The 240,943-nt window shown below is 36.8% G+C and overlaps 28 protein-coding genes across 36 annotated transcripts in view; 17 read left to right on the top strand and 11 right to left on the bottom strand.

The window, feature by feature from the left end:
• The first annotated feature begins 7,767 nt into the window (after positions 1-7,767).
• Positions 7,768-8,842, top strand: LOC115621561 (proteasome subunit alpha type-7-1B-like). 3 transcript variants are annotated; one of them, XM_030515238.1, is made up of 3 exons: positions 7,768-7,927; positions 7,989-8,215; positions 8,277-8,842. In XM_030515238.1, the coding sequence occupies exons 1-3, from the start codon at positions 7,811-7,813 to the stop codon at positions 8,692-8,694; spliced, it is 762 nt and encodes a 253-aa protein (XP_030371098.1). In that variant the 5' UTR covers positions 7,768-7,810; the 3' UTR covers positions 8,695-8,842. The 3 variants fall into 3 exon arrangements, with proteins under 3 accessions (XP_030371098.1, XP_030371100.1, XP_030371099.1); XM_030515240.1 differs by having other exon boundaries at positions 7,989-8,192; positions 8,277-8,369; XM_030515239.1 differs by lacking the exon at positions 7,768-7,927 and having other exon boundaries at positions 7,995-8,132.
• A 3,121-nt stretch (positions 8,843-11,963) lies between these two features.
• Positions 11,964-39,870, top strand: LOC115621764 (J domain-containing protein). Of its 2 annotated transcripts, none has more exons than XM_030515498.1 (5): positions 11,964-12,013; positions 13,520-13,644; positions 28,147-28,248; positions 34,877-34,993; positions 38,097-39,870. In XM_030515498.1, exons 2-5 carry the CDS (start codon positions 13,558-13,560, stop codon positions 38,316-38,318), a joined length of 528 nt encoding a protein of 175 aa, XP_030371358.1. In that variant the 5' UTR covers positions 11,964-12,013; positions 13,520-13,557; the 3' UTR covers positions 38,319-39,870. The 2 variants fall into 2 exon arrangements, with proteins under 2 accessions (XP_030371358.1, XP_030371357.1); XM_030515497.1 differs by having other exon boundaries at positions 34,877-35,032.
• Positions 33,154-33,699, top strand: LOC115621765 (male-specific sperm protein Mst84Db). Its single transcript, XM_030515499.1, has 2 exons — positions 33,154-33,244; positions 33,302-33,699. Exon 2 carries the CDS (start codon positions 33,402-33,404, stop codon positions 33,570-33,572), a length of 171 nt encoding a protein of 56 aa, XP_030371359.1. The 5' UTR covers positions 33,154-33,244; positions 33,302-33,401; the 3' UTR covers positions 33,573-33,699.
• On the bottom strand, positions 39,865-44,728 carry LOC115620267 (prolyl 4-hydroxylase subunit alpha-1). Its single transcript, XM_030513426.1, has 8 exons — positions 44,535-44,728; positions 44,316-44,467; positions 44,077-44,233; positions 42,436-42,754; positions 41,902-42,378; positions 40,289-40,351; positions 40,062-40,227; positions 39,865-40,001 (listed from the first exon to the last, which is right to left on the bottom strand). The coding sequence occupies exons 1-8, from the start codon at positions 44,726-44,728 to the stop codon at positions 39,886-39,888; spliced, it is 1,644 nt and encodes a 547-aa protein (XP_030369286.1). The 3' UTR covers positions 39,865-39,885.
• Positions 44,729-49,384: 4,656 nt separating this feature from the next.
• Positions 49,385-53,721, top strand: LOC115621762 (synaptic vesicle glycoprotein 2B-like). The gene is made up of 4 exons (XM_030515494.1): positions 49,385-49,581; positions 50,883-51,037; positions 51,110-51,785; positions 52,405-53,721. The coding sequence occupies exons 2-4, from the start codon at positions 51,001-51,003 to the stop codon at positions 53,540-53,542; spliced, it is 1,851 nt and encodes a 616-aa protein (XP_030371354.1). The 5' UTR covers positions 49,385-49,581; positions 50,883-51,000; the 3' UTR covers positions 53,543-53,721.
• An 812-nt stretch (positions 53,722-54,533) lies between these two features.
• On the bottom strand, positions 54,534-56,718 carry LOC115621763 (prolyl 4-hydroxylase subunit alpha-2-like). The gene is made up of 8 exons (XM_030515495.1): positions 56,540-56,718; positions 56,334-56,485; positions 56,113-56,263; positions 55,878-56,056; positions 55,236-55,810; positions 55,127-55,171; positions 54,901-55,066; positions 54,534-54,833 (listed from the first exon to the last, which is right to left on the bottom strand). The coding sequence occupies exons 1-8, from the start codon at positions 56,599-56,601 to the stop codon at positions 54,733-54,735; spliced, it is 1,431 nt and encodes a 476-aa protein (XP_030371355.1). The 5' UTR covers positions 56,602-56,718; the 3' UTR covers positions 54,534-54,732.
• Positions 56,719-57,549: 831 nt separating this feature from the next.
• On the bottom strand, positions 57,550-62,881 carry LOC115620266. Its single transcript, XM_030513424.1, has 14 exons — positions 62,685-62,881; positions 62,476-62,633; positions 62,260-62,410; positions 61,990-62,189; positions 61,318-61,937; positions 61,222-61,263; positions 60,996-61,164; positions 59,379-59,607; positions 59,166-59,317; positions 58,965-59,115; positions 58,710-58,912; positions 58,014-58,654; positions 57,792-57,957; positions 57,550-57,735 (listed from the first exon to the last, which is right to left on the bottom strand). Exons 1-14 carry the CDS (start codon positions 62,879-62,881, stop codon positions 57,671-57,673), a joined length of 3,144 nt encoding a protein of 1,047 aa, XP_030369284.1. The 3' UTR covers positions 57,550-57,670.
• A 2,129-nt stretch (positions 62,882-65,010) lies between these two features.
• Positions 65,011-68,629, top strand: LOC115620265 (prolyl 4-hydroxylase subunit alpha-2-like). The gene is made up of 5 exons (XM_030513423.1): positions 65,011-65,174; positions 65,230-66,355; positions 67,503-67,553; positions 67,616-67,781; positions 68,520-68,629. The coding sequence occupies exons 1-5, from the start codon at positions 65,011-65,013 to the stop codon at positions 68,612-68,614; spliced, it is 1,602 nt and encodes a 533-aa protein (XP_030369283.1). The 3' UTR covers positions 68,615-68,629.
• A 161-nt stretch (positions 68,630-68,790) lies between these two features.
• Positions 68,791-71,743, top strand: LOC115620264 (prolyl 4-hydroxylase subunit alpha-2-like). Its single transcript, XM_030513422.1, has 4 exons — positions 68,791-68,942; positions 69,002-69,761; positions 71,392-71,557; positions 71,616-71,743. Exons 1-4 carry the CDS (start codon positions 68,791-68,793, stop codon positions 71,741-71,743), a joined length of 1,206 nt encoding a protein of 401 aa, XP_030369282.1.
• Positions 71,744-72,051: 308 nt separating this feature from the next.
• On the top strand, positions 72,052-75,725 carry LOC115620262 (prolyl 4-hydroxylase subunit alpha-2). Its single transcript, XM_030513421.1, has 6 exons — positions 72,052-72,530; positions 72,615-72,841; positions 72,915-73,063; positions 74,710-75,135; positions 75,301-75,466; positions 75,548-75,725. The coding sequence occupies exons 1-6, from the start codon at positions 72,052-72,054 to the stop codon at positions 75,568-75,570; spliced, it is 1,470 nt and encodes a 489-aa protein (XP_030369281.1). The 3' UTR covers positions 75,571-75,725.
• A 1,223-nt stretch (positions 75,726-76,948) lies between these two features.
• LOC115620260 (prolyl 4-hydroxylase subunit alpha-1-like) lies at positions 76,949-82,986 on the top strand. The gene is made up of 8 exons (XM_030513411.1): positions 76,949-77,130; positions 78,764-78,918; positions 78,974-79,124; positions 79,345-79,535; positions 80,574-80,755; positions 80,815-81,324; positions 81,390-81,555; positions 82,886-82,986. Exons 1-8 carry the CDS (start codon positions 76,949-76,951, stop codon positions 82,984-82,986), a joined length of 1,638 nt encoding a protein of 545 aa, XP_030369271.1.
• A 1,696-nt stretch (positions 82,987-84,682) lies between these two features.
• LOC115620259 (prolyl 4-hydroxylase subunit alpha-2) lies at positions 84,683-91,000 on the top strand. The gene is made up of 6 exons (XM_030513409.1): positions 84,683-84,855; positions 87,465-87,619; positions 87,745-87,901; positions 89,454-90,315; positions 90,638-90,803; positions 90,862-91,000. Exons 1-6 carry the CDS (start codon positions 84,683-84,685, stop codon positions 90,960-90,962), a joined length of 1,614 nt encoding a protein of 537 aa, XP_030369269.1. The 3' UTR covers positions 90,963-91,000.
• LOC115620258 (prolyl 4-hydroxylase subunit alpha-1) lies at positions 90,998-93,346 on the bottom strand. The gene is made up of 5 exons (XM_030513408.1): positions 93,162-93,346; positions 92,937-93,091; positions 91,406-92,379; positions 91,186-91,351; positions 90,998-91,130 (listed from the first exon to the last, which is right to left on the bottom strand). The coding sequence occupies exons 1-5, from the start codon at positions 93,344-93,346 to the stop codon at positions 91,036-91,038; spliced, it is 1,575 nt and encodes a 524-aa protein (XP_030369268.1). The 3' UTR covers positions 90,998-91,035.
• Positions 93,347-95,460: 2,114 nt separating this feature from the next.
• On the bottom strand, positions 95,461-126,413 carry LOC115620579 (prolyl 4-hydroxylase subunit alpha-1). The gene is made up of 11 exons (XM_030513879.1): positions 125,939-126,413; positions 112,098-112,277; positions 100,792-100,943; positions 100,569-100,725; positions 100,316-100,503; positions 96,952-97,121; positions 96,414-96,896; positions 96,285-96,350; positions 96,142-96,220; positions 95,995-96,081; positions 95,461-95,933 (listed from the first exon to the last, which is right to left on the bottom strand). Exons 2-11 carry the CDS (start codon positions 112,274-112,276, stop codon positions 95,848-95,850), a joined length of 1,647 nt encoding a protein of 548 aa, XP_030369739.1. The 5' UTR covers position 112,277; positions 125,939-126,413; the 3' UTR covers positions 95,461-95,847.
• On the bottom strand, positions 102,357-105,120 carry LOC115620578. The gene is made up of 3 exons (XM_030513878.1): positions 104,493-105,120; positions 103,437-104,438; positions 102,357-102,692 (listed from the first exon to the last, which is right to left on the bottom strand). Exons 1-3 carry the CDS (start codon positions 104,985-104,987, stop codon positions 102,357-102,359), a joined length of 1,833 nt encoding a protein of 610 aa, XP_030369738.1. The 5' UTR covers positions 104,988-105,120.
• Positions 126,414-127,916: 1,503 nt separating the features above from the next.
• On the bottom strand, positions 127,917-136,614 carry LOC115620746 (neutral ceramidase). Its single transcript, XM_030514140.1, has 6 exons — positions 135,902-136,614; positions 131,003-131,165; positions 130,620-130,943; positions 129,693-130,559; positions 128,330-128,940; positions 127,917-128,269 (listed from the first exon to the last, which is right to left on the bottom strand). The coding sequence occupies exons 2-6, from the start codon at positions 131,126-131,128 to the stop codon at positions 128,086-128,088; spliced, it is 2,112 nt and encodes a 703-aa protein (XP_030370000.1). The 5' UTR covers positions 131,129-131,165; positions 135,902-136,614; the 3' UTR covers positions 127,917-128,085.
• Positions 136,615-138,612: 1,998 nt separating this feature from the next.
• Positions 138,613-141,355, top strand: LOC115620850 (STAM-binding protein-like A). The gene is made up of 5 exons (XM_030514294.1): positions 138,613-138,923; positions 139,225-139,764; positions 139,834-140,158; positions 140,221-140,333; positions 140,407-141,355. Exons 1-5 carry the CDS (start codon positions 138,808-138,810, stop codon positions 140,570-140,572), a joined length of 1,260 nt encoding a protein of 419 aa, XP_030370154.1. The 5' UTR covers positions 138,613-138,807; the 3' UTR covers positions 140,573-141,355.
• Positions 141,356-142,141: 786 nt separating this feature from the next.
• LOC115621125 (calcium-binding mitochondrial carrier protein Aralar1) lies at positions 142,142-161,668 on the top strand. Of its 3 annotated transcripts, none has more exons than XM_030514671.1 (11): positions 142,142-142,619; positions 155,513-155,665; positions 156,261-156,423; positions 157,285-157,376; positions 157,443-157,637; positions 157,708-157,931; positions 158,463-158,629; positions 159,895-160,013; positions 160,072-160,478; positions 160,533-160,735; positions 160,804-161,668. In XM_030514671.1, exons 1-11 carry the CDS (start codon positions 142,557-142,559, stop codon positions 161,133-161,135), a joined length of 2,118 nt encoding a protein of 705 aa, XP_030370531.1. In that variant the 5' UTR covers positions 142,142-142,556; the 3' UTR covers positions 161,136-161,668. The 3 variants fall into 3 exon arrangements, with proteins under 3 accessions (XP_030370531.1, XP_030370533.1, XP_030370532.1); XM_030514673.1 differs by lacking the exon at positions 142,142-142,619 and adding an exon at positions 148,336-148,818; XM_030514672.1 differs by lacking the exon at positions 142,142-142,619 and adding an exon at positions 155,091-155,339.
• A 2,145-nt stretch (positions 161,669-163,813) lies between these two features.
• LOC115620254 lies at positions 163,814-165,893 on the top strand. Its single transcript, XM_030513404.1, has 3 exons — positions 163,814-164,249; positions 164,318-164,514; positions 165,747-165,893. The coding sequence occupies exons 1-3, from the start codon at positions 163,814-163,816 to the stop codon at positions 165,891-165,893; spliced, it is 780 nt and encodes a 259-aa protein (XP_030369264.1).
• A 563-nt stretch (positions 165,894-166,456) lies between these two features.
• Positions 166,457-188,208, top strand: LOC115621411 (corticotropin-releasing factor-binding protein). The gene is made up of 7 exons (XM_030515058.1): positions 166,457-166,912; positions 180,640-180,709; positions 185,306-185,592; positions 185,697-185,803; positions 185,866-185,984; positions 187,402-187,565; positions 187,624-188,208. Exons 1-7 carry the CDS (start codon positions 166,862-166,864, stop codon positions 187,864-187,866), a joined length of 1,041 nt encoding a protein of 346 aa, XP_030370918.1. The 5' UTR covers positions 166,457-166,861; the 3' UTR covers positions 187,867-188,208.
• Positions 188,209-189,541: 1,333 nt separating this feature from the next.
• Positions 189,542-191,892, bottom strand: LOC115621311 (sphingomyelin phosphodiesterase-like). The gene is made up of 4 exons (XM_030514925.1): positions 191,759-191,892; positions 190,808-191,702; positions 189,890-190,754; positions 189,542-189,822 (listed from the first exon to the last, which is right to left on the bottom strand). Exons 1-4 carry the CDS (start codon positions 191,874-191,876, stop codon positions 189,709-189,711), a joined length of 1,992 nt encoding a protein of 663 aa, XP_030370785.1. The 5' UTR covers positions 191,877-191,892; the 3' UTR covers positions 189,542-189,708.
• Positions 191,893-193,909: 2,017 nt separating this feature from the next.
• LOC115620877 (sphingomyelin phosphodiesterase-like) lies at positions 193,910-196,316 on the bottom strand. The gene is made up of 4 exons (XM_030514354.1): positions 196,192-196,316; positions 195,242-196,136; positions 194,324-195,187; positions 193,910-194,206 (listed from the first exon to the last, which is right to left on the bottom strand). The coding sequence occupies exons 1-4, from the start codon at positions 196,307-196,309 to the stop codon at positions 194,164-194,166; spliced, it is 1,920 nt and encodes a 639-aa protein (XP_030370214.1). The 5' UTR covers positions 196,310-196,316; the 3' UTR covers positions 193,910-194,163.
• A 632-nt stretch (positions 196,317-196,948) lies between these two features.
• Positions 196,949-199,873, bottom strand: LOC115620876 (sphingomyelin phosphodiesterase). Its single transcript, XM_030514353.1, has 4 exons — positions 198,777-199,873; positions 197,633-198,350; positions 197,424-197,573; positions 196,949-197,360 (listed from the first exon to the last, which is right to left on the bottom strand). Exons 1-4 carry the CDS (start codon positions 199,802-199,804, stop codon positions 197,229-197,231), a joined length of 2,028 nt encoding a protein of 675 aa, XP_030370213.1. The 5' UTR covers positions 199,805-199,873; the 3' UTR covers positions 196,949-197,228.
• A 747-nt stretch (positions 199,874-200,620) lies between these two features.
• LOC115620708 (RING finger protein 37) lies at positions 200,621-203,186 on the top strand. Its single transcript, XM_030514083.1, has 2 exons — positions 200,621-201,576; positions 201,637-203,186. Exons 1-2 carry the CDS (start codon positions 200,860-200,862, stop codon positions 202,414-202,416), a joined length of 1,497 nt encoding a protein of 498 aa, XP_030369943.1. The 5' UTR covers positions 200,621-200,859; the 3' UTR covers positions 202,417-203,186.
• Positions 203,187-203,379: 193 nt separating this feature from the next.
• Positions 203,380-204,077, top strand: LOC115621233. The gene has a single exon (XM_030514823.1). It carries the CDS (start codon positions 203,401-203,403, stop codon positions 203,986-203,988), a length of 588 nt encoding a protein of 195 aa, XP_030370683.1. The 5' UTR covers positions 203,380-203,400; the 3' UTR covers positions 203,989-204,077.
• LOC115621234 (28S ribosomal protein S18c, mitochondrial) lies at positions 204,005-204,666 on the bottom strand. The gene is made up of 2 exons (XM_030514824.1): positions 204,530-204,666; positions 204,005-204,475 (listed from the first exon to the last, which is right to left on the bottom strand). Exons 1-2 carry the CDS (start codon positions 204,561-204,563, stop codon positions 204,084-204,086), a joined length of 426 nt encoding a protein of 141 aa, XP_030370684.1. The 5' UTR covers positions 204,564-204,666; the 3' UTR covers positions 204,005-204,083.
• A 36-nt stretch (positions 204,667-204,702) lies between these two features.
• On the top strand, positions 204,703-209,308 carry LOC115621560 (thyroid transcription factor 1-associated protein 26). Of its 4 annotated transcripts, none has more exons than XM_030515233.1 (3): positions 204,703-204,862; positions 204,934-205,176; positions 209,140-209,308. In XM_030515233.1, the coding sequence occupies exons 1-2, from the start codon at positions 204,743-204,745 to the stop codon at positions 205,165-205,167; spliced, it is 354 nt and encodes a 117-aa protein (XP_030371093.1). In that variant the 5' UTR covers positions 204,703-204,742; the 3' UTR covers positions 205,168-205,176; positions 209,140-209,308. The 4 variants fall into 4 exon arrangements, with proteins under 4 accessions (XP_030371093.1, XP_030371095.1, XP_030371094.1 ...); XM_030515235.1 differs by lacking the exon at positions 209,140-209,308 and adding an exon at positions 207,798-207,927; XM_030515234.1 differs by lacking the exon at positions 209,140-209,308 and adding an exon at positions 205,778-205,945.
• A 30,780-nt stretch (positions 209,309-240,088) lies between these two features.
• Positions 240,089-240,943, top strand: part of LOC115620253 (scoloptoxin SSD43-like) — a 1,901-nt gene continuing 1,046 nt past the window's right edge. The window contains exons 1-2 of the mRNA XM_030513403.1: positions 240,089-240,125; positions 240,187-240,695. Coding sequence (XP_030369263.1) covers positions 240,096-240,125; positions 240,187-240,695 — 539 coding nt within the window. The 5' untranslated portion in view covers positions 240,089-240,095. The remainder of the gene's footprint in view (positions 240,126-240,186; positions 240,696-240,943) is intronic.

Genomic DNA, 240,943 nt, shown 5'->3' with positions numbered 1-240,943 from the left:
TATAAAGCATTAAGCACATCTCTCCAAAATTTTATTTTATTTTAGTGTGCAAGACTAATCTAATCTAATTTGTACAAAGTTGAATCAATCTTATGTAGTTTGTTTACAGCAAAGAAGAAAGCAAATGATTGCTTCCTGAAGCTAAAATGTAGAAAAGCTTTTACATAAAATTGTAAAATACTTGTAAATATCCTAGTTGTGGGAAAAAATATTCAGTCCTTTTTTACCTCCTAAAAGCCTATGGAAAATGTGGTTTTACAAATCAAAATGCAGACAGTTATAAATTTCAGCCTTAAATCTATTCCATAATTCCAAAAAAATCATAGTTTTGAATTAAATCTGATTTTGTTTTATTAGCATTTGTAGCTTACCTGTACTTCCTGAATGCAAACAGAAATTTACATTCTAAGTAAGGCTTAACAGCTTCAAACTCAGATGAATATGCAATTAAATCAAGCTATTGATTACATATAGTATTAGGCAGAACTGTATGTTAAAGAAACTGCGAGTAAAAACATATATATTATTATAAATAAATTAATAAATAAACACATAAATAAATAAATTAATTAATAAATAAATCAATTGATAAATACGTAAATAAATAAATCAGAGAAACATTATAGTCTCTCTCCTATTATATAGCTTTTCCCTATTTATGCAAGAAGGTTGTTTCTACAAGCTTGGAGTCTGGATTTGACGTAGAAGGCTTTTTGTAGATCAATAAATAAATATCTGGTGTTGTATTTAAAATACTTTTGTATGTACATGCATACATTAGAATGTATGTAGAATATACAATTAGTTAAATGTAGATTTTCGACAACCAGACCTTTCTCTTTATATTCAGCATGAACAGAGTTTAAAAATCCTCATCCAACTCCATTTCCAACTATATTACTCAATAGAAAAAGACTTAAGGCTATTAGAAGTATTCAAAAACGCAATTTACTTATTCGTCAATAAGGTTTATCTGGAGCTTCGAATATTAAAGCTACTAATCAGTTTACTAATCTTACAAATGAAAAAACTGTAAAGGATACATCACCAGTTAAAGTTTCTGACCTAGTTGTGCTAAAATTCAAAATTCTTAACAAACTTCCTATTATTCCTGCTCAAGCTCCGAAACTAAAGTTTAACATTTCAAACTTTGTAAACACAAAGTATGCAAAAAAACAACACTCTGCTGTAATTCCGTTAAATATATTTCTACGAAATTAGAAGCAGACGTGCTCTTGGTTTTTGTTTTAAGCAATAATCTGATTTAAAGCATTAAAGCACGGATGCAAAATTTATAAGCTGCATAATACACTTTCCACAAACTATTCTGGCTTTGTTTGATTTTTCACAGCCAATAGAAATGAGAAAAATGAAAGCCGAAGCAATATGAGTTTGCTGCATAAATATCTACGAGTATACATATAGTATATAGAAATTACTGTGGTTATTCTAATCTCCTTTTTTTACCAATAATATTCTATTCTCAGCATTCAAAAGCTAGCTACTTGGATGAAAATTGGACTTATATTATACAAAACATTCGAACTACTATACTTTTATTAAGGAAATTTAAACATAATTTAGGCAAAAATATACTTTAAGAAAAGATTTTAAAATCTTTTTACAGCTGTGAACTCCTTCCAGATAATCAGTAAACTGTCGATTAACTCCAAACCGTTGAATAATGTATTTAAATATGTAGTTTAAAGAGCTGCAGTTAAATTACAGTTAGATATGGATCATTGTGGGCTGTGAGTTGTACCAAGCAATTGTATTCTTTGGGCTTAACTATATGTTTTGTATTTCCAATTTCGAATTTGTGAATTTAAATATTTATCACAGGATTGGATTGGTTGCCTACGCCTTTGTGTCTTAAGTGCTACAACACTAAGTAAAAAATAAAGATACGTTGAAAAGAAACTCTAAATTGTACCAAACAATAAAAAGAAACCGCCTTTTAGACCCAATTAGCACACTCCAGTCTGCCTGAACTGTTCCGAGTTTAAAGCGTATTTCGTTGATGAAGCTTTTCAACTTCAATTTGATTCGATTAAGTTGAAAATAGTTTCTAAAAAAATTCATGAAGCTACTTAAACCTGCATCTATATTTAGAGAGATTGTGTCGCTTGTATTTCAAATTTGTTGTCTAGTGTACTTTGTTGCCAGAGCCGTCGAGCAGCTGCTCGTATGTTTGCTAATGGTTCCAAAAAGAAACGAAAGCGAAAAACGGCAAAACTAAACTAAATGCTATAGTTCATAGTTGGCCCATTAGTTCTGACTGCAATTCAAATTTTAGGAAACAGCCCCCGCCGCCGCCACGCCCCTCTCAGAATCAACTACACATGTCTGCACATGCCTTGTTGGGCGTTTTGTGCGTTTTGTGCGTCTATTTTGGGGTTCGCGCCCCGCTCGCTGCCAAACAATACAGAAAATTTAAAATAAGACCGAACAAAAAATTAAGAAGTGGCCCAGTCTGGGCCATAGGCCCCTAGAGCAAGAGGAAGAGATGGAGCGTAGCATTTAGTCTCCGTCTGGCCGTTTGGCCGGACGGCATTTGCTTGTCTTGTTATGGGGCATGCAACACGTTCGACAGCTTGCTTGGCTGTTGCACTTGGCATACAGGGTGTCCATTATTAATGCGCCAATCACTGGCTGAACTCGGTAGACCCATTAATTTCCTTTTGTGCTCTAGAGTGTCGTTCAATGTTCACAATGCCGTGCCATGCATTATTATCGGAACAGTCAGCTCTGTGTGTGGACGATTTCCTGCATAAAAGTCGTTCGCATTCGGTCGCCCAAGATATATGAACGACAAGTGCGCCTTGTCAGTTTTTCTTTATTATTGTCGTCGTTGTTGTCGTTGTTGTTGTTGTTGTTGTTAGTGTATTTGTGTGTGTAAACAAAGCGTCAAATACAAATGCAAGACAAAATGTTCTAAAATTAATTTTCGACAACATTTCTTCATTATTCTTTATGGCCGGCACCGTCCAAAGCAAACAGTCCAAATAAAGTCAGAGAAAATCAAATATGAGATTCACAAACACACACACACACTCGCGCCTATTAATATCCATGCAAGCCATAAATTACACATTTATAAGAGTTAATTATTTATATTATAGTTTCATTTCAATATCTATTTGAAATGCTGCACTGTTTTATTTAATTTCGTATAAATGTTAAAAATCTTAATAAAAGTCCTTAGATGTTATAACCGGTTGATTAACAATATTAAGTTTTTGTCGAGCTAATTAGTTGTTTATTACAACAGAACTGAAGGAAGATCATGGTCGCGAACTATAGTATATGTACGAATAAATGTATATAGAGTAGGATTGTTTCCCTTCTCTTTCTGAACCCCCAACAAAAACATTTTGGGAAACAAAAATGTTATCAATCATCGTTCAGGGTTTGAAAGATTCCATTTACTCGAAGGAGCAAAAAATCGAAGATAATGCAGCTTTAATTTTCAAATTTTCTTATGTGGAAAATAACCGATTTTACATGCCAGAGAGAAAACTGAACTTAGAGAAATCTTAGAACTGCTAAGTATGTTTATGGCTTTGTCATATCACTTCTTTTAATTTGTATTACGAGCGATGTAAAATAATGGATATAGCTATGGCTGCAACAGTATATAATTCGGTTCAGAAACAAGCAAGTTTTTAATACAAAAACTACTTTTAAAACATATAATAAAGGAAATTCACTTAACTGTGTTCGTCTCTCAGAAGTCTCCGTGCAAAGCAGATTGATGAACTCTTTCTCTATTTTATGTGGCACGTTCCCTCAAAAGGGATTAGAACTACGGTGTACGACTTCGTTTGCAAGCAAATATATAACATAAGCAAATATGTATCATAAGCAAATGTATAACATAAGCTATGATGGATAACAAGTTCAGATCTGTCAGTACCCTGTATGTCCCTAAGGTAGGGCCGGAAAGTATTCAGCATCTCATTGAACCAAATAGCCTCTAACCGTGAGACATCATTGGAAATAGCCCTACTTGTATAAATAAAAGTAGTCGTCAGATAATAAAGCTATTGATTCTGATTACAACTGTTTAGACTTTAAAGTGCATTGGAAAAAACTGTTTTCAATTTGCCAAACAAATTTGTACTCTGTTTAATAAACTTCGCAATTGCTAATCGCTCTATTGAATTAGTACAGAACTCAGAAAAAAGTTTAAAAATTATTTAGGGAAATATATATATGATTATTATTTTAAAACTATTTTATAATTAAAACAATTATAAAAAGACAGATTTTAGTTCTTCGAAGAATGCTGAGGCCCATCAAGTCAATGGATTTTTTCATTTCCGATTTTTCTGATATCTTTAAAGCTTAGCTTTACAGTCTTACCTAAAATATTTGCTGTTAAATTTATTATTATTTAAATTGAGCAAAAGAGCAACAATTTATTTATCTATTTATCCAGCCAATTTAAATACGTAGCTCAGCCAAACGACAAACAGGATCATCAATATTGGCTACAACATGTAATTGACATGCCGAAAATGAATATTAAATTGGTTGCTTGACTTAATACACTCAGCCCAACATTCCTATATGTATAAGCCATGGCTATAATATCGAACGCCCACAACAGCTGTTCGATTGTTTATCTCGGAAGGCATCGCAATATCAACGCTCAAATATGATTAATAAGTCATTTCTTTGTCAACAACTGGCGTTGACGCCAACACCAACAAGACACTGTTCACAACGTCATGGAAAGTCTTTAATAATATAAATATATAGTACATACATACATACATGCATACATACATACAAGCATACATGGATGCATAAATAAATTATAGGGCAGCCAGAGCGAAAACGAGGAGCGCAGTGGATAATAAAACATAGTGTTGACAGCCACACGCAAAATCAACGCGGTTTTTGCTTCCTCCTCCATGGAACTCCTTTCATGGAGACCCCTTTAGCTGTTCGCACAGTGGTGCGACAGTGAATGTTAAATTGTAGTAGATTTTAAGTGTAGAAAAAGAGGGTTAAAAGGTCAAAGGTAAAAAGTCAGTAGTTGAATATAAATATTCGATTTATTTTATTAAATCAATTATTAAATCTTTCATTGAAGTACTTTCATGGAGACCCGTTTAGCTGTCCGCACAGTGGTGCGACAGCGAATGTTATAATTGTAGTCGATTTTAAATGTAGACAAAGAGGGTTAAAAAGTCAGTAGTTGAATATAAATATTCGATTTATTTTATTTTATTAAATCAATTATTAAATCCTCCTTGGAACTCCTTCAATAGAGACGTCTTTAGCTGTCCGCACAGTGGTGCGGCAACAAAAGTTAAACTTTCTATTTTAAGTGTAGAAAAATATGGCAAAAAAGTTGGTCTCATATACTTATCATGAGTACATTTTGACAGTCGATAGTTGAATGTGAATATTCGTTTTATTTTATTTTATTAAATCAACAAATATGGGCTAGTGGTACAAATTACAATAAGTATATAAAATAATAATTCGTTATAATTTCAACATAAAATATAAGAAATTCTTAAAAATAAATGTTTAATAAAGTCTATTTGCCTTGCTAATGATGAATGGCTTATAATGGCTCTGCCAAACATATACATCTATATATAAAACAATTTTTATTTGACTGGCAGGCTTTCACAGCACAGCCCAAGCGGTAAGAGCAGTGCTGTCATAATTTTTTGAGCAAAAACAGCTAGATTGTCAAAAAAAAAGCTAAAAAAGCTAAATCCAAGGCAAAATAAGCTAAAAAACAAGCCGGCTTTAAAAACTCTATTTTCTTGGTTAAATTTAAGGAAATATCTGTTTTTATGTTTTCATATTAATTATATATTCTTAATTCATAATTTATAATAATAATTATTGTAAAAAAATAATAATAGAAAATTCACATTAAAAAAAGCTAAAAATTCTACAGTTATTCAGTTTCAGTTCAGTTTTTCAGTTTATTTAGCTTACAAAAAACATAATTTACGCTCAAAGTGGAGTTAAGCGTATTTAAATTCATCCAATTTCTTAATTTGCATTTAACTAAGTTCACCTGGCTGAAGACCCGCTCCACTTCGCGAACACTTTGTTTTTAAACATTAGACATATTTTAACGCAGCAAAGAAGAAAAAAGGCGTATGCTCGATCCTGGCGGTGATTTTGATAGTTTTTTATTATCGAAAGTCGTTTACCACTGCTTATATTCATGATACACACTTAAAGTGTTAACAAAGATAATGAAAAAATATATGGTGGAAAATAATGTAAAGCTAGAAAAAGGCTAAATAATTTTTTTTAAGCTAGAATTCCTGCAACCCGCTATTATCGAATTTTTCCCGTACTGGCATTCAAAAAAAAGCCAGATCTAGCAGGAAAAAAGCCAAAATGACAGCACTGGGTAAGAGCTAGGAAGCTGCCACTTTCCCAGTAAGGTATTTCGAAAATAACAGCTCCATATGGCTGTCAACTTCTTTTCCTACCTGCCAAATTCCTTTGTGTGAAAAATCATACATTTTTTAACCGATTCACTTTCAATTTGGTTATCAAATACCCTAACAAAATTGGCAGGCTTTATAATAAAAAATAACTTAAATAATCCTTATAATATTTTATTAGTATTAAGTCCGAGCGTGCTGTCTGGAAAAGAAATTCTAGACCACTGTGCAGCGTCCCGTGACTATGCATATACATATGTATAGTATTTATGTTTCACAGTTACACAGTTGTAAATTGCACAAAGCACACGAAGTACTTTTATTTATTTATTTTATTTGTTGTTGCTGCTGCTGCTGCTGTATAAACGAATGCGTTGCCGTTGGCCTGACAGCCAGAAAGTGTCGTTGACTTGCGCTGACCTAGGAATAAAGTAAAAAGAAACCCACACCCATGAGACAAATGCCAGCGAGTGCCTTAATGCGTTCAAGATTCACACATACTGATGTACGAGCATATATATGTATTGTATATATGTTTATATGTATATAGTATATGCATATGGGAAAGACAATTCTGGGAAATGCAAAGTTTTGCGGCAACTTTGCCTTGGCTTGCCAATTTACTCGACACAGAACAGAAAGCCTTTCGGTATTATTCTTTTTTCTTTATTTCATTTTTATTTTTTTGTGGCTTATGGAAAATTTATCGCATTGACGTCGTCGGCCATTAACTGAGTTCGAAATGTGTGAAGACTAATAGCCTGAGTGGCGAGCATGGAACCACGACAGTGCGTACTAGTTTCGTCACTTCTAGACCAGATGGGAGCTGTCTAGAAAGAGAAAACAATCAGCCAACTAGACTTAAGCATTAATCCCAACCTAAGTGAGAGATTCCCGATAGCAGCGATAAGCACAACGATATACAAGTAATGTTTGTGGTCCAGTACAAAAGTGTTAAACCTACAAGATTTATAATTACACTCATGCCTTGAGATGCGTGGAAGTTACTTATTTTCCCCCACTTTTGGGTTATATTTTTCAAAACGCCTAAAGGAAAATTTGCGAAACTTTCTTCACCATATCGTGAATTCAATGTAAACAGTTTCTTTAAATATATGCAATATTTCCCCCACTTGTGGGTTTAATTTCTGAGATGCTCAAATTTCAAGTCTTTGTAAGTCAGGGCATTAATGAATAAAAACTAAACATTTCTTTTAAGTATATACAATTTATTAACATTATAAATAAAACACTCTTTGCTTTTCCATTCATCTTGTTCCAGTTCATTACCTGAAACATTTTTATAGAATTTACAAAACTAGAAAAAATTATTTGTTTATTAGAAAAGAATATTCTCAATATATATTGAATAATCCGCTATGTCTCTATCGACAATGGAGGAACATTGCGAAGATGATGTGATTTTTTTCGCTGAAAACGATCCTGTCTTGCAGGTGGAGTATGCTGAGGAGATGTCCCGGATGGCTCCCCTAGCAGTAAGTACAGCCTTAAACTATACGGTTTTTTGTTCAACTGTGCAGCGAATAATATAAATAGGTGGCTTTATGTGCGAGGCACTGCATTGTGATTGGTGTGGAGAAGAAAACGGAGTCGCATTTGCAGAATAGAATGCCACAGAAAATTTCAATGCTGGACGACAACATTGCAATCACTTTTTCGGGCCTCATAGAGGATGCCAAGGTGATCATCAGTCGCGCCCAGGCCGAGTGTCTGAGCCAGAAACAAAAGGGCGAGTGTCCTGTAAGCACGCTCTCCATTTCACGGTCGGTTGAAAAGATGCCCCCTTCAAAATATTCTCCATAACTCTTGCTCCTAATCTTGTAGATATATTGCCGAGCTGAAGCAAACATATGTGCAGTGCGTGGAGCCGGCTCCGCTGAGCCTCTCATGCCTGATCTGTGGCTTCGATGAGGACGGAGAGTCGCGTATTTATCAAACCGATCCCTCGGGCAATTACTTCGAGTATGCGGCCTGTGCCATCGGACGTGGTTCCCAGATTGCCGGCGACATTTTGCAGCAAGCGTCGCCAGCCCTCATGACCGATGAGCCCTCGGCCATCCAGTGGGCTCTACGCCTATTGATGTCGGCCGCCCATCTGAGTGGCGACAATATCGATGTGGCTGTCCTCAAGTACAAAGAGCCGTTGCGAATATTGGACAAAGAGTCTCTGGCCCCAAAAATAGTCGCAGCCCAGCACGAAATTGAAGAGGAAACGAAGGCCAAGCAGCACTTATTTATTTAAATTGAAACTAAAGTCAGCAATAATTTTGAACAAATAGTAGTGTAATGAATGGTCGGTTTAAAAGTGAAAAAGGAAAGTCTTGATTGTGTTCATTCCAATGCACAATAACTAAAATATAGTTATTTATTATACGTAATTGAAAAACAAATCAGACATAAAAATTGGACAAAAATATAAAAGAATACTTCTTCTTCAGAGAGTTCAATACCTAAAGAATGGTATTCCAGCTCTAATCTTAAATGGAAAGATTCACAAAAATCGGACAATGTGCCGCCACTGGGGAAATTTAGTTGAAATTGCAGCATTGCGAAGCATTTGTATCTAGATAGTTGTTGGCCCAGAGCCGATGTGGAAAATGCATTAAGAGGCAACCGTTCGTCTCAGCAGTCTATCCGTTTTATTTGACTTGCGATTTTGCTTTCAATTGAGCGAAATGCAGTTAGCAGCAGATGGAAATACAAACACAAACACACACATACACTTAGAAACTGAAAGGACATGCGAAATGGAGCATTGCCTGCAATTACTACTTGGCCAAGTTTTTATCAGACTTCGGCAGCTGCTTTTGGCCAAGCCGGTATTGCAAATGGAAATAAATAGTTTCCCAGCCCTTTTGTCTAATTAAAAGGTTTCGTTTCGTTTTGGCTCGTTTTAATGCCAAGGACTAAGGACGTGCATGCCTGTTGGGCAACTCAATTTGTTGACGTCACACACACACACACACACATAGACAAATACACACAGCGCACTAAGCCTCGCACATCACTTGCCTGCTGGTAGTGCTTGTTGTTTGCCTTTCAGCTCGTGCCTTTCGACAAGTTTGGCTATTCCTGTCCTCTTCCTCGCTGTACAGTTGAGTTGCCAGCTGTCCATATGTTTGCTTGATGCCACTCACATCGTGGTTCTTGTCGTTGTTGTTGTTGCTGCTGCCACCATCCATGATGATGATTAATATGCGGAAATCATTTTCGGTTGCACGTAGCAATGGCCGCCGGTCAGGCCACAGGTCAATAGGTACGAGTAGCTGTTTCTATTAGGCGTTGTTTGAACGACACATCGCAGCTGTATTTCTCATCGTATCAATTATTAGGGAAACGACTTTAATTTAATTGTTTTTAATAAACATCCATTCGAATTATTAAAAGTAAGCATTTCACAGTAGGCTCTTCTTTGATGGGCACTGCATAATTCTAAGATGACACTATGTACAATCTTTTTGCCCTGGCATATGTGATCCCTTATTGGGAAGAGATACTTCATATTCTGTCTGCTAGAATTGAAGTAATTTGTTATTTTCTTTTCTCAATACTTTCCTTGGGGTTTTAAATACAATAGCACCATTGTAGAAAAACTTTCCATTTAATTTCCTTATACTCGCTAAATTTTATTTCGAACCAATGAAAAGATTTCCCATTTTTGATCTGTATTTTATTTATTTTATTAAATTATCCTAGCGTTACAAGTACAAGATTACTTTTAATTTATTACGAAAGTCGATTATAGTCAATTCTAATTTAATTCAACTTAATTTAATTTAGTTAAACAATTTTTTGTTTGACGTTGAACATTTTAATTATTCATTTTATTTATTTTATTATTTTAGTAAAAAAAAGTTGTATTTAGTCTTAAGCTGCGGGCGGACAGGTAAAGAATCTGTCGAAAATGTCATGAAATATATGCTATTTCAATAAAAATTTATAAGAATTATATAGTCAAGTGTGATTGACTTTTCAAAGACCACAAGTAAAATGTTATTTATTTATTTTTTTATTTATTTCATCGACAAACAATGCAGCCGATGTAAAAGAAAAAGAAAACAAAAAATCAATACAATAGAGAACTTAAACTAAAATAAAGCTATAGGAATAAAAAGCCTATAAAAATGACACAAATATCTAATAACGAATCCGACATATTATAAATGTTATACATTTTTAAGGAAAATATGTACATGTTTAAAATTTTAATTTAATTGTAAATTGCAAATTAAGTCAGTTGGAGATTTATTTAATGTCATATAGAAAATATCTTTAATTTCATGTTAATGAATTAACAAATTATTGATATAATCATAATTAACTTAATTTGTCTTCAAGAATAGTTTAAGCCCCCTTGTTAACTTTTAATCGAATTAGCTCAGCAAAGAAAGAATTGTTTGTTACATATTTATATGAATTTTTTCATTTACTTTAGGTTAGTTCGTAACTAAGTATTAACTAAGCAGTTATAAGAAGTTTCATTAAATTTTTTGTTAATGGCGCTCATTAATAATTTCTTTAAAAGCAAATAAAATAACGCTTACCATAATATTTCACTCACTTTTGCTATGTTTTGGTACCTTACACAATTGTATCTTATTTACAAAAATACATACGTTCGAACAGAGCTTAAAGCAGTTTTCCTGTTAGTCTGGAAATATGCAACAGTTCTTAGATGCTGCCGCAAACTTTTGCATTACACTTCAGTGATTCTTGTAATTTGGGAATCGAATTTTGTGGCCTAATTTAAATTATTCTTTTGTGCAGGTGCACCATTTGGTTGGGAATGAGTTTTCAACAATTTGAAGACTTGGAAAGTAGGAAGAAGTTTAATTAAATTTGCCAAATTATGCATTAAACCGCATCTTGACAACGCAACAAGTGTGTTGCTATGCGGTTATACGTATATTGGTGTAAGTGTGCTGCCATAACATTCACATTTATGGCAAACGCGCTTACAACAAAGCTTAATTATGGCACAGCAAAAGCACAGCATGCATGAAAATAAGTGTAAAAAGCTCAACTGGAAATTGTAAAACTTGAAAGCTGCCGCCAGAAATGCAACAGTCGGTTGCTCGAACAGTGCCGGCAATTCAAGAGAGCAGAGCTATAAGATATTTGACGTTATGGGAAATTTCGCTTCATTTTTTTTAATGCTACTTCAGCTGAGTCAGACCCATAAACCCGTTTCAGCTTAGAATGAAACAATAATCATGTGATGCGTAGCGGCAACCGCAAGAAATAATATTTTTGAAAATCGAAATGCGCGCTTATCAGCCAAACCGAATATAAATGTGAATGGGGCTTGTGGTTCGTTTGTGCGCGCTCTCTCGCTCTCTCTCTCTCTCTCTCTATCGATGTCAAAGGTGCTCGAAAGTTCTCTGTGTATGTTGGTGGATGCGTGGCTTTTTGGGAGCGCAAGCTCACTGCTGTGCCTCTCGCCTTCCAGTGACTAAGCCAAGTCGGCCCAAACAACTAAAGCCGAGCATTGAACAACCAGTGGCAGTTTGAAATTTGACGTGCTGCCAGCTACAACGATTGCGCTCGCCCGGCCCCAAAATGTAATACTATCATCATCTCCACAATAACAAGCCAAACGAACACACAACAACACAGCTACAACTGCATACATACACAAATATACTTGTACATACACACGCACACACATGCACGCACTTACATGCAGTGTACAAGTAACAGTTGTAACTGAGGTGCACTCTTGGCTCACGATTGCATGTTTTGATTTGGAGAGTGGCAACCGAAGTTATTGTTTGCAAAAGTACAACAACAATGTGTTAAGTGACTCAAGCAGCAGGTTTTTGTGAAAGTGTCGCGCAGAGCAAACTAAAAACAAAAACACTAATAACAACAACAATTCCAAATCACAACCAAAACAAATGAAACAGCTCGCCGCTCATTCGCTCCGCATTATTATTTGTTATTATTGCTTATTCGGCTCTAATTATAATTTTAATATTTAACGCTGAAGGTTGATTTGTTTGTGGAAATATATTAAATGAAAACATTAAAGAATTAATACAAATAAAAACACATATTAAAAGCAAAAAAGTATATTATTTAAATTGAAACTAAATCATTAAAGTATATTAAATAAAAAAACATATTTATTTCCTATAACTATAAAGCAATAAAACAATAAATTTTAAATAATTACAAAGCAATGATATATTTTTTAAAAAACATAATTAATTTTTAATAATTCCAAAGCAATCATATATTTTTAACAAAACAATACATTTTACATAATTACAAAATAAAAGCAATAGAAACTGCAAAATAAACAAAATTCTACTTTTTTACTTTAAATAATTTTATTTATACAAAATTTTCATTAAATATTGCTTCACAATTTAATTTATTTTAAGCAGAGCAAAATAAATTACAATATAGGTTCAGACTTTTTGTTTCAATATGACTTTTATACTATATTTATTAACTATTTTATTTAAGAAAATCAATATAAATACAAAACACATTTTATTTCCCATTTTCCTAAATTGTATTTTTTATTTTGGTTTTGAAAAAAATCAACCTTAATGCAAGAATAAATAAAAGTGAAGTATATAAATAAAAGTAAAATAAAACAAAGTAATATAAGAGTTTCTATTATAAACATAAAATGCGCTTTCATAGCAATAAATAGATTGATTGATTAATAAATACTAGATTGCTGAGTAAAACATATTTCAATTAAAAACAAAACTTATTATTCTAACTATGCTACTAAGATTAATTAGAACATTATGAAGAATTATTTATTTAAAATATTAAATAAAATTAAAATGACAGCTTTCAGATAATTTCAATAAAAAGTGCATATAATTAATATTTTCTCCACATAACTATGATTTATTTTGTTGCGCCAATTCTCTTATTTTAAACAAGTATTAATGAGCAACATTTTCTCAATAAATCACTGACTTTTTCCATGTCGATTGTCAACTTTTTGTGCACTTTAATGTGCGCTTTGACATTTGCGTGCGAATGATGTGCAGAGGTGTGTGAGAGATAAAGTTTTAATCTAATTTATTTAATAAATTATACAGCGCATTGGTATTTGTTGTGGAACTGAAATTGAACGAAAATGAGCGCCGTGGATGCCATAATCAATTATAGACGCAGTCCCGAAGAGGACTTTTACGGTCTGCTCAATTGCGATGAGAACTCCTCGGTAAGTTTATTAAAATTTAATCGAGTAAGTTATGTGCAATGGTGATGAACTAATGGTGAACAGTGTGTGTTGGTCCATGGTTCGCGTTTGCCTCCACAGCATCCACAACAAAATCTAAAATAAAATCATCGAGCAAGCAAAGTTTGCACAGAATTGAATTAGAATATAATCGAATGAGACTTGAAAAAGTGTGCACAATAACTTTTTCGCACGCCACGTTTCAAGGTGATTGACGACAGAGCACACAAAATGAAATCAAATACAAGACATCGGGCACTAAGTCAGTCAGTCAAACAAGCAGTCAGTTAGTCAGTAAGTCAGGCAGTCTGTCAAGCAGCCAACTAGTCTGTTTGCCATTCATCCACTCATTTCATTTCATTTCATTCCATTGGTCGATTTAGACGCTCGTTTAGCTGGTTGCTGGCTTTGAGAATTAGTTTCAATTACGCCCAGCTCTAGGCGTCTCAGTCAGAGTCAGAGTCACGGCTTCCATCGTACAAGTAGATTGGCAGAATTGGCGACGAAATGCGCCCAGAGGCCGGAGCGGGGGCCAGAGCACGCGTTTCTCCGCTAAAATGCATCTCGAAAGCCTCCGGCAAAGAGACAGGTCGAGTGGCCGTAATTAAGTGGCCATTTAATAGCGATTCGCACGTCACTCGCTCGGCAACTTGTGGCCATGAATCATGCAGCCACCTTTTGCCCTGATGCTTGTATATGGTACGTATTATTTATTTTTTTCGTCTTCTATGGCCAAGACCGTTAAGCCCTTTAATTAACTCGTAACTTTACTCAGAGCTTTTTCGGCCATTGTTGGCGCCTATATTCTCATGTGTGAGTGTATTTTCTCTAGGCCTCGCAATTATTTCACACCTACACTGAAAAAAAATTTAAGTACATTACAATAAATTATTCTCTGTAGCCGTACATATAAAGATGATGGTCGGAATCACTTGTTAATTTAACAGGAAGGTGGCCTAGCCCTTCACTTTTTTTGATGTCAAAAGTTTGCAAGTAACTTTTTAAAATTTGACCCCCAATTGGGAAAAAGTTTCTTTTGTATATTTTTTATATTTAACCTCAATCGCGGGAAACTTATGATGTAATTTTCAACTAAACTTTGTTGGTTGATGGCATTACTATAATTTTAATAAAAATCATGATCGATTATTGGCGGATGGAACTGGGAGATTCTGAATGTTCTGAACTCAGAATATATTTTATTTTCCCTTTACGGCCCTATTGACTTATCGTTATTAAATAAATATAAAATCTCTTATTCGAACAATTTTGTGAAAACTTAAATCTTAGCGTTTGTTTGTTGATGCTTATTTTTAACAGTGTAATTGCCTTACATTGTCTGTAAATATGTTCAGTAATTTATTGTTTTATTCTTGAAATTGAATTTATATTGTTTGTTATATGTATATATACTATTTCTATATTCTAAAAAGTACTTACTGTTGTTTTAAAACATTATAAGTAGATGAATTCTTAGATCCTTTGAGAAATTTGATAGTTTATTTCTATGTGCTGTTTTAGTATAAATTAATTTATTTGTTTGTAAAGTGTATTATTTTTAATATTATTTCAAACTACTTTAGCTTCAGCATTTATTTCTATTGTAAAACTTATTTTCTTACTTCGCCACTACTTTTGCTATTTTTAAAATTAAGGTAAAATATTTAGAATCCAAGTTTTACTTTTTTATGATTTATTGTGAATGAAACAGAAAACGAATACAAAGACCTTGTTCTAATAAGTAATAGGAATGACCAGACATTATATGTGAAGTCTAATCCCTTATCGCCATCTCAACAGAAACTTCACTGTCTCCTGAAGACTAAACTTCTTCAGTCACTATTCTGAGAGTTGTAGGATTGAGTTTCTTGGACTATTTGTTTTCACAACACAAGCTTCATTGTGCTTGAATTTCGTTCAGTGTAGTCATAAGGGCTTTTATTTGGAAGACACACTCACCTCTTCACTTTTGTCCCCTAAAATTAATGAGCGTAATACAATCTAAGCAGAGCATTTGCCAAATGGCAGGACGAGGTCCTTTCTTCAAATTTGGCTGTAAGAGTAAAAGCCTCAGACAGCTTAATGGCATTTAGCTATCAGCAGAGGCATAACAACAACAACAACAACTACTACAGCATCAGCAAGAATAACAACAACAACAGCAAGGACGGTATTCATTTGGCACTTCAGTTATAAAATTTTCAAGCTCAGTAAATTTCAATAACATCACTTTCCACACCACACACACTCGACCCCACCCCCCACTCTTCCACCACCCACAACCAGTTAGACACACCCATTCAGGCACATGCATGCTCATCGCTCAGCTCGGCACTCTACCCTGAAATAATAAAATTTATTGGCAGAGAAAATGTTTTCTATATGTACTCGTATGTACCTGCAGAAGGAGGTTGGTATTTTTTAAAGCTGTCGATTAAATCATGTTGCAAAATCTATTGAATTATGCACGGGGCTGATGAAAAATGGCGCAGCTAAATGCTTTTGGCGAAATTTGTGGGAACCCCCCGCCTAAGGGTAGGGGTGCGGGTATTGGTACGGATTGGTATTGGATTCGATTGGGCTTAGGGTGTGTGCCAAGGCTTTGGCTTAGCAGCTTCAAGGGCTGATTGTCTGGTTGCCAAAGTGTCTGAGTGCCGGGCTTAGGTTTTGACAGTGCGTTAAGCTCAGTGTTTTCGAAACGAGAGTTATCCTTGGCTGGGTGGTCGGGTCGACCTCCTCGCTGACGGAATGATGCGCATTTCCAATTCCAGCTCTCTTTTTTGTAAGAAAAAGAAAATGAAAGAAGCATACTTTTAAAATGCTGCACATTAAATATTGATTCAATTTTATGAAATAAATGACAGACACGCCAGCGAGAGGGCAGATAGTGAGAAGATAAAGAAGACATAGTCTCTTTTTGATTTTATAAATTGCATAATTTTTACATATCATCTCTGTTAAGTATTACCAACTGACCAACTGATTGCTGATTTCCTTTTGTTCGAAATCTAATCTTTTTTAAGATACCCATATTTATTTACAAATATAGAAAAGAATCAGCTATTGTTGAAAAGAAAAGTATATAGCGATTGTAACTTTTTTATATATATATGTATATATATATATATATATAGTATATATTGTAAGTGATTTTAAAAATTCTCAACCGTTGTTAGCTCAAACACCTTCAATCATAATAAAATGTTGAAATATTCAACCACAAGCACTCCAAAACATTCGGGATCTTCTCCTACCCCAACAGATGAATATTATTCTCTGAATAGATATAAACATCAGCTGTTTTGTGAGCATTGTGATCATAAAAAGACCGTTACAAATTTTATAACTTAAAAGATAAATCTTTGTTAAAATACAAATGCCTTCAAATAACGCAATATTATATTTGTAGGTCTATGTAGAGTACATGAAGTTGCCAAGCCGCGCCGAGGGTATTAAATCACCGAAAGCCTACAAAATGTAATTCAATTTTAAGTTCAATCACATATTTTGTTTATTTTGGTTGATTATCATTTTTTGGCTTCTGATATATTAAAACTGTTTTCCTAGAAATTAATATGAAGTATAGAAGTTTAGAAATATTGCCAAAAATGTATATATTTCTATATATGTATATATATATTTCTTCAACTGCCTAGAATGTGTGCTGCCTGGATATACAAGTATAGTTACCATCTTCACAATCTGGGCAAAATTCGCTTATACGATATGATAAATAATAGAGTCTTTCTTTTTCTGAGTAACAACATTAATTTCGATTACACATTTTACAAAGACTGCGCTAAAGCATTCAAGATAGCTTTTAGTTATGGTTCGACCCATTCTTGTGAAGCACAGAGCACAGCTCGTTTGTTTTGTCACAAAACATGCAAAGCAAATTACAAGATGCCACAAACAAATACAGAAACACACACACAGTTACGCATTCATTGCTTCAGCTAGCAATTAGCACGTGCCACCGCCCTTCCCGTCCTTCGCGTCCTGGCGGGTGCCCTTCACAGCAAATTGAATGGAATTGCGTTAATATTAGTGGCGGCTTCACCTTTGCATTCATGGCATCTCAACGCATCTCATCGCATGCGTAGTGTTGAGCATTGAAGAGTAGGGCTTAGTGGTGGAGGAGGGGAGGAGAGGGAGCTGCCGTGGCCATTCTCATGCAGATTAGTTTCCAATTTTTCATAGACAAAGTTTTTCCAATGCCAATGCCAATTTGCATACGACTTAGTAGCTGCTGATGCGGCTTATTGGCAAACATAGAATCGGGGCGATATAAGCTAAATGCTCTACTATGTATGTATACACTACCTTGCAGACTTTACCTTTACAGACTGCCACTAATTGCCTGCTCCAGACTCTGCCTCTCCCCCTCATTTGCATAGTGGAGGAAATTGCAAGGGATTATTGCAATTGCCTTCATTTGCATGCAAGTTGTTTTCTATTTTATGTTACAGTATGTACACCGATTGCCATTTTAATTAATGCAATTCATTTGTATTATGCAATTTGCAAGCTCTCTTTCGAAGCGACTGCAGCTATTCTGTTCAATAATTGAAACATACTAGTATGTATACGTTTTTATAGATTGTTATATACTGATATACGATATATAGAATTGATATTTTACAATTGAAATTTATGAAATGCCATTTGGTTAATTACGAGACAAAAAGATAACGTTCGTTGTCACTTAAGGCTTCCACAATTCCCACATACCCGTATGTGTCTGGCATTTAAGTTTCCCCAACATCGCTCAAAATGTCAACATACGCTAATGGAGAGACCCTGCAGTGCGAGAATCTGTAGTTCCTAGTGGTAGGTTGTGACAAAAAATGCAGTTAGAAATCATTTAACCATCTTATATTTTATGATATCTACGGTTGAAAATACAACAAGAAAGGAATGCTAAAGTCGAGCAGGCTCAACTCTTAAATACCCTGTACCACCCCACAAAAAAGTAATTAAATTAATTAAATTAAATTAATTAATTAATTTAATTTAATTAATTAACTAAATTAATTTAATTAATTAACTAAATTAAATATAAAATATTTCATGCATGCATAGATACATTTACATTTACATCAGAATCGTGCCTTATGCGTGTTTGAGTACTTGTACATATGTATGTATGTGTGCATTGGGCCTGGTTATATGGCTATAACTTTCTTTCTGATCATTCTTTCATAATGAAACTTGGTATACGGATATATAATTACTAACCTAATGTGACTACCAAATTTTAGTTCAAAATTCCAAGAATTACGGGAGTTATAGAAAATCAGTAATAGGGGGGGAGTGGGGGGCGGATCAGAAAAAATTAACAAACTCGTCCTTTCTCGGTCTCAGGAGAATCTGTATACCAAGTTTGGTTATTCTAGCTCTTATACTTTCGGAGATCCTTGCGTTCATACAGACAGACAGACGGACAGACAGACGGACAGACAGACGGACAGACAGACGGACAGACAGACGGACAGACGGACATGTTTAGATCGATTTCTCTCCTCTTGCTGATTCAGAATATATATACTTTATAGGGTCGTAGATGCTTCCTTCTGCATGTTACATACTTTGCACAAACCTAATATACCCTTTTTACCCTACGGGTACAGGGTATAAAAAGGAAGGCCAGGTTTCTTAACAAGTTAATATATTTCTTTCAAAGTACTATAATTTACACATTGAAATATTTAGAAAATATTTTTAAATGTGTTGACTTATATACTTATAGTACTACAATTGTAGTATTGTAATATTTCTAAATTAGTTTTCTTTGTTTTAGTTTTTTAAATAATATTTCTAGTTATGTAGTTCAAATTTTAATGCAATACTTCAAATATTGTTGGGCTCTTTAAGCTTCCCAGAACCAACTACTGCTACTTGCCCAACTTTCTGTATGGCATCATCGATAGCATCGAAATTGTGGAGGTTTATTCGGGCAATTTTTTTGAAATATGCATTTGAAATATTTGAAATTTTAACTCCAAAATCTGATATTAAGAATGGAAAATAGTATTAACTAAAGTATATTTCCTCATTTATCGATTTGCTCATTGACTTTTTAAATTTCTTGCAATAATTAGAATACGCAATTGCCAAAAATTAAAACCATACTTCTTTTAGTTTTGTAAATTAGGTCTAAGCTAAATAATGATCTTAGGAGCAAGTAAAGCAATATTTCGGTCATCTAAAAGGTTTGACAAGCTCAGCCAGCAAACGGTAGATTACCAATATCAATCAGTTTTTAGATTTCACAGAGCGGTAAATATTTAAAATAAATTTCTGTGAGGCAAGATTTCATTTCATTCTTTTGAAAGATTTTATAAAATTATGTGTGATGCTTAACATAAGTAAGCTACCAATAAAATGTCCCGTAGGTTCGGCCCCGTTCCACTGAACTGTAGGGTAGACAACGAAGTAAACAAAGGACCTTCTGTGTGCGTGACAACAGTGCGTATACGTACTATAGGTATTGGCGTGCTGCTTGTGTGTTTGTTCGGCAACAAAAAATCAAATTTCAATGGAAAAGTGATGAATAGCACAAAAGCCCACCGCTTCTTGAGATGGTCTTCGCGAAAGCAATGCAAACAGTGGGATGTGAAAAGTGAAAAGCAAAAAGCGTTGCACGAAAATGTAGAATGCCGCAGACTCATTTAGTTAATAATGTGGCTGTGTGTGTGTGTGTGTATGTGTACATATCATTGTCTTATGTCACATGTCAACCTCATTAGTTTCATGTCCTCTTACCAGTCGCTCGGCTACGTACGAGCATGTCTCTCTTTCCGCTGTCTTCCCACCTTGCCACAAATTACGCAACCAGCCGAGGGATGAGTAATATTAATTGCGTCGAAATTAATTATACGCCTCGTTGCAGTTAGCTGATTACTATAAATTGGGCGTAACACAGAACTGGCAGGCGGGATTGAATGCAAAAATTATTACATTTTATTTATGGGAAGGAGAGCAACGGTTCCAGCTAAAAACAAAAATATAAAACAACATTAATTTGAAAATAGATCTTATTACTTTCTCGAATGAAACACATTTTTAGAATCCGCCCACATGTGCTATATTTTTCAATTTCCTTGGCTATTCCGTTTAATATGCGAGAGTTGCGAGTAGTTTTTGAATTTCCATGCCTTCTAGTAAATAAGCTTAGTTTCTGAATATGAATATGAATATTTGTGAGTTGTTATTAAAGTTTTATGTATTTGAAATATTACTTGTATATGTTTTGGAAATTTGTGACGACTATTGTAGTTTCTGTGTATTTTTTTGACTTAAGTAAAATGTTGGCAACAATTTAATAAAAATAAAAGCTTTTGATGTCCTGAAATGCAAATTCCACTTGACCTACAATGCATTTTTGCTTTTGCCACAACTTTTTCGCATTTCAATTTAGGTAAACTCTGAAAATGAATGAAATGAAAAAGAATGGAAAATAATGGAAAAATGTTTGACCAACTGACTGTTGCACATGAGTGATGCGTTTGTGTAGAGCCCCTGAAACTGGTACGCCGCACTGCGCTCGGCGACTGCCTTTGTCCATCATTTTATTGTGCGCGAAAAGCCATTTTCATTTACAAGACAATATACACGCGGCTTTGTGTCGCATTGTTGCGCCATCCTCCCAGCTCCTGCAGCCTCCACTCCCACCTTTCCGAACTGTCTGAGTATATAATGCCGTTGTGTCTCCATGTTATGGAAACTGTCTCAACTGTCCTGGTCAGCGTCAGCGCAGTTGACAGCAGTTGGCACTTTTACTTTAACTTTTCCCACCGTTTTCATTTCACTGTTGCTTTTATTCGTTTTTTTTTATCTCGCAATAGGGAAAGCAACAAGTTGTTCTCGCGCTTGGCTTAATTAATTTCTGTTCTATGCAGAGTAAAAGCCACCCATTTAAGGAGCTGTCAAGGACGATAAAGTCAGGAAAAGTCAATTCTTCGTTAACTCGCTGCCTGCAGATCCTTGACATTTGAACACAAGTTTGTTGTTGAAATTTCGGTTAAAAGTTTGGCAAAACTTTTATCTACCGCTTTTATATTGGCACCACTTTTGAAACTTAGGAATCGTGGGTTTTGAAAGTTTTCCTATATAGCCAAATAAATTGTGAATCGCAATCAACCACCACAATGCCACATTAACTCCCAAATATGTACTAGATTTTGGGCAGAATGCTCTTAATTAATAATTAATTTTATTCAACTTTTGTGGAATTATTGTTAATATACTGCGTAGAAATTTTTTAAAGTTAATTTTACATTAGACAAGACAATCTGGCAGAAGCAATAAGAAGAAGAAACCCTCCTGCAGTTTGTGGGCGTAGTATTTCGCTAATTTAGAAACGACTTAAAACAAAAGTATAGAATTTTATATTACGTGTGAAAAGTGTGATTTATGCTTTGGAAAGATAAACAGTACTATTTGGATTAAATTCGTTTATCCAGAAAAAAAGCGGACATGTCTGATTATGTACGAGTGTATATATACAAGTATATACATATATACATATACATGGGCAAATGCATTTTTCCGAAAAGGTAGAAGACGCACGGTGCCATATCAGGTGAATACGGTGAATACTTTCAAAGATGATTTCTGCTGATTTTTGATGAATTCACGCACAGTTTCGATGGAATTTTCGGTGATCACGAATTTTGATTGGCCCACATGTTGATTGTCATTTATGTCCTCACGACCACTTTGAAAACGTTGAAACCACTCGTGCACTCTGCTACGGGATAGGCAATCATCGCCACAAACTTGTTCCATCAATTGAAACTTTTCGGTAAAAATTTTACCAATTTTAAAGTAAAATTTAATGTTGGCTCTTTGTTCGAAGCTAATTTTCGCACCGATAACACAAACATACTGACACTTAAAACGCAATAACTTCACTTGCAATCGATGAAATGTCATGAAATTCTCACTGGACAATCGATAAAGATAGCAGATTCTAACGCATCAGTCGATTAAAAGAGTCCTGTTTACTTTGGAAAGCACCTTGTATATATATACTTAGCGTTCTCTTTCCTGTTACACACTTTGCACAAACTAAATACTTATACCGTTTTCACTCAAGTGCAGGGTATTAAAATGTCATGAAGGAATTAATTAGCAATACAACAAGCTTCCGAAGACAGCGAACTGATAACTTGCATTGCTATTGGCAACGAAAAGTCCGTGCGCGTTTACTAATTGGTTTAAGGACCGCTTAGTTCGGTCCACAACAATCGCTCATCCGCACATAATTGAACAAGGACTTAGTTCAATAACTAACTTTGCTTTGAACAAAACAAACCAGTTTCAGTACCACTCTTAGCTTCGACTGGTCAAGACGTGTAACTACAAACCGCGAGCGACTCAGTTAAAACTAAAAAGAATTCTTCACAAACAAACTGTTTGTTCCTCACACAGCACACATTTGAAAAAATCCCAAAAACAAAAATACAGCAGGACAGTTACAAAAACCAAAAACAATGTCTCATCCACCAGAATTAAATAGTCTTTTGATTAACAACAGTAACGAAAAATACATCACAATCACTAGAACCGACAACCAAACTTTTGGAACAGTGAATCCCTTTGTAATAAAAAAAGTGATCGACCACCAATGCAACGGAGAAGTGGACTCTTGTAAGAAAACAAAAGCAGGAAATCTGTTAATCAAAACAAAAAACCCTATGCAGGCAGAAAAACTATTGAAATTAACTTCTTTCATCGACTTCCCTGTCGCTGTTAGCGAGCACAAAACACTAGACTTCTCCAAAGGCGTAATCTATTCGAACGAACTTCGCAGCATCGATGAAACAATAATTTTGGAAGAGCTAAAAACACAAAACATTGTAGAAGTGCGGAAAATATTCAAAACAGAAAACTTCATACGCATAGAAACCGGCGTCACCATACTAACTTTTGCATCCCTGACAATTCCGGAAACTATAATGATAGGATATGAAAGAATCAAAGTTCGCCCATACATACCTCTTCCTCTTAGACCCCGCAACTGCCTGAAATTTCGGCGCTCATCTACCAATTACAAGGGCCCTACAGCAGCCGCTAACCCATCCATGGATCAACACACAACTGTAGTAGGAGCCTGTGCCAAGGAAACCGCGCCCTCAATATATAGTTCCCGCTATACCCATCAACCTACACCATATGCTCGAAGCCGACACACACAACACCCACCTCATCTACCCAAATCATCAAACTATCGAGCCACACCCAAGACACCCAACAAAATCTACAAACCAACAGCCCAATAGAAAGAAGAACCACCTCTTTCGCAGATATCTATGATACAATCATGGATCCACTCAACTCACCAAGGACCTTAATCTTCGATCTTTCAGTAACAATCGAAATTCTCTTTCTTAAATTTCCTCTTGAATCTAAGGATGAAAATGAACAAAACATAAAAACTTGTAATTTATCTCATTTCTCTTTTTTCAAAGTCTGTATAAAACAACATTTCTTCAAACAACAAAAAACCATTTCTGATAAATGTTAATACTTGTAGTCCTTCAATGGAATTTAAATGGTTACATAAATAATTATTACGAGTTGCAAATTCTCATAAAAAATCAAAACTCTAAAATAATTTATTTACAAGAAACACACCTGTACACTACACATAAATATTACACATAATATACTCATCCCAATCAATTATAGACTCTACCAAAAATACACATTGACAAACATTGACTCCATAGAACAACAACAAATCATTATCAACACTTCGGCCTTCGACACAGTAGCAGTAAGAAATATATTCTCAAATAAAGTTCACAATAATCTCATCATTCATTCCACCGAATAAGCCTCTTCGCAATAAAAAACCTCAGAAGTACCTTTAATAACATCACATCACCATTGCTAATAACAGGAGATTTCAAAAGCTGGCATTTGCAATTTTCAATTGTAAGTGGAATTGGCAATAATAAAAATAATAATAATAAGAATAATAATAATAATAATAATAATAATAATAATAATAATAATAATAATAATAATAATAATAATAATAATAATAATAATAATAATAATAATAATAATAATAATAATAATAATAATAATAATAATAATAATAATAATAATAATAATAATAATAATAATAATAATAATAATAATAATAACAATAATAATAATAGCAAACTAAGCTATTCTACAACTACTATTGTTACTGATTACAAGTACTTCGTCTAATACCTTACGTCAATTTAATTCTTAATTTGTATGTTATATTTATATTACAACATTTGAATATCCTTACCCTTAACTTATTATCACATTTATAAAATGCCAACAAAGCTGTGTTGCATTTTTAATGCTTTTGAGGTAGTTGAATGGCTATTTCCATATAGAAACATCTGTATAAATAAGTTCTTATTTAATTGGCTTTCAAACAAAATTATATATAGTTGTTTAATTGCATTTAAAGAAACTACACAACTTTCTCCATGATAGTTAACGCTTGAATTGTGCAACCTTCGCAAGCAGAGACCAAACAAGCAAAACAAATTAATTTAACAAGAAAGTTAAGAAAAAAGTATAAATCTTTTTTTAATAAGCCTAACTTGTGAAAAGTCCAACAAACTATGTCAATCCTAGAGCGAAGTGCTGTCAGTGCAAGAGTTTGGAAAATCACAGACCTGGCGAGGGGAAGACATAGCAGCCAGTTCGGCGATCTCCGTCTCAAGACACAGCCGTGGTGTTCAGTTATTTGCTCAGAGGTAGCTGATTATTAACTGATTATTATCGACTACCAAGATGAACTTGACACGTAATGTTGCAGGCAGATTAACGCATTTCAACAAATTTCATTCAAGTATCTAGGTTGGCTTCGCTTGCATTCAATAGCATTGTTTCTTGATGCCTTTTCATTATCCTGTTTTAACTTTCACTCGCACTTGATGGCGCAGCACGGGCTCGGTTGAATTCGCAAATTATTTATGTAATAGAAATACAAATCCTTTGTAAAGCTTTATAATTTTTGGAGCAACGCTTCACGGGAAGATTATATCTGCTTGATTAAATTAGCTGACTTTTAGAAAAAATATAAATAATATAAAAATCAACACTTAAATAACTTCCATTTTACTCGAACATATGTGTCTTATATTCCGCTTTCACAAATAAATAAATATGCACAATAAATAAAGTTTGCTTTATACTGCGCCTAAAATTGATAATACGATTGAGTTAACCAGAAATTCAGGCCTTCCTTCAGTTTTCTTTTGTGTATATTGCAAAAAAAAAGCATCTAAAATAAACATGAGAAATTTTAGTTTTAATCAGTCTCACTCTTAACAAAATTTCTTCTGCAACAAATTGATTTTCTTTTATTTATTTATTTATTTATTTATTTACAGCTTAAAATTAATTATTAAATTACAGATAAGCTATGGCTATAGTGACGTGGCCTTGAGCTTAACTTAAAAATAATATGATAATGGGTTAGTTTATATGAAAAAGTTAATGGGTGCATTCATGAAGATTTTGTGAAATTGTAATAGAACTAGATTTTTTAAGGAACTTTACAAGTATGTTATAAATGGCTTGTATATACGTAAAATGGTTTGATTGTCTTAAATACCCTTTGCCTTAAAATTCCATTTGCCTTCAATTTCAATTTTGCTGAAATGCTGAAAAAATTGTCCCCCTTTTCAGAGAAGATCAATTTCTTGCACTTAAATGCGTGCCAGAAAGTAACATTTCTATTTATTCAAGTGGTTTTATGTTTCGCGCGAAAACGCTATTTGCGACGCCTCCTCCTGCGCCCACGCCCCCAAGCCCACACACTCCCATACACCCACTCGCCAAGTGCGCAGACAGAAGTAATGCGCGGCTTAGTGTGTGCTTATTGTTATGCCACGCACTTTTGATGATTCAATTCCTAATGCCAGGTCTGTGGAGGCCTTGCGGCCTTGCGGCTTTGCTGCTCTTGACAGTTTTTACCTGAGCGATGCCTGCTGCGCCACAGAAACATGCACCACCGCAGGAGCAGCAGCCGGAGCGGGAGCCGGAGCGGGAGCCGGAGCAGGCGCCACTGCAGTGTGGCTGGTTAGGTGAATGGGTGGTTGGCTGGTTGGGTGGTTGGGAGGGAGAGAGGAAGGTAGGCAGACGTCTGCGTCTGAGTTTGCTTGCCTTGTTCACTTGACTAACGAGGCGTACGGAAATCTGAGCAAGAGATATGCGGGCGTCTTCCCTGCGCCACCCATACTAATCAGATTGTGTACAGTGGGTCTCTGACGGAATACTTTAAGCTGAATTAAGCACATTGAAATATTTGATGTTTTGGTTAAGAATTGAAAAGTGTAATTGAAAAGTATTGTAAGATCAAAGACCTACAGGTCTCGGCCTATTTACTTCAAAAACAAAAAGTTTTTTTCATTTTCTTGAAATTGAAATTAACTTAACATGCTATTTAAGGCAGCTGCTTTATTAAATTCGAAATATATTCTGGCTGCCTTCCTACACGATTTCAAGGCCTAGATAAATAAATTTAGGAAGCTGGCTTTTTGTTTATTGACCCTTCGTATGTCTTAAACTCAATTATTTTGCAATGTTCCACTATTCAACGCGAGTTTAACAAGAAATTCAAAATAGCATCTACGGAGCAAATTCAACCAAAATGGTCAGCCAGGATAGATAGACGGCTAAGATGCAAATTTCCAAATTGCGCTGGCTTTTCGCAAACTGGATTTTCATTTAAATTAAATAAGAGCAATTTGCTGACCTCTCAACAAGCTTGACGCACAAAATTTCAAACAACCATAAAACACGTATATTTTATATTTTCTATCCAATGCAAAAAACGACATTGAAATCGGACAAAGTTACTTTGGAAGGGGTTAAAGCCTTAGTAAAAGCTAACTCCATTTTCCATTTCTTCCATTCTATTTAATAATAAAATATATATGGGAATAACTATCTTGTTTCTGCATACATTAAGCCGTGATTTAAGATAAAGACATTCTTACATTGCTTACATTAATATGCACAATCTTTGAGAATAAGCCATATTAAATTTAATATTTTTAATTCTTAAATATAACTTTTGTGCTGGAATATATATAAGAATTGAACAATTCACGACTGGCTTTTAAATTAAATTTCAATTCGAAAGTTATAATCAGAAGAGGGGAAAGTTGTAGTGTCCTTTTATTTTGAGTACTTTTTAATTTGTCTAATATTTAGATGGTGTTGTCCCACTGTACTGTGTAGTCGTATTTGCTGGTGATAAAGGCGGGAAATATAACAACAAAGGAGGGTGGCGCATCAGAATCGTGCACGACATCAGGAATATAGCCATTATAAAATATGCTTGCCTGTGACTTTTTAAAATATTTATGCCCCAAAATGTTTTAGTTAATAAGGAGCGCAAAGAAAAGAGAATTTTATATTTCCATTTACTTAACTTTGTCTCTGGTGGCTTTTCATTTTTCATTTCATGCACAGCCCGAGCAGATACAGGCCGAGTACAAGGTGCTGGCCCTCCAATATCATCCCGACAAGAACAGCGGCAACAAGGAGGCAGAGGCCAAGTTCCAGCAACTGAAGGTAAGAGGCTAACACAAAACAAAAACAACATCAAGAATTGAGGCAGTCAAGCATTTTGCATATTTAATGAAGTACTCGCATCTGCCCTACTCACGATTATTTCGGCAGCGGCAGGCAATATGTTTAATGTGCTCGTCAAAACTTGAAAAGGGCAGGTGAAACATGTTCAACATTTTTCCTCGTCCTGGCCATGGGAGGGGAGGGGAATTGAAAGCTGCGCTGATTTCACATTACCGAACAATTTGACGCTGCTAAGTAAAAAAAAAAAAATCCGGATTCCAAACAGAAGAGCAAGCCAATATATAGCACAAATATACAAACGAGAACAGACCGCTCAGAATAACTTTTGACTGCATAAAACAATGCGTGCCGCACACATACACACACACATGCACACGCACACTAACACTCCTCAATAGCGGGACCCACTGACAAAAGCCTGAAATTGAATTTTCCAAACGACAATGAAAAACAGGCACCCACAGGAGTGGGCCGGCTGTGGGGAAGGAGCGCAACGCCTGCCCTCAACAAACGAGATAAAATAAATTACCTATATTTTATTTGCAAAGCGTTTATTGATTTTTCATGACGAGAACAAAAAATAATACAACAATTTACATATAAATGTGCATGTGTATATGTGGAGTGCGTTTGCCATAGTTATCAACAAAGTGTTGCACTATCAGAAAAAAACCTCTAACGGATGCATGCAGGCATTCAGAATGGATGGCTGATGATGGCGGGAGGAGAGGGTGGGGACTGGCAGGGGGAACCACACTCGTATTGTCTGTGATGCCGTATAGAACTCGTATTTCAAAATGTTTACAGCTTTTATTCGTGAAATCAATTTTGAGTCAACACTACAGTTAGTATTTACAAATTATCTTTTAACTAATTATATAGGAATAAAAAAAAAAGAAAATAAAAAGCAAACAACAATTTACATATCAATGTGCATGTGTGTACATTATATGCGTATATCAACTATCAAAAGAAAAGTAATGAAAAAAAAAAATGGATGGCTGATGATGGCGGGAGGAGAGAGTGGGGGCAGGCAGGAAACAACAAATAGGTAATACATTCAGATTGCCTATGATGCTGTATAATGCTCGTATTTCAATATGTTTAAAGCTATTATTCGTGAAATCAATCAATCAATCAACACTACTGGTATTGTTTACAAACTACCTTTTAACTAATTATATAGGAATACGTGAAACAAAAAAAAAGAAGCTCCGATATTGATAGGCAATTGCAGATTTGGGATGTTGTATGTTAAGTCCAAAATCAAATACACTTTAAAGCTTAAACATTCTGTTGATAGTTGTTTTTATTCAAAAACAAACGATAGTTTGCTATTTATTTAAACAATTTGCTTAATGGCTAAATTAAATAATATTTGCACTAAAGCTTAGAAGTAACAAATTTAGAAAAGTAATTATGGTAATTAATTTATGCAGTTTTGCACACAATATACAAGTATATGAATAATTGGCACTATATCTTTTTCTTCTTTCTATAAATCTTTAATCTTTATTTAATACCTGTGCTAGGTTGGATGTTTATTAAATTTTATGATCAATTTGACAATTTTTAATCATGGTTCTTGTCATGATGGTGGCGGCGAAAACAGAACCGACTGCTTACTCAAGGAACGAACGCGCATTGGGGGATTCCTGCTACTATATATCTTGAGTTAATAAAAATGTGCATATCATTATTTCCTCTAAAGAATGTGTGTTATATCAGTATATCAGTATACCTAACATCTATAGTAGATATGAACACTCAAGAACAGACAAACTTTAATAATATTTTCAAAAGCATTCTGAAGAGGTGTAGAAGAAACTGATCCACCTAAAATAATATAATAATAATGAAAATATACTTAAATATAGTAATTGGCCGAAAATGGATTTAGGCAGCACAGAGATATATTTAGGAGGAGGCATCGTATTTTAATTTAGGTACTTTTCGAATTATCAAAGAAGATCAAGGGTTCGATTGTTCCCAAGCAGTGTACCTATATTCAAGACTATTTTTTTTTAGCTTATCATGTATAAAATATACCCTTTTCCAAAGAGTAAAACTATAAAAAATCTATGTAAAACAGTAGAAAACATTTTCATTGCTAGGGCTGGAGCCAGTCTGATATTTGAACACAAGTTCCACAAAATAACTACGAATAATGAAACAATAAGCTCACTCAGAAACAAAAGTGAAACCAACACATTGAGCTTATTTTTAAGCAGTTGGCTCTTTTTTTCAAATTCAAAAATTCAATTCCTATTAGTACAATGATGCAATACTTTGTAACTACAAAGTGAATTTTGTGGCTAATTTTAATTGTTTCTCATGAGTCTGAACGATGCTATTAGGATAAAAAATCATTTGAAAATATGTCAAAAGTTTATTTAAAATTGACGTTTGCTTGACCTTTCCACGCCGCCGTAGAAAAATGTTTATTCTGGCAATTTCAGCTACGGCCAAGTTAATGTTGAATGTTTTTCACTTTCCTGGAAAATATTTTTGTCCAGCGGCAAAAAGTCAAGTCTGGCGTAATGTGACTTATGGGTCGGACCATAAAAATAACACTACAATTTGCAGCCCGTAAATACAAACAAACATATGTACGGACATATTTCTGCACACGAGCTGGACACGCCGTAAATTCTTGTTTGCATACGCGCGGGCGTAATAACAACAACAACCTTTTATGTAGATCTGCCTTGTATATACAGGGCATATATATGTAGATACAGTACATGTAGCCATGTTGGAATTTTATAGGTACCGTAGGTTTTATGTACGTGGCGAGCAATAAAACCAATGGAGAAAGTTTGTGGACGACCATGAAACGCTTAAAGTGCGAGGCTCCGATTTTTAGACATAAAGCTTAAAGAGCCTTTTAAAGCCAAGTGCCACACACAGGCACCATGCAAAAATTATAAGGCTATGGGATGCGAGGCCCCAGATAGGCATGCACACACATGTCTAGCAGGCAGTTTATTATTATATCGCTGGGGCATGTTTCGTATCTAACGCAAAAAATAATCAAAAGAGAATGTTAGAGTTCAACAAGACAAACAGTGTAATACCCTGTAGCCAACAAACCTCCGCCACTCTGTTATATGAGTTTTTATAGGTGTGCATAGCAGGAGAAAAAATAAGCAGGTGAGCAAATGTTTCACTAATAACTTTTCTTGGCATAAATCGATGAGTTGTAAAAATTGAGGTACAGAAAAAGTATTAATAGTTTAACCTATTTAGCTTAGGAAGTGAGAACAGTATTCTGTAGTGAGAAGGTGAGGAGAAGGATAATAGAAAAGAAAAAATAAACTCCTGCTATCTGGGAATTGGAGGAGTCTACATACAAATCTGGATCAATGAAGGTTTAGCGTATGTTATAGTCTAGACATAAATTTAGACAGGTAGATCGATACTATATGCTTTATGGACAGGAATAACCTCCCCTCTGCGTGTTACACACTTTACATAAGCCCTTCGGGTGCAGGGTATACAGAGAAATCGAAACAAAGTTGTGCCTGCAAACAAGTTACAACTCAATTTTCAGCTGCCATTGGCAGCCAAGGATCTCAACTTGACAGCAACTGCCGCAGGCTCTGGCCAGACATGACAAAACTCAGTCATTCGCAGTCCATAGTCCCTGAAGACAAGGTCATGCTTGTATCAGACCAAAACAAATAAACCGCTAAATGTTTGATTAAAAATAGATATAGCACGGGTTATGCAAATGAAATTGGTTGCAAAATTGTGAGCGGCGCAACTTATTTATTTAGGATTTCAAAATTGAACCGCTTGCGATGCTGTGCTGTAATAAATAAAAATAATTAAATAGCAATAATCAAAAATAAATTAATTAAAAAGCAACTACAACTAACATCATACAATTTATATCTAGAAATTTGAATGAACAATTTAATTTACAATTGAGTTCGAATTTTAAAAGTTATAGTTTGTTTTTGTCACAGTCTAATAAATCATAGTTTTTCTGATCAATGATAATATTTATAATTGTAAAAAATGAAAATTGTGTCAGATAACATCAGAAGTCTAATAATATACATTACAATATTTATTTCTTTGACTTCCGTTAGCAAAGGTTAAGTAATATTTATCAGCTGTCATCTAACTTTTATTCAAGCACCTCGACTTGGGCATATTTTTGCCAAAGATATGTTTTATTCATAGATTAGAGCTGGCCAGTGACATATGTACTTAGGGGAGCAAGCCAGAATACAACTAATAATCCAAGTGCCTTATCCGTTTGAATATATATTCACAATATAATTATTTCGATGTAATTAAACACTAATGAGTTTGTCTATGAAACAATTCATTTTTGTGTTTTAATCAGCTTTGGAGCCTGCATTGTGATTGGATAGTCAGCTTTTCAAATTTAGTTCGTTCGCCCACACATAAATTTTTCAGCAAATTAAATAATTACTATTTACTATTTAGACTAAAAAGTCTTAAAAATAAAAGTTTTTAAGCAATTGAAGTTCTTAGCCTTTAAATGGCATTAAAAGAAAGCTACATTTTAAAAGACGACAACTTCTTAAACTTAATTGTAAATGAGGATCATATTAAGAATAAGGCATAAAATATTATATATTTGATGGATTGATTTACTTTACAGCCTTTACTTTATGCCTTTAAATGGCATACAAATAAATATACATTTTCAATTACGACAACTTCTTAAACTTAAATGTAAATGAGGGTCATATTAGGCTTATGAAATAGCTTGATGGGCAGAGTTTTAACGCTTCTAGATGTGTGTTTAGCATATATAAACATAAATATTTTAACTCAGCCGTCTTTGATATTCCACTCCAGCATCCTTCAGGTTTTACATTTTCACACATTTTCCAAACTCATTCTTTACTCAAAATTCAAACTTTCAACATCGGCAACAAAGAAATAGTTTTTTGTTACAACATTCAGCTTGTCCTTTTTCCGTAATCAAGCCAAGGCAAGTACAAGTATTGCTCTACTTGAAATGATCCTTATTTAATCCGACTGTTTACAGCGGTCCATGTGGCTTTTTTAGAAGGAAAACAGGATAATACCTATTGCTGTGTAGTCGCAGGTCATTTTTCTACCAATTTTAGATTCAATTTCAATCTAAAATGTGTGGAGGTCCGTGCGGTTGTTGCCCCGAGTGTGGACCGCCATGCGGCGGACCCTGCTGCAAGGGCTGCTGCGTCGAGCTCTGCTGTACACCCTGCACCCCGGCCTACCTTCAGTGCTCCTTCTCATGCTGCGGCCCGTGCTGTGGACCTTGTGGTCCGTGCTGTTAGACACAGGTTGCCATGAGGACTGGTGTGAGGTCTTGCACGCTGATTTGCTGTGCACACAGATCTAGCAATGATAGGATAACGATAAAAAGCGAAATATCAAGGAAATATAGGCAACAAAATATAATAAGTTATGCATTTCTTCATTCCTATTCCATATTGCAGTCAAATCCAGTCGAACTGAACCGTTCAGGCTATAGGTTAATTGCAGATTAAAGTTTTTTGAAACAAAAGTAGATTTTGCTTTTCCTGCTTCAATAAGAAACAGCATAACAGATTGTTTTCCAAATCACCTTTAAGAAAACTGGGAGAAATTGTGTTCAGTTTAATATTCCCGAATAACACAAGACGCCTTTTCCGTTTTCAAGGTCTTGTGCGAGTCCTGTTTAATGTTTAATGAACATGAATAAACAATTCTGCTTCTTTTCGACCGGTTTTGCTTTAGCTCGTAAGCAATTGAATTAGTTTATAAACCAAATTAAATGCATTTGCAATTTGTTGGACATTATTAGATTTATAGTTTGAAATTAAATTCTGTTTCATCAACCATTTTTTTCAAACATAAATATATATAAAATATAAATAGAAATACATATAGAAATAGAAATGCAGCTTTCATTTTAACTGACAAGTCTTCAGTAAATATGTCTGGTATGCATCCAAGTATTAATTAAATCAGACCATCGGCTAAACATGTGCTTGAAAGGTTGTTGAAGGACTTGCCTTCCGGGTGATAACGAGCCGTGTAAGTCGTGCTACCTTCATTGGACATTGGCTGACCCAGTTAATCAATGAGTAGCAAAATAATTGATTATCATGTAGCCGGCCAAATAACAAGCAGGTCCACAATAAAATCTCAGTCCTCCTTACATATAGTTTATACGAGAGTAGCATAAGAGTGTGTTTGCACTGAATAACTAAGAGGCTGGCAGTGGGCGGATAATTTGCTTCGCTGTTCTGCTTGATGTGTTTGTATGTGTGCTGTTTTATGGCATTACTCTGGGTCTGCCAATGTGTGTTTATGTTGTGCTGTGCTGTGTGTGTGTGCGCGCGTCTTGTTCACATACTCGTAAATCACAGAGCAGGCATGCCAATAAGTATGCTATGAAAATTGATTAATATGCAGTGGCAAACGAAAAGGGCTTTGAATTTCAGTTGATTTTGCACTTGAATAAATTTGACTTTCATCACATGGAGAGACGGAGCTGCCCATGGGCATAAAGTGTGTCAAATGCAAATAGGCAGTGGAACGTATTATTTAAATATATTTTTAAGCAAACGTCTTCTTCTTCCACGCTATGTTGCAGGAGGCCAAGGAGACGCTCTGCGATCCGGAGAAGCGCGCCATCTACGACAAGTGGCGCAACAGCGGAATCTCCATGAGCTACAAGCAGTGGCTGGGTATGAAGGAGCACGTGGGTCAGGTGAGAAGATACACAATTGCGGAGAAAGTGGATAAAGAGGTATGACCATTGGGCAAGGAACAATGCAAAGCAGAGAAGTAGTCAAATAAATCAAACAAAACCAAAACCTGAATCCAAAAACCAAAAAAAGTCTGTAGTCTGTGTATATATGTGTGTCTGAGTGTGAGCCACAAAAAGGAACTGGGTGCCGATGTGCCGCTTAATGCTTCTCATAATCTTTGTGTAACTAACTGTAGTCTTCCAACCTAATATTAGATCACTAGCATCAAAAAAACCCCCCTCTAAATTGTCGAATATTACTCTGTGGCTACTTTTTGTGTTTTTGCATTTTTTCTACCTTTACTGAAGTATTTCTGCTTTCAAAACATTTCTTAACATTATTTGGCCTTGTAAAACATAAGAAATGATTTGAAACTTTTCCAAAACTTAATGCTTGCATTTATTAAAGAGTCCCTTTAAAATATTTAGCAATTGTTTTATTTGATATTTATAGACGTTTTTTGATTTGTTAAAAATGAAATTAAAACTAGTATACAGGAATACCTACCTGTATACAACACTAAAGTAGTTTGAAAGTGAAGATAAAATGTACGGGAAGAATCAGATGAAATATGAAAAATATTTAGCAATTCTTCTGTCTTAATATTTTATAATTTTTCGAATTAAAATTTCTTTAAAGAAAATATAACAATTATGGACAATTAAAAAAAATATATATAATTATAATCCTGTTGTCAAAAGTTTTCAATTTTCATAAAACAGCTGCACAATATTCTGGGTAATAAAATCTGAAACTACAACGCTTCTAAATAAGTATTTTGCTATAAATTATTATATTGTTGTGAGCTATAAATAATTTTGATTTAAGTTTTTAGTTTCCAGAATCATATTCAAAATCTCACTCAAAATATTATAATTATACACTGCCCGTTTTTATAGGCCATTCTTCCATATACTTGTATAAGAAAACTATTATCTTTTAATACAAAGAAGCTTAAATTCTTTAACTAGATCTTTACAAATGGTTATACTATAGTACGCCTAATTACAAAATATGCAAGTTTCCCATTAAGTTGACACATAACTTTTTATATTTGTTTAATAATTGTTTAATGAAATCTAAAACCTAACTGAACTTTTACAAGAAATCATGCCTTACCAAAATATAAATTAAATTTTGTTGAAAAGGCCTTTACTCCTTAAAATCCTACACTTACATACTTACCTACAGTTGATCCTTACTCTCAATAGCTTAGCTACGGTTGTGTTTGCCAGCAGTTGTCGTAAAATACACAATATGTGTTTGTTGTTGTCACACAGGGCTTTCCATTTAATGATAGCAGTAAGGGTGCCTGAAACTATGAGCTAATGGCCATAAAACATGTTACAAGAAAGCAGCAAGGATAGCACACTTAATTTTGAGCTAGCGAGCCGTATTTCAACCTACTCTGTTCACACTCGAACACCAAAAAGCAAACACTGGCAACTTTTTGAAAATAAAACAATTTTTGTTATATTTCGTAAAACTTTAAGTACAAAGACTGGTCAGCAAAGAAACATTATCATTAATTAATTGTTCATCAATCATGAGAATAGTTTTTGAAGTCAAGAGAAATGCGAGCTGTGAATGAAATTATTAATTCATTTTCATGGAATTCAGTACTTTAGTACTTTTTGACAGCTTTGCAATTGTTTTGTATACATTTGTCAGAAGTTGGATAAAACAAACATTAAGTATACGCTCAGTTGTCGCACCACGGAATGGAATGGAATAACTAATCTCCTGTCGCGTCACGGACGCAACTGACTGCCACTTTATAGTATTGTTGTTCCGCATTTGATATTGTTATGCATGCCCAGACGATTTACTGGCCTGTTTACTTGCTCTATGCTAATTTCCGTTCCTCTGTCCAACGGAAGTGGCTGCGCATCCATCAGCATTCTGACGGCAAATAACCAACTCGCATGACATCTGTCCCTGTCGTCGTCGTCGTCGTCGCTGTTGTTGTTGTTGCTGTCGTCCTTGCTTGTAGAGACGCCCCTTGCATATCTGCCATCAACATCAAATTTTCACCTAATTTGCAGCCTTTGCGGTTGCCTGCAATTTCAGTCGGCAATTTCAAGTTTTGATGTCTGTTAAAGCATGACGAGCATTCCTCCAATTTATGACCACTTTGGGCGGCCAGGCTGAAATAGTTTTGTGGTTTGCTGGACAAGCAATTTCGCATACACTGCAAAAAAAATGAATATGCCACAAAACTTTATGAAAATTGTGCCAGAGATTGCTTATTTACCTTTAAAGCTAATCTGCATCAGCTTAAATAGGAAAAATATAATCATTAAGTAATCCCTAAAAGGTATTCGAATGAATTGGGAAACCGAAAGCCTTTACAAAACAATGTGATTAAATTTCTGCATGACCTGACTATCTTTCTGTGTCAATATTGGTTGAACTGGAGATAACTGACGTGTAAACATCTGACGTGTAAACATCTGACGTGTAAACATCTGACGTGTAAATATCTGACTTGTAAACATCTGACGTATAGACATCTAACACGTGATAGATAGGTCCGAATAGAACTCTGAAAAAGAAATTATGTAAAAGTTTGACATTATTTTGAAACTACCACAAAAATGGTAAACAGTACAATAAATATTTATTTCGGTTACATGTTTAATTTGTGATTTGTTGAGTTTTATTTTAAATGTTTTTATTTTATTTAAAACAAATGCATATTTTCACCATTTCTTTATTGAAAGCGGCACATGGGGCACCACTCCTTAATACAACTTTTTACACGTATACTTTATTGTATTGGAACCATACAAAATATATGTCTAATCTAGTGTTATGCAAATGACCCAAGATAAAGAAGTCCTCTAAGCAGCCCGTTCCCTGCGCACATACCTACATATACATATGTATATAGTTTTTTCTTAATTTTTTGAACGTACCTCTTCATCCAAAAACTCTGAGTGTTAGCCAGCAATGCTCGATTGTAAATACACACCCCATGCTATACTATATTACTATATTTTGATTTTCATTCATAAGCCACATTCATTTAATTTCCAAAAAATATTCTGCCTTTAATCAAAGTCCATGCATTGGGCCACACCCAAGACCAAGGATCGTATGTTGCCGGAGACTAGCGCCCCGACTGGGGCCAGCAGCAGCGGTGGCTTGTCCGCTGCCTCTCCCAACCCGGCCCATCGCCGTGCCTCCGAGGGCGGGGCTGCACTCTACTACGGCAATCGCAAGGGCGAGTGGGGTGGCGAGAACACCGATGTGGCCAATAAATTTCGTAATTACGAAATCTAAATGGCCTGACAGTTTGAATTGTATGGAAATTGGATGAGAAGTATATGCGGAGCGGATGTGGAAGCTGTGGCTGTGGAGAAGTGTAAAATGAAGCTATAGATTCCTTGAAAATGCAAGCAAGCGTCGAAAAAATTGAAAAAAAAAATATTATGCATATATCTATGGTCTCTACACATGACCAATACCTTCATATATATCGATGTGAGTTTTAATTCCAGTTCAATTTAATGGCAAAGAAATCGCATACACAAATATCAAAGCTCTCTATATACAAATACATAATGTCAAAAGCAGAGAACAAAACGGCAAGTTTAGCATTTAAGCGCGAAATGAATATTTCAGCAAAAGTTATTTAACTTACAATTATCAAGCATGTGCTACACAAAATATATATATATATATATATCAAAATACATATACGATTCAATATACTATGTTTATTCATTAATGTAAACTTACAGCGTTGCAAATTATATACATGTGTATAGATGTACAAAAAAATATGAAGAAAAAATGGTAATTAATATAAGAAAAAGAAACTGTAATTTCAATAAACAAATGGAGTGGCCGAGGTAAGAGTTTTAGTTAAAATCTATTGAGACATTTGAAAACAACTAGTCAAATTTTAAATGTTTAGCTGCAAATGTTAAATGATTGTATATCAGTGTTACATAAACAAAGTAAATATATTTGTCTATTAATCTACAACTATTTATATATCGATGTATGTAACATGTGCCCCTACAAGACAATCCCTTTGGAAGTGTTTAACCATGCACTAAAAAACTGAAACTAAAACTAAATCTATAACTAAAAGTGAAACCTAAAGCTTTCATCACCAACTTGGAGCAATTCGCCCACCACAAAAGTCAACTTTGCCGAGAGAAATCAAAAAAGAACAAAAAGAAAACAAAAGCGAATTTAAAAACTTTATACACTAAAAAGAACATTGCGTAATCAAAGAAACTTTCACTTGGTGTCCTTTTAAAAGCGAAACTGAACTATTTTATTTATGCAAGTATTTAAAAACAATAAAAAAGCTTAAAAAAATGAATAAAATTCAAAAAAAGAAATAAAAATGTTAAAAGTAAGAAAATTTACAAAAAAAATTTAAAAAATAAAATCAAAAATGTAAGAAAAAAAATGATAAAATGTTTTGATGCAGTGTTGTTTTTAAATCGATGTGTGATGAAGTTTTCAAATGTTATACAACAACAAAAATCCATGCATTGCTATAATTATAACTATTGTGAACCCAATTATGCAAAATGTAAGCGTTACTCGCATTAACTACACACATTACATTATACGAGTATAGATGTTTAGTTCTAAGTCATATTGAATTTTATGCAAATACACACATATTATACATACTGACGGGAAATGAAGAGGATTTCAAGCAGAGAGCCAAGGACAGCTTTCTTGGCCAGTTGCAAAAATAAATGTTACATTTACTTTCGAGAGGATATGTAAGAAATTTCAAAAGAAAATCAATAAAAACTATGAGTATTTGAAGGGGGTTTCCTCAATAGTGAAACTTCAGGTATTCAAATTCAAAAGTCTTTTATTATTGCAGCTTATGTTTTAGGTTTTTTATTTGGCTATAGGAGGCGAGTGAATCATCCCAGACCTCGCAAGGACGCTTATCGCCCTGTATGTACTCTCGTATCCAACGATTTTGAACTGCAAAGTAAACAACATAAAATTGTTGAAATAATTTTGAAAAGAATTCCGTACACTCACCCCACTTGGAGCCCACAATAATGGGGCAGGCGCCATGCAAAGTCTGCTCGTTAGGCGCACCACTGGCATGTAAATTATACCAAAAGGCTGCAGATCCCTTCTTGGGCATCAGTAATTGTTTGAGGCGTGGAAAGGCGGTGCCACCACCCTGAGCCACGTCCGAGAGCTGTGTGAGGCGGAGATGTGAGTAAACAACAAATGCCATAATAATAGACTGGCATACTTACATAGAACAGCACTGTGGCGATGCGGTTGCCCCATTCGACAGGACTCACCTGATTTGTTTCAAACTGAAATGATTTCAAGCTAATCATTAGTTGTAAAATGCATTTGAGAGCTTCAACCACGATAGGGATGTATTCAGCTTCTAACAATTACAATATACCAAGAATTGTAAGAGCAAATAATAACGAAATAATAATGAGGTAAGTATAGGAAAGCAGTCACAATTATGTTAACAAGTTGTAAGTATATGGATTTAGTTGTATAATAACAAATTGTCTTTAAGTATTCGTTGAATATTTGTTTACCATTTTAATGTAATAGTAGTTTTCAAGTACTTATTTAAGGCACACACTCCTTAATTTGTATTCGTGTTCAATTAAAATCAGAAAACGTTTATTATTAGTACAATTATTATTATTAAATTACTTTATTATTTGACCGTCCACGTTTGTTGCAAGGAAATGCCATCACGGATTGTGTCGTCTATTTTTTTATACGACGAAATTTCAGTATTGCTCTACAAGCTAATATTATTATACATTATTACCCATTATTATCCAGAAACGAACTGACAATGGGATTTCTGCTATCTACTTCAGCTATGCCAAGCCCCCATTATTTTTTAAGTGTCATTAACAGTTTTTAAAACAAACTTCATATCTATTATTTGTAATCTGAGCATTTAATATTGTTATACCCTGTACCCGTAAAATGAGTGTGCGAGTGTTGAATGCCTATGCGCATCTATTCGTGTCTGTGTAAACATGTCAGCCAAACAGCAACATCAACAACAGCCGCGGGCAGCGCTTGAGCAGCGCTGCAGCAGCAAATATATTTATGGCTATAACTTCTTGTTAAATTGGTCTATCATAGTGAAACTTGGCATACGGATACATAATAACTAACTCGGGGTATTTCCAAAATTTTAGTTCAAAATTGCAAGAATTACGGGAGTTAGAGAAAATCGCGATTTTCTGGGGAGAGGTCTGCGTATTCACATAAGGCATTTGAGACTAAAATTTGGTGTTCCTAGGTCTTATAGTCTCCGAGATATAGGCGATTATACGAATGGAAATTCGGGAAAACCCCCATAGGTTGGAAGTGGGGGGGAAAATAAAAAACATAAAGCAAACTCGTATAGAATACACATATAAGGCATCTTTGTGCAAAATTTGGTGTCTATATCTCTTATAGTCTCTGAGATCCAGGTGTTCATACGGACGGACAGACAGACAAACAGGGCTAGATCGACTCGTCTCGTCATGCTGATCAAGAATATATATACTTTGTGGGGTCTACCACGCCTCCTTCTGCCTGTTACATTTTTCAGCTCCCGCAAACCTAATATACTTCTGTACATTTCATGTACAGAGTATAACAATGTTATGTACAATGTTAGGTACAATGTTAGGTACAATATTAGCTACAATGTTAGCTACTATGTTAGCTACTATGTTAGCTACAATGTTAGGTACAATGTTAGGTACAATGTTATGTGCAATTTTAGGTACAAGTCGTTATAAATTCAATTATAGCTATGTTTTCCATCAAGCTTCCAAATAAATTTTAAATTAGTTTATCAACATATCGTAAATATCAAACTCATTTTACTCACCGCCGGCGGAAGGAAATAATCAAAGTGCTGTGCATAGTGGCCGCCTACTCCGTAATTGGAAAACTGATGATCCTCGGCATAGTCCATGTTCAAATTGGTCATGTCGGCCACACGTTCATCTATGGTTTGCAGCACCTTGTGCGTTGTTTTGGGCATGAATTGAAACTGGCTCGTGCGTACGGTCGAAACCACCGAGGTATTGTCTCCCATCACTTGGGCGCGTTCAAATCTGTTCTTGGTCAGGTTCTTGATAATATCGATTTCGCCCTGATAAATGACATCGTGATAAACGACTAGCAGCGGCTCCCGCTGCAGCTCCTCGACTTTCAGGGGTGCTAGGATTAGAAAAGGATGCGTTTCTGACATGAAGCCGCAGCGCAGGTCCCGGAACTCAGCGGGTGGTGGTCGAATGTGACCGCTGCAAGTGTATCGATATAGGATATCGTCCGGTAGGCCTGTAAAATCCTCCGGCACGGGCTGCAAAGTTAGCACAAATCAGTCAACCGAATATTTGGAATATCAATTTAGCTTTACATCATGCTCATCCGTAATATTCTTCGACTGCGATAGTTTGTCCTTGTTGGCCTGCATAAAAGTCTCGTAATTCTTGGCATGCTGCTCGCTAGCAGGCTGTAATTCGATAAGCTCGTGATAGGTGCTATTGGCCCCTTGGAAATCTTCGAGCTCCACTTTGGTCTCCACCAGTAGCGCCAGAATCTGTGGTTGCAGCTCCAATGACTCTTCATTCAAGCGCTGGCGTGCCTCCAGCGCCCAGGAATGTGCCAGAAGCGTTTTCCTATCCTGCAGCGCCTGACGTCCAATATCCAGACAAAGCTGAGCATCTAGCTCGGTGCTGCACAAATGAGAAAAATTTCATTGAATTAAATTTGAATGAAACATTTAAATATAAATAAAATGCATTTATTTTCTGCCCAAATATGCAGTTTTGCTTAAAATTTATGTATATTTATTATATTTTTCACATAATTTATATTGTTTAATTATGCAATATTTGTATATTGAGAAAATTTTAATATTCAGAGATATTCCGCCTGCTTTATAAATTAAAGAAAGAGAAGTAACGTTTCTAATGTTGCAGATATGGTTCTCTGATCCAAACTCTATTGACAGACAGGACAGACAGACAATTACCCTTAATTGTTGAGCTACCAATATTTTTGCAGCTGTTTTGAAAGCTATAGCCAACAAATAAAATAAGTTGACTTTCAACAACGTTAAACGTATTTATTGTTAATCCCCAATGGCAACTATTAAGTACATTATGGCTGTGCCTCTGACCAAGACTTCGTCAAAAGCAACAACAAAAAGCGAGATCGACGCAACCGTGTACGAAGAACTGAACTGCGCGAGCGGGCAACAATTCGAGACTAGACTTTGACATCGCACGACCCTAACATTGCAGCTGCATTTCAGATCAGATGAGAGCGAGAGCGCTGCCAAGTCACAATGTTAAGTAGAGCAAGAGAGCGCTGCACAAGCAGCCGATTTACATTATGTTGTGTTACAGAGATTTTTTATGTAAACGGCAAACACAATATGTGTTATGAGTTTAAGTTATAAGTTTAGGGCAGATATCAATTCGAATTGGGTGACTTCGCCGAACAGTATTATTAAAAGCAGTTCGAGAAGAAAGAGTGGATAACCAATATTAGCAGACGTCGTCCTTTTAAATGAAATTAAGAATATTGGTAATAATTCAGTATAATTCAGAAATGACTAAAGATTTATTAATTTCAACATTACTGCCATTTGTATATATTTTTGTATATACTGAAAATTACAGCAAATAATATAGCTGCATGCCTTAGTTTATGTAACATTTTTGTCACACCGTGGATGCATTGTTAATAATTTGTATCATATACTCGGAAATCCTTTCACAACTTACTGATTATTAAAAGCCATCAATGATAAAAATATCATACCGTAATCGAGAGACCTACCATTAATATGAATTTTGAATCATCTCTAGATTTTAATTCACAGTCTTGAAAATGTGTACTAAATAAAAATACTTCAAAATTGTACTAATCCAGAAATCAATCTAAAAAATCTCCTATTTTCCCGTTTAAATCTATGAAAATAAAGTACATATGATTGCCCAATAAATTAAAGACTGCTTAGTTGAAAGTATAATCGAAGCAAAACACTCACCCATAGGGTACACCATCGAGAATGCCAGCCGCTATATCCTTAGTGGGTAATCGGTAGATATATTGCAGACGCAGCAGACCATCGATGGCGCCTGCCACTTCTCCCGAGCTGGGCATTCTCTTGTTACGACGCAGCTTGTGGAGACGTCCAAGTGCCACTGCAAAGGGCACACAGTGCGTATGATTAATGGAACTCAACTCATCTCGTCTCAGCTAGACTATGCAAGCCATTATACTCACTGGAGCCGGTTTCGGTTGACATCAGATTCTCAACGCGTTGCCAGTCCAGCGTCAGTCGCTTTGTAAGCACAAATTTGTTGAGGGGACTCTGGAAGTAGGCGACCCCCTCACTGGCAGCTTCGTCCCGCTCCCGTTCAAATTCGATCAGACGTCTGTTGATTGAGTTGCGTTCAATTTAATTACGTTATGCTGTGTGGCAGGGCCCGACTACAAACTCACGCCTTCAGAAAATCCAATTTGCTCTCATTATCGGCTATAAACTTTTGCATATGCAGCAGCAGTCTCTGCTCGTAGCCAAAGACCTTCGTCATTTCGTGAATGGAGGAATAGAACTCGGCAGCTGCCAAGTTTCCGACCAACAGCAACAGCACAGCTGACACCCTGAGTACGAATATCTGGCCCGTTGGCAACATTTTTGTTAGACCGATACACTCTGTTCTTGTGCGCGTTCCACGCTCAACTGATTTGCCATTTGACCCCGCACGCTAAGTTCCAAGAACGCCAATATTATCTAACCAGCATATTAGATAATGGGAATGCTATTGGTTACGAAATCGTAACCTGTTTCTACACGTGTGGCGCGAAGAAAGCTTTGGGTTCATTGTACTTGGATCTGCGACTGATGTTTCTAATGTTTCAGCAAACTGGTTTCTAGTTAGAAAAAATAGGAACCTTAGTTGATTAGCTATCAAGTTTTTTAAAGTCCTGTCTTTCCAGCGCAATAATTTCTATTCCGCTCATCAATGCTAAGACTATCTTTACAATTTTGTTTGCAATCAAACTATATTTAGCAATACTACATGAGCAATAAAACTCCATATAGCGATTTACCCTCGTCTGTTCGTTAGTTCGGCTATACTGCTGTCGGGATCTCTGGAACCATATTATGTAAGAAAGCGGACTTGTCTTATCTATCCGCCTAGCAATTGTAAATATTTTGCTAAAATTTGAAACCAAAGTGGAGGATTAGATAGCTATAGAAAAATGTCTCGTCACGCTGATTAAGACTTTGTATAATTTATTCGGTGGAAGATTCTTCCTTCTATTTTGCACAAACTACTTCATAAATATACTCTTTCTATCTTACGGATACAGGGGACAACGTCTCATACGTTACCAAAAAAGTCACTTTCTTTACTGTACATTTAAATTGTTATAATAGTGTTAACAAAAAAATATATATTATATATAATATATAATTTATCCTTTTCTGGTTACTTATTCGTAGTGGATAATGGATTTATCTAAAAAATAGACACGTCTTCTCAAAGCTAACCCTTCATGAAATACACCGCTTACAAAATATTATTCAGGATGTTCCTTTTCGTTTTGCACCTTGTTATTAGTTTATTTTGGTGAATAACTATAGCTATAATAATTAAATTCATGAAATTAATGAGAATCCGGATTTGAAAACCAATCATCGTATGGTGAGAAATTACTTTTAAGCATTACTATTATTTATTGCCTATTTCTGACTCTCCTTATGCTGTCGAACCATTAATTATTTAACTCGAATAAACCTAATGTTTTAATTTTATATTTTTGTTCTAATAGTTCTTAATCTCAAATCTAAAAGGAAATATAGTGACTCCATATAAAATTGAAATTCTGCTGTGCTGAAAACTGTTTTCTAAACACTCATCAACGCACATAAGTTGAGTTATTATTTCTCAGACTGACTGATGGACTGTACAACAATAATACCAAAAAGGCTTTTTAAATCATACTAAAAACAATACTCAAATTAAATGTAAATAAAATACGCAGTAATTAGCTTAAGAGCTAAGAAATGTTTTGTAATCAAATAGGAATAATACTCAAATATACAAACGTTTAAGAGCTTTTTAAAATTTAATTAGGAATAATACTCAAACTGCAGATCTTCTTGTATTTTTTTTTTTTGAGAATATACAAACTAAGTCAATCGGTTGAAAAATGCGGATGTGGAGTGAAAGGATACTTGTAAAAAATTACAGTTTTGATTAAATAATGCGCGCCCATCCTAGGGGTATGCCCCCTCCCGCGTACGCCCTTGTCTGTACCCAAAAGGTACAAGATTATATTTTGTGGGAGGTGAAGAGGCATAAGGAAGAGCGCCAGATCTTATTAGTATATATTTTTATCTTCTTCAGCATGACAATACGAGTCCGCACAAACTCACTGGAACAGGATCTCAGAGATGCCTTATGTGTGTATGTATTCAGGACAGTTTATTTTATTTTTTTGATTTACCCCACACTCCCCCCACTCCTATAAGGAATTTTTTTTGCATATTTCAGAAATTATAAAGGCTAGAGACACCAAATCTTCGTCCAAGATGCTTTTCCCCCTCTCCACAGCTACTATTAGTGGTTTTTCAGAATTATGGAAATTTTTCATCAAATTTAGCAAATGCTTTCAGTTAGTGATTATATGTCCAAGCTTTATCAAGATAGGTCAACTGCAAAGGCAGCTATGTCCATGTTCTCAACTCAGCAGCAAGAGACTAGAGAGACACTCTGTACTGCACACATGGTCACACACAGACTCGCATAGGCACGCATAGACATAGGGACAGAGTATTTCCAATTGTTAGTTTTAAATTGATGGGGAACGCTCGCACTTCGATTGACATCGGTTCGAACTGGTGTGCGCCGCCGCCGTACAGTTCTGAAATTCACAATTGATTTCTGCTTAAAGCAAAGATTATTCATACGGAAAACAAATGCGGCAAATGGGCGGCCGGAGGCAAAGAGACACCGAGACAGTATACATCGACGTCTAAGAGGCGACATGCGCATCGTGTTCTTGATTGTCCAAAATAAACAAAAATATCCAATTGCCCTTCACGGCTGCGGATATAAACATATAAACATATGTAAAGTACGAGTATATTTATATATTTGCGGTATTTTCCCCTTGCTTTAATTGTTTTTGATCAGGCCCGATTGTAGTAGTCGCACCCAGTAATAAACCCAGTAAGGCCTTATTCTGGAGCATCTGGACCCGTCTGCGGATCGACGCTGAAGCCAAACTGGATATTGAGTTAGGGTTCGAGCGAGGCGCGGCCCCTCGGCCAGACTCCAACAAATGATTCGGCTTTAAGCTTCACGTGACGTTCAAGTCCACGCGAGCAGTAAGCTGAGAGACCCCAATTATGAGACAATTCAATTACTGTCAGTTAATAAACAGAATTACTTGCATTGTTGATATTTCCCTTGGTACGATTGCTGATGCTGCCGATGCAGAGCTACTCTCCCACATTTTATGCGATTGCTATTCACTCACTCAGATGGCTATCTGGTGCTTTTATCAATGGACTAGACGACGTGTTGTCTCAGTTAATTGCTTCACACATATACTATAAATATGTATTGTATGTACATTTGTATGTGCATCAATAAGCAAGGCAATATTTTAAGCCGTGCACTCACATTCGAGATATGTACATACTTAAAAATACAATTGGTGGACCGCGAGGCAATAACTTGATCCATGGAATAGTTCATCGCATCTCACCCGCTGACGCACTTCAGATAACCCTTGTATTTTCACAGATAAAATCTGGGCCATAATTTATTTGTGGCACAAGCCAAAAAGCCAACATTAAACAAAAAACAGTGCAATAAAAACTATACGAACATATTTATTAACATACCTGTATGAGGAGGGGTAGAACCTACACTTTAACTGACACTGACGTCAGTCACTGCCAGTGGGAGGACTGAGGCAAATCTTGGGATAAGATACACATGTGTACAACATGAATTTCCAAAACGCAAATTTTCCAGAGCTCTAGTAATTCCTGGAATTTTGTTTATAAAATTTAGCAATTACATCTGGTTAATGATTATGTGATACCGAATCCTGAAGGATGTATATTCGGTCAAATTTGTTTACATTTACATGTAACTTAGATATAGACTCTCCTTATCCCCAGGTAAAACAAGTTTATTTTCGCGAAAGTGAATTTCGTATACACAGTATTGTGTCTGCATTTCAAAAGCTACATAAACCCAACTTTGCAAACTCTGTACCTAAAAGGTCTGTCAGTCTGTTCTAGATCTTAGAGACTATAAGATACTCGAGAGACACTCTGCACACATGCTCAGACATAGACACAGATAGACATGCATAGACTCAATTGTAATGGAAAAGGGGAGATATACACTCTCTACGAGAGCTCGAATACGCAAAAAGGTTGTAATTGTAATGCAAGTATTACAATTTCGTTGCTTCTATTAAATTTCTTTAAATTTTTAGAGTATTTTAAGGTCGGGTCATCCGATTTTAACTTCACTTCCTTTTACATAAGTATAATTTATTTCTGGTTTTCAGAAATTTTCGAACTTGCTTGTTTGTTGATTAAATATGTTTACTAACTCAAGAAACTGTAAATTTTCTGACTGTGATTAGCGCTAGTATAAGTCCCAAGCTCATCTGTCCAGTAAACGTTAGGCGGACTAGATTAGACTTTGAGAAAATACGTAATATGCATTAATACATGTGCAGCTAATATCTACATATAATGTATGTAATAAGTATGTACACTAATACATATATATACAAGTATAATAAATATAATATATTTTCAAATACATATGTAAATATGTTTATCTAAATATATTTAATGACATACTCGTGTGTACTGTAATATGCAACTCATATACTTGTAGGATACACACGGTTGACAAACAGCTGCTACTCACTCGGGGCTTTAGGTTTACGACTTTTCATCAGTCACAGTTGCGTCTGCTATTCTTCAAGACTTTGAGATAAGCGCAGTGATATGTAGAATCCGGGGGCGGACGCTCTTCCGTGTGGGGAGATCTGTGCGATAACGTCAAGAGGCGGGCGCTGTCTAGGCATGAGCATTACTTGTACATACGCGCTAGTAGCCAGCTACAGCATCTGTGACAGCAAGTGCTAAGAAAACGGCAAAGAGGGAGAGAGAGAGAGAGAGAGATCACGAAAGAGGCAGCGATACCGAGCAATTATACCGACACACGCCTCGTCGGACAAACGGGCGTACGGACGCATTATAAAAACGTTGCGCCCATACCAGTTTGATCGCATTGTCCGCTTGCTTTTGAAGCTGCGTGGAGCTCCCAAACACAAAACACTTAAACAAGATACAAAATATATCCCTAATCGTAAACCGTAACCGTTAACCGCTGAGTGCCGCTTACCGGGGAAGTATCCTACCAAGTCCGGAGGGCAGAACCATTTGTAAATTTGCGAAAACGACAGCGACGACAACAACAAGACAAGGAATCAAGATAAGGTGCGTAAGAAATTTAAAAAAAATTTAAACAACTCATAAGGACTTTAAGTATAAAGATTTGGATTTTGAATCAAGATAAGGTGCGTAAGAAATTAAAAAAAAAAAAATTAAAAATTTGAACAACTCATAATCAGATCAGACCACAGATGTGCGGTTTCTGTATGTCAGAATTATACCAAAATAAACGAATGCATAAAACAAACAAATTATTGGCCCTGCCCGTCATTACGAGTATTACATCGGGCATTATTCCATGTTTCCTGTTGTTGTTCATCCAACTTGTTTGCGATATATTTTGATCTAAATGTATGCACATATGCATACAAGTATGTATATTAACGTTTCCCTTGGTGGTGTCATATACAGTATTGTGATTTTCCATTAACATTCAAAAAAGATTTAATCAAACAAAGGATATGCTGCAGTTGACATTGCGTCAGTGAGAATAAAATAATGAAGACTGTAACGAACTCACATATACCGTTACAAAGTCTTTTTTAACAGCCAGCATGTGAGAGTATAATTAACAGTCCACTGTTAAAGACGCCTCCGCGTTGGTGCGACTGTTAATTGGGCCATTAAGAATACATACACACATATGTATGTGTATGTGTATGTGTGGGATGTCATCACCCTTTTATTAATTGGAGTGTTGCTATAATTTAACAATTAAAAGTGTTATGCACTCGCATACAAATTATTTTCAGTTGCGTTCAATTAAAATTTGAGTTTTGACTATTTCTCGTTGTTTCCATATACATAAATTATTGGCTTCAATTATTGCTTAAGCTATTTACTTTGGGCATTTACTTGCCCAGACGGTTGGCCATTGAGCTGATAACAGGAAAGGAATGCTAGAGTCGAGCGGGCTCAACTTTTGAATACCCTCTAACCACTCAGAAAAATAAGAAAAAAATGTTTAAAAAATATGTTCAAAATTAATTTAAAAGATTTAATTAATTAAATAAAATAAAACATTTAATAAATAATAAAAAAAAACAACAAAAAAACCAACAACAAAAATAACAAACTAGTCCTTTCTTCGGCTTGGGAGAATCCAAGTTTGGTTACTACAAGTATAACCCCTATATTTTCTCAGATATTTGCATTCATACAGACAGGCGAGCAGACGAACAGACAGACAGATAGGAATATATTCTGTGGATGTAACATATGTATATTGTCGTATTTGTAGAATTGAAATGGAATTTAGTATAAAACTAGATCAAAATAAAACAAGACTAAGAAATATATTCAACAATGATCTCTTTAAAAAATACCTTCCTACTTGTATTTTGCAGAACGGATCTGTAAATTCACAGAAGATAACCCGAGCACCGGCCCTAAAGACAAATCAAAGTCAATTCTTTTTCCTTTCGGCTACGCGCACAAAAACTAAACAAGAACTTTTAATATAGTATGGTAAAAGGTGATTTTGGAAAAAATAAAAGCGATTGTAAGTATGCCACAAAGAGAAGGAAAGTAGGAATTGAAATTAAAATTCTTTTCTCTTGACTCCATTTGACAGCCTATAATGTAGAAACTGGCCTACAACCAAACTACAATCATAGCAACTCAGCAAGCAATCCAAGCTTATCGCCGACGACCGTTGAGAACCGCGCTATTATTCAACCGTATTCGCTTGGCAGTGGCGCCAAGCAGCCGGAATATCAGTTTGCGGCAGTCAACAAGGCCTACGAGGGGGACCTGAGCAGCAACTACGCCAATAATGGCAAGAAGGACGTAGAGCGTGGCTTTGGGGGCGCTGCTGGTGACGGCGGCTCCGATGAGGAGAGAAAGGGTCGTGGTCGTGGGGGATCGGCGCCCCCACCACGCACCCCGATAGTCGCTAACTTCGAGCGCGCTATCGAACTGTGCGGCTATGGCAAGTTCCATTACATCTTGCTGGCCATTTGCGGCTTGGTCAGCACTTCAGAGGAAATGGACGTTATCTGCATGTCCTTCATCCTGCCATCGGCCCAATGTGATCTGGATCTAAATACGGAGACCAAGGGCTGGCTCAATTCGATCATTTTCATTGGCATGATGGTGGGCGCATACTTTTGGGGCAGCATAGCCGACAGTTTTGGGCGCAAGAAGGTGTTGATTGTCATCTCCTTCATGAACGGTTTCTGTATTGTCGCGTCGTCGTTTTCGCAAAATTACGTATGGTTTATGCTGTTTCGTTTTCTCAATGGCGCAGCGTAAGTACAAAAAACAAAATCTCCAATTATTATTCGTCATAGCCAAATAGCTCTATATTCCATATACATACTATACATATACTCACATAATCATTCTATCAAGAGGCTCGAAATATACGCCTCAGCTTCTAACGCAATTAAGGTGTTCATTCAATGAACTTTGTTTTGTAAAAAACAACAATATATTTTAACAGTCAAGATATTGACTGTTTGCGCTAATTAATCTGGGGGCCAATGCCACAGAAATCCAGTGTACAAGATAAAAGCTTAAAAGGGGCAAAGAAAATATGTAAATCTGTCCGACAAAGTACTCTGACTCAACCAAAAACAGTTTGAAGCACAAAAGCTATTACATACACATTCTTTTCCTATAATTCGGTAGTTTTCCCTGATCCCATCCATATGGAAGGCTTTAAAATAAGCAACCATGGAAGAACACTTGGTGAAATAAATTGCACTGATTTAGTGATTGACATTATAGAATTAATGTATTTCCATAGTTCATCATTAGCTTCATCACGAATTGAAATGTTTTCTTAATTACTTGTAAAGACAGACTAATTTCCTTGTCAGTACTGATAGTAAATTCCATTTATTTTTTCCTTTCCCTCCCATGTAGGCTGGGAGGCAGTGGTCCTGTCATCTGGTCGTACTTCGCCGAATTCCAACCGAAAGCGAAACGAGGCTCCATGTTGAGTTTCATGGCTGCCTTCTGGACATTTGGTAACCTATTCGTGGCCGGCCTGGCTTGGTTGATCATCCCCACGGACATCGGTTTCACCACATCTTACTTCATCTATAACTCATGGCGCATCTTCCTGCTGGTCTGTTCACTGCCGTCGTTCTTAGTCGGCTTTCTGCTGTTCTATCTCCCGGAATCGCCCAAGTTTTTGATCATGCGCGGCAAAAAAGAACGCGCGATGGCTATCTTCCGCGGCATTTTTGTGACGAACACTAAGCGCCCGGCCGAGGAGTACATGGTGGAAGACCTGGAGGTCGACGAGAAGATCATCTCGGAGGGCAATACCTCGATAAGGAACAAGTACAGTCGTATGGTGTCGGGCATGGTGGACCACAGTCGCGCCCTCTTCAAACAGCCCATACTCAAGTTCACACTTGTCTCGATTACCATTAACTTTACATTCCACATTGGATACTACGGCCTATTGATGTGGTTTCCGGAGCTGTTCAATCGGTTCGAAGAGTTTGAGCACGCTTACCCAAATGAGTCGGCCGGTGTTTGTACGGTCACAGACTATGTGGTGGGACAAGACGTGGCACTCAACGCCACCTGTTCGTCCGACATACCGCCATCCGTGTTTTTGGAGTCGCTCATCTCTCTGGCTTCAGCCCTACCTGCCAATCTGATTGCCATCTTGGGCATGGATCTGTTGGGCCGCAAGTTCTTCCTGATTGCGGGCACAATGACTGCCGGTATTTGCTCGGCCCTGATGTACATTGTACGCAGTTCCGTACAGAATCTGATCGTATCGGCTGTTTTCAGCGGCGCCATCTCCGCGGCGAATGCGGCACTCGACTGCCTCATCACCGAAGTATTTCCGACCAATCTGCGCGCCACCGGTGTGGCCATCTCAATGGTGGCGGCTCGTCTCGGAGGAATCATCGGGAACATTGTGATCGCCCAACTGCTGGATCAGTATTGCCCGGCGCCTACGTTTATTGTTTCGGCGCTGCTCGTGGGCGGCGGTCTGATGTGTCTGATGCTGCCGAACACGACGCGAAAGGAACTAAATTAATTCAGCACACCCACAAACACCCACACACCTATACACCTACCCAAACCACACCCATATACGTCCACATAACACAAAAAATATCAGAAGCAATGCCAAAACATTACCAACAAAATGTAATAACAGCAGTATTACAAATAATATACAAAATTATGGAAAAATACATAAACCAACAACCAACAGTTACTATCTTTTTTCTTATTATGTGAAGTCTTGGTCTGGATTAGAAGGGAATGCTAGAATCGGGCGAGCCCAAATTTTATGCAAAAATCGAATTAAAATTTTTCTTTACATTTTTTTAAAATAAAATATTTGTTAACTTTTTTGTTAATTCAATTAAATCATTGCTAGAGTCGAGCGGCGTCAACTATTAAATATTCTTTTCTAACTCTCACAAGCAACTTGGTCCCAATATTTTTTATTTAATTATTTTTATGTCCTGTACCTTACTAGCAGGTCTTGCCCGTCTTACTTTTGCTTAAAATTATAAGTTTCTTATGAAAGTTTCTAAACGAACTACCAAATAACAAATAACTTTGGTACGTTTTGAGAGCTGATAGTGATATTCGAAGCACAAGTAATTTTAAGACCTAAAAGGATAACGAACTGCATACTAATTTTTCAATTATTATTAACAAAAAAATAGTATTTTGTACGAACTTTTTTTTGTTTGTTGAAAACTCGCCCTTTTTCTTCATTTTTAGTTGTACAGAGGTTAGTTAATGACTAAGATAAATAAATAATGAACCAAAACAAAGTTAATAAATTATCTTATTAATAATACAAATAGCTGTAGGGATATATTCACTGTATCATCTATTTCTAGGTCGACAAAGTTACTCTTTGAACTTGTGCGCATACTTTTCCTGGTAAATGTAATAGATCTGTGAAATTATTTCTATTCTATATTATTATCTCTATTCTATATTTCTGGCCAGGTCCCTTTCAGTTGCCTCACCAATCCGCCGTCTAAAAGGAAGACCACATGCAGACATATGAGTCTAAGCAACTATTATTTATTAATACCAATTATATGTTCAAATGTATTCTACTTCGAAATTGTGCACAAATAATTTGTAAATGATTGTAGCGCCGGCTAATTCGCAATAAGATTTAACAAATAATAATAAAAATAAATGAAAAATGTTGAAGAGACAAAATTGATTGATTGAATACGTTCTTCTATCCATCTCTTACAAATCTTGGACCTCGTAAGCAATATTTTTGTGGTCTCCACCAACCGGACATGGTCTCTTGAACTCTTGGCCCAAATATTGTATCCACTTGTTCATAACTGCGGATTAAATAGAGAACAATGAGCTAAAGAGTTAAGTTGCGAGAAAATTCTATCAATTACTCACTCCACTTGGAACCAACTATGACGGGACAGCCCGTGTGCTCAGTTTTATCCTCAAAATCGCCCGTACTGTTCAGGACATGAAACATCAAGGCTGAACCGAGCTTGGGGAAGACTGCGAGATCCAATTTGCCAAACAATGTAGCGCCGCCTTGGGGCACATCGCTCAGCTAAGAGATGGAGAGGCTTTATAAAGTAATTCTGGGAATGGGTGTAGAGCTTGTACTTACATAGAATATCATTGTGGCTAGGCGATCGGGTTCGCTGAAAACTCGCTGCAATGAAAAAAATATATACTCGCAGAAGCAGTTCACACATCAGATATAACTGCCAACTAACCTTGACTTGCCGATAGTCCACATGTCGAATAAAGTGGCCGCCTATGCCATAGTTAATTATCTGATAGATTTCCGAAGCGTTTGTGTCTGTGTGCGTGAGCTCACCAACGAGGTGCTCAATCCTCTGGATCACCTCGTCCTGTTCTGGATCGTACCACACGGACTTTGCTGTGCGATAGTCAGAAACGCTGGAAGTATTTGTAAAAACATCGTAGGAGTCGGATGGTGTTAGGAGCAATTTGTGCGTCTCGCGTATAAAGCTGGCGTCGTTGGGCGAAATGACATCATGATAGAGCGCCACATAGGGGTCGAGGGAGTAGAGCTCTGTTTTGACGGGTGCCAGTAGCAGATATGGCGACCCCGCGTCATAATAAATACAGAACATGTTCTTGACACGCGGACTACACAGGCCACTACAGCACATGTCCTCGTGACGAAAATCCATCACCTCAGGAGACTGTGTGGTGTTCATCAACAAATCTACACGCAGCTCCTGCTTTTTCTGCAGTAAACGCGCATTAGTTGGGGCCCAGTCCAAAGCAGCTTCCAAGTCCTTAAGCGCCTCCGCACGCATGCCTACCCGTAGGATGCAAATTGAAGTTAGTGTTGAAGATATAGTGAGTATCCGCCATCAGCCACCTACCTAATGCAAGGCGCGCCTCAGCCAATTTTTCGTAGATGTTTGCTTCTGTTGGTTCCGGGTCCTCTTCCGATTTGTTTGCCTGCAATGCAGCCAAAAGCCATTGCTCCGCCCCTTTAAAATGTCCGTTCTCATATGCATTTTTCGCTATCCAAAAACAATCGCTGACCGAGAAGGTAGCGCTAAAACACGAAGTCTGTTCAGCTGAGCAATTACTTCTCCAATAAACTCGACTCACTTGTACTGCACACCAGCCAACAAGCCACGCGCCACATCCTTAACATCCAAGTGGTAATAATCATGAATCAGTGTAATGCCCATTGCCGCATCTCTTAGATCCACGTCCGTTGGGAGGCTATCCAAATTATCGCGTATACTTTTCATATGATCTAATACAACCAGTTCATTTAATTGACGAGATAATCAATCATTAAATAAGTAAGTCAATCAAGTACTGACCCTCCCCCACTGGCTCCTCCATATACAGTTGCCAATACGCCCAGTCCGACTGCATGTGGCGTATGAGCGCGAAGCTATTTAGAGGATTTGCCACAAAGTCTGTTACATTTGTCCATGCTTCGTTTTGAAATTTATTCATCATTTCTATACCCCTAAAATAGTGCTCTAATTAGCTTTCTGTTTTTTTACAGTACATATATACTTACGTAAGTATGTTGGCTTTCTTGACTTCCAACTGTTCTATGTACGCTTCCAAGTGCGAGACCATCTCTTCTTGAAGATCAATCAAATGCGCTAAATGTGCCGTGGATCGGGCTATGTGGGAACTAACGTTCTTAGGTACATCTTTTGTCTGGACCCTCGTTAAGGTGGTAAGCAGCCCAAGAAGAATCGCCGAGAAAAACATGTTCCTCATTTTAATTTAGAGGCAAATCTGAAAGTATTTTATCGGTTTTCCAATTGACTTCTAAACGACGGTAGCACACTTTTCACACATTGCAATTATTCCACTAATTAGATTCGCCAATAGAAAACATTTTTAGTGGTCTTTGGATGGCAATATTGACGTTCGGTCTTGAAAAGAAAAGTATATCCCCTACGAAAAGAAGGCGGAACGTGAAAACCGGAGTAACCGATAACAAAGTGCGATGGCTATATCCCTGATAAGAAATTCATAGGAACAGGCGGTCTGAAAATAGAATGCATTGTTAATGGAAGATTACAGGGATCCACAAGTACGTTTCAGGAGCCAATGAATCCTCTGACTTTTTATCATGGCCAGTGAAATAACTTATAATTTATAACAGAGCTCTTATAACAAAAATTCAATATCCATGGAAACGAATTGATTTTGCAGCCAATAGTCAGAGGTAATCTAAGATAACGGCATCTATAGAAGTATAGCTGCACGGGTATTGCTTAATAGAGCACATTTTTAGATACTGACGTGAAAATGCATGTGTTTGGCTTTCTCTAGACCTAACTTTAGGGATTTGTTTTGCAGAAAATGAGTTCGTTCCTTGAAGAGAAACTCGGTTGGAATAACGCCACAACTATCATGACAGAAGCATGATTAAAACATGTTAAACTTACCATAAAAGGACAGATCTTAAATGAAGATTAAAGATTTACAAAAACAAACTCAGTTAACTCGTTTTTGATTATCTTGCCAAACTAGTGCTTGCCATCAGAAAAGGACAGCTCTTTAGAGCAACACTTATCTTTTCGAAATCAAATTGTTTACATTTATTATTATTGTATTTATAAGTATTTACTTAAGAGTTTTATTATGCAAAATACAAAAATTATCTACAGCCACTAGCCAGCCAAGACAAATTCTATTTACGGGCTGGGCAGGGTTTTCGGAACATCTGTTCCGCTTCCATTATCCAATTGGACATGACTGTAATGAAATGTAATTCATATTATTGGTTTTAATGTTGGGCGTCCTTTACTCACTCCATTTGGAGCCTTTTAGTACAGGACAAGCGGTATGCCAGGTGCGTGGATCGTTCTGCCCTTGATTGTTTAAGTTGTGCCAAAAGAGTGCGGCTCCTTTCTGTGGCTGCTGAGCAATGCCCAGCTTGGTGAAGACAGTGGCACCTCCATGTTCAACATCACTCAGCTGGAATAGATTTGTATTTGGCCCAGAAAGGTTTTATTCAAAAGTAAAATACTCACGTAGAAGATTATGGTGGCGATGCGATTGCCCCAGCCTTTTCTTGCTCTTACAAGTGAAGCATCATTGAAGTAGTCTGCATGTTCGAAATAATGGCCGCCTATGCCGTAGTTCATCACCTGGGAACTATCGGCATTCGTCATGGAAAAGTTGGTCATGTACTCTACACGACGCTCGATACTTCCAATTATCGGGCTTATGTCGCGGGGCAGCCAAGTGCCTTGGGTGCTGCGAACATCGATCCGAGTCATTTGGTGTCCGTCGACTCCATCGGCGGTCTCGGTGGGTATAAGTAGTGGTGTGGCCAGTTCTTGCAGCTGTACGAGCTCCTTATTGTGTAGCACGTCATGGTAAAGCACTATGGGAGGGTCGAGTGAGAGCTGTTCTAGTTTTAGGGGAGCTAGTAGCAGAAAAGGAGCGTTGTCGCTGCTATAACGGCAATGCAGGCGGGTTGGCCTGCGAAAGTCGGGGTGGCACCAAGTGGAATAGTTATAGCTTTCTTCAGCTGCTTTTGGCGTTTTCTCTCCAGGTGGATTCTCTTTTAAGTGCTCCACCAACCCACTCTGAGCTGCCTTCAGATAAATATCGTCGGGTTCGTAGTGCAGTGCTGCATTTATAGCGATGAGAGACTCCTCAGCATGGCCTTTCAAAAACAAGGTGTTCATTTTCTTAATCCGTTGAGATCGCAGCTAACCTACCAATAGTCCAAGCTGCATCTGCATAAAGTCTGAACACATAGGTCAAGTCGTAGTTCAACGCTTTGTAGATATTGCGTTCCATTTCGTCAAGTTTCGAATAGGCTTCAAGCGATACACTTAACCACTGCCTTGCTAAAGTATCGTGTTGTTCATCAAATGCATATTGTCCTATTTCCAGACATTCCAGTGGACCGAACTTCACACTTTGGGGAAGAAAACTATATGCCTGACACACTTTTCTCTCCTCAGACTCACTCGTAAGGCACACCAGCCAACACGCCCTCACTATAATTCCGTACACTCCCACCATAAGTCCTCTGCAAACGCAGAATACCACTCAGCGCATCGTCAAAATCGTCCTCAGTGGGCAGCTGGGGAAGCAAAGAACGTATCTTCGCTATTTGATCTAGGGGCATAGGAGTAAGTAGAGGGGAGTGTTCTGAGAAACTTATGTACCTGTCCCCATGGGCTGTTCCATTAGCATGCGCCAGCGTGTCCAGTCCTCGTGCATGTGACGAATAAGCGAATAGCTGTTCACCGGATTGGATAAGTACTGCTCCCGGTTAGGCTTCGCGGCAGCCTGCTTTTTGCGCATTTCTTCGATATGGCTACGTACGTATAGAGTCTCTGAGAAAATCATTTTTCAAAACCCCACCAACAACCACTTACAGGCGCATAACATTAACCTTTTCTTGCAGATCTTCAGCATAGTCCTCCAATTGCTGTAGCAGCTCCGAATCGAGGGCAAGTAGTCGCCGCATAGCCACCACTGAAGTAGCATACCCTGGAGGGTCCGGCTCTAGCTCTGGGTCCGGCTCCAGCTCCGGCTCTGGAGTGGCCCAGACAAGTGCCGAACATAATGCTGCACAAGCAAACAACTGTTTCGCAAACCACATCTCTTAAATCTGCACAACAAACTGATCGGAGCCGACGCGGAAATACGGAGAGTTAAAGCGCGGCAAATTGGATTTTGATTGGCCCAGTAAGCGCAAATAATACATTTTCTTCAATTCGCATCATTTCCGCTGTTTATTCAAAGAATCTTTTCGCTTCAGATTGTTACTCAGAAGGACATATAGGAAAGGATATGATTTCTAAAGGAAGAAACGTACTATAAGTATATTTTCAGCATAATTGGACAACTCGCAGTAGTAATTTCTTCGTTCGTTTATATAAAGATTAAGTTCTTTGCAGAATTGAGCTTGGAAGTATTTTCTTAGCTTTGAATTGTCGAGTGTTGTGTTATATAGCAATTATTTTTTCATTCGTATTACCAAGTGTATAAAAATGTATTGATTTAGTTCGAAATTTAAAGAGGTTTTGTATAGAGAGGTTCGAATTATCGCAGGTTTGAATTAACGAGAGTCGACTAATTATTTGTTCAGCTGTCTTGGTCATGACCAAGGCATAAATCGGACCACTGCCATAAGAGGTTATATTCTCAGAGCACGCTCATAAAAAAGCACACTTCAAGTTCGATATTAATATCAAAATATTAAATTTAAGGTGTGATGATATTTAATCGCAAGTGATGTGGTGGACATTAGTTCTTTTAACCAACAGTATTAATTATTTTTAATAATAATATAATATAATAACTCATATTACATACATTTTAATTTATAAAAAAAAAAACACTTTTATTAAAAAGTAATTGTCGAATCTTGTTTGTCTATTATTAATATTGATATTCTCTGCTATTTACAAGGTTTATTTATTAGATCAATATTGACATGGGAGTTGAGGAATATCTGATTGAATATAAAGAAAAATTTTCAATCAAAAGCAAAGATTTACACTTAGGTTTTATACATTTTTCAATCAGGGATTAAATAGTTTTTAGTTAAAAATTAACGTTATTTGATTGAATATGAAAATATTCTTTTTCAGATTTTTTTTTTTTACTTTCCTAACTAACTTTGAATACGTAGCTTGATCTGTAATCTAAAAAGTAATTAAACCATCACAGTAATATGGTTTAATATTTGTGGTTAAATTTAGTGGGCTTTATTTGAAGTTAAAGTCTAAAACCCATACCCATGACGAATATAGCTTTCCCACTTACTGCACCTTATCGGTAAGCGTTTATGAATCTTTTTGTGCAATTTAAAGCTTCTGATTCGGAGACCTTAGGTCTTGGGACTACCAGCACCAATTGTTGACCTTCCACCCTTGAGTAGACAGTGCTCGCCTATCTTTTCGCCATACTCGTCTATCCATCTCGTCATTACTGTAGGAGTTAGTCTTTTATTTAGTTACGACTCAATGAAATTTCTATGTACATACCCCATCTGGAACCGACCAGGGTTGGACAGGCGGCGTGCTTTGTTCGTCTATCGCCAGTTCCATTGCAGGGATTAAGATTGTACCACATTAGCACTGCACCTGGCACTGGGTATATGCTTAGCTCTAGTTCTGTAAATATTGTGGCACCTCCTTGCTCCACACCGCTTAGCTACAAGAAAGCCCATGAACGGGTATTGCATTGCTAAGTCAAGAGTCTATTACTTACGTAGAACAACATCGTGACCAAGCGATCTCCGGAAACGACATCCTAAAAAGAAAGTAACTGTGAAATGTTGTTGTTGGGGAAAAAGGATGCACTTGCCGTGCTATTGAAAAAGTCGAAATGTTTCTCATAGTGGCCGCCAATACCATAGTTCATGATCTGAAACGGCTCCGATTCAGCCAGATTAAAGTTGGTCATATCCTTAATTCGTTGGTCTATACGCTCCGTCAGGTTGTTGCTGTTAGACTCTAGCCAATACCCTTTTGTAGTACGTGCAGTATCCTCCGAATGTATATCCAATGATTCATTGTAGGTAACAGCCCGCTCCAGACTGGGCTGGGCCAGTTGCCGCAGCTCGGACATCTCCTGCGTATACAGGACATCGTAGTACAGCACCACATAGGGATCCTGGGAAAGCATTTCCTTTTTAAAAGGGGCCAGTCGCAGAAAAGGCGAAGCATCAGTGTCATAGAGACAGAACAAACGCGCATCCCTGCGACATTCGGTGGAGCAACAACGTTGCAAGACAGTCAGCGCAGGACTCTTTTTTTCTGGCAACGGCTTGACTGGGAACTGAGACTTGTTGTCAGCAGTTGGAGGCGGCTTTGGTAGTATGCGTAGTTTTCTTAGCAACTTATTGTAAGCTATGACCAAAGCTGAATCATTTGGCCATTTGTCCAGGCCAGCTTCGATTATTTTGATCGCCACCTCGGGTTGCTCTGCAAAAACGAATGTGAGTTTAGGGAATATTTGAAATGGAAGCAGACTTACCTAAACGCAACTGGACATCTGCTAATAGTGCACTGACTTCAGTGATGGGCAGACCTAGTTCTTTATAGAGATCCCATTGGGTCGAGTTACTCAGATAGAGCTTCAAGGTTGCCTTAAGCCAGGGCGCAGCCAGTTCATAGCTCTTTTGTTTCAAATAATACTGCGCCATGGCATAACAGTCCAAGGGGGTGAGTGAGGCGCTATTAATAAAAACTGAATTATATGTGTGTTCTTGATAATAAAACATGTTGGTTGTACTATATAGCTCACTTATATTGCTTGCCTTGCAAGAGTCCCACAGCTATGTCGGAGCCCGTTAAATTGTATGTTTCCTGCAAACGCTGTATAGCCACGTTGGCTTCTCTTAAATCTCTGGCAGAAGGCAGCTGGGCCTGCATTGCACTTATCTTGGCGGCATGTGCTAGAACAATCAAAGGACCTGGTCAACGCTGTTAGCCCAGTCAGTTGGCTCTGCCAAGCACTCACCCAATGCTGACTCCTGCTGTTCCAGATACAATACCCAGTTGTGCCAGTCCGCATGCATATGTCGCATCAGATTGACGGCATTAACGGGGTTCGAAAGATACTTCTCTTGGCCTTCCACCTCTGCTTGGTCCAGCCTTTCGCGCATCTGCTCTACATAGCTTCAGCAGCGAGATGAGAAATAAAATTATTCTTTCTATACTAGCACCTACTTGTTCAAAACCAGCACTCGTTCCTCCAACTCGTCCGCAAAGCTCTCGAGCATGTCTACCAGCTCTTCATCGTAGTTGAACAGCTCCCCCAACTTGGCTACAGAAATGGCATAGTTTTTGCCTTGACCATCGAGTATTGGGACCGCCCCAGCACTTACTAGACAACTAAATAAAACAATGCGCCTTACTGCAGACATTTGAAGAACGCAAATATAACTGAGGAGTTCAATTTTCTGAAAGGGGTATGGAGAATTGCAATGAAATGCATTTTCTACGCCTTTCGTGGAGGCATTAAAAAAGAACTTGAACTGGCATTTATCGATTCTATTTCATAAAACAAATGAAACTTTGCTAAATTAGTGGATAATAAAGCTAAACAAATGAGAAATAGATACCCATATTACGTTGGCTAAAAATGTTCGGATAAAATATAAATAAATCTATATATTATAATATACCTTTGAATAATATCAATTATGTAATTCCAATAAATATTTTTTGTCAAAGTTTAAAAGCAATACAACATATAGTATTTAAAAATAAAATGACAAAATATTAAAAAGAATAAAAGAATATAAGTTAAGTTTTAATACGAATAAGTAGTTTTTATTTTATTAGCCACTACATCGGCTTATAGCGAGAATAAATAATGGATATAATGCTGATCTTTGTAGATTTTGTTGTGTTTGAAATCTAGACCAGCAGCTTGTTGGGAATGAGGTAAAACAGACAACAGAATAGACAGAAATGGATTTTCAACTTTTTTAAATACAAATTTTAACAAGAGAGAACGCTACCGTCGAGCAAGCCCGACAGTGTAATACCCTGTACCCAGGTAAACTTCCGTCACTGAGTTATATGCGCCCATAGCAGCAGCAAAAAGAGGAAGAAGAAGAGCGAACTTGTTGCTGCAGTTTGTGGGGGTTGTACTGGCGAGAATTTGTTTCGCTAATAACTTTTCTTAGAATTGACCGAATTGAATAAAATAAAAAATAAAAAATAAAAATGAAAAACAGTAGACAATTATATATAAATTATGTGTGCAAAGTTTGGTTTAGGTAGCATTTGAAATGTGGACGCTATAGACGAAATTCTGTCGCGGAGGAAGAGGGAGGAAATTAAAAAAAAAAAAAAATAAACTCGTCCTTACTCGGACCTAGGAGAATCTGGATGCCAACTTTGGTTATTCTAGCTTTTATAGTTTCTGAGATCCTCGCGTTCATCCAGACGGACAGACGGACGGACAGACGGACGGACGGACGGACATGTCTAGATCGATTTCTCTCGTAATGCTGATCAAGAATATATATACTTTATGGGGTCGGAGATGCTTCCTTCTGTATGTTACATACTTTGCACAAACCTAATATACCCTTTTTACCCTACGGGTACAGGGTATAAAAACCATATAGTTCGTCAGAAGGAAAGGTTGTCTATTGCCAAACTACTCGTGATATCTGTATTTCAAAGTTTTTGTGAACTATTTTAAAAATTGTAACTACACGTTGATTACTGTTTTTTGCCAAAGGACTTTACAGTTTTCTATGTCTCGATGCATAGAATAGAGAATGATGAAAAGTACAGCTCTTTAGGGATCTTTTGAAATATGAAATTTATCTGAATTTATATATCTGTTTATGTACATATATAATCTGAATTTATATTTCTGTTCTTGTATATCATCTGTAAGATTTCATTTAAAAGAGCAACTTAAATTCCTCCGTTTTGCTTGAAAGTCTATGAAAACTTGAATAGTATGGAAACGAACTCTTTTAACGTTTTTATTACCAACTCCTACGCATTCTACCTAACTGAAAATATAAATTAGTTGGTATATAAATTTACCTTTCTATTCATGTATATCATCTGTTAATTTTAATTAAAAAGAGTAAATTTGTAAAATAGTATGGAAAAGCACTTTAGTATTGCAACCTTTTTATAAGCAATTCCTACGCATTTAGCTAATTGAAAATGTGAATTAGGCAGTTTTTAAATTTATCTGAATTTATATTTCTGTTCATGTATATCATCTGTTAATTTTCATTTGAAAAAGCAACTTAAATTCCTCTGTTTTTCTAGACTTCCTATGAAAACTTGAAGAGTATGGAAACGAACTCTTTTAACGTTTTTATTACCAACTCCAACGCATTCTACCTAACAGCTCTAGCAACACTTGGTATAGCAGAGACCAAAAATAAGACCAACTGTGTAAATATTTGAGCTGCGTGTGCCACGGCAGCGAGTGGCTCGATGGCCTGGCAGCCGGGGGACACGCATCTCAGCCCTCAGTATCAAATGGATTGGCTGAAGCAGTGGACTGTCCATAATGCGCACATTTCTAATATTTTGTATATTTCTGGGCAGCGCCTGCGCCGATTACTATACGGCCACTAGTGATCTGGAAGTGCTTTTCGCGGCTGAAAACATTTTAGTGGAAAAATTCGATGACTATTTAAATAAGGTGGAACAAAAGCAAACAGAAATAAAAGAGTAAGTGAATGAGAGGGCAGCAAAAGAGAAATTAGTACAATTTTGTTGCTCTTAGATTTTTGAACTACGTGGACGCCTTGCAGGCCGAAATGTCGGATCCCGAGGCGTATCACGGTAATCCGCTGAACGCAATTGTAACCATAAGGCGATTTGTCTATCAATGGAAGCATGATGTGTTGGAAAAGATATTCTCCACGCAGGATTATGACGATTACAAAATAACGATAGCCAATGAGTTGCAGCAGCTCAATATAACAATGCCCACTCAGGATGATATTTTGGGCGCCGGCAGTGGACTATTACGTCTGCAAGAGACCTACAAACTGTCCACGTCTGAGCTCGCCGATGGCAAAATACTGGACAGGCAGACGGAGGCGGAACTGAGTGCCAGCGATTGCTACGAGATGGGTCGCAATGCCCACGAGCTGAATCAGCACCAGTATGCAGTGGAGTGGCTACTACAGGCGCGTTCCTTAAACCAGCACCCAGAAAATATTACCCAAGTGAGCGATTTACAGATCTTGGAACTATTGGCGCCAGCTCTGAACCGAACGGGCAACCTCAAGCTGGCCCACATGCTAAATAGTGAAATTTTGAAACAACAGCCCGCCCATGAGGCGGCCATAAGGGATAATATCTATTATCTGCACGAAATGTTGCGCCAGCGCCACATTCTCACTGCGCCTCAAGAGGATCAAGGGGAGGATGGGAAGAGAAGCGAGGAGAAGCCCTCGAAACCGGATAAGTATGAGCTTTACAGGCGCACCTGCCGCGGTGAGTTGCGTCCGACGGCGCGTCAGCAGCGCAACCTTCGGTGCCGCTACACCGACAATAATGTCCCCTTCCGTCGCCTGGCCCCATTCAAGATGGAGCTGCTGAGCGAGGATCCCTTTGTGGCCTATTACCATAATGCGATGCACGAAAGCGAAATGGAACAGCTGCAGGATGTGGGCTTTGGCAATCTAAAGCGAACGCGTGTGGGCCAAAATTCGACAGCAGCCACATCGTCTATTCGCAATAGCAAGGGCATCTGGTTGTGGTATGAGAAGAACAGTTGGCTGGCAAGCATCTACCAGCGATTGGAGGATATTACGGGCCTGAGCATGGAGAGCGGCGAGGCTCTGCAGCTGGCCAATTACGGCATAGGCGGGCAATACGAACCACACTACGATTACATGTCCGTATGTACATACGAGTATACTTTTATCATTCCAAATTCTCAGCTATAGCCCCTGAATACTGTCAGTTATTTTTAAACCCTGCACACTTAGGGTAAAAAGGGTATTTTAGGTTTGTGCAAAGGTATGTAACATGCAGAAGGAAGCATCTCCGACCCCATAAAGTATCTATATTCTGTATCAGCATGACGAGGGAAATCGATCTAGACATGTCCATCCGTCCGTCTGTCCGTCCGTCTGTCTGGATGAACGCAAGAGTCTCAGAAACTATAAAAGCTAGAAAAGCCAAAGTTGGAATCCAGATTCTCCTAGGTCCGAGAAAAGACGAGTTTATTTTATTTTTTGGAATTACCACACCAACCCCCCCCCCCCCCCCCCAAGTTCGCTCTTCTTCTTCCTTTTGATTCTCCTAGAGGCGCATATACCTCAGTGTTGGAAGTTTACCTGGGTGCAGGTTATTTCACTGTCGGGCTTGCTCGACTGTAGCGTTCTCTCTTGTTTTTTCCAGCAAAGAATAGAAAATTGTTTACGTTTAAATCACAAGTGGGGTAATATCGCATTACTCTATTTATTATACTCTTTGCCTAAGAGCTACAAAAGTATATTAGATTTGTGCAACGTGCAAAATGTGGGCAGAAGTATATTCGTGATCAGCATAACAAGACGAGTCGATCTAGACCTGTCTCTCTGTGTGTCTGATAATAAGAGCGAGAGACACCAGATGCCTTATTACAAGTGTATTTAAAACTTGTATAAATTTCAAAGTCAGGGTATCCGAGCTTAGCTTTCCCTCTTGTTTTTAGCGACCGCTTTTTTGTTTATTGTATTGAAATACAATTTGAAATGCTGTTGAACGCACGGCGCTCAAATTGCGATTGTGGAAACTTTGGCTTGAGTTCGATAAATAAACATTTTCATAAAATGGAAAACAGAGTTAGTAAATGTTCTTTTTTCCACGTTCGAGTTGCTTAGTTAATAGTAATAAAGGGATTCCAATAACCATTGTTACCATAGCCACACTATACTTTTTCGACAGCGATTAAAAGTCTGAAGTTTACGAAATAAGAGAAATTGTGTATAAAGATCAGAAAACAATATTTAAGTTGAAGTAAGTAAATCAATTAAGTTTGTTCCTATTTTTTATTGACAGAGCCCAACAAATGACTGGAAAGGGAATCGCATTCTGACAGCACTTTTCTATGTAAGTTTTTCATTTGAATATAATTTTGCTTTATTGGCTGAATTGTGTGGTTTGTGTGGCAGATAAATGATGTCGATATGGGCGGTGGCACAGCCTTTCCCTACCTGCCACTCCTGGTGAATCCTGTTAAGGGCAGTGTGGTGGTTTGGTATAATATGCATTCGTCCACAGAGAAGGACTTTCGCGTCCTGCATGCCGGCTGTCCAGTGCTAAAGGGATCTAAGTGGAGTAAGTAACAAACAAATTTGAAGTTGAAACGCTATTTGTACAAATTTTCATTCAAGTAGATCTCTACTTAAGAAGTTACTAAAATCTTTTACAGACGAAAGATTTTCCGTAAGGTTTTTACATGAAATCAATATGTTCAGCAATTTTTAGCGATGCTTATAATAGTTTTTAGCTAAGATTTTAATCAAGATTTTATAGTGTTTATAGGATACAATACACTTTAAATTAAAAGTAAACCATTTCCGAATAAACGCAGAGTTCAAAATATATAAAATTAATTATTTTAAGCAGATCTACAGTTTAGAAGTTACTAATATCTTTTAAAGAAGGAAGGTTTTCCAGAAAGTTAAAGAATGAACGATGCTTATAATAATGTTTAGCTGATCTGATGACATTTTAAATATTGTATAGGACAACAAATAATTTTAAATATGAACTAAACCATTTCCAAATGAACGCAGAGTTGGATATATTCGGAACTATTTAGGATTAACCCTCGAACTGAACTTTAAAACAAAGAAATTTGCTTTTCTCAAATCTGTGACTTTAATGTGTCATCCGATATATCTCTCTTACCCACTGTATGACTTAGGTCTAGAAATAAACTTGGATGTTTTGAAGAAGACTTCATTCGATTCGATAACTTTATTTCATGCTCTTAGGGGCTAAGCGTCCAAATGAACTAATATATTTATTTGTATGCTGTAAACAATTTTTAAAATGACTTTTTTATTTCAGTCTGCAATGAATGGATGCATGAAGGTGGTCAGGAATTCCGAAGACCGTGTGGTCTGGCGCCGGAGCGCACCAAGTCGGCTGCCTACGAAGCGTAGACGGAGAAATCCAAGCCCTGATTTTAAATAAACAATGCAATTGAAGACGTTCAATAAAATAAAAAGGGGGAGTTTTAAAAGTAAACATTGCAGTGATTATTCTATAAACATTTGCCACCAGTTCTCGACGGTTGTCGACAGTTGTCGATTGTCTGCCCTCCATGAAGGTGCTCAAAATGCTGCGCCTTACACCCTGTTTACTGGTTTTGGGCATTCTGTGCCATGAGTGGAACTATCCGGCAGAGTCAGGACGTAGTTGGCCGAGCAGTGCACAGCCTGCCCTGCAGGCCATTGAAAACCAGTTCACTGTTCTGGAAAAGCGCCACAGGTAGCCTATAGTTGGATGGTAGGTAGTTGTCTGTGTCCACTAATGAATTTGATTGACAGGCCCCAGATAGCCTTGGGCAGGTGTGTGGCGTTGCTGGATGAGCTGAGGCATGCGCGAGAGCTGCAGTCAGTCCTCAGGTGGGTGCAGCGGCTTTTCGATGAACTGGGTGGCCAATACCTGCAACAATTCGATTGCCTGGCGGGCAAGCACAATACATTCCTTCTGCCTTTTGCCCGGTCACTGCGAGCAAAAGGCAAAATTCCATTAGCTGTAAAACTCATTGTGGAATATGAAAGCACACTGACTGCTCTACAGTCTGCCTGCAATCAGTTGATTGAAGGCCTCTTCCATGAAACGCTGCAGACTCTATACCAGGAACTCGTATACCCACAGAGGCTGATCGCAACAGAGCAAAGTATTGTCGCTAATATGTGCACAAATCTCTTGTACCATCAACACTCAACTCCACACAAGCTCCGCTGCCGTTTGATTAGACCTACGCCCTATCACGACCTAGCACCTATCAAAATCGAAACACTGCATGATTCTCCATATATAGCGATCTTCCATCAAGTGATTGACGAGCGTGAGGCAGAACTGCTTATAAACAAGGCCCAACAGAACCATATTTTGAGGAACCACCAGCTGCCCAGGAACTTGCAGAAAAAGTTGAGCGATTTTTTGGGCATTGATGTGAATTGGCTTCGCCTGAGGCGCATTGAACCCGTCCAGCCGGTAGTACAACACTATGATTTTGAATTCGATGTAAGCCGCTTAGAAACTGGTTTTGCCAATAATCACTTGACGGCTTTTATTTATGTAAGTAAATTAACTCTGGAGGGGAATACAGGAAGCTACTCAATTTGAAAGCAAAAAGTGTTAGGCAAGCCTTATTCCTTAAATATAATGGGCGTAAAGGACTCTTGGTTTCATGTTTCACTCCTCCCTCATGATTTAATTTTCGCTTTTTATAGCCTGTACCCAAAGGGTGAAAGGCTATACTAGTTTTGTGCGCATGTATGTAACACACAGAAGGAGGCGTGGCAGACCCCACAAGGTATATATATTCTTGATCAGGCTGAGAAGACGATTCGATATAGCCATGTCCGTCTGTCTGTCCGTCTGTCTGTATGAGCGCAAGGATCTCAGTAAGTACAAGAGCTAGGATAACCAAAATTGGTATCAAGGTTCCTATAAGCCCTAGGCAGATCGAGTTTGTTTATTTTTTCTGATACACCTCCCCACTCCCCCGCAATTCGTATTTTTTCTTATAACTTCCGTAATTCTCGGAATTTTAAAATCAATTTTGGTAGGTACATCCAGTTAGTACTAATGTGTCCGTGTGCCAAATTTCATCATGATAGGTCAATTCTGAAGAAAGTTATAGCCATAAGTAAAATGCGCTGCCTCTGTCGGCAGCGCTGCCCGCAGCTGTTGTTGTTGTTGCTGCTTTTGTTCAACTTTGTGCTGCATACATACACGCATATGAACACGCATAGGTACGTGATGTAAATGTATGCTGTTAAAACTGAACATAAACATGTATTCTAATTTAATTTAATTAATTTTTTAATTAATTAATTCATTCATTTTTTTTAATAATTTAATTTTTTTTTTAAATTTTTTTAATTTGTTTTTTTTTTTTTAATTTTTCCTTTTTGTGGAGAGTACAGGCTATTTTACTGTCGGGCATGCTCGACTGTAGCGTTCTATCTTGTTTCTGTTTTCGTTTCTTTAACAATATTTAACTTTTATTTAGAACAGAGCATATGCATGAAGAGAGTAAATTTCTAAATGGATATTTTTTTGTTGGGAATTAATTCAATATATAGTTGGTATTGTTATGAGGCTCTTATGGTTTGCTTGAAGACATTCAAATAACTTTGCTATTAAAGATTTTTGATTTTTTTTATATTGCATTATTTACTCAACCGAACTACGAAATCTAATTCTACAAGTATTTAAAGCAAATGTTTTTATTGTGCCCATGGCGTTCCAATGGTATCCGATTCACCAAGCACTGGTCTCCACCAAGTATTGCGGTGCCTTCCATGGGGCTTCCATTCTAATGCAGCTCGGTTTATATCATTGTAGTTTCTTCTAAGGATATGCCCAATCCATCTCTTCTGATGCTAATAGCAACAGGCTCTTGAATTTGTAACTCCCATAGTTATAGAATTTGCAAATGTATCTTAGACACTTGTTATTGAATGTCTGGATTTTGTTTAGGTCGTAGATTCTCAATTTAGTTTGGCGAGTGAGTGAAAGAAAATGTATTTTTATCAAACACCCTCAACAATGTCAATTGCAATAAAAATGCCACTTCATAGAGAATTCAAACACACAGAGAACGAATAGAATATAAAATCTACTATTTTTGCATGGAAACAATTTACTTGTTGGCTTAACAATTTGTTGGCCAAATGTTATTGTTGTGGTCCTTCCACAGCTGAACAATGCATACGAAGGAGGGTCAACTGTGTTTCCCTACTTGAATGTGGCCATAGAGCCCCGGGTGGGCAGCTTAGTGGCTTGGCAGAATTCGCACAAAACGCTGGAGCCGGACTTTCGCACCAAACATGGCAGCTGTCCAATATTTGGAGGCGTTAAGTGGGGTAAGTTGGAGCGCAATTTATAGATAATATGCCGAACTAATGCCCGATTTTTCCACAGTGGCCTCTTTTGATACGCGCAGCATATGGCAAAAGAAACTACATCTTTGTGATTCGAAGTATGATGGCTACAAATCGTTTGGCTTTGGCAAGCGTTGCAATTTGGCAGAGGTCTTGCCTAGAACTTAAGAAGTTGTCTGACCAGTTGCTAAACCTCTACAGATGAATGCCTAATTATCTATGCTAACTATTATCTAGAATACTCGTATTATCTACGTATAATAATTAATTACCATTCACCTTTCTTCATTTCGTAGGCGCCAAAGGCGACCTCTGAATATATTGTTAACTTTAGTTTGTGTAGAGCAGTCAAGCCGGCCGGTCAGCGGCTTGTAAATAAAGCAGAAATAAAATCGAATAAATTGAACATTAAAGCTTGCTACGAAGTAGATATAGAAGCCAGTGACCCCCGAAAATACCAAAACAAAAAACTCAAAATGCGGCTTAATATGCAAATGCCTGTCTATTTCTTGCTGTTGTTGTTAATCACAGTTGCCGCGAGCAGCACTAACGATGAACATTTGGAGTCTCTACTGTCGACTGAAACAACTCTGATCGACGCTTTGCGAGACTATATAGAGGCATTGGAGGAGCGGTTGGCGGGCATCAAAGAGGAAACGGCTGCTATACAAGCTATACACGATCGGGTGGGCGTTGAGGTGGAGGAGTATTTGAACAATCCGCTCAATACACTCACCATACTGAAACGCTTTGAGAGCAGCTGGCCGGCTCTGGAGAAACAGGCGAATGCCACGCTCGAGCTCAGCAACATCGATCGGCAGTTCGAAGACGAACTGGAGTTTCCTGGAGAGGAGGAATACGAGCAGGCGCTGACAAATTTATTGAGTTTGCAGTCGCTCTACGAACTCGAGCCCGCCAGCCTTTCTGTAGGCCTCCACAATGGGCAGAAGCTGGGGTAAATCTGGCGGCTTTGCTTGAGGCACTTGAAAAACAATAACAACTTATAATAACAATCACAAAATCGTTGCATATTTTACAGCTCAGCAATGTCCTGGAGTGACTGCCTGGAGATTGGACGCAAGTCCGACAAAAATGGTGACTACGCCGTGGCCAAATATTGGCTGGAAACGGCACTGAGAAAGCTGCCAGCTGCCACAAATGAAACCGAGGAGGCACCCACTCCATCCAACTTCAAGGTCGTCGGCGACAGCGACCGGGCCCGTGTTCACATACTGGAGGCATTTCTGAATATGGAATATCGGGCAGGTATGTGGGTTGACAGCCTTGAATTGCAAACAAACAAAACATTTGCTAATTGATGAATTTTTAAATTGGACAGGACAATTGGAGCTGGCTCTGGAGGTGGCTGACGAGCTGTTGTTGTTGCGTCCCGAACATAAAAACATTCAGAAAGCAAAGGCGAAAATTGAAAAGGACCTGGCCGGGCACAACAAAACGCGACAGCAGCACAAACAACAAAAGTCAAAGGTGAGTTATGGCAGCTATATTTTCATTTTCATGCTTCCATTTAATTGGCTTTCTTACCAACACGCTATGCACACTGAAAATTGTCAAACTTCATTTCGAATAACATATTTTCGAATTCATTGAAAAGCTGCTCATAACTTTGTCTATGCTTCCACACTTTTATTAAGGTTGTACTGCAATTACTTAGTTAGGGACTTAAGCAAACACACTTGTGTGCGAATCTTGTCGAGTAGCGAAGCGAGCAGCTCACTCAAGTATGTACATACATGTATATTTTAGCGAAACACAAACAAATGCAAAAAATATGTATTATATTATTTGCTTCATGGCGCTTGGTGTGGCAAAAACGTAGTGGCGAAAAGAGAGCTCGCCAAAATGGCAAACAGTTGCAAAAATACAAGTAATGCATTATAATAATTATAATTTTAAATTCTTTGAATGCATTCGGAGGTTTGGTGAACTAAAATCCTAGCGGTAAACAATTACTCTATAAGCAGGGGAAAAACATAAATTGAAATACATTTATTTCATTATTGACAATACTTTACAAAAATGAATGTTTTACGAGAAAGTAAAAGAATTGAAAAGCATTCTACGCCATACCCCCGCTATAGTACACATTTTGGTACCCCGTGGATTGCCATGAAAAAGGCTATGAAATTAATTAATCCTTCCGCTTCCAGTCATGCTAACTGTCAATAAGCTTTCTTTGCAAGTATAAAGGTCTATTTAAAACAATAGGGTTCAACGTTTTGAGAATAAAAGTAAATATTTACAACATTATTTTATGTGCGTGAGTTAAGCACCATGTATTGATTATATAACTATGTAAATGCTTAATGCTTATCATTTATACAAATTAGAAATGGGGACGAAAATTCACATGCATAACTCACACAATATTTTTAACGATTTGTGTAGATCTTACGGTTCAGCGAAAGCAATAATGACTAATCCAATATACATCGCATTCAATATTTGTGTAGTGTAAGTTTAAAGGACGTACTAATATTCGACAAACGAGAAAACCCTACAGACATAAGTACTGCTCTAAAAAAGCCAGAAATAGTAGAAATAGTAAATAGAATAGAATATAGAAATATGAAGACTGTTTTTAAAAGACATGAAAGGTGTAAAGATACATATGTGTCTATCAGTAAGTTCGAAGTAATCTTTTCAATATATATAATCAAGTCTGAATCGAATACAAACACGAAAGGATTTCTGCTTATCTTCTACGGAATAACAAAATCAAGTCATTTTTATTCGAAATAAAATCGAAATATTGGAAATATAAATTAAAAAGAAAGTAGTGTACAGAACAAATATATATGTATCTTTTATGAAAAACGAATTATATGTTTAGGTAGCCAAAGCAAATAATAGAAATTCAATAAAATTCCTAATGATGTTAAATAATGTCTACATACTTTTTTCTAGAAAATCACTAAATGATTAGATATTTTTGTGGCTTAGATGCCTTTAATATTTGAGTTAGGCAGATGTAGAACTAATGAAGTGTGCGAGTAGAGGTCGGTGCTATTCTAGCTGGTCTGACTCGATTCGATTCGAATTGATTTGATTTGCTTGAGTCGCTAATTATTGCAATTTCGATGTTTCGAATTAATTTTATTCCAACCTTGCAGTCTGTGGAGCAGCAGCTAATTGAGGAACTTTGTCGGCAACGCACCGCCAAGGACTCAAAGCACGAGCATTGCTATTTAGAGAGGAGCAATCCAGCAGGGCTGCTGAACCCACATCGCTTGGAGCAACTTAGCCAGGATCCCTATATTGTCCTCTACCATGATGTGATTGGAGAGAGGCAGATTGAAGAGTTGCTAACTCTGCTGGATGAGGATGAAACAAACTCAAGCAATACGTTCTACGAAAAGCTGCAGTTCACCAAGCTAGCCCAGAAGAAGCTGCGACGTCTGACGCAAGCAGTGGCTCAACGGGAAGGTCATATGATGGTCGACTTTGGTTCGTGGGAGGCGCGGCGTTATGGACACGAGCACGTGGCTGCCGCCCACAGCACAGAAGCAGCATCACATGCTGCGCGCGTTATGTTCAATGTACGTATTGTGAGCTCTCACTCCCTCCCTTCCTCTCTCCCTCTCTCCCTCTCATTCTCCACCATTCACGGCATTAATTAAAATGTTGCTAATGGAGAAAAGTTAACGTGCGCTCCTCCCCTCTCACCGCCCTCTCTCACATTCTCTCTTCCACCATCGTTGCAGCTACAACAGTCGAGACTGGGCGGCGCCGTTGTATTTCCGCAGCTGGAGCTGAACATTCAGGTACCGAGCGGCTCTCTGCTTTACTGGCGCGCCATCGGCGAGACTCATGAGCCGGACTACCGCAGTCGTCAGGTTGTCTGTCCAGTGTTGTTAGGCGCACAATTGTGTAAGTCTTGGCAGCCACAAAGACATAATTAAATCCTTCTGATATCGAGTTAATTTATTCATTTTTTTTTTAACCCCACAGCCGCTTGGACGACAATAAGTTGACTCTGATTCTACCTTGGAACTGTTAGTGGCACTCAAATGAAATACTATTAAATTTTTTCCTGCTTTTGTTTAAAGTTTAATTTTCACTTTTATGCCTGACTACATTTGTGGAGGTGTGGCAAAATATATTCTACAATAAAAATCAAAAACAATAACTGCTGTCTGTGTCTGTTTATTCGACAAACACAATTAAAACATTTATGCATCGCTGATGCCACTGATTAACACAATTAAGAGATTTTTTGCACTCCGGCGAGTGTTTTCATTCACTTCCATTCAGTAGGAAATAGTTTAAGTAAACAAGAAAAAAAGAAACACAGTTAACTGTTAAACAACACATAAAATCAAACAATAGCTCTTATAATGAAATTTACTTGCTCGTAAATTTAAAATTCATTGCCCAAACAAATATATATGTATCTCTCTGTGTGTATGTATGCGAATATATGTATAATAAACACAACCCGCCTGTTAAGTTAATAAAAATGCAACAATCAATAATAGAGCATAAAATAAAACTAACACATGTCATGCCGAACGACAAGCATATGGACCGATAAATGGACTAATCCCATAATGAGAATATGCCAACATTTTTTTTGTGCAGCTAATGCTAAGCGATAATAGCACATGAGTTGTGAATATTCAAATTCGGTAAATGCTAATGAGCCAGTAGCGTGGAAACCGGCTTAGAACTTTCCAACACTGTCCCACAACAACGAGCAGAGCAGTTCGCAGCAACGCAACAACAACAATATCAACGGCTGAAGGCAACAAACTGCAATATTTAAATCAGCAAACGACATTTTGTTAATTAGTCTGAATTAATAAGCCAATAACAAAAGGCAACAAACGTCACACATCAAAATAGAGACAAAAAAAAGAGAGCCAAGAAGTTTCAGCTGTATCTGCAGCTTGCGGCTCGCCCGAAACGAGCTCATAATAAACATCCGTAAATCAGTTTTGCCAAAATCATAAAACACAGATAGCCAGCCGGGCAACCAGCTGAGCAAAAACCCGTATAAAAAGTCTATACTCGCCAATGGAAAAAAAGACAAAAACAAAAACTTTTCTTCTCGAGAAGTCAGCAGCTGCCCAGACTTTTGCTCAGATCCATGGCTTAGGCGCTAGTTTGATTATACAAGTAGTTAGCAGTGTTATCGATCCAGCGCGTGTGCGTGCTAAACGACTTGTAGTCGCTGATTTTATGCGATCTTTTGATGTCTCCACCAGTTGGCAGCCGAGAATCGGCCAACAACACAGTCAGTTGGCTGTGAAACGTGCTGAGCTGCAGACGAACGGAGAACTGAGGGCGCACCAAGTTAGCATTTAAAGTCATTTAAGCAAGGATACTTTACAAGGATATACTCGTATTGCGATGCAGGCACGCCTCTTGCTGTCTCTATGGCTCCTTGTCAGCCTTGGCAGTTGCTCCGGGGCCACCGATTACTTCTCGTCCATTACAGGCCTGGAGCAACTGCTGCAAACTGAACAGATTTTAATGCGGGACTTAAGCACACACCTGAGCAAATCGAAGGCCAGGCTTCAACAGCTAGAAAGGTGAGTGCCAATACCTATCTCATTAGCCATAAAAGTCAAGAGTGCCATATGTGATTCAGTGGATACTCTACTTTATAGAAATGCAGAAAGCTTTTCATTTAGAGTCTAGAGTGACTGAGAAGGAAATGTAGATTTTTTAATATAATATTCACATATTTTTATTCATTTTTAAAAAGTTTTCTGAGAAAAGGTGTTGAATGTTTGAATAAAATAAAAGGTCCGGTCATAAAAGTCAGGAATATTTGCCAAATATAATTTATAAACAGAAAATACATTTAAGAATATCTGGATAAATATAGTGAGTCTAAAGATCAAACCTATTCGTCCATATTATAGTCTAGTTTCTACGATCGAGGTACTCATAAATAACCTAAATTAAGAACAACTACCTGCGAGAAATTCATATATTTAGTCAATTTTATGAAACTCTTGCAATTAGAATCGATATTCAAAAATTAGCTCGTTTTTAAAAGCATCGTCGAATAACGCGGATTGATTAATTACTTTTATTTTAACCAAAGCATCAGTTCTCGAACGATCTGTTTTTAAATTACTTGAAAACAAATATTGTGACTAAAATTTTGTTTTCAAAGAGGTGATATATTTTATTTTTCCAATATAATTGCAATATTTTCACGCCTATTTTAGGTAAGAAAGCAAAAATTACAAAATCAATAATTTATGTTTATTAATTTTATATAAAAACAAATAGTTTATTTTAAATCGAATACTATTTTATTACGTAAGATAATTTTTTCGTCAACCGAAAGAAAACACTACAAAGAGGATGTTTAGTTAGTCATTTTTTAAAGTATTATTCAAAACAAATATTGTGACTAAAATTTTGTTTTCAAAGAGGTAATATACGCCTATTTTAGGTAAGAAAGCAAAAATTACAAAATCAATAATTTATGTTTATTAATTTTATATAAAAACAAATAGTTTATTTTAAATCGAATACTATTTTATTACGTAAGATAATTTTTTCGTCAACCGAAAGAAATAACTACAAAGAGGATGTTTAGTTAGTCATTTTTTAAAGTATTATTCAAAATACAGCAATTTTTGGAAAAATTTAAACCATTTATTCTGCTATCTGAAAATAGTTCTTTAAGTTCGTCAAACGTAGCTTATATAATATGAGTATTTGAGTTAATTGGAAAGCTATAGTTTCAACATGACAGACAAATAATTTGCACGAAATTCGGTCAATTTTTCACTCCTCAATTCACTTTCAATATGCATGTCTAAATGAAAATGCCCAAATAAAAATCTCTAAAATTATAGCTATATTTAAATTTATGATTTAAGAATCTGGGCTTCCTGCACTGTTGAATTTTGAGCCTTATCTGGCCTGGGGTGATCGAATTTCTGGTTTCACATTTCGCTTTCGTTTGCGCTTATCGCAACAAAAAGTAGAAAAATCATAAAAAATATTATGTAGTAGAATCACAAATAAATTAGAATTAATTAAGCCGGTACAGTCGTTTGTCGTTTGTCCGCTTGTCTGCTTTTATGACGACAAAGAGTCGACGGCATCGCAGTCGCTATCATAAATCGGTCAAACTGGTAAAGTTGTTGTTGTTGTTGTTTTTGCTGCTGTGCCAGTTGATCACGTTATCCATTCCCACAGTGAACTATCGGCCATAGAGTTGGAGCATGAATTGGCCGGCAAAGGTATGGAAAACTATCTGACAAATCCGGTGAATGTGTATCGACTGATGAAGCGCCTTCGTACGGACTGGACCGAGCTGGAGGCGCGGGTGCAACAAATGAGCAGTAGAATGCGTAAGTCAGAAACAATTTGCCCCCGCAATTATCAGCTATAATTTTCCATTGGCAGCATTTTCGATTGCACAGCACCACCACACGCTGAGCTTCCCCAGCCAGGAGGACGTGGATGGTGCCGCCTTGGCGCTCGTCCGCCTACAGAGCACCTACAAGTTGGACGTCGCACAAGTGGCTGCGGGCATATTGAATGGAATTAAATATGGGTGAGTGTGGGAAAGTGGGAGTGTGTGTGGGAGTGTGTGGCCGAAAAGCCAATAACCATTCAGGCAGGCTAAAAATAACCAACACACACGCACTGTGTGCTGCCATATGAAGCTGGTGGTGAGAATGGTCCTGGCATGGTGCTGGTGCTGGTGCTAGTGCTAGTGAGTTGGTGTGTTCTGCATCATAATCAATTCATTTTTATGCCGACTTTATTTTTAGCACTGCCATGAGCTGGCAGGATTGCTTCGTGTTGGGTCAACAACTCTTTGAAATGGAGGACTATAACAATACCAAAGTGTGGCTGCGCGAATCCATGGAGCGCTTGCGGCAACGCCAGCCACATCACATCCTGCCTGAGGCTGGCACACTCAATAGCATGGAGCTGGTGGCAAAGACTTTGTTCCAAATGGGTGAGCACTCAACACACAAAACTGTACATTAGACTGGTCAGCTTTTCCTGTTTGTTTCGAGAATCAGAGTGGACTGTGTTTTTCTTTAGTATTTAGTTAGTCTGAGGACAGTTTTTAAAATAAAACTACTTGTATTCTAAATGGCACATTGTCAACAATCATTGCTTGATTGCTATCCAATATTGATGTAGGGTTTTGTTATCTCAAAGAATTTTCATTAAAAAAAAGATATACATAGAGCGATATTTTGCTGGAATGTGACTTACTGGTCTTATTTAAGAGAACTTCAAATGCCACATTTTCCAAATTTTCTATAGCAAACAAATTCGAATTACTCTTTAATACTTGTATATGTTAGGTTAGGTTGATATCTAACTTAACTTCTACTAAAATGTAGCTTAAGGCCACGGAGGTATAGCTTGTTCTTACTGTTCGTTTGTCGAGTTCCATCGCATAGCAACACTTAATAAATAAATAAAAATACTTCATTTTTACCAAAATGTAGTCCAGCTTTTCTATTTTTAATTTGAACTGTCAATTTTCACAAATGCAGCTTTAATTTAAAATCAATTTAAATGTGTGCTAACTTAAGTCAAGACCTGCAAAATTGTTAAAATAAAGTTTATACAAGCCTAAAAAATATTTAAAACTTGAGGAATAATTCAAATAGTTAGTTGGTTCTACTCTTTAATATCAAACGGAAAGTAGGATAGACCCATAATTATTTGAATTTAGGAATCTGTACTAAATGTCACATTTTCAACATCTTCCGAAGCTCAAACCAATTTGATTTACTCTTTAATATATATTTCAATAGAAGTTAAATTTTATTAAATGTAGTTGTATTTTTAAATTAAGCTATAAAACATTTGAACTTTCAAAATAGTTCCAATAATAACAGTTGGTTCTGCTTTTTGATATCAAAACCAAAGTAGAATGGAGTCCATTGACCTGGTCCCTTCCCATAACCAGTCTAATTTTAATTTAGAAGTCTGTTGTAAATGTTTGTGAGCAGGCCGTTGATTGAACCATTTTTAGGGGACTTCGACACGGCATACGAGCTCAGTCAACGTGTGCTGGAGTTTGATCCGAAGCGGATACGAAACTGGCACTTGGGCGATAAGGCGGCTCAGCCAACACCCACCAGAGTTGATGAGGACGATGACTGGGCGGAAAATGTGTGGGGGGGACACCTGCCCAAGCATTCAGATCCCTACAGTGTAAGTACCGGAAACACATTATATATACGTTGTAGCTGACTAATCTCAGTTTTTTTTAGTTGACGGAAGAGTTCGCCCACTATGAGAAGGTTTGTCGTGGCGAGGTCGGCCCCTCAGCCGCCCAGGAGCGTCCACTTCGTTGTCGTTACGCACGGGGGCACAATACCTTTCGGCTGCTGGCGCCTTTCAAGATTGAGGAGCATAGCCTGGATCCGTATGTGGTCACCTACCATGACATGCTGAGTGTGGAGAAAATAGTAGAGTTGAAGCAAATGGCCGTGCCGCGCATGCAACGCTCCACCGTTAACCCGCTGCCCGGCGGTCAGCTGAAAAAGTCCGCTTTCCGGGTCAGCAAAAACGCCTGGCTGGCCTACAATACGCATCCAACAATGCTGGGCATGCTCCAGGACTTGCACGACGCCTCTGGCCTGGACATGACCTATTGCGAGCAGTTGCAAGTGGCAAACTATGGCGTCGGTGGACACTACGAGCCGCACTGGGACTTCTTTCGGGATGAGAGCCATTATCCGGCCGAGGAGGGAAATCGCATAGCCACAGCCATATTTTATGTGAGCTCGCACTAAGCAATTCATTTGTAAACATTAATTAATACTTGTAATAACATTTATTTTAGTTGTCTGATGTGGAGCAGGGCGGTGCCACAGCTTTTCCATTCCTCAACTTTGCGGTGAAGCCCCAGCTGGGCAATGTACTCTTCTGGTATAATCTGCATCGATCGTCAGACATGGATTACCGCACCAAACATGCCGGTTGTCCGGTGCTCAAGGGCAGCAAATGGAGTAAGTAACGAGCATTTTATTGCGCCTCGATTAAATGCAAATTTTTAATTAGATGAGGCACTAAACAAAAGCTAGTGAGTTTGTCTTGTTTGTCTATAAAAAGATCTCCATTTCTAAGAAATTCGCAAATCATTTGAATGATAAAAGAAAATAGAGAATTCAACCTTCAAACCTAAACAAAAAAGTGATCACAACTTGTTCGAATGGCGTTTTTTTAGTTAAAGGTATACTTTACATATTGGATTTGTCTTTCTTTAGTTGTTTTACTTTTTTTTCAACATACTTCTGTATCGGCGAACGGGATATTGATCATCTTTAGAACATGCGATTACTTTAATTCTCGCGTTTTCCGCCTGTAGGCGACGTCTTAATTTATTTATTTAATAAGTCATACCTTCATGTTAATTAAAACTAAAACTGAAACGTGTCTATCGCACCTGCGAGAATTTTGATTTCCTTTAGTTTCCTGAGTTCTATATACCAAAAGACAATTCGCATTAGCTGCCACGCCCTAGAATCCAAATCAAACAAAAATATTGCAATATAATATTATAATTATTATATATAATTTATAATTATATAATAATTCAATTTTCATAATAAATAATTGGCAAAATGTGTGTCAAAATCACGAGCATAGTACGTCTCCAAATAGTTTCCTCTTACGATATTAATTGCGATATAAATAGTGATACGTTTTTTGAAAATGTTTATACATTTACTTTTGTGATAGTCGTTTCTTAGAAATTTGTGGATTTTATCCATTGTTAAACACGAACCAATCGAATTAAATTAGTTAACGTTTAGGACAACCTATTTTATAAACCATAGAAATTGTTTTGTTTTTGTTCAAATTGTTTTGTGGGTGTTTTTTCTTAAGAATATCAAAAACTTTGTTCAGATTTAAATATGTTTTTTTTATTTTGTTTCTCAAGGAAAAATAAATTGCTCTTATTCTTTTATATTTTGTTTAAGATCCAATTTAAATATGAACAAAATCAAAAGACATGTATTATACAATTTAATTTGAATAGCAGGCTGAATTTCTGCAAAACAAATTTGTGATATCAAATCGCACAAAACTCTTCAAATTGTCAATTGCATTTGTGAGGCTCAGTTTATCTTTGAAAATCGATTAGTTGTTCTGAAAACTCTTCTTTTACGACCTTAATGTGCTGAGAGTTTTAGGATTTTGAACTTCGCTATGTAATGCCAGCTTAAATGGTCCCATAACTTGGATATGAGCTTAAGTAATTTAATTTATTCAATTTATCTTAAATATGAAATAATATAAAATATATATAAATATATTATTGATCTTTTTTTTCAGTTGGCAACGTTTGGATTCATGAGGCCACACAGACCTTTGCACGTCCCTGTGATGTCTATCGGGATCATGAAATTTCTTTGGACTATGAAGCGATAAAATAAAATAAATCCTCAGTTCGTTGTTTTCGTTTAAAGCCGCAGAAAATGTTTATTGGGTTGCGCTGCCATTATCAGAAACTTTGACTCAATGCGAAAGCTAAGTTTGAGCGTGTTTCGGTTTTGTTTTGGTTATTTTTTTTTTTTTGGCTGTCTCTCAATAACTTGTTGGAAGTCTCACTCGAAGCGGTTCGGCAAACACCGAGCAAACAAGAGAACGAGCCGCGATAATGGGATGAACCAAGCAAGCCGGCAATTAGCATAAACAAGTTCATGGACAAAGTTTTAGCGGCTGTTTTGCATATTAGTATCGGCATCGTGTACGATTAGTCGGAGCTGCCAAATGGCGTCTGACGAGCCTATGAAGTGAAAGTAATTAGAAGGCGACGGCATGAAGAAGACAAAAACTTTAACTTGTGATTATGCCTAGCCACTTGCTGAGGCAAATACGTTAAGACAGTTTGTGGAAAGGTTTCATGGCTGACTTGACTTGGCACTGCTTATTAAGTTGTACATTCAGTTTAATTGCCAAAAATAAAAAATAGTGCCGTAAATTATTTACATGAGTTGCCTTCTTGTTGGTTTATTGACCTTGCTGCCTGCCTTCTCGACATGCCATCGCCATTCATGCGGCACCCTTGAGGGCAATTCTATGAACAATCCAAAAAAAAACAAAAAAAAAAAAACCAAAATAGGCCGTGACCAACGCTGGCGGCTTAAACATTACCCGAAACTTTATCTGAAACTGCGGCGTGAACGCTTTCTAACTAGTTCCAGTCACTTTTATGAACTATTTAGAGACTCATGTGTGTGCCGATGAACCAGTTTGTAACGCAGTTTTTAAAGCTAAAGGTTTATCTCTTGCTTAAAGAATCTTCTTTTGGACTTGTACTTTATTTATTGATTTTTTCGAGAACTATCTTGTTACGTATGAACCAGTTCGTCTAGCTGGAATGCACCGTTATTATATTTTCGTTATCGCATTTGAATTAATTCAATAATATCTTTGTAGACTACAACGGAAAGTCCTATCTTTAACTTTTTTTAAAAAAGATTTAAGATATTTTTATTCATGGGTTATGTAAAATAATGTATTGTTTTCTACTTCAATTTTTCTTTAATTAATACAATAACTTTCATTAATGTGTTGGATTTAAGGCAAGATAACATTTAAGAACTTTGAAGAACTAAATCACCAGCAAAAAAGAAATAGCCCGCAATAGAAAAGTTTCAAAATACATATAAAATAGGTTTCATATTAAAAAACTAATGTTTTAATAAACCAAAATATAATAAGCCGAACTCACTTTACTTAATTATCTTTTCAGTCATCGCCGGAAAATTCTCTAACCACTGGATTAATGCAATTAATATGCTTTATCAATCTAACATGCCAAGAATAGTTAATGTCTAATTTAAAAATAATATTTGTAACTATAACTTTTGCATAACAGCCAGGCCTCTGAACTGCTGGTTCCGTACTAGTTCGTCACACCGCCGGGCACACGCATAATACCAAACGCCTCAAGCTTTTTCAGATCCACTCGATGATGGTTTTCAACGCACCGCTCACCAGCTAAGCCCGCAGTTCGATACGAGACGCGGCTTAGAAAGCAAGGTAGAGCGCTGCGCATGCGCCTCATTCGACAAAGCCGGCCACATTTTCGGAAAGTGTAATAAAAACAAACTCCCAGAAATAACAATGAAGATGCTTGCAACACTTGCCGTCCTAGTCGCCGTGCTGCATTGCGTCACAGCCGAGTTTTATAGCTCGACCAGTGGTCTGAGCCAACTTCTTCGCACTGAGGTGGTGCTCCTGGCCGAGCTACAGAACTATGTGAATGAAATAAGTCAGCATGCCGAGGCGTTGCAAAGGTAACCTCATGAATGAAACGAAAGGAATTTAATTATAAACTCATAACATTTTAATGGAACTAAAAGTTTTGGCCAGCAACTGGAGCAGCTTCTGGCAGTTTTTTTTTTCTATTTCTTTCATGCCTTTCACATATGGCAGCAAGTTGTTCTAATTTATATAAACACACATATTTGTAGCTGGCTCTGGTAGCCTTTTCTGCTCAGTAACAATCCAAATTCGAGTGAATATTTAAGCTCTGGGCAGCCTACAAGAAATATTTATAACCAAATATAAGCTTTAGTTGTGGGTTTGTTTGCATGGGCTTATGAGTTGCTGTTTTATAAAAATTAATAAGCATACTATTCTTCTTTTTTTCATACCTCGCCCACGCCAGTTGTTAATTAATTGCAGTTTTGCCGACCTGTCAGGTGGGCCTCACTTTATTGTTGTTGCTACTGTTTTTGTTGTTGTTCTTGTTGTTGTTGTGGTTTTCATTCTTTGTCACATTTTTTGTCACTTGATGGCTTTGTTGCCTGGGCGTTCGGAAAGGCCACAAGCTGTTGCTTTTCTGCGATTGAAAGCGACTTGGTTTGTTAAGCACGACTGGACACTTTATTATTTCATTTAATTACAAGTCCAAGTTCTCACTAAACCGGTTGGCAGACAGATGATGCCTTTTATTTTACCCCTGATGCTTGACATTTTTCACTCACACATCTAGTAATTATCGCGGTACGGGGCTTTGCTTGTAGACATGGGATTTTAAATAATTGCAAACAATTCTGCGACATAAGCTTGAATAATAAATTGAATATGATAGAGATACTACAATTTGTATATCAATATGCAATAAAAGTAACAAGAGGCATTGGTCCAATATTTTAAAAATATTTTTTGGCAATCAGTCTATGATTAACTATCTGCTGGAAGTCGTTTAAATTCAAATAATTATAAATCTATATTTTATAATGATAATAATTATCAATTCAATTGAAAATTCGCCTACAACGTTAATACTATAAGACATAAAACATTACAAAATTTACATTTTTTGGATAGCATTTAGGCTTTAAGGGCATATTTCTAGCGAGTCATTTCATGAAATAATCATTCAAAAATATGATTTTCATTTTATTGCGACAATATATTTTATCTTTACTAAGCATCTGTCATTGTTTGCTCACATTTATTGCGTATTTATTTCAAAACTTTAAGTATTTAAGAAATATATCAAATAATCACTACCTTTCCTTCTTAACGTTGTTCATGAAAAGAAATTAAGCTTTATTTTTGTTGCTGTCTAGGGTGGAGTCTGAAAGCGCCTTCTATTGAAAACACATAATAATACAAATTATTTTCGAATTTAAAATCCAATTATTAGTTATTTTGTTGAAAAATTGTGCTAATAATAGTATAATAATTTGGCCATAAAAGACACTTTTCTAATTATTAGTTTTATTACCTGCTAAATGTTGAGGTTTTTATGAGCCTTGAGGTGCCTCAACTCGTTCTCTTAATTGCATTTTTATGGCATGACATGCACCATCAGAGTTGCGTTCCCGGCGGTCTTTTTCCTCCCGGGGCTTCCGACATTCGCATTTGCTTACCAAATAGCTAGACAGATAAAATCTGTTGAAATCGATTTGCTGCTTAAACGATATCAAATAGCTACTGAGCTGTCTGTGCGGCAATTAAAGCCCATTTATCAAGAGCACACAAAAAGACTATGATTCGATGGTAGCCGAACTAAAGAAATCGGTCAATGATGCCGAAATGGAACAAGAAATATGGCGTATTTAGCTGCAGTATATTATTGTGATATTTTTTTCCAGAATGAAACCGGCTCAGAATTAGTGACAAATAATTCTGAATGCACCGTTAAACAAATTGTAATTTATATTTTAAATTGTTTTTATTTTGTTGGCGAGGGAACTGGTTAGCTTAAGCGCAAAATACGAGTTCCCACCAAGAGCGAGAAATTTTGCATTTATAGGTACTTGTATGTCCAAAGGCTGAGCTCACTAATCTGAAAAGTGAAGTCAGATAATTGGAAATGCTTGATGGACACAATAGCCACATTATTTATGGCCCCGAGGTGTTGAAACAGCACCAAGTGCCGTAGTTTCTTAATGGCTAACGCCATAAAAGCCGAGCCACAAGTTCCTCCAAAGATACCAGCTGCATGCGCCGGCATTTGTACGAGTATCTGTGAAATATGAGTTCGGTTTTATTGATTTTGAATGGCGTTTGGCGGGACTATAAATGCGTTAAAAATTTATAACAAAACAGAATAAATCATCAATTTGGCGCATTTGGTAAATTATCAATTTATATACGTATTATACAGGTGGCTTGATATTTTTTTAATAGCTCTGCATCAGTTTTTAATCAATGGGAATTGTGAAAAACAATTAGTTAGTGGTGAGCAAACAACGGAAAACTGCGTCACTTCCATACGAGTCTGGCCGGCGAATTAAGCTGCAAATAGATGTCGATATTATGCAAATTAGTCGGCTACCAAATGCTTTATTTACCCAAAATATTATGCAAAAACAAAATATTTAAAACTTAAACGTGATTGATGTTTGAACTTTTTTTCATTTTCATTTTTTTCTCTTTCTCGTTGAAGTGAAATCGATGCCATCAAAGTGGAGCATCTGAGTGCAGCCGATAGCATCGAAGGCTACCTGAACAATCCGGTGAATGCATTTCGCCTGATCAAGCGCCTGCACAGCGATTGGCAGACCTTCTCGGATAGCGTGGAGAGGGAGGCGAGTCGCACAAGTTCGTATCCATCACACATACGCCTAGTGGCGCACAATGACTTGCTGTTAACTGTTATCTGACCATCGCACTTTCCTCATTGTTCTCAAACGCCCCATCCCCCTAAACACGCACCCACACAATAGACTACCTCGAGGCCATGGCCAAGCATCAACAGAACTTGAGCTTCCCCACCCACGAGGACTTCGTGGGCTCAGCTCTGGCTCTGACGCGACTACAGCAAACCTATCAGCTGGACGTGGCCGAGCTGGCGAGTGGCATACTGAATGGCATCAAGCATGGGTGAGTGGCGGTCGAAAAGGGAGGGTGTGGATTAACAACAATATCTGATTAAGAGTCTCAGTAATAACATTGAGTAAGAAATCTAATTATAATTATAGAAGAATGGGTACCATTTCGGCCAAATTCTATTGCAAGTCTACATACAACATATCTTAAATATGTGTACAATAAATTGCAAAAGTCTCCAAATGCGAACATTTTCAAATAAACTTTCAACTTTAAAGAAGTATGTTACAATACATATTTAGGTGCCTGTTCTGAATATTTTCAGTCGTTTGTAACAATATAATACATATATATAAAGTATATATATATAGCAGTTATTGATGGGCAGCTTTCAAATTCATTTTCAATTTTATCTTTCAACCTCTTATATACAAGTAGTTGCTGCACATGTTTGCAGACATTCAAGCGCAGTGTTTGCTGAAAAATTAATATCAACGACATAACACACAAAACTTTTTCCATTGACATATTTGTGCTGTCAACATTTTTGTTTTTTCTTGTTTTGTGACAATAAGAATGGCTGGACTTTTTTCCAATGAAACAAATATATAAACTTTTAAAGAACTCACTTACTATTGTTATATACAAAAACAAATAAAATTATACTAATAACAAAAACTAAAGCAATTAATAAACTAAAGCAATTAATATTGTTAATATCTTTTTGTTATTAGTTCTTCTTTTTATCTTTATATGTTATAGTTTTTGCTGGGACTCTCGTTTTATAACTATTCATTTATTTTAGAATCGAATCAATATAGAAATTGCAACAATAAATTGCCCATAACTTCCCTCTTTCACGATAACAAAAGTTAAAGAGAATTAAAAATAATAGTGACGATATTTTATATGATCAGAAAATGATTATAATTATAATTATTCAACTATATACTTATAACCCATTCCCATAATTCTCGCGTCAGACAGACACTCAGATATGTCTACTCGTTTTGTTATGCTGATCAAGAACGTTGATTAATTACGAGTGGTAGGCTCAATAAAACAATGACGAAATAGAAAAATATCTTTTATAAATACATGCATATACAAGTATAAACAAATAATATTTACAAATTGTCATTTTATAGCATTACTAATCTCTTTACTTTTTGGCAGTAATTTAGCTATCTATAGACATTTCGAAATACTGGTTTGACATTAGGTATAATATTATAATACTATTTTTTTCGAGATCGTTTAATCAAGTGAACATTAAGGTACAGTTTGTCAAATGATTTGTTTGTTAAACAATATTTGTTTGCTAAACGGAGATCGACATTTTGAAATTTATATTACATTTACCTTCATAATTTAAGTTATACAAATATAAGTTCTAGAAAATTTTAATTTGATGTAAATGGCAACAATTTTGAAAGACACTATTTTTTAAAATATATATTATATATTCAGTATTTTATTTATATAACATTAATCGTTTTTAGTTAAGTTTATAATTATATCATTTTTGATTATTTTCTCTATTTATTTTCTCTAATCACATTATTTGCTTCACCTTTGCAAACTGCCTCATAATGTGACTGTGCAGTACTGGCATGTCCTGGCAGGATTGCTTCGTGCTTGGCCAACATCTGTACACAATGCGGGACTACAACAACACCGTACCTTGGCTGAAGCAATCAATGCAGCTGCTGGCAACTCAGAGCTATGGTACAGAGTCCGGCTCGCTGGACTTTATGGAGTCTGTAGCAGAATATCATCAGACATTGGGCGACTATGAGAACGCCCTGGATCTGGTCAATTATGTGCTATACCTGGTGCCGGAGGAGCGACCTCATCTGTACGAGAAACGTGAGCTGCTTGAGGAGCTGATCAGAGATGGAGTCAGGCATGGTCTGCTTCACGAGACCGTCCGCTCACCTACCGACTATCACATCTCGCAGGAGTTCCGCCTCTACGAGCAAGTCTGTCGTGGCGAACTAAAGCCCTCTGCACGCTCGCAGCGGCCCTTGCGCTGTCGCTACCAGAGTAACAAGGTGCCCTTCCGGCTCCTGCAGCCCTACAAGCTGGAAGAACTGCATCTCGATCCCCTGATTGTGCAGGCCCATGAAGTGGTAAGCGCCCGCGACATACGTATTTTGAAACGTCTAGCGGGTCCGCACATCCAACGCTCGACGGTCTACTCCTTGGAGGGCAGCGAGGCCACCGCAGCACCCTATCGCACGAGCCAGGGGGCCAGCTTCGATTACACCAAGCATCGGGCCATGTGGAGGCTGAGTAGAAATGTGGGCGATCTTTCGGGACTGGACATGAGATACGCCGAAATGCTACAGATTGCAAACTATGGCATTGGCGGACACTTTGAGCCGCATTGGGATAGCTTTCCTGAGCACCACACCTATCTGGAGAATGATCACGATGGCAATCGCATAGCTACAGGCATCTACTATGTGAGTATTTTCAATTAAATGAAAGCCCTCTCTTTCTCTTTCTGTCTGAGTTTAGTTTTTGTTCAAAGTCAAAACTCGGAAAAATCAGAATATTTTAAAGTTTTCAAAATAATATTAATTCCTTTCTAAATAAAGGAAATCATAATAATTTACTATACTTGAGGTATTCGTTATTAGAAATTAATACATTTAAGAAATTAAAAGTATTAAAACATATGCCGATAAAGGAACTCATAATAATTTACTTGTGGTATTCGTTAATAGAAATAAATAAATTTAAGAAATTAAACGTATTTAAACATCTGTTCGCCATTTCCTGCAGCTCTCTGATGTTCAGGAGGGTGGTGGCACCGCTTTTCCATTCCTGCCCCTGCTGGTGACGCCTCAACGTGGCAGTCTACTATTTTGGTATAACTTGCATCGCTCTGGCGATCAGGACTATCGTACGAAGCACGCCGCTTGTCCAGTGCTCTTGGGAAACAAGTGGAGTGAGTCGACCAGTTTTTCTTTTCTTTTATTTTTTCCGAATTTTCGTTCTCCCTGCAGTTGCCAATGTGTGGATACGTGAACGGCGGCAGGACCATGTGAGACCCTGTGATATATACCGTGATAATGAAATATCGCTGCCCTACAGGGATTTCAACTGAAACTTCTGAACTTTCAAACTGTGCAAGCCAAACTCGAGTGATTTAATTAAAGCAAGATATATATTTATTAAAACTAGAGCGTCAAGCCTGTCGACTTCTCTCCATCGTTGAACAGTTCGCAGGGCCTGCTGAATTCCTGGTGGCCCGAGTGTATCCAAATATTGCCAACTAATTAGAGGGGTTTAAGTGTAAGTTGCATTTTAAAACTAATATGTGTACTTACTGCGCTTGGAGCCCACTAAGACTGGGCAGCCGGCATGCTGTGTGCGCACATCCGGCCTTAAGGATCTGTGCAGATTATGCCACATGACCATGGCCCCCTTGATGGGTCGCAAGAAGACGTTGAGTCTTGTGAAGACCGTGTAGCCACCCTGAGCTACATCTGAGAGCTAAGGCAAGGGCAGAGTAAGATAGATAATTAAAAAGATATAGCTTTCACTTACGTAGAACATGCTGGTGGAAATTCGATCGCCCTCGTAGCCGGCGGGCAACAGATAATCGAAATAGTCGGGATGCGGCTCATACTGACCACCCACACCATAATTGGCCACTTGCATGATCTCGGCGCTCTTCATGTCGAAACCAGAAATGGCAGCTACCAAATCGTGTACGTGCTCCATTATGGGGCTGCTATAGTTGAGCCAGGTCTGTTGGCTAACACGCAGGTCCCGAATCAAGCTCTTGTCCTTGCCGCCAGCCACACCCGAGCGCTGCATTACATGCTCCTCTGCTTGCTCTAGTATACCAGCTATATGCGAATTGGTTAGTATGCCATGATATACATTGATGTCGGGATCCAGATGCACTTGTTCCACTTTTAGAGGCGCTAGCCTGAAGATCGCATGTCTCTTCGAATCCAGGAAGCACTTCAACGGCGTCGTTGTAGACTCTGGCACTCGTCGACCCTGGCAGAGACGAGTGTAGTTCGAAAACCAGGAGAAGCCCTGCTCCTCATGGCACTTGGATGGTGGTGGATTATAGTTCAAATATTCACGAGTGCTCTCAGCTGGAGAAGTGGAATCCAAATCCACTACTGGATCCAGCAGCTCATGCGCCAGCTCCGAGTGTCCCAACTGATAGTTAGCCAGTGCCAAGTACTCATGTATCTCTGCCAAAGGCTTCTGCTTAGTCTTCTCATCTTCGTCCAGCTGACGAAGCAAATCGGCAGCCACCATAAACCACTCAATCGCATTCTTATACTGTTTCAGTTCGAACAGCTGCACGGCAATATCGAAGCAATCGTGCCACTGCAGCTGAGCCCCTTCGTAGATCCCATTGAACACGCCATCGGCCATGTCGTAAGCCGTCAAATTATAGACCTGTTGTAAGCGCGCCAGACCCTTGACAGCGCCGCGCAGCTCATCCAGATCTGGAAAGGCGTCGTCTGCGGTCAATTCGAGCATTTTCTTGCGGAAATCTGAAAGAAGAAATGTTGAATAATGAAGGATTTCTCCAATTTATTTCAATAAATAGAATATACGCAAGTCAGTTGAATAAAGTTAATATTTTAAGAAAATCATTTTCAGGCTTTAAACGTTTTTTTACGCTTAGATCCAAGCTACAGAGCTAAGCCTTATGTAGTTTTCCCGGAAGAAGTCATAGAAGGGGTATACAAGAAGAAGGATTATCTATAGAAGTCATTTAGCCATGTAATGATCATAAACTGCTTTAGAATCGGATAAAAAGTAATGCAAAATTTACTTAAAACTGTTTTTTTTAATTATAATATAAATAAATATAATACAGATTAGTTCAATCATGTCTTGGTCCTAGGCTTCAGTTGGTACTGAACTTATGTTCTAGAGAGTTAAGAGATAAGAAAAATATTTGAAAGTGATTTGATTCTACATATAAACAAACGATTGGAATGGATAATTAACAATACTATTTATAATTCCGCATTCCTGTCCTCTTCCCATATCCAGTATATCCTACGGATTACTATACAAAATTCTAGTCTACGATTGCACTTACCCTCCAGCGGCTTATCAGCAACAACATTCTCATACAAGTCCTTCCAGTCCTTAACCATGCGCTTCAACAGCTTGAAGGCGTGCAACGGGTTGCCCAGATAATCATCGAAGTCCTCGGAGGCCATAATATGTTCGTTGTTGATGTTCACTATAAAACTGTTAATCGCGAAATAAAAAGCCATCATCAATGGCAATCAATATACGAGTATAAAAAGCAGACAATTACTCGCGATATGTTTCCAGCTGCTCCTGCTGGGCCTTGAGAAAGTCACGCGTGGCCATCAACAGCTCCAGCTCCACATCCCCCAACACTATCATGCTGCTCACCGAGGAATAATACTCGGCCCTCACAGTGACGCCGAGCAGCAGAATGAGCGCCAATATTGCAAGGCGCTGACAATGACGTGACATCTTTGGCATGAAGTGGAAATATTTTTTTAAAATTTGTGAAGCTTACAGCGCGCCATTCATACAACGACTGTCTCGCCTCCAGTTCTAATCTAGTCCACAACTCCAGCATATGTCTGTCTTTCTATTTGTTCTGCTGAGTTCCCGAAAAAAAGACACAATTTCATTTTAAATTGTCACGTATGCCGAAAAAAAGTTGTGCAAACAAACCGAAAGACAAGCCGGCAAGTGTGGCTGGGCAAACAATGGCAACCAGCTATCTATCTATATACAATTTATGTACGTCAGCTGTCCTCTGTCTTATACACCCACAGCCTCGTACACGTACAAGCCATTAAGTGTATCATTTTTTTATTTCAACAAATGCGGAATGCATTATGCCATGTTGCGCGTCAGCTGGCACGCGGATGCTGTTAAATTATGCGCCAGCAGAATTCAATAAATTAAATACTCAGGTAAATGCAGGTGCACGCAGGTACATAATATTATACAGCCACATAAAAAAATGGACGCAATAATATTAGCACACTATGTCGTTGCACTCGGCCTAGGTATATGAATATTTGGAACTGTTTACTTCAAATATAGATCCATTACAATTATTTGTTGACTAATTTACTTGACACCTTTTGCATTTTAATTCATTACATTTCATTTCATTTTTTCTACCTTTGAATTTTTTTAGCAAGTCTCGCATCAAATCATTAAGCTTTATTTCAATTAATTGATATTTCAGTTCAAAATGTTAAATAGCTTATCGTTTTAATTTCATTTCAATAAATATTAGTGTGGTTAATTTATTGCACCTTTTACTCTGCTTTTCTGGGATTTGGTTTCAATATACTATATGCTATATATAATATTTGTAAGTAATATAATAGTTATTGTGTGTTTTTTGAGTATTTTCGTTTAATTTATTTGTTCTTTAGTGGTCTTTTAATTCACAAGTATATGTATTTATTCAACTGCCAACTGCCGTTCGTGTAAAAATGTGTTTAATTTCGAGCAGGGTAGTCGATATCTGATGGCAATAAAGAAGTGCGAAAAATATGTGAACTTGTTTAAGACAACCAAATAAAAGTGCTCATCGAAAGTCACATAGAACGTGTTCGACATCTTTGATTATTTCATTTATTTGACCGCTGTTTCCATATTAAGGCACCTGAGCCGTATTCAGTATCAGTTCAGTATTTTTTAGACTACTATAAAATCAACAAGTTCATGCTATATATGAAGAGTAAATTGTTGCGCTAGCTTTGTTCAATGTATGTATATATTCTATAACTTGTGTGTTCACCATTTAAGAAACAACCGTATATTAAGTGAATTTCAGTTGTCCATATGTTCTTTAAAATAGTGTATGAACTGATAAAAGAAAAATGTTTAGGAAAACGTCTTAGCATTGGGAATTTTGTTGGCAAATGAATTTGTATTTGAATGCATTTTGTCAATTATTTCGTAATATCAACAATTTATCTGTAATTTCACAATCCTTTTAGCTTTTCAACTTATATTTATAATAAAACAATAAAGCGGCCTAAGCTTGTTTATTATTATTAGGCTTCATGACTCATTAATTATTGCATATTACAATGTAAATTCTGGCAGGGAATACACGAAATATAAACCGGCTGAGTCCAGCTGCACACATCCATCGCCCAACCACCCACAAATCGATGTTCGTTTACCTGAAACCTTGCAGCATAAATCGAATTTCCGGCGCGCTGAAAAGTATGCAACATGTCACATCCTGTGATGCGTGCTAAGCTGCTGTGTACATATTTGCACTTTCAAACACACACACATACACACAAACACACATATACATATATATTGTGTATGGAAAACAGGCGCAAATCTGTCCATTTGCGCGGCTTACCGCAATGATACCCGATACTCGTGGTGGGGGAATTCGGTTCGCTGCATTTGATTGATGGCCGTGCAGGTTGAGGTTGAAATATTGCCTGAAACATTGAACTAAAAACGATACTTTGTTTTAAATACAAAGTTTAAAAGTGTTTTCAGTTGATGCGTTATTAATTACTTTCCCATATGTTCCATTCGTTCTGCAACATTCGCCATAAAATGTCGTAAAATAAAACTAGTGAAGAGATAGATATTTTTGAATTTTAATTTATTTTCCATGTCATATTTCTTTTCTACTATTTTAAGCTACAAATATACAAAAGTAGATAAATTCAGTAGGCGAAAATAATAGTCCTTAATTAAAATGAATGAAGAGGAGAGAAATTGAAATAATTGCATGTGCGCGCCAGCTTCTGGTGCTTTATATACAATGGATTGCTTGGAGGAGGCACAACTAAAGTACATAGTTCTGTATATGTATGAGTAAGTAAGCACATAAGGCAGCTGGCAGCTATGTGGAGCATGATTTACAGCGCTCGCATCTAAATGAAAAGCTTAGGGTAGTTTAATCAAATAATTTCCATATTTTCTTAAAATTAGTCAAAGATTCAATTAAATTCTTTGTTCGATTGCACTACTTAGATGGCAAAATCGCCATGATCTGCTTGCAGGCCGCAGGGCCTTCTGAATTCCTGGCCACGCTCGTGTATCCACTTGTTCGAAACTGCAAGGATATAAGGTTTGTTAAGCAAACAACTCGTTGTTTAGTTATCGTTAGGACCTACCCCACTTGCTGCCAGTGAGTACGGGACATGCCGCATGTCGTGTTCGCAAATCGCCCTCACCCGAGCGATGCAGGTTCATCCAGAAAGCTGCAAGTATAAGATTTTATTGCTTTTTCCTAAACTCCGAATTTATATTATCATCATTACCTGCCGTGCCCTTTTTTGGCACAAGTGCTGCCCGTAACGAGGTAAATACAGTCGCACCGCCCTGCTCTACATCGCTCATCTGGAAAATACAAACAGTTGCCATTTAGTTAACCAAATAAAATTCTATACTTATTTATACTTACATAGAATAGCATTGTGGCAATGCGATTGCCCAGATTTAGACCTTCAAAGGCACGCTTTTCCTCACGCTGCAAATTGGAAAAACATAAATTTGAATCTAGTTAGGAGTCCACAGAGTCCAAGCAACTTACCCTCGCAAAATCAAAGTGCGGCTCGTAGTGCCCACCAATGCCATAGTTAACCACCTGCAGCTCTTCGGCCGAGTCCATGTCGAGACCCGTCATATCGGCCGTGCGCTGCACCACAGTGCCAATGACACGATGCTCCTCAGTCTTTAGCCACGCCGACTTACTGATCCGATAATTGGCCGTTTCCAGTTCCCCAGTCACAGAATTCTGCACGGTGGCGCGTCGGAAACGCGGACGAGCCATGCGTTTGATCACCTCGATCTCACTGTCGTACATGGCATCGTGATAGATCACAATATAGGGATCCATATACGCCTCTTCCAGCTTTAGAGGCCCCAAGCGAAGGAATGGCACATTGTTGTTAACGTAGCGACAGCGTAGTGGTCGCAAATCTGCAGGCTTGGGTTTCAACTCTCCCCTACAAAGCATTTCGTATGCCTTGCGCTCCGTCATATCGAAGACGGCAGGATCTCTTTTATTCACCGGCTGCCAAGACACCAATCGATTTATACTTATATCACAACCGTCTTTGTTGACTTACCAAATCGGACACGGGTATTTCGTCGGTGCCATCGTCACCTTTCATTTTCTTCAGCTCCTGCATATGCGCGATTTCCTTCTCGTAGAACTTCTTATTGCCATTCGCACGCTCATGATTGGGCAGCAGCTGGAGCAGCTCGTTTGTCATGGTCAACGCGCTTTCCACATTTCCTATTTTTTTTTTTTTTTTTTTTTGATGAAGCAGACAAAACACAAATAATTGTAAAACCTTGGCCAAGTGATTTTTTTGGTTGCGGAAAATTAATTACAGCCCAAAAGTATGCTACACTTTTCTTGCACTATCCATAACCCAGCAAACCATTTTTAGCTAACTTATGAAATGCTTTAAAAAGGGCAACGGCTTACGGAAGAGAAACGACTATTCATAGGTTCTACAACTTATTATATTCGTTTGAAGCTGCAAACGTTTTGTTGCAGCTTCATTTTTATTTGATATCAAATATAAAAATAAATATGTCCAATTACGAAAATTGCCATTATAATGAGTATGTATAAGAGATAACGTCGCAATAAACAAGAAATAATGAACTCTTTTAAGGCAGCTTTTTATTTTTGTTGAGCATAATAGGAGCGGACAGGCATTGTCCAGAGTCTAGAAAATTCTCTGCGCTATGCTGGCAGGGATCAAGCGCTAGCTGCAAATTGTAAGTGAATTTCTCGCTTGAAACTTGTTGCAAAAAAAGAAAAAGGAGAAAAGGGAAACCGCAATATATTTTCTTGCCCTTTTTGCCAACAACTTCTATAAATGTCTTGCCTGTGTTTTTGTTTATTTTCTGTGGAAACTTTTGTAGCCGACAAAGTTGGCGGCCCGGACCTTTGGGCCTTGTCTTACTCATATAAAATATATTTGTATATACATATTTATTCATTCATATTGAGCCCCCTGAGCTAGTCCCAGCTATATATTTGCAACTTCAACTTTATAATTTGTCAATTTAAATTGTTGCATCTTCGTGCCCTTCATTCAACTTGAATTTATGTGGCTGTTTTAAGCAAATATTTTGCATTGAATGTGACCTTCGTTATATACGAGTACTGGTCTTAAATTCGTCCTTTAATGCCAATAGCAGTTTTCAAACACATGTGCGTGTACCGGCGAATAGACGAAATGTCTGCCCCGGGCCACATTTGTGCTGTTGCTGGCAACCTTAGCGCAATATGGCGGTATTTCCGCTTGCCCCCATTAGACTTGGCTGCCTGTCACGACAAGGCAGGCTGGGGTCGGTAACAAGCGCAAAAAGTGGCAAAACATGCTGTTAAACATGTGCTGGCAACTCTTTGGCTCTTTTGGCAGCGCGCGAAGGAGAAATGCAAACTTTTTATGGGTGTCTACGAAACGCTACTGGCACGTTAAGCTCCAACATATCCCACCGTATACGAGTAGGTCGGGGTCTGAGTTACTGCCCACGCAATGTAGGACATTAATAAACCTCACTGGGAACGATGGCAAATTTGTTCGTGACTGTGGCTGTGACTGTGACTGTGGCCTCATGCAGCCAAGCTGCCCTTAAAGGTACGTGACTGTGAGTCAGTGAGGCGTTAAAGCACAACACCGGGCAACATATTTCGCACTTAACACTAAGCGCCTTTACTTGCAAGTGCACAGGAGAACAGCAGAACAAAGGCTAAAAGCAATTTCCAGGAACCAAATGCCCAGCTAGTGTGACGACCATGACAACAAAGTCAACTCTACTTAACTGCAGCTCAGACATAAACGAGCAGCACCACCCATAACAACAAGTTGTTGTTAACTTGTGAGAATGCAAAAGTGCAGGAAAATGGCAGGAAAATTCAACGGCAAGAGCTCCGAGCTAGGTACATTCATGGGGTTGTACAAGAAATTATTGCCAGTTTTTGCTTAGAATTTGAAGTGTTTGCAGTATAGACTATAGAATAACTGCAGGATTTAACAGATATTAAATTATAGCCTGCTAAAAAAATTAGAAGGCAATTCCATCAACATGTCTGAAAAAACATGTTTTCAAAATGTAGGCATTCTTTTTTTTTGTGTTTTTGATATTTTAACATCTTTATATCTTATGTATAGTAGGAACACAGACAAATCTCGATTTCTTCAATAATAATAAATTAAATTAATTTAATTTAATGAATTAATTAAACATGTCAGAGAAGGCAAACAAATCAAAACAGCTGATACCATTACGCAAACTATAAAATTTTAATTTAATACTAGGAACAGTGGAGAGTTTAAAAATGTCTCATTAATTCTGATTATGAAATCGGTTTCTCCCAATATTTGGTCCGAAAATTAATTATCTTTTCCACAAAAATTTGATATTAGATATCAAGATATTTGATTAAAAACACTAAGATAGATATTTTACCACTTAAAAACAACCATTGGAATATAAACCTTATAGTTTTTCTCAATATTCTGCATCAAATATATTTTACATTTCTCATGTGTATATTATTAATTTTAAATTTAATTTATTGTTAAAACACAAGTATACACACACATTATCAAAAACAACAAAACAATAGAAATGCCCATTAGGGTCAAATTTAAAGTTGCATTTGTCGAATATCACATTTTGCTGAGTTAAATCTAAGTTTATGAGTCAAACGGGTGTTAAAAATTTAAAAAATGAGTTGACGCAAATGTTGTTTCAAATAAGTTATGTAACTTATTTACTAAAAATGCAAAACCAAGAAAATATGAAAATACGAAACAGACAGACAGTTCGCAACTCTGTCGAGTCTGTTGGACTAATGGGTCGTTAGTCCGCTGTTGCTGACTTGGCGGGGAAGTGCGAAAAGTGTAAACCCTCTATGTTCTGTAGCATCTGACGGATTTTTGCAGAGATTTCCCAAACCATTCAACACGAAATATCTAGAGTTTTTAGTAATGTATGTATAAAGTTCAGCTCAAGACAATCTGAAAATCGGAGAACTACAAGTATGTTTACCTATTGCTTAAACAACTTTCTGCAACGCTCTTGCTTTAATTTTGTAGAGAAAAAACATGAATAAAGTTAAAAATTCTGCAAAGAAGGAGTAAGTGACGGACATATAACTTAATACTTTAAAAAGCTTGTAACATTTTTGAAATTTCTAATAAACTTTTTCATTTTGACATCAAAAGAAGACGAAACAAAAGAGACTATATTCTGAATACCCTCTAGCTATGCTGATGGCCACAGTCATCAAGAATATTTAAATAGCCAACGTAATTGAATTAAAAACTGAAATAAACGCAAACTTTTTCCTGACAACCCAAAAGAACATGCAGCTGAGAAACAAAATGGCCCTTCAGAAACTTTTGCATAGAATTGGAGTTGGGTTTTTTTTTGTGCGCTGATGCTTTTGTTGTTGCAACTCACCCTGTTTGTAGGTGGAGAAGGCCAAATACTCGAGCACCTCGGCCCGAGTGAAGCTCTGTGTCTGATTGTGTGCCTCCTCCAACATGCGTTCCATGGCCTCGTTCATCCAAAGAACGGTATGGTAATAGTCTCGATTCACATACGATTGTCGGCCCAGTTCAAAGCAGTCGTCCGAGGACATGGCCGTGCTGCAAGTCGGAAAATGCATTACAGCCCGTGCTGTAATTTCCATGAACAATATCAATTAGCATACCTGTACTGGATACCATTGAGCTGTCCGCGTGCCACACTCGCTGTTTCGAGCTGGTAAGTGTCCTGCAGGCGCAAGAGCGCCACAGCCGCGCCATTTAAATCCTCGTCGGAGGGAAACTTCAACACGTTCCGGTATTGCGTCAGGTTCTGCAAAAAGTCTGCGCAATATACGGGCCATTAGCCTGATTCATGTTGCACACACACACACACACATCGACACTTACCTGTGCCCACATCGTGCTCCATGAGATTCTCCACCTGCCGCCAATCGGTGGTCAGTCGTTTGGTCAGCAAGTAGGCATTAATGGGATTGGATACGTAGGCGGTGATGTCGCTGGCCGCATCGGCATGCTCTCTTTGGTATTCATCCATTTTGCTGTGTGCCGGAGGGAGGGGAAGAGATAAGACGAACAAGTGTTTGCATATTGAGTTTAGTCAGATAAGTGTACTTCGTAGTTGGGACAACTTCAAATAGTTTAGCAAGAATAGTTTTAAAACAACACACACAGGAGAGTGCTCGGTTCGTGTCTTTATTTTCATGTTTCTTTTTAAGTATTTATCTTAGCTTAAGTGTCGCACACTTATGCATAAATGCACTAAATGGCATAGATAAGAACAGAAGCAGTAATATATATATATTGTATTATATATTATGTACATATTTAGCTTTAAGCTGTTAGTTTGAAATGTGAGCAGATATGCAACTGCTGAAGATATTTAGTTGTCTCTAATATTTTACTGCAATATGAAAATGTAGAAGTGGACTCAAGTTTTTAGTTCATTGTTGTATTTTGCAACCATCTTGCTTTCAAATAAATTAATTTTTTGAAAAACCCCAATTGGACCTTTTAAATTAATTATTAGACTTCTCATAGTTTCCTTTTAAACTAATTATTAGACTTCTCATAGTTTCCTTTTAAAGTTATTCTTTTTGCAGCATAGAAATTTTTTTAAATATTTCTGCAATGATTTCAAACATTTAAACATTTTAAAATACACGTAAGAACACAATAATTACGAATGTTACTAATATTTGAATCATTACTAATGTATTTTTCCAATTGGATTGTAATTACATTTGTACGTTATTTTTATCACAACATTGTTAATTTTGAATAAAAGTTCTAAAAGGATTCAGTTTTTAAGGAATATTCATTATTATTATTTATTAAAATTTCCAACGTAAAATTTATTAATATTGAGCAAAAATCAGAAATCATTTTCTTTTTGTAGCTTTCAACGAAAAACAGATTGAAATGTTATTATTTATTTATTGTTAATTATTTATCCATTTATCATTTTACAATGTAACGAAATTAATTTGAAACGCCTTATGCAAAATGCATTATTATTTGTTTTGAAACAGTAGTACTGCGGTGGAATAAGATATATAATTTCAAAAATGTAAAAATAAAGAAACATACATAAAAATATTAATTAGAAAACAAAGAAAAATGAACTTACATTTTTACGCAATCTCTCAAAAATCATAATATTATAACTAAATTAGATTACTTTTGTAAAAATACTTATACCATCTAGTGTAGCCTAGACTTATGTATTAATTTTTAAACCTATTTGCATTTTGCTATTTACAGTCTTCTTTTTCCAGCAAGAATTCTCTTTTGGAACACTTCTAATTAGAAATACGTTGTGTTCGTTTTTTGTTTTTATTTTGTTTGTTTTTGGTCTTTTAGCCGTGTGTTGTTCGCTTAGCTCGTTGCATATTTCCGCTCGCCAGCTAAAAACTAATTAAGCACTAAAAATAAGCTATAACTAGGAATAACAATTAGACGACGTTCACGCGATTGTCCGGTGGCGGTCGATAGCACCACAAGCTGCCGATGACGCCCAGTCCAATGAAGAACATCGTGAAGGTGGACAGCCCAAGGATAACACCTGTGGTGACATCGTGCAGTGGCAGACCGGGAAAGGGATCCAGCACCAGTATAACCAGCAGGCCACAGCACTTTAACAGGCAGAATATGGTCACCAGTATGTAGCCGGAGGTGTAGCTCCGATTGGGCAGCCAATCGCATTGCCGTGAACGGAATCCCAAAAAGCCCAGTCCCATGCCACAAAAGGAGGCCACTAGACCGAACTGCAGAAAAAAGGACTTTCCAAACTGTGGTTGGGGAAAGAGTGAACAAGAAATTAACAAGTTGAGTCTATAAATTGGTTTGTACATTGCCAGATTTGTTGACAAGAATTGGAATAATAGAGAATTTTAATTTAATTTTATATATCGAAGAAATATCTATCTTTCTACCAGAAAAATAATACTAAATGAAAAGAAGCTACTGAGCCTATTATTTTCTGATTTCGTTTTTAAAGAAAATGAAATATTTACGTTATACCTGGATTATTACTTGAATCTTATATAAAAAAAGAATCTTTGTATCTCTATAGTACTAGTGTGTAAGAGTATACATATGTCTTCTGTACCCTTTCTTTGTATCTCTATAGTACTAGTGTGTACGAGTATACCTTTGTTTTCTGTACCCTTTCTTTTTTAACTCTACAGTACTAGTGTATACGAGTATACTTATGTATGTTAAGAACATTTTTTAAGGCCTTTACGCTTTTTTAGAGCAATAATTTAAAATTTTACCATTTACAAGTATGTCTTATATTCTACTAGAATTCTAACTGTTTGACTAGATTTTGATCAAAGAAGTGGGTTTATCGAAAAGTATTGGCGTACACCTTTCAAAAGTTAAGGGGTCCTTATGCTGAAACAATTATGTTCATGAACTTCTATTGTGTTGTTATTTGATCAGATATTGAAATAAACTTCCTACCAATTATCAATTGTGACAAGAAATCTGGCATATTTACCGCAATAGTTAATGGCTTTTTAGCTACTTACGTGTGCGATCATGTAGATGATGAGTCCGGCATTCATGGTGCTGCCGAGGACAAGCATCAGGGAGACCACAGCGAGTGTAACAGTGGCGTTTGCCAGTTTCTGTGGATATGAGTTGTTGTTGTTGTTGTGGTTGTAGCTCTTGTTGCTGTATGATTTGCCCTGAAAACTGCAGTCCTGTTCCAGTTCCTGATGCGGTTGCAACTTGGCGCCAGCCACACGAGGACTAATCACGGCCATCGTGCGGTCTGTTTGTTGTGCGGCTAGGGCTGTGGTTGTGACCATTGCTGGGGCTGTGGTTGGGGGTGGGGGTGCGGGTCTAACGGTTTCGTAGTGCAGCCGCTGGGGCGAGAGCTTGGCCTGCCGTTGGGGCAAAGCGGGCATCATCGCCGGCGCCACACTCGCCACGTAATTAATGTGCTGCTGACTCTGATAGAATTGCAGGCGACGCTCGCGCTGCAGCTGCTCGTGGTGAGCGGCATTGCGGGGTGTGGAGAGAGCGGCACGCGGTGGTGGTTGCATTTTGCGTGGCGTGGCAAGCAGTTCGTGCAACGCTCTGGTGGCTGCCGCAGCGTTTTTCAACGGCGTCTGCGACTGCGTGGGCAGCTGCAGCAGAGAATTGCCCTGCTGTGGTGTTGAGGTGCGCATCGAAGTGCGCAGCTGGCTAAAATGCTGGCTCTGGTTGAGCTCCGTGTGGCTCAGACAGGTCTCCTGTTGTGGCTCGAAGTCATCGTCGGCGTCATCGTCATCATCGCCCTCGGTGGGGATTACGGCATAACGGTGCGCTCGTCCATTATGCATTTGAATGATCTCCTGATTCTCATCGACCAGCTCTTCATTCTCGGCTGTGGGCACCATTTGATAGCGCTGATTGCTATTCTTGTCCACAATGAGGAATGTCTTGCTGCCGAAATCGCTGGAGAAGGCGTGTTTAATCTTCGGCGCTGCCTTCTGTACATTTAGCTGCGGCGGCAGGCTGGTGAACTGCAACTCATCCACCTCCTCCTCCTCCTCCTCCTCCTGCGCCATGTAGCGCTGCTTTTGTGGCTGCTGGGGCACTTCGTGAAAAGAGTGCGGCTCCTCATCGTAGGGCAGGTTCTGTTGCGAGGCATAACGATCCAAATTATCCTGCGACTTGGCATAACGTTTGGCCGCAGCCAAGGCTGCTCCGCCGGGCACTATGGCATAGCGATTGCTAAGAGTGCCCTGACTGGCCAAATCCTCCAGCGGCACAAGCGCATAGCGACCACTTGATGTCTGTGCCTGCTGCTGATGTTGCTTCTGTGGTTGTTGTTGCTGCTGATGTTGTGGGCGCTTGCGCGCTGCTTGGGGCGCATTGAAGGAACGCGTCGACATGCTGCGTTGCATGCGCAGCGGACCCTCACGCGGATTACGGTTTGCTGCTGCAGTCTGTCCATTAAAATTCAGCTGCAAACTGCGATTATAAATGGACTCCACATGCTGTTGGCTTTGTTGCTGACCCGCCGCCGACGGTACCGGATAGAACTCGCTGTTCTGACAGAACGCCGGGTTCGTATAATTGTGCTTGGACATATTATGTCTCCAATTCTGATCACTGATCACTGTACAGTCTATGCAAAGTTGCTTGCACTCTAATATATATATAGTTTGATTATTTCCGTACGATCTGCTCGACGCGGCAACTGCAACTCAACTGAACTTGCTCTGCGGCTCAAAGTCGCACTTCGACTTAGTTCCTTTATTCACTTCCTCTGCCGACGCAGTCAGTCGAGTGTAGCCGCGCGTGCGGCATTTCTCCCCTCTAACTATTTACTACACACACACACACACACATACTATGTATGTGTATGTATATAATAATTGTGCTTAAGACACCCGTAACGTAATGCAAAGGCAGTCGCACACACACCGGCAGAAGCGGCAACAGCAGCGGCGCTTTGGCGCGTTCCGTTTTTAGCTGCAAACATCTGCTCCTGCTGCTGCCACAGCCACTGGCCGCACACTCACAGAAAAGAGGAGTACACTTTCAAAACAAAAAATGTAACGTAGGCAAAGAAATGCATGACTTCTTGCAGGCATTCTAAACAACTATAGTCTAAAATTTAGTCATTCATCAACAAAGATGTCAAAAATAAAACATAACTTTGTTTCTGGAACTACAACTATACCATAATTGTCAGTGAAAAATATTGCTTTAGAGCACTATTATAGTTTTGTTATATGGCGGGCAAAACAATAAATTTATTCAAAACCAATCAAAAAATTTTAAAATATATTTTATTCCAGCTCTCATCTGAAAAAATATCGTTTTTACTTCCTTTTAAAATTAAGAAAATTCTATAAATATGACCAAGAATTCTATCATAAATATAAAAAACTTCAATTTTCTTCTATGATCTATTATCATAGACAGATTTGAAGTACTTATAGTATATAAGTTTATCTACGTTGACTTCTACATTTTTTTTAATTGTAAATTTGTGTTAAAATAAAATTCTACATTTATATAGAATTCTTCTAAAAACAAGCGAGAATATTTAAGACATATCTATTTAAGATTAGAATTGTTGAATTCAATTAGAATTGTATCTTAAATAATCTCTAAAAATATACAATTATGAACAATTTTGTTAACCTATTTGACTTATTCTTTAGCCTGCGAAACTATTCTGATTCGGCCTAAATATTTGAACGTATCTACTATACGTTCATTTCAACGAAAATTATGGTAATTAATTTGGAAATTGGTAATTAAATACAAAAGTATAATTTAGTAAGATATGTTTAGGTTTTCGAATTCTGTTTTCAACAAGTTTGATAAATTCTTCCCCATAATCAAGACAGTGAACCTTAGAAGAAGCGCTGATAAATATGAAGAAAACAGTGTGCGATCGTGCTTCAGTTTATTCTCTCAGTGTAGCACTCAATACACATTACTTCTGTGCATGGGGGTTGAAATAAAAATTTCGTGGCACGGCGCAAACGCAGCCGGCCCAAAAACAGAAATAACTCTGTCAACGTTCGCTGCCCCTGCTTTATCAGCATTTTTAATTTTTATTTACCAACTCATAACAGCTAAATAGAGCCACACACACATACACATATAACATGTGCATATATAAAGGTTGACTATATATATACTTGTACATGTATATGAAACTCCCCTGAGTGCAAAAGCGACCGTTACATTTCTAGGTTGTCTTACAGGCTTTTGTCTGTCTGTTTGCTCATAGAGCCTGACAAACAACCCATGTGGCGGCTTATCGAGAGGCAGAGAGTCAAGCGGCCCGCACAGTGTACATATCTATGTGTGCGTGTGTGAGTGTGTGTGTGTGCGTATGTGTAGGTGTAAGGTCCGACCGACACCGACCCCCCACCCGCTGCTGTTTGGCCTGCATATTTATGAACTTTTCTTTTTGCCATTCGATTCGTTTCACAAACATTGCCTTGTCTGTGGCTTTAATTGCTTTTCCTGCTGACAGTTGGAAAAAGGACATCAAATCAAATTTCGTTGGTGAGTGGGCGGCTGTGTGTGTGTGTGTGTGTCTGTGGGCGTTGCACTTAAAGGACAAGGACAATATTGCAATTCAGCACGAATATGCTGCAATGGGTCGTTCAAAAATTGAGGTGCATGTGAGTGGAATTGAGAGCTCAAATGAATCAATTACTTAACGAAGATCTTTCTGTGTGATTAATGTTCTATAAATACTATAAAATACTATAAAAATATTATAATAAATACTATAAAAAGGAAAGGAACAATAAACAAAAACAATATTAGAACTGAAACAGAAACCAAAGACTTTACTGCCCAGCTCTATATTTCAGTAAGCTGTTAACTTGAAGAAGGATATATGCAACTTAACAGGATTTGGCTAAAATTTGGCGCTCCACAATTTATATTCTGCTATAAAAGCTTAAGAAACTAGGATTTATGTGCTAATTTGTTGCCTGTCTGATCATAGCATATTTCCAACGATTAATTTTTTTTCTTTTTTTACAACAGTTAAATAACCACTTGTTTTCCATAATAATAAACAAATGAAAGAGCTTTTGTTTTTTTTAAATCTTTTTGAAAATTAGAAGAGTTAATGAAAATAAATGTTTACATAGACGATGAACTGGAATCATATTCCAATATCGATTGTAGTAATGGTTATATTATGTTGTAAATGAGCTGACTCTAAAGTAATGCTTTAATGCAATGATTCAAAAGCCTCATTGATGCTTTAAAAATGATCTGATCTATCTAGCTTTAAAGATTTCAATCGACAGGAATTGAAATATTTTGCAAATTAACTTCAAAGCAACAAAGTGTATGCAATGGCAGATATTTTCTAAATTACAATGAAATTTCAATGCAAGCGCAAAAAATGTATTATTTAGAATGCGGGGGAACTGTGAAATGCAGCCTGAATTATTAATAAATAATAGCGAGAGCAACTAATAAATTTCTTCAACTAACCGACAATGTGCGGCGAAGCCCACACATTTTTTATAACTTGTGCATCGCCATCTCCCACAAGTACTACATAACCCATCATATCTACACACACATATACATACATATAGTATAAGTATATACAAGTATATGCCGCAGAATCATGTGGGCATCATAATGAAAATTTTAGTTGGCACTTTATATGTAGGTCATGGGTTGCCAGTCGACTTGGGCCAACATGGACAATGCACAAGTTAAATTGGTCCGGGACATACTATAATGCACTCTCATCCTTAACTCGGCTCTGTTCTTTCATTCAAATGCTCATTAGCTGCCAGTTCGCTGCATTTAATCTGAAGTTTAAGAGCACCCCCAGTGGAGGGCTGACTAATTGGAAGCCATTTATTACAGCTCGAAGCGATTCGTTTTTATACTCTATTCCAGAAGGGTATGTAGGGAGAATTGTAATATCTATATCTATATAGCCTTGGTGACTTTAATGGAATGAGTCGCTCATTAGTTCGATTGTGAGAGCTTCGATCAGTGGCCTGTAGACTTCACTTAACCATTATTACAAACTATTAGGCCTCTTTTCGATTTTATAAAATTATTGCAATTTTGAGTTGACTTTATTTCAATTTATTTATGCTTTTATTAATTAGAAATCTCTATAATAGCTTTACAAATATTATTACGGGTTACTTTTAAATTAGTACGCTTGTCATTAAATAATTCGATTGATGTCACTTTATTCTCATTTGAATTGTAAACGTTTTCGCTTCCGAAGTTGAATTAGAATTTCTTTTTTCATAATAGCTTTTCAAGTATTAATACTTTTAAATTGGAAAGTCAAATATTCTAAATTAAATTAATTTAGAATTGCTTTTATATTAATTCCGAAGAAAATATTGCTGAAGAAAATATTAAAGTAATTAGTATGTAAATATAATAGTAATTAGTATCGCTGTTGAGCGGAATTGATAACAGCTCGGCTTAAATTCTATCAGTTGTGCTGTCTTTTTAATTAGTGCAGCATAGAAGTGAAAACTTTGCATAGATTGTTTAACAATAAAATGTACGCTTTAAAATATATTAAACATTGAAATAAACGTGGTGAAAAATGCATCTAATTATGAGCAAATTTTGAAAGACTTTAAATTCCACAGAAGCAAAGTTACAACTTTTAAAATCGATTTAATTCGATTTTCGATATTTTGATGGAAAGTCAAAACAGAAGCCGGACTATTGTTGGTATATATCATCATTATTTGTATACCTGTCATGGGGCCGATCAGTGAAAAAATTACTCTCTTTCTCTCTCTCCCTTTGTAGCTTAACTTCATTGCTTATGAAGATGTCTTAAGAAAATTAGGTATTTTCATATAGGATATAGATAGGAACGATAGGCGCAAATAACGCAGATAGTGAGAAAACCTATTTTCAACCAAATATTAGCTTATTTAATTCAAAGATCAATTTGAGTTTTACGAGTGTTTGGATCGCGTGGGTTTAATTTTCGAAATTCCTCAACTGCGGTGTAGTTTTTGTTTTCAACTCAACAGAACTTCTGCAAATGGGAAATGAAGCGCAGAAAAGTTGACGGCAGCTGATGGTCAGCATAGTGGATATAATATAATGTCGAATGAAAATCTGAAGTGTAGCTACTAGGACGATGCTTTGTTTTAATGCGAAAAATGTATGATAAGGTTCAATTAAGGATAGCAGGCAGCGAGAAGAGCGGCACGCGCCACATGCGAAAACAAAGGGCATAAAATGTGGATGTGGCAGAACCAGCAGGACAGCCTGCGTTGCCTGGCAGTGCAATGACAGCGCACAAGGATAACAAAGTTGGTATTATTGTTGGAGTTCTTGTTGTTGTGGTTCTGGTTGTTGTTGTTGTTGTTGCAGGCGAAACAGCTGTCAGCTGTTGTGAAGATCTTGTCTGGCGCTGACTGCCTTTTGTTATGACACTGGCAAGACTGGCAACGTAGCAGAAGCAGGAGCGGCACTTAGATCCTGTCTGTCCTGTCTCTGCGGACTCTCCCGTCTCTACTGCCTTGCTCGCTCTCTCGTTCTCCCCTGCTTGTCTGTCGCATTATTTGATTAGGGGAGTTGCCTTACCGCATCCGTCGAGTTTCCATATCCTGTGTGCATGGATGTGCAGGAGCAGGAGCAGCAGCAGAAGGTAAATAAGCAGCCTATATCTTCAAATATACAGGTAAATACATAGGCACATGGCAGGGGAAAGTTTTATACATACTTGTATGTGTACATCGACTGATATGTAGTGTAAATAGTGTTTATATATCTGTAAATAGGTTGCTTTGTATCTCTAGATGTATCTTTGCGTTGCACAGCTGCCAGGGGACGCGCACGTGGCAAAACATAGTGGCAACAACAACAACAACAACAATTACAACTACAACAATGTCTTAGTAATTACCACTTGGCGCTACCTGAGCGACATCCGCCCCACTCATGGCATCAGCTGTGAGCCTTAATTGCGACGCATTTGCATTAAAACCTTCTCGAAATTTATGCAAAATGAATCAACAAATAGACAAATGTTCAGATAAACGTTTGATTAAACGCTCATCATTTGTCAGCTGTCGCAGTATTAAGAGTGTTAATACGCTTTAGCGCTTTAAGCGCCAAAGGCTTAAGCTTAAAACTGGCTGAGGAAATGAAAATCCAAAAAATGCTGTTATTATTTATTACTCCAATTAGTAGAATATATGTATATTTTCTTGGTATGTCAGCGGAGTGTGAGGTGTTAAAAAACCTTTTATTTTTTTCACTGCAATTCAACTGGTTTAGGAAAAAATTAAACGTAGATACCGAAACTCATGCCCAATGTTTTCCCCTAAAAACTAAGAAGAAAGTCTTCCATGGCAAGATTGGGAAACTTCATTGAAGAATTATTCTCAGAGGATGAAATATGATCCTCAGCACACTCAGTAATAGGCAGATTAGATATCAATAAATTTTATTTTATTATAGATAAAAAAAGTACTTTTGAATCTAGAAGCAGGTAACTTCTTTTGCAAACAAGCCTCAAGAACAATAAAGTCATGCCAGCCTGACTCTTAAGAACCCTGCACCCAACAACACTAAACTAAACATACTTTGTTGCAGCAATAGTTTCTCCGGCAGCTTTATACTTAGCATAGTCAGCCGATTTTGACGCAACTTCAGATTATATGCTGGCATTATACAAATCTTGTGCTCGTAGATTAATCTCTACAACAATTTCAATTAATTAATTACATTTGCATGCACATTAAACAATAAACAATAGTTTTGTGCTCTAAATTTGGTTACAATTCTATGCAAGTCAAATGACGGAAATATGGTTTTAAGTAGTTATACTAAATGGCTTTATCTAGTCTCTAAATATGTTACTTAAAATCAATTTCCTAACCTTTTCCAAATATAATTTATTATAACTTTAATAGAATTTGTAGCAAAAAATAACAAAATTTCTCGATCGATTACACTAAACCGGCTGAATGAAAGTTTTAAATAAAGTTGATTTTATACTATGCATTTGAATATATTGGGCTTAAGTTGACAAATATAAAGTATTCAGTGGAGTGGAATCTCTTTTTTTTAATTAAGTAGCTGCAACATATTTAGAAGCTAGACCTGATCAGCTGATTAGATCAGCAAGCGAAGTATGCAAGTATATTGAGGATAATCAAAAGAATAGTTGATTAGAGAAACTTTCTTTGTGTTTTTGTTTATTTATTGTTAAAAATTTTAACTTTGTTTACCTAAAATAAGTTTCCAGTTAATTTCAAAGAAATAGCTCTTTTTAGCTAAATTTAATAAAAATATATTCAACTGCCTCTTTAAATATTCTGCTTATAAGTATAACGAAAAAACCACTGATGTCAAATAAAAATAGATAGCATAACATTTAATCAAAGCTCTTAACGATCAGAAAAAAGACGAATTAATAGGAAAATAAAAACGAAAAAGTCCTAAACCTGCCATAAGAGGCATTATAAACTCCAATAGTTCTGCCTCCAGGTAGTTTCCAGCAGCACTGACTAAGAAAAGTATTTCCAAAAAGCGTAAACAGTGCTGATGAAAAATGCATCCACATGAGACAAAATATTTATAAATAAATAATAATTTATAAATAGAAATGACAAATCTTATAAATATTAACACACACTTCTCTTCACCTTTGTTAGCATTACATTTAAAACATTTTGAAAATAAATATTTGTACTCACTTTTTTAAATAGGCCAGCTTATCTTCCTGCACACGAATATAGCCCTCTAGATTGCTTATTAATACGGATTCAGTCTCAAGTAGTTCCTCCATCTCGGCCAGGGCCGTGTACAGCTCGGCACGGCACAGGCAGAGCGCTCCAAGCACCAACAGCAGACCCAAAACAGCTGAGGCAGACATCCTGAAAGGACAGAGACAAAGGTTTAAGTGTGACAAATAATAATTGTTCATCAATTTAATTCTCTGAGCACTTTCTTTGGCACTTCCTAATTACAAAGACTGTTCACCGTTCACCCATTCGCGTTCTAAAGCAAAACTTCCTCATCGATTTTGCATTAAGCAGCCAACCAGGTGTAAAATAATCGACCTAATCAGCGAAGAATTCACTGAACTCGAAATCGGCTTTCGGCTATTGATTAATTGCGTGCTCAGCTACTGCGGTTATCATTCAATTTTAAGCCGAGCTGAGCTTAAATTTAATTTTAAATTTCTTACTTTTTATTTGCGACTGCTAAATGCAATTTATTTTAATGAGCGCTTTTATTATTTTTGTTTTTGTTTTTTCTATTTGCACAGCCGCACGCCTTTGTTTTTATTGTACTTTATGGCTCGGGCCAAGCTAATGGCATGGCAACAATAACACTGTCTAACAAAATGTTGTATTGTTTTATGATTTCTTTAAGTTTAAATAAATTAAACAATATTTGTCTTTATGACATATATTTGTCTAAAGATAATATAAATAATTAATAAAAATAATCGTTTAATTGGTTATTTATTTATTTATAAAATAACATCTCTTGCTTAGATTGGAGGAAATGAAGTCTTCAGAACATTTCAAAGTTGTTATCCTTTCCTTTCCCGATTTCTCTTAAAAAAGTACAAAAAACTCCTTACAGCGAATAGCTTGCGCTATCTACATTGCCTTACAAATTATAAACATTTTATATTATTATATTATTAAAAGGTTTAACAGACGATTGGGGATTTAAATTTCTCCTGAAAAACATCAATGAAGCGCATTATAAGCCAAATACATTTTCTGTGGTAGTTCCACGTCGTTCTACCTCGTTCTGGTTCAATTTTTTTTCCAGATTTTCACAGACACATTCAATATGATTCTTTATCAAAAAAAAAGGATCCCTCTTTATGTTACAAAAGGGAAGAAAAAAAAACTTTTTTTGTGCTTGTTCTACTTCTTTTCGTCTCTTGCTGCTTCCATTACCTGCAACACTTTTCGGAAAAAACATTTTATGCCAAAAGAAAGGGTAATTTTTGTTGCATAGGGTAACAAAAACAAACATCGTTCCAAATTGATTTTCTACGTAATTAGTAAAGCAACCGGAGGGCACTTGCTTGTGAGTGTCTTTTCGGTTTATGTGCAAATAAATTATAATTGATATTAATTAGTAACTCGTTGAGAATTGATTTTTGCTAAAAAATTTGCATGCTCGTAAGTACGAATAGTCTTGTTTTTTAAGTTTTTTGACTTCACATAACGGTTTAAGTTTTAAGCACACAAATCATGGCAAGGCTGTGTCGGACAACTACAGACTTGAAAAATGTTTTATAATTTATAAGCATTAATTTATTTATCTTGTTCTCTTGCCAGCACCACCTCAACACAAACACCACACGAAGTCACACCAAGCCGTTAACTGAGCTCATTAATCAATGCAATGCTTTTTTTTATTTTGTTGTTTAACCTCAAGCCGAAGATGCAATGCAGCATTAAAGAAGGAAAGATAAACCGGCTGTTCGTAAGTGTTATGTGCCATATAAACATAAACCATCTTCGATCATTCAAGTTGTTGTCACAAAGCAATCAACTTTCACTCTGCCGGGCCCATAAGTCGAACAAAACTCGTATTAAGCATAGAGCTAATATCAAAAGAGTTAAGTCAAACTATAAATAAAATGGCAAATAAACATGTTCCACGCAATAATATGCAACAATCATAACACATTGCTGCTCATAAAAGACAATAGTGTGGCCAACAATTCATTTGTTTCAACTCGAATTTATGATAGAAATGTAGATTGCTAAATCTCAGAATTTATGTCAGCTAACTAATGCTTAGTCGAGACGAGACTTGTCAGCAAATATCAACTGATGCCCCTTCGACAAATAATTGACCAGTTTAAGGCCCAAACCGGCTAAACACACTTCACCTGTTCAAGTTTATCAGGCGATTATGTTTTATTCAAAAAACAAAGCGAGCTTGTGAATGGGTTTGTCCTGAACTTAATTAATGAAAGTATTCATCAACATAAGGTAAAAATTTTGCTGTTATTCCAGCATTCCTATACAATAAGAGATAGAGAAGAGATGTTCGTAGTTTGACTTTCATATTCTGTATTTCCAGTTTATAGGAATTGATGATGTCTAAGGTCGAGTAGAGAACACATTTGCATTAAAGACAATGATGGTGAATACCATGATATTCTGTTCTTCGTCGTTCTATTCTATTCCATTCTATTATATTCCATTCTAATATATTCCATTAATTCTATTGAAATGCATTATATTATATTCTATTCTATTATATTCCATTATATTATATTTCAATCTACTATATTCCATTTTATTATATTCGGTTTTGTTCCATTCTATTATATTCCATTCTAATATATTCCATTTCATTCTGTTTCGAGTGGAAGGCGTTTTGCATTAAGACTAACGATATTATTATGTATTCTGTCCCATTACATTGTACAAGTATTCCATTCTATTATATGCCCTTGTAATGTAATACATTCTATTCCATTATATTAATTTCTTTTCTAAAACAATATACAAATTTTTGAATTTATGCACATAAATAAACTTTAAACATTTATGTAATTTATAGTATTGTGATGACTATTATTTTTCAGTGCACTTTTCTATCTGTCTTACACCAGTTTGATGTCAACCCTTGATTTAATGCTGGTCCTCAATCAGTCTGATGTCGCTGACCATTACAGCACTTTTTGTTAACGTTCAATTAAAGGCTTTAGTGAGCTACGAGCGATTTCAAAGCGTAATTAAATTAATCTTATCATTTAATTATTTTCAGACATCAAGACATCAGCTTTATAGCTGTTCGTTGTAATTTCTCCGATTCTACTGGAAATCAAATTACTTCCCAGCCCACGAGAGAAAAGTAAATCAGTCAAACTTTATTTATTGATTTTCGGAGCGGTACGTGACAATTCTGTTGGGATGAGCTTTAAGAACTAAAGAAGCACAGTGGAGCGTAGGCTGCCAACTAATGCATGCACTAACGGTTTATCACCATAACCCAAACAGATAGACACACTTTTTTATTTTTATGTGCTGACAAGCTACGTCAAGAACAAGAAACAGAGTAGAGGAAGAGAGCGGCCCGCATTAAATTATATGCGTGTTCTGAGCTCGATTCAAATGCCTAGCGGCGCATTAGTTTGTCTTTAAGAGACAGAGCCATAAAGTTGCTGTTCAATGTTAAATCACAGTTCAAAGAACCCTCTGGTTTATCGCCTTTCGACGGAATCAGTTAAGCTGTGATGTGCTGAAGTCGGACTGTCAGATTGTCAGAATGTCAGACTGTCAAACAGACAAATGTTTATGCTTTACATATGCAAATGTATCTGACAGATACGCGTGGCTGCCACTGTAGCCGCTGTAGTGCTGGTGCAACCATTGATGGCTCAGAAAATAAAGCCGGCATTGTTTGGTCATAGCATGTTCAAATATTTAACGGTACCAGCAAGCGGCCGGCCGGTCACACAGTCCGTCCAACTTATTGAAATGCAAATAATTATGATTATGTATGATATTCTCGTTGGCCCCCTTTTTCTTTGTTTTGTTGCTGTAATTTGTGCAATTTCAGCTAAAATAATGAAATACCGACTACACTTTTAATAATGAGTTCACTCAACTGTTGGCTGATCACATTTCTTGCAACGCTGTTGCTGTTGCTGTTGTTTTGGCTGCCACACTTTATTTTTGCGCAGTCATTCCTTTTCCTTACCATCATTATGATCATCATCCAAATCCAAATTCGAATCCGAATCAGCAGCGAAAGCAGCAACAATATTTTAGCCAAATTAAATGGGCCACAACATACGAATGCGATTACATCTAAAGAAATATTTACACAAATGCGTAGCATTCTGCATTTCTGCTTGAAATGGCAAGAATTTCGCTCGAGATTATTTCCCTGTTTACCTTTGAGCCGCAAGTTGCGCACATTTTTCCATATTTTGAGTGTTGGGAAAAGCTTTATAAGTACGAGTATGCTCTGCAAAAATAAACTGAGCAAGAAAAACTACATAACGATGGTGCACAAACAGTGCAAGATAAACAAATGAAGGCTTTGTTAAATGTGAATTTAATAAAACAGAAGCATTGGCTTGGAAATCAAGTTGCACATTTAAGCAGTTGACTCTACAAATGCCAATAAAGCCGTCGCTTTGCTTTTTTGGAAGCACTATTTTACTGCATTGGAATAAAAATACAATGTAGAATTCCACTCAAAATATTTATCAAATATACACTCGATTTCTTTTCTGATTGCCACATTCAATTAATTAATTGTCCACTTTTGTGTTTAATTTTAAAGAACTCTGGTAATAGAAATATTTATAACTTAAGCAAAGTATTTTAAAAATACTTGTAAACTAAAAACTGATACTCCAAAATGTTCAAAGATAAAAATTTACTTTAAATCCATTGAAGTAAACGACTTGCCTTGGCATGCTGATCAAGATTTTAAGGGGTCTGCCAGGCCTCCTTCTGCCTGTTAAATTTCTCGCTTTGCACAAATCTAATGTACTATACTCTTCTACTTCTCAGGTACAGAAGATAGTTAACGAAAACTGAACTATTTCGCAGAGTAAATATTCGAATAGTAGACACAGTAACTTTTCGAAGTTGTCACATTTCAATACAAACTAAATACTACCTAATCCTCTAGATCAGTTCAAATATATACTATATTCTGTAACAGTACGCAAAGAATGCAAGTTTGTGAAGATTTTATTTACTTTTTTTGATGTATACACATTAAATATACCATTAATATTTCAATAACTTAAATGAATTTTGTAGCCTAATATAATTACAACTCAAAATAGGAGTTTAGTTTTATTTACAATTCATATTATTAATAATTTATATGAATCTATTCTCCCTTTTATGCGCCGTTTCAGCAGACGCCTTGCTAGAACATATGTCGGACTTCAGTGGAAAGACAATTTCTATTTAATTTATTGTACCACTTAGGCGATATCATCTGTGGCACATTTCAAAGAAAGGAAATTACAAAAGTTGTTTGTGTCGGCTTTAAGTTCTTGCCCATCATTTCAAAGGCAAATTCGTGCAACTTTTGTCGTCCACTTTTATATGCGCCTCATATTTCAGGCGCATCAAATTAATGAGCATTATAAAAATTTAAATACTTTCTGTTCGTCGGCAGTTTAAAAACACGCTTATGTGGCTCACAGGCGATACCTGATGCTGATTGTATCTTAAATGCAAAATTAACCAAATTAAAGTGCAATAAATTCCACAAAATTGTCAAAAGCGAAATGGCATTTGCAACAGTGGTTTTTCTGGCCCAGCCTTGCCTGTTCTGGCCAAATGTCAGAATGCATTAATTGGAACAGTATGCGAGAGTTAAAATTGAATTGAATTTGGTTCAGCTTCGATTTCAATTACACACTGCAGTTAATTGAGAGGCTTAAATTGTTTGTCACATTGTATATTAAGTTATATAATCGAATTACTGGCACTGCGGCAACTTCTACTTCCTTCTATACCCTTCCACTTGGGACGTAACACGTAACACCCGGCAAGGCAATGCTTCAGCACATATGCTTGCGTGTTGTTAGTTGCTGCCGCTGTAATTGTTGTTGTTTTTCTTATTGGCAATGCACTTTATGCAACATAATTTTGTTGGCAACAACTTTAGCTTCTTCTATTCAATTTGTGTGGCATATCAGACAGACTGCTAAGCGAGGAAATTAAATTGTTGCTCGAAGTTTTTCCTTTGCGCGCATTTTTCCTCCACGGTGCAGTATTGCAATTAAGTTATGAAATGTTTTGCGCAAAATGCTGACTAAGCTCATTAGCTAAACGAAGCAAGCGAGCGAGCGAACGATTGCCTGACTGACTAACTGACACACTAACTGACTGACAACTTGACTGACACACTGACTGATGCGCTACCTGTTAAGCTGAAAGAATGGCGTCAGATATCAAATCACCAACGCAGTAGAAGTTTGCAGAAACTTTTCATCATACTCATCATCATACTTAAATCCCTCTGTTTGTCTGTATGAACCTTGACAACTTTCAAACTATAATTGCTAGGGACATCGGTTTTTTCGGAACGATCGGTATAAATAACTCTATAGGTACGAAAAATGTTGTTGTTTGTATTCTCTGGTCAATAGCAGAAACTTTTCATCATACAAGTACCCTGCACTTGAATCCGTCCGTTTGTCTGTATGAACCTCGACAACTTGTTAACCATAATAGCTAGGGACTTGAAATTTTGCATATTTACCATCTTCTACCCATCTGCAAACCTAGTTTGTCGCAAACCATATATATTCTAACTATTTTATATAGTTGCTATAGTAACAATCGGTATAAACAATACTCTGAGTACCAAAAACGTGCTCGTTTACTTAAATCAAATTAGAGAGCAAGATTATATTATCTGAACAATAGGCGATGGAGATAGTAGAGAGCATAAAAATCACTTTTTTGTAGGCTCGTATCAAAGGTTAAGAGTTTTGTAAATTATAATAGTTTAAAAGTATTATCATTCAGAAAATATAGCAATGAACAGGCTGTTATAACATAATTATAACATATGTATCATGCAGATGAGATCTGTTTTAATCAAAATCGTTGCATATATAATACAAGTTCTCCATTTATGTGCATTTATATTTCTCCCCTATATTAATATGCATTATTCTAAGAGTCGTTATGGGTTTTAATTTGATTTTGATTTATGATCTTTATAATTCAAGATTTTTTTATGACTTTATAGTCATAAAAACAAGTGTATAACCACCCTGGTGGTCTTATACTGTCATAAATATTTCGCATGCCACATCTTAGCACTTGCTTGTCCGATCGTAAGCTTAAGGAAGTAAATTCTTCGTATTTATAACGACTTATAATTGAAAATAAAATGTTGATTTAGCAGCACAGATTAGTATATTTCCATCAAATTTTTTAACTAACTAATATAATGCATTTTTCAAGTATGCTTGTTTTGCTTGAATTGTCTTTGTGTTGAAGTAAGAATTTCTCTTTTGAAATAAATTTGTAAAGTGTAATACTTAAAAGTGTGCCACAGGCAGCTCTAAAAAGTTATCACGCTGCGACCGCAAAGGTAGTACAAGAAAGGACTTATCAGAGGCAGCACATTTCCTGTTTCCTGCTCTCTAGTTTCATAGCTGACCTCTGACAGGCTACCTCCACGTCTCTGCTTCTATATCTTTGTGTGCACACAGAAGCAATTCAAATGAAAATGTCAGCAAACAGCAAAATTTATGAAATGCAATAGCAGCCCCGCAATTTAAGCTCGCGCCCCAGTCCCACTTCCATTTCCACTCCCACCTCCAAGCACACAGTTGACTCTTTCAACGAGCTGTGAAGAAAATCCAGGTGTAAATGTCATTGCAGAGTCTCTGAGCCAGTGAGCCACCCATGCCGCCTATATTGGCGACAATGCCACGTACTTGTTTATGTTGCAGTTGCCAACAGCTACTGGCCGAAAGGTTAGCCACATATGAAGGCTGTTACTGTTACTGCTGCTTTTGCCCACAATGAAGAGCTTATGCTTATGGCTTACAAAGGCCAACAAAATTGATACTCGCATAGTTTATGACTGGCGCTCGCATAAATCACAGACACAGGCAGCTATATAGTATATAGTATGTATGAATGGCACTATGGGCCATAAAAACAAAATTATTAGCCTACAAAAATGTAAATGCTCGACTGAAGTAATATGACGAAGCCACTAATTAAAAGACACACATGCTGGCCCTAAAATGTAAAGTATCTATAATGTGTGTTAATAATATTACTGAGTGGCCTCGCACACAAATAACTAATATTTGCAATTATCTTTTGTTACAATTAGCAGAAGCACGCAAAACCAATTTGAGATTACTAAGGCAAATAGTTTTCTATTGCAATATATCTTAAGTGGGTTTAGAGCTTTAAAATGCTTATTCAAAAATAGGTTTATATATTGGGGTCAAGAACTTATTTTGGCGCTTAAAATTAAATATTTTAAGAAATAAGAAACATAATGTGTTTTTCATATTTTTTCTATTTTCGAATTGGTCCTATTCGTTGCTTTCAAAAAGTATGATTCGTTAGCTTTCTTGATTGGTTTGCACCTCAACAGTCTGTAGCTGACAAATTTCATTTGGTATCTATCTTCCATACTTTCCTACACTTAGAAGCCAAGCAGGAATGACTGCTAGAACTAATCACTAATTACTGGAATGTGCAGAATAGGTATTGAATATTTGGAATTATATAGTAGAATTCCTGTCACACATACACACATAAACTATAAACTCGACTGTAAGAAAGGGTTTTCAGACTTTTCCAAATGAGATTTCCAAACGTTTCCAAATGTGATTTTCTTTACTAAAAAGTTCTTATAATGATGGCGAACACGTCTCAAAACAAGAAGAAAATTTAAGTAAACATTGATTAATAAACAATATAAAAAGAATTTATTACACTGCCGCTCAAACGAACAATTTTCTGCTTCTGCATAAAAACAGTTGCTTAGATCTTGACATGAATGAAACTTTTTTTAAAAACATAAAAATGTTAGACCTATAAAAACGTTGTTATAAAAACTATTGTCTGTTCAATCAGGGCGAACACATAATTCTTTTACAGAATAGCTAATTTGGTTAAACAAAAATAGAATAAAAAGCTGTCGTAATTATTGTGAAATTGTTTAATAAATTGATTGACTTATTTTCTTTTAAATAGCAAATAACCGAATACTAATGGAATTTATTGAAGAAATCATAACTTTGGTCCTATTTGAATTATTTTATCCAACGGTTTGATCGAATCCGTTCAACTGTTTCAATCCCTACTCCTCCCACTGTTTATAAAACTGTCATAGAAACCATATGATTTAAAAATAGTTGTATTAATAACTAGCTTATTTCGAAATATAATGAGAATGTTATAAAGGCACTATAAAATTCTTAACTTGGCCTGAATGAAGTTTTTCATTTTCCAAATACAAAACAATTCTGTGGACGCAGATAACTTTTTAGCTGGTTTTAGCAGCACTTGCTTCAGAGTTTAACTAAATTGTGGTGTACTATTTTTCCAAGCCTAATACAAACATATCGAGGCTCACGAACTTTAGCAATACTTTGTTATGAAAAGAATTTAAAAGACAAACACCGTAGGCTGTTCGGTGGTTAGCATTTGGCAGTCGATGTTCAGGTGCAGCTTCCCAATTGGGTATCTGAGGATTGGTTTTGTTTGGCCAAAAGATAATGTCACAGAGCGTTTTGTGGTTGGCGTAAGACCGTTAGCTTTAAATGCCAGTTTGGCTTCGCTTTGACAAGCTGACCTTACTTAATGCATGCCACCTCCCCTTTCCCTGCCCGCTGCATTACTGTGCCACAATCTCCAAGGTTCAACAATTTTCAACGTGTTTTTGTTTTTGCTGTTGTTTTTGTGTTTTTTTTTCGGCAAATCGCATGCATAATTAAATTCAAATTGACGGCAGTTGGTTGGTTCTCGTTTTATTTTGTTTCTTTCTCTGTGATTGTCAGTAATTTGATTTCAAGTTTTTCTTTACATTTAATTCGACGGTGCTAGACTGTCTATGTCTGTGCCTCTGACTTGGCAGGCAACGATTTCCAACTGTGAGTTTGTTAAGCGGACAACTTTGGGAAACTTGAGCTTTGGTTTCAAATGTTTCGCTCATTTCTGTCTTCAGTTTTTTGTTTTCCGTTTTCTGCTCGCTGCCTGCTGCTGTCAAAGTGTCACCAAAGTTTGCAGAATGTGATCCAAATAGAATTTAAACAGTTTCACGAGTGGACAGTCTCCATGTTAATTCGATTTAATAAAGTTTCGAAACGCATAGCCAGGCTACGAACTTGAACCCCAAGTCAAGGCGGAAAAAGGCGCGAATTGGCGCAGCTGGAACAAACACGTTTACTAATTATAAGCGACAAATGGCTGCCAGGGTGGCGCACATAAGTCCCGCATTGTATATACATATGTAGTTGAAAAAACACCTTGAAAATGTAATGTAAGTATAAAACAACTGGCTGCGAAAATCGCATAAAAACCGGTTAAATTAATCGAGCTATAACATATAAAATCATTTAAAGATGCGCATTGCGAGGCTGTCACGAAGTCGTGCCCAACAAAAGGCAACTGTTGGGAAAAGTGCAGCTAATTACACAATGCATCGACTAAACTAAACTTGGCTAAGATATGGTAACATTTGCTAGACTTTAATGGACCATAACCAGATCAGTACGCACGTGGGAAAGACTTTCATTTTAATGCGACTTTCATTTTCAAATCGCCTTACAAATATTTGTTGGCTAATTAAAAATGTAAATACAAACAAATGAGTTGACAAACAGACGCTGTCAACACGGGAGCATTACAATTTATTTACCCAGCCACTTGTTTATCACTTTTTCGCAACTGGTTTGTCTAACATGAATATAATAAGCCAGACTGCTGAATAACACACTATATCTCCTATAAGTATATTCATAATGTATATTGATCGAATCAAAGGGTGTGTAAATCATCAAACCAACAAGCTAAAGCATTAGAAGCACGCTTAATTTTTTTAAAGTCGGTCTTGAAGTTCAACAAACTGGTATTGGCAGCGTTAGAAACTCAATAAACCTCAACAATTTATGATTTAATTGAATTCAATGATCCGTCGGCCAGCCTGTATTTATAAATGAATTTAAATATTAAACAAAAAGACTGTAAATGCTCAATAAAGAGAACAAATAAAAAAGCATATTTCGATTGATAAGTTCTGAAACGTTTCCAATTGAACAAATTTAATAATTATGGAGAGAATAAGAAAATTATTGCAACATTTAATTCATTTCAAAAATTGCTTAATATACAGCTGCAATAGAGAATCAATTTTGGTTTTATTCAGTTTGTCATCATTTTTAATGATTTCATTTATGTTCAAAGCTGAATTTTTTTAATTATTCTTTTCCAATATTTAAAAGGTTTCAAATTCCTAATTTAAACACAATATTTGAACTGAAATTGATGCCTCAGTGATTACAATTTATTGAAAATTGGTCGGCTAGTGTGAGAAGTAAAGGTAACTAAATAAATACATCATTCTCTATTAAATAGAATGTTGACAAAATTTTACAGCAAATTATTGGCTAGGATAATAAACTTTAAAAACACGCATTTTTATTTAAGAATATATTTAATTGATTTACAATTTATTTTTAGCTGTTTCTCTACTCGTAGTAAAGAGCATTCTTTAAGTGTATTTCAATGTCTGCTTCGCTTGGCCGAAAAATGACTTAATCGAATGTGTTCTGGTAATAAGCAAAGGGTATTATAATTATAAAGCATTTGGATTTAAAGAGACGCTAATTGATGAAGCTGTCAAGCTTAGCAGCCGTTTATTAAGATAGTTAATAATATTTTAGCAACCGGCTTTCAGCCAGCATTAAGGCCAAGAAATGCCAATTGGAATCGCTGTTTGACAGTTATTCACAAACGTTTTTATGAAAAGACAACCCCGACTTAAATTGCAGTGGTTGGCAACGCGACGCTGCAACTCCTGTCGCTTCCAGTCCTTCCAGGAGAACTTAAGGGTTGTTTCCACAGAACACGCTTGAAAACGCTCTCAAAGAGCCTCTCAGAGTGTAACTAGAAAGCACCGACAAAAAACAAACAGAAGCAAAACAAACCCGACAAAATTGTCTACGTGACTGGGAGCTTCCTTCCCTACATACATTTTATACAAATATATATAGTATGTACATACATATATATACATATGTACATACAAACACATATGCACTATGCCGCTCAGCATCCACAATTTTTTTGATTTGATTTTATTTTCTTTTTAGTTTTTGCTTATCGCCAAATGTACGCCAACGGGCCTCAAAGCATATGACGGCAAACGCGTGTAGCGGTCAGCGGCAACAACGGCGGCTACAACAACAAAAGCGGCTACAAACTGTAACTACAGCGGACCGTGGGGCGAGATACAATATTTTCGGTATGGGAGAAAGGTCAAAAATTAATTATACTTAAAAAAAAATACTTTTTTTTTAAATTACATTACAAGTATAACTTTAGAAAAGTTATATTTGAAATGAAAAGTGTGTCAATTTTAAAAAGCCTTCAGAATTAGTTCATAAAATGATAAGATTATATTAGAGACCATGGACTAGACCGATACATACTACTTGTAAAACTATTAGAGCACGAGCAAACAAATCTATGTTTAAGCCATAATTATGACTTAGTTTATTTTTATGTTATAGAGTTTCAAAGAGACAAAAATGTTCATGAAATACTAATACAACCAAGCCATAATTACAAGTGCATATAAAGCTAGGTGTACGCTTATATTATCGCTTTAAACTTTTTGAAATAACATTTCTAGAAAATATTAGAAAAAATTTGAAATATACAAAAAGTCCACAGACAATTACAAATAAGTTATTAACGGCAGCTATTCCCTTTATTAATTTTTGAATTTTAACAATTTAAAAAAAAAAAAACAGTATGTGAAATTATAGTATTTTGAATTCCGCTTTTTACTGTATTATTGCAACATACTAAAAGCAAAACTAAATTGCTGACATTTTACGTTTGCAAAAACTGAACGTTTAAGATAACCTTATAGTAAAATTTACTCACAATTCATCAATAAAATTGGATGAAAAGATGTATGTGTTCAAGAATGTTTTTGAATGTTTTAGTGAGTTTTGGAAACAAAGCAAGTACCATTTATGGACTTTGCATTGAAAATGCAAAATAAACCATTTGTCTAATTTCAGATACTACTGATTTATGGTAAATATATGAACAATGTAGTTACAGTATTATTGTAAAATTTAACAGATTTGATTTAAAAATGTATACTCGTTCAAAGAATGTGTTGCTTTTAATTTATACAACAGAAGAAATATTATAACGAAATTCAAAAAATTGTGTTTTAATTTGGAAAATAAATCTGGCATTTCAGACCAAAAGTACATACAGATATAAGATTTAAAATAAAGGTAATATACAAATTAAGAAACCCGTTTAATAAATTTTTTCGCTTCTTAATTTTATTTGTTTTGTTTTTAATAAACACTGATGCTGGCCTCATTTAATGTTTCTACATGACTACCTTCTTTTATTTTCTGGAATGATCTAAAAGCAACAAACATTTTAAAAGAATAAGTTTTCAGTTCAATATTTCGTCCTTCCGCCCCACTGTGCAGCGCAATGAATTTTATTGACTGTGCACACATGTATGCCGCACAACAATTGCATGGGACATATTTGTTATACACATATATAGACGTTTTGAATGAACAGTTCTATATATATTTTGTAGGAAATAGCTTTAAGACTATGAAGGAGGCCTCTGGAAATTTCTTTGTAATCAGAAAACTTTGAATGAATGTTTGTTGACCCATATATTAGGGCTGCTTTGATAAAGCCAAGAAACTCAATAGGGGCTTATCAATTAAAGGCGGAAGCTGAGGCAGATGAGCATAGCAAGAAACACGTCAGCCAAAAAAAAAAAAAAATAATAACATTACCAAGAGAAAATGTATGCTTACCTTTGGCTTTGTGAGAGATTAGGCTGAGATTCCTTTGAAATGTTGGCCTGTCGATTGTTCTTAGATAAACAAATGCAGGCAGTTCTGGATATTGTTGTTACTGCAACTGCGTATTTTGTTTACAGTTTATGATTTCTTTCACTCGCACCCACGCACTCTTACACTCGCTCTTTCACTCACTCTTCCAAACACGGACAATGCGAAGGCACGTCGCTGGCGTTTTTCCAGCTCATTTGTTGTCAGGGCAGCCCAGGCACACCCGCACTCTTTAATTTATTTACCGTTGGCAACTCTAGTGTAGGATGCAACGCTTGTGTAGGGAATCGAGAACAATAACACCCGAGAAAAAATTGCAAACGTTACAGTTATTTAGTCTGTGATTTGTTGTTCTTTCTTCTTTTTGTTTTTGCGCAAGGCATAGGCGGCGTCGGAAAGCGGTTGCCCTGCTGATTGGGATTTGTGTTCACTGCGTCCGCGCGCTGAGCACCACAAAATGGAACTGATGTTGTTGCCACTTCTGACTCGCGTAGATAAAGATACATTTCACAGCAAACGCAAGAGAACTTGAATTTCTTTTGATTTTTGATTCGTGAGCGCAAAGGCAAGAGCGAGCGCGAGAGAACCTGTAAATTGAGTTCCACAAGCATGCTACCCGTCGAGAGCGAGACCCGGTGCTGGCTCTGGTGTGGATGGTATTCGAACAGCTGTTAAGTCAGTTTATATGACTACATCGTTAGCACCATAGATAAACATAATCCAAAAGGCTTTATGCTTTAATCACTCATGGCCGATAAATAGACAGCTGTTTTTGGAAAACATCTGCTGGCGCAATATTCAAAGTGCAACAATGCATATTCGAGATACATACATATGTATACTATACATATGTATGTTGAGTTTAACTAAATTAAAATAAAAATATATAATAAAATGGTTAAACATAATTATAGAAAATCTGTACACCACGGCACAGTTGGAAACTAAACTATATTTTAAGCTAATACAAATTCGCTGAGCACCTCACGGCTCAGGAATTTAAATGGTTGCCTTTTATAACAGCTAAATAGTTTCTTACACTTACACTTGATCAAATTGCCTTTGTATACAACAATTTTTAATTTTTTCTTGCTTTTAAATTAAATAATGTAATATCCTGTGTAAAATAAATTCTTTTTTCAGCTAACAATTTAACAACTAACACTTAGCTTTCATAACCAACACAGTATTTGAGTCGTTTATACACAGCGCGACAATCGATTATCACATTCTATGAGTTTAAGTTTTTAGCCAATAAATGTTTATTAAATTATTAATGAGAAAAAGGAATAGTTTGTGTATTAACTTTATTGTTAATATTTTCACAGCAATTACAACCAACTTATTACCAACAATTCACTTTTATTTATATTGAAAATTGGCACAGAAGACCCCCAAAATACATATATTTGATATTTGAAGAATTCCCATGCTTTATTCATTTTTACTCAGTTTAATTGAAAATCAGACATATATGACACATATTCAGGTTTCTGAGTTTTGCGACTGAAAGGGTAGAGAGTATGTCTCCAACTGTTTCTATAATTTGAAATGCGAGTACTAACAATCCAGATATTTTCCACATTCATAATTTTACAGTAACTTATGCCTCGTAAATCAAGCAAGCTTTTCCATGCAACGAAGTGGTATTAGAAAAAAATAAGTGCGATCAACCATCGGAATAATCGAAAACTACTATCCAAGTAAGACTTAAACAAGAAGAATTTGAACTAAAAACATGTATGTATTATAAATGGGCGGGGCCCCTGGAAAATAAATAGGAAACCACGATTAGCGGCCGATATGCGACATAAGTCTGCATCATAAGTCTAACAACAAAATATATATATATATTTAGTGGAAATCAGAAATCAGCCAAGTCTTCGCAAGCGTAAGGTCTCTTGCGATCCAATTAATGTTTAAAATAAAATCATTCAAATCATTTAGAATCACTTAAACATTGTTACTAACAAAATTTGGCATCTCTTTTATTTGTAGTTGCAAAAATAAAGCTTTTCCTTTTCAGTTATTTATGGTAAATAAATATATGGATTGATATGCAAGTAAATCGGTAGTCCAGAAAAAAAGGGATGTATAGGAATTAGCAGCTTCTAGTCCTCCGAGACGGTGAACGATTGCGTCAGACCCTCATAGGGATACTTGCCACCCAAAATGTATTTGTATTCACCGGAATGTCGTATGCGATATACGCCCGGCAAGGTCTGCGGACTAATGGTCCAGTATATCTCCAGCTCGCTGAAGCCCAGAATTGTGTTGGTGCGATGCCAGACCATTCTGTAAATAAAAAAAAGATTGGTCAGATAAATAATGGAAGCGTTGCCTCACTTTACTCACTTGGTTTCCCAGCTGGCATCCGTGTAAGTGACCTTCCAGCGATCCTCATTGATCTTTCGCTCAATGGCGAAATAGGTTTTCTCTGTGAAAAGATTGTTGCGGGGATTTCCCGAAATAAATGTGGCTTTCACCGTATCATTGATGCCGTATTCCTTTTTGGGCTGAATCTTCACATAACCGAAATCTGTGCCTATCGGATGTCCATCGAAGAGTACGCCCGTATTCAGCGACAACATCACATCGTTCATATAGGGCGGACTCGGACCCGCATCTACCGTATCATTCCGCATCATGGCTTTGGTGAGCCGCTCAAACACATCCATATAGATGGTATGTGTGTGTGGCCCGAAAATCGTAGAAGCGGCCTCATAACGCTGTGCCTGGTACTCTTCCGGCGTCACCGTGTAGCTCGAGTATATGTTCGTCAGACCGGCAATAATGACCTCCGTATCTATACCGCCAGCCGCTGAAGCTGCCGCACGTATTTGATTCCGTAGCCGACGTCCAGCCATAGTCGTAAACTCACAGGGCACGGCAGCAATGAGGACATCGCCAATCTTCAATAGCTGTGTGGATACTATCTTGGGCTGCCACTCGTAGGGAAAGGTGGCCTGCAAACAGAGAAATGTTGAATTAGCTAAAAAGTGGACTATCAAACAACAGATACAAAAAATGAATAGTTGTCCAGCTTTATTATTTTTTAAGATTTAATTATAAACACATTTCTTTAGTGGATGACAAGAATATGTAACCCTGTAGTAACCCATCCATTGCTCTAGATAACTCCGAAAAAGCCACTTTTTGAATGATAAGATAAATATCAGAATTAAAGCGAGGTTTCATTCAAAAAAAACAAAAAATACACAAACTTATAGTTTATTAGGCTTAGGACAAGATGTGTACTGATTTTGATATCTGTAGCTCTAACAATTTCTGAGATTAAAGCGTTCATACAGACGGACAGAAAAACAGTCAAAGATACCAATGACTTCTATTTTTCTCTTTTATACTAGCATAAATCTTAAATCACTTCGAAGTACTCTGGTTGGCTTAGGACAAGCTGTGAACCAATTTTGAATTCTCTAGGTCGAACATTTTTTGAGATTCTAGCGTTCATACAGACGGACAGACAAACAGTCGAAGATAACAATAACAATTTTTTTCCCCTTTTAAACCACTTTGAAGTAATCTGGTTAGCTTAGGACAAGATGTGTACGAATTTTGAAGTCTCTAGATCGAACAATTTTTGAGATTCTAGCGTTCATACAGACGGACAGACAAACAGTCGTCGATTCGATTACTCGAATAAATCTTAAATCACTTCGAAGTACTCTGGCAAGTGCTATTTAATTTTCCCACTTACCCTTCCAGTGGCCAGAAGAATAGGTTTCGGTTCATGACACTTGATATCCTCCTGAGTGGGCGGCACAATGAAGTCACGAACAAAATTCCACATGGGATTATCGGTGGTGGTGCCTTGAGCAAAGCTAAAGGCACCTGGACCATCGGTGGTTCCTGCGGCAAAGCTATAGCCCATTGTTGGCTGGCAGCCCCGTACTGGATCCAGTTTTCTCGACAACGGATTGTACGCACTGCCATTATAATTGGGCATATCAACAAACTGATGAATAAAGCGCACATCGCCTGTAACCTCGCGTGCAGTAGACTCCTGACTCTGCTCATTGAGCAAATTAAGAGCGCCCTCGGCAAGTCTTTGGCCAATCATTTGGGTGCTCTCGAACATATCACGACCCGGACCGGATGCGAAACATTCGCCTTCGCCAGGTGGACAGGTGGAGGACAATATGTCGCAATCATTGCCAGAAATCGAACACTTGGGACCCATAATATTTGGCGAAACATCGCCCAAATTCGAGGAGCAGAAGGCGCCCACAAATTTTCCCTTGCCAGGCAATTTGTTGGGATTGTACTCCTTCTCCAGGAGTAGAGCGGCATATCCAACATTATCGCTGGTCACCAGCTTATTTGTATTGTTCATGGACGTGGCATGCACGGCATACCAGTTGAAGGCACCCAACAGATTATTCTCCTTGTCCACGAAGCGCAACTGGGTCAGCGTCTTGTCCACGTCGTGCTCGTACTGTGCGCGTTCCTCTTCGGGATTACGCAGATACGAACTGGGTGAGCGATTGATGTTGGCATTCAGTACGACAGTCTTCGATAGAAAGATCTTGCCATCGACCAGATTATCTGTGGCCCGCTTGATGCTCTGTAACAAATTAAAGCATAATAATTCAATTTCATTTCCATTAAAATCTCCACTACTTACCAAATACAAGCCCTGAGCCATCACCTCAAAGGTTTGGGGCACAAAGCCCAGAATGGAAATGTCGTAGAGCAGGTGCATCAGGAAACCTCCAGGGGCGCCGTGCGTATGTGTGCCACTAATGGCCACATTATCCGTGGTATAAATGTCGCCGTAACGTGCCTGCAGACGCTTGACAACCTCACGTTTCAGACCATAGCCCATCATGCCACAATCGGCGCTGATGAATGCCACTCGATGGCCATTGTCATCCTCCACAACGAAGGCGCGTGAGAAGATGCGTGTATGGAGACCGCGACCCACCTGTTTGATGTTCGCATAGCCCATCTATCGGAGAGCAAACTGTATTACTAGAGAACATTACAAAATAAATGGATTCGACTTACGAAATTGATTTCCACCGGTGGTCCGGTAATATCGGCGCGGCCTACACCCACTCTATAGCCACTGACTAGGCTGCAGATTCCATGGAATGCCAGCAGCGCTAAGAGGCTGCATTTTGTAAAGGACATGATGGGGCTTAAGTTGAATCCCTAGCAATTAGTAGAGCTAGAAGTAAAGCGTGAAGAGAGAACCACTTAAAACTTGATTATACTCGTATTTTCGTCACGTATTGAAGTAATGAACGAAATAAAACACTTTTTATAAAGAAGAGTGGAAGCGAAAGTGTATATAATTCATTATGTATTCCACAAATTATGTGAAACTAATTATACTCTGTTTCCTGAATGGCTATCCGTCTGTCTCTCCGTACGCCTGGATCTCAGAGATTATAGAGATAGAGCCCAAGATGCATAATATGAAAACGCAATGCGTATTTCAGGAAAAAAATTTATTTTTGAAATATTACAATTTTCTTACATTTTTTTTAATTTTAAACATTTCTTTAAATTTTTACCTCAAAATCGGGGCAGCCGACGTCAACTTCTCCACTTGTTTTTGCATAATCTTTGACTTACGAAAGACCCAAGACGAAAACCGTACAGTAATAACAAAAATCGAGATCGCTTTGCAACAATCTTTTATTCAAAACTTGCGATTATAATTTAGAAACTTGAAATCTCAATATTTACAATATTTACCTTGATCAGCATCTAAGTAATTTGATAAAAATCTACAATAATTTAATAATTGTATGATACAACATATTAATATATTGTATATTAATAATTTTAAAGATCTCAGTCGTCCTTTAACGGAGATCTTGTTCCCAAGATTATTAAATTGCTCTTTAGAAGACCTTGTAAAAAACGTGTCTATTGAAGAGATTAAAGGAGTTTTAATATATATATAATCTTGTTCCCAAGATTATTAAATTGCTCTTTAGAAGACCTTATAAAAAACGTGTCTATTGAAGAGATTAAAGGAGTTTTAATATATATATTTTGAAATATACTCTTAAGTGATGGGTGGATTCCCAATAGTTAAGCCTGGTTTTTAGCGAGTGCCAATCCTGCCCAATCGATATTCCTAAGGTTCCAAAGCTCCTGTATCTGGACATCAGTACAACACCTTAGTGGGTCTCTATGATCACGTTTCTTCCCCAATCTAAAAGTTTTTATCATTTCTACGTAGCTTTGTTTCCCATATATGTATCTTAATCTAGACATCTTACTTTATATATATTTATGTACATAGGTATTAAATTTTTACATAAAATACTTCCATGACTTTTCGTTTTCATTTGTAGTAGAACACTTTAAGAGAGCACTGGAGATTGCACCCATTTCAACACTGTCCTTTTATGTATATATTCATATATAGTATAATACGGCTATAAGGTTAAGAACTACATCCTGAAACCTCATCCTTTTACTGAAAAGATGACATCATTGTTTTCAAAGATTTCGCAGTTCTGGCCAACTATTTAATTTAGATCTGAACACTTAACTTATTTTGTAGAGAAGGAACCATAAGAAATGGTGCTAAAAAATTTTACAGCGCGGAAGCTGTATTTTCTGAAGAAAATTCTTAAATCATAATGAGTTCAGTTTTTAGACGAGCAGGAATATGAAGTGTGCCATTTATTGCTAGTTTAATTAATGCGGCCATCAATCACTGACAGTAAACTAGAATGGTAAACCCAATTATGAGAACTAATGATATTAATTAATTCTTCTCACGATTATCGTGCTGCATGTAAGCCTTATTTCGACATATATATATGGTACATTGACTGAATGCTAAGAAATCGGCTCTGATTTAAATACACATTTTGCGCTTTGAAAGACATGAGCTGATTCATGGGTTATTCCCTATACTTCCAATATTTTTTCCTAGCCGGTGCACTTGTTGTGCCAACCTCGTTTTGTATTATCAGCTAAATACATTGCAACTACCCATATATTTACTTGTATATGTATATTATGTATGTTTCTCACGCAGCATTATGTTTATTTGATAATTTATGGAAAATTTGCATGTTCCCACAACCTTCTGAGATACCGTTTAAATTGTCTAGCACATTGACGATCATAAGCTTGCACTTATTATGCACTAATGTTGCAAATATTGAAACTACATGTATGTACGAGTTTGTTGTTACAAAATGTCTGAACAAAGATATTCAAACGGCGAGCGACAATTTGTTTGAGTGAATCAAACAAAAGCAAATCGCCGCACTCCAAAAATGTCAAGTCATGGCAACTGTTGAAGCCGCTCTGGCCACAAACGAATATGGCCACAATGCCCCGCAATGGCCCACAACAGCCTACCAATCGACCATAAATGCAAATTTATAAGGTGTCGGTAATCGTTTCGACCTCCAGGCAATCAAATATACAAATAAGTGTCTGCATTACATCAATGCGAGAAAAATGCGTATTAAATGCAAACAATATTGACAACAATCCCAATATTGACAACAATAGCAATTACTGCACGCCCTTATCAGCCGCAGGGGCTATGGAATGGACAGCGGGGCCAATGGGGCCAATGGGGCCACCGCCATCAGGGACGTTTCTCGTTTCTTGAACCGGTTTTTATCAGCTTGCGAAAGCCACAAGCTTCTGCCTCTGCCTCTTCGTCTGCCTCTGCAGCTTTTGGACGCTTTGGACACTGACCAAGTGACCATTTCAATAGCTGCTGCAAACAGTAGCCAAATGCTGTTGGTATTTAAAAGAAAAAACCGCCGGTTACGGCTCGGTCCCCTAGCCATGTTCTTCCAACTGGATTTATTGCATATACAATCGGACTATTTTTCCAAATATTATATGGCGTGGAAACTGTGGAAAATTTTTTAAAATTCCCCTAATTATACAGCTATTAGAAGGCATCCGCTCGCCTTATAATCTTCAATTAATTTTCTGGCAAAATATAATTTACAAAAACCCAAAAGAGGGTTAGAAATGTTATTCTATAAATTACAAATAAATAAAACTGGAATTCCAATATCAGATATACATTTCTTGAGCAAATAAGAATTTGTATATTGAAAAAAATATTATAAATAAATATTCCTAGTATTAATCCCAAAATAAAAATAAATTTTTGGAGAAAAAATCGCAGTATTTGAAGAATAAGCAATTGAACCTTTTGAATAAATTAAATTCTAAATTCCAGAAATTCCTCTAGGTTTTTAGAAACTAATATAAGAATTTTCTGGCTATAGGCTATAGTCTATATATGTATAATGCAAAAAATATATATTAAAAAAGATTTCTTTAGTTGGTTTTAGTGCAATATTCTAGCCAATTGTGTTTCATATTGCCATTACAATGATTTTTTTGTTCAAGCCTTGATCTACTCAATATAAATAAAATTCAATTTTGAAGAATATCAGTCATTTGCAATCAAAGTTATTTAAACGTTGATACTTTTACTTTTTATGCCCTTCAGTGAAGATTCAAGTAGGCGTGTTTCATGTAAATAAACCAATTTCCAGTTCACATTTTATTTTTAAAATAGGTTTTTTTCCAATATTTGTAGCTAATTATTTTTCTTTTTCTAGCATTTTTTTGTATCAAAATTTTAATAAGTGATTTAATTTAACACATAAGTGTATGAACATTTTGAAGGTCATTTATAGAATATTATCACAATATTGGCAACCATTTTTAGGAAAACAATTGACACAGGACTCTCTTTGGAGAGGCAGTCCACATTTAACAAAAGTCTAGGCATGAATCAGTGTGACTAATACCTTACGAAATTTAGCATATTTAAGATGACTATCTAAAGAAAAGCATTTCTTTTTCCACAGTTTAAAATATTGCCATCAACAACATATTTCGAATTATAATTTTTCTAAATTTTATACAAATTGATTCACCTTAACTTTTAGAATGGATTCCAAAAAACTAAATTGCTATAAAACTGGGGTGGCTTGCTAGTAGCTTGGGCTAAAAGCGAACTGTAACTATAAATAATAATCTAATGCACCCTTAATCCAGCAAATAATGTAGTGCTTTATCCAATTCTTTTCATAATATTCTTATTTATTCAAAATACATATATGAAGATTTTCAAGTTGCATTAATGCCTCAGATTGCCTAACAATACTACATAGTATTGTTATATTGATGCAAATAGAAAAAGAAGAAATACAAACCCATACCAACCACCCTCCAACCATAATTCGGCGGACTCTTTGTTTTTTTATATTTTTTGGAGGGAGGAGAATTGTATTTTCTACTTTGAGAACGTGTCGCCAAAGCTCGAAGTTGAAAGGCAGGAAATCGGGTGAGTAATTCTTTGCTTAATATGTGGCTCGTGTAAGCGCGTCAGCAGAAGAGGGGGGTGGGGGGAACGGCAGAACCTAAACAATGCGCATACGCAGCGTTGGCTGCGCGCCGCGCTCTGCATAATTTACAAGCCGCACGCAGCCTGACATTGAAAACGAAAATTGAATAAATGTTAAATAAATGTCGGACAACATAAGCAGCAGCAGCAGCAACAACACCAACAACAATGCCAATAAACCAAAACATTAGCGAGTCAAAGCCGCCAACGATAACAGCTGCAGGGCCGACGCGTGTGTAGCTCAAAGATACAAATTCACGTTCATTTCGTTTTGATTTTTTTTTTTTTTGCATTTGTTGCGTATTGTTGCCGTTGGCCGGTTTTTTTTCCATCGTTTTGTTGGACTTTTTCACTTTTTTGTGTAATTTGCACATTGAAAATGGGATGAGAAAGATTTTTGCAACCCACAATGCTCATAAATGTGCTGCGCTTAGAGTTTGGTGGATGGGGAGGGGATTTTTATCACATTTTAATTTGTTGACCAATTTCCTGGCTACATGCCATCACTTATTTGTTATTATATGCCATTGTGTGCACACACTTACAAAAGATACAACCAGCCTGGGTGCTGGGTGCTGGCTGTTGTCTGCTGTCTGCCAGACTGATGTGCGCTTTCCAAGCTCCAAATGTATCTCTTGGATATTATAGTGGGACGCGGCACACTGACTGCTCAGTTTGCGTTCAATTGAGCAAATTACAGAAGATTTCGGTTTATGTGCGCTGATGAGCCTTTTAATACACTATCGTGTTGTGGTTGTTGTTGTAGTTATCTTTTCTGGGGATTTCTGTTGCTTTTTTCTTGCCTTTGGCTTTCGAGGTTACTTGAAACTCGAACACTTGAACGCATCCACTTGTTATATAACTGACTTTAACAGGCTCCCCTGCCTTTGCAAAGCCTTTTAGCCGAACTTGTTTATGGCACCGATTAGATTAGCGCAAAAAAAAATTACTATTTGCAACCACAATTAATTTGGTTTGCACGGCGCGCAAACACAATTAAACTAATTTAATTTTCAATTTTTACAACGTATTTAAGTTCCGGAGCGCTTATCACACGCACACCCATCAACTAATTAGTGCATTTACATGGCAAATGCGAGCAGAGAATTGGTTGTTCCGACAATAATTATATTTTATATTATGGTTTCTATATTATCAATTAATTACTTAATTACACGGCAAATGTTGTGATTATCGCGAATCCAAGCCACAAGTATTGCCACAGTTGTTGCAAAAGAAAAAACCAAATTACTGATAAACTATATGCACGATAATTTTTGAAATCTGTCCAAACACCAAACGTATAGTGCTAAGAAATCGAAGCCGTGCTTTTGTTTCTTATTTTTCATTCATTTCTCTTATTTATTTACTTCTTTATTTATTATTATTTTTTCAACTTGCTGCCCGCATTGATTTAAAGTTTTGGTTTATTTTTTTGGCTCCGCACTATGCTGACTGTGACTGACCAAGATTGAAGAGCGAACTGCGAACTGCGCGTTGTGGCTGCGGCGGCGGCTCTGGCTGTGGCTGTGGCTGGTGTCGTTTGGTTTCATTTCGATGGTTGTTGGTTGTTGTTGTATTTGCCTTTGTGGGCGTGCATACGTGCGCTCCAGCGCTCAGTTAGTCATTCGTCAATCGTTCATGCAGTCATTGCTGTCTCAATTGCTGTGCATTATCAGTGGCAGTAGCAGCCGCTCTCTCGATATCGCAAGTCCGAGCCTGTGGCTTTTGTTTTGAGATGCCATTGAGGGTGAGTCGCCGTCCATTGTACATATGCTTTGGCGCATGTGTGCGTTGCTTTGTTTAAGATCTCCCTCCGACTGGCATGCACGCTCTCTGTCTCAGTCTCTGCCTCTGCCCCACTCCCTCTCTTACACTCTCTCACTCGCCTTTTTCTGATTTGTTTGGCTTTGTAACTTTTATCTGCTGTTGTTGTTGTTGTTGTTGTTGTTGACTAGTTCAGCAGACGTTAGTGCTTGATTTGTCATATTTTGCAGCTGTGTTTACCATTTCTAAACACTTTTTTTTGCACTTATGAACTATCTATACTGTTATTGCTGTTATCTTCAAAATCACAAAAATATTTGCCAAAGATTAATGTTGTTTAAAACCCAACTCTCCGAAGATGAAAAGCTGAAGACTGAAAACATGACCAGCGAACACTTATAAGGAAAATGTACTTAAAGTTTACTATAAATAATATATAAGAAAAAATTTAAGAGCGGCGCAACAAAAATATTTATTTAATCTATTTTGTCCAACTTTGTTGTTTAACAAATTTATTAATTTCTTCCAGGGTATTATTGAATTAGAAAAACGTTATAGCATAAATATAACCGTGATTACAAATGTTATCATATAGATTGCTCCATTTGACTTAAAATTTAAATCTTTTTACAACAGGTCAATCTTAATGCTCAAAAGGTGAATTTTAACGACGTTTATAAAATGTTGTTTAGCTTTTTAGTGAGAATATTTATTATAATGCTAAGACAAGTGAAAACATTTTAATGACCTTTTTTCTACACATTCACGTAAACTGGGCACTGACCCTGCACTTATAGCACATACTTGTACATATGTAGCTGAAATACAATTTTAAATTTGGAAACATCTCATTTCACAGAAACATTTAGAAATTTCTTTTGATATGAACACAAAATTCGTTTAAAATTCATCAACTGCACATATTATAGTCTATAAAAATTTCATTCAACTTTGCACAACACACTTATGTATGTACATTGGCAGATAAGTTACTTACCATTCAGAAACAAATAAACAGCGTGCAAGAACTTAGTACTGAGGCGCTTCTAATCGCGCACACGACTTTAAACTATATGCGAGCGTAAGAACCTACTGATGTTCGACCCCAAGTGGGGTCTTTAAAAATATCAATATTGAGATAACTTTTTAAAGTGGCTATAAACCATAAGCACTACTGTTTTTAGCGCCGATTAGCCAATCCATATCTGAAGCGATAAGGATTTAAGTAAATGGGCTGCACTTAACAAGTAAAAACCGTAAAAAAAAACTTTTTAGTACCAAGAAAAGCGAATAAAGTAAAATGAATTTATTAATTATGAAATTATTGTTCTGTAAATTAATTAAAAGCCTTTTTAAAACTTACGGCGCGAATAACTGACACCAACACTTATCGGTGGCTGTGCTGCGAACGAGTTGGCAGGGCCCACAGCTGTGAGTGGTGCTGCCAACTGGCAAAACAGCTGTAAAGTTTTCCACAAACGCCACCTGCAATTATGAGTAATGCTCGCAATTGTTACAAAATTGTTTCAACAGCAGAACAACTAAAGTGCAAGTGGCAGAACAAACAAAGCAAGCAACAGATGCTAAGGAGAAAAAGTAAACAATAAAAGGGAACCCAGGAGTACAGATCTAAGTAACGGCAAAACGCAAAGCAAGCGAAGAAGAGGCAGAGGCTGCAGTGAAAATGTCCAAGGCTGTCAACAATATGGGCATGAGCATTGTAGAGCCTCAGGAGCGCATTAAGCACCTGTCGCACTACGGCAACCTCATCGAGGTGGACAGGAACATGCCAGTGACGCGGTAAGTTCTAAGCAGGAGCTCCAACGGGCATTTGTCAATGTCATTCAAATGCACACAAACACCCACACACAACCCGAGCGCACATGTACTCGCATGTAGCTGGCCAAAGGACCTTGGGCGCACATTTGCCTTTGAAGGATATTCTCCAGGCATTTGTATGTGCTTGTATGTATGTGTGTGTGAATGTCCTTTGGCAGCTGTGTGCCAAAAATAGAGAACTATAGCAATTGAAGCTTTTAGACGACCTTGCCAATTAATGCCGGAAAAAATAACAACAATCCATGCGCTTTGCTACTTGCAGCTACTATCGTTCCGGCACCGAAATGCTACGTATGGCAAATGTGTACCTAAACGAAGGCAACCATGAAAACGCCTTCATACTGTACTTGCGTTACATGACCCTGTTTATTGAGAAAATACGCCAGCATCCTGACTATCCGAGCATCAAGTCTGAGGTGAAGGCCATCAATAAGCGCATCAAGGATGAGATTATGCCCACCACGGAGAAGCTGCGCGCCAAGCTGCTGTCCCACTATCAGCGCGAGTATGAGCAATTCCTGGCCAACAAGGAGGCGGAACGTGCTCGCGAGCTAGAGCGGGAACGTCAGCGACAAAAGGAGCTTGCCAACAGAGAGGCAGCAGGCTCGACTGTGCCCTCGCTCATACCCGCCAATCTGCATGTTCAAATTGATGTTAATAATCAACCTACTGCGCCGGATCTGACTCTGCTTGATCAGGTTGTGTATCCTAATGACTTTCCCACGGGCGCCAATCGCACGAATTTGCCCAATTCGGGCCTCCTGCTGCCGACGGGGGACACTAATGTAGACAAGACGGCTAAGTGAGTGGACACCAAACCATGATTCGTATTCTTTTATAATTATGAATGTATTTCCTTAACTTTTTGCAGTGCACATGCGACGAAGCCCATTTTCGATCGTAGTCAAAAACCGCAATATAATCGGTCGGACTCTCTGCTCGCTGGCTCCTTGAGAACGGTCAACGTACCTGGCGACACCATGGATGTATTTTTGAAGCTGGCCCAGGCCAACACCTCCAAAAATATTGAAACATGCGGCGTGCTGGCCGGCCATCTGGCACATAACCAGCTCTACATCACGCATATCATCACGCCCCAACAACAAGGCACTCCAGATAGTTGTAATACCATGCATGAAGAACAGATATTTGATGTGCAAGATCAAATGCAACTTATTACCCTGGGCTGGATACATGTGGGCACAAATTACTGAATATTTATTTTTGTACCTTCACTAATTTCCCAATTACATTTCAGACCCATCCAAGCCAGACTGCATTCCTAAGCTCCGTGGACTTGCACACACATATGTCATACCAAATGATGATGCCTGAGGCTATTGCCATTGTTTGTGCGCCAAAGTACAATGCGTGAGTCACTGAGAACTTTCGCAAGATTCCAGCAATTACTCAAGTTTCTTTTATATATATATGTACGCAACAGCACTGGATTTTTTATACTCACACCACATTATGGGCTAGACTATATAGCGCAATGTCGACAGACGGGCTTTCATCCACATCCCAATGATCCGCCGTTGTTCATGGAGGCGCAACACATCAAAATGGACAACAATTCCAAGGTTAAAGTCATCGATCTACGCAGATAGTATGCTGAATGCTTAGTCTAAGAGCAGCCAAACTTAAGAGCTACCATAAACACGCCTGGAGTGGTCGAAGATGCAGCGAATTTACAAAATGCAAAGAAGAAACTCATAGAAAACTCACAGAAACAAGAAAAACAGCAAGAGCTTAAACGCTTTCTACACAAAAGTTGTTGCAACTCTGCAACTTATTAGTTCTGACAAGTCTAAATTGTTCAAAATTTTAAGTATACTGAAGATAAATAGCTATGGAAGATATACACAATTGGATTGCAAAAAGTGCTTTATATACATATATAAAGACGAAAGGACAGATAACAGAGATTATGATATTAAAAGGCATGTTAACACACTTAGGCAGAATATAAGCGTAGTGAATACGAGAGTCGATATTTTCGAAAAATGTATTTTTGCAAGCACAAGAAAGATGTTAGAATGTGGCTAGAGAAGGCAGCAGTAAAGCTTTTAATTCCCCTTCGTCCTCACAAAAACACCACACCAACACCAACCAACTTTGCTTTGAACCTAAAATTCACTTAGAAACTTTATGTGATTTACAATTGTGGCTTAAAATTTTAATTTGTTGTTATTACTGCTTATACGCATTACTTAGGCAATTATTGTATTTCTGAACTGTACTGCATATGCATTCTCGCATTTTCAAACTATGTATACACATATACACACACTCACACACCAACACTCAGCTAAAACAAAACTATTTATTGATAATATGTATTCATATTAAATACTATTATGTGCTACTTACTACTATTTAAAAAGCAAAAATGGAAGAAAACCTGTTGTTTATAACATAAACGTAATTGAAAATGCAAAACTAAATTGATAATGAAAAATGTATGCTTACAAAATTAAATATATTATTTATTTTGAACGGTTGTTGTTTGCTTAGCTATTAGGCCTGCTATTTTGGCATTGTGAGAAAGCTATTTTAAATAATAAGTTGGGTAATCTTTACGAAAAAGTGACTTTTGTGTTTGTCAAATACAAATGTGAAATATGCTTAGTTAATACTTTTAATTGCCATTGGTGGTACAAATGCGTTGGAAACTCTCCAAAAGGACGAAAAATGTCCAGGATGTCCAAGAGATGGGCAACGGAAAACTCCGCCTAAGAAGTCCAGCTTACCAACGATCCACAAGAAAGGAGATTGGCTTTAGTGCACAGACTAAATAGATTGACGCTAAACTAGCCCAGCCCTATCAATTATTTTAAAAATTGTTTAGCACTTTTATTATTTTAAATACAATTTCGAAAATAGGAAATTATCTGATTTTTTATGTTGAATAAATAAATCTTCTTATTGCATTTAAATTTGCATATTGCACGCCATTTTTTGCTGCTGGCAATACCACTATTCATCAGTCCTTGGGTGCCAGTTAACAGCTCAGCTGTTTTACAGCACGCTGCTAAATATGCTACGTATTAGTAACATTTCCCCAATCGTGTAACATTTCCTTGCCCACGCGCTCTGTTACCGCTGCTGTTTTTTCTTTTTCTTCTTTCTCTTCAGTTTTACGAGCTTTGTCGTCTTGTGCGGTACCAGCGCAAATTACCAAAGCGGTCACATAAAATTCGCACGCGTAAAACAGAGCTGATCAAGAGCCATAGCCAAACATTGCATAGTACAACTAAAATTAAGTAATATTTTGGTGGTCGAAAATCGATAACTCAGCCCAAGCCTTCAAACCACCGCACCATACCGCAGACGGACGCTAACTTAAATAAAGGGGCGCTTCTGCTGCTCCTGCTGTTGCTGCCGCGGGGCGTCTGCCCTTGATTAAAATTTCAAAGCGAAAGTGCAACATAGCGCCAAAAAAAGAGGAGGAGAATAAACACATAGAGTGCGAGAAAACAATTCTGGTATTTCTTGTTGTAACGGCTGTTGTGCTCGGTTTGTTTACCACTCGCGTGCCGTCGCCTTCGCCGTCACAGCTGTCCACCCGATCCACTGCACGCACTGATTATAATGCCAAAGTCCATTCAGTGTCCGGTTAATTGGATACCAGTGCACAGCGTTCAATGTCAAGAAGTAAGTAAATCCTCGCTCTCTCGCACTGGCTCCCTCTAATCAGTTAATTGTCTTTGGGTGATTGTTATTTTTGTGTTTGTATTCGCATCGGTGCTTATGTTTCAAAATGTGATTTTATGTGCGACGGCAGCTCCTCTTATTATTTGCTCACCCACCCACATTGTGCTTTTGTTGTTGTTGCTCTTGTTTGCATTTAACCCGCCTGATTACACTTACACTTAACGGTGCTTGTGCGACGCTCACGACGAACACAATGAAAGTTAGCTGAAAACATAAAGCGGATTAGACGCTTTGTGTGCTGTCACAACAATAATAGCAACAACAACAACAAAGGCATGCGACTATTTGGCTTGTCTAAAAATATATGTATTTACAAAGCCAAAAGAACGGCCATAGAAATGTAAATAACGGCACTGTGTATAGGCATAGAATTGGGCTTGGATTGTAGCTGTAATCGGGGAAGATAATGAGTGCTGGCGTCGATAAAAAATGGCAAGAGCATGCAAATGGCAATCATGAGACGATAAAAATGATAAACAGTTGTGTAGTTCAGACAGTTTTGATAAATTATTAAATCAATTATTTATTGAACCTTTACTGGAGAGTGGAAATATATTTTTAAATGGATTATTTGTACTAGAATTAAAAGAAAGTTGCTGCTAAAACCTTTTTTAGACTAATAATTTTTTTTAAATTTATTATAGGCAATCTTTTTGACTATAAAATATATTTTTTTAATATTCAATAAACACGAAAAATGTAGGTTTTATGTTTTTATTGCGACAATTCTCCATTTGTTGAAAAAATACAAGGCGTCGCTTTTTTCGCCAGTCTGTATTGGCTCATATGTATGATTCCTATGTTCACTTAAACTTTGTTTATAACCTAGTGTATAACTAAAATGCTGGATTATGGCCTAATTTTGCAGCCTCATTCACAACTCAGGAATAAAATTATAGAGGATACTATATGATGTTCAAAAGTGTGCATTATATAGGTGGGAGAATCAAAGCAATCAAAAGAATACAATCCATCGAACTGGTTTGAACACCTGTTTTATTCAATTTTGGGGGAATAAAAGTAGAAAAATTCTACTAAATATTTGCAAACCAGTAGCCTATAAACTGTCAGACCAAAGGTAAGGCTTTCCGAAACCGAATTCTTTAATGTTGACTGTTTATTTTATACACTGAGGGTTTTTATTTATTATGCTTGAGGGCTTTAATAATAACTTCCGATCTCGAAAAAATGGATCAAAAATGTTTCTTAATCTGGTTAAGGTTTGTTTTATTTATTTATTTACTTTTTTGATTATTAGTATGATCTTAAAAAAAGATTACAACAAAATGACATATATTTTTTAAACTACTTATTATAGTGAATTTTCCACAAAAATGTGGCCAATTTTAAAAAGCTTAGGAATTTGTTCATTTGTTCTTGCTATAGCGTGCTCAATAGGTTGCGATTTGGGCGAGGAGTTAGCTCTACTTTAATTGTCAATTATTTGGTTCTCTGCTTCCACTTATTTCCAACTCCTCCCCACTTTAGGCTACCTTGCTGATTTGATTGGAATACCTCCACTACCCAAGGTAGGGGGCACCTCAATTCATGAGCTCCTAGCACGCCATTTAATTATGGCTCTAGTGTTGGCAAACGTTTGCATAAATTACTTTAATTTCACTTTCAACATTGGGTTATGTGCCATCAATCCTATTTATACTCTCATAGCCCCTTTTTCCCACTCACTTAAGCGAGCGGTTTTTTTTTCGTATGACAGTTGAACGACGCGTCGTGACGTTTTGGGGCGTTGGCGTTGGTTACGACCATCAAGGAAGCGGCTAACGCGGAAGCGGATATGTGTCGAGAATGCTCAATGCACGGCCTGGCCGCCTTATTCACCAAAGTCTTGTTTTTCGCCTCGTTTGGCGTGCGACGTTCGTGCCTGGAGCGCAAGGCGTGCAAAGGACATAAAAAGGACAAGCGACAGAACTATCAGCTGTTCGTTTTGTTTCTTTATTTATAGTTGTTTTTTGTTGTTGTTGCTGCTGTTTCATTTACCAGCAGGCATTGCATGTTGGGCGCGACTTTCGTTAAACACTGACATTTCCTTAACCTTCACAACAATTTTTTGTTGGCCCTGGCAGTCAGACAATTAAACATTTTGCTGCCGTGCCCAGATTGCCTCGTTACTCTGTAATTGTTGTTCATTTAGTTTAATAAATTGCATGCTCTCTAAGCTGACATGTTGAAGGATAAGCGTAAACACAAAACGTATTTCCCTGCCGGGTTGATAGGATCCCTAAAGCAACGACTTCATGCTGTGTAGGCATTACACAAACACTCATATATAATTCCTTTCAACTGTTTTTCAATTGAGTGGCAGTAAACACAATATGATTATGGCCTCATGAGTGTGTTTAACAAAATTAAATGACAGTTTAAGTGTTCATTTAATGTACTTATTGTAATTTTAATGTAAATGAAAATATGATTTATTTTTCATGTAAGGACCGGTAAAGGGTTTTGAAATGAAATGTCGAACTGATATTTTTCTTTAAGCCTTTCGCTTTATATGCTAACAGTCAATTCTTAGCCTCTTAGTTGTCTATTTTAACAATGTTTGAACATTTTGAGTGACACTGTTATTATGCTGTGTTCAAGTAATGGATTGGATATTATTTAACATGAAAAATTTAAAATTTAAGATTAATGAAACTCCCTCTCAATACATTATTTTCCTTCCAATATACATAAAAATATTTTAAAATTATTTTGAGGCGACATTTAAAATCTATAAATCTACTGTTGGTTTAGTTATCTCGACATCTTAGTTTTCTAATGTTGTAATATTTTTATTGCGACTTCTCTAAAATATGATCGATATGTATACTAATATGACCGATTGAACCTCCAACATAAAAAAATGCATATTTCTTCATTTCTATACGTATGATGATGCTATATTTAAAAAAAAAATTTTTTTGTTCATCTCCTCTCCTTCTAAGCCTGCACAAAACGGCATATCTCCTTGCAATGCTCCCACCTCTTAAACCTCTCCTTCGCCATCCTGCTTCTCATATTAAAAGATGCCTAAACACAATGCTGAAGTTTGGTTAATGTATGAGGTCTTCTAGAAACGTTTCCGACTGTCCGCGCATACATTATTTTACCTTCGACTATTTCATATTATAAAATTGTTTTGAAAAGTCTCAAATTAAAAATAACAGAAATTGTTTAAAATCATCAGCTCTACTTATTTATTAACATCTGCAAGAATAATACGCAATAATAAAATCAGTGGAAGAGGAATAAAATTCTGAAGCTCTTTAAATAAACGACAAACTTTTGAGCTTTTAAAGTGTTTCTCAAAATTTTACGCAAATATTAAACTGGGCTATAAAACCAACAAACAAAAAAAATAAATGTAAACCCTTTTCCCTTTTCCTAACATATTTAATAATCTACTTGTATGCAGAAGAGGCGGCGGTTTATTTGTGGTTCGTGACCGAAGATGAATTTCTTAAAATAAACTACAATATAATTGTATTTCCATGCCAAGCACGCCCAAATCACGTGAATTACGTGGCGTATGCGCAACTTTTCCATTAGGTGTTTGTGTCTGGTCGGGAGCTGAGCACGTGTTGCCGCTAAGCATGAGGTGTTTACATTACTTGGGAATGGGGTAAGCAAAGGCCACGAACTGACATCGAATATGGCTATGCATATTTACAATTTGTAATTTTGAAAAGCTGGCAGACTTTTTTGTGTTTTTCAGTTCGGTTTATAGGAGACGACGTTGTGGCAGCATTTCGAATATCCCACGCCCGCATGCCAAACAAATACATACACATACACTACTTGTATATATCACGTATTCGCCGCGTCTGCATTTCTCATACGCAGGCAGATGGCGGATAGTTGATGGTTGAGTGCACTCGTTCGTCAGTCATTTTCACATTTTCTTAGCAAACACATAAAACAATAACAATAAGCAATCAAAGCTTTTCTTTACGCTTTAGGAAAACCAAACCTGGAGTGCACGTCGCAAAAGCTTCAATTGGCGTGCACAGCTCGCACAGCTAATCAAAATAAAAACTTCCTGGTTGGTGGTTACGGGTGCGAATGCGATTGCGATTGCTACTGCGAGTGCCGTGTCCGTACACTACAGGTGGTTGTCGGGCATTTGAGTCGCGCCATCTGATTGACCCGTCAGTCAACGCAATGTGCCACAAACTGAAGCCATAGCAACGCAAACCCGGGTGTGCCTGTGCGCCCGATAGGGGTGTACGGTGTAGGGTGTAGGGTATAGGGTGTAGTGTGGAGTGTCCTACAAGACTTGTCTGTGCGCTATCATGTCGCTATCATGTCACACCCACACAACCACACACTCATTTGTACGCTCAGTTAGCGACATGCGGCTTTTGCTCTTTAATCGATAATAAGCCGTTTTTAATTAGCATTCCCATTAATTGTATTGTTTGTGTGTGAGCTTAATAAATAGATACATACTACATAGTATCTGGGTGCGATTACTAAAATGTCTTTTCTCGCCTCAGAAACTCTCATGCGCTATATATTTCACGCATATATGAGTTTTTTTTAATGCAAGAAAGTGACGAAAGGCCATTAGTTTTACAACAGCTTTGAGGATACATGTTTTACTATAAAAATTGCTCAATTTTTAAGCATATCGTTTAAGTTTATGTATTCAAAAAAATTATGTTTGATGTTATATAGAATGATATAGGCATGCATAAAAGATATCTTACGGGTTATCTTACTAGGTGTCTGACAAGCTGACTAGAGAAAAACACCCATCTTCAATCCTGAAGAGGATCGAAGTATCCACAGTGTTGGGGGTATTTATAAGTGAGCAGACACGTTGCTAGACTTGGCGTTCCGTTCGAAGACTTCTGCAGAAGCTGTAGACATAAGGAAGATGAGTAAAACGTAGACGTCCTTCTCTGTTATCAAGCTCGGGCTCATGTTCCAGATAAACCTTTAATCGCATAGATAAGCAAAAAAAAAAAAAAAATAGAGATTAATTATGGAATTTATTAGTAACAATTTGGCTGAAGGAGAACCAGAGTGGTATTTTATTTATTTTATCATAATGGGCACTTGTAGGACTAAATGTGTTGGCGAACATCATCGTTCTAACATCTGAATATAACCCAACCTAACCAATAGCGAAAAGATTATGTTGTCTAATGCTTTTCGATCCAGGGAAACCAAAATTGCCATATAGACCTATCTTTTCTAAATATACGAGTATATAGGGTTTCTTATGGACCACCAACTAACAATAATTGAACTGTTTTATTTGAAGGTCTTAATACCAATATTTAATTTAAACTTAAATGTTGAAAAAGTTGCAGCATAATAATAAAATTAAAACAAAAATTTATATTTCAACAAAATTATTATTCGAATTCCACTAACGCGTATATTAATCACAGATCGGTCAGCTGCTTACAGGGAATCCCGCAATGCAAAGCACCCCACCGCATTTGTTTACTGATGTTTATTGTTTTTAAATAGCACTCAACAACAACAGCAAACAGAATCTACAGTAAATAGCAGACAAACGTCACGAATGAATATTAAATGCAAGCGGCAGCCAGTCAGCCAACCAGCCAGCTTGCTAGAATTTTACTGAGAAAAGCTTTTGCCAGCCGTTCAGAACGGAAAAGCAACGCGCCGCAAACGCCACGAAACGCGCACGCAAACGACAAAATAAAACGCGGGCGCGCTCATGAGATATAAAAAATAATTAAAATAAATTTCGCATAGAAATAAGCTAAATAGTCATAAAAGAATTTGTATATATATTATAGACATATATATACGATAAAAGTACATGCCGCCACAAAATTCAATTCAAGGCAATACCAAATAGGCGTCTACATATCACTGGAAAGCCTCCAACTGCCCCACTCGCCCCAGCAAAACGCTCCAGTTGCGGCAACAGTTGGCACGGCCAAGGTCTTTTATGTGCGGGCCAAGAGCTGCGGAATATTTAACCGAATACCGAACATAACTAAACAAAATAATATTGAAATATATTGAACAAGTGTGTAGTGAAAATATTCATAATCATATATACAAAGTGTTCAAGTGATTGCATTTTATTTTGATATTAAATCCCGCTAATTGTGTTCAGATTTGTGAATTCAAAATGCCTGACAAAAAAGAAGAGGTAATAAGAAATACAAGTAATTCATGCTAAGAATTGCACTGCAAAGAAAAGTGAACGGAAATTTCAAATTTGTTTATTAAATAGATGAATATGTTAGTTACGGAAATTACTTTAGCCACGATTATAAGAAATGCGTTGAAAAAGCAAAACACATATCACAAAAGTGCATTTAACTAGATTTTTGGCTAAAAAAAAACTTAATTGAAACGAGAGTTTCAACGGAAATCATTTTACCTGTTTCGCTTGACATTTTTCGATTACAACAAAAGTAAATAAAGTGAATACTTTTGTGTCTATATTGTGCTCTTTTTAAGCACACACACACACATATAGCTTTTAGATGAGTTTGTCAAAACAAAAGAAATACAAATAACGTTTTAATATCACATTGTAGGTCGTTAAAAAAGCTCTTCTTCGCATTATAATAATATAATTTGTACCTCCCTCAGTCGAAAATGTGCCCACAAGCTCCGCAACAATATCACCTTCATCCAAAAGCTAAAATTTCTCATGACTTTGGAAAAGTCAACGCTATCTCAGCGCTCGCCACGAGCCCGTCGAGTGTGTGTGTTTGTCGTTTTCATTGCACTTCTGGCCCGATTATCATTTTTATTAGATTTTCATGCAACTGTCACAAGGTGTTGACTGCCTGCCGACTACTGGCTAGTCTGCAATTTCACATTTTTAAACAAAACTTCAGCTAGATGTGACAACATTACTCACAGCTGGTCTTTCGAGACTGACTGCGAGAGCAGATTCTCTCGCCGTCTAACTGCCTCTTTTGTTGCTCTGCCATCTGGAACTGTTTCTATTACGAGTATATATCTAGTATGTGTAGGTTTGTGCTTTCGCAATTAGCTCGCTGCTCCCTCCCGTCCGCTTCCCAGACTGTGTCCGGTCATACCCTGCGTATACGTAATCGAAATGCAGCCAAACAATTATTGCACTACTGCCATTGCGCTAAAACAAATTACTTTTGTATAAATGAGCAATGGAGAAGCAGGAAAGCCAGCTAAATATAGTGCAGGTTAAAATAACTGAGCTGCTACCCCTTTGAGCTACACTCAAACTTCCTGTTCTGGTCAATAAACGTTGACAATGATTTGTTAGACGCGCAGTGTGACCAGGTTATATGAAATTCTAGAGCAATTTAACGCTAGCAGGCACTTTTATTCAACAATAGACGTTTTCTGGATTTGTAACCTAACTTAATTTATGTTTTTTATTTTGTGAAGTTATGTTTCTAAGCAGTGGTTTCTATTTTAATTAACTAAAACAAAAGTTGGCTAATAATCCATTCTTGCGTAGAGTTTCACATTTAGTAAATTTTTCTGGCAGCTGTTCAAGATGTAGAGCTAATTTGTACTATATGTCCAAATGGAAAGACCTTCATAATAACACATAAAACATACGTGAAAGTGTTTAAATAGACAGCACACTGATGTGCTTGCTTGAGCAAATTGGAAAAGTATTTTTTTGGCAAGTAAGGCAAATACGCTTAACTCTTAGCAATTTTTTACAATGTCGAGAACGATTCGTTTACCATTAAAAAGGGCGAGATATTTAATAATGAGAAGACTTCATAAAATGTTAAAAGTTATTTTCATACTACTTTGATTGTTAAACATATTAGCTTTTAAATAAAAAATTTAAATATATTTGTCAGTAACGTTATTATTTTGTATTTTTATACATCAAAACAAATCTTAAACAAGGTATATATTTTTCGTACAGAGTCTGCTAAATTGATTGTTTCGTAACTATGTAATTATTTTTTGTTTTCTTGCGACTCTAAAACAAATAGCTTACTTGAAAATATACGTTCGTGTAGTATAGAACACAAAATAATTAGTACAAACGTTTAGCTAATAATTGTGTTTAAGTCGCCAAAACTGTAGATTCGTGGAGAGCTTTCTTAGCGTAGTCTCTTAGGGAAGTAACACTGTACTGCATGCCATTTCGTGACCTCAGTCGTGGCACAAGGCACGAGGAGTCGCTGTCTGTGTCGGTTTGCTTGGCTCCGATTCCAGCTGTATGAGTATGTGTTGCGATAATGAACAACGAAGCTGACCTTGAAAGGAATTGCAAAACTATGCGGCAGTTGTCAGGCAGGCTCAAATCTGCATACACAGTCAGAACAGAAACGTGCCGCACGTTGAACGTTGCTGGCGACCTTTGATGGTACAAAGCCAGCAGACAAACGACCTCATTATAATTTGCAACTAAATCCAAACCAACACCCCCCCCCCCCCCACACACACACACACATGCACACACGAGCCAAAAAAACCATTTACGAAAAGCCGCACCAACAGTTTTACTGGCTGGGCGGCATACGAGGCGTATGTGCAACATTTTCCGCTTGTTGGCGCTGCACAACTTTTTTCTGTATGCATGTATGTGTGAATGCTTATTACGGTTGTGTGTGTGTGGTTGAGAGAGAGCATAAATTTGGTTCGCTTTCAAGTTCAATGTGAAGGATGCACAGCTTGTGGGAACTTTTTTTTTCATCAGTTCGTTTTGTAGTTGTTTGTTTTGTGTTTGTGTGATAAATTGAAACACGTTTTGTTTGTTTGTTTGCTTTGCTGCCACTGCATTCATATTTGTTTATTTGTATAACGAATTTGCATTCATATGTCAGCAAATTCTGTTGAATGAGTTTCTACCGCTCTTATTAGCAATTATAATTCAGTCTTATCTTTCATAGCAGTGATTGCTTTTTGTTTTAAACATATAAAATGAATAAATTAAACATTTAGTGGACACTCAATAAGTGACAAATAAAACAATAAATACTGAACTTATAGCTTTCTGTAATCAGCATTTGTTGCAAGTTAATCTATTATTACTAATTAGAGATAAATCATGGAAAAAATATAATTATTCATAGAATACTATATATTGGATTCGGATTTTCAATTGCTGTAATAAAATTAATAATTTAAACTCCCTGCAAAATGTTTATTAAGGTTTAAAAATTATTAAAAAGCTACTACCCTTTTTAAAGAGCATTTTTAAAGCAAAAAGAAATTTCTTGAATACAAACGTTCCAAAAAAAAGTGTGGCTTATTTTACTTACAACATATTTTACTTACAATATTAGCACCAGATGGCTTTGATTTATTTTCTGTGTGAAATGCTGGTTAAATTTCGTGCCGATTTGATATACATTTAAAGGTCTTTTGTCCATGCAAATTCGATATAATTTAAATTCTCTTTTTTGAGTTCCATTTAAGTACAGTTTTTCAGTTTAAAAGTATTCTCCCACTTTTATTTTCACAAGTATACGTTTTAAAAAGGAACATCTATTTGTTGGGCTATCTCATATAACCTAACTACTGGTTTGTAAATTGTAGACTTTGGAAAGGGTATTAATTTACAGCTCCAGCATAGATTACGCACTTTGCCAATAAAATAAATTGCTCAAAATCAATGAAATCACAAACAGAACCCACATATATGTATGTTGTTGTTATTAAATACAAGTAATCCTCCAGTTCGGGCTGTTCAACAGTGCATTATGGCAGAATGGCAAAAACAAATATGAATTCAGCAATGGAAATATTTAATACAATCAAAAATCATATCAGTTTGCTCTTGTTGCATTATTATTCCTGTTGATTTCAAATGCAATCTTGTTATTGTTTTTCGCAATATTTGCGACTGCAAATATCAATAAACAGACGACAGAACGACACAAACAAATGGACAGTGCAGGCTGCCCCCAGCAACGAGGGAGCCTCTTGACAACCACATCGACGACAATAACAACGATTGGGAAAAATTACATCGCCTTTTAATCGCATTACGTCAATGAATCAATTGATAAATGTGCCAGCCTTTGATGATTTGTTGTCGATGTGGTTGGCGCCATTGGCTGACTTTTAACCGTTGTTTTGTTTTTGATCAGAACAATTAAATTGTAACCAAATAGTTAGTCATACATATGTGCGATTTAAACTTTAATTATCTATGACATATTAAACTTAAATTTGTGTAGTTTAATTAATTCTTAAAACAACACACAGCATAGAGAGGAGAAAAATAGCATAATATTTCCCAAACAATAATATAATTCAATAATTGATTGCAGCAATTTAAATTAATTTATTGAATTTTAATTTGGTTTCAATTGCCTATGAATTTGTTTTCATTCTGTGTATTTATTTTTTTATTGAACAAAAAGCAGTTGATATAACACCACAGAAAACCTCTAAAGTAACAAATAAAACAGGCTACAAAATTACAATAATATCTAATAATGAATCCAAATTAATGGGGATTTGTTTTGTTCACTAACTAGTGCTATCAGAGATTTATCTGCAAATGAATGAAAAGGTTGAGAACAACTAACCTGGTGGGGAAAATTAATCAAGTTATTCATACTCGTAACTAGTAATGACAGTAATATTACAAAAGTACAACTTTTATTTTCAAAGTTCAAAGATCACCTAATAAATTAAAATAGAATGGCATTAGTTCGGTCTTTTTTTTACTAAAATTTGTCTTTTTTATTTGTTTTTATTAATTTAATCACTTCATGAACAAAATTTGCCTTTTATTTTGTTTTTATAAACTTAATCACTTTATGGATATAACTGATGTTATTTAACTATGTTTGCCATTGTTCAGTTTAAATTAAAGCCGATGCATGAAAATAATCTGTACCTAAATATATTTAGAAAATATTATTTTGTGATAACACAACACACAATGCCGACAAAAGTATAATAATAATTTCATTGGAGAGGGAACTCCAACATTGATTTGCTCTTTTGATAAACAACTCTTTTAGGCGGCAAAATTGTTTGCAAACAAACCATAAAAACCTGATTTATAATAGTAATATTTGAACCTAAGTAGAATTTAAGAGAACGCACGCAACTGATAAGAGAGGCAGAAGCCTAAGAGAGTGATCGCATGTGTGCGCCAAGCAGCAGACAAAGATAAAAACAAGAATGGAATGCTAATGTGGAGCGGACCCGACTCTTGGAAACCCTGTATCCACTTATAAAATAAGTAATAATAGTAATAATAACTATAACATTATTTCTTAAATTCTTTAAATGCAAATAAATAACATTTTGCCTTAAGTTTGGCGATTTGCATAGTTAAATCAAAGCTCTGCAGCTTATACTATATAGATGCTCATATTTTATTTATTTATTTCTTTATTATTAGTTCCTAGCTTATATAATATAGATGTCTTATATTTAATTTATTTATTTCTTTATTATTAGTTAGTTTAGTTCCTAGTGCGATAAAAAAGATCTGCAGCTTATACTATATAGATGCTCATATTTTATTTATTTATTTATTTATTATTAGTTCCTAACTTATACTATATAGATGTCTTATATTTAATTTATTTATTTCTTTATTATTAGTTAGTTTAGTTCCTAGTGCGATAAAAAAGATTCTTATAAATTAATGCACCAGTCACATAAATTCAATTTCCTTTGATAATAAAATTAAAAGTGAATTGATTAGTCTACTATTTTTATTAGATACCTTTTATTTATACATAAATCGAAAATTTGTTTGGTTTTTTTTTTCAATATCGTTATATCTAGTAAAAAAGTGTACTACTGAGTGTAAATGTATTAGTGTTAGTATTAGTATTGTGCTCTTTACTTTATTTTCATTCAGATATTCTCTTGAAAATGCGCTTTCATTTTATTACTAAAATGCGTTTCACTGCTGATTGTTTTTAAGCTATGTGGTAACGAACAGCAAATATGAAAAAGTATCTTTCGGAACAGGATTTATTATTATTATTTTTTTTCCTTTTTACTCCGCTTGGGAGCTTAGGGCTTCTACAAGAACATTTTTCCACCAGACTCTCAATTTCTAGCCGTCTGTCTGTCTTATATTATAACTATATTATTTGTTCTTTTTCTATATTTATGGCTATAACTTCTTTTAGAGTTAACCCATCATTGAGACACTTCAAAACAGTACAACAGGGAGATTAATTGAATTTTCGAAAGCTATAAGTGGAGAAGTGGTGTGGTCAAGTTTTCCCTCTGAGCGTTACATAGGCTCGCACTAAACTAGCATACCCTTCAGCTCTATTGGGTACAGAGTATAGCAAACACTCTGCCATTCAACACTCAGTGGCGATAAGTGGTGTGGCTCTTTAGCCATGGCATTCACATTCCCTCGACCGCTTCCCCACGCCCATGTTCTACCCCGAAGTAGCAGCCAAGAGACAAGTAAGTCGAGCGCGCAGACCCGTCTGCTGCTCAGTTGTTTGTTCGTCGGTGCGCGCTAAACGTGAGGGCAGCGTCTGTCTTTCAGAAGCAGAAGAAACGGCTTCGTTACGGGTTTCTTATACTTGATAAGTTCTATACACCATATACTATATACACACAGACATACTCTGCTGCTATTGGGATTCAGTACAAATTGATGAGCTAATCAAATGTCAGCGTAGAGCACATACATACTATACATAATAAAGCGTACGGGAACATTAGAAATTAAATAAGAAAATGCCACTTGCGAAGAAGCCATTAAATGTGAGTTAAAAAAGCAACCCACACAGCTGAAAGCTTGTCGCGGAGAGTGTTTCACGTACACGTGTCGTTTTTTGTTGCTTTTGTTTTTGCACTATAATTGATTCACAACTAATACTCTCTCTCTCTGTGTCTCTCGCTCACACTTTTTCTCTTTTTTATGCTCTTTTCTGCAGGCCCCCTCGTTCTTGAAACGTGCCGGCACCGATAAATTGCGCGAAGTTTTCCTCAAGTACGCCTCATTACAGAAGGATGGTGAACATTATATGACCAATGAGGACTTTGTGCGAAAATTTCTTGGTTTATTCACGGAGGCTGCATTTAATGATGTAAGTAATTCACTCAGAAACACTGCATGCAATTGGGTCATTGCAAGGTCATTGAAAAGGCCCGGCGGCTGTGCCAACAAAGAGTGACGTAGTACAGTACTGATAAGAAATTCAAAATTCTGCAGCAACAGAGTCAGAAACATTGTATCTTATCAGCATACAAGTAATACCCCACAAGCTCAGACACGAACACAAACACGCGCACACACATGCACAGACCCCACTATTAACCTTTTGCCCACAGTCGGAGCCTCATAAATCTCCAGCTGTGCAATATATGAGTAGCAGCATGATTCAGTTGTTTGGCTTGATCTGAGTTGGCCTCCGTCTGGCACGTCAGAGCAAATCACCAGACGGTTGCTTTCCAGTTTCAACCGCAAATGCCGAAAACCAAATTGTGTTTCCTTATCAGTCTCGACCGGTCCGTTTGTGGCTTTTTATCGCACCAATTTGCCGAGCACACTCGCTTGTAGTGATTTTCAGTTGCACTTTTGCCGAGAACTTAGTACCCCAATTCATATTAAATATTTATGGCTATTTATAGCCCAATCGATTGGGTTTAATGTTCACTACGTTTCGATTGAATTTTAATTAGGAATCGGTGCGTCTACTAGCTGGTATTGCGGATACAAGCAAGGATGGACTCATCTCGTTTTCGGAATTTCAAGCCTTCGAGGGCCTACTCTGCACACCCGATGCGCTCTATAGGACCGCTTTTCAGCTGTTCGATCGCCAAGGCAATGGCATGGTGTCCTATGGTAAGTAAATAGAATAAAATATAAATGATAAAATTGTAAAAGTGATGTAAAGTATACACATGTTTGGAAACTTACTTTTATTTTACGATTAATCTCTGATAACTCCATTACACAAAGTCTGCTGTAGATACTTGCAGATATACTTGTACATACTATATGCATACGATACAGAGAAAGAGAGAGCCTGCTTTGCAAAAATCCTCAACGAATTATATAATTTTTTCATAATTCTATTACACATTTTAATTAATTAATAAATATAGTATTATTAAAAAAAAGATAGTCCCTCATTTTATATACAATAGTATATTCTGAAGCTTCTTAATAATTAATAGCTGTGATTATTGATTTATTTTCTTACTGTCGCCATCGATCATGAAATTTATTAACCTGCTTTAAGGAGTGACTTATATCTGTAGTTTTATTTTATAATTATATTATACATTCATGTTATTTTCCAATATGTTTTTCGTATGGTGTTACGAATCTGTCACTAATAATTTTCAAATTTTGTAGATTTTTAAGTTTTATATAATGCTCGAACATTAATTATTTTCAAAACGAAAAAGATTGTCTTGCTCTCTTATCAATTCAATGCCACTAATTTTAGGAATTTTCTGCATTAATTTTTTGCTTTTGTTAGCTTTTTTTAGCAAACACAAATTTAATTGTTATTTATACACATTTTATATTCTTTATCGAATATCTTCGTAAATGATTTTCTTAACGTAATTTTCATTTTTCTTGACATTCAAAAACCAATTACTTCCATTTAAACACTACTTTGTATTAACTATTATTTGGAATTAAAATAATTTATAAACATGTGAAGCTAACTTTTTTTCCTTTTCCCACTTCCAGCTGACTTCGCTGATGTCGTACAAAAAACTGAACTGCACTCAAAGATACCTTTTAGCCTAGATGGTCCATTTATCAAACGCTACTTTGGTGGTGTAAGTATATAGTACAACCTTGATATATGTGTTGAATATATATGTAATTGCGTATGCATTTTACAGAAAAAGCAACGCCTTATCAACTATGCTGAATTTACGCAATTGCTGCACGATTTCCATGAGGAGTACGCAATGGAAGCATTCCGTAGCAAAGATCCAGCTGGCACTGGATTCATCTCGCCATTAGACTTTCAGGATATTATCGTTAAGGTCAAGCGGCATTTACTCACGCCCAATGTTAAGGATAATCTGGTGGCTGTAAGTATTTAATACTATACTGCTAAGCTATATAGCTACTATTTCATAGTTTGATTCTCTCTAAATTCAGGTGACCGAGGGCCACAAAGTGAGCTTCCCATACTTCATTGCATTTACCTCGCTTCTCAACAACATGGAGCTGATCAAGCAAATCTATCTGCAAGCCACACAAGGCAATCGCCATGAGCCTGTTACCAAGGATCAGCTGCTCTATGCCGCACAAACCATGAGCCAGATAACGCCCCTGGAAATTGATATACTCTTTCAATTGACTGGCGCCGTTTACCAGACGGGGTAAGCGAAACGTATTTGGTGGCAGCAGAGTACGCGTGTACTTAGAGTGTAGCATGTTTGTGTGGCACTTAAACCATCACGTGACATTTTTAGATAACATTCACAGACTAGCAGCAGAATTCACAAAAGAGCCTCAATTTTGATCGCCTCTCATATTTAACTCCAAATTCTCGTTATTTGTGTGAATAACCAAACATATTTGTCTTTTTTCTTTCTCTTTCTCTCTCTCTCGTGCTCACAAAATTTCATTGCATACAAATAATAATTAATTTTACATTGAAATACACTCAATTTTTGTAGTAGCTGGTGGAATCGCAAAAAGATAGTTCCGCATAGGCAAGTGTTTGTTGTCCTTTGAATCGTTTTTTGGTCTTATTTACTTATTTTCCTCAGCTTCTTTATACGCACCAAAGTCAATCCAAAAGCCCGCTATACATAACCCTGTCAGTGTCTATTAGTTTCCCACTTTTTAGAAACAATTTCCAACATTTTGTGTATACTTTTAACTAATTTATTACCGTTTATCCACAGCCGAATTGCGTATAGTGACCTGAACAATATTGCACCTGAACATTATACAAAGCATATCACACATCGATTAGCCGAGATCAAGGCTGTCGAGAGTCCTGCCGATCGCTCTGCCTTCATACAGGTGCTGGAGAGCACCTATCGCTTCACTCTGGGCTCCTTTGCAGGCGGTAAGTGAAAAAAATTAACAATTGTTGTTTGATTTCTTAAGTCTCGACTAATACAGTAAAACCAACCGAAGTCAAGATCCCCTGATTGACTTTTGGACCCATTATGTGAAGATTTTTTAGCCAGTCTGTTGTAAGCTATATCTAATAAATTATCACCAGTTTCTGCCAAAAGAGAAGAGAGAGAGAAGAGAACTCTAAATCCAATTTCTTTCAACTTAGCCAAATATAATACTTCAGAAGTATACGGGTATTTATAAAATAAAATGCTTTTCTGTCATTAATAAACATATATAATAGCGTTTTGTTTTAGGTTTTTCTAAATATATTAAGCAAGATTTATAAAAATTGAAAATTGAAAAATGTTCAAGCCATTACTTGAACATTTTCATAATGCTGAACAATTATTTTAGTTAATAGCCCTGTCCAGCCATAATTAAATAGCCTCTGCTATCAACACAATTACTTGACTAAATTAAAATCGACCTTTTGCTTTTGAAATCAGATATTTCTCTGACTTATTAGAATATAATTATATCTACTTTTAAATGTATATACAGTTAAATCTCAATTATCCGTAATTCTCGGGAGCGATCTGATGGAAGAACTGGATTCAATATTTTCACATATGCATATACAAACATTTAAAAATGTTGACTTGTTTTATTCCAAAAAATCATATACTATAAAAGTTTATTTAAAATAGTCTGTTATTTGAGTAAATTTTTGGTTCTAAAAAACCTGAACAATTGAACTCTTGTAGTTCCCTAAGAACTTAAACAGAAGATTCGTAAGATTAGTCCATGTAGACTATCTGTATTGCCTGCGTCTGATTTCTAAGAGCTCGACCCAAATTAAAGTGCTTACGATAATAGAGGAATATAGTCCCTGGCAGACAAAAGAGAGTAACCACGGTTTAATATATATGCTAGAGATATAATAGATGTTCCCGGTTAATAGAGACCATCATAATCGAGGTACAGATGAAACCCTAATGCTGGAAATGCGTTTCCTAATAGAAGAACATAGAAAAAAATACAGAAGAATTGACAACATCCTCCTTTCTTTAAGTAGGTTCAAAAGAGAAAATAAGCAGCATTATTGAATGGAAATGGAACTCTAGAAAATAATCTGCTGGGTGATTAGTTTATAAGTGCGTCTTCAATTAAATCTACATTCAGATTGGATTAAATAATTGTCCAATTCAAAATAATACCTCTTAATATGCAAGTATTTTAAAAGAGCTCAATTTCATTGCATTTTCACAGCTGTTGGCGCCACTGTGGTCTATCCCATTGATTTGGTGAAGACGCGCATGCAAAATCAACGTACAGGCTCGTTTATTGGCGAAATCGCGTACAGAAACTCCTGGGACTGTTTTAAGAAGGTTATTAATTATTATATAAACTAATTCATTATTCGCTAATCAACTTTGATTATTTTAGGTCGTACGCCATGAGGGCTTCCTTGGACTGTATCGCGGCTTGTTGCCTCAGCTGATGGGCGTGGCACCCGAGAAGGCCATAAAGCTGACTGTTAACGATTTGGTGCGTGATAAGCTGGTCGATAAAAATGGTGACCTGCCCACTTGGGCGGAAGTGTTGGCTGGTGGCTGTGCCGGCGCTTCGCAGGTGGTCTTCACCAATCCTCTGGAGATTGTTAAGATTCGACTGCAAGTGGCGGGAGAAATCGCCACTGGCTCCAAGATAAGCGCCCTGTCGGTGGTGCGAGAATTGGGCCTCTTCGGTCTGTATAAAGGAGCGCGTGCCTGTCTGCTGCGCGATGTGCCCTTCTCGGCCATTTACTTCCCTACCTATGCGCACACCAAGGCGCTGATGGCCGATCAGGATGGGTGAGTATATTGCTAATGTCTAATGAACATTATATCTGAACATTATATCTTCAGTTATAATCATCCGCTGACATTGCTTGCTGCTGGCGCCGTTGCTGGCGTGCCTGCCGCCTCGCTGGTCACACCTGCTGATGTCATAAAGACGCGACTACAGGTGGTTGCACGTTCGGGACAGACCACCTACACGGGCGTCTGGGATGCCACCAAGAAGATCATGGCCGAAGAGGGCCCACGCGCCTTCTGGAAGGGCACAGTTGGTGAGTAGCTATCTAACTAGCTGCCTCAATGGGCTTGGCCTTAACATCGCTTATTTGGCTTCTTGTAGCTCGCGTCTTCCGCTCCTCGCCACAGTTCGGTGTCACGCTGGTCACCTATGAGCTGCTCCAGCGTCTGTTCTATGTGGACTTTGGTGGATCACAGCCCAAGGGCTCCGAGATGCCTAAGCCAAAGGTTCCCTTGGACAATGTGATAAGTGGGACAAAAATAACCGCTGATCATATTGGTGGCTATAGGGCGGCTCTTCCTCTGCTCGCCGGCATCGAGTCCAAATTTGGTTTGTACCTGCCTCGGTTTGGGCGTGGCACTGCCTCCTCATCATCCGCCTCTGCCTCCGCCTCCGCCTCCAGCTCAACGCCTAGCACGGCGACGGGATCGTGATTGTATTGGCGCCATCGCCTAAACAACGTCAGTTAGGGGATTTACAATTTTAGACATTTAGACAGAAAATTTAGGAGCTACAAGAGCTATATACTATATGTAGAGCTGGCCATCCAAACTCACACACACACACATATACACATACTATATATTTTTTGCTAGGACGCGTTTACACACGGCCCATATAGAGGAAGAAGAAATAAACCAAAAAAAAACAAAAACAAATATAAACTGATTGTGAACCTGAAACTAATGCTGAGAGTCAATGGCAAAGTGTGAAATTTATAATTGTATATCGACTATTGTAAAGTAGTGTGTACTTTTTCTAATCAGCAACAATACAAACAAAAACAACAACAACAACAAAAACAAAAGCAGCAACTAAGTTGTAACGAGTGTAAGAAACTTTTGTAAAATTTGACTATTTAAGTGCGTACACAAAATCAGGAGCTGTTCTCTACTTTTGTAGCTGTGTTAAATCAATTATAATACATACATACGAGTAAATAATAAAAAGAGCTAGTTCAAATGTAATGGCACACAATCGTTTTGAAAATACACAATCGAAGTGAAGAATCGAATTCAAAATATGAGGGCATTCAAATTTTATTATCAGGCTGTGGAGTGTAGGAAGAGAACTCTTTACAAAATATCTCCACATCTAACTAAAATATTTAAATAAATCTATCTTTGTTGTATATACACTTTTTCATCCGTTATTCTGATAATAAACTGAATATTCGGCATAATTGTTTTGGTTTCTGTTTGTTTTGTTTTCAACGTTGTTAGCTACTATTTAAAAGTTTTAATGATACAAAATACTGAACTTTAACTTTTGCACTTTAAACTTAAATACTAGTGAAAATTTTTCAACAATTATGCAATTAAAATACAATGAATGACCTCTTAGCTAATAAAAACAAATTATTAAATATACACATATATAATTCAAAAGAAGTCTTTAAATATGCAACTAACATTTTTCCAACCACTATTTAATATTTTATTTATTATTATAAACTGAACCCGTAGGGCAAAAGGGTGCAAGGTGTAACAGGGGAGTAAAGTATATTCTTGATCAGTGTGACGAGAGCAATCTAGATCTAGATATGTGCGTCTGTCCGTTTGACTGAATGAACGCCTAGACTTTGAAAACGACTGAGCCTAGGTTGACCAAACTTGTTATGTAGACTTTACTTATGGTAATGCAACAAGAGTTTATTTTATTATTTTTATACCCTGTACCCAATGGATAGAAAGGTATACTAGTTTAGTGCGAATGTATGTAACAGGGAGAAGGAGGCATGGCAGACCCCACAAAGTATATATATGCTTGATCAGGATCAGCCATGTCCGTCCGTCCGTCTGTCTGTATGAACGCAAGGATTTCAGAAAGTATAAGAGCTAGAATTACCAAACTTGGTATCCAGATTCTCCTAAGTCCGAGAAAGTACGAGTTTGAGTTCTTTTCGATAAATTAAATAAATGAATTACATTTTTTTAATTATTTTTTTTTTTAATTTTCCTTTTTTGTGGAGATAGCAGGGTATTTTACTGCCGGGCTTGCTCGACTGTAGCATTCTATCTTGTTTTATTTTGTCCCCCTATCTCCCGAAACAGAATTTCAATAAGCTCTGCATGCGCGTTTAATATACTTATATTTTTCATGAAAAAATTCTCTTCAGTACTACACCCACAAACTGTAGGAGAGGGTTTGCTCTTCTTATTCTTGCTTCTGCTATCAGCGGCGGAAGTTTGTAAGGGTGCAGGGTATTTCACTGTCAGACTTGCTCGCCTGTTGCATTCTGTCTTGCAATTTGGCAGCAATGAGGTTTTGGACCTCTATTCTCATTGTATCCTGCGAGCTATAATAGCTGTAATAGGACCCGTTAAATAATTGAAATCCAATTATTCTTGGGAAAGTGATTTGGGGGCATAAATTTGATAGTTTTGTTATAACAGAAACCCTGATAAAACTCCAAAAAGGCATTGTTGATTAGCAGAATATTGTTATATTCTATAATGCTTCCTTCACTTCAGATAGTCTTTTGCCAATTTGTGGCGAGCTGAATAATTTGTTCAATGGTTTATTGAATTATCATGATATGTCAATGAAATGGGTTTGAACTAATTGAATGGGTTGGTCCGCAACTTTTCACCCATTGCGAGCAGAGGCTTTGCAAATTTTTCACATTATAGCTCAGAAAGTCAATGAAGCGCTCACGTCACAGTTAGAATCGTTTGACATTTGCAAATCGTCCGCTGACAAGTTAATTTTATGGCCAGGCGAGTTCACTTCTGGGCCAATAGATTCCATTTCGAATTCAACAGTTTTGATAAGTTTTGTAGTTCACTAGGCTACTAAGGCGCAGCCACGCCCCCTACGCACATCAGCAGACCAAACCCACTGACCATGACACTCAAAACAAGGCAGCCATCGGGTTATCTTCTCTTCCACCGTTAACCATTAGTTCTGCACATAATGCGTAAGGCTAGAGAGCAGCAAAGACCCCCTCCTTACCCCCCTTTCCACTTCACTCAACCACCGTCTATAGCTCTATAATGATTGGTTTAAAGGCAAAAGCGTTTTCCAATCACTGGACAGCTCTTGGGGCATAAAAAGCCGACGCGAATCTCGAGCGGCCGCAGTTTCATTTCAGACGCGGTGGTCAGCGAATATGGAATTTAATTTTGTGAAAAGTGTGTGCGTGTGTTGTTTGTTGTGGCACCTGGTGGCCTGTCAAGTTCAAACCAAGACGGATACGCGCATCTCATGGATACTTGAACTGCAACGTCTGCGTCAGGAGTTGCGGGACTGCTTCAGAGCCAGCCAAGCCATTTGGCCCTGTTTTCGGGCGCGCAGCTTGCGCAGCTTTGAGAAGATTATGCGAGCCCGGGAGATACCGCTCTACGAGGGTGTACGCCTCATAGCAGCCGCCAATGACAGCAGTATACAGGCCAGAATCCAAATGAGTGAGGAACGTAAGGATCTCAAGCATCTAACCTGGTTCGATCAGCTAGCTGTTAGCCTGGCTAAGGGGCTGACAACCCACACTCTGCAGATCAACTTGGCGCAAGTTACTGAGCGCTATTTGAATAGCCTGGACAGGGGAGGTAGGCTTGACTGTGTTCTCTCAAGGTCCACTAGATGATATTATATTTTTGTCAACCGCGCCTTCTAGCTGCTGCCGATCCTGTGGGCAGTGCGCGAGTTCGTCGTCATCGCTATAATATGATCATCACCATGATGTTTGGCGTCACCGCACTAGGTGCTGTGCTCGTGCCCATGGGCTTCCAAATGCTATCCATTGTGAGCGGCAAGGCGCTGCTGCTGGCCAAGATGGCGCTGCTGTTGGCCTCCATCAATGGCCTAAAACGTGTAAGTAAGCAAGTAAGTAACTTAAGAAAGAGAGAAAAACTGCTTAAAGATGGGAACTTCTTTCATATATTGAGCAAGAAAATTAATAGCTGAAGGGCTCAGGGCTTATTAACATATTGAAATCTTTTTTGAGAAAGCAGCAATTTATTTTACAACCGCAAGTTATTTCACAAATCGTACTTGAAATGAGAAAAAAGAACAATTTTCATTTGGCAAATAAAACGATTTTATTGCCTTTTAATAGCTGAACAATACGTATTTAAAAGGGTTCAGAGCTTATATAAAAATAGATAAAAATGTAAGTGCAAATAGTTAAATATTTAGCCTCTTATTTTGAGAATATATTTACATAAGAATATAAACCCTCTAACTTTAAATGTGTCTTGGAAAAAGTTTCAAATCGAATTCGGAAACTAAATTGAAGCACCAAATTAATACTTTGATTATTTAACAAGCAACACATTTTCTTGCTAAATTATCAACAAACTCTAAGTATTTATATTTTTATAAAATTCGCAGTGATTATCGGTTTTTAGTTTTCTGTCACTATTTAGACCACAGCTTATAATTTAAATCTGCTATTTATATTGAAAATAATGAATAGCTCAGTCGATCAGTTCTATCTCTGTATGTAAAACAAATATATCTGAATTAAAACTATCTTCAAATCCTCGTAATCATAACGTTACATAATAAATCAGATATTGGTTCTTCAAAAGCTATAAAAAGCGTAGAAGAGGAATATGTTTTTAATAATAAAAATAGTTATAATAAATAAAAACTAAAACTGGCTTAGGTAAATAATATTAATCCATCATACAGCCTCATAAAGCTTCGATGTAATACTTTGTAGATTTGATATTAGATGCTAATTTGTCAGGGAGGGATAATTTATACAATTGATAATTTATATTATGAAATTCTGCAAGTTTTCTAAGGTAGTAATAAATAATTAACTAAGCCAAATAATTTTTCGTTATGGAAGCAAAGTGATACTGTAACTTAATTATACTTAGAAAAGTGTTTAAATACGTTTGTTCTTTAGTACTTCTTAACTAACCCTTTAACCTACATAAACACAAGAATAATTTGTATAATCTCTTAAAAACAAATATATTTTCTTTTTTCCTGAACCTACAAAAATAATTACTTAATGATACTAAAGAATCAGTTGCATAATGACAGCTTTGTCTTTTGTATTAGTGTAACAAAATTTATTTCTGTTTTCTCAGGTGGCCAATAGCGGGCTGCATTATGGCCTATATCATGTGCCTGGTGATCATTATGGCGGGTATTATGATCGCGGCGATTTGAATCATCCACGTAATGTGCCTTTACCCGTTGCCATGGCGCCAACACTGGAAATGGGAATGAAGTGAAGCTCTAAGCCCCTAAAATAAGGAATTCTAGCTGAAACAATAAAATAAATTATGATTTCCGTTATCTTGCAAGCGTTTTTATTATTATTTTTAAATTTCAAAAGCTGTGTAATGCTTTTCTTTGCACATTAATGCTGGCAACACTGGGCAGCAACAAACTTTCAAAAGCTTTTTGGTGAAAAGCTCAAAGAGTGTTGGGCGCGACAGTTGAAAGCAGCTAAAAGCGTGGTGGAAAACTAAAACGTATAAATTGTATAGCATGAGCTGAAATATATTTATAATGAACTAAGAACTATGAAATATTATTGAAAATTCAATTATTATATTATTCAACATCCAAGATCCCATAGCAGTAGTTTAGTTCTGCAGACCTGAACCATCCCCCTCTGAAATATTTTGCACACTGTATAAAAGGGCTGCTTGACGACGGGGGCGAGGACGAGGACAAAGACGAAGGCGACAACAACGACGACGTCGATGTCGACGCAGGCGACAGGACGCCGAGGACTATAAAAGGAAATGCGCCACTGATAAGGGCCAACATTCTGTCGTCGTCGTCGGCAGAGTTGACGTCTCGTGGCCAATAAGCGGAAATCGCGCGCTGCACACGATTTTGCCTTTTAGATTCAGAATTTGTAACGGTTTCCAGTGGCCATTCAAACAGTCGGCTTAGTAGAGGGACGTGTCGCAAGGATTTACGTGCCAAGTGTTGCGCCTTTTGCGTGCTGCTGCCACTCCTGCTGCTGACATCAATTATTATTACTTGAAAAATCAGATTAGAGAGGCCCGCTGGGGACATTGGCCAGCCTTCAAGTGACTTAAAAATAGGCCTGGACTTAGAGCTCATTTACCTGATTGCGAATTTTGTGAATTTTGACGGCAACGGTCGGTAGTCGGCAGTTCGTGCATCGCTAATTGAAAGAATCAACACCTAGAGTCCGAAACGAATCCTTTGTGCAACCGCCGGCATGAAGCTTGTCGTTTATCTCTACTTATCCATGGTTGTGCTGGGAGTGCAGGTGAGTGGAGGGCAGTTGTTAATTCCGCTGGAACCAGAACCCGAACCCAAACCGGACCGTACATGACTTGCGTTTGTAATTCGATCAACAAGTTGGGTGAACTTTTTGTGTCTTTCTAATTTATGATTTAATGGCTTGATTTAATTTCATCCTTTTGCGGTGACTCGTGGGCGTTAGCCAACAACGATTGATGATGTCCTTTTTTGGTTGTTGTTGTGCGCATTTATTGGCAAAGTTTTGAAACCTTTGACTTCTTCTTTCATCGGAAAAAAAACTTTCATTAGGGTCATGTTACACACACACATGTGAGCAATGTGTAGTGTGTGTTTGTCGAACCAATTTATTTGTTTTTGAACCGCACACATTCATTATTTTGATTATTTTGACTATTTTTGGTAGCAATCGGCTGGCGGCTATATTTGAAACCAACTTCAGCCACATGCTAAGCATACACATATGTAAGTTAATACTATATAGTAGAATATGCAGCGTAAAGTTGGTCCCCTCATACCTCCGCAAATTCCCATTCCATTTGGCCGCCGGGGGCAGTAGCAGGACTATAATCATATTTACTAAGACATGCCTCTTCGCAATCCGCAAATGTCAAAAGTTTTATGGTCGTTATGGTGTGTTGCTTAGTTCTACACAAAACAATGATAAGGCCGTCGCACCAAAACAACTACAAAAAATAGGGTAATGTCCTAAGGTCATTAAGGCAATGTTTTTATTACATACAGAAGTATTTGTTTGGGAGTTAGCGCAGTAATTATATTTGAAGCCCAAATTCAATTGAAAATAATCATAAATAAATCATATGTATTAAAGTAAAGTACCAATAATTGTATTTATCCATTTTTTTTTATATTTATATTTCGAAAGCTTTTACTTGCAATATATCTCAGAACTTATTGTGTTTTGCATTCTACTTTATATTATTTATTATTTATTTATCTGTTCAATACTATACTTAATTTTTAGAATAGTTTAAAGTTAAATATTTGCAGATGATAATTTCAGAGCCCTTAAATCCGATGCATTAATATTCATATTTATATTCTCTAAGACACAACAGCTGTAAAATAAATCTCTAAAAAATGCAAGCCATGAAATAATTTGATTGTAAAAAAAAAAACATTTTGTAATTTGAATGATCCTTACTGTTTCATTATTTTAATATTCTAATTTATGTATGTTTTCTTTGACTTAAGCAATATAAATAATTAAATTATTTTTATATGATTGTTTGTTTTATTGTTTAAATTATTTAAGGAGATTGTACATTCCGTTTTAAAAATGTGATTTTTAATTCTATAATTTAATATTAAATATTGCAACAATAATGCAATTATCATTTCGTATCTCTCTCTAATCTCTCTAATCGCTATACTGACTTCTTTAGTGATAGAAAATATTTTAACAATGTATGGCATTTGAAAAAAGAATAACTAAAGACTAAATTAATTTTTAAACTATTACACATTTTTGTAACGCTTTCATTTGTATGCTTCTTTTAAACTTTTTCTGAAAACGTTGCAAAATTGGAGTATTTACTGCTTTTTCTAATCGAATTGGAGAGTATTGCTTTATGGAGAATTATGTTATGTCAGCTCCTTATTCGTCTTGATTTCTCAATTGTTTGTGTCTGCTTAATTTCATTCATCAACTTTGGTTGCGACTGGTATTTATTTAATTTATTTAATTTTTAAATTTTTTTATTAAATAATTTTTATGATTATTTACTACAAGTCAGCATTTTAGGCACTATCCTGATAAGTCGATGTATGGATTAATGGTAAATAAAATATGAAAAATGAATAAAATATGAAGCAGCAAATAGGGCACACATTTTTTCTTAACGGACATAAAAATGAAGCTTGAGCAACACACTTGGTGCCTAAAAGTGGCCCGATTCCCGTTAGGGATTCATAAATAAACTCAAAAACGGCAAAGAATCACTAAAAGGTGTTGAATTACAAATGCCATTTAAGCTGCCAAGTGCAGCCTTTGTGGGGAGCAGTGGCAACAAAGCTAAGTCAACTCAATGGCCAAGGATAAATGTAAATTGTTTTGCTGCAATTTGCAGAATTTAAGAGCCATTACGCTTACTTGCCTGCAGTGCAACCATATTTGTGTATGTGTGTATGTGTATCTGTGTGAGTCTGAAGTGAGAAAAATCAACAAGCCCCGGCAAGGAATAACAAGCAGCTATGTGGGCTGTGGCTCTGGGGTGCGAATGACAAGCATTTATTGTGGTACTCGCCAACGCCATCGTCATCGTCACCGTCAGGACCCTCAACCGAGAAGCAGCCAATATCATTGTTATTGTAATTGTGGCCAAAGCTAAAGCTGGCCACTCACTCAGCTAGTGAGTCAGTCAGTCTGCCAGTTTGTCAGTTGGACCGGAGAGTCTTGTATGCCATTGTTGGGAAACTACTTGTTGGGGAGCTTCTTGTTGGGGCGCTTCTGTTGTTGTGTTGCCGTCACGCCCACCAAAGTGCAGCTTGCAACTTGATGCGCATTTAATGCTGCATGTTAACATCCACACTCTTCTCCCAAAAGGGGCAGAGCCCGAGCAAAAGTTTGAACATTTAGCTGTCACTGCCAACGCCAACAGTTATCCTTCTTTCCTGCAGACAGGACACACATGCTTATATTGACAATTAAGACATGTAAGTCGAAACAGACAGCATCAGCATCTAAAACTGTCCTAATTGGCAAACAGCCATTCGAGTTGAGCTCTAAACTCAACTGCTGGCAATTAACACCTGCAAACAACTAAAAAGTTGACAGTCCCGCATCAGCAACACACCTTGTTTAATGTCACCCACACGGGTAGAAAAGGGTGTTCTAAAATTCAAATGAAATTAACAGTGAGTGTTGGCAAAAAATCTTTCGAATGATTTCAGAAATCCTAAGTCAAATCTTTCAACATACAAAGAATTGATGATTGATTGATATTAAACCACAAAATTAAATGAATGGCTATTTAAATTAAATGGTATTAAAAGAACATCTGACGTGTATGCTTCTGACGTTTAAAAGGTCGTCTGTTTTGGCACAAAATAATTGAAACTGTATCATTTCCTAAAAAACAGAATTCCTTAGATTCATAGAAACTCCAAGAATAAATAATATCAGCACCTCTCCTCGTTTATTTTTATCATAATTCCTCTTTATTTTTATTGCTACAAGGAGTGTTCCAAAGTAAACAGGACTTATTGAATCTAGCGCCCCCTGGTTGCGCCATCTATATGTCGACTGGCGCGTTAGAATCTGCTATCTTTATCGATTGTCCAGTGAGAATTTCATGACATTTCATCAATTGGAAGTCAAGTTATTGCATTTTAAGTGTCAGTATGTTTGTGTTATCGATGCGAAAATGAGCTTCGAACAAAGACCCAACATTAAATTTTGTTTTAAAATTGGTAAAACTTTTACCGAAACGTTTCAATTGATGGAACAAGTTTATGGCAGTGATTGCCTATCCCGTAGCAGAGTACACGAGTAATTTCAACGTTTTCAAAGTGGTCGTGAGGACATAAATGACGATCAACATGTGGGCTAATCAAAACTCGTGATCACCGAAAATTCCATCGAAACTGTGCGTGAATTCATCAAAAATCAGCCGAAATCATCATTGAAATTGATGGAAATGGAATTGAACATCTCCAAAACACCGATTTATTGCATTTTGACCGAACATTTCGGCTTACGAAAGGTGTGTGCACGGTTTGTTCCGCACAAATTGACTGACGACCAAAAATTGCTCTCATCGATCGACGCTTGTGACCGATTATTTGACCAAAAATCACATTTTAACCATTAACCACTCGCCGTATTCACCTGATATGGCTCCGTGCGACTTCTACCTTTTCGGAAAAACGCATTCGCCCATGGAAGGAAAGCGTTATGCAGACGTAGGCATACTGGCGGCCATACCGGCCAACGAGCTAAAACACTCGTTCAACATGCTTTTGGAACGTGCAAAAAGCTGTATTTAAGCAGTAGGAGACTATTTTGAATAAAATAAATTGATTTTGCCGAAAAACCATTTGTTCTGTTTTTTTTTTTTAAAGTCCTGTTTACTTTGAAACCCACCTTGTACTTCTTCGTCTTTATTTCTTATTTGTTAGGTCAAATAAAGCCCTTGGCTACCGTCTGGTGCGAATCGAGGCATAGCTGGCGTTTGGCAAATAAATAAATAAATTCGCCCACCGATTCAGATTCGTTATTAGATATTTCTGTAATTTCTATAGCATTTTTTATTCTTTAGTTTTATTTATTTTAATATTTATTTTATCGATTTTTTTTCATTTTTAACCGACTTCAAACAAGGATGAGGTTATCAATTCGTGTGTATTTTTTACATTTTCATCTTTAAATAAATAAAAATAAAATTTCGATGATGATTTTGTTCTAATTATTATGCACGTATCACGTTTGGGTTCGACAGTTTAACTCCCCATTTCGGTGATGAGATTTAGAATTTTAATAAATAAAATTAATTTTAAAAAAATGTTTTTTTTTTTGATACACCCCTCTTATGCTCAAATATATGTTGTTCATTTCTCTTACTTTTTTTTTAGTTTATTTACGACACAAAAACTAATGACACTTTAGGTCCAAATACCTGTATAATATTTCAACTCGTGGACACTTGTATAGATGATGTGCATCAGGCAGAGATCGCAAACTTTTAATTGACACCAATTTGTCAGCTGTGCCAAGGAATCTTTCCCACATACTGCAAGACATCAGCAGCCAATAAGGCTTGAAAGGCCTTCACAACAACAACAACAAAATAGGAAGGAAAAGCATGGAAGGGAAATTGTGTAACACATTGTAGCTGGCAAGGCGGTCGCATAAATTTGAAAGGCAAATGTGTACTAAGAGAACCAAATTGCGTTTCTGAATTATGTTATATATGACACACACACACACATACAGATATAGACAAACTCACATACACCGACACACATAAGGGTCGCATAAAATCCATTGCAGTGTTCAATGTTCTATAAAATGCGAATTCGAATTGGTTTGTGGGCTGTGGCTTGACTTGTATGGGCGAACAGTGCCAGACTCGATGCTAACCAGTATGTACTCTCGTCCTGATATATGTGTTTTGTAACTAATTTCCGTAACAGAAATGGAATTCTTTCCATTGCAGCGGAACAAAAATGCAAACTTCAAGCGCAGCCAGCAGCGATGACAAGCTGATGAGTTTTGTTTATGCTGTGACATGTGTAGAATATTATAAAGTTTATTTGCAGCCTCAGCTAAGTTGAGATTGTTCCTATTTTGAGGCAAAATAGATTGGAATGCTCAGTTAATTAAAATAGCGTGGCCCTTGTGTGAGAGCTCCTATAATCAGAGTTAGCTTCATTGCATTGTTGTCAATTTTTTTAAAGCAGCAATCTATTACCAAACTGTTACTCCATTTTTATATATTTTGAAACATTCTTCACTAAAGTTTTCACACTTGAAGATAATCAAGCGAAGCCATTTAAATGATGACATATATGGCCATCTTCCACTGCTATGAATCACAAATGTGAAACAAGAATTTTATTCTTTTCTTTGAACCATTTTATAAATAAACTAAAACTACAATGAACGAACCTATTCGCTAATAACTTATACTTTTTACTAGCAATAACGTCTCAAAAAATGTAAACCAAATATGAAATTACAAACAATAATCAAAATATACAAGTATAGTTAATATCCTGTATTATTATTTATTAACTACCAGTTGCCACAAGAAGAGCACTGACGAACTAATTGTATTTAAATAATTCTACGTTTTATAACTAAAAGGGAAGGGGTGAATGTTTTCCAGCTATTTTTTCTTAGAATTAAGTGTGACGCAGGGGATAATTGAAACAATAAGTGATATAGCCTGTTATGCCAATGATTGTTAATTGATGAATGCGAATGAAATCCGATATGCTTTTCGGCTGCGGCAAGATAAAGATTTCGGTGTAAGTTAGATTCTGAAACATAGTGTGAAAATAATATAAAAAATTAAAAGGAATTAACCTTAATGTTGGCTATAAATAGAATAGAAATAGCAACTAATTTCGTTCATTACATTTCTAAGAAAGCAATACATTTGAAACTTCCTCAAAATAATAAAAAAAAAATTGAACTTAATATTAGCTATAAGTAGAATAGAAAGAGAGAAAGAAAAAAATAGCAATTAATTTCGCTCGTTACATTTCTAAGAAAACAATACATTTGAAACCTTCTCCATTGAGCAGCAACAACATCATCCCTGAACAATTATTAAAGAATATTCGTAAAATGTTCAAGTTGGCTTTAAAATTCTGAATCTTTAGTTCGAACGATGGATTTAATTTAGTTTACTCTGTATTGTTATTTTGGCGGATTATGCAAACATATAAGTTACATTTTTGCTTCATTATATTAAGTTGTTTAAGCTAGTTGTTAAGCCATTGAACCAAATTACAAAAACGAAGAAAGATTTATTTCAAATTTAAACCGCTTATCTGAAATGTAACAGAATCGTAAAGCAGCCAATCAAAAAATATATAGATTATCATGCTATCGGCACTTGAAGAACTGTTTACTTGGTGGCGGCATCACAAGTGCCCCATTCATTGGGTGTTACATTTTATTTAATACTTTATTTTATTGAAACTCTTCGATTTGTGAAGGAGAAGGGAACGCGAAAAATTGTGTTGCCTGCTTTCGAGCGCAGCCTGCACACGAATTGCATTTTACATTTCATTAAACTTTTGTGCAAATTAATTAAAAGTACAGCTGCGGGCAAGTACTCGTATGAAAATAAAAACAATCAAGCCCACAAACACCCACACATAAATAAATGTGGGCAATGGGGCGTATGAGCAATCAAATTAACTAGCAGGCGCGTAAAATCAACGCAAAGAGCATTTATTTATTTTATTTTATTTTATTTTTTTCGGCATCTGTTAAATGCACTTAAATCGCAAAGTTTTAAATTGAACGCGTCGGCGTTATAAATTTAATAAGTTAATTATATGTAATTAAATGTATGCGAGCATAAAATTAAATATCTGGGGTTTCAGAGCGCAGAATGAAATGTTGCTGGCGTTCAGTCGGTTTCTCCGACCACATCTTTTGTGGCTTGTGGCTCATACATAAGTATGTCAGTTATGTCATATCATTGTTGTTTCGCATTCACAAAAGGAAATCCCCATTTCTCTGCCCTCGCACTTAAATTCAATTCACTGAGCTTCACTTCATTTTCAGCATTATGCGCATATTTAAGCTAATCATTATTGTTATGAAAAGCAGTTCGAGAATCCTTTCTCCTGGGGTTCATCTACATATTTGCGTATAAATTACTTTCACTTTACTCCACTCTACTCTAAAGCAAACAAAATCCATTTGCCGTGCAGTTAAGATATAACTAACCGCTTTAATATTTCATGAGCCACAAACATTTTCTGCATTTTTTTGGTCACTCCGACTATGCTTAGCCATTTCCCGTTGCCTGTTTCCCGTTGCCCTTTGTTGGCCGTCTCTTTTGCGGACTTACATTCAAAGTCAGCTTAATGCACAAATCATTACTTATTTATGTCAAACTACAAAACCCGTAAAAGCATATTTTCAACTAGTACTTCATAATTAAAACGCCTCGCTCTCGTCTTACAGCATTTGTTGGCCCAGTCTGCCGAAATGCCAAAATAGATTGTCGGTGTAAAGTCAATATTTGAAGAGATAGATTTATTGCTCGGCACTTCCGTTTGCCTTTTAGGTCCGGCAACAAGTGTGCGGGCGTATTCGAGTATAGGTGTGTGGGCGGCATCTTTGTTGCTGTTATCCACAACGAAACTTTAACTAAAAGCAAAATATTTAAGTGGTTCTTAAAGGCAGACCGACGTAAGTAAATGGTGGCTTAACAATGCGCATAATTTTGATATAATTAGCACTTGTAATAATTCGTAGGCATGTTTTTGTAAATGAATTAGCTCGGCTTAGAAAAGCTTTGCAGGCCTCCGGCGCCAGCTGTGTTGTTGGTGACATGCTGGAGTTTTTAAAAGCTATTTATGTATTCTTAAAATTAAATAGGGTATTATTATTTTAGTTGTATTGGCACAATTTATTTATAGCCATACAGCTGTTCCTTTTTGTTTTAAGTCTTGAGCAGACTTAATTGTGTTACTTGGAAATAAAATCATCGTACATTTAAATAAATTAATATGAAGAAGATAGCGAACATTTAAAGAACATTAGGTATGGTTTAAACAAAAGAATTTAATACGGCTTTACTGTGGCTCTAAACTTATCAAAAGGGAACCAGCCCTAAAGAGGTTTAGATAAAATGCAATGGCAACAGTTTATCAGCTTACTCTGCGCCCAAGACACTATTGCTGCAGGCATAAGTACCTGCAAGGACTAACAGTTGACAATCTACATAAAATAAATTAAAATCGTCATAGGAATAGAACAAGTAAGGTATTAAGCAATCCATGGAAAAAATTATAACAAGAATAGAAAATTGAGGTGAAGAATATAAATTAATAAGAATTAGTATGCATCTAATAATAGTCTGACATCGAGGAAAATGAAATTATAATGACTTTGGCATATATATATTCATTCTTTCCTTGATCTCCTCAGCCAGTGGAATAAACATGATTTATCTCTTAAATAAATTGATTATATAAATTATTTAAAAAATGCTTTTAAGTCTAACTTAAACTTCGTGCCAGAAAATATTGTGGGAATGGAATTTATTAAGAACGATTTATTACAAGCGATATTGGCGCCCCAAAAAGATTTCTCAACATCTACATTTTTAGTTTAGTCGTGACCTTAGATTAATAAATTATGCTTTTATTGCTTATCTTTTATTTGTTATACTTATTTTAATTATGTTTTGTATTAATGTTTAGTGTTATGGACACGATTCGAACCTTTCGCGCAATAAAACTGTTATGATAAACTAGATATATATTTTCATCTGACAGCACTCACATTGTACTCGTAATACTTCCTAAATTTCTCCTTATTCTTCGGTATTCTTAATATAGTTTGCATTAGTTTGCATCAGCTTTATTTTTGGCTTGGTTAGGTCCAAATCGCAATCGGAATCTAAATAAAACTGTGTACTAAAATGATGAATAATTTAGGGAATATTTTGTAAATAACAAAGTTGCCGCCAGTAAACAAATGTAATAACAAATCAACATCAAATTTCACACTTGTTGTGACAGTCGCTTCCTACCAATTTAGCCCGAAACCCTTGTGGGTGTAATCACACAGCTGGCTGCGACGAAATTGGGGGGAGGCCCCTCAGAATATATTTCCTTGACAACAGTTGGAGGACGCGTGCTTGTAAATACTTATGTTGTAACTTTTGGCATATGCCACGCTCAGTCCCTCAAAAACTTGCTAATTCATTTAGTTTGACAAAAAGCGATAGCAGCAGCCTCCCACATGCCACATGGGCCGCCTCTGTGGTCCCTGAGTCCTTCAGTCGACATCTCGGCTGGGGCCTCTCAACAATGTTATTATGCAAATGAACTTGCGTCAAGTGTGTTCAAAAAGGATCATGTTTATTATTTATTTACTGACTGTCGTCACTTTTGTTAAAAGCGTGCTGATTTTTTTCTCTCTCTCTCTCTCTGCATTTCACGTTTCTTGGGCAATGGAGCCTGGTTAGCTTGTGACGCTGATTAACTTTTCAATGCTGCTGGTTGGGGACAAAGATTTATTACGTCACTGTCAAGTGCTGAAATTCAATGACAGCAATGAAGACTTGTCAGAAGAATCTATGCATTCAAAGAAATTGGTAACTCAAAATTTGGAATGTCTTTATTCGAATTGGGGCTATTTTTTTAAATGCATCCCCCAACACTTAATTCAAAAAACAGTTTCAGCTGAGAATAATTCTTCGTATTTTCCACCTATTTGCTAACTATAGATTTTTGTTAATTTATATTCTTTATTTAAAATCTCTCCTAAGAAGGATAATTATTAAATTACAAGTATATGGTAGCATTGCATTTGTTCTGAAATCAACAAAGTATATATCTGTATATAAAGAAAACAATTTTTTTTGCTTACACAATGAAACAAAAGATTAGTTAAGATGAGCTGCGTTCATTTTAACCTCCAACTGGGGCACAAGTTGCTCCCAAATCAGCATATTTATTTCTGGTAATTTAAACCAGGAATATATAAAAATTCTCAATTATGTCAAAAATTTTAATTTCTGTAATATCTGGCCCAAAATAAAAAGTGAAGTTGGATCTGAAAAATATAGTCCCTAAAGTTAAAAAAAAAAGTTAAGAAAATTTTCAATCTGCATTTTTTAACCAAAATAATTTCTTATTCCGAAATTATTTTAAACGTATTTCAAAAACAAATATGAAATTGGGAAAAAATGTAAAATAATATTATAATCACAAAGTACACGATGGTTAATCTGCTTCTTCTAAAGATGAAGAATCTTTGGATGTATATTTAAATTTTGTTCGAAAATGAAGATAATTCTAGGGAAATCCTGTTGTCCAAATGCAGATGTTACCATATCTGCGTAACCTAAAGTTCTGACCAAAGCTGCCACTAATTGACAGTTTCGTAACGCGCTGAACTCGTTAAAGGCCCAAAGCCGTGTTGGCTTTTCGAGTGTTGCGCAAACAATTGAAATTGAACGTATTTGGCAAACACCGAGTGCGGCTAACCCCAACGGGGCTTGAGTTTCCACAAAAACGTCACCATTTATCAAATGTCCGAGACCGTCTAATGAGTGCGAGCGTCCTCGCTGCGCACCAGCGATTTCAATTAACACCCCAAAAAGGAATACTTGTAATACAAAAAAAAAAAAAAAAATGGTTACCTTTAATCAATCATAAAAGTTGGCCCGTGTTGGTTCGCCTACCCGCAGCTCTAGACAGAATTCTAGCAGAGGTCGTAAGCGGCTTTTGTGTTTCTATTTTTGGGTTAAGAGAGTAAGGGTTGCTGCATTCGAAACCTTTGCCTGGCTTTGTCCATTTATAAACTTTTTCAGTTGCTGCGCTTTTCGACTCTTAAGCTGTTAAGCAGCCAGACAGCACCAATGCTTGACCAGCTTCAGCTACAAAATATCCTTTCTTTCCTCAAAATTCACGGTGCATAAAAAGCTTGAGTGTTTCTCCTTCTCTAAGCCCCAAGGGCTGTCGTTGTCGCCTTCATCAGCGAGCAGATGCACTTAAGTTTCCATTTAGCTTTTAAGCAAATTAAGGAATAAATTTGTAAATCTCAGAAAATAAACACGCTTAGACATCGCAACAGATGAGAAATGATGACAGTTTTCCTAATTTTACATTTTACAATTTTCCATGAGATTTTTCATAAAACTTTACTTTTTGAAATAGTAATGTAAAAGTCGCTTTTTTAAGAAATTATATTACTATGTTATTGATAAATTTCTCTTAAACGGGCAGCTTAAGAGCGGACAGCATAAAATATGTATAAAGTAGAGTTTGTCACAAGAAAATATAATCAATTCACATTTCCCAGCACTGCAAAATATTAGAATTAAGTCAAATATAATAGTCATCAAGCCGCAAGAATCATTTATAGCTACTTCTCCAATTAAACATATATCGAAATTGCTTGAATTTGCAGAGTTTTCAACTTGTTCTTCAAACAATTACTTATATCCTGTGAGCTTACTTACAAATTAAGTTGTTTTTTGTGGAAAAAGCACAAGTTGCGGTGAGAGTTTCTGAAAATAAATAACTGTTCAGTAATCTGGCAAACTTTAACTTTTAGATTTAATATTTGAGATCATGAAATATGGAGATAATATGTACATGTACATAAATACAAGTAAGTTGATATAAGCTGAGCTGTATGGAATTTTGATAAATTTATGAACTAAAGAGAGAGGTAGGAAGTTGGTCAGTTGGGAAAAGATTTAGCATCTAACTGTTATAAACTGCTTTTCTGAAATGAAAGTATTGATGTTTCAGAATTGCCAGATGACTTTATTTTTGTGTGGGATCAAAGATATGTGAGTGAAACTAAAGCGTCTGAGTTTTGAAAACTACCTTCCATTTAGTCCCAGATCTTGCCAAAACTTCCTAAGCCCCTAGATGGTTTTTTTTTTTTTTGTTGAGGAAGTGATCGGCGGGATTTGTGTTTGAAAATAAATGTAAAAATCTTTATTGGGAATGCAATTTTACAAATCGGAATGGTGTCTGTATTTAGCTGCCGCTATAACTACGTCGTCGGCTTCTTCGTTAGCTTTCTTTTGCAATGGCCTGGAATCCTGTTATACAAGGGAAGTGCAATAAAAGCAACTATTGAACTTACACAGGGTAGTAGTATTATTAGATTTGAAGGGATATTAATTGGCCGGATTGCAGTATAAAATTTCACTTTGTACTGCAAGAAAAATTGCAATTAATTCGGCGCTAAATTTAGAATTGAAAGGGCAAGTACTATTTGATTTGAAGAATATGCTGAGAAATGAATGCAGTTTAGTGCTAAAGCTTGTATATTTGGCGACATAATCTTTTGGAGATGTTCAATTCCATTTCCATCAATTTCAATGTTGATTTCGGCTGAGTTTTGATGGGTTCACGCGAAACTGTGCGTGATCACTAATTTTGATTGGCCCACATGTTGATCGTAATTTATGTCCTCACGACCACTTTGAAAACGTTGAAACTACTCGTGTACTCTGCTACGGGATAGGCAACCATCGCCATAAACTTGTTCCATCAATTGAAACGTTTCGGTAAAAGTTTTACCAATTTTAAAACAAAATTTAATGTTGGCTCTTTGTTCGAAGCTCATTTTCGCATCGATAACACAAACATACTAAAATGCAATAACTTGACTTCCAATCGATGAAATGTCATGAAATTCTCACTGGACAGTCGATAAAGATAGCAGATTCTAACGCACTAGTCGACATATAGATAGTGCCACCAGGGGGCGCTAGATTCAAAAGTCCTGTTTACTTTGGAATGCACCTTGTAGTACACAGAATTCGTTCGATTAAACAAAACTATTTCCCTTTCTTTTGGTTTTTAATAAGCTAAACTCTAACTCTTCTACAAACATTTTTATAATTTTTTAATAAAAATGAAAATATATTTAAGAATATGTTTACATTTTCGAGAATGGCAAGTTAATGAATAAATATCACTTAAACGGTTTTTTTAATCTACCAGCATATTTCACATTAGGTTTGATTAAAAAATTCAAATTGATTTGGCACTTTGTGGCACAATGTGGAGCCATTCTGTCTGACTGTCTGTCTGCCCCGTGTCCTGCTGTTCCTCGAAATGGTCATTTAAGTCAAACAAGCAGCGACAAGCACAGCAAATGGAACAAGTACAAGCACAAGTGTCTCGCTGTCAGCATGTAACCAAGCCAAATGGCGCAATAATCGCAGTTACAGTTACAGGTCCTGACTGTGTTAAAAAGCACGAAATAGAATAGAAAACAGAAAATACATGGATGTTGTTATTAGCTTGGCATCCCGCAGATTTTATCGCTTAAGCATTTGACTTTGCCGCCGCTGCCTCACAAAGGGCAGCCCACATTAGTAGCAGTTGCATTTGCCAGGACAACTGTCCCTTTTGTCCCTTTTTAATATTTATTTATAAAAATCTTTTGTATGAACTGAAGGGCTCTTTGTGGCAGCTGACTGACTGATTCATTCATAAGAGCCCGCTACATACACATTATTTACTCTCGCTGTTTACTTCTTACAGGCCTGGCCAACAGTGAAGCGTTCCTTTGAGCTTTATCCGCCGCCGCCGACCAATGTCCACACAATCTCCGGTAAGTTCACAAACGGGATATGGGGGGAAGGACTGCATACTGTTGCACTCAAGCCCTTAAAACGATTGCAAAAGTCTCAAATTGTTCTTGCAAAATTGTTTTTTCAACAAGCTATGCCTTTGATGTGCACTACACGGCGTATACGCAATATATTGCAGTGAAATATGTACGTATATAGTATTGCCGATATGAATATTAGTCAAATATTTGCCCAGGCACTTTGAATCACATAGCCCATTCAAGCAGAAGACACAAATTGCACTTTATATAAGTTGTTCATACTTATAAAAAGAAGCAGGATAAGGGATACACGTGCGGAAAAGCCATAAATATTGTAAACTAACCCGAGTTCTGGCCACTGCTTGCCCTCTGGAGCCACTCAATGAGCGTTGAAAGCAACATATTTAAATTGAAATTCCGTTGAAATGCAAGTTATTAAATTTTGATGACATGAATCTGTAAACTTTGTTATCGTTCGTGCCCGCTCAATGGCAACAAACTACGAGCTTAGTTTCATTGACAAGCCATTGCCAAAGCAACAAAACCTTATTTCAATATAACTTCTTTGCATGCTCTGCAAGGGAAATTTGCGGCCACCATACTTATAATTGCTTTTATTTATTGCGTAGTTGACATAGCAATGGGTCCTATTTTTGATTTAGCGGAGAAGGACGATTCTTCTAGATAACTATCTCGAAGTTGGTTAATTAACTTGAAAAATGAAATTAGGTACAAAGCACAAAACATCTGATTCATTTAAAAATAAAAAAATGAACTGAAAAAAGTTTGTTTGCCTAGCGCTTAGAAACTGTAAGAAACAAGAAAGTGTAAATCATTCACATTTCAATGCAAATACCAATTTAGAATTAATGGCTACTTCGAATGATGGGCAAAGCTAACAAGCTAGTTTACATATTCTTTATTGAAATTGCATTGAAAACAATCGCTTTTGCAAAAATTTTAACAAGAAATAAATAAATAAGAATTTGGCTCAAATTTTCTGAGCTCCGATTACTGGCAATTTAAAGCAGTTTTGGCTCCCTATCGTGAGTACAAGGACGCTGTTGTAATGCAGAATTTTCTATGTGGTGCAGGGATTAACGGGGAGACCTTCTAATTGACATACTAAGGTCGAATTGTTGAGATTTATGCATTCTACACGTTCGATAAGAATAGAGAATGGAACAAGATTATTATCCCAATCCAGTTAGCACGGTTAAGAGCATAGCTCCTCATCAGAATGCAGATTCGAGATTGTGTTGTCACAAACTGTCAAGTTCAGACCAGTGGGAACACACTGGCAGCTGCAAGATGGTCCGCACCATGTAGAGACAAAAAACGAACATAATTCCTCCTGCAACTCCAAAGCGAAGAATGCAGGCTCATAGCTCATTGCTTGGTAGCCACCCTCGCCAAGAAGCTGGGCATCAAAACAGACGACAGATGCAAGAGTTGCAAGAAACCAGAAGCGATTAAATCACTCAGCCAGAACACACAGGACAAAATAGCTCAGTGTCTTACAGAATTGCCTCACTCCCTTAGTGCTCTCCTGCCGCACTGCTGCCATTTTCAAAGCGCAGCAGGATGCTGCTGGACTATTAAATCATAAATCAATAAATACTTACACATTCTCATTTCCGAATATCTCTGTTAAGAAAATTTACATTATATTTTCATAATTACGAAGGAAGATTGTTAAAATATTAATGAATAAAAGAATTTACAAAGCTGCCACTTGAATCATACTCTAAGTAGTTCTACTTTGTTTTATACAATACCTGAATAATTTACATAAATAGGCTTCTTCTTCCAATGCTGACTCATTATAATTCATTAGCCCGCACTGCTTTCAAATTTCTTAATAGCTTAATGACTAGTTACCTAATTGGTATTATAAAATTATAATGTGGCTGAAATATTTTCAATGATTCATATTGCTAATTGATAATTGATAAGCGCATTTAATTAAAGTATGAAAATGCCAAGACTGTCGCACATTAAATGCAATTAAGCTTCATCATAAACAATTAGGCGCCGAAAGCACACACAGGCTGACAAATAAGAGACGTAGACACAGGAGCAGTGGCCAGAAAGTTTAACATTTATAGACAAAGTTATGGAGATTTATGTGTGTGCGTAACAAATTCGGACGCCTACGCAGATGGACAAGGGCCAGAATTGGAGCCGGAGCCAGAGCCAGGGCCAGGGCCAGGGCCATATGAGAAGTATGTGACGGGCATGCATAACAAGTAAAACGCTTCATTAATTGTTTTGGCCATGGTCATAAGGCGTGGTACGTGGTATGTCACAGCCAACTATCGATGGGTAAGGGACCAAAATCTAGCTAATAATGCAAGCCATAAATCAGCAAACGGCGGCATTAAGTGGCATTGAGTGACCAGAGCGACCAACGTGGCGTATGATAAATTAATTGTTGCAAACAGGCCACGCACAGTGGTCCAGACTAGAACATAACTAGACCAAATGTATGATTTCCTCATAGCAAGCAATTAGGGTTTTTCAAAATGAAATTAAATGTAATTTGTCTCATTGCCAATAAGGTCTATTTATTTATTTTTGTTTATACATTAAAAATAATACACCTAAATTCAGTATTTAAGCGAAGAATAAACATTGATTTCTTATTGATAATCTATTCAATAAATTTTGAAGCAATAATGCCTTTCAAGAACCATGCATCTTTTTAAAACAAACAATTCTTAGCCACAAATATTCACACTATTTCTTGAAGCCACTTTTTGTGAAAATAAACAATTTCTCTGAGCGAAGCTTGCCTACTTAAGCATTTGTTGATTGGATCTTTACAGCAGAATCACTTTTTTCATTATCTCATATTAAATTTAACAAAAAATCGACTTTGAAATAAAAATGTATAATTCTGTCACTAACCATTAGGAAATAATAAAAAATAGCAAATCTAAAAATATTTGTTCATGTTGTCTTAAAGAATACAATTATTAAAATATAATAACAATAAATAAAATATTACGACAGTATAATTATTTAAATTCATGACCATATAACAATCAAATTTCTCTTAATAAATTAGTGTTAAGTAGGAGAAACTGTAATATTTTATAAATTTTATAAAAATGATCACACATTTTTGTATTGATAACAAACTTCAACTCCTCGCAACTATTCATACTTTTTATTTTTAAAAGAATTTCGCAATGAGAAATTAGCACCAAAAAAGGCTATTATTTATAGCTGAATTTATAATTTCCAATCCAATTTTTGTATTTACTTATTTCGTTTCTGCTCTCTAAAACTTTTTCGGAAAATGTACGCTTTCCTTTTTTATGTACAACAAATTCAAAAAAAAATGCTTAACTAGAAATGTTTAGTTTTAAAAAAAAGATAACATTTTTAAATTTTAAAAACAATTGATCTTTTCATTTTCTACAATTAAAACCTGTCGACATCGATGTAAAATTTCTAAGTCTAGTAATCAAATGATTCGGAATTTTGAGAACGTTGGATATGCTATAACTTGTTTCAGGCCCTAAAAATGTGTTTAAAAACCTTCAAACATGTTTTAGTTTTTTATATTATATTATATTATATTATATTATATTATATTATATTATATTATATTATATTATATTATATTATATTATATTATATTATCTTATCTTATTATATCTATTATCTTCTTCTCTTATCTTCTCGTATCTTATCTTCTCTTTATCTCATTTCTTCTCTTCTCTTCTCTTCAATCTTCTCTTCTCTTCTATTCTCTTCTCTTCTCTTAGCTCTTCTTCTCTTCTCTTCTCTCTCATTCTCTTCTCTTCTCTTTCTTTCGATTCTCTTCTCTCTCCCCTTTCTTCTTCTTCTCTTCTATTCTCTTTCTTCTCTTTTTCTCTTCTCTTCTATCCTCTTTCTTCTCTTCTCATCTCTTCTCTTCTATTCTCTTCTACGTCTCTTGCTCTTCTCTTCTCTTCTCTTCTCTCTCTTCTCTTTCTCTTCTAGTACTATTATCGTTTGAAATGTGGTTTATGAGTCAGCTGGCTGGTTTCGGTTTTAAGTCCAATCATATATCATTTTGACATTGATTGGAAGTTTAATACCAATAGTTAAAGGAACGCCATTCGGTCAAAAACTACTCGTATGTAATTGATCAGCGATAGCTTTCAAACAATGTATAAGCAATTTTCTTTACAAACAGCTTTGAATACTATTCAATGAAAGAAAGTAATAAATTGTTATTGATTAAAACGCTGAAGACCACTGTGATATACGGCTGGAGTCCGTCAAATGATTTCCAATTATTACATACACCCACACAAACACACAACCACACAGAATTCCGGGCAAACAGAGACAAACAAACAATGGCAGCCAATGAGCTGCAACTCGAAAGTCGAATCAAGCAGCCATCCGTCCTGCCTCCCAGACATCCTCCCAACCAACCAGCCCACACACAAATTACATTTTCAGAAGCTTCTGCAATTTATTGAAATTGGCCAAATTGCTTTCGAATGGCCTGCATTTTGGGCGGATTTTGGGTGGGACCTGGGGCCTTAAGCTATACATTGCAGTCATTAAATCCTCACTGCTATGTTCCCATCGCAGATTGCATGCACGTGGCATCCGAGCCAGGTGATTACATCTTCAAGAAGTCAGCACCGTCATCGTCGTCGACGTCGTCACAGCCGCTGGGCGTGCTCAACAGGGAGGCAGCAACTCTGCTGGAGCTGGAGGCGGGAGCTGAGGCTGAGATTGCTGCAGCTGCTGCCGCCGCGGCTGCTGAGGCTGCTCTGGATGTGTGCGGTCTGTATGTGATTGGCGAGCCAGACACGATTGTGGAGATTACAATGAAACACTACGATGTTAATTGCGAGACCGGCGGTCTGATGGCGGTAAGACAGTCTATTGCCTTTTTTTTATTCATTAAACTACATCTACATCCTCTACAAATATACTTGTATGTATATATACGTTTCCATCGCACCTTGTTTGCCAGTTCGTTGATGGCTGGGAACTAAATGGCGAATACTTTCCGGGCATTAAGGATCATCATCGTCCGCTGGAGGATCGAGTCTTTGAGTTCTGCAACAATTACAAGCACTGGTGTGTGCTCATACTTATTTGTATTATAGTGTTATGGTTTTATATGAATTGTTTATTGTCAGGCCACGCATCAGCAACAAAAAGTTCTTTCGCTCCAGTCAGAATGCCGCACTCTTGCAATACCGTATCCCGGCACGGGGATCCTTTGTGGCCAATGTCCGCTTCCACAAGATAACACAGCGTAAGATTTTATAACAATATATTTCATTTAAACTATTTACTAAATCTTTTATTTGTTTTAAAGAAAAATAAGTAATAAACTAATAAATATTTAAATTAAATGTAGATCAAAAGGAACTAATCTCATGACCAATTTTTGTTTCATTATTTTTACTTTTTGGCTTATAAAAACAATTGTTTTACTGAAATTTAAAGAATGCAAATCTTTAAGATTTTCAGTTTTAAAATATGTATGTATATTATACATATTTGAAGCATATGTGCATGAGAAGGAGCAGAAAGGGCCATCCAATACCAATATTCTTTCAATTGTTTATTAAATAAATATTTGATATGAAGATTGTTTGACAATAATTTGATTTTATTTTTAATATCTACATTTTCTTAAACATTGTCAAAACATCGTATAGGAAATATTTCATTTTATGTACATTTTTAATAAATTATATGACATTTAACTTTGTCGGAATGTTTCTAAAACGTACAAAATTGCATTCTAATGAAATAAAAAATTTATGAAGCCACACTTTTTACGGAACTATAAAATATGGTTTTGACAAAGTCAAGCTTTATTTAATTCCTCATAAGGAAGCATTTTTACTGGCAAATACAGTACATTTGGTCGCAAAACATGTTTATAATTCAATGACAGACTTTTCCATCAGCCACTCGTTCAGCATAAGCCTTGAATGTTGAAATTTTGCTTAATATTCTAGACTTGTTTCTCTAGTTCGTCATTTAGAAAATTGATTGACACAATTGATTTGTTGACTGTCGATAAATATGCTGATCGGCTGTTTTATTGGCTTTTATGACAAGCTGGGAAAAATGTGCTGCCATGGATTCCATAGACCTTAAGCCATGGGTTTTTTAATTTTAGTGCATTCAATATTTTGTTGATGTTTAGAGACTTAGGCCGCTTGCCTTAAATTAAGTCTTAAGTCTCTTCTTTCAATTCAAGCGCTTCTAGGCGCTTCTGCTTCTTCATTTCTAAACGGAGCTCAATTTTTTCAGCGCCTCTCTCCTGGACCAATGCATTTGTATCAAGAAAACTATATAGAGAATGTTTACATTGTCATCTGATTCTAGCACAAATTTCAAGAGGAAATAGCTTAAAATCTATTACAAAATTCCCCTCGAAAAGATATACATAAAAGTGAATTAATTAAAATATTAAAAAGGTAGCTGAGCTAGATTTGTCTTCAAAAATATTATACTTACAGACAGATATACATACCTATATCTTTTCTCTGCTGACTTCATTCTTTTTTATTTCTTTGTAATTATTTAACCAACTTAAAAAGTTTTAGTTGATTAAAAAGGAACTAATTTTAATTAAAAAAAAACTCAAATATATATAAAAATACGAATTATAAAAAATATGTTTTCCTATGTATGTACGATCTTCCTTTTTGCAGCCTGCAATGTGCTCGTTCAGGATACTGCTGCCGTTTACAAAATGGCGAATTACGGACACGCACGCAACTGTACGCTCTCCGCGCTCTTTCCGGCTTCCATTTCTCTGGCCAACTTGCGCATTGGTGGCAAGATCGTGCGTGCCCAACAAAAGGTCAATTATGATGTGAGTATGAGAATGTCAGACTACCATATCCCTCCAAACGACTCTCTATGAAATGTAGTGCAACATGTTCACTGATCGTTTGGAAATTGGCGGATCCGCTGGTCTAGATGCCGGAGCCATGGAGCTGGCCAGTGCTGTGTGCGGTGCCTCCAATGAGCCGGGTCCGGAACAGGCCATATTCTGTGGCGTGACCAATGTGCGTCTGCTATCCACAGGTCGCTATCAGAATCAGGTCGCTGTCGTGGTGCGCAAGGCCGACGAGCAGGATCTGGATATAGCCACGCTTATGTGTGCGCTATAAGCGGATCGTGGACAATTCTATGTAAATATGGACGATTATATATTTACCGATTATGTGTTTGTGTGTAAACACAAATGCCAACATATGTATTTATATGTAAAAACAAAAAAAAAACATGAACAAAATGTAAAACTAACCCCCCAAGCAACTTGAACTTTGACCCCCAATCTCTCACTCGTGTGGCATTTTAATTAATCCGCAGTCAAAAATACTCATCTGGTAGTTTGGAGCTACAGCCAAACCCAACAAAAAATAATACTAATAATTGAAGAAATATAAGAAACCAAAGAAACTTTTAAATAAATATTATGTATATCGAAAATTCTGAATGTTGACAAAATACATTTGATGTTTAATTTCTGCGGCGGCGCATTATTGTTGAGTCTATTTCTAGAGTTGACAGCATTTCTCAATTAAAACTTTTAATTGTAATTAAATTTGCAGCAGTTATTAGGAAAGTTTGCAACGCAAGGGGAATAAATTAGCTTACTTTTTGAAATGGGCTAGGCGGCTATAGCCACTAAGCCTTTAGGATTCATATGGAATTGTAATACTAATTGAGTAATAATTGTAAGCCTCAAATAAAGTATAATTCGCAAATAGGCCTAGTCCCACAGGTCGCTCTGCAAACACTTTATCACTATTAATCTATAATTTTCAATCATTTCTGGTTCCATTGAGCATGTTAATGGCAGCTTATCGCATTTTTAGTTATCACGTGCGACTATTGTTATAATACTCCAAGTTAAAATAGCAAATCGCGTCATCAACAACCGAATCATTAGTCAAACAAATAATATATGGACGATTCATAAAAAGCCTAATTAATGACTAAAATGATGGCTAGTGCGTGGGAACTATTAGATAATTACACCTAAATGCCAAACGAATATGTATAATTAAAATCGGCGTAATGTTATTCGTACACTCGGAGAAAAAAAGCTGCACTTTGATTTCAATAAAAGCAGCTAGCCCTGGAGAGATAAGTCTGACCATTTCTAGATAGAACTCTGACCAGTTATGGCATACCTTACCGCCTGGCCAATAAATATCCATTTTCAATTTTATTTATTTACTTTCATTAACTTTTATTTTTTAATATAAAATACTTACTTGTATTTTTAGTTTCCCCTTGTATAATCTTAATTGTTCTTTATCTCAAATAATGTTTCTCAATATTTTGTGTTTTGAATCGGGATATACAAGTAGCTCGAAATGAAAGTTTGCCAATGAGTTGGATTAGTGGTAAATATTATTTTAATTTTCTTAAAGTTTTTTGCTCTTGGCCTTATAAGTATTAATTTATAACAATTTTTTTAATTTTGCAGTAACTTTCTCCTATCGGTCCTTTACATCAAGAATATTACGATGGAGGTTTCGGTTCTCGAACAGCGATAAACTTTTGTTTCGATGAAAGGTTCGCCTGCGAGGTTTATTTTCTCTGTTCGTTTTAGAAGAGAATTGGCGACTCCTCCAACACAAGCTCAATAGTGTTCGTAGCTCATAGATCGATATCAATCCTGCCAGTTATTATTCTTGTAAATTACTAAGTTATCTACGAATTTTTGTTTTTATTGAACAGCAATAAAAATGATTGACCAAAAACTTGAGAATTTATAGATAATTAGTATGTACATATACTTGTATATATGTACCAAGAAATTTTAATGCCCATCGAAAACATGTATAATACAATACTCGTGCTTCAATTTTCAATGTGAAGTATTATATCTATAAAGTGGTAGCTAATCGAAAGCCATTATTATTGATAAGCTATATATAAAACTAATCGCAATGTTGGCGATAACTTAAGACCCACACATAAACTACCACGAAAAGCAATTAAATAAAATGCCTAAGGACGAACACTAGACCCAAGAAACTGGTTAAGCTGTAGGCTGTAAGCGAGGCGGCGCCATCACCGCCCGGTGGGGGCGCTGTGGGTTCGTTTTCCAGCTGCAAAAAGTGTAATTAGAGAAGGTGTTAGGAGCCAATGGGTTTCATTATACAATTGTGCACTTACAGTTTCCTCTAGAATAGCCTGCAGCTCCTGACAGCGCTTCTTATCCTGATAGTTGGTGGTGGCCAGGCGACAAAGCGTTGCGCCCAGGCACTCATTATTGCAGCCTGCATCCAACGCCGGTTCCGAGTAGCTATACTTGAAGCGATAGAACTTGCGTAGCATGTCAGGATTCTTGGCCATATACAGAAGCCACTGATCAATGCCGTATGGACTTGTGTTGACAGTGAAGGCCTCTGAGAAATAATATAGCCGATACCACTCAGGCTCATTGTTCCCCTCATTGGCCGCTGTCAGGTTGAAGATCCAGGTCTCGTGTTCAAGTACCTGCCAGTTATCTGGATCCACCTCGTAGATGCGATAGTTGGGATTCTTGTTGGAGTAGGGTGTCAGACTGCCACCGTTCCACGATATGGCCACGGCCAGGCCCTCAGGTGTGTAGTGCAGATTCATTTCGTCCTTGTGCGTGTGGCCATTGAAAATACCTGTGATAATGCCACTGAAACGTTCCAACAAGCGATTATACTCGCGAGCCCACGTTGCCCAGCATTCGCCATCACCGGAAGGAATGTGGGTGAGGATATGAACCTTTTCGCCGGCAGCCTCGGCAGCTAAAAGCGTATCTTGGAACCACTGGAGCTGCTCCAACACCACCGACCCATCGAGGAAAATCCACAAGTTGAACAGATAACAGTCCATGGAGTTGAGTGCAATTATGCGATGTCCCTGGCTGGGAACAACAGTGTAGTAGCCGCCTTTGCGTACAGTAGACTCTGCTTCAGATGGCAACCACTTCGACCACAGACTCCAAACGTGATCGTATAACCAACTAACACTCAGCTCATCGGGTACTCTATCGTTACCAAACCTGTAAAGCAACCTCAACTAAGTCGCAAAGTAAACATAATTTCTCCCACTTACACATTGGTGGGATGGGGTTCATGATTTCCCAGACAAGAGTAGATGGGTATCTCTGGAAAATATTCGGTCAGTAGCTCATCGATTTCTGTCAGCATATCCAGATTCCCTTGCTTAGTAGTGGACCAGACATTGTGGGGTGGCACATCACCCGTATGGTAGATCCAGTCTATCTTCTGGTTCTTCTGAATGTGCTCAAAGGCATTGACAATGAGACGGCGTGGCGTGTCACAGTCACGATAATCACTCCATCGACCAGCTGGAGTCGAAGTGGACCCTTCAGGCAACGGATCTCGACAGCACATGGGCTCTCTGCACTCAGCCAGACCACCCTCAAGATATTCGGGATCGTAATGTATGTCCGTCAGATGGAGAATGCGATGATCGTTGGGACTGCGCACAGGCAAGTCCGTCTTAGACTCTGTCGGCAGATCCCCATTGATTGTTAAAGTGAAATTGAACTCGCCTTGTTGTACATCGCAAATGGGTATTGGTAGCATGCCGCAAATAGTACGCGAATCGGCAATAGTCTCGTTCAATATATAATCCACAATGGGCCAGTTGAGATCAAAGAGGCCAGCGCACACCTCAGGTGTCTGCACATCGAAAAGGTCACAAATATCCAAAATCACCTTCTTGGCATTCTCGTCACGATTGGGACCGTTGAGCTCGCCTTCCGGAGAGGTGAAGGTGCGAGCCACTACATTCACGGTGGCTCGGCACATGGTGCACACGAAAAAGGAATCCCGTTCAGTCAAATCCACCATCGATTTTGTGAAGATGTCCTTCTGGCTATGAGCACCACCCAGCTGTGCGGCGAGTTCCATCAACCTTTCCGACCTAACACCCGTGTGCACATAATTCAAATACTCGTGGCTAATCTCATCGGCCATCTCAGCTAAAACAAATATTCGAGATAAAATAAAATCTTCCGGATGTTGAAAGTTTATTTACCTGACAAGACGGTGCTACGACGATCATCCCTACCTAGGCTCGAGCTGGGAAAGTGAAAGGCCCAACTGCTGACCACAAATACTGCGCTCAGCAGCGTTATACTTCCGAGCAATCTCATGATTGGTGGCCGTATGCGCAACTACTAACTTGTTCTCATAGTTTTCTCTGACATATATAGCTTGTGTCTCATACCGCTTATCGAAATACCAGGCTATCAGCAGCGATAACTCTGAGGTCGTGCAGAGCCAAGTACCAAAATTTGCTAATAATTTAACAGTATAAACATGTCAAACTAATCCAGATTAGTCATTTTTGATGTGAACATTATTGAAGCACAGTAAGCCCATTGAGTTAAATGAGAATGGTAAATAAGAGGAGTTCTTGTTTATCTTACGCTCCACAATATGAGACACAACTTGGGATATACTTCGACTTTAGACCTGCTTCTGTTTTTTTGTAAATTAACCATGTTTCTGCTCATACCTCTTCAGTTTTATAAGCCATAGGCCGATAACCGCCTTATTCCCCAGCAGGGTTTTACTGCTTTCGGCAACGGAAACAAAATTTTTTTAAAACGATAAGCTTTAGAACTAATAAAAAATACTTCAACTAAATATGCAATCTGAGAAATTCTAAAAAGCACCTGAGTCCTTAATCCACATACCTAAGACTCATTAATTTGCATTTTAAAAAGCTGTCTGATTTATACTCAGTATATAACAATAAGTACTCGACTCAATCGAGTATCTATATTGATTCTCAGTTCTTGGCACTCTTTTCTATTAAAATAAAAGGTCTAATTGGGAATTGTGGAGTTTGTGCATCTTAAAGATTAAAGAGATTGTCTTCGATTCCATAACAATCTAATTTTCATTCACGTGCCATTTGGGAAATTCGGCACTTTTCGCTTATTGATTATTATAGGTTGGTACAATATATAAACCAGTTTATCGCTTTATAGCACGACTTAGCTAATTTCAGTAAATATTATTATTTGCGCTATTGGCAGATAAGTTGAAGGTAGAGGCGAAAGCGGTGCAGAACGATTGGGTACTACATGCTTCACAAGATTATAGAATATTACTTTGATTGACATATATTTAATATTTTAGCAAGAGTTTTAGATTGTGTTCTGTAGCTTAAAAAGCAGCATATACTTGTAATATCAAGTCTTGCGTTGCCTAAAAACTACTTAGTCCTAAGACTATTACCAAGGTCAGCAATTTAAAAAGTATTATTCTGAAATAGGCGCACTCCCACAGGTCCCAGAGCTTCTCTGCTAACACTTTACCTCTAATAATCTATAATTTTTAATAATTTCTGGTTCCATTGGGAATGTTAATGGCAGCTTATCGCATTATTTGATTATCATGTGCGATTATTGTTATAATCTGTCAAGGGAAGCAAAACGCGTCATCAAAAACGAATTATTGGGTAAACAAATACATCGACGATTCATAAAAAGACTAATTAAAGACTAAAATGATGGGTAATATTTGGGAACTAATGGATAATTAATTAGTGTATTTGTATTATTTGTACACTTACAGAGAAAAAACCGCACTTTAATTTTAATTAAAGGCAGCTAGTCCTTCTTCAACAGTTTCTTTTAGAAATCAAGTGCTTTGCATTCTGACAGGATATGGATAGATGAGCCTGACGATTTCCAGATAGATCTCTGACCACACACGACTAGGAGTTAGGGCATTTTAAATTTTATATTTATATTTTATATTTTATATACATTTAAACTTATTATTTTATTTGAAATATTTTTAATTTGTTTTTATTTTAATTTTTTTTTCTTATTTAATTCTTGTACTTTTAGTTTCTTCTTTTATAATCTTATTTCTTCTTAACGGAGTTAGGGCATAGCTTTTTATATTGTTAATTCTTCTTCACGTCTAATAATGTCTCTGATTACATTGTGCTTTGAATAGGCTCCCCACGAGTTAGATTAGTTTAATAGTTATTAAAATATTAATATTAATTTATTTTTTTAAGGTTTTTTGCTCTTTACCTTTACGACTTCTGGCATTCAGGAAACATGTTTAGGTATTGTGTAAGGATAAGAAAAATATGGATGTATAGTTCGATGGATGTATAGTATAGTGTATAGTATAGTATCAGTCAATCGTGAATTCTACGAAAAGAGTTAGCTTCAATTTAATTAATGAAGTTCCTTGCCTTCAAATATATACATTAATATGCATGCAGGATGGACCTTCGATAATACCATTCATTTCTGCATGCTGAACATACGTTGGAATACTCTGGGATCAAGTTTTCCAAATTCTTTTAGAAGAACCGCAAGCTCAGTATACTCTTGTTAAGATACAAAGTATAACTAATCACAACCTAAGACCCACACATGAACTACCATGGAAAGCAATTAAATAAAATGCCTAAGAACGAACACTAGACCCAAGAAACTGGTTAATCTTTAGGCTGTAAGCGATGCGACGCCATCATCATCCGGTGTGGTTTCGTTTTCCAAGTGCAAAAAGTGTAATTAGAGAAGGTGTTAAGGAGCCAATGGGTTTCATTAATGCACTGTGTACTTACAATTTCTTTAGAATAGCCTGCAGCTCCTTACATCGCTTCTTATCCTGATAGTTGGTGGTGGCCAGGCGACAAAGCGTTGCACTCAGGCAGTGATTATTACAGCCTGCATCCAATGCCGGCTCCGAGTAGCTGTACTTGAAGCGATAGAACTTGCGCAGCATGTCAGGATTCTTGGCCATATACAGAAGCCACTGATCAATGCCGTATGGACTTGTGTTGACAGTGAAGGCCTCTGAGAAATAATATAGCCGATACCACTCAGGCTCATTGTTCCCCTCATTGGCCGCTGTCAGGTTGAAGATCCAGGTCTCGTGTTCAAGCACCTGCCAGTTATCTGGATCCACCTCGTAGATGCGATAGTTGGGATTCTTGTTGGAGAAGGGTGTCAGACTGCCACCGTTCCACGATATGGCCACGGCCAGGCCCTCAGGCGTGTAGTGCAGATTCATTTCGTCCTTGTGCGTGTGGCCATTGAAAATACCTGTGATAATGCCACTGAAACGTTCCAACAAGCGATTATACTCGCGGGCCCACGTTGACCAGCAATCGCCATCACCAGAAGGAATATGGCTGAGAATATGAACCTTTTCGCCGGCAGCCTCGGCAGCTAAAAGCGTATTGTGGAACCACTGAAGCTGCTCCAACACCACCGACCCGTCGAGGAAAATCCACAAGTTGAACAGATAACAGTCCATGGAGTTGAGTGCAATTATGCGATGTCCCTGGCTGGGAACAACAGTGTAGTAGCCGCCTTTGCGTACAGTAGACTCTGCTTCAGATGGCAACCACTTGGACCACAGACTCCAAACGTGATCGTATAACCAACTCACACTCAGCTCATCGGGTACTCTATCGTTACCAAACCTGTAAAGCAACCTCAACTTAGTCGCAAAGTAAACAAAAGTTTCTCCCACTTACACATTGGTGGGATGGGCTTCATGATTTCCGAGACAAGAGTAGATGGGTATCTCTGGAAAATATTCGGTCAGTAGCTCATCGATTTCTGTCAGCATATCCAGATTCCCTTGCTTAGTAGTGGACCAGATATTGTGGGGTGGCACATCACCCGTATGGTAGATCCAGTCTATCTTCTGGTTCTTCTGAATGTGCTCAAAGGCATTGACAATGAGACGGCGTGGCGTGTCACAGTCACGATAATCACTCCATCGACCAGCTGGAGTCGAAGTGGACCCTTCAGGCAACGGATCTCGACAGCACATGGGCTCTCTGCACTCAGCCAGACCACCCTCAAGATATTCGGGATCGTAATGTATGTCCGTCAGATGGAGAATGCGATGATCGTTGGGACTGCGCACAGGCAAGTCCGTCTTAGACTCTGTCGGCAGATCACCTTTGATTTTCAGACTGAATTTGAACTCGGCTTGTTTTACATCACAAAACGGTATAGGTAGCATGCCGCAAATAGTACGCGAATCGGCAATCGTCTCATTCAATATATAGTCCACAATGGGCCAGTTGAGATCAAAGATGCCAGCGCACACCTCAGGTGTCTGCACATCGAAAAGGTCACAAATATCCAAAATCACCTTCTTGGCATTCTCGTCACGATTGGGGCCGTTGAGCTCGCCATGTGGAGAGGTGAGGACGCGAGCCACTACAGTCACGGTGGCTCGGCACATGGTGCACACGAAGAACGAATCCCGTTCGCTCAGATGCACCATCGATTTTGTGAAGATGTCCTTCTGGCTATGAGCACCACCCAGCTGTGCGGCGAGTTGCATCAACCTTTCCGACCTAACACCCGTACGCACATACTTTAATAACTCGCGGCTGATCTCATCGGCCACCTTGGCTAAAACAAATATGCGAGATAAAAATAATCCGCCGAATGTTGAAAGCTTATTTACCTGACAAGACGGCGCTACGACGCTCATTCCTACTTAAGCTCGAGTTGGGAAAATTAAAGGCCCAACTGCTGACCACAAATACCGCGCTCAGCAGCATAATACTCCCGACCAATCTCATGTTTAGTGGCTGTATGAGCTACTACGAACTTGTTCCAATACCAGGCTATCAGCAGCAATAACTCTTAGGTCGTTCGGTACAAACTACCAAAATTCTGCTAATAATTTAAAAATAGAAACATTACAAACTAATCTGGATAGTGTTTTTAAATGGGAATGCTAAATTAGCGGAGTTCTTGTTGATCTTACTTAAAATTATCCCTTACTTATCCCAACAATACTATATAAGACACAGCTTGCATCTGTTGTTTTGTAAATTAAACATGTTTCTGCTCAAACCTCTTCAGTTTTATAAGTAGCTCGCGTTATTCCCCAGTAGGTTTTTTACTGCTTTCGACAACGGAAGCAACTTTCGTTTTAAGCGATAAGCTTTTGAATTAAAGATTAAGACACATAAAAAATACTTCAGTTAATTGTTAATGTTGTTTATAATGCATTATAAAATTCTACTCAGTCCATTCATTTAGTCGAGACTCTACAATTCCTTTCAGTTCTTGTTATTCTATTCAATTAAGATGAAAGGACTCATTAGGAATTGTAGAGCTTGAATATCTTAAATGGAGATTGTTTTCGACTCCATAACATAATCCATCCATGTTATATATAGTATGCGCTTACCAATATAATTTTCATTCACGTGTTAATTGGCAAATCGGCACTTTTATTGATTATTATTAGTTGGTACAATATATCAGCCCGTTTATGGCTTTATAGCACGACTTAGCTAATTTCAGTAAATATTATTATTTTCGCAGATAAGTCGCAAGTAGAGGCCATGGCTAAAGCGGTGCAAAACGATTCGTTATGCTTAACCAGATTATAGAATATCACGTTGATTGGCATATTTTTATATTTTTCAAAAGTTTTAGATTGTGTTATGTAACTTTAAAAGCTGCATATAAATTCAAGTCTTGCGTTGTCTAAAAACTAGTAAGCCTCAAGGCTAGTACCAAGGTCAGCAAAGCCGAAATGCCTAATGTGCTGAGGGCTGTCGCTCCATCATCTTCAGGTTTGGGGCTAGGTGTGGTGGTGCTCGTACTTTCATTCTCCAACTATTAAGCAGCAAACAGAATATAAATAATAACATCTTAGTCCTCTTGGTTAGTAAGACTTACGGCTATGAATAGGCGTTCCTTCAACTCTTCACAACGTTCCCGACGATCATTTACTGTCACAGCAGCACGACAAAGCACCGATGCCAGGCAGTTGTCATTGCAGCCCGTATTTAGTTGTGGATCCGCAGAGGTGACACGATAGCGCCAGTACTACAGAGAAATATAGTAAATGATAAAGCTACTGATATAGTATAAGCTCTAAAGCCTACCTTGCGCAATAGCTGGGGGTTGTCTGCCATATTCTCCAGCAACTTGTCCATGCCCGCAGGACTAGTATCTGTGGTGAACTCCTCCGCAAATTGGTACTCTTGGTACCAATTTGGCTCAGCATCCGGATTCAAATTGGCTTCAGTCAGATTGTAGATGAAGGTGTAATGATTGGTCACATCGTAAGTCTCAGCATTTACATCATAGACTCTATAGTTGGGGTTCTTATTGCTATAGGTGGTCAATGCACCACCGTTCCAGGCGACCGCTGTAGCATAGCCCTCATCGGAATAATGTACATTTAGCTCATCCTTGTGGGAGTGGCCGTTGAAAATGCCGCTGATAGTCTTGTGGAAGCGTGTTATGCAGCGATTGTACTCGCGAGCCCAAACAGACCAGCAAGTGCCATCGCCCGCTGGGATATGAGTCAAAATATGGACATGCTCGCCAGCACGCTCGGCAGCCAGAAGAACATCGTGGAACCACTCCAATTGTGGAATTTTATCTCTGCCACTATAGTACAACCAAAAGTTGTCGGTATAACAATCGTTGCTGTTCAGAGCAATTATACGAAAACCAGGACGTGGCGAAACGGTATAGTATCCACCTTTCAGTATAGTCTCTTTGGTATCCTCTGGTAGCCAGCGGGACCAGTCGTTGTACAGCTCCTCGTACAGCCACTTAGTGTTGATATTATCAGGAACGTCTTCGGGGCTGAAACTGTGAAAGAAGCACCATTAGCTGAGGGTACACTATATATACTATACATATGTAGAGTAGAATAGATTATATCTTCGACAGATTAAAGAGAGCAATACAAGAGATAAATTAGAGTGAGAAGCTCCTAGAGAAATTCGAAGAAAGATGAAGCTATTTTAAAAGGAAAGAATGAGATTTAAGAACGTTGCCCTGTCCTACGATCATTTATGAGAGCAAGAGAGAGAAAGAGAGAGAGAAGGAGTAGATAAGATAGCTTTTAAGTGAAGTAAAGTAGTTGCAAGGTCCTCTTTTATCCTGTCACTCGATCCTCTTAACTGTCATTTAAAGATTAAAGGACTGAGATAAGTGAAAAGCTCTTGTCCTTTTCCCATCCAATCTCACAGTAACAAAAACTTGATGGAATATGCCATGAATTGGAATACTTACAGATTAAGTGGATGCGGCTCATGGTTGCCAATGCACGGATAAATGCCCACACCATCAAAAGCTGACGCCAGTTGATCAGTCACTTTACTTAACACACCAACGTTCTTTTCCACGGACGTACTCCAGACCATATGATCGACAATATCGCCAGTCTGATAGACAAAGTCGCATTTCACATTGCTTGTCGCATGTTTCAGTGCAGACTCGAAGGCATGCCACGGCAAATCACAATCGCGATAGTCGCCCCAATAGCCAGCCGTGGCTCCAGTAGACTCGGCCGTGTCCTTGTGGCGCTGACAGCACATCGGCTCATCGCAGGACGCCAGGCTACCCGGCTCATACAGAGGATCGTGATGAATGTCGGTAAAATGGCAAATCTTGAGATCAGTCTCACTTTGGACAGGAGTGTCCGACTTGGAACCACTGATGGGCTCACCCTCGCTATTCACCGTTAGTGTCCAGTTGTAGTCGGGATTCTTGCCCGTATTGCAGAAGTTGTAATTCATGAAAAGCGAGCAGAAATTCTGCGAATCAATCTCTGAATGCCGCATGACGTACTCGACTGTGTTGATGTAAAAGTCGATCAGGCCGCCGCACACCTCCTCCGTTTGTAGTTCCAGGCGTCGACAAACATCCATGGCAAAGCCCTGCATCACCTCTGTACTATTTTTGCCATATAACTGGCCGTCCTCCTCCTCACGTATGGTGCGCGCAAAGACATTGACAACCGAACGGCATAGAGTGCAAGTCAAAAACTGATCCCTCGGTTCCAGATCAGGTAAATCTTTGGTGAATATATCCTTTTTACTATGCATCTTGGCCAGCGTCGTTGTGAGTTGCTGAAATCTCGCAGTTTCCACATTTGTCTTCAAATAATTATGGTATTCCTCTTCAAAGACTGTCGCCAGGGAATCTGCCAAATCGGACAAAGATTTATCGTCTTGTGTGTAATCAATACTATTGGGTACTTCGGGCAGCAAATGGGCGGACGCGGCGATCGCTCCAACAAGCAGGAGCAACCACTTCATGGTGATGAGCAAAGCAACTGAAGCTGTCGCACCCAAAAGTCCTACAATTTATAGCTCCCCATGTGGTAATCGCTTGTAATCTCCCATTGATTAGCGGATATTTGTGCACCCCTAATCGCAACGATTATTTTTATACTTCACAATAGAATGCCCGTTTTGATAACGTATGTATGTATAACTTCTTATCGTGAAAATCGCACTCCTCGAAGCATAGCACCCATTTATATTGCTAATATGCATATCTTTTCATGGCTTGCCCATGCCATTGCCCTCGACACAGACATTTTTTTATTTGTGAAACATTTGTCATTGTGTAATATACAAATATAACAGTTATTTGCCGATTTAAAAAATAAGCAACGGGCTCGTTTTAGGATTAGGCAAATAATGTTTAAATAAACACCAAATTCGAATTTCGACCAACACCAGTTGGCGCGCAAGCCAATGTAAGCGAAGTGTTACCAATCTGAAGGAACAATTGGAGCTGCCATCTTTGATTGACAAAAACAAATGGTTAGATGCGCAATAAATACAGTTAAATCTTGCTTATGACAATAAAATAGTTACTAAATACTCAAAAATGTTTTATTTAAAAGTTAAATAATTAATAAGAATACCTTTTTAAATACCTTTCCAGTTTCTACCGCATGCTATAAATAGTTGTCTAATATAGAGAAATTATTTAAATGATTGCAAATGCTATGGCGTCCCACCAGCTGGCAAATTGGCAGCACTACCAGCAGTGCTACCAGTGCGCATGAACGTTGAGACGTAATTGTGAATGGCAAAAAATTACAATCCTACTTGCAAGTTGATTGTTCTGAGAATAGAAGTACACAGAGCCCGTGACGCCATTTTTCGGTGCGAATTAAGGCAGAGAGCAGGTGGGGCAAACCACAAGCGTTGGAAGCCAGGTAGAAACAGTAACAGCAGCAGCCGCACCAACAACAGCGCGTGACCAAGCGTTTGAACGCCATTGCTATCTTTCAATAGTAAGAGTAGTGGTACCAATACCAATACTGCGAAGCAACCACTCATCATAAATCACGCACTCAATGAGCAGCCTCATCAACTTTCTTAATCCCAAACTCAAGCCCACAGTGGACTGTGATGCCGTCTGTGAGGATGGCTACACGGCTGCGAATCTGCTAGCCGATGATCCAGAGCAGCTGGAGCGCGGCTTCATGGCCTTCTCGGTCTGTAAGCCCCCCGTAGAGATTGTCTTTGACTTTCCCAAAGCCATCGATCTGAAGGTCATCAAGCTATGGCACACATCTGGTGCTCTGCGGTCTACAGCATTTGAGGTGCACGGTAAGTACGAGGGAATTTGGGAACGTGTGGCCTTTGTACGGGATCTCGGCAAGAGCATGGACTCTGTAACCTTCTGCTATCAGAGCGACTACAATTCGCGTAGCAGCGCTGCAGCAGCGCAGCAGCAGAGCGAAAAGGTGTTCTTCTTCAAGTCGGCCCACAAAATACTGTCGACAACAAACAGTGTTAAGATCGTGATCCGGGCAACAGAACGTTGTCCACCAGTGCTGCGCAAGGTGCAGATGTGGGGCTTACCTGCACGCACTCTGGACAAAGCCGACCGTGAGCTGATGAAGACCATTTGGAATGAGATTAGCGATCCATATGGCATGCTGAACAGAGATCGGGCGCAACCACAAAGCGGCCAACGTTCGCCACCACGTCACATACCCGAGTTGCGTGAGCAATCGACGCTGGAAATACCCGAAGAGTTTCTTGATTCCATAACGTGGGAGCTAATGGTGCGTCATTCATTTTACCTTGATTTTTATTTATTATTATTTTTGCACTCTCTTGCTTAGATCTTTCCCACAGTATTGCCATCGGGCAAGGTGGTCGATCAATCCACCATTGACAAGCATTCGGAGGAGGAGGCCAAATGGGGTCGCTTACCATCGGATCCATTTACAGGACTCGAATATACCTCACAGCGCAAAGCAATATTGCACCTCGCACTCAAAGCCCGCATTGAAAAGTTCCTTATGGAGAACGATGAGCATTTTAAATCGGTGCCACGTTCACTGGGCAGCTCCCGAATGCGTCGTCGTCATGCCTCCCAGTTTGCCAGCCACATGTGCCAGCCCGGACAGGGTGGCATCGCTGCAGGCACCTATTCCTCATTGAGCAATGCCTACAAACGCAAAACCAAATCAACAGTTACTGCCACGGCCACACTGTCCTCCGCTTTGTCTGCGCCCGCCTCGCCGCCGGCACCAAAGCGTGCCCGGAACAGTCACTCCGCCTATGCTGCCAGCGCCACGGTCACCGCCAGCAGCATCGATCAACAATCAGAAACATCGTCTACCTCGGCATCGGCAGCTGTCACACCGACCACAACGTCTTCCAGTGAGCAGGCCATACAGCAGGCGCTGCAGCGGATCACGCGCTTCACCCAACTGGAGGCGCCCGCGCCACCACCCTCTTGCATCAATTGTCGGAGCAGCCAGTTCGCTTATGAAATACGCACCTGCAAGCATTTGGTATGCCGGGAGTGCCTCGTCGTGCTCTCGACCACACAGCAGTGCGTCTGCAAGTTGAGCTTTCGTAGCGTGGACGTTGAGCGCTACCACAAGTTGCAGTAGTCGCCTAGCCTGGCAGATACCACATAGTCTCTTATTCTAGTGCTTCACATTTAGTTCTAGTTGATAAGGAAAAAAAAAAACATTTTTGTTGCCAATCGTCAAACTCTGGCGGAGCGATTTTGAGTAGAGTTGGGCAAATCATTAAATTTTTTGCAAATCTATAAATTGCTCATCAAAAAAGGAAACTATTTTTGTAGATTATCTATACTAATATTAAAAAGAGGAAAGATTTTATTGTTTGTTTGTAAACTATATACAAGTAGCACTTCTGTTTACCAGATATTTAAAAATGATTTTTAGTAAAGCAAAACAAGACTTGCCCAGCTCAATTTCCACTGACCTCCCCCCATCACCATTTACTTTGTGTCTTTCTACAATTTGCAATCATGTATGTTTTGATTATTCAGTTTGTAGGTTTATGAGCGTTATCCTAGACGTAAAGATTAGTTTTAAATCATATCATTGAGCAGAGTTTCATGCAAAGCCCAAAACAATGCAATACTAAACTTATGTATTTGTGTGTTGCGGCGGCGCATTCGCAATTAACAGTATCAGGTCAAAAACTAAGTCGGATTGGTCGGTGTATTATCTTGGACCAGCAAACCGAAAACGAATCATGCGATAAAACTTAGTCATAGAGAAAGCACGCATAGTTTTTGTAGCAACACTTTATACAATTCCCTCCTCCAAAGAAGGGTTATGAGTATCCAAGCGCAAAGTTTATATATTCATACGTACGATATAGAATTAATAAAGGTCAAGACAAATAATGAACGTGCTTTTGTGAATGGGCCGAGCGAGGGGATAGGGATCATTTAAAATATCAGAAATATGATTTTAAACGACGCAATGGCAACAATTTTGTATCTGGCAACGCCATCTGAATGGGTAAAATGACAAACTGTTGTTCACATTTATTTGTTCTGTACGTACTACGTAGAATGTACAGTAAATGATTATACATGAAGTATACGGTGAAATCGAATGGATAAAGAGCACGCCACACCTCAGCCAAAGCGTCGCTTTGGGCTGAGCATGCCCAAGCGTGGGGCCATGTCCACACCAGGCTTGCGGATTGAGGACAAAACGCGCTGTAATGAAGGTACGCCACTTAACAAGCCCAGCAAAGCGATCAGATGCAATTACGATCACGAGGATGCAGAAGACACGCCACGCGCCTTGCCAGTAACGTTGAAAGCAAGTACCACCTCCAGCAGCCACCGACTTGGCTTGTCCCGTCCTCGAAAGGAACTGAGAAAAAAGCGACTGGAGTTCTTAGAACAAAATTCCGAGCTGGTAGAAAATGAGGCTCCGAAAAAGAAACGCAAAACCGAGCCACTTGCGTTGCCAAAGGCTCTAGCTGACGCAGATGCGGCTACGCTCACATTATACCAATCAAGACAGCGCAAAATCTTAGAACTCGAGAACGACATCAAAGTCTGGCGTAGAGGTTTTAACGCAACCATTTCCGACTTGCAAGCGCTTAAAGAGCCCCGACCTACCAAGCAGGACGTACTTGGCCAGCTGGGCATACCACTAGAAATGCTGCAGCATCTGGACGAAGACTGTTAATTTAACTATAACTATATATTGTACATAAACAATAGTAATGTACTGTTAAATGTATTATAACAAAAATACAAATGAATTTATTTTAACAATTTCAACTAATATTTATGCGGGCGCGAGGGCCTTTCGGGATCGAAGAGCTTCGGGTCATGCAAAAACTCCAAGTCCTTGTGATAGCCGGGCATAAGCAGGCAACGCTGAGCCCTCTTTATGGCCTGTTCTACATCCTCCTGCTTCTGCTTGCATAATCCGGTAATGTGACGGCCGTAAATGCGGCCCGTATAGGGTGATTGAAATTGTGACAATAGCTTCACGTTCTTGTAGTAGGGCGTAATGTCGTGCTTGCAGAGTATGCACTGTTCTGGATCCTTCTCAAAAGGATTAGGCATGTCAATTGGCTCATCGGGATTCAGCTGAGCCCCTTCTTTCACGTTGGTGGCGGCATAGGAGCGGTTAAGAGCACGGAGGCCGGCCAAGTTGGTAATAGTGACTGATAGAAATAGTTAAATTAGGTACATTTTTATTGACGGGCAACATAACTTACAACTCTGTCCAAGCGATTTTGTTAATTTTAACATGTTTTTATTTTTCAGCGGCCGTCTTATGTGAGTTAGTTATGGATTGCGTGCCGCAGCAACTACCTTTTGTCTGTGTGACATGCGCAGATATCGTCTATCGATAGAATAACAGCTGTTAGGCGTTGCACGTGTGGGCTTTAGTTTGTTTATTTTTGTTGCTCGCACATACTAAGTAAATCATGAAACCAAAACCAAATGCACAGAGAAGTGCAGGTAGCTCTGCAAAAAACAATTTTAAATCACAAAAACAAAAGCCCAACTTCAAGCGCAAGCATGGCGACAATAAACAAAAAAAGGCGGTAAGTTCCCTTATACACATAGCCACTGCAATCTGTGCTGAAACAAAAAATATGTACATATGTATATTTAGGATAAGCCCAACAAGCCTGAAATACGGAAAATGATACGCCAACAAAAAGCTGCCGCCGCACAGGCTGAACGTGAGCGTGTGAAAGCGGAGAAGGAGGCGCGCATCAAGCAGTACAAAAAGCAGCGCCTGGAGAAAACCAAAATCATCAGCAAACGCACCCAACGTGGCCAGCCGCTGATGAAGGATCGGATGCAGTTGCTGCTGAAGCAAATCGAGGAGATGAAGCGGCGCTGATTACCACGGGTAGGTAGTACATATGTACATACATGACGCTTTTCATTCATGCCTCAAATTAGATTTAATGCAACCTGTAATAAATTTTCATGCCTGGCGCTTCCGCTCGTGCGCAACCCTTTTCGCGCATATTGTATGTTTTGATTACCTTTTTGTGCCACTTATGCAAATTTTTGCGCACTTTAAATTGGTTTTTTGCAAACCTTTGTAGCACCCCATCGACGCGTGAATTTCCTTGATTCCTGCCTAGACGCCTCTCAAATGTTATGCTGCCAGATAATTCCCGCTGGTATTGAAAGATACGCCAACAAACAAAGCAATTTGTTGCCAACCACGTTCTTTTTTCTTTGACAAGTTAGCTATGTTTGGGGTCTGAGCGTTTGCTGCTATTTTGCATCATAATAAAAATAAAGTTTTATGCGTATTCCGCTCACAACTTCCGTTTCCGTGCGATAGATTTTTAACTCTTTTATTCTTGTTGTCGACAAAATTGCAATTTTAACATGAATATAGAATTAGATATAGCTTCTTTAAGCTGAGTTGTATTTATACTATTTTTTAAGCGAGCATGTTTTAAAATATTAAAAATACGTAAATAATCTCATTCCAGCATATATATCAAGCGCAAATTGAAGCATTGCTAAGAAATATAAACGATGCAATAAGAAAGTTCTGTATAGAAATTCTATTACTTTTTTATATCACTTGGATTATTTCAACGAGTACTTGTTAGTTGTAAATTGCATTATATTTTGAATTGATGATAGATAAGCGAACAATATGGCCAACATTTATATTCGGAAAGGTCTAAACTAAATTGTTTTAACAAAATTATATAAAAATTTAATATAAGAAACAGTCTAACTTAAAATAAATTTGTACCAAGACTAGCTTCTTTGTTGTATTCTTCATATATGTGTATTAGCTAGCTGGTTCCAAACTATTCACATCTTCTGTTATCAGCAGTATATGGATCCAGAGCCATTTCCCATCCTGTGAAGCACTATTTTGTAGTTCACTGCTAAATCGCAATATCAAATAAATATCATCAAAGTGCCACTCAAAGCTATTGACAATAATCGCTGTTGTTTCGGCAGAGCGTCCTTAAGCCATCCCCCACCCTCCAGAGTATTCAATATTCCGGCACAATAACAATCAGCATGTGGTCTCATATCCGCAGCAGCGTACAATGTAAACAACAAGGAGAAACAGCAACTAACTTTCACTTTGGAGGATATTGCAAAACTATTGCGTTAACCCTTTACGAACCCCACCCGACTTGGCAAACCCGTTGACATAAAATCGCACTAAATCAAAAATTATACTTTATACAAATAAAACGACGACGTCGTCCTCCTCGCCAACGTCGTTCAGAACGCGGAAGTCGCAACACCCTGTGGCCATAAATCTCATATAGTTAAATATTGAATTACGCAGGATGTAGGACACACAACCCTTCTACATACACACACACACAGACACACTCCGAACACTACGCCACATGCGAACATTTCATTTTTTCAATTTCAATTTTGTGGGTCAAAAGGATGCTCATACGAGTACATATGTCCCTGTCCCTCGCTTCTCATGATTCTCTGCCGCCTTTGACATTTTTTTCGGCGCTCGTTTTGCTCGCCCGTTTATTTAATAATAAAAATTTGAAGTTATGAGTGTTTTCTATTCCAGTAGGGGTTGCACGCTTCTTGCCCATTTATGTGTCGATAATGAATAGTTATGGTTATTTAACGCGCCAGGGCCAAACGCATGCACTGAATGCATTAAGGGGCTGTCGATTCTATTTTATGTGTTGTTTTGGGCTGCTTGTAATGCAATTTATGCATGTTTATTTTTGTATTTAGAGTAGCTCACACAATGTAGGCCAACAATGGGTTAATGGACAAAGACTGACAGCGCTGGCTCTTATCGCTGGGCATTTCCTAGCAAGCAGCAATACAAGTATATACACAAAATTGGGTACTTTTTTCTATTAATTCATGTTAATTGATAAGAACTCGAAGTCGAGCTTAAGCTACACTGTGCAACGTGCCTGCCAATATTCCTGAGCTAGACAGTTGAAATGTTGGAAAAAGTGCGTTAGAAATGCGCTCAAAGTTAAGATGGGAATACGATTTATAAGCAACTTAAATTTATTATTTTATTTTTGCCAATCATATTTATAAGACACCTTTTTTTTGTTGAATACATATTTTTACCAAAAGGCAAGACAGGTCTTTGCCATTACCGAGCCACCAAAACAAATTTTAATTCGAAAATCCCGTTCAGATTGAACTTGTTCCCTTTAGAAATTGTAATCTTCAACGATATAGGATGTTAAATAAAAGCGTTTAAAAAATTTTGGAATCATCGACGTATTGTTTCCGAGCTTCCATTTCTCCCTATTATATTTTTGTGGATTCGTAAAAAATTGTGACCACAGATCGATATATACTTAATTTTTGGGCAATCAGTGTGCAATATTTGGCATAATTTTGCATTTTATAGTTTTGTTCCACACGTCATAATTGTCTCAATGAATACTTTAACAACTTAAATCAAAACTAATCTCAAGTAATGCACACACACATACGCACATCTTATATAAATTGTATATTTTAAATGTTTGCTCACAGGTCCGTGAACGCTTTTGATTATAATTGGCCGTGAATCGGGGCATAGTTGGCCGATTGACAAATAAAATTCCCCTATCGAGTCGGAGGCGTTTATTAGTCATTAGTAATAGTCGATGGCCAAGGAAGCTAGCACTCCTAGTTTGTAATTAGTTTTTTTTATTATAATATATGTATAGCAACTAATGTAAATAAATAAATCGATTTTTCCTAATTAAGCTAATTAACCATATTTCGACAGCTTGTGTTTGTCGTAAATAAATAAAATAAATATAAATAAAATTTATATATTATATAATTTCTGGTAACAGTTATTTGAATGTGTTGTGGTTGCGAGTAATTAAAGCCGTCAATTCCTCGTTGAAAATTGAAACCAATACTTTATTAAAAGTTATCTCTTTAGCCTTTCAGCATGATGAAGACATTCATCAGGGAGTCTGTTTTTATTATTATTTAATAATAGTATTGATATTTTCTAAAATAAAATTTAATTTTCTTGGGAAAAGGTCTACTCTGGTTGCTTAAACAAAGGTTCCATTATCTGTCCCCTATAATTTTTACACTGAATTAAATTAGTCTCTCTAATGCCAACTTCCCTTTTCCAAACGTTACTTATTATTCAAAATATCTATATACTTGTAACATTTAGTAATATTAGTTGATCAATTTAAATACACCAAATTCGGTTTTTACACGGTATTTTTAACAGGGTTTAGATTTAAAACGGTTTGAAAATTAAAAATTTTATATATGGTTACACGACTTTATTCCATTTAGAACGATTAATTTTGCATATGATCAATGTTTCTTACACCGTTTTTTTACACGACTTTTTTAGGAACCAAACTACCGTGTAAAAACAGAATTGAAGTATTTCAAAATAAGAAAGAAACTCCAACCAATTTAATTTGGGAATCTTTTCTGTTCAGAAAAAATCAAACCAAGTTTTTTAATACAAAAAATATTGATATTTTATTAAATACAAAACAAAATTGCAAGACAAATTGCAGAAGAGTCAATATCTTTCAATTTTGTAGCACAGTGTTATTGCTGACTTATTTATTATGTTTTCTGAATTCATCCGAGCTTCAGTTTTAAAAAAGACGCTGAACGCATAGGTGTCAATTATTATAAAAATGAAATACTTTAGGGTTCATTTTTTGTTGCTTGTTGTGTTACTCTGCTGTTTCTTGAGTGTTTCGGCAGCTCCTAAGGGCAGATCGAAGCCCAAGCCTAGACCAAAACCCAAAATTACCATTCGAATAACTGTACATACTAGTAAGTTGTTGCCCAATAAATCTGTTTATATACTAGTAAATATATAAATTTCTCTTTATATTTGCAGGTAAACGCAAAGGATAGATTCCATAATAACGGCCTACAAATACTTATAAATTAAGATCTAATATTAAGTGTTTTCTATAGAATATAAGACTGCAGTAAGAGAACTCGCCACTTAACTTTTTAAATCTTGTTTATGCTAATTAAATTCCTGCAATTACAAACAAAACAAACAACACAAAAATGCTTTGCTGTTTTTACTTTCGTTGGCGGAAGGCAGAAAAGGAAATATATACGAGCCCCAAACTCGTATTTGGCTAAAAATTAACACCCTAGGCGGAACTTGTGACGAAGCATAAAATGTACTTCAACACCGAAACGAACAGCAACAAATGCCTGGCAAAGGACCAACTTTTGGGGCACAACAATTTATGGCCAAGGGCTGCAACATGGGCATCGGCAATGGGTGCTCTTATCTTGCTGAAATATTAACGGTTTAAGCTTAATTACAAATGGCGACGTCGCCGGCGAACAGAAATTAAGTGACGATCCCGGCTAGGATGCGTTTGTAGCCCATTTGGTGGCACTGTCAGCCATTAGCCATTAGGGTAATTATTTACAACAATTTCAAATTTTACACATGAGCACACAAAATTACAATAAAATCGCTACAACAACAACCAAATAAAATGCATCCAGTTTTTAGGAAAGAGGCCGTTGGATTGGACTAGACCGGAATAAGTTTTCAAGGGTTCTCGGCTCATAAATAACCAAAATGCGGGCTGTAAATCACAAAAGCCAACGGCTGGCTGAATGTAAATTTTCCAAAATTTTTTCGCAATTTGCAATACTTGACAACGACAACAACAACAAGAACAATAACTGCAAGAAGAACACGTGACCAAACACCAGGCGTGGCAAATGAAACCCCTTTTCAAGCCAAAGAGTTACGCATAAATTTCAATTAAAATTGAAAAGCCATGAAAAATAAAAGCCCCAACCACGCAACCAACTCACAATCAGATGATGATGGTGGCGATGGTGCTGTTGGCCATGAAAGTGGAGGCTGGTTGGCAGGTGCAGGCATGCATGAAAGTGGGCAACAGACCATGCGGGGGCAGCTGCCACACATTTCAGTTTTTTAATTAAAATTCAATTCAGTTCTTCTTCGCATAGAAAACATATTGCCAATGATTGCCAAAAATTAGTCAAAGTTTATGGAAAGTTGCAGACATACCCCTTTTTTGCGTTTTTGTTTTTGAAGTTGCTGGACAAGCTGTTATGGTCAGTTGAGTGAGGCTGTGGTCGCAGCGAGGGTTAATTAAAAATTCATTTGGTGTTTGGGCGTGAAAGTACCCTTGAGTTATAACAGTGTGATAGTTTCATGAGCGAACTCAACTATTTGTTAATTGAAATAATGTACAAGAAGTGCCATGTAATTTTTCTCAAATATAGAAGTGAAATACAGAGCGATTTGGCTATCAAATTAAGTTAATAATTAACGATGAAATTAAAGAAGCATAAGTTTATCAAAAAATAATAATAACAATATCACTTTTTACAACAAAAACTTTTGTACAAAGTCAAAAATATCATCAGACTCAGGAAATTATTTTTAAAAATGATAAATGAATAATAAATTGATAAAATAAAATAAATTTGCAGATCTTATAATTATTTCATAAATATAATCTTAGTATAAATATAATTTATAATTAAATATAATTTTCTTTTTCAAAAAGGCTTGAAGGTCAGCCAAGCACATTATTTCCACAGTCTGCAAGAATCGTTATGTTACTTCAATCAATAGCAGTAAGAATTTAACACAAAGAAACAGATTTCTACTTTAAAAACGTGTGCATATTTTATGGAGCTCCCTTTGAAGTATTAGTTAATTGACTTTCTAGCCGAAGATTTCAGAAATTTAAAATTCAATTAATCCCAGATAGTAATGTAAAAGCTCTTAGTATTTTATAATTGTTGATATTTTTAAGAAAAACGATTACAAAAACTACAACACTTTATAAAAATATTGTCCAGCATTTTTAAAATCATATAAAATGAAACAATTATCTGGAACCAATTCCAATTAAAAACAAAAAGAGCAATAATATTGCTACTCTATTAAAAAAAATCTATTTAAGTAAAAGAAAACTAAAAGCACTGTGCAACGAAATAAAGTAATTTATGTAAATGAGCGGGTTGATCCTCGAGGAAATCATTTGCGTGGAAACAACATGTTAACACTTTGGAGCAACAGCCACAGCAGCTCTGGAGAAACTCATTACAACTATGCGTTTATGCGACACAAATCCGCCAAAGAAGGCACTCGCAAGCCGAACCGATAACCATCTCTAATCAGCAATGAGTGAAGAGGCAGTGGGTAGTGAGTTGCGCCACCAGTTGGCCAGAGAAATGTCAAAACTATAAGCTGACACTAAAACCATTGAGGCACTTCAACACCAAACAACGAACAATGCACGGAAACAGCACCAGCTCCACCCCACCCCTCCCCTCCCCCACGACAACTGCCTTTAATACCAAGACAACCAACAGCACACGAGGGTTGATTTTTCAATTGCTGTTTAACTTTTACACGATTCGGGAGCGACTAACAAGCGACGCGTGCTGCTGTCCTTTTTCACACGCACTCGCTGGTCAAAAGGTACAGTCTCTCTGAGACTACGGCAGCGAGTTAGCGATGCCGTCGGCAACTGTACCGTCGATTTTTCTGTCATCATTACATAACCTCACAGAAACATGACATAATTCACTTCCTGTGGCGTGCGTGTCATCCCTCATTTTCATGCTCTCCTGCGAGTGTGTAGTTTAAAGTCGCATAACTCAAAAATTAAAGTGACCATGCGACAATTTTCAATTTGAACATTGTCCATAAATCAAATTGTGTTTTACGCCTAGCCGCAGGGCACTGTCGCAGGACACTGCTGAGGGTTCAAAGTGGCGTCTGTCCTTGCCTCCTGACCCGCTCCTCATTCACTATTTTTTTTTTTTGTTTTCTTGATGAGTTTATTGAAAAATTGTGCGGCATTTTTTTGGGTGTTTTTTGTTGTTGTTTGTCAACACATGTGCGACAGTTATGAGCGGGCGCATCATTTTACCCAATTTAATCAAACTGCTTTGGTCGGACAAGTGGCAAATAGGAAATGGCACATGATGCTGCGATGGGTTTTGAGGCAGGAATGAAAAACGCCATCGACAACAACAACAACCCATAATCGCATCAGATTTCGTCCAGCAGATTTTCGATTGTGGATTTTCGGCATGTGTCAAAATTGTACACAACAGAGGAAACTAATCGGAACGATAGGACGCGTGAATGCCCTAAAAACATTACAAAACTATCACGAAAATCGTACAATAAATGTAATTTTATAGGAAAAATAGCAAAACTCGTATTTTACTCTCTAAAAAAAGGCAGAAAATTAACATAAATGCTAGACTTGGTTGCGATCAAAATATGTAGTTATTACTAGTTGCCTTCCAAAATAAACAGGACAGTCTATAAATATTCATTGCTGGTGACGTCACATATTATTGGGTTACATCTTGAATCGACATTGACGATTTGTTTCGTGACAATCACATTACACACGCAGTGTGTTTGTTGGAGAAGTTGTCAAGAGCTCAACATTCCAAATGCCCCATTAAGTAGACAAAAAAGCATCAAAACTTCTTTAACATAATTGGAAGCACCCAGATGAACAAAAACCGAAAACAAAATTGTTTAAAAAAGTCAAAATTGAACACAATGTTTATTTGTTTATACGATTCGAATGTAAATATTCAACAAGAATTTGTTCCACCTCGTCAAATGGTTAATGCTCTATTATCTAATCGGAAAACTACTTCTGGCCATGAATGGAAAGCGCTACAAAGATGTTGAAGAAACTGGTACCACCATTCTGAAGAATATGCAGGCCTACTAGCCAATTACTGAAAGTCTCGGAAGGTCATTATATTTGAATAAAATTCAAAAAGTCAGAAAACTCCTTGCATTATACTTTATTTTCCAAAGGCAGAAAAAAACTAGCGAATATCTTTTCTTGCTATATAGTATAATAAACAATAGATTATAGCGAGGTATTACTAAAGCCGATAAATATAACAATTGTTTGTTATATTGTAACAAAAAACAACGCTTTTCTTTTTAGACATATTTCTACCAATCGTTTCCAAGACAATTACATAAAATAATAAAGCTATACCTACCTATTTATTGTTGCATTCCTTAAGCAGGCTAGCCTATAGACCTGTTCTATCATATACAGATAAAGTTTGAGGTCTGCAGCGAAATGCCTCGTCCTTTTCTGTGTGTGTTACATAGCCAACGGAAATCTAGGCATGTCCTTTCGCTTTTTGGTTGGAGGGTATAAAAATGACACACATGTGTCGAGCACTCGCAAATACTGATATGATTAGCAAGGACTAACGAGCCTGGGCTTTGAAATTCAATTTTTAAATTGGCTCTCTTAGGAGGTCCTTCTGTAACACGACTATATGCAGGGTCTGGCCATAAATCTAAACAAAGTCTTAACATGTCAGCGCCACTTATTCCAACTTTATTCAAATGTTAGTCCTGGGAGGGTGTAGGGTATGGGGGTGGGGAGGGGGTGGGGGGTCTAACAAATATCAACATGTGAAGCAACAGGAAGTGGCAGTTGGGGCGTACGCTTTTGTACTTCGCTTCTTTTTTTGACTTTCTTCTATTCAATGCAACAAATTCCTTTGGCAAATCCAACACAAAGCTCGTGACTTTGATTTATAACAGCGGGGCGTGGTATTTTTAATTTACAAACCAACTGAACGACGTCCTGGGAGGGGGTGGGGGGTCGTGTTGGTCGCTGTTCGCTGCCTAAACCCTTGCCTTGACGCTGGCAATATCGGGCCGCTTGTCTGCATAATTATCTGCGTCTTAAGCGTGGGCGTTGTACTTGTCGTCGTTGCCTTAAACCACTGCCAACCCTTTTGGGGGCAAGAGATTTATGGCCAATGGACAATCTATGTCTTACTTAGGACACGTAAGTTGGCATATTTCTTACTTCAACTCTTGGCCACTTCTTACCACTTTCACTTCGCTTAATGAGTTTCCCTTGTAATTGGCTTCCTTGGGCTGACCATGCAGATTTATTTGATGGTAAATATCTCATTTGTTTGTGCGGCAGTCTGATTAATTTCCCTTCAGGGGTTTCCCGCCTGCTTAGCCACTGGTCAGCATGCATGTGAAATAATTTGCTATCATCAGTATGAAGGGGGGGGAGTTCAAAAATATTCAAATAAGCTGTCAGAGTCTACTTTTTAAATGTGCAGATGGTTCTGTTCAGGACAGAATGGCCAATTCCACAATAGAGTTTCAAGCAGCGGTGCGAAGATGAATATGGGTTTGTGGAACTACAAGTATGTGGTGTATTTTTAGTTTGAAACCCGAGTATTCTGCATACTTTGAGAAAACTTTCTTCCCTTCCCTTCTTTAATCGTCTTGTTTTAGTTAAAAGTTAGTCGTATTTAATAGTATAACAGAGTTAGATTAACATTTATAAAAGGCAATGCAAGGCGACAAAGGACTTTTTGGCATAATTTTAAGTGGCTAGGAATGCTAACTTGCTTTATACAGAATTCATCTGTATCCAGGGGCTGGCAGAAAACACCATTAGATTAGTGCTTCTAAGCTCTTCGAAACAAGGTCATAAAAGAGCTATATTTTATGATCAGCGCGATTAATTAGCAGTCTTTGGGCCATAAAAATTAAGCACTGGCTTGCACCCCTTGATTCGAATTCGTTGAGTAAAGTTTTTATCGCTTTAAGTCCATACTTAACCACAAATATAAGCAATTTAGTAAATGGATTAATTATGGCTTCTCAAATATTTTCTAAAATATATGGAAATTTACACAATTCTGTTTATATTGATGAGCAATATGCTATCGATTGTAAATGATGTCTAAATATATAAAACTACATGCGTGAGAAGATTCACCTTGTCCCTCAAATATATGGTTTGCACATATTTAGATTTACAGGAACCAAAAACTCTCGACCCTGCAGCAAGAAAATATGTATTACTATATTTATTTGACTCAAAGAGTTCACAGCATTCCTAAATTGAAAGAGTAGCTTCTTAAGATTGAAAATGTTTTCCAATAGCTGAAAACATCTCGTTCAGACGTAGCTTTTATTAACGCTAAACCGACAATTAAAATAATTTGTATTTATTATTGTACATATCATAATTTTAAAAATATTTAGTTAGTTAGTTGGTTGTGTGTTTAACTAAACAGATTCAATATAGAATACCTTAAACAATTTCCATATAAAACAGTGTGATTAATAGCTGCACTTTCTTCAATATTTGCATCCTTCCTTTCACTTCCTGCTCAAGGCGCCAGCTCTTGCCTCAATTGTCATTCAAAGTCACGCTTCAGTCGACTTGGCCATAACTCTCAGCAGAAGCGTCAAGTGCTCTGAAAAGTAATTTTCAGCGAAATTCTATGACTTCGTAACTAATTAGTGAAAACCATAAAAACAATGAGCTCGACAGGCAACCGCAGAATTGTTTCGACTGCCAACCCTCAGGACCTCAGACCCTCAACCCGCACCCCGCACCGCGTTGCATGCCACTAATGAAGTTTGACGGGAATGTCGCGTCAACAAGTGAAAGTCAGCCAGAAATCAGACATTAGCCTTCGTCATCGTCATCGTGAGTGCCGCTGGCGGGAAAACAGTGAGGAAGAAGAAAAACTCAAGAGAAACCTCGGCAATGGGGTGAAAATGCAGAGCTGTCGTTAAGAGGTCATAAAATGCATAAAAATTAAAAACGTGTTAAAATGTTAAAACAAAAACCAACAAGCAGAAAAATATAAAAAGTTATGTTAACTATTAAGTTGAAGATTTTAATGAGCTCTTAATGAACCGAAACAAAAAACGCACAGAGACCTCAATAATTGCGTCTCATTTGTATTTCTCTGTTTCCACACACAGCAGCAGCTCTTAAAATTGAAATCGTAAATTAAAAACAAATTTTTAATATTAAAAAAAAAGCACGTAATACCAACCATTTGGCATATGCTGCATGTGACTTTTGTTGCTGGCCATAAATTATGTAAATTTTGTTCGAAATGGAAAAAAAGAATACACTGGATCCGGTCAAAAGCGAAATGTACACTAATAAGGGTAAAAGGGGCCTGGTGGGCGTGTCGAAGTCTGCTCTGCATTTCATAAACATTGTAGAAGTGAAAAAAATATGCCTTTTATTACGTATTTGTAATTTGTAATTTTGTGTTTTTTCTTTCAGCATTTTGGGTGGAAATGCGTTGAAATATGAGTAAAAAATTGCCACAAAAGCTGCCAGGAGGCCTGTAAATGGATTTATTATTAGATTTTTTGTTCTCCCTCTTTATTTTAGGCATTGAGGGTTGCTGTCGCACGGCGGCCGTGGGAATGAGCATTAAGCACTAAGCCTATAAATCTATGCGTCTTTTTACAGTTCCCGAAGTGAAAAATTCTGGCTAGACAAAGTTCCTTTACTTCCTCAAACACACAAGCACACATATCTACTCGCTCAGTAACTACTAAGCGACATACATATAAATAAAGCAGGCAGACATATGCAAAGGCGTGACAAGGATTCAGGTGAAATTTATTGTAGCGCCAACAAGGACCAAAAAAGTGAAAGAAAAGTAGCAAGAGTAGAAGTAATGGGTGTGCTAAAGAACTAGAAAAAGCCAGTGGCGCCGGCAACTTATTTTGCCAGCCGCGGCTTTTAATTTTTAATGCCGCCGCATGAAATTTATTGCCGTGCTACAAATTTGAGTTAATCTCAGTCAGACTTGGGGCGCATCAACAGGCACGCACTACTGCAGACACACAGCAAAGTCCTCAAGTGGTTGCTGGTATCAGTAAGAAAGTGCACTCAAAAAAAAAAGAATGTTTCAACAAAATAAAAAACGAATCTTCCAAAAGAGAGTGCCTTCATCAAATAAACTAAAGGCGACCTACCTTTATTTGATGAACTCTTTTGAATTCCGTTTCAAACATAATAATTATATCTTCAGACACTTCCATTTTTCGTATTAGCAATACATTTATGAAATCTGATGTTTACTAATAAAAAACCTAAACTTGTCTCCTTAATGTTCTTGTACAGAACATACTACATTTAAGAAAAATATTTGAAATTGTCGTTTAATCTTAAAATATGACAATTAATTGTTGGCCTTTGGTAAAAATTGTCTTTAGGGCTGTAATTTATGAAGGACTTAATAGACATATAACATATTTGATTAACATAATTATTTTGATGAAAACAAAATCATGCATTTTTGTATTAAACTTTTAGTGGGTTTTATATTAAATGGGTTAATTTTAACCTTTAATTCTTATTGGTAGTATGTTGAATGCACGAAAGTAAGTAAGTAAATGTAACATCAATTTTTTACAGCCAAAAACTACATTTTTAGGGAATAAAATGATAATCCAAATAAAGTAAAAAATAATTTATATCTAGAGAGCTGCTTCTTAAAAATGTTGGTCCATTTTCAAAGGAACTTTAAAAATTATAAATCAAACCAGGTTTGCATAAGCATTTTGACATGTGATTCAACAAGATTTAAGAAATTTATTGATAGTTAATAAAATGTATAGCCCTTCAGTTTTAATAACTTTCCAATGACCTATTATATCTGAGTCAACAAAAGTTTAAAAGACGTCTAAGGATATCTCGTTTTCTAGGAGACCACACATTTTAAATAACATTTGCGGCCGAGTTTTGAGAGATCCAGTCCGAAAAAGTAAAGCCAACAATAATATGTTTCATTTTGGCTTTGAAGCATGAAATAAATGATTTTTGCAGGATAAATGATTCTTTAATCAGCCTTTCACCGAAAAATAACTTATTTGATGAAGGGTACTCAAATATTGGCGTTTGTTCAACAAGCCAGTGAACCGAATCACCAATTGTATGCAATCCATCCTCAGACCATGACTGAGTCTCCACTATGGCCTATTTTTTGACACACGGAAATATTTGTATACCTCAGATACTGCGAGATAATTAGACAATTCCTTTTTTTTTGAAGAGTTGTATTTAAAGGACCTTTCATTTGGCCTGAGAACGCTAAATCACTAGGGTCTTGCAAAGATGCTCCTTTTCATAAACCTTTTCAGTGTCTTCCGTTGATAAGGAAGGTATGTACTTCACTTTGTATGTCTTTAAATTTGAAACTATAAGCTCGCTTCTCCTGGTTTTATTATTTCAGCTCAAAACAACGGACATCGTTAATTGTGAGTACGATTCCTCAAAATAATTGTGTCAGCGTGTGTATTATGTATATTATTTACTTATAAATGTTTTACAATAATACACTAATAAAATTATAAATTTAAAATTATTATTATTAAATTATTATATTAAAATTATAAAAATAAAATATAAATATATAGATTTTGAGAAAAATGTATAACATTCAATGTCATTAATGTTATTTATTAATAGTAGAATACATTAATCTTGTAGTCCAATTAGAAAATTGACTTTTCTAACTGCATTTTTGCAAATATCTAAACTTATAAAATAGCTCCATTTTTACATTTCTACACTTCCTTTCAAAACCTAATAAAGTATTCAATTGCAAAAAATTGAAAATGTATGACGGGCGAATTTGCTTTATAAAGCGCCATTTCAAATATTAAATACATATAAAGAATATTGTCTCTTCAATGCTAAGTAAAAATGCTTCGAATTCGTTGGAAAAAAGCAAAAACTTATCGCTGCTCATAATCTCCATAATCTCCATAGAAACTGTACCTGCTCAGACAATGCTATATATGTACGAGTATGTATGGTATTCCTTTAAAGTCCCCATTGCGAGTTACGCGCCGAAATTCAATTCGTAGCTGAAGCTGTCAAACAAATGCCTTTGGTGGCCCTCGGCCTTCCACTTACGTTGCCGCTTTTAATCACACGCTTTTTTGGTAGTACAAGCTGGGGTTGGGGGGAAGGTCAGGGGTGTGATAAGTGCTTTTCAATGCAAGCCATTGTTCCGCATATGTGTGTGCGAGTGTGTGTGTGTGTGTAGAGCTCCTTTTGCCATTGTCTGCCTAGACATTCCGGCGAGACATCTCACCATGCGGCCATCAATCAATTGACAAGCTAACGAGCCATCTACGGGCTGGGGTCAAAATGTGAACGTGTGTGGTAGCCGCTGCATTTTTCGACTCCAACAACAATAACAAACAAACACATCACGTAATTTCGTTTAGGTTACTCGGAGGTTTCCTCTCCTGCCACTGACAGCTGCAGTTCCTTGCAGGATCATGAGCGATGGACTTTAAATTGAAGTGGAAGCCAAATGTGTTGATAGTGGAATATCGAAATTGGCATTTTGGAAACTTAAATTAACCCATTACCGTGAGATTTATAAGGCACTTTAAAATAAAATGAAGCGTTTCTTTTATCAGCACAATAAATAAATTTCTTATTAAAGGTATTACTACCTTTTATAAATACTAGACTTTAAAAATGTGTGTTTTTCTCTTTGAGGTACATATTCTGTTGCTAAATTGTAGTCATTTGCTAATTCTTCTTAAGTGTTTGGATTTTTAAAATAATATTCATTTCATTTATTCAGTTTATGATTGAACGTACAGTTTCTAATATGTAACAAAAGTACCTTAAAACTATACTAGCATTTAAAAATAAGAATATGAAGCAATGCTAATATTATGCGAATAAAAATCATTTTAAAAATGTTGTTTTTGGTAACTTGCAGTGAAAAGGTGACATTTGGCCACACCAGGCCAGGCTGGAGCTCACTAAAACATAACTGCTTGGAAAATGGATCTAAAAAGATACATTTTGTTATCCAAACTGAGGCGTGAAATTGAAAATTTACCAATTGCCTAAAGACTATTTAACGTAAATTTTGCGACATCCATTTGCATATGCCTGAATCGTATGCCTTTCATTTTCCAATTGATATAATAAATATCAATGAACGTATTACTATGTAAATAAATGTCCCCTGAAAACAGTAACTGCACTTGATACATACTCGTATATCATTTGTGGACATTAATGGGTTAAATTCGGGGAAGTGAAAGGCTTACCATGGCAGCTATAAATATTTATTAATGAAATTAACTGAGCAACGCATAAAATTAAAATATCAACACGAGAAAGCCTGGCAAGCCGTTTAAATAATTAAAATTCATGCTGAATAGTCGATGGCAGGGGATGCTGGCTCTGCTGCGGATGGTTGTGTGTGGGGGTCGGGGGGTGTCAGACAAAATGACGCAATTGCCAAAGCTTTGCCAGACCTACAATGATCAAAAAACTTTATAGCTGTACGCGGTGGCACTTGGAAGTGTTCTCAAATTAAGATGATAACGCAGTTTTGACTTTTGGTAACTTTTTGGCAGAGCCTAAGCCGCGAACAGAGCCCATAATGAATGGGCCCGGCAGCATGGCAGTCGACTGACTGTAATATATATACCTTACAATATATAAGGGTTAAGGCACATTTGCATATGTCGACGGCAACACACGACGCAACGACTCGACGCTGGCAACATAATTTCAAAAATTATTACCTTAATTATGGCCATAAGCGATGGCGTTGTGGCTAACCAAAATGGTTGCCACATGTGGGGGCCATGTGCATGTGCATTTAATGTGTACATACATACATATGTGTGTGTGTCTGTTTTTGGTTTAAGTGGTTTTCCAGGTTTGCTATCTATTGGTTTTTCAAGTTCAAAGTGCCTTGAAAACTGTTATGTTTTTAATGAGCTTTCAAAAATTGTTGTTCCGTACAAATTCAATTTAACTTTTGCCGACGCGTCGTCTCCAGCTCGAAATGAATTCATTTGCAATTCATGTATTCAGGTTTGCAATTGTCTCGCTGCTGTTTAGTTTTAGGGAAAGTCGGTGCCCAGGGGATTGGCTGGAATGGGGCTCTGACGTTTCATATGCAGCATTCAATTAAATTGGCATAAATTATGCGGCTGTTCAGATCATGAACGCTAAGCGGCGCCTGAGAATTGAGAATTGTGTGGTTCTATAAATCAAGCGTTTCTGACAGTCGCTGCTGCCACTTCAAATGCAAATCAAATGTAAGCGGAGCAGAACAGAACATGAAGTTGGAAACTTGGCAACGCATCCACCCACCAACCCAACCCAACCAACCAACCAACGATTCAACCAACCACCTATTCCCATCGCCATTTGAGCTTTGACTTTTTAATGTGTGCCGCGTCCAGCGTCCTTCTGCCCGACCCCATCGCTTGGCCTTAGCCTGTTAACACTTCGGCAAATGCCAAAAACACACGGCCAGATCTAAAATTTCAAAGCAATAAAATTTGTGCCGATAACGCGAGCGGACGTCGCTTCCACCTCTCCCTTCCCCTCATGCTTCCGTACTTTAAATTGAAGCGTGTCCAGCACAGCATATTTTTTTCCTATATTCCCATTCTAATTTCCCTCCTTTTTTGTTGTTCTTGTTGTTGTTGCTGTGCATGTTTGGGCCATTAGTTTACAACACGTTTCCTTCTTCATTCGCTTTCACGCCGTGTTTTTCTAATGAGGTGCTAATGCGGCCATGGTCTGCATTTTTATGCGATTTATTGGCTTTGTAATTTTTTGTATACCGTAGATTATTGCGTGCTTTTAGGCGTCGGAAAATCCAAAACATTTTTCTTCTGTACTTTATGTATGTATGCATGTATGTATGTATATGTACTTGCAGCTTATTGTAAAACAAATAAAAATCAAAGAGGTTGTATACTATATGAACTAGACAGCTGCATGGCTTCACTCATAAGGTACGTTGAAAAGAATGGAATCGAATTGAATTGAGATAAGTGGAACATTGAAAATTAAATGAATTTGTATGAATGTGAGTGCGTCTTGTGTCTCATAGCATACGACATTCATTTCAATGAAGTTAGAATGAGTTAGAATAAATGAAACGTAAAACGGAATAAACAATTGACATACCGGAGAACATTCGTTTTATTCGAGTTACTCTAGTTACTCTGCTATAAATATTGTAAAATCTGCTCACTTTGGTCAGATAAAGCCCGAAATTGGGGAATATAAAGCCTTTAGATATGCCATAACCAGTGATATATGGACAGAAAATTATTTAAAAGCGTCGTATTTGTCCTTTACAATTAATTACTTGTATATAAAGGAGGGAGTTCCTCTGTTGCACAAAACAAACTGCACAATATTTTGCATTTCAGCCAGTAGCGTGGCTTCGGAACGCACACTTTCAAATGATAGAAATTTAATAACAGAAAAATGTTGTCTATTAGCCTGCAATCCTGACTAAATTAGCCAGATAATGTTTTGCAATTCTAATATAAAATAAATATGTTGTTATGTTAGCAATAAGTAAAATAAATACAAATGAAAATATAAATATCAACCATTTTATTGAGTACAGTTATTCTTTCTTCTTTACCGGTTTGTCATTCGAATCATTCGAGAACTACGTCTAAGTTTTTCGTATTCTCACTCCATTCAATTCGTTTTTCTACGTTTCGACTGAGTGCGACTGAGTTGTACGTGTGTATACTCATTCATTCATATCAGTTTGCCTTGGCATTCTAATTTGAGCATTGTGCATTCGAATGTGATTTTTTTTTTTGCTATTCATGCAGCTGTCTAATATGAACATATACGAGTAGTTGTTCATAGAAATTTTTATATTATTGAAAGGAATTATAGAAGACCTTGGCGGTTGTACATTTACATAAGTTCAGTTATTAACAAATGCAAAATATATGAATAGGTTCATTAAAAATGAGATCGTACAACTAAGCAATAAATTCACAGTTGTAAATACTTATAATAAACAATTACTCGTACATAAAAATGTAAGTTAGAAGGATTTAAATCTTTTTGCCAATGTTTTAAAAATTAAGTCCTAATCAATATATCTCTCTAGCTCTTATTCTTTATCTAGGAGAGCTAGCTTCCTAGCCATTGAACACAACTAGAACAGTAAGTAAGTATATGTATGTATATAATATATATAGTGCAGTTTTTCATTTTTAACCATAATGCATATTTATATTTGGAATTAAAAAGATAAGTTTGGAATAAAGATTATTTTTAGTTCAGAGACACAGAAATGTGAACTAAGAAACAAGAATCTGTATATATTTATGAAAGGAATAAAGTCGCCAGTTAGGACCAGTATATATAATTAATTATACAAGTACAAGTCTTTGATTAACAAGTTTTTTTAATTTTCTTCCTAATTTATATTTAATAGTTTTTAAGAGGTATAACATCGCGAATTAAATTTAATAGTAATTATAGTTATAGTAATAGTAGTTCATACAATTTTTTAGTTTAAGAAATGCTCATCAAATTTAAAATACATCAATACATATATATTATTTCTAAAATACTTACCAAGTGCCTTTATAATAACGTTACAGGTATAGTAATTTGCTTTGCATTTCAAACTATTTTTTTCTCTATTATATTTTTATTAATTGCGTTAAGTTTCTTTTTTGAAATACAGGTACTACATTCTATTCATAAATTTTTGTTCAATGGCTGCTAAAGATTACCATAAGCGCCACTCTTTGTAGTCAAATTTGTTATTTGTTATTATAATGCGATGTTATTATATTTCATTCAATACTGCTTTATTCAAAAGGCAACTAGAAATATATATTTTTGTTTGTGGAATAGTAAACAGTCGGAGGGCAACATCTGCCTAAATGCTGTGCATAATTTGGAAATCATAAATCAATAATATGAGTTTTTAATGGAAGCCTTAAGGAGACAATGGACGGCGCTTTATCAATGATAAATGTGACCATATTTGCGAACATAATGCCAAAATACATCAAAGGCTATTGAAAATTTATACCTTTTATTTACGCACGATTAAATAATTTCTCGCAAAGATTACCAGCAGAGTTCAAACTACACAAAGGCTCCTCCGACGACTGACTGAGAGACGACCACATAAAGCACAAAACTAATATTGATAGACTTTTTCTTGACATGTCTGCGAGCAGCAGAAATTGCAGTCATTTGTAAAGCTTAACCCCTTGGCAAACAAAGAGACTATTCATGGCAATTCGGACTCTGCTCATTTTCGCCTAATGAGGCAGCCATAAAACTATGGTGCTGTATGGGGGTCCTGCAGCAAGGCTATAAAAATATTGCAGATATTTGTATTATTTTTTCTTTTCTGATAAATTGCCAAACAAATGCTGTTGTCCTGTCCTGAGTTGCTTGTGGGCGTGACGAAAATCCAATCAAGTTGTATAAATATTCGCGTCAGCAGCACTTCGGTCAGTTTTCTGTCCCCTCCATGGGCCATAAGGCAGCCATATCAGAACTACAGAAATTAGGTGTGTAATGTGCTGAGAGGGCTATAAATGTATATACGCATATATACGAGTACATCGCATATACTTGTAGATATAGATTGTTTTACTTGCCTGTGCGGAAAATATTTACAAAATGTTTCCACTACATTGATCGGTCAGGGGGGAGGACATCCAGCAATAGTGCGGCATCTTGTGGCACATTTATGGGGTGCGGATTGGTGGTGTCTATTTCAAGTGTTTGGCAACTCATGACATTTGTCATCATGATTTGGCCATAAATACAAAATGTGCGCACCATAAATAAACGGACGTCGTGTCGCATTTATTGAAATGTTGCCCACAACAAAAACCAATTCAAGTCTTAGACTGCCTACTCAAAGAGCTAAGTTTGTGTAAAAGCTGTATGGGGCGGCGCGGTATATGACATTATTAAAAGAAAAATATTTTTAAACATAGTTAATAAAGACAATTAAACTTGTAAACTTACTGCCGAGACAGCTTTATGTCTCACTATAGAGCTTCACCAATACATAGACTCTCTTATAGTTAAACAAATTGTACAAACCGGTATATCCAAACCATTATATCCTCTGCAGCTCTACCAGCTACTAAATAATTCTCCTCCGGGTCGTCCTTCCTTTCTGTTCGTTCACAAATAGCAACGGTCGGGGAACATTTCTGTACGTTTATGATTTAATCTTTTAGGAAACACTTACATCATCTTCATAAAAATAAAATTCGAATTTCACCTTCTTAAAACTGCTAATCGATAATTGTTATTCCCGCAGTTGAGGTATGTATCTTTAAATAAACTCAAATATTTTTTTCATATTTCTGCATCATTGAAATTCAAAATTAATTTTACTATTTTTTTCCAAAAAGATTTATTTTGTTTTTAGATATGGGTATTTAGCAAATTTTGAACAACAGTTTAGTAAAGATTCTGAAACTGTTTTCTAATTAGTTGACATATTTTTTTTTATTCTAAAAACATTAAACATTATATATAAGCATAATGAACACTCTAATAACATGAGTTTTGTATCCTAAAACATACTTATACAAGCATTAGCATTATAATATAGAAACAACCTATTCTGACTAACTATTCTGAAACCATTTTGAGCAAACAATAACGATATATAAACGAAAAATAAACCGAAGGTTGATTCTAAATGGTTAATGAAATTTGAACAACTTTAAAATATATATTTAAGAAGAATAAATAATTCCATTCTCTTCTCCGCAGATCAGGTTGTTTCTGAGGAGCAGTTGAATTTGCATTTTCTAACCAAACTTTGATTTTTTTTTTGTTGTTTGGCTTGTTGTACCAGTAAAGCCTCTCTATATGAGTTGAATAATCTGAACTAAAACGGAACAGTTATATTATATAACATATTATATGGAAACAGTTCAACAATAAAAAGCACCGAAACGTTACAAAAATTAAATAGCACAATTTGATTTTAAAAGTATAAAAGGAGAAAAGGTTTTTAAAATAAAATCTCTTAAATTAAATAAAATAAAATTACTTAAAAATTAATTAATAATCTTCCCATTAATTCTAAAGTAAAAACTCGGAAAAATGTTTTTCAGTTTAATAATGTTCTTTTATTTTTTTTTTTTTAATTCAAATTAGTTTTCCTTTTCCATAAATACTCTTGAGTTACAACAAAATGTTGTGCATATTTGTCTGTCAAAGGTGAATTATTTGCTGACATATTCCAGGAAACAGCTATTGACTTGAATATATGTACATGCATTCGAGTAATTTAAAGCATAACATAATATTTAGATATGGTACGAGTTGTTCGTCGTTATTAATCTTAATATTGCTCGTATTGCCACGGGGCTTCAATAATAATTTGAATTTTGCCAACACTCCATGCTGGGACCTTCTGCTTCATACATGTGAGCACCTTTGATGTAGTGTCAGCTGAAAACTCACATGTCTGGCAAGTTCGGGGCCCTGCAATATCAATAATGATGTTAATATTTTTGGCAGGAGAAAGCCAAACAACCAAACGCAATTAAAGAGGCGGGCAATGAGGCCAACGCCAACGTGAATGCCATCGATGATGATGATGTGTAGAAACTAACGTTGACGGTACTTAATTAAAGATGAGGTTGCGTCGAGGACGATGGGGACGCCTTACCAATTTGTCAATGGCAACGTGTGCAGAGCCGCAAAAGACCAAGTCACACGCACAGGCACACAATCAAACAAACAAGCAAATAAAGGACAAGACGAGTGCCGACACACATCAATCGGCTGTCGTTGCCAAGTATCGCAACCCTTTTGGGAAATGCTCGTAGAGTCCCCTTCCTGCCACAATTTCATCACTCAAATGTCACGCCAAACTATTTTAATGTGCTGCAATTAAATTAACATAAATTTCGAGACCAGCTAGAAGGCAGCCATAGGACTTAATAATCCTTTGGCTTGTTTGTCTCTGTTTGATTTGCCGCACGTTTCTCTGCCATTTCTGTTGTTTTTAGCCCAAAAAGCCGGGCCGGCGAGGGAGGGTCTGAGAGCTGGCTGGTCTTTTGTTGCATGCAAATTGCGCTCGAAGCCCAAAATGATTGCCGCCACACGACGCGTTAATAACTTTAGCAACGCCCCGACAAAAACATACAGCCAAGGAAATATCCTGCGGCCAACTTTGATGATTTTGATGTTCCCGTTCAGGCTGATGATGATGATGATGACGCACTATCGGTACTGACTATAATTATATAGTGTAGTGCGGTGGTTTGTGCGTGTCTGTCTATTTGTTTATTATTTAGCGCGCATCTCCTGCAAGCGCCTGGCGTCTTGTCCCTTTCTGTTCAGCAGTTTGGCTTAGTCCTGCGACACGCAACCCAATTATTTTGTACAAACATGTAACTGTTAATTGGCAAAATGTCTCCTGGGTGCGCCGCAGCGTCAACTGCACATTTGAGGTGTGGAAATAGTTTTTCCTGCCCTGCAGCCACGTGCTGAGATTGCTTTTGTTTTTATCGCGAACTGGAGAAGGGTTGACTGAGGTACAAGTATGTATCCTTATATAAGTATGAAGTCCTGCCAGCACTTCAGCTCCAGCGATGACGCGTAATTCGCATGTCAAAGCGTAAAAATGCTCAAATTTGCCTTTCCGCTTTACAATATTGTAGTTGAATGCTGAATATGATTTATGGTGGCAGACAGACAAAATACGCCACGAGACGCCACTGTTCGCTACTTGCCAACAAGATTTACGACGCACACTCACCGGATACGCCTCACTAAGTGCAACAACAGCAAAAACAATAACAACAATGCCAGATATCGAATAGAGGCGATACTATACTCTCATATGAGAGAATCATTTATTAGCTCCAAAAAGCAGAGCTAGAACTAATTTAATATACTTGTATGTATAAATACGAGTAAGTGTATTTTCTTAAAATATTCGAATATTATATTTAAAAAGGATTTTTCCCGATAATTTGAGACATGAATCTTACATTTGCAGAACTGAGTCTTTAAGTTATTGGCTTATATAATAGTTTTTAGATTATTTTCTTTTCATTTTATATTTTATTTTGTCAACAACTCTTTGGGTTTTATGAAGCATAAATATATTCTGAATCAAGCACAATTTAATCATTTTATGTTTTTTTTATTTTAAATATAGCCAAACAACGTTAAAAAAAATTAACTATATTATATATTTTTTTATTATATTGAATATATTCCGGAAAAATATGAAATAAATTATTTTGTTAAAACAACCATTATAATTTGTATTTAAGTAAAATACGTCCATATTATTGTTGTTATTTAAATCTTTTTATCAACTATTCTTGAAATATCAACCAAAAGATTTCTAAATTATTATAAATATTAAGTACAAATAAAGATTTTATTGAAATGAACCGTTTAATATGAGAAGCGAAGAGAACCCTGAGTAAGCATTGAGAAAGGCTAAATATACATGCTATAACATGTCATTATATAATTTTGATATAATCATAAAACCCATTATATTAGTGGACTCAGTATTTAATCTAAATATAAAGCACATGCAAGCGTAAAAGCACGACTTTGTTTTTAAATAAAAATTCATACTTACAATACTTACTAACAGGCTTGCTTTAAATGTTCCCAAAACCAATTTCATCCAGAAGTTTAACACTTTTTTTGACTTTAAAATAGTTTTTGTAAAAAGCAATAAAGAATACAATTTTAAAAAAGGTTTTCATATTCAAGTTTAGTTTATTGAAAACTCCAAACACGCCTTGAAGTGGTAATTGTAGAGTATTGGAAAGCCATGGCGTCATGAAAAACTATTCTTCAAAGGCATAAAGCTAATTCTAAGCTAGAATAAGGTTTATTGAATTGTCATTCTTTTGATTGATGATCACTTTTCTAAACAATATCTATGACAGCTACAAGACAAAGTCCGCCGTTGCACTTACAAATATAATGGTATTTAAATTATATATACTTGTATATATAAAAAAAAGGCCTTTCAAAAATGTTTTATTTATAAGTTTTTATAGTTTCACTTTTCTTTTTTTAAAATATCTTCAGCAACTATGTGTATATACTTTATGTTTCCTTTATAATGGTTTCAATATAAACTAACTATGAACTGGTCTCTGAAAAAAATGTGTACAAACACTTTTGAAAACTCGAAACACTACTTGAAGTGGTAAGTGTAGAGTATTGGAAACAAAAAGCCACGGCGTGAGTGTGCAAAAATGCAATGCGTATGTGGAAGAAGAAAAGCGTTGTGATAAGCAGGCATGCGGTTTCAGTGCGTGAAGCTTAACTCGTTGGCTGTCTGTCTTCCTGCCAGCCACACTTTAACATCCTTTTTGAACTTTTTATTTCCCGACCACGCTGTCATGCAACTTTAAAGTCAATTACAAGGCATTAATTCTGGTGAGCTCTGGAAAATGTTTGCATCGCAATTTTCCCGACATTTGCAAAGTTGGCATTAAGCTAAACTGGCTTCGATATCCGTCTCCCCACCATCTGACCATCATTTGTATCGATAAGGCAAAAATACATCAATTGTCTGGCCTAATTGCCCGCTTAAGTACTTTGATGCCAAACAATAATTGCCTCCTCATACACTTGCCACATCAAGAGTTCACAATTCATTTGCGTCGCATCGCGTCGCCCATTAACTTATCGCAAATGAGTCAAAGATACAAAATGTAATAACAATATACTTGCTCGCATATATAAAAATCAAGTTAAAATAACTTTTAGCCGGCAGCTAACTGACAGACACATCCTGCCACCCCCACAAGCTTCTATCCTGAGGTTGTCACATGCCATGAAAATCATAAAACTATTCATGCAGCTCGAGTTTTGTCAAGGGGGAGTGGATATTCCTAGACTGCTGCGGCTCCTGGTGTCTTTTGTCTAGCGAGCTAATAGACTCTTTTCGCGTTTTCCCCACTCCACACTAGTCTTTGCCAATTTTCCCAGTTTCCCTTTGCTTTAAGGAAATCATTTTTATTATATCGAAGCTCTTGCAGTTCTTTCCGTTTCGTTGGCAGACTTTTTGTACTCTTGTTCTTGTACTCCAACACGACGTCTGTGGAGTAAAATTCTTTAAGTGCAGCTCCGGCTGTCCATTTGTGTCGAGTAGCTGGACAGGCGCAACGAAAACGAGTTGTAACTGGTGAATAGATTAGTCTCGACAGAGACTTGATAGCTTCATTGTGTTACAACTTGTATTGTTTGTTGCTCTCAGCGATGAGCAAGAGTTGGAATATTCGAAGAAAGAACTTCAGCTTGACACGCCCAAATAAGAAATGAAGATAAACAATAAATAATATAAATGATTTAGATTAAAGCCCATAACAAGAACCAAAAGTTTGTTAAATTTTTATTATTATATTATTTTGTAAGCTGTCTCAGTGTTGCGTCTAAAAAGTCCAGATATACATAAATCATATATGGAAAAAAACCTTTGGTTCTTTTTCTTCAGACAGTATTCTTGTCATTTTCAAAATTTGATTGATTGCTGATACCAATCGAAAGATTTTGAACTATAATGAAAAGAAAACATCTGAATTATAAGAATTTGTCAAAAATGTATTCAGCTTAGAAAATTACTTGGCTAAAATGTTTTGTGAACTTGGCACGGCTTCTATGCACACCATAAAGACAGTTTTCTGGCTTAAAATTTGAAAATTCGGATATACTTCAAAGGCGTCAAACTATTTCTGAACTAGATTAGGCTTATTGAATTGTCAATCTTTTAATTTACCATTTTTAAAAAATGCATTAATCACTTTTCGTAACTGAAAAAAAATATTTAAACAATATCTATGGCATCTATATAAAAAAATTGCATTTAAAAAATTATTTATTTATAAGTTTTTATAGTTTAAAAAAGTATACTCATACGCCCTATTTTCACTTTTCCTTTTTAAAATATCTTCAGCAACTATTTTCATGTAATTTTTCTTTCCTTTATAATGGTTTTTTTAATTTAAACTATTTTCTGCGTCCATCTACAGCACCACCACTCTCTACTAAGGGTTTAAACTTTCTTAGCATCAGCATTCCATGCCAACCAATTCACTTAAGATACAAATTAGAAATATGTAAAGAGAAAATATCTCAAGCTGAAATGATAATCAAATAAAACACAGTTGCCAAGGCCCTTCAGGCTGTGCTCTTCGTCAGGTTTTCGGCTTTTTACGGGCCACTTGAAAATGTCACAACAGGCAAACAGGATTACACAAAACCTGTAATGAGAGCCCTGCTAATAACTCAGACCATAATAAATAAGAAAATCAAATAAAAACAAGTTAAAACTTCCGTGAAGAACAACAAGAAAAAAGTTAAACAGAAAACAAAAAAACTCAAGAGACCAAACACGCGCCCCTTGCATTTAAAAACAGTCGAGTAATTACACGTTTAATTGCAGAGAGCGCGGCGCTTGGGCGACGCCGTAAAATATGCTACAAAAAATTACTTAAAATGCAGACATAATGAAAACTGTTGAAAAAATTATGCTAATTTTATGAGAGAAACGACACCAAATGTAAAAACACTACAAAGGGGTCGTCCGACGCTTCGCTTCGCTTTGCCTCGAATAGCTGTCCAGGTTCCATTTTTTCCCATTACGTGTTTGGCTTAGCAAATGGAGCAAGTGGTCCAGTGCTCTAAGGAAATGCAGAAGTTTGGAAAAAGAAAGCGAAAGTAAAAGTTCGATTCACTTAGCTATGCAAAGTGCCTTCCCACCACCACCTTGATGTACGCACATTTTTGGTTCCATTTATTAGATTTGTTTCAATTTCCTGTGTGCGGCACCCTTGTTCCAGACCTGATCTGTATATGGAAATTGTTTTATTATTTTTTTAACGCGCATTTGCCTGAATTCGTAATTAGCCCATTGAGCGATGGGAGGGATGGCAGCTTACCCCTCCCTCCCGCTTTCACTGATTAGCAGCAGTTGATCCTGAACTTTTTTTTCGGTCTATCGCATAATTAACAACATTTTCTTACGCTGACTGCATTTCGATGGCCCCCAGCTTTTTGCCTTCGAAATATTTTAATTATGAATGCGCTGCGTTGTAATGACTTTGTATCTTTCGATAAGTCGCGCCTCAGGCCGATTCGGACAGACTGCCAGTTGTGCGCTTCTCACGATTTGTTTGGCTTACTGCCTAGTCTTATCGACTCCGAGCAGCTTCTGTCCTCTCCGCGCATTAAATGATTAATAAAAATTTAGCATTGGTCCATTGCAGCTCCTTACAAATTTGTTGTGGTATGGTTATTAATTTTCCGAGAACGCTCACTAAAATTGTCGAAGTAATTCATCGCTGCACAGTGGTACACAATACAAGTGTAAATTGTTGATTCATTTAATGCCATTTCAATGATTAAAATTCTTTATGGTTTATAGAGGATAATTTGGATTTCGGTTGTGGAACCATATCACGAGGGGAAATCATTAAAGCATTGAGAGATATACTAAGCGTATATAAGATATACAATAACTATGAAGGAGAATCATTTAAGAAGACTCCCTAACTCTTAAGATAAAAGCGTTTCTATGTTTTGAATATTTTCAATTTAAATTTATTATGGTATTAGACCATTGTGTTTATTACCTATTTCTACACAATATTTTCATTATTTTCTGGTCAGTCGTATTCAAAGTAGGATAAAAGTGAAATAGAAAGCGGAAGCTCTAGAAACAAAAATACTGGATCGTGATTTCATAATAGCCTAAGACTACAGATCTTTGTGAATCAATAGCAAGTCACTTAAGTACAGAAGAAAATATGTTTAGAAGACTATAGAAAGAAAAAAGTTATAGAAGTAGAAAATAAACACTATATTTAAACGATTCTTAACATGTTTTTGTGTATTAAATGAAACAAGACAGCAAAGCTTAGAGCAAGCTCACAATAAACTTCAAAACAATTTAGCAGAAATGTTTCATTTATTATATACATTTATAGGAAACACAAATTTTGTACATTTAAGAAAATGTGGCCAAACTTAAAAAAGGCCTCAAATTTTAACATTTATTTCACTTAGCGAATGCAAAAAACGTGATGATTTATAATATATTTAACGTGAGATTCTACTATGAACCACTGTGCTCAGCCACGCCCTCAGCGCGGCATAAAAATTCAAATTGCGGCATAAAAATGCAGTTGCCAAAGACTCGTCATCCTTTTTATGACAGTCGGAGGCAGGCGCGTGCCAGCATCAAATTCTATATTGTATAATATTAATTTCTAATTGCATAAATTTTGCACAGTTTCGGATCTCGTTATGCGTGTGGTGCGTGTCTTTATTTTTACGATACTATATATATTCTAGTCGCTTGCATAAAAATGCTCGAAATGTGTGCAATCATAAAAATTAAAGCGCTCCAAGGTGTTTTTGGTGTCTTTTGTGTCTTTGGTGTGTTTGGCGTGTTTGGAGCGCCCCCGCTGGCCCACCTCGTGGCCCGTGCTGGCTTTGTTTTTATTTGCCGGTCGCAATGCCACAGAAATAAAAACAACCATCAAATGTCGAGTTAAAATGTTTTATTATTTGACTTCGTGTGGCTGCCAAACACACAGCAGGCAGACTGACAAAGGACAAAGGACACGCTTGCATAGACAGACAATTGCCAAATGGTTTATTGTTTTCTGGCATCGCTGCCGCCTCCCGATAACTTCCCAGCCAGCATCCCAGTTGACAGACTGTTTGATGTCTTTGCAGCATAAACATTGACATAACGCCCTGGCCCCGGGTGCACTGGTAAATGGCAACTTATAAAACGCAATATCTCTTAAAAATGTTATTAAAATCGCATCGCATGCAAGCCGATAAGTGCGAGTATTTCGGGGGTGAACATTCCTTTCCGGTTGCGTTGTCTTTGTTTGTCATTATTTTGATTTGTTGCGGTCGGTTTGTGATGCCACAGAGAATTGCAACAGTTCCATATTTACCTTTAGTTTGAGAATGAGACATCGAGTAATAGTGGATGATCGAAAAGCCACATAAAGCAAAGAGTTTAACTTAAATCTGGGAAAGTGTGACTGAAGAAGGCCACTGAAAAAAGTATAAGCTTCACCAAATCTTACAATATTTCATTTATTTAACCCCAAGAACAACTAAACAGAATTTCATTAATTGGATGTAAATGAATTCCTCGAAACTTACTTCATGTAATGAAATGAAAATAGAAAAAATATATATTTGGGTTGATTGTAGAAGGCTAGTAGGAATACAATCATCTGGATCTCCTAAATAAAATTAATGAAGAATAATAGTAACAGCAATTTATTATATAATAAACAATATTCGTGAAAGGGAATCTTGAATTTTGATGCATTGCTTATCTCTAAATACAAACCAACATTGTAGTGTTATAAAAAAAACCGATAAGCAATATTCCTTACCGCATTTATTCTTATTAAATTATAAACAAGCTATATTAATTATAAATGTTAATCAATTAAATGAAACAAGGATATTTTACTGAAAGTAGTAAGTATTATCCATCGTAAAAGGATGTCCCTCGAAAAAAAATAATGTTATGCTCCAATTATATATTATTTTATAGTGGAATCTCGAAATGTTTTAATGAATGTTTTTTTGCTTTTACACTCTTGATATCTTATGTATTTATGCTTTTCTAAAATTTATTTATTTATCGACTTACTGACTTACGGTACTGACTACTTAGGTGTTTGGAAATATTTTTAAAAAATACTACACTTACATATTCTTAAAAATATTTAATATATGTTTTACACTTTAAGCATTACTTTTATATAACAATCTTTAGATTGTGCAGAAGCTACGCGTTTAATTTTGTGTAAAAATATTATATCCCCTTAAATATTGAACACTTACTCATTCAATGTCCCACTCTAACAGCCGCACTCACAAAATACCTATCCGAAAATAACCCCATCCAAATCCATCTCAAATCTTATTGCAGAAAATCTAAAAATAATATTAAATATAATATAAACAAAAACTACAACTAAATTTATTGATAATATATGTAAATTTCCGTTAATATATAAATGGAAATAATGTAAATAGTACATAATATAATATAATACATAATCCATATAAATAAATAAATAAATCCCTAAAAATTGTCATATTTATGCTAAATAGATATAGTTGAAAAAACCATTGATTATTACATTTTCTTAAAAAGGGATTATGTTTTCCAATTTTGGGCAGATATGTGCCGATTTATTTAACGACTTATTGTTGTTTTGTGGATAGATAATTAATTACTCCTCTCTCATAAAAGCTTTAGTATTACCTGCTTAAAGACTAGGCCACTAATGCATTTATTTGTCAATCGATAACGATTGTAATGGGGAAAAATGATCTTATTCTCTTGATTTTAACACATTTAAAACAGTTTTGTGGTATATTAAGCTCTAAAGCGATGCTTCAATCACTTTCCAGGAATACATATTTGAACAGGAATAATTTACCGTTAAGTTTTTTAAGTTATTTACTATTTTTTAATATTAGTGACGTCTATTTATAATACAAATAGGAGTGATAGCGTTATATATTTAAAGCTGAAACAAAAACTTTAAGTCAACTTGTCACTGCAAAAGCACAAATAATTAGTATGTATATACAAATACTGTGCTTGCATTATCTACAGCAAATAGAAAGATAGGGAAGATCGGTTATTGACTTGAGCTACTTAGAAATTGCTAGCTTTCCACAAAAGCGCATACATGTATATATTTGAAATGAACGTCTGAGTATATAAGCACTGTACTAAATAACAATAAATTAGAGATTACAGACAATCGACTCAATGCGATGTAGCACTCGTACTGCGGCTTTAATGGAATCCACATGAAATACTTAAAATAGCGACGTGCCAATAGTCAGAGTGGGGCGTTCCCATCACCAGCAATGCAGAATGCCCTGATTAATCCACTTTAGACTGAACGCGGTTACATGTGACGCCCAGTTCCACGCCACTCTGCACCTACGCGGTAGAAACTTTTGCGACACATGGGGAGGCATTGGGGGCAACGACAACGGCGTCGGCATCGGCATCAAAATATCGCTACGTGCTGCACACGTTGATTGCATTTACGTGTCATCCGCTTTGTAAGTTTCAGGCAAACAACAAAATGTCGCTGAATAATGCACCAAGCCGCTAGAAACCGGTAAGGCAAAAACAACCAAAGCCTTTACCCACTGAAGCGAAATAATCAAATTGTTGCAGCGTTTGCCTAATCTATTAAAATATATTAAAAATATAATTAAAAACTTAATTTGTTTAATCGTTTATGTAATAATTGTGTATACAATCTGTGAGGTTTTTTGGAACGTTTTTTTGCAGCATTTTCGGGTCCATAATAGTAGCTCAATAGCTTCTCTGGAAAACATATGGAGATCAGCACAGTATTCAATAATCATTCCTACCTTAAGCTTTACTCCTTATTCTTTATTCGGGGCAAAAAATCCTGTATTTGCTGTTTCTAGCCATGAAAAGCCATAAGAAAACACGACATAGTTAAGCTGGTCTCGTTAATAATTGGAGACCAGATACCAGCCAAGGGCGTACGCAGGGGGGCCTTCCCCCTCCCCCCCCTACAAGAAATGTTGCCATATAAAGTCGACCACATGTTCATTACTGCACTATTTAAAATGGAACTGAGTTGGATTTGTTGAAGTTTTTTCATTGATCATATGCATAAATTATTATTTATCGTGCATTATTTAATAAAAATTTCAGTTTTTTTCCCCAGCCCCCTTCCCCCTTAGTAAATGCTGCATACGTCCTTGATGAGAACCAAATAGCCAAAGAACTTTTTCAAAACGAACTTCTAGCAATTCTTCTGCCTCATAATTCTTCTTGGTCTCAAGTTTGCCGCGCCTGCCGCGTCCAAAGCAGCTCGAGGATATAGAAGTTTCTAATTTCTAGAAGAAGCTTTAAAATCCGAATTGGCTCGGAGACATAGAAGAAGCTTACAGATCCGAATTAGCTTAAGGATACGAATAGCGAAGACTGAAGAGTGTGCTAAGAAATCTCTGCAATGGGAACAGCTACAAAGAGCTAGATTAACGAAACTTGGAATCAAGGTTCTTCCAGGTTTGGAAGTTTGGAAAAGGACAAGATTGTCCCTAAATCATCATAGTGATATAAACCTATCTGATTTAATATTAGTTTTAAACAGTTAAATGTCGACCTTTTTTGCTGTCAATATATTGTATAAGTTTTAAGTTTTACGTGCCTTAAATGTTAAAGATAAAACTTTATTGAAACAGATTAAAACATATAAATCTATTTGATTTAATATTAGTTATATACAGTTCTGCTAAATGTCGACCTTTTCAATCGACAATATATTTTATATGAGTTAATACTAATGGCTTAAATGTTAAAGATAAAACTTTATTGAAACAGATTAAAACATATAAACCTATTTGATTTAATATTAGTTATATACAGTTCTGCTAAATGTCGATCTTTTCAATCGACAATATATTGTATATGAGTTAATACTAATGGCTTAAATGTTAAAGATAAAACTTTATTGAAACAGATTAAAACATATAAACCTATTTGATTTAATATTAGTGATATACAGTTCTGCTAAATGTCGATCTTTTCAATCGACAATATATTGTTTATGAGTTAATACTAATGGTTTTAATTGTAAAGATAAAACTTAATTCAAACAGACGTTGCTCTACAAAGAGGAGCTAATTTTTCCCCATTTTTTTTAACACGTTTTTCTGCGTGTATCCATGCTGACAGCGCTTCATCGCTAATTAGCTGCAGCTTTTAATTATAAAATAGAAAACACACACACTCACACATGCATATAGTATACTTGTACATATGCGATTCAGTTTGACTTTATTGGTCGCCACATACTGCAGGTTTCAGCGCGTCAGTCAATAATGAAAGAGCCATGCCAGAGCCACCCAACCACAACCACACACAACAAAGGCGACAACCATACCCTCCGTGGTCATGTTATCGGTGCTATCTGTGACGTGCTGCCTGGCATCTAGTGGGGGCCCCAGAATGTCGCTGCCCGTCGAAAATGCTACGACTTTGCCAAAACTTAAAGTAAATCTGCTTATCTTGTAAAACTTTTGCTACGTGCGCGCTGAACGTCGCGACCACTGTCGAGACTAAGACCGAGGCCAAGACCTTTGTTGTACTCTCCACCCCCCACCCTTGTGGACAAGTTCAATGTGCAGCCAAGTACATACATATGTACATATATACATACATACATAGGTACGTACTATAAGTACTAGTACATATCATAACTCCGTTGCTGCACCTTGACAGGCATTGACAGCTCGGAGCCTTAAGCTACCGCCTACATTGTTGTTATCGCAATGGGCCGTTAATGTTTGCCAACCGCTATCCATCAAGAAAATCAAGGTACTGACCACGTCAGCCTGTTGCCAAGCGATTGGCAGCCTTGGAGACCCTCTAACCGCTTGTCGAAATGGAAATTAATTGATTTTCTGGCCTGTGGCGACTGCACAAAGCCAACTGGCATGCAAATTCTCTTAAGCCCATAGACTCGCACTCGACACCCCCTTTTCAAATGTGAACTTTGCTCGAATGACTTTATAGTGTAGCTGAATATAAGTGTTTTATGTCTGTTAAAGAATTGTGGTTGATACAAACAATTCAATTCAGTCAAACATTTAATTACTACACTTTAAATATTCCCTAAAAAAAAGTAGCAAGTTACAACGCGAATGCAACTTCCTGGCCAATAAGCTCCAAGAAGCGCATTAACAGGGGGTATTAAGCTTACTTATAAGGGGTGGCTTTAAAGCCAGTTAGTTTTACCAAATGCACTCAAAACTTAATAAAGAAAAGTGTGCATACCCAGGTATGAAGTAGGACCTGGAGTGTTGTACTGAAATGTTTAATCTTTTAAGTGCTTTCATTGAGGATTATAAGTTTTGTGCTAATCAGTTAAAGGTTTTTTATTTACTAGTGTTCGTTTTAAAAAATCTATTTAAAAAGTTTACGCTTTGTGCTTTAATACATTTTTAATTTGTGAAAATCCAAATGAATATTAATTATGATTAAAATCATACAAATGATACAATAGAGTTACCAAAGTCCCATCAAATTGCAGCTCTGATTATCAAATCAAAAAAATACTCATATAACAAATCGATTAAATAATTATAAAATCAAAGTACGAAAACTGTTAAACAATTCATTTGTAACAATATGTTTTTGAGCATTAATTATTTTATTGAAATGTACTTTATAAGTCGAAGGATTTTTTAATTTGCAACATTTTTAACTTGATTTTATAGAGAAACTGTGTTTAAGTTTCTGGTTATCAGAATATATATATATTTAATATTTATATATATAAATAAATTTGAAAAGCTCAACTTATTTTAAAAATCAAAGAAACGAGCAATTAATATTCGAATTAAAAAACCAATAAAATAACTTTATGTTTTCAATTGTACTAAAATACAAGTATTATTAATCCCATCTTGATTTAAATAATTCTTATGACTTAAATATTGAATGGAAGAAACACCTTCTACATCTAACTATAACCTACAGTACCTATTTGAAGAGTACAATGCTCTGTTTATCGATTTCCATTAATAGTCATAAAGCCCAGAAGATGGTTAAATGTGCAAACATATACAATATATAGTGCTATTAGTTAGGAGCAATATTATTAGATATTATGTTAAATTAATATTTCTACTGTACTTAACAAAATTTGCAGAGCCTTTGAAAACATGTTTACAGTATATACATATATCTACATAAAAGGTATATTTAATAGTTAAAATATTAACAGATGAAGATGATGAAAACCGCTCTTTATATTTTTTCGTCCAACTCATACTAATAAATTTACATTGACTAATGAAGAATCTATAGAAATAGAAAGCATATAAAATCTGACTCCAAATAACTGACGTTTTCAAACCAAAATTTTCATAGAACTTGACTCCAAGCTATTTATAGAGTTGAAATACTGCTTGAATATTCCTTTACTATATAAAGCAACACATTCTTTATTGTTCAAAAATGTTTCAATGGATTTACCTTTTTTTGTTGCCTCCATTATTATACGCTCAGTTCCGGAACTATCACCTGCTGGAAATCATAATTGCGTCCAAAGACAACTGCGTAATGCTGTGTAATGGATCCCTTGATTGCACTGTAAGCTCAGAAATATAAAACTATGAAAATTAATTTTCGATTGGGACTGTCCCTGCTTTAGACACAGGTACTATGCGAGAACTGGCAGCACTTCGATCTGCGCTTACCAGAGCACACTAAGAAGAAGAATATGCTATTGGTTGCCCATAATGGACTGCGTAATCGGTTGGCCTCAAAACTGAATATGGGCGATATGCTAATGATGGAATGGGATGATCCACTTACCGAACTTGCCAATCGCTATCATGTCCATTGTTTGATACACAGAGTAGACGATTGCGGAAACGAGACAGTAATCGATGAGGGCACGATCTATAAAATGCAGCACGAGCGTGTATATGGAGGCAGACGTAAGGATATAGCCCGAAATACATTCTTTTTACCCATCAATCAAATACACTCCAACTTCATTGAGTTGGCTTTAGTCAATTGGTATTTTGATCATCAAAAACTGCCGAGACCGAAGCTTACCAATTATGAGACTTTCAAATATTATGAGCTTATAGGAGATAACAATTTTACGCATATGATGTGTCCGCAAACATATCGTATCGGCTGCTCATATGCAAAGTAAGTATTTAACTAATCATTGTTATGGAGCGATAATACTAGCTGAAGAGCTGTTTTACCAACCCTTTGCCTTGTCCTTATTCTGTCAAAGTATTTCGGAAAAAGAACTATGATTATCTAAAGCTAACTGTACACTAAAAAATTATATGAGTATAAGAAAAATGTTTTTTTTTATTCTTCTATTTATTTTACAGTACAAGTAGAATGCAATAGATATGTTAAAACTGAAAAATTTCACAAAATAAATC

The sequence above is a fragment of the Scaptodrosophila lebanonensis genome, unplaced genomic scaffold (genome assembly GCF_003285725.1).
Source record: "Scaptodrosophila lebanonensis strain 11010-0011.00,11010-0021.00 unplaced genomic scaffold, SlebRS2 tig00000024-arrow-pilon, whole genome shotgun sequence".
Classification (NCBI taxonomy): Eukaryota; Metazoa; Arthropoda; class Insecta; order Diptera; family Drosophilidae; genus Scaptodrosophila; species Scaptodrosophila lebanonensis.
Note: the sequence above shows the minus strand (reverse complement) of the source record. Positions and strands in the feature narration are given on the sequence as shown.

What these genes read in the sequence shown, in the direction of transcription:
- LOC115620876 (XM_030514353.1), bottom strand. Translation starts at nt 199,804, where the DNA reads ATGAAGTGGTTGCTCCTGCTTGTTGGAGCGATCGCCGCGTCCGCCCAT. An exon ending in ACCCCCAGCTATTGCGCAAG is followed by an intron (nt 197,574 to 197,632) that starts GTAGGCTTTAGA and finishes ATTTCTCTGTAG; the next exon opens with TACTGGCGCTATCGTGTCAC. An exon ending in AGGAACGCCTATTCATAGCC is followed by an intron (nt 197,361 to 197,423) that starts GTAAGTCTTACT and finishes GCTGCTTAATAG; the next exon opens with TTGGAGAATGAAAGTACGAG.
- LOC115620850 (XM_030514294.1), top strand. Translation starts at nt 138,808, where the DNA reads ATGTCCAAGGCTGTCAACAATATGGGCATGAGCATTGTAGAGCCTCAG. An exon ending in AATGTAGACAAGACGGCTAA is followed by an intron (nt 139,765 to 139,833) that starts GTGAGTGGACAC and finishes AACTTTTTGCAG; the next exon opens with TGCACATGCGACGAAGCCCA. An exon ending in TGTGCGCCAAAGTACAATGC is followed by an intron (nt 140,334 to 140,406) that starts GTGAGTCACTGA and finishes TGTACGCAACAG; the next exon opens with CACTGGATTTTTTATACTCA.
- LOC115620258 (XM_030513408.1), bottom strand. Translation starts at nt 93,346, where the DNA reads ATGTCACGTCATTGTCAGCGCCTTGCAATATTGGCGCTCATTCTGCTG. An exon ending in CAGCTGGAAACATATCGCGA is followed by an intron (nt 93,092 to 93,161) that starts GTAATTGTCTGC and finishes CGCGATTAACAG; the next exon opens with TTTTATAGTGAACATCAACA. An exon ending in CTTAGTGGGCTCCAAGCGCA is followed by an intron (nt 91,131 to 91,185) that starts GTAAGTACACAT and finishes CCCTCTAATTAG; the next exon opens with TTGGCAATATTTGGATACAC.
- LOC115621561 (XM_030515238.1), top strand. Translation starts at nt 7,811, where the DNA reads ATGTCTCTATCGACAATGGAGGAACATTGCGAAGATGATGTGATTTTT. An exon ending in CCCGGATGGCTCCCCTAGCA is followed by an intron (nt 7,928 to 7,988) that starts GTAAGTACAGCC and finishes TAATATAAATAG; the next exon opens with GTGGCTTTATGTGCGAGGCA. An exon ending in AGCACGCTCTCCATTTCACG is followed by an intron (nt 8,216 to 8,276) that starts GTCGGTTGAAAA and finishes CTAATCTTGTAG; the next exon opens with ATATATTGCCGAGCTGAAGC.
- LOC115620267 (XM_030513426.1), bottom strand. Translation starts at nt 44,728, where the DNA reads ATGTTGCCAACGGGCCAGATATTCGTACTCAGGGTGTCAGCTGTGCTG. An exon ending in AAATTGGATTTTCTGAAGGC is followed by an intron (nt 44,468 to 44,534) that starts GTGAGTTTGTAG and finishes CTCAATCAACAG; the next exon opens with ACGTCTGATCGAATTTGAAC. An exon ending in CTCGATGGTGTACCCTATGG is followed by an intron (nt 42,755 to 44,076) that starts GTGAGTGTTTTG and finishes TCATTTGTGCAG; the next exon opens with CACCGAGCTAGATGCTCAGC.
- LOC115621765 (XM_030515499.1), top strand. Translation starts at nt 33,402, where the DNA reads ATGTGTGGAGGTCCGTGCGGTTGTTGCCCCGAGTGTGGACCGCCATGC.
- LOC115620877 (XM_030514354.1), bottom strand. Translation starts at nt 196,309, where the DNA reads ATGAGATTGGTCGGGAGTATTATGCTGCTGAGCGCGGTATTTGTGGTC. An exon ending in TCGTAGCGCCGTCTTGTCAG is followed by an intron (nt 196,137 to 196,191) that starts GTAAATAAGCTT and finishes TATTTGTTTTAG; the next exon opens with CCAAGGTGGCCGATGAGATC. An exon ending in GAAGCCCATCCCACCAATGT is followed by an intron (nt 195,188 to 195,241) that starts GTAAGTGGGAGA and finishes GTTGCTTTACAG; the next exon opens with GTTTGGTAACGATAGAGTAC.
- LOC115621411 (XM_030515058.1), top strand. Translation starts at nt 166,862, where the DNA reads ATGAAGCTTGTCGTTTATCTCTACTTATCCATGGTTGTGCTGGGAGTG. An exon ending in TGGTTGTGCTGGGAGTGCAG is followed by an intron (nt 166,913 to 180,639) that starts GTGAGTGGAGGG and finishes TACTTCTTACAG; the next exon opens with GCCTGGCCAACAGTGAAGCG. An exon ending in AACAAAAGGTCAATTATGAT is followed by an intron (nt 187,566 to 187,623) that starts GTGAGTATGAGA and finishes TATGAAATGTAG; the next exon opens with TGCAACATGTTCACTGATCG.
- LOC115620578 (XM_030513878.1), bottom strand. Translation starts at nt 104,987, where the DNA reads ATGTCCAAGCACAATTATACGAACCCGGCGTTCTGTCAGAACAGCGAG. An exon ending in AGCCGCACTCTTTTCACGAA is followed by an intron (nt 104,439 to 104,492) that starts GTGCCCCAGCAG and finishes GAGGAGGAGGAG; the next exon opens with GAGGAGGTGGATGAGTTGCA. An exon ending in TCATCTACATGATCGCACAC is followed by an intron (nt 102,693 to 103,436) that starts GTAAGTAGCTAA and finishes CCCCAACCACAG; the next exon opens with TTTGGAAAGTCCTTTTTTCT.
- LOC115620746 (XM_030514140.1), bottom strand. Translation starts at nt 131,128, where the DNA reads ATGTCCTTTACAAAATGCAGCCTCTTAGCGCTGCTGGCATTCCATGGA. An exon ending in CACCGGTGGAAATCAATTTC is followed by an intron (nt 130,944 to 131,002) that starts GTAAGTCGAATC and finishes GCTCTCCGATAG; the next exon opens with ATGGGCTATGCGAACATCAA. An exon ending in TTCTTCTGGCCACTGGAAGG is followed by an intron (nt 128,941 to 129,692) that starts GTAAGTGGGAAA and finishes CTCTGTTTGCAG; the next exon opens with GCCACCTTTCCCTACGAGTG.
- LOC115620260 (XM_030513411.1), top strand. Translation starts at nt 76,949, where the DNA reads ATGCAGGCACGCCTCTTGCTGTCTCTATGGCTCCTTGTCAGCCTTGGC. An exon ending in AAAGACTTTGTTCCAAATGG is followed by an intron (nt 79,536 to 80,573) that starts GTGAGCACTCAA and finishes AACCATTTTTAG; the next exon opens with GGGACTTCGACACGGCATAC. An exon ending in GCTCAAGGGCAGCAAATGGA is followed by an intron (nt 81,556 to 82,885) that starts GTAAGTAACGAG and finishes CTTTTTTTTCAG; the next exon opens with TTGGCAACGTTTGGATTCAT.
- LOC115620266 (XM_030513424.1), bottom strand. Translation starts at nt 62,881, where the DNA reads ATGTCTGCAGTAAGGCGCATTGTTTTATTTAGTTGTCTAGTAAGTGCT. An exon ending in TCGACTTTTTCAATAGCACG is followed by an intron (nt 61,264 to 61,317) that starts GCAAGTGCATCC and finishes CTTTCTTTTTAG; the next exon opens with GATGTCGTTTCCGGAGATCG. An exon ending in GGAACAGCCCATGGGGACAG is followed by an intron (nt 59,116 to 59,165) that starts GTACATAAGTTT and finishes CTATGCCCCTAG; the next exon opens with ATCAAATAGCGAAGATACGT.
- LOC115620579 (XM_030513879.1), bottom strand. Translation starts at nt 112,276, where the DNA reads ATGTCTGCCTCAGCTGTTTTGGGTCTGCTGTTGGTGCTTGGAGCGCTC. An exon ending in AAATACCCGTGTCCGATTTG is followed by an intron (nt 96,897 to 96,951) that starts GTAAGTCAACAA and finishes GTGTCTTGGCAG; the next exon opens with CCGGTGAATAAAAGAGATCC. An exon ending in TTGCCACAATGCTATTCTAT is followed by an intron (nt 96,221 to 96,284) that starts GTAAGTATAAAT and finishes TGTATTTTCCAG; the next exon opens with ATGAGCGATGTAGAGCAGGG.
- LOC115620265 (XM_030513423.1), top strand. Translation starts at nt 65,011, where the DNA reads ATGCGCACATTTCTAATATTTTGTATATTTCTGGGCAGCGCCTGCGCC. An exon ending in AAGCAAACAGAAATAAAAGA is followed by an intron (nt 65,175 to 65,229) that starts GTAAGTGAATGA and finishes TGTTGCTCTTAG; the next exon opens with ATTTTTGAACTACGTGGACG. An exon ending in GCTAAAGGGATCTAAGTGGA is followed by an intron (nt 67,782 to 68,519) that starts GTAAGTAACAAA and finishes TTTTTATTTCAG; the next exon opens with TCTGCAATGAATGGATGCAT.
- LOC115620264 (XM_030513422.1), top strand. Translation starts at nt 68,791, where the DNA reads ATGCTGCGCCTTACACCCTGTTTACTGGTTTTGGGCATTCTGTGCCAT. An exon ending in ACTTGACGGCTTTTATTTAT is followed by an intron (nt 69,762 to 71,391) that starts GTAAGTAAATTA and finishes GTCCTTCCACAG; the next exon opens with CTGAACAATGCATACGAAGG. An exon ending in ATTTGGAGGCGTTAAGTGGG is followed by an intron (nt 71,558 to 71,615) that starts GTAAGTTGGAGC and finishes ATTTTTCCACAG; the next exon opens with TGGCCTCTTTTGATACGCGC.
- LOC115620259 (XM_030513409.1), top strand. Translation starts at nt 84,683, where the DNA reads ATGAAGATGCTTGCAACACTTGCCGTCCTAGTCGCCGTGCTGCATTGC. An exon ending in CTGAATGGCATCAAGCATGG is followed by an intron (nt 87,902 to 89,453) that starts GTGAGTGGCGGT and finishes GTGACTGTGCAG; the next exon opens with TACTGGCATGTCCTGGCAGG. An exon ending in TAGCTACAGGCATCTACTAT is followed by an intron (nt 90,316 to 90,637) that starts GTGAGTATTTTC and finishes CATTTCCTGCAG; the next exon opens with CTCTCTGATGTTCAGGAGGG.
- LOC115621764 (XM_030515497.1), top strand. Translation starts at nt 13,558, where the DNA reads ATGAGCGCCGTGGATGCCATAATCAATTATAGACGCAGTCCCGAAGAG. An exon ending in ATTGCGATGAGAACTCCTCG is followed by an intron (nt 13,645 to 28,146) that starts GTAAGTTTATTA and finishes TTTCATGCACAG; the next exon opens with CCCGAGCAGATACAGGCCGA. An exon ending in CCAAGTTCCAGCAACTGAAG is followed by an intron (nt 28,249 to 34,876) that starts GTAAGAGGCTAA and finishes GCTATGTTGCAG; the next exon opens with GAGGCCAAGGAGACGCTCTG.
- LOC115621125 (XM_030514671.1), top strand. Translation starts at nt 142,557, where the DNA reads ATGCCAAAGTCCATTCAGTGTCCGGTTAATTGGATACCAGTGCACAGC. An exon ending in CGGAGGCTGCATTTAATGAT is followed by an intron (nt 155,666 to 156,260) that starts GTAAGTAATTCA and finishes AATTTTAATTAG; the next exon opens with GAATCGGTGCGTCTACTAGC. An exon ending in TCTGGGCTCCTTTGCAGGCG is followed by an intron (nt 158,630 to 159,894) that starts GTAAGTGAAAAA and finishes GCATTTTCACAG; the next exon opens with CTGTTGGCGCCACTGTGGTC.
- LOC115621234 (XM_030514824.1), bottom strand. Translation starts at nt 204,563, where the DNA reads ATGTTAAAATTAACAAAATCGCTTGGACAGAGTT. An exon ending in AAAATCGCTTGGACAGAGTT is followed by an intron (nt 204,476 to 204,529) that starts GTAAGTTATGTT and finishes TATTTCTATCAG; the next exon opens with TCACTATTACCAACTTGGCC.
- LOC115621311 (XM_030514925.1), bottom strand. Translation starts at nt 191,876, where the DNA reads ATGAGATTGCTCGGAAGTATAACGCTGCTGAGCGCAGTATTTGTGGTC. An exon ending in GAACCCCATCCCACCAATGT is followed by an intron (nt 190,755 to 190,807) that starts GTAAGTGGGAGA and finishes GTTGCTTTACAG; the next exon opens with GTTTGGTAACGATAGAGTAC. An exon ending in AGGCTATTCTAGAGGAAACT is followed by an intron (nt 189,823 to 189,889) that starts GTAAGTGCACAA and finishes CACTTTTTGCAG; the next exon opens with CTGGAAAACGAACCCACAGC.
- LOC115621763 (XM_030515495.1), bottom strand. Translation starts at nt 56,601, where the DNA reads ATGGTCTCGCACTTGGAAGCGTACATAGAACAGTTGGAAGTCAAGAAA. An exon ending in TGGACTATCGGCAAGTCAAG is followed by an intron (nt 55,172 to 55,235) that starts GTTAGTTGGCAG and finishes TTTTCATTGCAG; the next exon opens with CGAGTTTTCAGCGAACCCGA. An exon ending in CATAGTTGGTTCCAAGTGGA is followed by an intron (nt 54,834 to 54,900) that starts GTGAGTAATTGA and finishes TTTAATCCGCAG; the next exon opens with TTATGAACAAGTGGATACAA.
- LOC115621762 (XM_030515494.1), top strand. Translation starts at nt 51,001, where the DNA reads ATGGTAAAAGGTGATTTTGGAAAAAATAAAAGCGATT. An exon ending in TGGAAAAAATAAAAGCGATT is followed by an intron (nt 51,038 to 51,109) that starts GTAAGTATGCCA and finishes TCCATTTGACAG; the next exon opens with CCTATAATGTAGAAACTGGC. An exon ending in CGTTTTCTCAATGGCGCAGC is followed by an intron (nt 51,786 to 52,404) that starts GTAAGTACAAAA and finishes CCTCCCATGTAG; the next exon opens with GCTGGGAGGCAGTGGTCCTG.
- LOC115621233 (XM_030514823.1), top strand. Translation starts at nt 203,401, where the DNA reads ATGGATAAAGAGCACGCCACACCTCAGCCAAAGCGTCGCTTTGGGCTG.
- LOC115620262 (XM_030513421.1), top strand. Translation starts at nt 72,052, where the DNA reads ATGCGGCTTAATATGCAAATGCCTGTCTATTTCTTGCTGTTGTTGTTA. An exon ending in CACAATGGGCAGAAGCTGGG is followed by an intron (nt 72,531 to 72,614) that starts GTAAATCTGGCG and finishes CATATTTTACAG; the next exon opens with CTCAGCAATGTCCTGGAGTG. An exon ending in GTTGTTAGGCGCACAATTGT is followed by an intron (nt 75,467 to 75,547) that starts GTAAGTCTTGGC and finishes TTAACCCCACAG; the next exon opens with CCGCTTGGACGACAATAAGT.
- LOC115620254 (XM_030513404.1), top strand. Translation starts at nt 163,814, where the DNA reads ATGGAATTTAATTTTGTGAAAAGTGTGTGCGTGTGTTGTTTGTTGTGG. An exon ending in GAATAGCCTGGACAGGGGAG is followed by an intron (nt 164,250 to 164,317) that starts GTAGGCTTGACT and finishes CGCGCCTTCTAG; the next exon opens with CTGCTGCCGATCCTGTGGGC. An exon ending in CCATCAATGGCCTAAAACGT is followed by an intron (nt 164,515 to 165,746) that starts GTAAGTAAGCAA and finishes CTGTTTTCTCAG; the next exon opens with GTGGCCAATAGCGGGCTGCA.
- LOC115620708 (XM_030514083.1), top strand. Translation starts at nt 200,860, where the DNA reads ATGAGCAGCCTCATCAACTTTCTTAATCCCAAACTCAAGCCCACAGTG. An exon ending in CCATAACGTGGGAGCTAATG is followed by an intron (nt 201,577 to 201,636) that starts GTGCGTCATTCA and finishes TCTCTTGCTTAG; the next exon opens with ATCTTTCCCACAGTATTGCC.
- LOC115621560 (XM_030515233.1), top strand. Translation starts at nt 204,743, where the DNA reads ATGAAACCAAAACCAAATGCACAGAGAAGTGCAGGTAGCTCTGCAAAA. An exon ending in ACAATAAACAAAAAAAGGCG is followed by an intron (nt 204,863 to 204,933) that starts GTAAGTTCCCTT and finishes ATGTATATTTAG; the next exon opens with GATAAGCCCAACAAGCCTGA.